We start from the raw sequence: 234,830 nt of genomic DNA, 5'->3' as shown, positions 1-234,830 counted from the left end.
GGTTGGCATTCATTGGTGTAGTCGCACTAGAGAGGCCTGAATAAGTGGAAAATGAACTACCGCCTAACCTTTCGGCTATGTCTGCACTTCGAGCTTGGGGTGTGATTCCCAGCTCATGTAGATATACTTGCACTAGGTCTTAATGAGCAGTGGTGAGCAACAACTCAGGCTAGCCACCCTGAGTACAACCCTGCTTGGAATTCATGGGTATGTACTCGGCAGAGCTACCCCATGCCGCTGCTCACCACTGCCTGTGCTACCACAGCTACGCTACTACTGTTAGCATGCTAGCTTGGTGACAGCTAGCATGAGTATGTCTATGGGAGCTGATAGTCTATATGTCTAGCTCCCAGTGTAGATGTGGCCTTAGAAGTGGTGCCCACAGCACAGGCATTTTGGCACAGCATTCTGTGAAAAGCTTGCTCTGCTGCTGCTAGTGCTACAGTTGTTCTTTTGATCAATAGAGAGGAAATCAGTCTCCCAAATAACTTGGGCCCAATCCTTCAGCCTTTATTCACATGGAGTAAAGGCTGCAAGATAGAACCTAAACAATCCATACTGGAAAAAATTACTAGAGTGTAAGAAAAGAAAATGCTTGATACTTATTTGGAGCATAGCATAGGACACACATTTTCAAGGCCACACTCTGGCTGGGCCTTTGTCACAGATCTGGTCAGAATCTCCCTGTCAGCAGCCCACCACTTTGCCGTGGGGGAATCCCAGCCTCTGGATACTCAGGTGTTTTAAGCCTCTGGATTCTGAACAGACCCAGGCACTGTCCTACGCTTGGGATTCCTAGCACACTGTTAGAGTGACGACTCTGTTTAGTACCCCCTCCTGACAGCTGCGATCACACAGTCTAGTTACCCAGCCCCTGCTACCAATGCTGATCCATCAAATTCCTCTGTAGCTTAAACACCCCCTCTTCCAAAATCCCATCAAAGGTGTCAGCCTTCTGGGTTATGGTTTAGTTCTCTCAGGGGGCATGTGGTATCTGTAGCATGTAACAGACAGACACTTTGCACAGAACCAAACACATTATTGCTCTTTACTTAATCACCCCAGAAATATACAGATTCATACAAAGAAAAACAAAAACAAACCCTGCACACATTTCCTCTCACCATATCTTGGGAGTCCTTTGGGATCTCTGTTCAGGTAGGTAGGAAAGGTTTTCCCCCCTGGTTCATCCAGCTCCTGCAGCAGCTTCTCTCATCTTAAGATAGTGAAAAATGGCAAGGGAAAGAGGAGAAGCGGTGGCCAGGACATCCCTCGGCCCACGCTGCTTCCCGCAGCCCCCATTGGCCTGGAGCGGCGAACCGTGGCCAGTGGAAGCCGCGATCGGCCGAACCTGCGGACACGGCAGGTAAACAAACTGTCCTGGCTGGCCAGATGCTTACCCTGGTGGGCTGTGTGCCAAAGGTTGCCGATCCCTGTCCCAGATATTTATCAGGTGACTTCATTGCTAGGCAAGCTCTCCCCTGATAAATTAGTTCTTCTGGTTGGGACCCAGTGTTTTGTCTACAGCAGTTTCAATGGTTGGGTACTTAAGTCAATGACCCTCTTCTGTTATTCTTTTGCCATTTGCTTTTGGAATTTTAATCCAACATAGAGGTAATAGGAAAACAAAGAAGGTAAAGAACCCCAAATCCAAAATAGAGTCTGCAGTCTGGTAAAGATATATAGAGAGAATTCATAATGTCACATATAATTCATAAATTGTACAGACAGTTTCCCTACATTGTTATAGGACCCTACACTGGAAAAGAATTACTGTACGGTAAGAAAATACTTGACATTTTTTTAGAACATTTACAAAGCAACATTCTGGCTGGGCCTTTTTGATGATTCTGTACCTGTACATCAGCTCCTAGCATTGACCTTATCAACAACAACCGCAACGACGTAAACCCAACCAACCAACCAACCTGTGCCCCTTATACTAAATGGGGGGATGAGAAAGTGAATTAAGAGACAGAGATAATAAGGGCAGCCAGAGACAGTAAGAGGAGAAAGGTGATTAGATTTAAACTGTCCCCTGCCCTTTATCATTTATAATTCTAAATTCCAAACTGTTCAATATTCCGGTTCTGGAACCCTCTTCCCATTTTCATATCATTCACAGAGTGTATTAGGCACTTCCCAGACATAGAAATAGACAATGTCCCTGTCCTACTGAGTTTACTATTTAAATTATTAAACATACTCAAATATGAATAAGCCAGAGCAGGAGGTGCATCAGTAGGCTATTGGTGAGTGAAGACATTAGTCAACTGTAGCAGAGGCATTTACCAGTACCCTGATAATACATACATGGTTATTGTTTATTGCTATAATACAAGTAGAACTCGGGGGTTCTCTTCCCACTTCTGCTATTGACTTTGTGCAAATAATATAACCATTCTGAATCTCAGTTTATCCCTCTATAATGCAATGCACATGATAATACCTCACAAGCTTGTTGTGAGGCTTAACATTTGCAAAGCAATTCAGTGCCTTCCATCGAGATTCTCATTAAGTGTAAAGTATCTCTAGGGAAAGGCAGCTGATAAAATAGATTCATATGTACCATAATGAATCCGCAGAGAGGCCGAGCTTAGTTTGGAGATGGATGTGGAAAGATTAAATTCAGTCACTGATGGCAACATCATTTGGCTCCTTCTGTAGGTGCACAAGGAAGAAGTGTTCCATTTCCTCTGCTTAAGGGGAATGGCAAACAGAAACCCATTATGGAGGGTCTCCCTGCCCCCTGTCCCTACTTCTCTGCAAGGGAGAGGGGATGGTATGAGCAGCTCAGGGAGTGGCAGGGATGTGGCCAACCAGGACAAGCGCAGCACAGATCCACTGCCCCCAAATACTGCACAGTGTGCACAGTGTGCAGTAGCAACTACTGTCTCCATGCTACAGCATCAGCCACAGCCCCCGTGGTGATGCTGTTTTCCCCACCCCGTCCTTGCACAGGACACACAGCACAGAGCCTCTTTACTCAGGAGAGTACTCATTTGGCCTGGAGCGCCAAGTAAAGGGAAGGAAGAAACATGACTTTTTTTTCCAGTAGTCTTATCGTGGTTTGAATATGACTCAACTCTGGAGAGTCCATAAGGATAATGTGAGTTGTGCTTTGTTAGCAGTTAGGTTAATGTGTAGAAATATAAGACTAGTGGCTTTATCTGTTTAATTGTTTGGTGCTGCCAAGAGCAACCATAAGCATAGTTCACTGGTGCATGAAGGGAGTAAAGAGTGACATTCACTACTCACTGTTACAATCCTCACATTTAAATACAAGGAGTTCAGCATCCTAGCTGGGGCAGTAAGCCAGTTTCATGGTTATCTGAGTGACTCAATGATAATTGTTCTCCATATTAGAGTTTAAAACCTCCCTTCACTGAAAGAAATAGAGAAGAAAGAGGTGGGTTAACACTGAAACTTAGCAGTCCATTTGTGTTTGTTAAATGTACCCCAGACTACGTTGGGCAGTGTCCTTTGCCTCCGTTTCTCACCTTGTGGTGTGAGAGTCTAAGGGCTTGTCTACATGGCACTTTACAGCGCTGCAACTTTCTCGCTCAGGGGTGTGAAAAAACACCCCCCAAGCGCTCCAAGTTTCAGCGCTGTCAAGTGCCAGTGTAGACAGTGCACCAGCACTGGAAGCTTGTGGCAGTGTTTTTTTTTTTTAGAGCCCTGGGAGAGCTCTCTCATAGTGTTGCACCGTGACCACATAGGCCATGTTAAAGCGCTGCCACGGTTTAACGTTGCCAGTGAAGACATGCCTTAACAAACAAATGTCCCTTTAACACACCACTCCCCTCTCCCTCCACTGCACCCTGCTCACGGCGGCTGTCCTTGCTCAGCGAAGACCCAGAGTTCGGATGTGCATTTCACGTGAGTTCACCTCCCACCTGGGGGAAGAAACTTCAAGCAATGCCTCAGCTCTGCTGCCAACATAACTGGCTCACACCTCTGAGTGACATATGTTGACTTAAGCTGCAGTGTAGCCATAGCCTTTGGTTGTTCATGTAAATATAGTCTAGTCCTGAAGCCTCCCCCGCAGGTCATCATTAGCCGTCAGGGGAGAGCTCATTCAGACCCTGTTTACATTTGCGATGCCCTCAGCTGAATTAGGGTAAATGATCTAGAGCTAAGATGTGGCCTTTTTTAGTGTTTTGCCAGACACACAAAAAAGGATAATTTGATATGCTTTTAAAATCTCCCCAGGTCCATTCTTGAGAATACAGTAGTTGAAACAGATTTGCAATAGTGTAATTGAGAGCTAATTTTGGCCCAGCATCTGCATCAAGGAGTGGAGATAACATCCTCTGTCACAAAGATTTGCTTGGGGAGCTCATGACAATTGCTAGGCTGCTGGTGTGCTGAGACCACAGCTTGTCATGCTGACCAATATTGTCTCTTGGTTTTCTATATTCCCCTGTCTGTCTGTCTCCATCTGTTGTCCCTTATGCTTAGGTTGTAAGCTCTTTGGGGCAGGGACTGTCTTTTTGTTGTGTTCGTACAGCACCTACCACAATGGGGTCCTGGCTCATGATTGGGGCTCTGAGGCTCTACAGTAATACATTTATTATTATTGGTGTTAAATTAGTGTTTAAACCCTGCTGTGTCTGGCATAGGCCATCAATCTTAAGTGTAAAATAAGGACAAGACAGTGAATAAGGGGAGTCAATGAACATGGAGGGGTTTCCCAAACTGCGTAAGGTCATACCAGTATCTGTTTTATCATCATTATCAAGCAGGGTCTTTGCCTATTCTCCCTGCCCCTTCCTCATGCACTTACTTAATGAGAGGACTATCCAGGGCACAGCTCCCATGCGTTGCACAGGACCTGGACCCAAGATCTGAGTAGCGCTAGAGCAGCGGGACGAAATGAGGCCTTAGATCCCTTTACTGCCCTGATTAGCCACATTGGGGCTAGTCACAATATAGCCCTTAGGTTATATGCTTTTGGGGCATGGGGATCCATCTGTATCTGTATTTTAAAGCACCATGCACATTTATGGTGCTACCTTCTTTGAGTCCTAAATCATGAAAAAGCAAAAAATATCTTTTTATAAATAAACCTGCTGTCAGCTTCTTTGCCCACCTCTCTCTTTCCTGGTCTAGAGAACAGCTCTGTTCAGACAGCTACTTGGCTTCACCCAAGGTCCTGCACTTTCATCCTCATCATCCTAATGAGGAGTTTTTACCATCTGGATCCCACTCCTACTGCAATCTCTGTAATGAGGACAAACACATGGGGACCTCACTCCCCAGCTCAGGGAGAGAATTTTATTTCATCAAATCACACCAAATTAAAGGGCTGGAGAGTGAGAGGTAACGAAGGTGGAAGGAAAGGATTAAATGTAGCCCTTGCGTGTGAGCATGTACCACTCCCTTTATTTTGGGCTCTTTTTTATCTGCATAAGTGTTAGTTGACAGCACATGGATCTGATGTGTGTCTAACCTAACTGCTTTCACTGGGAATTATCCACATTGTTCTATATTTTCATTCTGATTACTTGTTCTATTTTTTTTTGGCTATATTTTAGTCACAGCTGGTTGGGTGGTTTTTTTGTGGGTTTTTTTGGTGTTTGACTTCTTAACGTCAGAACGTGTTGGCAGAAGTGAAATTTTAAAAATACATATTCTAAATATGCTCCGTCCATTCTCTCCCTCAGGAATTTGATTGGCAGACATCAGAAGGTAAAAGCAGAACTTGTCAGTCATTCCTAAGTCCTTAATATGGAAATGGCCACCTACATTTTACAGCACAGTTTGTGCCATTATGTTGAAAGTGCCTGTGTATGCTGAAATACACCTGAAGGCCCATCCTCTTTTTGTTTTCTGATTTAGGCCATCTATTGAGAATGAACAGCGCAGTGTGTGTGCATGTACAGTTGTCTTCTGCACATGCCTCTCAGACATCTTTGTAAATTTACCTCCAGGAAAGAGGTAAATAAAGAGCAAACAGGAGTTCATAGACCTGGGTGCTGGTACCCATGTGCAGAGGAGGAGGCAGTTACTGGTGCCTGCTAAACACACCTTGCAGCTGATGGAAGTGGAAGGGTGTGTGTCTTTGGATATTAATAAGCAAATAGATATATTTCAAATATATCACCTTGGTTCCCTTTGGTTAAAAAGATTCGTGGGTATGCCAGATATTTAGATTGTTGTATAATCACATCTAAGAAGGGCCTTTACAGCTTTCCATTTTCAATCTATGCAGACAGCTTACTTAGAAAGCCAATATACTGGCACAGAGAAATGTGTCTGCTTCTGTCCATGCGGCTTAAGGCAAATGGAAGACCTATCCCCCACTACTTATTATATTGAAATTTGTATTGCCATTTGAGGTCAAAATGGCTTTCTGTGTTTTTGTCCCAGATGCCTTTGTCTATGACCTCTCAGAAAACAGACCGTTTGTTAGGAACTGACAATGTATCTGTGACCAGAATAGTTGCTCTATCTGCACTAAAATAAGGAAAGGGCAAGTAGCCTGGGGATCATATATGATTTAAAGGTGTATGTCCTTTGTAATCTTTCTTTATAAGTATTTTAACATTTTATAATTTTAGATGTACTTTTATTGTCATACTTTTTTTTTTTTGCACATTGGCCCACGGCTAAATTGCTATTAATAAACTTTCCTTTGCTTTGTGGGTCTCGTCTGTAATATGTTGCATCAACTCTGCCTAACCAAAATGGCAGCTGTTCCTGCCCAGACTCCTAGACAATTACAGGTTTTTTACACAGAACATGAAATCGTAATGACAGACACTGTAACAATGGCACCGATTCTGGGCTATGTTCTCATCTCTTTACAGTGCTCAAGCAATGTAGAAGGGCCAGAAAACAGCTGGATCTCATAATCCAGGAAGTCTCCAGTACAGAGGCATTCCTCGAGTGCCATAGGCCATTGTGACAGCGCTATGGTTGCTCTCCTTTTAGATCCAGCACAGAGATGGGAGGGGGATCTGTTAGGAGAAGGAGAGAATGTGACCATATCGCTCTGTGCTCTGGCAATTCTGGGCTGCCAAGCATTCCCTTTGGGACTGTGTAAGCTAGATGAGCTCCTTGTGCTGTTCTAGCTCCTACTGGGGCTGGTACTAGAGGCAGGGCCGGCTCTAGGCACCAACAAAACAAGCTGGTGCTTGGGGCAGCACATTTTTAGGGGCGGCATAGCCGGCGCCAGAATGCCGCCCCTAAAAATGTGCCCCGGCCACCCTAGCTCACCTCCGCTGCTGCTGCCAGGGCGGGCGAAACAGCTGATTCGCGCGCCGCTACTCGCCCTCCCTCCCAGGCTCTCAAACCTGGGAGGGAGGGGGAGATCCCGAGCGGCCATTTCGCGCGCCGCTGCTCCCCCTCCCTCCCAGGCTTGGGAGCCTGGGAGGGAGGGGGAGAAGCGGCGCCCGCGCCGCGGCCACTCAGAGTCTCTCCCTCCCTCCCAGGCTCTCAAACCTGGGAGGGAGGGGGAGATCCCGAGTGGCCGCGGGGCGCAAAACAGCTGTTTCGCGTGCCGCTGCTCCCCCTCCCTCCCAGACTTGAGAGCCTGGGAGGGAGGGGGAGAAGCGGCGCCTGCGCCGCGGCCACCCGGAGTCTCCCCCTCCCTCCCAGGCTCTCAAACCTGGGAGGGAGGGGGAGACTCCGAGTGGCCGCGGCGCGGGCGCCGCTTCTCCCCCTCCCTCCCTCCTAGGCTTGAGCCTGGGGGGAGGAGGCAGGGCTGGGGATTTGGGGAAGGGGCGGAGTTGAGGCGGGGCCGGGGTAATTAAAGAACGGGGGGTGGGGAGGCGGGCGTCCAAAATTGTTTTTGCTTTGGGTGGCAAAAATCCTAGAGCCGGCCCTGACTAGAGGCTCTCAGTAACCCATGAATCCAGGGGCATGCAAGGGTGACATAAAGCTACCTTCACCCTTTGCCTCACTACTCGGCCAGGCCTTCTGGGAGGCATAGCTAGCGCCTAGGTTTATGCAGAGGCATTTTGGTCAGGGTCAGGGCGCATGCACAGGCACTTTGTTCATCCTTTGGATGCTCTGGACATACACTGTACACTGTGGCCTACTGTGACACTGGCAGATCAGATGCCAGCTCATGCTGAAGCCCCAGGTGCATTCACTTGTCTGTGAGTATAGATGAAAGTAATTGTTAAATGTAGAAGAGGGTATTTGGTGTTTAAATGTCGTGAAAACTAGTGGGATGTTACATGCATTGCTTTTACAGATGCTCCCCGACTTATGCAAGCGTTCCATTCCGGAACACCTTGCGTAAGTCGAATTTTGCGTAAGTCAGGAACGTATCGCTGACAATTACGCGCAAAAAAAAAAAAAGCTTACGGAACGTACGGAACTTTTTCCGTAAGTGCGGATTTCCCTAGGTCGGCTTTGCGTAACCCAGGGAGCATCTGTACTTATCTGTATCCTGTAATAATGTAATTGCAAACATTTACATTGTAAATACCACAGCAGCAGTGTTCATCTCCTTACCACCAGTATGTCTCAACCCTGACATGGAGGGACCGCTAATAGTAGGAGGATTCAAGATTCCAAGGCAAGAAGGGACCATTGTGATCATCTAGTCGCACCTCTTGCATAACATAGAACTTCCCCAAAAAACAGGATAGTTAAGCCCAGACACTAAATCAGTCCCGGGTCTTTCCATTGAAGCTACCAGCTGTGGTGGTGTTTGTGGTCTGTCCCAAATGCCAGTTTGCTAAGGAATGGGCTGGTTTATAGTATACAAATAAAAAGAACACAACTAAATCCAGCTGCATTAACATTTGCTGGAAAAGGGAATATTTATTCCATTTGTTTTGCTTCCAGTATTTGAACAACAAATTGCCTGTTTCCCTGCACTTGGTGGAAAAATCATATCCAGTGAGGCTTAGATGCACGCCTTTTAATTCTGCAGAGAAGGCTATTTTTTTGGCTGTTACACTTGGTGTGTTTGGTGTTACTTATCAGAGAGAGCTGCCTCACACTTGAGCATCTTGGCTGTTTCCTGTAAAATGGCAAAACACATACATTAAAAAATAAATGAGGAGAGAGAAAAAGTGAAACTCACTTCAAGCATGTTTTCGGAGGAGATGATTTAGCTGCAGTCTGGAGGCAAATTCTTGGCCTTGGAATAAGACTCTAAAATCAACCACTCTGGGCTGTCACTAGGAAGCAGAGTGGACACACTGGTCCTTCTCATGGGTTTTAGGAGCCTATCTGCTGATTCTTTACTTGGAATATGACCCATGATGCTACTACTTTTATTTATTCGTTGTGCAGCGAAGATATAGCAGCTGAGGTAATCTTTTCCAATGATCAAACATGTCTTGTGGAAAGCCAATGCCAGATGGAAGGTTTGATATTTGTGTTCTGTGACAAAAGCCAACATGTTATAAGATGGACAATAAGAAGATGACAAATCACCCTGGCTCAAGAGGTGAATTGGTTAAAAAAAGTGTCAGCATCCTCCAGTTACATTCAGTTTGACAAAACCACAGTGTTCCTCATTCACCACACCCATCTTTCCAGGACCTTCCCTTATTTTTCAGACATGGGATGTCATGACATATGTTTTAAGAGCAAAGATTTAATTACCACAAGGAATGTAGCTCCCCAGCTCATGGGCCTTGCAAAACAGTTTCTCCTTCAAGGAGTAGGTCTGGTCCTCCTCTTCTTCCCCCAGTTTAAGTGCCAGTGATTTGTATGTCCTTTCAAACTCCAAATCTGTATCCCTGATACACTTCCTGGCCATACCTCATTAAATCCTTAAATTATGCACTGGGATCTGTTCTCTAGCTCCAGCACTTTCTAGTGAAAAGCTTTTCCTTGGCTGCCTTGCTTTGTCTCAGTTATTGTGCAGCCTGGATTGCGCCTTAAATCTTAAATCCAGTCTGAAGCCTCTGCCATCCAGGCAGCGAATAACTGCAGGGTCAACTGAACTCTCTCATAGCAGAGATCATGCTAGCCGTATTCTCTGACATTTCTTTAAGCAGTGGAAATACCTGCTCCTGTCTCATGCCTGGCCACATGGCTAAGATTCCATTCTTGGTGATGTGTTTCTGCTCGTCTTGGCTTTTTCAGTAGTTTTTGCATGGCCTGAGACCTCTGCCAATGTCTTGTTGTTAGCCTGGTAAGTTTAGATGCTGTTTGGTGTGCTGGAGAGGCTTTGGGGGCGAGGGGCATTACATTTTAAAAAATTATTTCCTCTCCAACACTGAGCAGGTGACGCCACAGTATGAGCGAGGCACCATGGTATCTGACAATTATTTTCCATCACCTGTAGCTATGTACCTCCTTGTGAAAAAGTGTTGTGCTATCACAATGGCAGCATACCATGGCGTGGTAACAATGGTATTTCAAGATGTTACTCCAAAGTGGCACCATGGTGGGAAGAAGCCAGTTTGGTTTTGAGCCTCATGCCATGGCCCCTTCAACTTCGTAGCTCAGTTCCTACCTCAGCCTATTGTGCTTAGGTGTTGCAGTTGATATGGCCTTCGATCAGAGGGCTTCAAATCGGTGGGGGGACTCATTCAGGCCCACGATACAGCCCCTTTACACTAATCTAGCAGCATGAAGGGGCTGCACCGCTGGCGTGGGGGAATCCTTAGCAGCTGTAGAATCAGCTCAACTGGCTCTATGCATTCCCCTTCTGGCCCATTGTAGGGGTGTATTGGGGGTGTGCCTGGGGAGAGCGGACCTTGGCGATCCCCAGCTGGGGTAATAGCCCTTTGAGGGGCATTACTAGCTAGCATTAATTAGAGCAGCCCTCAGTTAGAGTAGCCTATGGGCTGGTCTATTTTATGCGAGGCATTGAAGCAACTCCCAGCAACTGAGGGTGTGTGGGGAGTGCAGATGTGGCATACAGTCTCTTTTTCCTTCCTCTCCACCAAGTCGTGTGCTCAGATGGACTCAGGATTGGAGCCAGAGTGTTTAACATACTAAATAAGCTGCAGAAGCCACAGCACATTGGGGTGAGTTAAGGACATAATTTCCAGCCATAATTCTGAGTTTTCTAGCTTTTGTCAGCTTAAGCCAGATTCTTAGTTATTTTAATGCAATTGTTTTGTGTGTGAATAATATACTCTTTATGCCAAACCACAAGCCCTGGAACTAATATCTCATGAAAATGCTGAGAGCCCAAAGCTAATAGCTGTTATGCAGCAAATGGGGTGATGGCTAAAATGTTACAGACTGATGTTATTCCCACTGTGGAGGTAAAATAAAATGTGACCAGTGACTGGTGCTGGGTGCTATCGAAGGAATGTGATCAGTGATTGGGGAGGAAATACCATATAATTAGCTTAAAACAGACCATGTTATAGCCCATCATTCAAAAGTGTGTATAAAACGTGCCCCAAACCTTAGCTGGAGTACAGGGAATTGGGTTTCAGGGCATTTGGGGGGATTTCCATGTGCTTGTCCTTTTAAGGAGGAGTTAAAAAACTATTCATTTAAAATAACACTCCACCCACTGATGGGTTAATTCAGCTCATCCTCACACGTCACCATTGCTGCGGGCAATGATTCACTGGAGGGAGAACTCAGGATACCAAAAAGATGGATGGATCCTTTCGCCCAAGGTCAGTGGTTTTTGAGCAAGTCACGGAAGTGGTGAAGTCAGGCTCCCCAGCACAGTACAGCCCCTGCCAGCTGGACAAGCAGCAGCAGTGGTGTCAGCTCAGGGGCAGGTGCTTGTTTGCCTTCCCAGCCAGCAAAAGTTTGTGGAGATGGAAACAGCAACGAGTCATGAGAAGGGTAAGGGACTGAGGTGAAGAGAAGAAAAAACAGAAATTTAGTGTTTGTAAGTTTGTGTCACGTTCATTCCAGTCTCAGAAATCAAGCCATGGGATGTCAGTGCAGCCTGTGAGAGTGCCAAGATTTCTGACAGGAATTACTATTTTTTCTCAAGAGCACATAAGAAGATTCCCCACCTCCCACCCCCCCAAACATCTGATTTAGAAACCTCACATCGTGATGGGAAAACAAAGAGAAAGCAGCTCATAGGAAGGGGGATGCTTATTTAGAAATAAGAAATGAAGTGGGGCCTGTAGACAGTGATTGTGGGTCAACACTTTCCATAGAACTTTTTAGGGTGTACAAATGGTACAGGTAAAACAAGGGTTGAAACTGTTCACAGTAATGAATGCAATCCTTAACAGATTTGGGGCACTAGCTGTGTCTATGATTTATTGCCTACAAAAGAATCAGTGAGGAGAAAGGATACTCTCTAGAAACAAACTATTGATTATTTGCTTGTAACACAAAAGGGATTAGCTTCTGCAGAGCAGAAGAATTGATGTGTCATGCGCATTGTTTATTTTGCTCTAATCAGATTCACATCCCCTAACTCCCACTCCTGCAAGTTTATGCAGTTATTTGTGAATTTCAAGCACACCTTCCGAAAGAGGTGAAACATCTTTAACCTCAAGGAAAAGGCAGTGAAGGGAGAGTGTTTGGGACCACTGGGGATTCTATGGACTAAGGTGTCCTTTTGCAGTAATTGCACAGGAAATACCCAATGATAAGAACCAATTTCAAGAGGCTTAAGAGAAAAGAACCTTTCTGGGAACTGAAGTTTCAGCTTCTCAGTGCATTCTGGGGCATGGTCTTCCCAATTTGGGACTGTTCTAGATAATCTGCAAAAGAACATCATGACTGACAGTAGTATCTGATTATGTTAATCAGAAAATAGACTCTCTCTGTTTTGTCCTTGCTCCCTACACAGCCTTGAGACCATGGGGAAACCACACTGGCACAGCTGGATTCCAAATAACCTCATTTATTAACTATGTACAAATATGCAAGACCTAGCTACCTAAGTACACTGCTGCTCTGGCAGGGTTCTGATATCTTCTGTCACAGAAGACAGGGAGGCCCATTAGATAATCCCACACTATTAAAAGAGATATCACCCTATTCTACAACATTGATCCATATTCCATGGATTTGCCTGCATTTTTATATGCAAGTTGAAAAATAATTTTTTTTTAAACACACACAGCCACTTATATTTTCTAGACACTGAAGAAATTTGTAAACAAATGTCTTGGTCTGCTATTTTTCTAGCCACTTTGCTTTAAAAAAAAAAAAACCCCACACAGTATATGCAATAGTTGTGGCTTTTGAAATCAAACTGTCAAAGTCCTGAAGAACCAAATAAGGTGGGACGGAAGTAGAAAAAAGTTTGGAAGATCACAGTTTGAGGTCTGGATGGCTGTGAGTGCAGCATTCTGTGATAGTGCCCCTGCCCACGTAAGTACTTTGGAAGCTTGTACACTTGCCCAGGTGAAGTCTTTGAAGTCTCACTGCCAAGCCATGTCACTCAGAAGTGAATCTGTGTCTCTGCATCAGACCAGTCACCAGACAGAGTAAGTATTACTGTCCTGACCAGCCTTGTACAAAAGAGAAGCAAAATTAATAATTAATTCAATGATAGTTTTGTTGCCTAAATTAGAACTGAGTATGCACTTTAGAATTAGTCCCTTAATGTCTAATTCTTCCATTTATTTAAGGGTTTTCTTCAGAAAAATGAGTGCTTTCCCTGTAATACATTCAGAAGTCAGATTTCTGTGGGGAGTACTTGGTTCTGTGATTTCGGAAGATATTCTGCACCCAGCGATTTCTATGGACCCCACACATATTTATGGGCTTGCCATTGTGAAAACATTCTTCCGATATATACAAATAGCTCCTATTATGACAGAGTTATCAGTTGCACACATTGAGGATAAGAATCTCTTGAGTTTGGTCAGCTTCTTCCCAGTGAAGGATTATTATAATTTTCTGTTGATCTTATTACTCAGTAACTGCATATTGTAGGATCAAATAAACACATGTAATAGGTATCGTTCATTCTCAACCCAGATCACCTGGGTGATTTGATACATGTATTTTTCCAAGGCCATCATTTACAGTACTGTCATTTGCACGTGCATACTTATTTATTTTTAGTGAATTCAGTGGCTAGGAAGGGTATTAGGTTGACTGTTTGCTGGCTACATAAAGGATTTTAATCTTTGTGGTTATCAAACATGCCACTCATCCAGAAGGAGCCCCAAAATGCTTTGCAAACTTTAGATCAAATCCTGAGAGGAACTGAGATGCTGGGCATCTGCAACTCCCATTCCAGTAAGTATGCTCTGCAAGCCCTCATCCTCTCTCACGAATTGGCCCTTTATATTGTATTACCTCCATAACAACTACATCAAAGGAAGGTTAAGGTTGCAAAGTCAAGCAATCAAAAGTTAAGGCATTAATGGTCTTTGACACCTTAACTCAGCCCATTTGTGTGTACTCATTATGATTTTTTTTTTTAACTAACATGATCAGGTATTATTTCCCACCCACCAACCCATCCACAAATGACCCCTGCTTCATTCAGTGAATGAGTAGTTAGTTCTTCAATATTTCTTTTTAGTCTCCTCATTTAATGGGCAGGCCCAGGCAATATTTACTGCACACAATGCACAAAACCTGTACAGAATATTAATTTCCTCCTGGGTGTTTCTGTGGTGCTCCCACCATAATATCCAAGAGATTCCCAAATGTTCACAATACCCGTGCCATTAAGGGGTATTATTATCCCCTTTTGACAGATGGGTAACTGAAGCACTGCCGAAAGCTATGCTCTATGGCCAATTTAAGAACCGCCTGCAATGCAAAGAAAGATCAAAGCTCTGATACAAAGTCAAGGAAGGCCTCAAGAAATTCAGCATCCCACTGACAACTAGGAAAATCCTGCCCACAATCATTCAGTTTGGAGAAGCTGGATTAAGACTGGTGCAGTCACTGCAGGAAGCCATCAGAGAGCCCAGGCTGATGCCCAGAGATGAGCGAGGAAGCAGAATGTGCTCCAACCTCCAGCTGGCAAGTGGACCTGTAGCCACTGGGAAGGTTTGCCGCTCGCACATCAGGCTCTTTTCCCATACTGTGGCTAAGTACCAATGACGGACCGACTTTGTCGTGCCTTCTTTCATCGGTCAAGATGTTGGACGGCCATATAACTGAAGCAGAGAGAGACTAAGGCCAAACTTGTCAAAAATATCCACGAATTTTACTCCTGGGGGAATTCTGCACCAAAAAAAATTAAAAAACAGCCAGGAAATCCCAAATGCCCTTCTCTCCTCCTATCCACCCTGGCTCCTGCCCCCTCCCCTTCTGCTCTTTCCCACCTTATGGCTCCTGCAACTCCCCTCCTCCCCCCTCACACCCATCTCATTCACCACTCATCCTTTATATTCTTATCAATGGGCTTCCTCCTTCTCCACTCTGCCTGGGCACCTGTACAGCGAGACATTGGCCTTGGCTACACTTGCAGCTGTACAGTGCTGTGAGGTAAACCTGTCTTCGTACAGCTGAGTAGGGAAAAGCGCTGCAGTCTGTCCACACTGACAGCTGCCAGTGCAGTGATGTGGCCACACTTGCAACATTTGCAGCTGTGTTGGGAGTGGTGCATTATGGGCAGCTATCCCAGCATTCATGTGGCTGCAATGTGCTTTTCAAAACGGGGGCTTTTTGGAGCATGTCAGCTCTCTGTTTTGCAAGTTCCAAACTCCCAGCCCCCTGCTCATTCATTTACTCACTCAAAGCAAGCTGCAAACTGTTTGCTTTTCTCTGTGGTATGAGCTTTGAAACTGGCACTTCCGCATTCCTGCAGCCGGTCACAACAATGGAGAGGATTGGCCACTTGACAAGGTGATTAGTACAGCGCTGCAAGCGTTTACACTCACACCCGTGAGTCGTACCCACTCCGCTGCAGTGGTTATTCCTCTTGGAGATGTGGAGTACCTGCAGCTGTGTACCCAGGGAGATACAGCGCTGTAAGTGCCCTGCCAGTGTGGACGGGGAGTGAGTTACAGCGCTGGGGGAGGCTTTACAGTGCTGTAACTTGCAAGTGTAGCCAAGGCCATTGACAGCACAGGAGACACAGTCTTCCTGCTCTCGGTTCTTGTGCCTGGTGCCACAGCAGTCCCTGGCTGTCAAGAAGAGCAAGTTCAGGAAAGGTCCTGCTCAGCCGCAGGATGGAGATGCTCACTTGGCTCTGCAGGGATGGCACATGCTCAGTCTGCTCACATGCAGTAACTGTGAGAGGATGGTGAATGGTGCAGATGAAATCTTTGGAGAATTTAGGGACCAAATTCTAGCAAGTCTCTGCTGATTGTGTGAACTGAGATTTTTCAAAGGCTCCTAACTTGGCCAAATTTGGGCAGATGGTCACAGGATCAGAAGGCAGCACAAGCCTAATGCTAGAGTGAACTTTCATGACTTTGCTCCATAGCATTGAGGTGCTAGAGCTTCTGAATGAAATGGTTAGACAATTTTTTTTAAACATGGGCAAAATTATGTATTTTCCCCTAACCGCATTCTTGGAAACAACTGAACCATTTTAGTTTTACTTTAAACTAAAAAACTTTAAAAAAGGGCTGCTGGAGGCAAACACCAGGCATCGAAAACGGTTAAAGGTTGGCAAAATTGTAAGCATCTGAAAACAGTCTTATAACAGGAAATCTTGGGCAATCTTAATAATAGGTAGTGTTGCCAGTTCTTCCTATAACACTGGAATCAATCTTTTCTGCCACTGAAATGTAACCACCTCTGGCATGGAGCTGGCCTGTTGGTTTAATTACAAAAGCAATAGTACCAAAGCTTAGGGCAGGAAATGAAGCTGAATATTATATTTAGTATAAAGACCATGCACAGTTAGAGAAGCAGGATATGAAGTGAGCCTCTTCCCATCTTAGCATGACTAGGCAGTATTCCAACCTGGAGCATCCGGAGCACTAGATGGGGTAGGGGATTGGTTAACATATGTGGTAGTGCTCCGTGGCCACAACATGGTAGGACCTTTTGGTTGGGAGGAGTAACCCAGCCCTCAGGGTCTCTACTGCCAATGGTAGTAGGGCAAAGGGGAACACATTGCTCCTTTATGAAGCAAAAGTAAAGCGTGCTGGATCACCTAAGCCATTCAACCTGACACCAGCAAAATGATTTTTGGACAAGTGAGCCACAGTGGAATTGCTTGTGTCTTTGGGGCTTCCTTAACAAGTTTGCAATTCAAAGGACACAGGATAAGCTAGGAAAGAGCTAAATGCAGAATCCAATTAAATCTCTATCTACAGAAGCATCTGCATCATGGGAGCCTGGGAAATTTTATTGGGGCTTATGAGGCCACGGGCAGAAAACAATGTTGTGTCTATTCAAGGGAATAGATAAATATTGTTTAACATTTCCAAGAAGGTGAGTTCATAAATTAACATCCCTGATTGTCGACTAGCTTGTTCGTTAACTTAATATTCAGTAAAGGGAGCAATTACCATGGCAACATTCACATTTTATGACACATTGTGCTTCCTGACTGCATAATCTGCACAACACACACACATACGCTGAACTTTGGTATTTGTGATAAAATTAAAGAGAAAGTATAGCACATGATTGACACGTGTCTGCTTTTTTTTATTGCTCCTTTTTAAAAAATAAAAATGTCCTCCCCTCTATCCTTCTTCAAATTGTTTTCTCTCCATCCCACTGAAATGTTGAAAACAGCTCATGCCTCCCCCGGATCTTCAGATATATGTTCCTGACAGTAATCCTACGCTATGCAAATGTAAACTGCAAAGTGCAGGATTTTTTTTTTTTAATTAAGAACATCCAGTGGAGCCTAAATTGTGAGTAAAAGCGCTAAGGGGAATAAAAATAAAAAATCTTCCAGTGCCTGCATAATTATAGTTCTGTTGAACAAAGCCTTACATCTTTTTGTTTTGGAGTTAATCTTAAATCTCCAGACATACGTGCCAACCATATAGACTATATTTAGGAGGGACAGTCCTTATATTTTTAATTTTTCTGTCTTTCATTCTGAAAAAAAACTTTAAAGGTCCAATGTCTTTCAATGGAGTTAGTTGTTTATCCCTATTTTTCTCACGGATTGACCCTAATTATAGCTTTTAAATGTTTATATTCAGGATAGAGGGCATGATCAATTAACCTCCTTACACCAGATATCTTTGACCCTCACTCATTAAGGTAATGGGGGATAGACCCCCCTCCCACAAAAAACTCTTAGATCCTTCTGTTTTGCTGCAACTTCTTCCAGGATGAATGTTGAGCCTTTGACTACTTTTAAGCCTATGTAAAGAGTCCAATTTATATTTGCCCTGATGCTTCACAGAATTATAATTATGCAGGCACTGGAAGATTTTTATTTCCCTTAGCATTTTAAATAAATATATCCAATGGAGTCTAAATTGTGAGCATTATAACTCTGGATATTCTTGTTATCCATATAAATGGATAATTTTCTGAGTCTTACTAAGCTTCTCAAAGATCCTGTGGCAATGAGTTCCATCGATTAATAATGCAATGTATTAAAGTATTCCGTTTATCAGTTTTGAGTTTGCCATCTTTCAGTTTAGTGGAATCTCTCCTTGTTCTTGTATTATGAGAAAGGGTAAATAAAAGTTCCCTGACTATACTATTGATTATTTTGTCATGCCCCTCCTTATGTATCTCAGACTCATAGACTCATAGACTTTAAGGTCAGAAGGGACCATTATGATCATCTGGTCTGACCCCCTGCATGCTGCAGGCCACAAAACCATCCCCACCCTTTCCCTGACTCTGCTGATGAAGTCCCCAAATCCTGTGTCTTAGTGACTTAAATTGGCAGAGAACCCTCCTGCTAGAGATCCCTGCCCCATGCTGCGGAGGAAGGCGAAAAACCTCCAGGGCCTCAGCCAATCTACCCTGGAGGAAAATTCCTTCCCGACCCCAAACATGGCGATCAGCAAGACCCCGAGCATGTAGGCAAGAGTCTCCAGCCTAACCCTTGTTAACCATTATACTGTTTGCCTACCATTGCTTGGTATTCCTCAGCTAATATGTTTTACCATTAAACCATTCCCTCCATAAACTTGTCTAACTTAATCTTAAAACCAGACAGGTCCCTCGCCCCCACCGTTTCCCTCGGAAGGCCATTCCAATATTTCACCCCTCTGACGGTCAGAAACCTTAGTCTAATTTCAAGCCTAAACTTCCCCACGGCCAGTTTATATCCATTTGTTCTTGTGTCCACATTAGTACTAAGCTGGAATAATTCCTCTCCCTCCCATGTATTTATCCCTCTGATATATTTAAAGAGAGCAATCATATCCCCCCTCAACCTTCGTTTTGTCAGACTAAACAACCCAAGCTCCTCCAGTCTCCTTTCATACGACAGGTTTTCCATTCCTCTGATCATCCTAGTGGCCCTTCTCTGCACCCGTTCCAATTTAAGTTCATCTTTTTTAAACATGGGAGACCAGAACTGCACACAGTACTCCAAATGAGGTCTCACCAGTGCCTTATACAACGGAAGCAGCACCTCCTTATCCCTACTAGATATACCTCGCCTAATGCATCCCAAGACCGCATTGGCTTTTTTCACCGCCACGTCGCATTGTCGACTCAGTCATCCTACGGTCTACAAGAACCCCTAGGTCCTTCTCCTCTTCCGTTACTTCTAACCAATGCGTCCCCAGCTTGTAGCTAAAATTGTTGTTAGTCATCCCTAAATGCATCACCTTACACTTTTCACTATTAAATTTCATCCTATTTCTGATACTCCAATTCATAAGCTCATTCAAGTCTCCCTGCAGAATATCCCTATCCTCCTCCGAATTGGCAACGCCTCCCACCTTCGTATCATCCGCAAACTTTATCAGTCCACTCCTGCAATCTGTTCCGAGGTCAGTTATAAATAGATTAAATAAAATGGGTCCCAAACCCGAACCCTGAGGAACTCCACTGGTAACCTCCCTCCAACTTGACAGTTCACCCTTCAATACCACCCGCTGCATTCTCCCCATTAACCAATTCCTTATCCACCTCTGAATTTTCATATGGATCCCCATCTTTTCCAGTTTAACCAATAATTCCTCATGGGGTACAGTATCAAACGCCTTACTGAAATCCAGGTATATTAGGTCCACCGCATTTCCCTTATCTAATAAGTTCGTTACTTTCTCGAAGAAGGAGATCAGATTCGTTTGGCACGATCTGCCCTTCGTAAAAGGGCCTGTCTAAATTTAAATATAGTCTCAGCCTTTTCAGTCTCTTCCTATGAGAGTTTTTCCATGTCCATCACTCTCACCACCCATTTTTGAATCCCCTTTATTTCTGTTTTATCCTTTTTGATATAGGGTGAGCAGAATTGTGTACAGTACTCCCTGGGAGGGCCTATCCATTGATTTATTTACTAGCAAAATATTATCCTCCCTCCAGCATTCCTCATACAGATGAAAATTGACTGTTTATTCCTACTCTGATTTCTTTGTCTCTCACACTATGACTGCTTAGTTTCTTTAGAATCTCTTATGAGCAAGTTTGTCAAAAGCCTTTTGAAAGTCTAACTAAATTACATCAAGTGGTTTCTCTTTGTCCACTAATTTACCAAAACATGTAGAGAATCCTAACAGTTAGAAAAGGCATGAAGCTATACTGGTTAGACTGTAATCATATCATGATCTAACTATTTTATGAGTCTAGTTTTAAATTGTCACTTTTTTACCTGGTGAGCTGGTTGAAATGACTCACTGGTGTGCCATTTCCTGGATCACCCTAGCGCCCTTCTAAAATATAAGCACCACATTTGCTACTTTCCAGTCCTTTGGTACAGTAGTTGATATTAATGAGAAAATGCACATTTTGCTAGCAGTGGTGCCTAAGAATAAAGTGGCTACATTTTGTTTATATACCATCTGGGCCTGCTGAATTGTTGCTTTTTAATTTCTCAGTTTCTTCCACCATTTCTTCTTTTGGCCTCTTAATTTTTTTCTAGTGATAAAGGTGTACTACCAGAGTACTTCTAGGGTAGATATTTTCCCAACATCCTCTGTGGTGAAGATGTGCAAAGAAATTATTTAGCTTCTCAGCAGTAGCCTTACCTCTCTGGTAATCAGTAGACCTTCCATTCTTGCAGGCACCATCCTAGACTCAGACTTGAAGGTCAGAAGACACCATCATGATAATCTAGTCTGACCTTCTGCTCATTGCAGGCCACAGAACCTCAACCACCCTCTCCTCTAATAGACACCTAATCTCTTGCTGAGTCACTGAAGTCCTCAAATCTTGATTTTAAGGACTTCATTTAAAGAGAACCCCAAATTTACTCTTGTTTAAAACTACAGTAACCTGTGCTGCAGAGGAAGGCAAAAACCTGCTAGTGTCTCTGCCAATTTGACCCAGGGGGAAAATTCCTTCCCAGCCCAAAATATGGCCATCATTTAGTCTGAGCATGTGGGCAAAAGCCACCAACCAGACACCTGGGAAAAAAATTCTCTTTAGAAACTCAGCTTTCCCTATCTAGTGTCCCATCACCAGCCACTGGGACTATTTTTTGCCAGTAGTCACAGATTGCCTACATGGCATTGTAGGCAGTCTCATCATACCATCCCCTCCATAAACTTATCAAGCTCAGTCTTGAAGCCAGTTAAGTTTTTTGTTCCCAAGGGAAACCTTGGAAGCCTGTTCAAGAACCTCTCTCCTCTGATGGTTAGAAACCTTCATCTAATTTCAAGCCTAAACTTGTTAATGGCCAGTTCTTGTGTCCACATTGGCTCTTAACTTAAACTCCTCTCCCTCCCTGGTATTTAGCCCTGTGACACATTTATAGAAAGCAATCATATCTCCCCTCAGCCTTCTTTAGGTTAGCCTAAACTGACCAAGCTCTTTGAGTCTCCTCTTATAAGGTATGTTTTCTATTCCTCTGATCATTCTAGTAGTCCTTTTCTGCATCTTTCTTAAACATGGGAGACCAGAACTGTACACACTATTCCAGATGAAGTCTCACCCATGCCTTGTATAATGGTACAAACGCTTCCCTATCTCTACTGGAAAGGGAGCAGATGCTGCAAGCATCTGGGTACAGATCTGGTCCTTATGCTGCTCTGCTGGGTACTGCAATTATGCCAGCAAAGTGAATACTGGAGTGGCGTGAGAAAGTGTCCTACCATGGTGGAATAAATAAGGCAGCTCTCCCCAGAAACCTCCTGCAAAGGATTGCAGAGTAATTCCATGAACGTTTTCTAGAGCTCTCCATGGAGGATTCCCAGGCCATCCCTGTGCACATAAGCCTTTCCGGGAGCACCCTCGGTGTAGCTGGAGCAGCCACCAGACAGAAGCCACCCACTGCACCTCATTTTTTGTTCAGATTAAACAAAATATAAGAGCATGTAACCTCTACAGTTAGATTAGAAATGTGTACTCACCAGAGGTGCCTTCCCTGGCATTACACTCGACCACCATGCTGTCCTGCAACCGGCTGGGCTCTGGAGTTAAAAACAGCTCCTGGCTCTTCAGGAGAATGGATCCACTGCTCGCCTGTCTCCCATTCTCCTTCTCCTCTTCTTCATCCTGAATGTCCTCCTCATTGTTGCCCCTTACAATCTTTGCTTAGATGCAGGGCCGGCTCCAGGCACCAGGCACCCAAGCACATGCTTGGGGCGGCACCTGGCAAGGGGTGGCGGGGGGAGTGTGGCGCGGCATTCCGCGGGGGGGGGTGCTTTGGCAGGGGGGGCGGCACGGGCGCGGTGCTGGGGGGGGTTCCAGCAGCGCTCGGCGGGCGGGCGGCGCGGGGCTCGGCGCTGGGGGGGGGTTCCGGCGGCGCTCAGCAGGGGGGGCGGGCTCCGGTGGCGCGGCGCTCAGCGGGGGGGGGCAGCGCGGGGCACGGCGCTGGGGGGGGGGGTGTTCCGGCGGCGCTGGGGGGGGCGCGGCGCTCGGCGGGGGGGCGGCGCTGGGGGGGGCTCGGGGCTTTTTTTTTTGCTGCTTGGGGCAGCAAAAAAGTTAGAGCCGGCCCTGCTTAGATGTCTATTTTTTTTTCAGTGGGATCGGAGCTGTGCCTGCACAGACTCTTCTCCCCACAGACCAGTAAGATACACCACCTCCTGTGTACTCCAGGAGTGTGTTTGGGGTGTTGAGTTGCCATGATCAGTTGATCTGGCAAGCTCTCCACACTGATCAAACAGGAAATGGGAATTGAAAAGTTCCCAAGGCTTTAACAGAGTGTGTGTGTGTGGGGGGGGGGGGGGGGGGGAGGGGGGAGGTGCTGTTTCCTGTGCATCTGGTTGCTGTGCAACGGAGTTGAAAGTGATCTCCACAGCGGGCACACTGAAGCATTGAGAGACACCTCCTGAAGGCCAATTCAGTCAAGTTACATAACACTGCATCTACATTAGCTCTCTGTGAACCCATCAACACTGATGTAAGTGCTACACTTCTTGCGAAGGTAGAGTAATGAAGTTGGCATTACATGCAAGTTAGGTCAGCCGAAGGGACCTGTTAGTATAGACACATACATTATTAGGTCGAAGTAAGGCAGCTTCCATTAAACTAAGTTTGTAGCGTAGACCAGGCCACAGAGTCTAAACACTAAACACATTCTTATAAGTTCAACACCCATCCTGAATGATATTAACATACAGGTGAGCTGGTCTGGTTTCCAGCTATGAATTTGTCAGTGCTTGACTGACACCTACAGCCTTGGCAAGCACTGGCACCTGGTTTACCAGCATTAGTATTAATGGAATTCTCATTTTAGGAACAGGATGTAGACATGGAGCAAAAAATGCAATGGAGGTTCTTTTGGCAGTGGCTTCTCACTCTTACAAGGCACAACATGCTTTAGTAAGGAGACCCCCACCATGTCTGCATGCAGACTGCGTGGAGTGGAGACAGCTCACACAGATTTTCATAACTGAGCAATCTCCCCGTGCTGACTGGATGTTCTGGACCAGAACCACAAGCACTGAGTGGTGGGACTATATTGTAAGGCTGAACTGGGAGGACCAGCAGCCAGTGCTGGATTAATGTATAAGCTAACGAAACTACAGCTTGGGCCTTGCAATATGAAAGGCCTTTAAAAAAGAAAAAACTGACTCCATTTCAAGTTTTCTCAAAAAATCAGTTGATATATAAAGTAGATATGGGAAAAAGAAGATACTCTCTATACATTTTTCATTCAAATATGACAAAAATATACACATCTGGCTACACAAATACCCTTATCCTACACTAACCCTTCACTAATTGTTCATTATTGACAGGAGGGAGGCCAGGGCTGAAGAAAAAAAAAAAGATAATTGTACTTATAAAATTAGTATTTCTACAAGTAAGTGCTATCAGTCTCCTGAGGCAGTGTTTTGTTGGCCAGCTGCTACTGGTAATATTTTGAGCATGCCTTCATAACTTATTTAAATAAAATAATTTCACTGCTGATAAAAATCAGGAAAAATGTGAGGTCAGAGACAGCAGTGTTGTGAAGCAATCCTGCCAAGCTTACACTCGTATGTTAGTGTGTTCTTCCTTCTTTTGATCTATAGATACAATTGTGTATTTTAGTGAGCATGCCGCTTTCTGCTTCATGTGCTATCCATGCTTCACATGATTGAGTTTGCAGGTGATCGTCTTATGGACTTGGGTTGAGTGGATCTTTGAGGAGGATAAATTTGCATTGGCTTCCCTCCGTCAGTTTCAGGCACCTTCACAGTAAATATCAGAGTGCTGATGAAAGGATAAATAGAAGGTTTTGAGAGAAGTGAAGGAAGATATACCAGAATAATCTAAATATTCTGAGTACTTGGTGAGCAAGTTATTTCAAACTATGTGCATATATGATTTATAGGCTGTTAAAGCCTATAATATTCATTATATTTGCTTGAATATAGGCTAGTTTCTCACTCTCTCAATGCCTGAGTAGAGATTACCAGTCTCTTTTGCACATATAGCTTGTTGTCTCTGTGTGTCCGATGTGTTTACTCAAGATTAATTAGTGGTCCTGGGGGAGACAGAGGATAGAGAAGCGAATGCAAAGAGAGAGCTCTGCCTAGGAAAAAGACTGGGATTTTCTACTTGGCGGGTTTGGCGCCCGCAAGATAATATTTTATTATAGGTAGTATGCTATGTAAAATTTCTTATATAGCAGGGGTCGGCAACCTTTCAGAAGTGGTGTGCCGAGACTTCATTTATTCACTCTAATTTAAGATTTTGCGTGCCAGTCATACATTTTTAGAACGTCTCTTTCTATAAGTCTATAATATATAACTAAACTATTGTTGTATGTAAAGTAAATAAGGTTTTAAAAATGTTTAAGAAGCTTCATTTAAAATTAAATTAAAATGCAGAGTCCCCCGGCCAGGACCCGGGCAGTCTGAGTGCCACTGAAAATCAGCTTGCGTGCCGCTTTCAGCATGCGTGCCATAGGTTGCCTACCCCTGTTATATAGGCTTATAAATACCATATCATATGCATAATACATGGTATTTTTATAGTATGGCAAAAGAAAAAAGCCCAACAATTCATTGTTTTGTAGCGAAAATTAAATTGGAATAAACATTTGTAATTCGGGAAATACAAAGTTTATCCAGACTAACAAAATTAATCAAACATTTTTTCATATGAAAAGAATAATTTTCCTTATTCATGGTGTAAAAAAATTATATATCCTCTCTCGTTTTCCTGTGAGAACATAGACAAAATAGCATTAACTTTCACAGAAATATCCTGGTAAAACACCACAGGTTTTTGGTATATACAGCGGTTCTCAAACTGTGGGTTGGGACCCCAAAGTGGGTCGCGACCATGTTTTAAGGGTGTTGCCAGGGTTGTTAAACTTGCTGGGGCCCAGGACTGAAGCCAAAGTCCAAGCCCCACCACCCAAGGCTGAAGCCCTCCAGCTTCAGCACCTTCCAGGGCGGGGGGGCTCAGGCTTTGGTTCCTCTTCCTGGGGTCTTGTAGTAATTATTGTTGTCAGAAGGGGGTTGCAGTGCAATGAAGTTTGAGAAACCCTGGCATGTTATATATATTTGTTGTTGTATAGATATTATAAATCTCAGTATTTATAATTTAAAAGATCTCTAGGCTACACACCAGCTCTGCCCCAGACTTTGGGTAATACCACACACTGTACCTGGTCAAGGAAAAAGAAGAGCGGAACCATAAAAGGAATAATCATCTCTCTAGGCCCTTGATGGTGTATTCTTGGTGGTAGTGGGATACTTGCTAACTCTTCCATTTTGGATGTAAAACCTCTCAGTAGAGCAACTCATATCTCAATCCCAATTAGGTTAAGGGTCACAGCCGGTATCCCAACTGTCACTGAATGCCTGATAGAAGTCAGTCATGATGTTAGCAAGCAGGATCATATGCAAAAGATTCTAGTTAATCCTGTTCACAGCCTGAAGAGAGAAGAATTCTTTCTGCAAAATGTGTCAGAGGCAAGCATTAAACCTGAGTGTAACAAATACATTATGCCACTGCTGACAGGATGGGACAATTGGTGGAGGTACCAACAACGCATAACCATCAGAGAAGGAGCACTGTGGGAGATGTGTTAGGAACGATGGGCAACATTTGAGTTATAGCTCAGGTTAACTTTGCAGTGAAAACAAGCCCTCAGACGTATTGGTTCCTCACACAGCCATGCCAAATCTGAAGATTTTAAATGTCTTTATTCTTGACTTTTCGATTAGCTTCCTCTTTTTTCCCCCCTTTAAGTTTAGTGTCACTATACTAAATTTTGATACCTTTCCTTCCCCAAGGATGTTGAATTTAATTACACTGTGGTCACTGTTGCTTAATGACTCATCTATAATTACTTCTTGAACCAATTCCTGCATTTTACTTAATTTTAAGCTGAAAATAGTCTCCCCTGTTGTGTGCTCTAGAATGAGCTGTTCCAAGAAGCAATCATTCAATGTGTCAAGAAAAACCTTGCCCCGTTGTGACATTTGACCAGATAATATGCAGGTAGTTGAAGTCCTTCATTATTATAATTTTTTCCTGCCCCTTTGATCTCTCAGTATTGTGCACTTAATAACCTTTTCTTGATCTAGAGGCAGATATTACTGCTGTCCTATTAATCCAACTCTATAGAAAATTGTTTCCAGACAAATAATAGCAGAAAAGTTGTAAACACCTAACTCTCCTACTCGATTCAAATTGATTAGGTGTGAATTTAAAAGCCAAATTGGGACCATTGCTAAGTAAGGACTTTTTATTTTATTTTCACTTAATAAATAAACCAAGAAAATTAAATGTAGAAAGCTATTCAGGTAATGTTATGCACTAGAGTAAAAATACAAAAAGTCCAGAAATGCAGAAGGTAAATTTCCTTCAGCATCAACAACTCAGTCAAGTTGCACAGCCTGTTCAACATAGACTGTATAATAGTGTGTATGCAGGTAATCCTAAATGAGAGTGCTCAGATGCTACTGATAAAATCTGAAGTTTTTCAGCATCACATTTAACAAAAGAAATAGGAACAAAAAACCAACAACTGCATATTTGCAATATGGTAGAGTTAAAGATAAGGTAGGGAAACTTAATTTTTTTCCACTTCCTGACTCCTTTTCATTTTAACCATGTAGCTGTGCATCTTTAACATCTAGCTATATTTCTGCTTATGTCTCTATAAAAGGCCAGATTTGCATCAGTGTAAGAGAGAATCTGGTCCATTTCATATGTGTTTGTGTGTGTTTAACTTTTATATATAGTATATAGACACACATACAGTGGGTACTATTTATATATTAAAAGGTAAACAAATATTGTATCATGGTGCTGATTTTACCACAATATTCTCTATATGTAGAATATACACCACAGAGGTACAATATTTATGCAAAATCCCAGTAAATGTTTCCTTTTTAATACACATACTATCTATACAATTCTGAACTTGGAGACCGTGGCTAGCTACAATATGATTTATATAAAGAAGCTGCTCTTTCTTTTGCATGGTTTTATTTTATTTTAAGCTACAGCAGATGCATCATTTGATGGGCAAAGAAATGTGGCTTAGTTTCTTCATTGCTATAGTGGCATTTAGTGTGTTGAGGTTCAAAATGTAATCCTGACTTTACAGCTGTGGTCTGAAAGAAAAAAGGCACTTAAGGGACTAAGACTACAACTTACTTCTTTGGTGAAATTAAATCAATTGATTTCCATCTGTCACTTGAAAAAAAAAAAAACAGTTTATTGCAGTTAAAAATAGAATGGCTTCCTTTGGAGACTATTATATAAAATCTTTGCTGTTTACGGTCTGTATATTGTACTTCACTATTCTTATTAGTGTTACTAATAGTACAAATCAGGTCTATGTGAGCATAGCTGACTATGCTATTTTGACAAAAAGCTTGAAAAAGACATTGCATTTTACTACCTCCTATTATTATTAGCATTATAGAAAAGTTGGTGACTGAAGTTCTCATTTGGGCCATGATTATGGAAAACATCCCTCTTCTGGTCAGCACTTATGCATGTGGGCAAGCTCCATTGGAGGCAATGGGGCCCACGCCTAGTGCTTTCCTGAATCAAGGCCTTAGACAGGTAGACACTTGGGTAGTGTCTTCTAGTTCCATGGTTTTTATCCACCCACCAAAGTGATTGTTGCAACTACACCTCTACCTCGATATAATGCTGTCCTCGAGAGCCAAAAAAATCTTACCACGTTATAGGTGAAATCGCGTTATATTGAACTTGCTTTGATCCACCGGAGTGCGCAGTCCCACCGCCCCAGAGCACTGCTTTACTGTGTTATATCCGAATTTGTGTTATGTTAGGTTGCGTTATATCAAGGTAGCGGTGTATAGAGTTTTTAACTCAATTAAAAAAAGTAAATGTTATGTGCTGTGAGATTTGCACTAATTAAAGCTATGCACACACTCTACCTCTGTCATTATGTGTACGCATACATCTCATACTAGTGGCATACATTTTTACACATACACATATGTTGGGCCAGATTTACTGATACCTGCCAGTTATTTTGTCTCACTCCAGTGAGGCAAAGCATGTGTGAACCTAGCTTCAGTGGCTGGCTAAACTGCTTGGAGTCACTGGAGCTGCACAAAGCAGCTGGGGCAAGGCAGTGAATCTGGCCCATTATACACTATTATGTATAGATCTTTGACAGGATGCTTTCTTGAATTTACACTTGCACGTGTGCTGTAGCAGAGAGTACAGTAAAACACATTGTTTCACACGGTCTCACATTTCACAAACTGCATTTATAGCACAACATGTCAATGCACACATTATAGTTTGTGTATTTAACCCAAATGCTAGATTTCCCGCAATCACTGTAACTTGATGCCTTGCAACAGCTTCGCTGGGATATGTGAAGTTGAGAGAATCTTCAGGACGATTTGATGTCTCACATTCTATTCTGTGGAACCTCACAACACCAATTAACAGGATATGATAGCGACTGAAGGACACTAGAGTGTGCCTTTGAGCTCTCTCTCCATGCTGATCCATCTGGATATGAAACGAGTGGAGAAGAAGAGCTTGTCATCATAGTTTGGAAGACTCTCAGTGCAAATTCAAAAGAGAAAGCCAAGGGGAAAGCAGAGGCCTTATACGCCATTTTTCTGAACTGTCATTTAAGAGCCTGTGCCATCACTGGTCATCTCTCATGGCTTTGGCATGCATAGGCATCAGTGCCACTAGTGTTACTCATGTCCAGAACACAAGCCTCTTGCCAGCAAGCTGAACGTTGACATTACAAAGATCAAAAGGTCAAAAAATTTTCTTTTGGCCTGCAGCCAGTGCTAGGTCGTAAAGGAGGAGTGTAAGGGTGAGGGAAAAGATGCGACAAACTGGGATAAACATTTGACAATGTAACCCTCAAATGTGAGACAATGGGCGAGATGGAGAGACAGTAAAATGGGCTTCTATCTCCCAGAAGTTCACAGACTTAAGCTACTGAAGCTTCACATTTGGGTAGCAATTAGCTGACGTGTGGCAATCTCATAGTAATGTTTAAAGGACTATGAATACTTAAATATCTGCTTATAGTACATACTTCCAGCTGCACATAGAAATTAGGGATGAGATTTTTCAAAGCCAGCTAGAGGATTTAGTCACAGAACTCCCATTGAAAGTCGAGAGTTATGTGGCCCAAATCTATTAGTCAGCCTTGAAAATCTCAGTCTATTTCTCTAGTACACAAGAGAAAAAAACCCAAAAAACTATGTTAAAAGAACATTAAAGTTGAAAAGTCAATCACTTAAAATTTAGAAAAGGCCACAACATCTCCTCCCAGCTCCCAGTCTCCTTGACCAGTTAAGTCGCAGTCTCTCTGCCCAACTTCCAGTCCCAGTTTCCCTCCAATCCCACCAGCCTCCAGTTCAAGTCTTCCCACCACCCCCTGACTCCTTGTCCCAGTCTAATTCCCTTCCCCCAGTCCAGCTGTTATCCCCTCTGCATTCAATTAAGGTAGCTTCCTCCTCCATGCTGTCAAGGCACCAGTGAGGCCATGGAGAGTCAGGATCCTTGGACTCAGTTCTGGTGGCCAGATCCAGACCTGGAATGATCCGCACTGCCGCTTCCCCACACCCTCAACAGTGCCGGGCCAAGCCACTGGCCCAAACCCCCTGCCGGCCCCAGAGCTGCCCCTGGGGCATGGAAGGCCCAAGCTCAGGGCCACCAGATGGAGCGGAGCACTGACTGGCTTCAGCTAGAAAGAGAGGGGGCAGGGACTCGGGGCACAACAAGGGCAGGGCCTTGGCCTGGGTCAGTGGAGGCTTAGCCTGGCCTAGGATCACTCTCTGCCCGTGTCTACAAGAATTATGAATCCTATTTCTGAAGGGAAAAAAAATCTTATATGTAGTTGTACTCTACACCTGGGTACATAGGCAGCAAAGATTTTGAAACATAGGTCTTGTATTAAAGGCTGAAATTAAATCGCCCGCTATTTCTGTTCAAACCTTGCCAGACTACTATGCATTTTCCAAACCAATTGGAAAATATTACAATCTCCACTGCATGTATTTGCTACTGGCACAGAAATTTGAAAATGTTGGCCTAAATCCATATTTGACACGTAATTGGAGAGTGTACGGATTTCCAGAGGTACTGATGCTTACAGATCCAACAGCAGACAATACTAGTTGTGTGTACTCAGCGCCTTTGAAAGTAAGGTCACTTTGATTTAGGTGCCTAACTGTGCATTTAGATATCTATCTCTGTCAGCAACCATGATGGGGAAAGTCAGGCTTAGTGGCTGAAGCCATGGCAGTTGGCCCTAGTGGCTGGAGTCAGGTGTCAGAGCCAGAATCAGGAGTCCAGAGGTGGGCTGGAGTGAGAGCAAGGCTGGAGCAGGGCCAGGACCAGGGCTGGAGCAGGCTAAGGCTTGGGGAGGAGAGAGTTGCAAGCCCTAGAGTGACATTGAGCAAACTAAGCTGCTGGTCCTCCGGTGAGGTTTATATACCTGCCCTGAAAGTCACCAGACCAGTTCCTGGCTTGTGGATTGGATGAAAAGTGTTAGGAAATCTAAATGTAGGTGGTCACTACCAGCTCCCCTTATATTAGAATTTATTCTTAACACTAGTATGTAACATTGGCAAATGCAGTCATTAATGAGGGTTCCACAGCAAGGGACAAATTATCTAGGTCTTCAAACAACCCCCAACTTCATCAGACAAGAGCTCCTTGCAGACCAGATACACCATCTCAAAGTGGCACCAGGCTCTGCCAGAATAACACATGCAAAAACCTGCAGACATATCTCCACTGCTACAATGATCAACACCCCGGACAACACACCTTTCCAGATCTATGGGGCCTACACATGCCTATCACATGTGATATACCTCATCCAGTTCACCAAATGCCCCAATAGCAACTATGTGGGTGAAACCAGACAATCACTATGCTCTTCAATGAACTCACATAAAAAAATTATAAGACAAAAATGCCATGCCACCCATGGACGAACACTTTTCACAAAGTGATTACGCCATATCTGACCTCTCAGTTCTTGTCCTCAAAGGAAACTTGCACAACACCTTCAAAAGACATGCCTGACGCTTAAAGTCATAAACTTGCTAGACATTAAAAACATGGTCTTATAAAGACATTGGATTTATAGTTTATTAAAACAATACGTAACCTACTAACCTCCCTTTTTTGTCCTCTGACAGTAGAAGTGGTAAGGGCCCGTAACGGGGTCAGCACCTGCCTCTTGTGCATGCCCCTTTTTCTCTGGCCAATGGTGCCTGCAAACAGCCTTTTCACCCGGGGGAGGGAGGGGAACCACACACCTTTCATGGATGGCCCCCTTTCCTCTCGATTAGGTGTGAGCCTGCTTTTCTTTTTTGGTCTTACATCAGGGTGGTACCTGCCTCTCGCAAGCACCCCTGGCCACTGGTTCTCTCAGCTGGTCTTCAGCAGCTCAGCCCTCCAGCTGAGCTGCACACACTATCCCAGGATATACATTCCAGAGTCCTTATCACAGCCCTGGTATGGGGCCATAACTCTTAGGCATCTTCCCAGAGGCACAGCCTTCTTCAGACACCTAGCTGGGGCCCTTCTCGGTACCCTCAACTGGTGTCCTTTTCAGCAGTGTTCCCTGGGCTCAGTCTGCTACCAGTCCAGCAGGATCCATCTCAGTACTCTCATCTGGTTTGGCCAGGTTTTATGCTCAATGCCCTGGACTCAGCCTTCCCACACTGATGTTTCGATGGCTCTGCTGCTATTCTATCCAGCCAGCCAGGAAGCAGTTCTTTGGCACCCTTCCCTGGGCTCAGTTCTGTCTGGTGAGCTCTCTGCAGTAAGCTATCCACAGTCCTGGTGTTCATCTAACTAGCCAGGCACCCAGTCCTCCCTTGTCAAGCTCTACACAGCAACTAAAGGCTCTACTTTGCTCTGCTGCTTGCCTTTTATCTGGCCCTTCTGGCCCCTTATTGGTTGCTCCAGCAGCCTCTCTGATTGGCTGCTCTTCTGCAGCCACTCTAGGCTCCCTGGAGGACTTCTCACTGCTCTATTCTGGGACAGGGTGTTGCAGGGCCGCAAGGTCTTCAGTAGGGGGCCTCTGGACCTAGTCCACCCTGCACCAGCGCCACTTCACCTTGAATGGTCCCTTAGAATATGTGTTAACTTCTTCTAGTATATTCTAAACAATCTGTTCCACATTGTAGTTAGTTGCGACACTCTTGGGGCTTGTCTTCACGCACAGTACTACAGTGGATTTTTCACACCTGAATGATATAATTATAACAATATAGGTCTGTAATGTAGACCTGGCCTGAGTAAGCCCTGGTCTACACTACACAGTTAGGTCAACATAGGGCAGTTTATGTTGACCTAACTTTATCAGTGTACACACAATAGCTGACGTAAGTGTCCTAACTACACCAACATCATAACTCCACCTCCATGAGAGGCGTAGGGCTTATGCTGGTCTAGTTAGGAAGATGCAGTATCAGTGTAGACCAGTGGTTCCCAAACTTTAACAACCTGTGAACCCCTTTCACTAAAATGTCTAGTCTCACGAACCCCCTCCTAAAAATGAATATTTCCAGGGATTTTCTCCTTTACCTGAATATAAATTATAAAAAGAAGTGATCTTGGAAATATAAAATGTGTTTTTATGACATGCTTATTACACACTATTTATTATTAATTATTATTTATCATTACAGTATTTTTATTACATTATGAAAACGGCAACACTCTTCCAAGATCTCACTTTTGTAGCTTGTATCACTTTGAATAAGCCTGTTATAAGACAAGGCTCCTATGTTTCATCAAGGAGTATCAGATGTGAAACAGCATAAAGGTATTTAAGAAGCCAACTCAAAGAGTTCCTCCTACACAAGCATTCAGGTCTTGAGCAGTCCAGGAAAACAACGCACGTTACAACAAAGCTCAAACTAGTTCTTCATAATAATTTTAAAAACAATACTAGCTGCTTATTTATTTTAAAAACAGCAAAAAAAAAATCCACCTCCCTTTCCATTTCTTATAAGGAGTTTTGAAGTTTAAATTTCCTCAGTGTGATCGATATGCTTGCTTTGAGCTGCTTAGCTCTTGGAAGTCTAGAGGCTCCGGGCTGCTTGCCCCGTGCTGCCTGGAGTCCCTATGGGCAGCTCTGTCCGCCATTAGGGAATTTTTTCCCAAGAACCCCCTGTAACACTTCATGAACCCCCAGGGGTTCACAAACCCCAGTTTGGGAACCACTGGTGTAGACACTAAGTTACTTACATCGACAGTTGGCTGTCTTGTAAAGTTCATGGCTCCACTGGAGCCGTGAAATTGACAAAAAAGCCCAGCTCCCCAACCCGGCTGTTGCTGGGTCTCCGCTCCAAGTTGGGCTGCCACCCAGGCTCCTGGCTTGTGCTGCCACCCAGGCTCCCCACTTCCTGTTGAGAACCCTGCTGCCCCCTGGGGTCCTGGCTCCCTGCTCCCAGCAGGGAGCCCAGCTGAACTGAAGCTCCCAGCTTGGAGCCTGGCTGCCCCCTCCCCCCTGGGCACTCGGTTCCCTGCCAGCTGGCCAGACCTCAGGCACAGATCTCTCTGCCAGAGGCAAGAGGCCCTGTGTGGCTTCTTCCCTACTCCTGGCTGAGAGTGGGAAGGTGAGAAGCCTTGGAGGCAGCTGGGCTTTGCAGAGCTGAGAGCCCTGACTCTCAGCCCCTCACACTGCCTCTCTTCAGTCAGCGGAAGCGCCCCTGGTGAGGAAACACACCATTGACAGAAGGAGAGTACTATGGACATCAGCCACCACAGTAATTACTGTGGTGGCTATAAATTGACCTAACACAGGTCGATTTAAGATTATAGTGTAGATATGCCCTTAGTTTCCCAGACCTGAAGAAGAGTTCTGTGTAGCTTGAAAGCTTGTCTCTCTCACCAACAGAAGTTGGTCCAATAAAAGATATTACCTCACCTACCTTGTCTCTCTAAGATCCTGGGACCAACATGGCTAAAACAACACTGCAAATAGGTATGAGTAGGTCAAGTGTGTGGTGGAGATTTAACTCGAATTTTCCCTGTTTTTGAAATTTAAAGGAAACATTGTGAAAGTTTTAAGAATTAAAACTTTTCCTATGGCATTTTAATATTTAGTCCATCTGGAATGTCTAGCCAACTGTACTCCTAAACTGTATTTTAAATAGATCCTGCTTTTTTAAACAACCAACTACCACATCCCAAAATCTCTGTTTAACCCCTCCCCCCCCCCAAAAACCACAACTCCTGCAATGTTTCTTATCGTACTGTATGTATACCAATTTGTTGATAGTAAATCACACTGCAACTTGCATGTCATGTTCTGCGGTTAAATCCAGAATGGACACACTAACAAATTTTAGTTCCAGATTAGGACCACTGTCGAGCCAAATCAACCCCCTGACATTGTCCCTCTTATTAAATATATATTGAACATGTACAACACTTTACACCATCAGAGTGCTTTACAAACATTTACGTAAATACATTTTTGTATATTTAAAAAATTCAATATCATTATAAAGTGTGTGTGAGCTGGACATCAAAGTACTTGCATATTTGGAAGATTATTTTTTCTTAAGTATATTTTCCTGTTAAAAATAATTCTGTTCATTAATTTTAATCCCACACAGCTTTCCCCTGGCTGTAACATTTCCCTTTTAATTGCCTGGTAGTCAATTGGAATGCAAAAGAACATAGACCATGGCGAATACTTAGAAACTAAGGTCCCAATACACTTAAGTGCCTTCCTGAATGGGGGCCCGAATGCAATCTCTCTGGTACACTATGTACTGCCACTTATCTGTTAAGAGCCAGGGCTTGGCTACCCAGTTTCAGGACTTCAGCATATTATACGGCAGTCAATTTTGTATTAGAAATTGAGAGGAAAGAACTTAACGCAGAAATGCCATCATCTACAGGTGACATAACAAAAACTGGAAATAGATTATACAGTATATGCTGCATCTATCCATCTGGAATTCTGAGAAGCAGCATTCAGAAACAGAAAACTGGGCATATTTTGTTCTTTATTTATGTGCTTTTGTATTTAAGAAAAGTTCCATCATATGCACATAGATTCTAATTACAATTAGGGTTTGATTCAATTGATATAATTACTATTAACATTGCCTGCTTAAGGCAACTGTTATACACTGGTACATTAATATATCATAGTTCAATTAGATTATTTCTTCAGGTAAGCTTGTGTAGTGGTCTTTTAATAGATCTTTACAGTATACTCTGAAATATACAGGATTATTACATTTATCCATAGTCGGCCTATCTGCTTAACCTCTTTCTGAAAATGATACACAAATGGACCCATCATTTCTCTCACAATAAATGGAAATACATTTACATTGATGTATATAATAATGCATGTTGAGAACATTGTGGAGATAATTAATATACATATCCCCATGGATATGATATGTACGAATATTGGAAAGAGGAGTATCAACACATATTTAATGTTTTTAGCTAAAATCAATTCTCCTCTAAATAAAAGCATTGGGTACATGGTCCATATAAACTTTTTTCCAAGAGATTCCTTTCCCTGCCAGCATCTGTTCAAGCTGAAAAGTTTTCCATGGAGCAAAAAGCAAACTCTCCTTATTGCATTCAATGCTCAGTCCATTTTAGGCTTTTCTTTTCCTTCTTCTATACCTGAAACAATATGGAGAACACCTTTTAAAACACCTGAGTGAATAAAAACAGATTATTTATTTAGAAACCTAATACAGTAATCTTCTTCTTTGCTAGCAGCCTCTGTCATGTTACCTGACCTGCTGTGAAGGAAAAGAACATCTACACACCTGAAACCAGCAGTTGTCTGGTAACAACCTACCTAACCCTTTCCTTCCCTAGGACTCTTTTTAGAATCTTAATCTGAATTTATAGCATACTCTGCATCTGACTGCTTCAGGAGAATGAATATAATTGTCTCCTGGGGCTCCAATTGCTTACATACAAACAAAACAGAGCAGATTTTATTATGGCTACCATTAGCTGAAGCTAAGCAGCTGACATTTTTTTAAAGTACATTTTCAAAACTATTATTGCTAATTCCATTTAGGTTTCTTTTTCTTTCTTTCCATTGTCAGATTTAAAAAAAAAAATCATAAGTAGAAGTCATTTTTCCTGACAGCGCACAAAGAATCAATTACTGCTAATAGGGTTTTTTTTTCTCATTAATGTCCATTCCTTTTAGTAATCTAGGTAGCATGAGCACAGTACATATTCTCTTTAGAAGATTTGTCCTTGCTGCAGAACTGCTCTCTGTCGTCTGTGTTGAAAGGCGGCTGGGTTGGGCAACAGATTGTTCTCCTGGTGATGAAAAGTCAGCTCTTTCAGATGCTTGTTCCTGGGCAATTAATTTATTATTAGACTCTAGCAAAAGTGTTGTTCTTTTGTCCATTTTGTTTCTTCTGACTAAACCTCCCTGTCCAAAGTATCAAAGATAGTCTGAAAATGTTTCTTTTGGCGGTTTCCTGGACTGTTGCAAATCGCAGAAGAAAGATTTCTCAGGATTAAAGGGCGATGGAAAGTCATTTTGAAAGCAGCAAAAGGGAAATCCAACCATAGATGATATTACCTACTAATGGAATATGTGCACGGATGTTCATTCTTCCCATGGGCTGTTCTGAAAATGTACCTTTTAATACCCAGATAGGGAGTAGGAGGAAAGCATTTACAGAGGAGACTTTACTGAAAGAAGCCATAAGGAAACAAATGGCTCCAGACATTGCCAGCAGTCTGAATAAAATGGGCGTTGTATTTTTGGTTTGCCAGCAACCATGGGATAGCCATAGTCAAAGGTCTGAAAAACAAAACAAATGGGCTGGCTCCAAAAGAACACTATTGGCCTAAGAGTCTGCTCCAGAGCCAATCTCAGGTCCCTTGTGTCCTGTGCTGTGAGGAACTTACCCAGTGGTTTTAATTACAGCATTGCATTTGTCTTTTAAAAAGAGTCTCTTTCCTTTCTTCTGAGGTATTCTACTGCACATGGATCAATTAGTTTGGCAGGAATGCAGGTATCTTGAACCCAGAGAAGGCCTGTGGAAAGCGCAATTTTTTCCTTCCCTATCATGTTTGTGGTTTAGGTTGGAAAAACAAACTACAAAATCATTTAGTCAGTACTGGGGTTTTTTCTTAATGCACCTCCAGAGGAAAAGGATCACAGAAATAAATGAAACCTTCTCAAGTCAGATTGTTTTAATTTGAAGGCCCCTTTTAAAGATTTGGTTTCCAAATATTTTTTGCTTCAAATTTTACATATAATTATTATTTTACCGTTTTTATGGTTGTGGTGTTCCTAGCATACACTTTAGGTCTGATTTATATACCAAGCTTCAAACATGGCCACACAGCAGGTGACTCATGCCATTTGCTGGCTTCCAGGTTGCTGAACCAAAAGAATCTGGGTCAGTGTCTCCTAACCAACTGGGGGAAAATTGAAGCGTAGCTAAAGGCCTTGCTGAGCCTACTGAGACTATGGCAACATTAACCTCAATTCTCCTGGGATGAGGAACCAAAGGAGCTAAAGTTTTTATTATACATACTATGAGGGAGATTTTCCTTGAGCTACTTGTTTGTGGATTGAATAAGAACATGTGCTTCTTCATCATATTATTATTATGTTTTATATTATATGAAATATGTACACAGTGAAGCCTTCTTCTTTTGGATACTCTTTCTTTAAAGGACCTTTCCTGCATTATCAGAAGAAGAGGTAAGTGGTTTAAATAGACATTAACATGAAATTGAATTACAGGTTCAGGACCAGCCATGAATGCAGTGCCAAATGACCAGAGGTTCTACAGTTAAGAAAATAGGTGCCTGATGTCTGGAGTCTAATATTGAAAAGGGACAAATGAGGCAAACAGAAAAGCGGGTTTTGCACTTTGTTTCAGATTCTAATTAGAAGTTAAGGGTGACCTGGCCTCACCGACGTTAATGACAAAATGCACATTGACTTCAGTGAGGCAAGGATTTCACCCAATTTGGTGCTGTTCCAGCGGGATGATTAAGGCCATCTGGGTTATGTGAGAGGGCACATCCTCTCTCTGGTAGAGAGGAGCCTAAGGAGCTCTTCTGGGTTTAGCTAGCATGAACCAGGTGCACCTGTAGGGCTTGCTCTGCCTGAGGGAAGAAGCTTAAGGGAAAGCCTGCCACATGAAGGGGAGGTGTGAACACTACAGGGGCAGAGCAGTAACCAGGAACGTAGCTGCAGAGCTTGCTGCCCTTAAGACTGTATGAACCAGGTATGAAGTGGGGGTATCCCTAAAGGCGGGGCTGGAGGCAGGCCATAACACTATACCTGTAGATAAGCCAAACTCCAAAAGGGTGACCAAAAAGACTGCCTAAGAGACTGACCACACTTGTCTTTCTGCTTCCTTTTGGACTCTTGACTCCTTTGCTCAGGGAAATGAGAGGAAAAAATACCTTTTTTGTTTGGAGAATTCTTTGTGTGCCACAAACAGGGGAAGAACTCTATAAGTAGCTCAAATCATGATCTGCTGAGGACTTGGGGTGGTAATTTCATAGATATTCTCCTCCCCCCCCCAAACCATCAAATAGAACAGTTATATAAAGAATCCACTAAGTTTTGTGCCTCTCATTTTATATGCCTAGTTGCAAGTGATTGGTAATCTAAATAGGCTAGTGATGTTGATTCTGTAAAATTTTGCAGCATGGTTATCTGTTATCCCTGTTACTTGAGGACTATTGGATATGGGCATATTTAATTTCATAGGACAAACTGACTTATAAATAGATGAGTACCTTATGCTTGAAAATACCTTTAAAAACAATCTCTCTCTTCCTAACCTCAAGCATAACAATAAGATCATTTCCATGGAATGGCACTTTATTCTAGCTAGATTTTACTGGTTCCTCAGCTAATAAAACAGAGTGGGTTGTAAATCTTTCAGGTAATTGCCAACAGCTCTTAAATTAGTATTAGAAGTTATAAAAATGAATACATATTCATAGCTAATCATGTTACCTGGGAGACATTTCATTCATTTGACTTTTTTTAAGAGGAAGAAAGAAAAGTTACAATGAAATCTTGTCAGTTCCTCCATGTTTTAATCCTAAAACTTCCACTAACATCAGTGGAAACAGGATCAAGCCCCAAGAGAGGAATCCTATTGGTTAGTGCTCCTGAAAACAATACTTACATTTTTGTGTATCCCAAATGTAGTTATTCAGGACTTCTCCCAGCAAGTAGAAAATGTTAAGTACTAGGGTGACAGTTGTAAAGAAAATTATCTTGGCACCTGGGTTGATGTAATCCAGGAGAGGGTACACCCAGACCCCTGTTACTTGATGGATCCAGCACACCCTAAAATGGAATCAAAAGACCAGTGAATATATTGCTTATGTACTGGTTTTAAAGCAGCGCTGGCTACTGCGTATTGTTACTCTAATCCACTAATGAGTCAATTTTTCCAAAGAACTGCAAGGTGCAATTGAATGTTTATTCTTAGGATCACCTGAGATGATGCCTCTTGGAACAGGGGTGGCATGATGAAACTGAATACTTTTACAAGAATACTGTTACCCCTTTTGACCTGAGTGGTTAAACCCTGAAGACTGGTTATCAGGTTGTTTCTATTAGAAGGAGAAATTGAGGCTGGACATTTCTCTGATGCAATCCTCCTTATTTACAAAGAATGTAGAAAGTCCTGTTTCCCTGAACACAGGAGGCATAAACCAACAGGAGACAGTTTCTTTGATTTCAGTTCCAAGCCTTTGAGTCAGCACTTTATCTGAAAACTCTCTTTTAGTTCTTTTCCCCCCTTCCCCAAAGTCATGCTACTACAGCTTTTCTGGCTGTGTCTGGCTCCTTCTGTGTGTTTCTGCTGCTTCTCCTCTAAGTCAGAACCAGACACACACAGCTCCACCCATCGATGCTCCAGCCTCCACCATTTGCTAGATCAGTCCCCAGGGAAACCCCTCGAGTTACATGGTTCAGCTTCTAATTAAGCTGTGCCTGTGTTTTGGATGGAGGCTTCTATTGTTTCAGCTATCTGGCTCCATAAAGGAGCTTGACCCAAGAGACAGAGTATGTCAACCACAGCACAGTTTCCAAAGAACTCTGCATAAGTACCTGGCTTTTCCTCAGGGTATTACTGTGACAAATGTGAAGGTGCTTGGTGGTGAATGTTGAGCTGTAAAATATGGCTTGTTGTATTGTATTTCTAAGATAGCGGGCTGTAATGTCAGAAGGGAACAGACCGTTTTAGCATATTCCCCCACAGTCACAAGACAAGTGATTGCAAGTCATTAAGGGTGAATGGTCTAACTGCCAAAGAATGGAGCAGCCATCATGGGAGCATTCCTTAAGTGGCTGGGTGAGCTGGCTGACTGGTGGTGGGAGGGAAAACAATTGGAAGGAAAGAGAAGATGACACACTTAGACCCCTATAACAAAAGTTAGAGTGATATGGTAACTGGGGGCTCTGAGAAAAGGGAGCCTTCCTGAAAGGGGAGAGAACAAACTGGTGGTAGTGGGAGTCACACAGTGGAAAACAATTGGAGATTAGGCAGTATCCCAACAATCTTTTGGCTTCCTAAAAGAATGTACATTAGTTCTTTTCTGTTCCTGTAACTCAAGAGGGAAGCCCATCTAACTTCACTTCTAGGGAAGCATAAGTTTAGATGAGATTAAACATTCATGTAGGCTTGTCATGGGGCACCTGCCCTTTCTGGGGAGTTAGAGCCCACCCTGCATGTCACTGCCTTATGAAGGCCTCCTTGGGGGTAGCTGCCTGCCCCAGGTGGCTGATTAGTAAATAATAAAGGTTATCCAAACTCAGTTAGGGGGAGAAACTCCTGGGCAGAGAGGCCCTTGTACGAGTGCTGATCAGGGAGCCTAGAGGGTGAACTCTCCAGGAAACCCATCAAAATGGGGACCGTATAAGAGGTGCTCCTAGAGAGAGGATCCTCACAGACCCATGGCTATAATTGGCAGGCATCCAACAGAGGGTCTGATCTCAGCCAGGGGGTCTCCCAGATACTCTCTTGAAGCCCAGTCTGGCAAGGATCACCTGCTGTCCCTGGAGAAGAGTTGCAGAGGATGGATCTCCCCAGATTCTTCTCTGAAGTTAGGGATCCTTCTCCAGTAGGGGCAAGTTGCCTAACTTCAAGGGCAAAGACTGGAATGGAGAGAACCCCTGTAAAACAGCCTAGGTAGAGAAGACCACCAGACTCAGGTTGGGGACAGATGGACTAAGAATGACTGGGTTACCCAGCTGAGATGTGGCAGGTGAAAGTTTGTTTTTTGTCGGCTTTTCTGTCAATAAATGAGAACCTCCACAAGGAGGTGTTCTTTAGCATTGAACAGTCTGTCAGGACTTGTTGATATCCTGGGTAAGAGCTCACCCACAACACCATACCTGCCTGCAAGGGGGTGCCCTGGGTCAGCCTGGAATGATAGGGCTGTTTGTTGTGGAAACCTTTTCTCTATTGCTCTGTTCCACTTGTTAATAAACCTACTTGTTTTAGAAAAGCTTTTGGGCACTACATCTCTGGTCATGGGCTCCTGAGGGAAAGAGATGCCGGTGTCCTATTGGACCTGCATGGTAATAAGTGGTTGGCATAGGTGGGGTATTGTACCCAGATCCCAGTCTAAGGAGAACTGCAACATTCCACCCCAGACTAATAAGGGCATGAGGCTTAATCCCTGATAGGGTTCACTTAGACACCAGAAAGGGAATGGAGGTGCAATTAGCTTCTGCAACTCTGAAAATTACTATTGGTCACGTCCCTCAAATCTTCCTCTCTTGTTATGCATGCTCACAACTACAATGACGTGGTTGGTTCCCCATCTGCCTCTGGAGATTCAGGCAGCAGCAACCAAGAGTGCTCCATATCCCTTTCTTTCAGCTGCAGACCACACCACTCTCATCAATGTCTTTGTCACCTTGAGGAAGGATTATGGAAATGCCGTCTGGTGGCTTGGTAGAGTAGTGGTAGTGTTCTGACTGTGCATGGGAGGGCTCATAGGTTCAAGTTCTGGGAAATCTCTTGCAGAAATTGTGAAAACTCTCACCTTTAAATTCACTGGGTGAAATTCCATGGCCTTTATTATGCAGCTGGCCATACTAGATGATCACAATGGACCTCTCTGGCCTTAAAAAAAAAAAAAAAATCTGAGCTCCTTCCATCCCAAGTGCTCTCCCTTACCTTGGTCCTGTACATGGTTACCATATCCTCCTTCAGCTGCTTGTTACAGAAGCTTTATTATACAGTCAAATCCCAAATTACTAGAAACTTCATGTAGGAATTAAAATGTTGGCAGTAGGCTAATCTGTGAGATGACTGTGACTGGCTGCTGACCCAGCCCCCCACCCGCCTCTCTGAAAGAGTCCACGTATGAAAAAGTCCCTCCATACTTGTGGCTAGCTTGTATTCTACAGATCTTGTGAAAAAGTAAAAGTGCTAAAGACTGTAAATGACTACTAGGTCTTGGCTTGTCACATGGCTGTTGGGGGTAAAGGAAGGGGAATGGTATGTCCTCTCCCCTCTTGGCTGACTCAAAGCAGGGAAACCTCATGGGAATTACTGCTCAGTATTTTTTTTCACTTTTGTTTTGTGATCATTAGGTGGACTGTAAAACAAACCTTGAGGAAAAAGCCTTAAAAACCTATACTTGGAGCTTTATTTCCCTTCCTTGACTGGTGAAACTGCACACCAGTTTACAGCACCTCTATTGGAGGAATACTCAAAGGGGTCTTTGATCTACTGCTGTGCACCTGAATGATTGGTTCATTCTAGTAAATGTCACTTCCACTTGATTCATGAATTTATTTTGGACACCAAAAATATTGTCTAAACCCAACTGAGTCAGTAAAGAATTCTTGAATGTCATCTATGGCTTGTTGAATGCAGCATCCTGGCTTACATTTTATATGTTTTACTCTTTGCTGGCCAAAATGGTATACCCTTTAGTTATTTAACACACATCATGATTGACTGCAAGTTATGCTTCCAGTTTAGCTGTTATGGGCTAGATCCACAAAGGTATTTAATGACAGGTTTCAGAGTAGCAGCCGTGTTAGTCTGTATCTGCAAAAAGATTTGTTAACCTTAAATTTGTTAGTCTCTAAGGTGCCACAAGTACTCCTGTTCTTTTTAAAGGTATTTAAGGTGCTCACCATTTAGGTGCCACGGACGTTCTGAAAACCACCACTTAGCTACCATCTAATCTTGTAGAGGTCTAAATTTTCCCCAGTAGGTATACGCAAAGCTGCCTAAATCTTGATGCTGCCCCATGGCTAACAAATTGCTTGGAGCTCTGACTCACTCCTGAGCTCTGGCAGTCTTCTTTAATTAGGCACTCTCTTGCCTATCACACCTGTGGGGCTTGATCTCATTGGTGCGCTCACAGCATGCCTATGGGAATTCCCTTCTTAGATGCTTAGCTCTCCCCATGCTTTGTATGGGGAGCCTAACATAACTCAGGGCTGAGGATTCTACCAGGTGGCAGGGCGCCTAGCAGGTAGGTGTTGCAACACTCAGCATTGCAATGCCTAAGTCCTTTTCTGGATCCAGCTTTATGTGACTGTCCCTAGAGCAACATGACCAGGTCACTAACAGGAACTAATATGACAAGAACAAGGTAAAACAAGTGCTGCTTAAGAAACAAACTTCAAAAGCATACCTGACTAGCCATCCTGACCTCACTGAAAATCAACCACAGAACCCAGTTTACTATGCTGGAATTACTAACATTGTACTTCTTTCCACTGAGCAGTGACACAGCGAGTATTGCTGCATTGTCTATATTACAAATGTGAGTAGCAAAAGTAGGACTGCTACCATGGAAACATTACCTGATGTCCTTTGTTAGTTTGTATTCAAGTAGGAATGAACTCACTAACTCAACACTGCACAATAAAGGGCTGATCAACTGTGGGCATAAGTCTTCGATACAAGACCACTGATTATTAACTTTAATGAATGCCTTCAACACGGCAATTCTAGCAATCATTATTCTTGTTCAACCTCATTATTAGATAAGCACAGGGGAACATGCATTAAGACACACTTTGGATTGCAAAGCCACAGCCAATTTAAGACCCTACTATTGTACAGGTTAAAAAAGTTGCTAGTTGAGATATAACTATAGTGTGTGTGGTGGGGGGGATTAAACTAAAACTGGACCAGCTAACTTTGCAGAACACAAAGTCAATTTAGTTTTAAAATATATCCATCGGTGCCACTTTCATTAAATGGTTTATATTGATGTACGCAACGTTTACTATTTTTATTTGTAAAAGTCCAGAGGGTTAGAACCTGTACTCTCCCTCTGATTCTGTGACAGCACAGGTATCATTCCTACTACACAGCTTTCTTTTTTAAAAATGAATATTCCATAGGTCCCAAATAACATCCTGTCATTATTACTGAGTTCAGCTGGTTGAAAAGACATTTCTCAAGAAATTTCTTACAAAATATTTGTCATTACTTCAATGAAACATTTGAAATTTTTCAACCTGCTCAATAGCTGGTTTGAAAACAGGAAAAAAACTAGAAAATGTAGCTCTTTTTCAAATCAACGTTTTTGGAGGGGGAGCAGCTCTGTTCTGGGGTTCAAAAAATTGAAGTTTACCTTTTTTTAAAAACTGCTACTATTGCAGTTGATCCTTTAGCTCCTTCCTGCCAAAATACTGAGTCTTCCTCACTGCCATTCTTCTAGCATTTGCATTAAAAAACAAGCTTGCTTGAGGAAGTGGAAGATGCATTGGAAAACTCTACCTCTGTTACTTCTAGTTCTAACTGAGGTAAACCAACTAAGCCCAAGCATGTAGTGTGTGACATTCTGTACATATCGACCTGAAAAAAATTCTTGACATATTGAATGATCTGACCTTGGTGGTTTTACATGTTACCTAAAAAAGAGCTCAGTGTAACCAACAGAAGTTGGTCCAATAAAAGATATTTCCTCACCCCACCCCCCCTTGTTTCTCTAATATCCTGGGACTAACACAGCGACAACAACATTGCAGACTGTGGAATGTCTCCCAGAGGAGGTGAGGGAGTTGTATCAGCTGAGTCATTCGAAACTGGAATGAATGAATCACTCAATATTATAGTGTAGGGAACAACCCTGCACTTTCAGGGGCATGAACTCAATGACCCATAGTAGGTCTAGTCTATTTCCGAGTTCTGTGATGCAGGGTAAATAGACTGACAGCTGCTAGAGATTTTAGCCAGGAATGTATTTTTTTGCAAATTTGATCCATACTGATTTCTTCTTCCCTGTTAATTTTGGAAGAAAGTAGTGTGAACTTCAGTCTACATGGGATTCAAAAATAAAGGTAGGCTGTAATGAAGTATTAAATGGCCAGCTCACTGAAGATGGAGATCACTACTATGGGAGGTGTGAGAGGCATGAGAACATGTGGGATGCCTAGGATAAGTGAATGTAAATTTAATTTTTCTTTTGCACTATTTGTCTTGATTTATTATCACACTACCAAATGTCTAGGAACTTACTTTTTAAAAAAATGCATACAATCATCACACTATGTAAACTTCCCTTCCTCCCCTTATCAAATTAACAGACCTCCCAAAAGCCCGCTGTAAGAAAATCCACATTTTTCTAAACAAGTTTGATTGGACCTTCCCTGCCTGAATTGTTTTAGTAAGTAGTGGAAAAAATGAACCCAAGTTCAGCCCTGGCACAGATGGGGCAACTCCCACTGTAGTGAATATAGGATCAAGAATATTGATCAAGCGCTTTACTCCCAGATACCTACTCCAGCATGACTAAAGCGCAGTCACATCCTTGGGAGTGGCTCTTTGGCATCCAGTATATCTCAGCAGCAGAAGGAACACAAAGATCTTTTAACTATACCCCTTTGGCTTCATTTCTTCTATGGCCACATATGGCTCAGACAGTAGTTGCCATGAGACCATGATTGCTACAATGAGCAAAACAATATCTTGTGACTTTTATCTGCTGTGACAATCAAATACATAGACCCAGTGCCTGTGGGGTTTTGTTTGTTTGGTTTTGGGTAGTCGGGGCATGCTCAGAACAGTTTTCTAGCACTAATGAAAATAGTGTGGTCCCATTATCAATAAAGCAAACTGGCTTTTCACATTATACCAAGGCCTTGTTCCTGAAAGTCCATGTAAGGTGGGCAATGCTAGACTATTGTCCCCTGGTGCAAATCTGAGAGACTGCTATACAGGGCCATGAGAAAAGTTAATTAAAAGCTAAGACTTGTCCTTCCACAGAGAGAGTGTGACTCTCTGCAGTTTGTGTGCCTGCTCTAATCCTTTCATGAATGCAGGGTGAAAGAGAAAATAAAGGGGTGATGGGTTGGGGGTGAGAGAAATGGGCTTTAATGTAATCTCCTGCATACAACTTGGCTCTGCTCCTCTCTGTTGCTACTTTTTTTTAATACACTATAGAAGGAAAAAGCACTTCTTTCAGTTCCCTAGTACCTTTCCATAAATAAAAGACATATGACAAATAAAAACACCTGCTTCCCCTTACCCTAAAACCAGAAAATAACTAATCCCAAATAAAGTCAAACCTAAACACTATTCCTAATGTGCCCCTTTCTCCCCAAACAGCTGGCTCCAGCGATGATCATTGCAGTGTGTCCAGAAGGTCAAAAGATCTGGACAAGGTCAGACCCACGCAGAAAGTACATTTAAAACCTGAGGACAAACCACCCTGGCACCAGTTTCCACCACATCTGCCTCTCCTGATCTCAAATATGGCAGGATGGCACAGGGAGAGAGGCAGTCTCTCAAGCAGGCAGGCCATGAGCTTTATAAATCAAAAACAACCCCTTAAGTTCTAATAGGGAGTCCAACCAGGTCCTGGGGCAATGGTGGTGTGTGCTCCCAGCAAGATACACTGCTTAATGAGCAGGCTGTTGCATTCTGCTCTAGTTTTATTTTCCAGGTGCAGCCTCAGATAGAATGCAATAAGCTTGAGGTGACACAGGCATGGATCAGTAGTTGGATCCAAAAGCCCATCTCCAAATGAAATCAATACAACCTCTTGGCAAGACAGTTGAATAAAAGCATTCCTGGTTAGTGTTTGTATATGGTCACTTACTAGCAGGTGGGGAATCCAGCACTACCTCAAGTTGGTAAGTTCTCGTTACGAAACGTGGGCACACCCTTGCTTAAAGGGGCAAATACAATCCTTCTCATATTTTCTGGTTGCTCCTTCCAGCGTGAGCCTACCATCATCACTTCAGTTCTGTTTGGCTTGAACCCAACCATCCTTGATCTATATTCCAATCTAAGGTACACACTGGGTAGAACCTTCAATAGCACTGAACTGTCTGGGGAGATTCAGAGATCTAGAACTCTGACTGACACACGACAGACCATGCTGCCTCACTAATCCTCCCACTGACCTTTATAGGCCATGAACATTAGAGGAAACAAAATGCAATCCTGCAGAACCCTACATGCGTGTCCTTAGAGAGGAGAAGCAATTGCCCCAGCTCCCTTTTGGGAATTCTCAGCAAGGAAGAAATGGAGTTAGCTGAGAGCAGCCCTATCCACTCTTAGTACAGTCTGTAGGAAAATCAATACTGGAGTGGAGAGTATGCTTATAAAACTTACAGATGACCCCAAGCTGGGAGGGATGACAAGCACTTTGGAGGACAGGATTAGAATTCAAAATGACCTTGACAAAGGAGAGAATTTGGTCAGAAATCAACATGCCAAAAGTCAATAAAGACAAATGCAAAGTACTATACTTAGGAAGGAAAAAAAAATCAAATGCACAAGTACAAAAGGGGGAATAACTGGCAAGGCAGTAGTACTGCTGAAGAGGATGTGGGGATTATAGTAGATCACAAGAGGAATATGAGCCACCAACGTGACACAGTTTAAAAAAAAAAAAAAGGCTAATATGCTGGTATTTGTTAACAGGCGTGTCCTATGTAAGACATGGCAGCTACTTGTCCTGTTCTATTTGGCACTGGTGAGGTCTCAGCTGAAGTGCTATGTCCAGTTCTGGGCATCACACTTTAAGAAAGATGTAGACAAATTTGAGAGAGTGCAGATGAGAGCAACAAAATGATAAAAGATTTAGAAAACTTGATCTATGAGGAAAGGTTAAAAAAAAAAAACTGGGCACATTTAGTCTTGAGACAGGAAAACTGAAGTGAGATTTGATAACAGCCTTGAAATATGTTAATGGCTGCTATAAAGAGGGGAGTGGATCAATTGTTCTCCATGTCCACTAAAGGTAGGACAAGAAATAATCAGCTCAGTCTGCAACAAGGGAGATTGAGGTTGGATATCAGGAAATGTTTCTAACTATAAGGATAGTTAAGTACTGGAATAGGCTTCCAAGGGAGGTTGTAGAATCCCTATCTCAGGAGGTTTTAAAGAACATGTTAGACAAATGCTTTTCAGGGATTGTCTAGTTATACTTGGTCCTGCCTCAGGGCGGGAGACTGGACTAGATGCCCACTCAAGGTCCCTTCCAGTCCTACACAGCTATGAATCACAGCTAAACGATCAACAATGCTGAAGGGTATCAGAGGGGTAGCCGTGTTAGTCTGAATCTGTAAAAAGCAACAGAGGGTCCTGTGGCACCTTTAAGACTGACACAAGTATTGGGAGCATAAGCTTTCGTGGGTAAGAAGAAGTGAGGTTCTTACCCACAAAAGCTTATGCTCCCAATGCTGAAGGGAGCTCATTGGGAAAAAGGCAACAGTGTGGTATAATGGACAGGGCAAAAAACTGGAATGTAAGGAAACTGGGTTCAAGGAAGCTGTACCACTGCTTTGCTGCATGACCTTGGGCAAGTCACTTCCCTTCCTGTGCCTCAGTTTCCCTCAGCTGTAAAAATGGGAATTATGATACTGGTTTCTGTAAAGCATTTTAAGATCTATGAATGAAAAACACCATAGCAGGGCTCAGTATTATTATGATAGCACTGAAATATGTAGGCAGGAGTAACAAAGTGGATGGGTAGCAGTGTATATCTCTTAATGCAGAATCAGTTTCCCGTGTATTCCCTGTCCTGTTCATCTCCTTTTACCTTGTGCTTCTAGATGCAGGATGCAGATACCTGTGCTGGGCAGGAGCAAGCCCTATCCCGGGTTCTTAGTTGTTTTAAGAAATAATTGACCTAGTGCTTGGAATGAGAGGTGTATGCTGTGCAATAACAATTTCCATCGGAGTCTTTACAAGTATAACTGATATAGAGGATGTGACTGTGTAGAAGCTGCAAGGTACTGTATCACCTATCACCTTGAGTCAGTGTCAATTTATGTTTGCAACTCACTTGAGAAAAAAATAAACACATGTAAAACAATCTTTTCATACTGATTTAGTAACACTGCCTTAAAAAGCTCTTCAGACACTAGTTGAATTTATTTCCACTTACACAAGTGGACTGCTTCAACTTTTCCATTCCTGTGGAATAATTTTCCATGGGCCTCATTTCATGATTTTCACAGATTCATAGACTCGGAGACCCGAAGGGACCATTTTGGGAAAAAAGACAAGTTGCCGTACTAAATAAGCCCATTGATTTATTAAGTCTGGTATCCTGCTGTTGTGTATTGTTCAGAGGAAAGTGAAAAAATACCCACAACACACCTAGCTAGTTGTGCATTTTTGCATGCAGGTGAAAAAAAGAATCCTTCCTTTTCTCTAGAGCAATCAGTTTATGTCCTGATGCATGAAATTTTTTTTTATCTTTATCTTACCAAGCACAATTACAAATAATATTATCCTGATCCTTTTGAAATCCGGCCACAGAGTTTGACTCTGATCTCCTCGATTTTGGTTATTACATGCTCTGTGTGTGTGTGTGTGTGTGTGTTGTACCTATACCTGGGAATAATGTGCCCTTTTTCCTTGGCCCATATAAGATCAGGGAGCATTGAAGAGGTAGCACTCTTCAGACCCTATGTTGCTTTCTAACTAGTGGCCCCCTTTGGCTGGTGGAAAAGGTAGTATTCCTGAGTTCTGGAAAAAGCAACAGAGGGTCCTGTGGCACCTTTGAGACTAACAGAAGTATTGGGAGCATAAGCTTTCGTGGGTAAGAACCTCACTTCTTCAGATGCAAGAAGTGAGGTTCTTACCCACGAAAGCTTATGCTCCCAATACTTCTGTTAGTCTCAAAGGTGCCACAGGACCCTCTGTTGCTTTTTACAGATTCAGACTAACACGGCTACCCCTCTGATACTTGAGTTCTGGAAGGAGCTGTATCCCCAGTTCTCTTAGCCTATGGGAAGGCTGTTGTGATGTAAAGCCTCAGAGGAAGGGAGTAGGAGGAGAGGTAAATGGGATCATAAAGGGCCTTGAGGGGAGGGGAGGAGGAGAAGAGAGAGAGAGAGTGTGTGTGTGTGTGTGTGTGTGTGCACACGTATGGGAAGGGTGAGTAGGGGACAGACAGACTTTTTAACCAAACAAGGATCAGGGGGCTGGAGGGAGAGCCAGAATGACTAAATAATTGCAGGGTTTAAAAAAAAAAAAAAAAAGTCCAATGGGTAAAGTTGCTTTATCAGATAAATCAGATTTTTTTTAATTGGAAAACTCCCCAAAGACCAAATGGTTTAGTGTTGCTTATGCTTTCTTTACTTAGACATTTTCCCAAATATTTGCATTTGAAATAAATTACAGAATGTTTGGATTTCTGTAATTGAGTCTAACACAAGAATTAGTGAACTTAAAAAAAAAAAAGGAAAAAAAGCGTTATCTTTTCTGAAGGGGTTTAAAATGCTGTTGGAGGAAATCATTTGCCTATTCTCAATTTTTGTTTGATAGAACAAAAAACCCTAAGCAATAAAATCAGGGTCCAAGAAAAACATTTAGCTTGAAAAAAGGTTGAAAAATGTAGCTTTGGAAAGATCACTGCTTACATGGGATTGTTCAACAAATTCCTGTTGTGTGAGGTTTGGCATATACTTTCTAAAAATATCAGACTCTGGGGAAGCCAGACAAAGCCCAGGTCTTGGACCAAACGAGGCATGCAGCGTGAATCTGTTAGTGATTATATCCATAATGAAATATGTGCCCAAATTTAGCAGTACAAACCCCCAATACAATATGAAAAGACAGCATGTACAATCCTTACCATAATATATAGCCAACAGAGAAGGTGCATACTGCAGCCAGTCCACAGCTCCTGCTGGGAAACTGATGATGTGTTGTTCTCATCTCGATTAATATAAAGGGCAAAACTGTTGTATGCTAAGAAAAAAAACAAAACGCAACAGGAGAAAACCAGGTGATACAAATGATTCTCACTGCATTTCAACACTTGTTCTACAACAGGAAACTTAATAGCAAAGACTTCTCACAAGAAAAACAAAATTCAGAGGTAATCTCTTTATAGGCATGGAAAAAGACAAAACCATGAGCATATAAAGCCGATCAAATTTAAACCCTATTACTTAAATTGGCCTTTTTAATGCTTGAGCGCGGAGGGCAGTGTAGGAAAAAGTGAGCAGAACATACATTTTTGTTTTGTCTGAGGGTTGCAGTGTAGGGTCATTTTGTGATTAAGGGACAGGACCTGGAACCAGGGGAACTGGGTTGTACTCCCAGGTCTGCTCCACAATTGCTATATGATCTTTGCCACATCACTTAAGTCAGGGGCAGGAAAACTTTTTGACCTTAGGGCTGTATCGGGTTTCCAAAATTGTATGGAGGGCCAGTTAGCGGAGGCTGTACCTCCCCAAACAGCCAGGCATGGACTAGATGACCTCTTGAGGTCCCTTCCAACCCTGATATTCTATTATTCTATGCCCCCCCATCCAACCCCACCCTGCTTCTTGCCCCCTGACAGCCCCCCGAGACTCCTGCCCTATCTAACTCCCCTGTCTGCCCCCAGAACCCCTGCCTCTGACTGTCCCCTGCCACCCCATCCAATCCCTCCTCTCCTTCCTGACTGCCCCCTGGTGACTCCTGCCCCCATTCAACCCCCCTGTTCCCTGCCCTCTGACCCCTATTCACACCCCCGCCCCCTGACCACCACCCTGAACTCCCCTGCCCTCTATCCAACCCCCCCTGCTCCTTGCCCCCTTACCGCGCTGCCTGGAGCACTGGTGGCTGGCGGCACTACAGCCGTGCTGCCCAGAGCACCAGGACAGGCTGCCGTGCTACCTGGCTGGAGCCAGCCATGCCACCGCACAGCACACGCCCTGGCTCTGCAGCTGCACTGCCCCTGGAGCTCGCAGCCCCGCTGCCCAGAGCATTGCGCCATTGATATCCTCAGATAAAAGGCACCAAGGCTAGTGTTCTAACAATGCCTATATAGCACCTGTCCATGTTTAGAAGGGACAGTCTTTATTTTATCATTCCACCTTCTAGTTTTCCTGCACTGCACCTTCTAAAATGATCTCCTCATCCAATTAATATCAGCAGAGTGAAAAAGTGTCCTCCCCCTATCCCCAAGCTATACATAACTTGATGTATAGATTTAAAAATGTTAGCAGGTATGAAAATGTACAGAAATGAGGAGCAAATCCATCTCAAAATAAAGTTTTGGATTAAAACTTTCATTTTTGAACATACAGAAGTGACCCTGTTGGTGACTCCAGCAGCATACATGACATTGCAGACCTGCCATGGATCTGTACACCACTGAGTTGAAGGAGAGGGCTACATATAGGCATCAGGATTGCAGGAGCAGTCTAAATCGTAAACCAGTTTCCATCCTTTCTTAATACTGGCTCAGGAATAAGACAAGAATGTTGTTGCTTATGGCCAAGTTCTGCCAGCAGATGTGCATGTGCAGCCCTCATTTGTTGACCTCGGTGGAAGCTGCAGATTGAAGGCTGAATTTGGAATTTAATAATTTAATTTTGTGAACGCCTTAAAATGTTAACCAGTATTATGGTGGGAGGTACAGAGAAGCTAAAAATATCTTTGTGGGGATAACAGGCCTTAATGAGATAAAACAGAACAGCCTGTTGTAGACCTGCTCTTCTTTAACAACTGTAAAAATATATATATATATTTAGATGGTAAGGACTAAGACAGTGGAAATTTCTCTGGCTCACAGATGTAACATAATCTGGATTGGATAAGTGTTCTGATTTTCAATACGCTAGTAATTAATGACTGGCATTTAGAGAATGTCAGGTGGATAATATAGCAGTTAGGGGAGCTTTCAATTTCTTCATCTTTTAACAGCTTGTTCCGCCCCCATCCCTTTAAACAATATAAATCAGCACCAAGGGAATGCATGTATGTTTTCCATGTGGTCTAGTATAGTTGCACCCACTACTATCTTAAGGTCTATTAACTGTGCAAAACCTTCAGAGTGCACTGACAGGAGTTGGCAGCAAACCAACTCTGGAATGTTCACTTGGAGATTTGGGGTCTGTATGTGAAACCCTTTAGATGCAGTTCTGGTATCCAGCTTTATATGCCTGGGCTAATGTGGTGTAGCCGAAGCTGTGTAAACAACTCCAGCCCAGGCTCAATAATCTACGTAGGAACCAGGGGTCAGTAAATATGTTAGCTTCCAAAACCCCCTTGATTCTGTGCAGGTTATCAGTTCTTTCTGATCTGTTCACCAAGTCTTAATTATTCATCATAAACCTGATTTCAATGTATTATTGATGATTATTTGTATTATTGTAGCACTTAGGAGCCCCAGTCATGGACCATTGCGGTAGATGTTGTACAAATAATACAAAAAGACAGTCCCTGCCCCCAAAGAGCTTACAACCTAAGCCTAAGATGTGAGACAACAGGTGGATAGAGACAGATGGGAGAGACCAAGGAAGCAATGAGACAATATTTGTCAGCACACTAGGCTGTAGTGTCAGCACACCAGCAGCCTAATTGTTGTCAAGTTTTTTTGTGGACCTCACAGCAAAGTAAAGTTTTAAGGTGGGGTTTGAAGGTGGATCATGAGGAAGTTTTGTGGATGCTTATGGGAACATCTCCCAAGTGTGAGGGGCAGCATGGGAGAAAGCACTTGCCCCATTTTGCCAGAGATTAATGTTTCTTTTGACACCAGGTAATAACAGTATGACACACAGGAAAGTTGAACAAACTGATCTTTAGTTCTGGACCCTAGCTAAGAGACATGGGTTAGCATTACATCAGGTTAATAACTGTCACAGGGCAGATATCATTATCCCCCAATTCCAGTGGTTACTGCTCCAGGTCTCCAGGATGGTGCTTAATTTTGAGGTACACAAATAAAAAAGGTCAGGGGAACTTCATTATTTTTCCCCCTTGCACAGAGACATATGGCTCTGCAGCTCATCTGTGCCTTAGTCATCTCTCATTTTGACTCCATTCTTTGGGTCTGTCTACACAGCAAAGAAAAACCCATGGCTGACCCATGCCAGCCAACTCAGGCTCACAGGGTTTGGGCTACGGGGCTGTTTCATTACTCTATAAACTTCCGGGCTCAGGCTGTACCCTGGGTTCTAGGACCCTGTGCAGTGGGAGGGACCCAGAGATATGGCTCCAGCTCATGCCCAGAAGTTAACACAACAATGAAACAGCCCTGCAGCCCAAGCCCCGCAAGCCGTAGTTGGTAGGCATGGGCCAGCCCCAGGTGTTTTTTTTTGCTGTGTACACATACCCTTTGAATCAGTGCATTGACGCTCTCTCACTTTCTATATCAAGTTAAATCTTGTGGCCCTCAGCTTTCCACACTTGTCTGCACCTCTGTCCCCACTTCTTCCTATTCCCCCCTCATGCTCTGCCATTCCCTACCACCACATTGCTCCATTTTGTATGCTTCTCCCACTTCTGGACTTTCTGCCATGCTGCCCCTCTCAGCTGTGACTCACTATCACACCTTGTCAGACAGGCAATCATCCTGACCTTCATTCAAATCATTCTTTAAAACACACTTCAGCTGAGCCTACCACGTCAGCTAGAAATATTGTGGTTCACACCTTAAAAAAAGTGCTGTGCCAACTACTCTGGACATTAATGTATCATTTTGCACTTCTCTCTCTTTCACTCTAGTTTTAATCTAATGGGACCATGTCTATCACTGTGTTTTGTACAGCTCACAGCACTCTGTTGCCCTTTAAACAAATAATAAGTAGCTAAACAGTTTGTCAAACTTTAGAAGGAACGTCCAGCTTCTGGGCTGAGAACTTGTGTCTATCAGCTCTCGATCCAATGCGAATTAAAATGATCAGATAGATTGTAAACCTAAAAAAATAAAGAGTTTACCACAAAAATAATAGCATATCCTAAAGGGTGGTGTACCCTGAAAAATGGCTCTGTCAAAATTAATGGTACAATTTTACTCAACAGATCTATTCCTTTTGCATAATAATAATAAATAATAATAAATAAAAAGCTTTTTCTGCTTTTTTTTTTTTTAATCTCTGCTAACTCTGAAGAGCTGGTACCGCTCTCTGTGGGAGAGTGAACTACAAGTTTTATTCCATCTTGTGCATCAGAGTTCTCCCCTAAGGCCTGATCTACACTTAAAAGTGGATCGACCTAACTGTCACTCAGGGCTGTGAAAAATGTCTCACCCTTAGGGCTGTAGTTAGGTCAAACTAACTCCTGGTGGCTAGGTTGCTGGAAAAATTCTTCCGTTGACCTCACTACCGCATCTCAGAGAGATGGATTAATTACATCAATGGAAAAAACCCTTCCATCTGTGTAGGAAGTGTCTACACTATGGCCTACAGCATCACAGCTGCTTTGCCATAGTCTTGCCACTGTAGTGTAAAAATGCCCTAAGTTTCAATCAGTTACATCTGTGCAAACCTACTGAAGGCAAAGTGGTTGCACAGGTGTCACTGAGGGTATAATTCAAAGAGAGTGGGGTTGCACAGATGTAAATAAGGGCAACTTGGCCTGCAGAACCTTTACTACTGGAAACAATGGAGAGAAAGCAAAACCTCAACTGTCAGAGCCCAGTCTGAGTTTGCAGGTCATCTTACATACAGAAATCACTGATGGATATTAAACCTCCCAAACCTCCCAACCCCACTCTTTTTTAAAAGACTGACTTTTTAGCATTGCTATGTGAGCACATACTGCAGTAATTTTCCCTTACAGCTGCAAGATGGAGCAAGTCCCCGAACCACTGTACTCACTTCTGAGAGAGACTGAGCTATACTGAGACATATGCTCAAAATGCACATTTATTAATGCCTTTTTAAAGGATATTTTAAAAAATGTTCCCCATCTCCCTCATGGGGTTTGGAGTGTGTGTGTACATATGACCCTAGTGAAATTTTAGGCTGAAAAAATCGTATTACAAATAGGCACATCTGTACTGTCAGCCCAGCAAATTTAGACTTGATGTACTATAATTTCCATTTTTAGTTATATACTGCTACAGGTATTCAGAAGAAAAGGTTTTATGCAAATCATGTACATTAACAAGGAGTCTGTAATAGACTTTTTAAAAAAAATTAAATGCTCCAGTGTTGAAAGCCTGCTTACAGTCTGCCTTCCCACCACTAAGTACTGCTTTAACACTACAGGAACTCCTCACTTAAAGTCGTTCCGGTTAACGTTGTTTCGATGTTAAGTTGCTGATCAATTAGGGAACATGCTCATTTAAAGTTGTGAAATGCTCCCTTCTAACGTCGTTTGGCAGTTGTTTGTCCACTGCTTGCAGGAAGAGCAGCCCGTTGCAGCTAGCTGGTGGGTGGTTGGAACCAGGGTGGACCGGCAGCCCTCCTATAAGCTCCCCACTCCCCTAAGTTCCCTGTGCAGCAGCTGTCCCTCCCCCAGGGCCGGCTCTGGCTTTTTCGCTGCCCCAAGCAAAAAAAAAAAAAACCCAAAAAACACGGGGCGGCCAGAACGGCAAAGCGCGGGTGCAGGAGGACCGGCTAGCGGGGGAGAGGGGGAGGGAGCGGGCAGGAGAGAGAGAGAAGGGGTGCGGCCAGGGCTACAGCGGGGCGCTGCCACGTGGCCCCTCCCGCCGCACGCCGCCTGCTAGGAGGGCTCCGCTCCGCGGGGAGGGAAGGATGCGGGCTGCCCTGTCGGGCTTACTGCAGGGCGCTCCTGTCCTCCGCGCCGCTGCCCCATATAGGGTGGCCGGAGCGGAACAAAAAAAAAAGTGGCGGAAAGGATTGGGCGGAATGCCGCCTTGTTCAATCTGCCGCCCCAAGCACCAGCTTGCTCGGCTGGTGCCTGGAGCTAGCCCTGCCCTCCCCCCACTGCCATGTGCTGCTCCTGCCCTCTGCCTTGGAGCTGCTCCCAGAGACTCCTACTTGCTGTATGGGGGGAGGGGGGAGAAGTGGGCTAATGTCAGGGTGTCTCCCCCTCCCCCCTGCTCCTGCACCCCGCTTACCCCATCTTCCATAGAGCAGGAGCTTCTAATAGCTGCCGTCTCAGGTCTCAGCAAGCTGATTAACTAACAAGACAGTGTACTTAAGCCTGGGGTCAGCTACTTAAAGGGGAAATGCACATTTTTTCTCTCACACACAGGGTGTGTGTCTCTGTCTGCCCTCCCTCCTTTCCTGCTGCCTTGTAGAGTGTTGTGAGAGTTAAACCTTGAGGGCTCAGTCAATTGCTAGTTCATTTAGCAGTAAGGCATCAGCTGGGAAATATCCCACCCTCTGACTCCTCCACCTCAACCAAGCTTCACAATAATCATCACTGTGTACCAGTTATTAAATTGTTTGTTTAAAACTTATACCGTGTGTGTGTGTGTGTGTGTGTGTATATATATAGTCTTTTGTCTGGTGAAAAAATTCCCTGGAACCTAACCCCCTCATTTACATTAATTCTTATGGGGAAATTGGATTCGCTTAACATCGTTTTGCTTAAAGTCGCATTTTTCAGGAATATAACTACAACATTAAGTGAGGAATTTCTATATTTTCATTGGTACCTTGGTTAGCTTCCCACCCCCCACCCAAAATTGTGTTTTAAAATGAATTTTAGTTAGTTTAAAAAAGGTACTAGCTGAATTGTCAGACTTGTAAATTAACATCTTCTTTCCTCAGGGCAGGTAATGTAAAGTGGTAATGTAACCTTCCTCACCAATCTGACCCAATCCCAATCCTGACCTCAAATGATCACCTTGAGTCACTTTAGGAGTAAGAAGTTGGTTCAGTCCAACAGTCCATTTGTGCCTCTGAGATGCTCAGTAAGGGTGTGTAAGGGGTGACTGCCACCCGAGCACCCCCTCATGGCCAGAAGTCATTCCCCGGGCATCCTGCCTCACTTTCTCTCCTTGGACTCCTCAAAAACTCCAGATCACAATCCAGAGTTAGTTAAAACACTCCCCTTTCTTGGGTCCAATTTATTTAATCATCCTGTACAAACTGGTCCTTCAGGTCTCAACCCCAGTTCAGCATCTCTCTCTCTCTCTCCCTCCCCCCCTTGGTAAGGGGTTCCCAAATATCCTTCATAAAGAAGAATCTCAGTTCACCATCTCCCAGGCTTTACCTGGCTGGAGTTCAGCCTTCAGGCACTGACTTCCAAACTCCCCTGGTCACAGGGTCTCTCTCCTGCCTTTGCAGGCTACTCCCAATCCTCCTAGCTGAGGCAACTCCCCTTGTCTCAGGTCTTTCATGCAGAAGCTTTTCCTTATTCCCTGCAGTCTCTGACACAGCTTCTTGAGCCCCTTTACTTTGTGGGGGCTTTTACAGGAGAATCAGCTGTCTTCCATTAGGCCCCATCAAAGCAGTTAATGCAGCGCAGGTGGGCTTGAGATGTCCTTCAGTAAATCAGGGTTGGCTGGCCCCAGGCCTCCAGTCCTTTAGGGCAAGCCATCCTGTTACAACCCCCCTTAGAACCTTGCCTACCCCAGGAAAAGTTCTACCTTTGGGGATACTCTTCCCCTGTCCCCGCTCTCCAGGGGTGGCCAGATCCCATGCACCCTTACAAGGAACTTGAGCTACCTACGCTTCCTTTGTTTTTCCCAAGGCTCACTGTTTGGGTGCCCCACCTCCTTGCATGTGTTATCTGGGTTCTGACTTCATCCCCCTGGAACACAGTTTGGTTTCCCAGTGTCTCCTGATCCCACACTTGCTTCCCAAGATTCCTCCCAGAGCCTTGCCAATCCCAATGCAAGCTTTCTGCCATACCTCGCAAGGGATCTCACAAAACTGGATGACTGGGCAACAAAAGGGCAGATGAAATTCAATGTTGATAAATGCAAAGTAATGCACATTGGAAAACATAATCCCAGCTATACATATAAAATGATGGGGTCTAAATTAGCTGTTACCACTCAAGGAAGAGATCTTGGAGTCATTGTGGATAGTTCTCTGAAAACATCCACTCAATGTGCAGCAACAGTCACGAAAGCAAACAGAATGTTAGGAACCATTGGGAAAGGGATCAATAATAAGACAAACTACAATGCTACTATATAAATCCATGCTAAGCCCACAATTTGAATACTGTGTGCAGTTCTGGTTGTCCCATCTCAAAAAAGATCCATTAGAATTGGAAAAGGTACCGAGAAGGGCACCAAAAATTATTAAGAGTAGGAAACAGCTTCCACATGAGGAGAGATTAAAAGACTGGGACTTTTCAGATTGGAAAGGAGATGATTAAGGGGGGGCTATGATAGACGTCTATAAAATTATGAATGGTGTGGAGAAAGTGTGTAAGGAAGTGTTGTTTAGTCCTTCTCATAACACAAGAACCAGGGATCATCCAATGAAATTATTAGGCAGCAGGTTTAAAACAAACAAAAGGAAGCACTTCTTCACACAATGCACAGTCAACCTGTGGAATTAGATAAATTCATGGAGGATAGGTCCATCAATGGCTACTAGCCAAAATGGTCAGGAATGCAACCCCACGCTCTGGGTGTCCCTAAGCCTCTGACTGCCAGAATCTGGGAGTGGATGACAGGGGATAGATAACTTGTGTTATCTGTTCTGTTCTTTCCCTCTGAAGCACCTGGCATTGGCCAAAGTTGGAAGACAGGACACTGTGATAGATGGACCATTGATCTGATCCTGTATGGCTGTTCTTATGTTCTTCCTTCCTTTGCCAGTCTGCTTCTGAGACTGCAAGCTCTCCAGCTCTCCATCCAGTTTGCTCAACATAATGAGTGAGTTCTCTCCTACAGTTGCCTGATGCACCTTGTCTAACTTGTCCTGCTGCCTCAGAGCCTGCTGCTTGACCTCCTCCGTAGCAGCTAGCTCCCTCCAATATTTCTCCCCTAAAGAGATCAGGATTTCTATATTCCCTCTGCACATCTTGGCAGCCGTAAGAGCTGCTCTCATGACTGCAACATCCACTTTTGCTTTAGCCTCAGTGGTCTCCCAAACACTAATTCGACCGTGCCACTCTCTGGGCATCTCTATGCTTTGATCACATTTCCTCATGGCCATTTCTAGCTATCACTGTGGCTATCACTGCTCCACTTGTTTTTCAGGGCTGACACACTGCTGTGAACATACCACAGACTGTTTCCCCCTTTAGCTCTCTCTCTCTTTGACACTCTCTTGGTCTGTTGGGCTTTTCCCTTTCCTTCCACCCTATTATCCAAAGTACAAACTCTTTTAATGTGCCCCACCTCTCCATATCAAACACTTGGGCAGATGGGTCCCTGCCCTCTCATGCTTCTGTTTCTTTCTTATTCATCCCTCACTAAAGTACTCATACTGCTTCTTGGGGCACTCAAATCTTCTGTGCCCCAGTCTGCCACACTGGAAACACACAGAGATCACTCCTTTGCAGGTGGCAGTGGTCTTCCTGCCAGCACTGTTGGGTCCCAAAGCCCACTGTGTGACCCACTGCAATTTCTGTCGCTGCTTCTGCAGAACTGCCTGCATCCACTGCTGCTGTTCAGCCAAATAGCTTCTTCCATTTTGCTTTCTGCCACTGCACTGTCACCTTCCTTGGTGGTAGGTGCTCTTGTCAATTCTGCTGACTACACCCGTTGTAACAGGGTAACTGCCACCCATGCACTCCCTCGTGGCCTGGGCTTGCTCTGCTTCAGTTTCCCACCTCACAATCTGTAGTTAAAACATTCCCTTTCTAGAGTCCAATTTATTTAGTCTTCAGGCACACACTGGCCCTCTAGGCCACAATTCTGTCAGGGTTCTGAGGTGGGACTTAGGGATCGAGCAGCTTGAGGTCAGATTTCCAGGCTAAGATCAGTACCAGAGGTCAGAGTTGTGTCAAGGTTCTGGATCCAGAACAAGTGTCAGAATTCAAGTCAGAGCCCAAGTCAATGCTGGGAATTCAGGAGAGGAGGAACAGAGAAGCAGAGTCAGTTGTGGCAGCTCGCTAGGGATCTGCGTTGTTGCCTGGATGCTTCCTCGCATGCCCCAGGGGCTTATATGGGGTAAAAAGATCAATTAGGAGCCTCAAAAGCAGCTGCCAATTGGGTCTCTTGGGAAGGATTTCCCATATGTGTACCTCCACTGCAGTTTATGGATCACAGGAAGCAGCTAGGTTACAGCTGCCACCAAGTGGTAGTGTGGAGGTGTCCATTGCTTAGTTTCTCTGTCAACCCAGGTTTGAGTCCCTCTGATCTTTACAAAGTCTGGTTCAGAGTGTCTCTCTCTCCTCCTACTCACCACTTGGTAGGGAGTCCACAGCACTCCTTCCCAGAGCAGGATCTCAAATCACCGACTCACAGATGTTGCTTGGCTGGTGCTCAGCCTTCAGGCTCTGACTTCCAAACTCCCCTGGTGTCACGGTCTTCCTCCTGACCTAGAAGGTTACTCCCAGTCCTCTTATCCAATGCAACTCCCCTGGTCTCCAAGCCTTCCCTGCAGAAGGCTTTCCTCAGTCTCTGGCACAGCTTCCCCCTTCCCTTTATTGGGAGAATCAACTGTCCATCAAGGCTATTAACACAACACAGGTGGGCTGGAACAGTTCCTTCAGTACTCAGGGTTGGCTGACCCCAGGCCTCCAGCCCTTAATGGCAAACCACACTGTTACAGGGTGTCAGTTCTGATGGTGTTTCTTGTCATGTAGTCACCTGTTCACAAGAAAATGGCCTGAAACCAACATATTATTTCACATTAGTCACTAAAGAGCCATCGGAAGATGATAATTTTTATTACTGACTCAGGCTAGATTCAAAACTAAAGATCTAAAGGTGAAAGATTATTTTAGTTCAGTGGAAATCCCATGAGCCATCCTGTTTTGTTAGCAAAAGGGTTTAATTATGACACGTATATAGCAGAGTGTTAATAATTAGTACAAGTCAATAAAGTGATGAAAAAGGAAGTTTAATGGCTTTGATATCAGAAATAAATCTTTTGTCACAACAGACTGTGAGGGTCTGAAGTATTGGCTTCTCCACAGAATAATAAGCTTGAATGATTCTACAAAAATTAATGAGTAATTATGTTTCAGTCCTGTGATGACAGTATGTACGTATCCATGGATACTATATAAAACTATGAAGAGCTGCAGTGCTTCATTAGCAATAAGTGATGCAGCAGGCCGACAGAAGCGCAGGAAACAGAACGTTACGGAATATTGTGAGAGGCCAGTATTACATGCTGAGGCTCTAGTGCTGGTGTGGTAGCAGCCTGGCCTTGGCTTGCATTCCTGAGCCTCCAGTGCCCACCACACTAGGTCCCTCCTGAAACCTGACCCTCATCCTTCAGTTCCAGTTATCATATTACAGGCAGCATTTCTATATATGCAACAGACACTTTAATGCTTAATCAGAACACTTGCTTCTAAGGCATTTCATTTCTGAAAATGAGACTGTTATGCAAATATCAGGCTATAGCACATCTTCTAGACTTATCATCTTGTGCTGTGATTCCATCAGATCCCACAAGATAAGCAATACTGAGCCAGGGCAGGCCTTGAATGGGAGACCTCTAAGGGTATGTCTTCGCTGCAGCTGGGAGCGAGCCTCCCAGCCCTGGTAGACGGACTCACACTAGCGGGACTCAAGCTATGATGCTAAAAATAGCAATGTGGATGTTCCAAACCAGGATCTTAAGCCCAGCTGGGCTCGAGAGCTCAAACTCTAGCCTGATGTGGAACATCCACATTACTAGCGCAAGTGTGTTTACCCAGACTAGGAGACTCCCTGTCAGCTGCAGTGTAGCCATACCAGAGCTACACTGAGGTGCTGCAGAAAATGTTTATTGTGATTCAACTGCAAGCGCTCTTCCTTCTCAGCCAATACTGAATAATGATCCAGAAGGGTACTAGTAAGGGACATCAGAGGTGTCTTTTGAATAAGAAACAAAACTGAGATCCTGATCACTTAGGGTCATTGAAGATACAATCTCATGACACATTCTGTAAGGGCACGAGAACTCCTGGGGAGGGGTGAACTTCCCTTATAGGCATCCTATTGTCCATTAACAGTGTTTAATGCCTCCCTCTGAAGCATCTGGTACCGGTCAGAGACAGGATATTGGTGTGGGGAGAGGGGGCAATTCCTACGTTCCTAACCTCAGTGTCCTGACCAAATTCCAATAATATTCTGCTTTTCTAAATTCCTCTCAGCCATTTCAATCAGATATCGTATTATCCTTCACTCTCAGTTCTAAATTCCCATGTAGTTGTGTGCTGTTAAACAGCTGCTGCATTTCAGAGTGGGTGAAGCAATCCATGTCCCTCCCTTCCCTACTTCCCACGGGTATGTAAAACATTGTGAGATTAAAGGTGTTGTAGAAATGAAAAATATTATTAGCAAAATAACCTACATACTTTCCACTAAATTTAAAATCTCTGCCAATGTGCTCACCTTAGCAACGGATAATGGCATATCTAAAAATTGCCACAATAGCAGGCAGCCACACTTGTAGCATAATAGCCCTCCTGTACTAATAACGCCATCTCTGTGTTCCGTTCTTGGGGTAAAATGGAGAACTAGATAGCTATCTTATAAAACAAGGGGCAGGATTATTAAACTTTTGACAGCTGAAACAGTTGACCAGGGAATATTTATGTGTCATTTGAAGGATGGCACCTTCCACCAAGGCAGCATAATCCACACAGAGAACAGCAGGATATCAGAACTGGGCGTATAATAAATTGGAATCCTTGAGTGAGTCTGAAACCTTCCGAGACTGAGATCACTGGCAGCACTTTCCCTTTTACAAATGAGAAATTATTAGTATTAGCTGAGACATACTGATGCACAGGATGCACTCCAAGGCAGCCACAGACAGCTCATTAATTATTATTGTACGGTTTAAGAGAGGAAGTATTATGTGATCTAAACAAAGACCCATACTATACAATGCCACAAGAGCCAGAGAAAACAATTTTCAATCAATATGAGAGTGTAATGCTCTTTGGGAAAAAAAAATTAACACTCTTGCATGTAAACCCCTCTCTCTCTTCCTCTTTTGTGTGGCTATATATACAGGATACTGTACATCTGAATTAACTGGAATTGTACAGTAGGCCTCTCCATCCCTACCCATCGTTGACGGCCTCATCCTTCTTATTTCTGATATACATAGTACATACCGTACATTAAAATAGCAATAATGGTCCGTTCTCACTATATTCCTGGGTGGAATAGTGGGAGTTATTCACTGCTGTATCTGAACACTTCAAAAATATTAATAAACTTATCCTCAAAATATTGCTATAAGGAATGGAAAGGAAGTATTATTGTTCCCATTTTGCAGAAGAGGAACTGAGTCAGAGAGAGATTAAATGACTTGCCCAAAGTCACTCAGAAAATCTGGGGCAGAGCTGAGAACAGACCTCAAGCCTGAGTTCTAGTCCATTGCCTTACCCACAAGACCATTCTCTCTCATACAGAGGGGAGACAGGGTAATACAAAGTTAGCTAAAATCGTTTCCAGACACTAATGTTTGTAGCTTTGGGACATTCTGGAATTCTGCATCTCTCAGTTCCTTTGATCTACCTTCTGTCCTTGATCCTCCTCCATCAGTTTTCCCAGGCTGCTCTGATTACCTCCCTCAGAGCCATTCCACTCCCATCTTTCAGCTCCTGCTGCTTCAAGCTGCTCTCTTTCAGCTCCTGTTCTGTCAAGCCAAGTTACTCCTTCTCTGCTCTTCCCCCTCCATTAGCTGATGATGCATTGTCTCTGTTTCTCTGTATCTTCCACTTATCACAGCTCCCCTCTTTACATAATTTAGTATCTCCTCCAGGTAGACATAGTACTCTATAATTGGACCACATGAAAATCTTTGTCACTAGCGCTTGGAACAAGGTGGAATGCAAGACTGGGTAGCAAAATTAGCAATTTTTATTTTACACCCCCAAACAAAACAAAACCCCACAACTGTGTCACCAGTTGAAACTGCAGTGCTAAATAATATAGTGATACAACAGTAATATGTCTATCCCCATTACCCTTTGTGTGATACAGGAAATAGTAAACCAAGCAAATAATTTACTCTACTTATTTCTCCAACAACAGATCCTACTCCTTTCTTTCCTGAGACCATAAAGTACCCCAGAATTTAACTTTTCCACTCCAGGTCAAAACACTAGCAGGAAAAAACAAACAAACCACTAGCAGAGTTTCTGAACTTTGGCGAATGCCACTTGTTAATAAGTGCCATAATTATTATTTAATGAGTGTTATAATTCATGAACCTCTTGTCCAACTGATCTCAAATTTAGTAGAAATTTTATTTCATCCACAAACCTAATCTTCCAGTTTTGAAGCTGATATTCCTCTGTGAATTTCTGAGGGAGGGGAGCAAGTTGGATTTATAATATAAACTCAGTACAACCTTCACTATGGAGCAGCCAGAGCCTGTCCACTATAACACCACACACAAATACTGGAACTACTGCAAACAGCTGCCAAATTTTTTTAAAGACCATCCAGAGAAATATTTCCTTGATTCTTCCAATTGCCCACAAAATCACAGTCCCAGTGCATATATACCAAATTATGTACACAGTACCATAAAGGTTTTATTGGCATGACTGTTGGATGGTCACTTTATGCACAAATGAGTGCCAATAGAATCTTTATACACCGCACCATCAAATTTTAATAGGCCCCATTTCACAAAAATAAACCTTGTAGGTATATTTTAGAGATTATTTTAGAAAATGTTACTGATATGAAAAATAGTATTCCTTTCCCTGAAAAGCCAGGCTCTCTGAGTATCATGAGTCCAATTGCACAGGTTTCTGATAGAGAGAAATATTACAATCAATACCTTTTATAAACCACTTACAATGACCTAAAATAGCTTATTTATACATGCAATGTATCGTTTTAAAGACCTTGCAATCTACCAGGGCTAGAAGAAAGCTTTAGAAATTTGGGGAAGGATAGTCCTGGCTTAACAAAGATGTAAAGCTCCTGTTTCTAGCTTGGAGATACTGGACTTTGAAACTGTGACTAGTCCAGGGCTGACAATGGCTTGTCCTGGGCCTCAAGCCAGTGTAATTTTGGGGCAGAAATTCCACATTTGGAAAAAGCAAGAAACATTTCTTTGGCAGTTTCATTTTTAAGTGGTGGCTAGGGTTTCCAGCCCTCCAGGATTGCCCTGGAGTCTCAAGGAATAAAAAAATAATCTTTAATTAAAGATTATGTCATGTGATGAGATCTCCAGGAATACACCAAAATTGACAAGTAGTGGCTGTTAGATGCTGCTCAGAAATCTGAACACTTGAAAGTGGATAGTGAGGAGGGGGATTGTTCAGGTGAGGTAGCCAAAGATGCATAAATGTAATCTATCACACGGCTCTGCAATTTATCACATAGTTCAACAATTTATCTCAAGGCTATTGCCACTACATATATAATGTGTTTATACATTACACACTATAATAGACAATTTTACATAAACCTGTAAGCCCTTTCCCTCTGAAATTACAAAGAGAAACAGGCAAATATGAATCCAGTACCATCAATGCACACAGCAACTCAATTTGTAATTTGTTTTGCATGATGTGTATGGCACTATACATTTTAAACAGCAAGTATTCCATTGTGAGAGAGATACAGCAATGTGCTTTGTCATAAAATATGTTATACATTTCCAACACATTCTGCCCATTGTATTTCAAGCTTCTTCACTCCACAGATCCACTAGCTTGTGTTCTAAGTGCAGTTATTGTAGATTATTTTAATTTGGCATTATGTTAAAAGAAATGTTATTTTGATTGATCAGCAAAAGTCTACAAGCTGCAGTAAAGGCAATTATGTCTGACATAGGGACATTATAGAAATCTATAACCTGAACCTTTAAAGCCTGACTTGAACCATCAAATTTGACTTATGAGACCAGTTACAACACTGCTTCATGCAAAAAGCATTAGGTTAATGCTGGATCAAGCAGTTTTGCCAAACATGCACTGGCATAATTAATCAAGAATATTTCAGAAACGGATTGCCTGCAAGAGGTTATTGATTTCCTGTCACGACATGTTTTCTTATGAGGTGCTATGATGCTATGTATCTGAGATGTTTTGGCATGTATTTTTCAGTGACTAAGCCTTGATCTCTCTTCCTGGATTTCTGCCATTGGTGCATTGACATCTGAAACTACTCATGTTTGACAGCCTCATGCCTGAGCTATGTGGCTTCCAAGTTGGATGGGATTAGTATAGGAGACTTTCTGAATATTTCAAGTTTAATTGAAAGTAGATAAATACAAGGGTCTCAAGAGGGTGTCATACTTCTTACAAATGGCATCACATTAAATCATACACACACACTTAGAATGAGAAAAATGTCAGTGTTAAGCAGTGTAATAGGCTCAAGAAATCAGTTGCCCTTGTTTTAATATAGATAAATAATTATGATAATGACACATATTCCTAAACTATGAATTTGCTGCATGATTGTAAGTGGGCATATGCCAAGTATACATTGGTACACACATTTTCTGGGGAACAGCATTTTTTTATTGTGACTGGAAGGTGTTTTGCCTTTCATCCAAACTTTTATTAAGGCATTATTTGATTTCTTTTGTTAACCATTCTGGCTGATGATACCTAACACAAACTACTCATGAATGCAACTTTAAGGTTGTACAGTTACAATTAAAAATGTCAGAAAATATGAAAGATAAGGTTTCCATAACAGAATAGATTCAGACACATTATGTATATATATATATATAGAGAGAGAGAGTAAGGAGAATTTTATTTTCCTGTTTTTCCTTGTTAAATGTGCAATTTAATATATTTTTGAGCATATTTATGTACTAGTAACTGAAAGCCTGTGTCACACAGGTGTAATTAGTAAATTCACGTGTGTAAAAGAGCTCAAAATTGTGGAGAATATAAAAATTGGATGCTAACAGACCACAGATCCAGTGATGACTGTACCTTGGTGATATTCTGAACAAAAAGAGCTCTCAATCATTCTCGTAGCTCTTTCCAGCACTTCACACTGACTCAACAGGCATAGTAGGCTGCAGAAGGATGTTTGGGGTTATTTTATGTGCTGCACTGAGGGACTATGTGTATTTGGGGTTATTGTGTATGCTTGTTGTGGTGTTGTGTGGGTGGCTGTGTTGATTTGTGTCTAGAGGAATTGTGCTGGGAGAATTGGTGTTGATCTGTGCAGATAGCAGTTGGATACATGGGTATGGCCACTGGACCAAGTATTCCACCATCAGGGCAGTGTCCGTTATACGAACAATGAAATTGTTGCTTCCAAATTAGTTGCAGAGTAAGGATAATGATTGGTTGAGTTACTTCTGATATCACAATGGTCTAGAACTTTTGCCATGGCATAGATTCATGCCTTACTGTATCTGTACACTGCTCAAGTGTAATTCATAAAGTCAAAATTAATGAGAGTTTAAAAACTGGATGGTAACAGATAGCAAATTCCAGTAATCAGTGAACCTGGTAATAGTCTGAACAAAAAGACCTCTTAACCATGCTAGTAACTGCTTCCATCGCTTCACACTGACTCAACAGATGTTTTAGGCTTCAGAGTGACACACAGAGTGACATTAGTGGAATCTTATTATCCAGATTTACTATATACTAGATAGGAAACATGCCTGCATGTTTGCTGTATGAAGCTTATCTTTTGCATTTCCTTTCTTTTTTTAGCTTTTAACTGTGCAAACATAATGTTGATTTAATGTAGATTATGAGCTTGACACATTCTCTTGATGGAAAATGGACTGTTGGTCTCTGAAGTCAGAAAGCCCACCTAGCAGGATGGGTGCAATATGGGACAACCCCTGCAATACAGTCCAAAAAGCTGTGCAAAGAGGCCGGTTGTGGATGAAACCATTTTGCCATGTTACCTATAGCATTCACCATACTTTGCACTTCTATCATCCCTTCACCTCAGAATCTTGAAGCATTTCATAAACAATTTTCATAACAGCTTTGTGAAGTAGATAGGGAAACTGAAGAACAGGGAGGTCACATAAAGGCCATAGTTAGGTGTGCTAATCACTAGCTTATCTTTCCTTCCTATTAGTGATTATGTTGTGTATAAATGCATGTCTGCCTATGGAGATTATGGAAATACTGTGAGTTTGGGTGGCAACAGATTGTCCAATGTCTAGATAAATTTCAAATTGCTAGCTTACACCCCTGTGTTGTTGCTATTAAAACAATCATAGTAATTACAATGTACACCCATGCCTTGTTTGATAAGTCTCATCCTTCTGTATCAGCTCTTCTGCCTCGTGTACAGTACTTTTTATTTGGTTACTAACCTTCATATTAACTAGTCCGCAAACAATGTATACCATATTATGAGACAAGTTGGTTAGCTACCATTCCACTAACTTTTCAGATACTTAGTCCACTGAACAAACCAATGACCTACCTGAGTGTAGTTTTCTTCTCGGGTCTTTTTCAGCCCAAAGGAAACCTTTTAGCTCTGTACCCACACATGAAATAAAGGTGGCAATTTTTTCCTCTCACTATTATGAGAGGTTCAACAGCAGAACTGCTATACAAACATTTTCAGCTGTATGCCAATCCTTAAATAATTTCTTCATTTATGGAAAGGTGACTCCTCTACTTCCCATATTGAGTGTCTCTAGTGTCTCATTACAGGCACAGAGGCACAGCTGGAGCCACTTACCACAAAACCAAACCAAACCAGTATCCCAGACAGATTGGATCATCAGTGATAACCTCCTAATAATTTCTAATGGTGGCTGTATGTTTTTATTAATACTTAAAAGGCTCTATATGAACTTTTCATTTTTATTGTGCTTTATGGAAATATTAATTAATCCTTTCATCGCCCCTGTGAAATAGGAAAATATTAACAATTCCATTTCACCAATGAGGAAACACACAGAGAGAGGCACACGCAACCTGCCTAAAATCACAGAGGAAATCAATGTCTGAGCCAGGATTGGAATGCAGAAGTTCTTAGTGCCTAGTGATTCCTCAGCCCACCAGACCACATCTTTCTGCCTAATTTGATGAGGCTGAATTCCAAAGTCTCTGTGTGAGGTCAGCAACTAAGTAGGGGCTCAGAGCACTGACCTTATCTAACCATGGGAAAAGGAGGAGACAATTACATGTATAACATTCAGTAGTAGGTCCCAAATCAAAACAGATTATCTGAAATGTTTTAATTAAATGTGTGTGCATCTACCTGTGTAAATGTCAGCATAGTCATGCAAGAGGAAATACAAGAAGGCCAGAGGAATACTTTGGCCATTCCCTGAGAAATATATCCTTGCCCTGACTCCTTTGCTGATGAAAACCATCAAAGAGCAACTAAGACTTCAACTAATGGAATCCTCAGCGGCGGATGTAGACAGGGTCTATGGATTTGGTCCAGGAGCTAGCAGAATGCCCAGTGACCCACAAGGTTTGGATTCAAGGCTCCATGAGGCTTCTTTTGCCAGAGAATGCTATGGTCCACCTTGGGAAATAGCAGAAGGTGAGCATTGGCAGGGTAGGGAGCCAGGATTGTCACAAGCAGTTCTGGGAGAGAGCTATTGTACTGTCTCTAAACACCCCTTCCTAGGCAAAGTCATCGGACAGGTTGGTAACAAGCACACATCAACAAAAGCTAGCAACTGCTGGAACTACAGACTTCCCTTAATCAGCCTTCAAGCTAGGTCATGGCATGGAGATGGGCCTAGCAGCACTATTGTATGATCTTATTATGGGTATGGATAGAATACAAACTTCAGTGCTTATACTACTCATTCTTTTTCTACCTCGGTACTTATATTGCTCCATCACCATAACATCTCAGCATCTCACAAACATTAATGAAGTTACACTCATAACACCCCTGCTAGGTAGGGTAGTAGTATCCCCATTTTACAGATGAGGAACTCAGGTACAGAGAGATTAAGTTGTTGTGAAGGCCAAGACTATAACAGGGTTAAAAAAAGAACTAGATAAGTTCATGGAGGATAGGTCCATCAATGGCTATTAGCCAGGACAGGCAGGGATGGTGTCCCTAGTCTCTGTTTGCCAGAAGCTAGGATTGGGCGACAGGGGATGGATCACTTGATGATTACCTGTTCTGTTCATTCCCTCTGGGGCACCTGGCATTGGGCACTGTCGGAAGACAGGATACTGGACTAGATGGACCTTTAATCTGACCCAGTATGGCCGTTCTTATGTTCTTAAGTAATGCACACACAGTAAATATGTGGCAGAGCTTAGAACTGAATCCAGATCACCCAAGTCCCAGTCCAGAGCCTTCACTACTAATCATCCTTCTTGTCTCCTGATGCTCAGCCCAGTGCTCCTTCCCATAGGCCACAGATTACTTTAGTAACATCTCTCCTACTCTCAACACTGTTGAGCACAAGGTGCTTCTCACCTAATTACTACAATGGTTTCCATCATTTCGCTCATGCATGAGCCAGAGAGTGGAGGTGGTTGGCTGTTCTTATGCCCAAAGAGCAAAAGAACCAGTGGAGTCCAGTAGGCATCTATCTCACCTCCTCTGCAATTTCTATGAAACCACTTAGAGACTGTGTTGCTCAAAATTTATTAGTTGTCTTTCATGGAAAATTTTAACCACCTCCCCACCCCTGCAAAAACTCCACACGAAAATATTTGGTTGAAATACTGAAACTGAAAAGAATTTTTTTTCCAGTTCTTTGAAAGCCAGGGATTTTTCCAGTAAAATTTTTCATTCAGTTCTTGAAAACTGAATCTTTTTCTTTCAAACAAACAAACAAAAAAAATTCAGTTTCAAAACCCTGAAAATGTTTTGGTTTTTGATTTTTAATTTTCCCCTGGGGAAAAAAAAAAAGGAAAAGAGTGAAGGAAACAACAAGTTTTAAAAAAAAGTTTGTTTCTTATGAAAAGTCATATTTCTTTAAAAAAAAAGGTTTTGATGAAAAAAATTGAGAAACTTTTGAAAGTTGGAAGGAAGGAAGGAAGAGAAAGAAAGAAGCCCCCAAAAATTCTTAGACATTGTTCATTCTGTTGCATTCAGTGACAAAAGGGGATGGGACGGGGGTTGGAATGGAAGGGAAGAGAGGAGAAAAACAGCAGGGGAAAAAAAAAGAAAAATGTGAAATTCCAAAATCTTGAAATTGCCAGAGAAAATAAATTAAAAATCCCATCCCCCCACACTTTTAAAGAAAGTTTTCAGTTTTTTTAAAAAGCTATTTTTCATTGGAATATAGATTTAAATGAAAAATGTTGACTAGCTATATTTGTACCTTTCCAGTGCTGACAACTTTACAGACCATCAGTAAAAAAGTTAAAACTAATTTCATGATGCATTTTTCTTATAATGTCCACATCAAGATATATTAAAGATATAGGACACTTCAAATTTCAAAACTGTTGTCATCTTAATCCTAAACTCAGAGGAGTCATAAATGTGCAAAATATCTTTAATATGACTTGGCAATGGTATTAAGAAAAAATGCCGTATGCAACTGACACTTTTTATTTTAACTCTCTTATTGATTATTTTATCTGCAATATAACATTGTCTTTTTCACTAAAAATACCTACAAAATATATAGACTTACTTTCTTGTTTAAGTATTTTTTGTTTTATTTTAGATGCATATTGACTCAACCTCATACTTTATATATTTTGTGCTTGAAACCTTATGCTCTATATTATTATTCAGACCCTTATGCAGCCACACAGAAAATATCTGTTATTCCCAGGTTTCTTTCATGCAAAAACTAGGCTCTCTAAGGGCTGGTCTACACTACCGCTTAAGTCAATGTAACTTATGTTGCTCAGAGGTGTGAAAACGATGCCTCCCCCCCCCCGAGCAACCTAGGTTAGATTGACCTAAGCGCTGTCCACTCTGGTGCTATGCTGGCGGGAGATGCTCTCTCCTACCTACCTAGCTTCTGCCTCTCGTGGAGGTGGAGTAATTATGCCGACAGGAGAGCACAAAAGGAACAAAGATTCCATATGCTTAGAGCAACAGATGGACCTCCTCCTTCCTTAGCCTGGTGCTGCTGCAGCCCTAGGTTCATTGGTCTTGGTAACTGCAACTTCCATGGAGACAGTGCCAAGGACACCACAGCATCCAAACACTTCTCTTGTGTAGGTTTCGCACAAAGATCCCACGCACTCAGCTGGGCACATGTTGGCCTAGGGGTAGATGCTCAGGATGTAACAAATGTTCTGCTCTGTCTGAGTACTCATATGGCTCTCTTCACCATAGTATCTGACTATCATCCTGGTCTGATCTGCACCTCATCCAGGGAAAGATTATTTCATTCCTTTCATCCCGCCAGGGGACTGAAGCAATAAAGCAGGTTCGCGTGCCAACACTTTTGAATTTTTAGTTTTCAGCATACCCTGAAGCTACAAACTGCCTGGCTGCAAGGCCAAAGTGCTGATGAGCTGGTTGTGGCAGGGCGCTGCTAGGAAAGCCCTTAATCAGCTCCTGCCACCCCAGCCCCAATCAGGGGGAATGGATTGGGACTCAGTAAATAGTCAGTGCTTGACTGGGAACTGCCCGCATCTGCCAGCCTCATTAGCAGAAGCTAAAAGACTGGGAGGAAGTGGAAGAAGGGGGGTGGAGACCAGGAGGGGAAGATCAGGCTTAGAGGGAGGAAGGAGCCTACTAGTCTTTTGCTGGCCAGGCCAGTGTGAGGCCAAGCTGTGTAAATAGCCTGTAAATAACGAGAAACTGGTGGTAGGAAACGGACATAAAATAAAGAGCACAGGTGTTGCACCAGCTTGGAGCATCCCTGAGTCTTTAAGGAGCGGGGCCAAGGGGCCGAATCCTATGGGGTGTGGTGTGCACCCAGTTACACGGGTATTATGATCATCTGACCCCCAATTCATCTTTCCACTCCTCAGACACAAGCTGTGCCTCCCACTCATCAGTGAGGAAGCTCAGTATGAAAGCTCACTTTCAGGGGTGAAAGTAATATTAAACACTTACCGGTACGGGGGCCCGGCTCCGGTCCCCTAGAAGGGGTGGGGCCTCAGGCGGAAGGGGAAGGGCTGGGGGTCAGGCTCCCCCAGCCAGCCCATCCATGCTGCCTGGCTCGTGCCACCCAGGGCTCCGGCGGCGATTTAAAAGGGCCCGGGGCTCCGGCCACTGCTGCAGTAGTGGCAGCCGGGATCCCCAGGCCCTTTTAAATTGCCGGCCCTGGGGCAGCTGCCCCTTTTGCCCCACCCCTGTCACTCCCCCTGTGAGCTAGGTTCTATTCAGTGTCTCCTGGGAGACTCAGCACAGAAGAGGCAGCCCAGGAGGAGAGGGGCAAAGACAGTTTTATGCAGCCTTTATGCTGCCCAGTTGGCCCTCAAGCTCCCTGTCTGTCCCATTTTTATATTAAAAAGAATCATTGCTGTTCCGTTCTGAGCAGGTAGCAGAAGCTGCTGCACAGAACAGGAATCATTTACAAAAAAAACCGCACACACACAAGAAACCACCAGATCTCATCTCACTATCTAACTTTAAAACTTTGCTGAAGTCTGTATAATTAATTTAAACAGATGAGAGCTTTTTTTTTTTTAAAATGCTGGTTACTCCGACAGACTGTGCAATGGAGCTGCAACAATTTCAAAGGCTTCCGCTCCCTGCACAGAACCGAGCAGCTGCAGAACAGTTCTTTGAAGAGGAAATGGCACCCAATGGGACAGGCAGACAGCTCAGGGCTGAGCTCAAACAGCCCCAGAAGTCCTAGGGAGCGTCTGAGGACATCAAAAGAGGGAAGATCCAGGCTTAGAGAAATCTGAAGAATTAATTTGAAAGATTTTGCACTTTCCTGGAGCTTTCTTCAGTGCAAGCAGCAGTGATTGGGGGAAGGAGCCTTTCATAGATCACATGACATTTGACTGAGGCAGTCCTAACTATTGGGGCCTGGGAATTAAGGGTCCAACTTGAGTTGTGGCTGGCTTCCCGGTTTGTGTATTAAAAATATAGATCTACATTTAAACAATAAGAGTACGTTGTTAAAAAAGGACTCCTGTATTTAAACATGCATCTTAGGGCTTGTCCTCACTGAGGAGGGGGAGGGTTTAAACCTGAGTGATTTGACACACATTATTTAACTCGCAGTATGTACAGCACAGTATTAGCATGTACAAGGGATGCTGTGCCTTCTTTCAATTCACATCACTCTGTACACATGGCAGTGGCTTGCCGCATACTAGGTGTGCGGCATTCTCAGAAGGTATCCTATTGGTCCTTTGCATCACTGCTCAGCAGCATGCGTTCTGGGATTTTTCTTGCTCTGCCCAGCAGAAGCCAGCTGGGTTCAAAGTTTTTAAAAATCCCATGTTTCCACTCTGTTGACCCCATGATTCCTTTCCAGGCAGATTTTTCAAATTGTTGAGTCAGCATAGACTCAAGAATACTCTGCGCTATTCTGCTGGCAACCAGAAGTACACAGAGGCTGCTTGGGTGTATTTCAGCTTTTAAAGCCAGATTAATTCGGCATTGAACTTCACCAGCTGCACCACCGAGTGGAAGATGTGGTGGCAGCAGCAGATTCAGTGGCGTCAGAGGAAGTGGGACAAGAATGAAAAAGAGCAACTGATACCAGAGGAGCAATTCCTGGAACAGCTTCACACTGGACAGCACCGCTTTGGGCTTGTGAAACCGATGTGGATTGGTGGGAAAGAAATGGTCTGCTGACCTGGGATGGCCAGCAATAGAGAGAGAATTTCAGGACGGTGACGGCAACCTTTTCTGAGCTATATGCTGAGCTAGCCTTGGATCTGCAGCGGTAGGGTATCAGCATGCAGTGCCCCATATCCATGGAGAAGCGGGTCGCCATTGCCTTCTGGAAGCTGACGACACCCAAATACCAGTTGCTAGCCACACCATTGGGGAGGTCAACCACTGGGGCAACTGTTTTGCAGGTGTGTGATGCCAAGAAAAAGGTACTGTTGTACTGGATTGTAAAGCTTGAAATGCTCAGGAGATTGCTGATGGCTTTTGCACACACGGCATTCCCAAACCATATTAGAGCAATAAGGACCCATGTGCCTATTATTTGCCTCCTCTTCCCTAGGGCACAGAATTTATACACTGAAAGGGGTATTTCTCCATGGTGCTCCAATATCATGGCAAGTTTACATACTTAAATGCACGGTGGTCTGGAAAGGTCCATGCTGCTAAGCGCTTTGAGAACTCAGCTCTATCGATCTTAATGGAGAAAGGACTGCTTGCCTCCAGGATCACTATGGACATTAATGGTGTGGAGATTGCTCTGGGTATCCAGGGAAACCTGACTAATCCTTTGGCTTTGCTGGTTAATGAAGCCATTCAAAGATTGCTTGGAGAGGAGGGAACAGTTTAACTATCACCTCAGGAGTTGCAGAATGGTAGTGGAGTGTGCATCTGGCCGTCTGAAAGGAAGGTGGTGCTGTTTGTGGAATAGGTTGGAAGCAGCAGGAAAAAATGTGCCAAAGATTTAGCAGCATCTTTAGCACAATATTTATGAGACTAAGGGAGAAAGCCTTAACAATGGGTGGGAGGCGGAGGTGCAGAGACTTGCTCAGTGGTTTGAGCAGCCAGCAAGGCATCCAATAGAAAATGGAAACAGTTGGGCAACATTATTATGGAATGCCTATTCATCTTACTTTGAGTCTCAGGCCTGAAACTGTGAAAATGAACATCCAGCTACTAAGCCATCAGGTGAACTAGTGGTGGAATGGATTGTGAGCAGTTCAGTGTTGTTTCTGGGTGGTGGAAGTGCAGCGTTGTGGGAATCCTTATTTTACCTCGTGTCTGTGCTTAGAATGCACTGATGACTCCTCATAAATTAATTTTTAACAGTTTTTTTATTAAATACTGTATTAAATTAGAGCAGTAGTGAAACAAAAATTCATAGTGGTACAGTACAGTACAGTGGAGGGCAGAACACAACCAGGGGAGGGGGATTAAAATCACAGATATATGCCTTCCCTCTGCCACTTTTTGTTCGTGGGTCTTCTGTCATTGAGCGGTGAGGCTTGAAGTTACCAGGGTTGTTAGATGGCTCAAAAGAGCTAGGCTCCCAGGTACAGCTGTTCTCAGTGCCCTGGGTCAATGAAGGGAATGGCCTCTAGGAGCATCGCTCCAGGGATACAGAGGGTAGGAGTTGCAGGTATTCCTAGAACCCTGTATTGTCCAGGGTTTTCGGGGCTCAGGGCTTCAGCCCCGCGAGAGGCGCCGAGGCTAGGAGCTTCAGGCCTGTGGGAGATGCCAGGGTTCAGGGTTTGAAAATATTTACCTGAACTCCACTCCCGCCAGCTCCAGCTGAATTTAAGCTCTGGTCCAGGGGCTACAGAACATGTGCTGCAGCAGAGCATTCTGGCTCCGTATTGCCTCTCTAGGGGTTGCCTTTGCAGCTCCCTGTCTTTTCCAATACTGTACTGTCTTTTGCCATGGCCACACTGTCCCTGGCCACTGCAACACAGACTTTGGCCAGTCCAAAGATCTCTCTGGAGCTCCATTTCTTTTTCCATCTGTGTCCTCAAGTGCTGCCTCCACCTTTCTGCTATTTTCATTTTTCCTAGGGACTCTGCAGTGATGTCTGCAAACACTTCATCCTGAGTTTTCTGTTTTCCATCCCTCAGGTTAGCCAGCCACTGAGCTGTTGATAATGGCCTTTCCCTTTAGGGTCTGGCCACTGCAGGTGCTTTGGGGTTAGGAGTAGGAAAATCCCACAAGTGGTTATTATTCGTATTCCAAAGAGGCCATGATAGCATTTTTTTATATGCATTTCTGACTTTCCCTCTCTGAGATCCTTTCCAGTCTTGAGGGAACCTTAGAGATGTTAAGTGGCGTATGCACAAGGAGGGTTGTACTGGGATTTTTGCAGGGGTGAAAGTAAAGCGGTACTGGCCAGTACGGCATACCAGTAAAAAGTGGCTGCCAGTATCAGCCCGTACCCAGCTGACTTTAAAGTGCTGTTGCAGTAGTGCTTTAACATTGCTGCCCCTTTTGTGCCCCCCATCGGCGGCCCTGCCGGGTCTCTACCTGCAGAGCCGCTGATGGCAGGGCGCAAAAGGGCCAGTGACGCCAGAGCCACGGGCCCTTTAAATCGCTGCTGGAGCCTCGGGTGGTGCGGGCCAGGCAGCGCAGATGGGCCGGCTGGGGGACACTGACTCCACCAGCCCCGCCCCTTCCGCCTGAGGCCCCACCCCTTCTGGGGGCCAGAGCCAGCCCCCGTATGGGTAAGTCTTCGGCTTTACTTTCACCCCTGGATTTTTGTCAGTGTGGTATATGCTGTTTGGTTTGCTGTTGTGCCTTAAAAGCAAGGTGGAGGGGACATGTTGGGAATTATGTTTCCAGTTTGGGTTTTTGCTTATATGGTGTCGGAGGGATTAATGTGGGGCATCTGGGGGTAAGCTGGATAGTAATTCCCTCTACATCCCCTTTAGGCTGTCCTGACTCTTGATGACATTACACTGAGGTGGGTGACTTGGAGGCAGAGAATGGCCATATTCAAAAAGCCAAAGGGCAGACCAGAAAGACAGAGAGATGCTGTGAAGTTATTCATTAGGATGCAGGAGTGGAAAGGAGATGCGAGCTATACCAGGGGCGAATGGCTGAGCAGCTACCCCCATAATATCCAGACCAAAATTGAGTTAGCTTCTCCTTGATCTCCCTTGCAGACATGGAGAAAGAATAGAGAAAAACAGACAGGGTTCTGCAATGACTGTCTGATGCATTCACTGTAAGAATGCAGATTACATGGGGTTGCAAACGGCCGATAGTCAGGGCTTTAGAATGAAACAGCGGCCGACTGCCCACCTGAAGCAGCCGTCATTTGAAAATGTGTATATGGGAGCCAAATGGACAGTGTGGGCCGAGTGAAGACGAGAGGGAGGTGGGAGCTGGAGACTCAGAAAGATTTCTAACTCGCGTTTGCCTAAAATGGCTGCGGCCATGGGGCACCTGGAACAGAAGCTAGCATGCCCATATAGCACAATAATAAAGACAGGTTCTTACATGCCGAAGTTTCCTTGAGAGGATCCCCCTGGCCCCGGATCTCTGCTTTTGAACCAGTGACCCTCACTCCCGTTCTTGTTTTTTCATTTGTTGTTCCCCCCCAATCTTTTGATGCCTGCTCCAGTGGCTCCTCCCCTTAATGTCTGGGTGGGAGGGGCGGGGGGGGGTGGAGGCTTTAGATGTGGATGGGCCTGTGCCCGCCCATCCCCAGAGCCTCAATGGGTGCAACACTCCCATGCCTCCCAGCCTGGATTTCTGTCTGGGAATTGGACTCGGCAGCTGCACAGCAGGAATTGGGCTTGCCATCTACCTGGCTGGCTTCAAGATCCTCAGGCCTGAAGAGATCCTGGCCTTCCAGAGATAGCTCTTCACTGGCCTCCCCCTGCTCATCCTCCAGTGAGTCTTGCTGGTTGTCCTTGCAGAGGGCAGAGGGCAGAGGGGGTGGAAAAAGAGACGGCAGCAGGGTCCATGACCTTCCTGGGTTGGGAAGTTGTGTAATTGTGCAAAATCCTTTTCAGCTCCTCAAAAAATGCACAGGTCACAATTCCACTACTTGACTCTTTCCCTGGTTTGAATATAAGTCATCCTGAGCTGTTTGCTCTTTATACTGCACTGGTCAGTGTCCCGGTTGTGCCCCCTCACAGTCATCTGCTTAGCGATGCCCATAAAAAGATCTTTATTCCAGTGGCTGGCCACAAGATCTTCCTGCACAGTCACTTCTCCCAGGATGGCAGTAAATTCCAGGGTCTCAGCACGGCTCCAAGTGACTGCCCCAGGCCCATTGAAAGGCTTCTGAAGTACTACTGCACAATGCTGATACACTTAAATCCAAGAGCAAGTGGGCACATTTTGGCCCCATGTCAATTTTTAAAATGGGGAGTGGGGCATCCAGTCAATTTGACACTAGAGCAGTGCACATAGTAAACAGACAGGTCACTAATGGCTGCCTGCAAAACAGTGTAAGATAGTTGTTGCAGGACTGCCAAAGTAGTACACAGCAGCATTACTTGCACATAAACAATGGACTGAACAAACTCAATTCACAGCAAATTTAGTTCACTTGGAAAGAGGACTCTGGAGTTCCCAATAAATACAGCATTAGTGTGCTATACTGAATTACGTTATGTGTATGCAAGCACTTTCAAACTGCTTTAATTGGACTTAATCTGGTTTAACCCTGCACTCCCCCATATAGACAAGCTCTTAGTGAGAGATTATTTTCTAAAAATCATTAAACATAATCTGAGGCTTCAGTTCAGGATTTAGCCTGAATAGGGGCATTCACCATGAGAATTCCAATATCTCAAGTACAGTAGTTTCCTTACCCCACAGGTGAACGTGGTCCCAGGGATGCTCTGGGAGACCTAGAACTTCAGGGCACAATACCTTCCCAAACAACCCAAAATGCAAAGGGAGTGCCCACATTGCAACATCCCTGGGGCTGGAGCAGCCTTCTCCCCCCAGCATGACCAGGCAGCTTTGTGGGCTAGTGCAAAGACAAGAGGGTCCATGGTCCCATCTTCTCCCCCACACACTGTGGGATAATTTGAATCAGAAGGGGAGCAGTCCTTGTGCTCTCCTAGTATCAGCAGGTGTGATTGCCCTCGCCTTTGTGTGATGTGTGCAAGGAGGTGGGGAGGTTTCTTTCACCCTTCCTCCCCCTATACTCTTGGAGGACTTCTGCGCCACTGCGCATGCAAAATTTGTGCAGAAATTAATGGGTTTTGCGCAGAATTTCCTTTTCCTCCACAGAAATGGGCTGTAGAGTTGCTGGCCGCCACTAGGGGCCGCTGGACCCAGCAGAGCACAGCTTGCAAGTAGATGACAGCTTACTGGGGCAGCGGGGGGGAAGGGAGCTGGAGGGTTCCCGACAGCTGCAGTTCTCAACATGCCCTGAAGGAAGGAGGTGTAGGAAACTCCATACAAGCCCAGGACCCAACATCAGGGTGTTTCTTCCTCTGGCGCTCTGGGGGAAGAAGGGGTACGAGTATCTGGGCAGGGGGACCCACAGCTGAAGTCGGGGGGGGGTAAGGAGGTGCGTGTGAGTGTCTGGACTGGGGGGAGGTGCAGCAGGGTTCTGGTGCGGAGGGGGTGTGGGCACCCCTGCTTGGCTGTCGGGGGAGGGGGCAGAGAAACAGGAACTGGGTTGTCGTAGTGGCTTCCTTAACTCTCTACTCCTGGAGGAATTTTTGTGTCTTTGTATTATTACAGACATACCTGCTGACAGGTATTTTGAAATAAATTACCAAAATAATAAAAACAGGTGTAATTACATAATGTTATTTTGACCAAAAAAATGCATATTTTTGCAATATTGTGCACGGAATTTTTAATTTTTTGGCACAGAATTCCCCCAGGAATATCACTAACACATCCATACTGCCCTTTTGAATACAGGGACAACCTGTCCCTTTATAAACACTCCATTCTACATGGAGGTCTGCATCCATTACTCACACTACTGTATGTATGCTTCAGCTATACAGAAGTATTTAACTACATCACTTGCCTCAGTTCACTGAAGGGGTTTGTATGTTGATTGACAAATACTCATCCTGAAATTTGAACCCACTTTGCTCTCATCTACGGTCCCCATAACACACTCATAACTATCTTTTCTATTTAAGAGATTGCTAGCAAAATCAATAAATAAAAATCAACAAATCTTGTCGTCGCTCCATGTACACACATACAAACTTGCAGAGCATAATACTGGTGACCTTCCGCCTAGTTTTGTAACCCACAAAACTATCCGGCTCAACCTTTATTAAATAAACCCAAACTGTTCCTTTAATTTAAAAATATAATTTTCAGTTGATTCAGTTTTTTTGTAGATGAAATTTATTCCAACATTTAACACCCCCCCACTCAGACCCAAAACATATATGGAATATTGGCTTAAGTGCACTGATCTATCCTAATTAGAGTACCAAATACCACCAAAGCCACAATACAAACAGCAGTTAATTTAGTGCAAGGCTCACAGAACAAAGATATTAAACTGAATGCATATTCTTTGGAAGCTGTGTGCTCCCTTTATTACTAATGTATAAATAGATACCATTTTAGTACACTCTGCTACAGCACGTAATCAAAATGTTGTCTAGAAAAAGAACTGACACAACGCATCCTGCAATTGCCTCTGCTTTGTTGGATTGTGCTAATTATACACCCATCACATCAAACCACTCCATCTTTGTCCTGTAACCAGCATTCTCTCTCCCCTTGTCAATTTCATGCTACTCTTCTCTCCATAGTTATTAACTTTATTCTCTGTGTGTGTGTGCGTGCGTGTGGGAGAGAGAAAGAGTGTGCAAGAGAGAGAGTGTGTGCTAATACCAATGACGTGAGCCAAACTGAACACAGATAGATACTATATACATTTTCACAAACAGCTTTACCTTTGCAATTCCGAGATGTATGGGGACCCAATTTTTTTCTGGGATCATTCTGACTTTGACAGGACAATACTTTTTCTTGCAAAGAACTATCCCAGCATAATTTTGCATTATAAATAGTTTTGCTTGGCAACTAACTTTAGGTCACAATGTTGCGATGTCAGTCTCAGACGTGAGTTGTGGCATAGCATCATCGTATTATGACAAATTGCATTACGACAAATAATTTGGCTGAAGATCTTAATTTTAAACACTTTTACTATATTATTGACTTTTACTATTCCAGTTCTTGGCCTCACCTGAGCACAGAGTGCTTTATTGTGCTGTCGTATGCTGTGGAAAAATAGAACAAAGATGAGACCACTGGACTAATTTACACTTAAACTTTCTTCCCTGGGAGTGAAAACTGTACTGATCTCCTGTGCCATCTCACTTCTTTTAATCATATTTTAAAAGGATGATGAGACCAAATGCTGTAGAATGAAAACTCAGTGGGCAGTTGTTTATAGTTACAATGACAAGATAAAAATGCAAACCAGAAAATAAATTCAAATGGTCTCAAACTTTTGAATGGAATGTACAAATTTTGTTTAATGAGGTCACTAAGCATATATTAAAGTACTTGGGGATGTTTTGCCTTTGGCAGTTCACCTGTGGCAGCTACCCCATTTGCGATACTGGAGTTCTCATTGTGAATAACATAAAGTTAATCATTTCTGGGCTAGAAAAATCGAAGTATTAAAACACTCATCAAAAATTTGTCTTTGCTACTTGAAAGAGAGCACAATGTCGTGGCTTATTGATTCTGGGTCAGATTTTCTGCTGTACCAACTTTCTGCTCTGCACAACAGAGAGGCAGTGCCATCAGGGAGCCAGTTACAGCTATATTGCTCTGCCCAGCTAAGGCAGAGGTTAGAGCAGTCCATCCCTAACATATCATGATGTGAGCTAGGAGGTTGACACCCAGTGGGACCTCCCCCATGCTGGGAGACAGTGTGGGGCAGGGTCTCTAACCCTCAATCATTATAATGTTTTGAAAATCCTGTGCTGTGTTTGGACCAACACATTAAGAGTCTAACGGTGAATTAGAAAAGTAACTACAGCTTTTATTAAGAACTCAGTACAACTGAGCTTAACAGAAACTGCCTACGCAGGTTTGAAAACCACTTCTAATTCAGACCAATCCTCTATCCAAAGCTGCCCAGAAGCAAATCAAGTTACAAATCTTGTATCATTCAAACAACTCCCTGAGGGCATGACAGCTACCTAGCAGCTTTTCAGTGCTGCTTAATCCTTTGTGGTGTCACATACATTGCCCAGGAATTCTGGAACTTCCTGGTTAAACAGAGTATTATGAATTTTCAAGGATAGATTTGTTATGCTTATATATTTTACTACCTTGATTGCATTTCTCATTAATAGACAACAAGAAGGTTTCTTAGGGCATGGCTACACTTGCAGATGTAGAGCGCTGTGAGTTAAACCCGCCTTCGGAGAGCGCAGTAGGGAAAGCGCTGCAGTTTGTCCACACTGACAGCTGCAAGTGCACTGGCGTGGCCACATTTGTGGCATTTGTGCCTCTCCCTCACTCACTCAAAGCAAACAGTAAATGTTTGCTTTTTCTTGGAGCTGATAAGCAGCCAGCTTCTCCGAAACGGAGCTTTGAAAGGGCATTTCTGCATTCCTGCAGCCGATTTCACAACAATGACAAGAGTGGCCATTTGACTTAAGGGGATTATGGGACGTTTCTGGAGGCTAATCACAGCGCAGTAATGCAACACCTCGTTCACACTGGCACCACGGTGCTCCAGCAGGGGCGCAGCAAACATTATTCTTCTTGCTGAGGTGGAGTACCAGCAGCGCTGTAGTTGCGGAGTCAGAGCGCTCTATGTGCCTTGCCAGTGTGGAAGGGGAGTGAGCTAGGGCGCCCGCGGCTGCTTTGTTGTGCTGTAACTCGCAAGGGTAGCCAAGGTCTTAGTGAGAAGCAGTAGGTTAAAAAGTAGAAACAGTTCTGTTTCTGGGTTACAGTATAGGAATGAACATAAAAAGGGAGGTTAAGGAAAAGTTTCTGGTTGGAGAATCCACCCAACAAATAACATTCTTTACAATTTTATGCAATTTACAAAAGAGGAATAGTTGGTTACTTTGCTTGTGGAACTAGTAGAGCAGCACGTGGTTTTTAATGACAGACATCCCTACAACTCCACTCTTGTCAGGCCATTGTTACTCTTCTCGGGGGAAAAGGGAACATGATGTCAAGCTGTTCAAGGCTGAAACAGAGGCCCGTGTAATTGCCAATGATACTCATGAAAATTATACTTATATACAGACTTTCCTTCTTGAATAGGTGCTAATAACAATAGTTGAGGGAGGAACACTGTTATATATATAAGGTCTGTTCTACACTATAGACCTATATCAGTATAACAATATCGCTCAGGAGTGTGAAAAATCCACACCCCTGATCGACGTAGTTGTACTGACCTAAGCCCCCATGTAGACAGTACTATGTTGGCGGGAGAGCTTCTCCCACTGACATAGCTACTGCCTCTCGGGGAGGTGAGTTACCTACATCGATGGAGAGCTCTTCATTAAAGCACTACAGTGGTGCAGTTGTGCTGATCCAGCATTTTAAGTGTAGACCTGCCCTAATTTTAAAAAAAGCTACTGTAAAAGAACATCAAGATTGCAGAGCCAAGCACTCAAAAGTTACGAATTGCCACCTTAATTATATCACCTTGTGCTCATACAAGTTTCTTAAACTTAGAAATTCCACCATGTGGAACCATTTTGATCCCCACATAGGTCATCTGCTGGGTTGGGATCTTTAAATTTATAGCACTGTCCTCTGTCACTTGACCTAATGGAGTAACTGGTAGTAGTTGAAGGCTGTTACCTTCTATGTGGACCTGCCACTATAGGTGGATGGAGAAACACACATTATCAGTGGGTTTCACTGCTATTTGCTGACAGCACAGGAATACTGAGACTCAGGAATAATGGTTTTCACTCCGCGTTCTACAGGGAAGTGTTCTTGAGGGGGCACAGACCCTTCACCCAGTCCACCTCATGCAAGCCTGCCCCCTTCCGTCCATGGCCCCTCCAGCCTGTCCTCATCCTTGTTCCAGTCTCCCACTGAGCTCCTCGTCCCAGTGATCATTCCTCCCGACCCTCTTGACTCCTCATTCCATTTGCAGTCTTCCTGCGCTGCTCCCCTTCAGCTTCTTGTCTCATTTCCAGCTCTGCTCTCTCACCCTGGGGTGAACATCCCTGTCCTTCACCCTTGCCCCCTCATCTCCTCTAGCCCCTTGTCCCAGTCCCCTCCCTTGTCTTCCCTTGTCCAGCCCAGCTCCTCATCCTTCCAGTGTGGCTGTCTCTTCTTTCTGCTCCAGGCTGCCTGGGCACCTGAAAGCACTGGAGAGCCAGTCTTCCTGCTCTCAGTACCTGCACCTGGCACCATAATTACCTCCATCATCCAGGAGGAGCACTTTCGGGGAAAGTCCTGGTCATCTTTTCCAGCCCCAGGCCATAGCATGCTCAGATGCTCTGTGGAGTTGGCACACGCCCAATCTAGTCATAATATAGGAACTGTAAGGGGATGGAGTATGCCCAGTAAAAACATAATCTTTGGAGAATTTAGCTGCCAGACTCTAAGGGCTTGTCTACACTACCCGCATGATCAACGGGCAGTGATCGATCCAGCGGAGGTTGAGTCTAGATGCAATAAATCGACCACCAAGTGCTCTCCCATCAACTCCGGTACTCCACCAGTGCAAGAGGCGCAGGCAGAGTCGACGGGGGAGCGTCAGCTGTCGACTCACCTCAGTGAAGACACCGTGGTGAGCAGATCTAAGTACATCAACTTCAGCTACGTTATTCACGTAGCTGAAATTGCGTAACTTAGATTGATTTCTCCCTCCCCCCCCACCCCACCCAGTGTAGATCAGGCCTAAGTCTCTACTGTGTGAACTGAAATTTTTTAAAGGCTCATTACTTGGTCAATGTTGGACAGATTTTCACCGGCGCAGCAAAAGGCACACCTCTGACATAGGGTATGTTTACACTGTAATAAGAAAACCCGTGGCACTGAGTCTCAGAGCCTGTGTCAATTGACTCAGGTTCATGGGACTTGGGCAGAGGGGTTGGCACCTGAGTTTTGAAACCGCGCTAGGGGAGTTGCGTCTCAAACTTCACTGCTACAATTCAATTTTTAGCCCCACAGCCCAAGCTCAAGTCATCTGAACTGGACTGGCCATAGTATAGACGTGCTCCAACTAATGATGGTGCTAGAGCTTCTCAATGAAACACCTGTACCATTTTTTTTTAAAGGAGGCTAACCTAGTTCTGAGAAATGGCTGATTTCTTTTTGCTGAAGTTTTTCCACAGAATTCAACCTGAGACAGATACCTGACATGGAAAAATTCAGCCCAAACTGTAAAAGTTTGGCATAGTTATAAGCAACTGAAAACAGGATCTTATAATGCAAAGTGTCAGGCAACCTTAACTACAGGTGTCACTACCTGTGCCACCTATAATATATATCAAATTTTATTTCTCACTTTGATTTATTTTGCAACTCATTCCCCTCCTGCTGCTGTGTACTAGGTTTTTATTGTTTTTTGGAGGGTGCGGTGTTTAAAATGGTAAGCTTTTCATAGCCGGGATCTTGTCTTTAAAGTTCCTGCCACACTTTTGGTGCTGTAGAAATAGATAAATAATTGACTCCTCCACCAGCACTACAGGGTTCAGGCCAAAAATAGGTACTGGAGATAGATATAGTTGTTTCACAGTTATACTACAAAAGAGGAGCAGCCCAATGCAAGCCAAAGTTAGGAGAGCAGATTCCCAATGGCATGGCAGGCCTCACCTTTCACTGCACTGTGTTGAAAGTTGGACAAGCTAGTCCAAAGAGTGGGACCACCAACCCTGTCAATGTGGTTGCAGCTATGAAGCAATACAAAAAGGGAATGGGAAGAGACAATGTGTGGGTTTTTTCTCCCCCACACAGAGCTTATATTTTCTGGATGGAATGCCTCAGCTGTTCCTCTTCTGTGAGCCTCATCTGACCTCCTGGGACGTGTTTGTCTGATTTCTCAATAAAGATTATTTGCACCTGGATAGGGATGATTAGGGGTTGGCGGAGATACTAAACTGACAACAGGAGCTGGGAGAATCCTTGCCAGCCTTTATGTGTGCAACTGCTGAGTCAGTTCAACAGGCTCACATATCCCCAACCCTGCCCCCACGTACACAAGCAAATAACCATCAAAAAGGGACTCTTAATTTGGCTACATCCCAAATTTCACATTCCCCGTGGCTGAGCTAGACCAGTTTTCCCATATGGCCTCATCTTCCATGCCCTCATGGTGGACTGACAGTCAGGCAAAACAGTTGCTTCTCTAAACATCCTGGAGTTGTTGTGGGAGTGGATGAGAGTCAGATACAAGCCAGAGGAACAGCAAACAGGCGTGCCCGGGTCTGGACCTTTGACCTTCAGATTTCCCTTGCACCCATTAGAGACTGGGAGCCAGATCCTCAGCACTACTAAGCTCCTTTTGTGCCATTCCCCTAAACATTAAGTGGGCAGCTGAGGATACCACCAGCATGAGGAAATCCACAGCTGGCATAAAGCCTGCTCTATACCAGCCCCTCCCACCCTGCTTCACGGGGCATGTGATAGACAGTCAGGGTGTAATCTGACCATCCTCGCTGGCAAACACTACCCTTTCATGGGACATCCATGTCAGCACAAATTAGCATAAGCTGTACCAGGGACTGGTTGGGCCCTCACTTAGCTTTGCCTCTCCCCTCCCCTCAGCTCGGTGTAGCGGATGATTGAGCCACGGGAGAAGGAGAGTGGAAAGAGTGAGCAATTACAATGCTGTTATGCGGTCTGGCGATACTGGCCAGGACAAGTCCCTCCATTCTGTCAAGCAAAGGGACTACAGCTCTGTCTGGCTCTTGTGCAAATGGTAAGGGGAGTTTGCAGATTCTCCCAAGCATAACTATTCAAGGCCTATGATAGTTGTTCTAAATCGTGCAAGCCTAGCTTCTGCCCTGGCCACCTTCCAGAACATTCTTGGTGTAGTTAAATTAGCCACTCAGACAAACACAGTGAATCCTTCCTGAATTAAGCTTAGCAAAAAAGAAAGAAAAACAATTCTGCACTCACTCAGTATTTACAAAGGCTAATAATTTAAGTCAAATCAAAACCAATTTCCTCAAGAACAATGACAGGCACTGCTTCTCAAAGAAGGTTATTTTCATGCCATATTTCACTTTTCAAACCCCAGACATTTTGACTGTACAGCTGATCAAACAAAGTTGCAGGATTTTTTTTTATTTTGGGAAACATCTATTTCTGCCTCCCACCTAATGCTCTAAAAACAGTGAAAACATTATGATTTAATTTTTTAAAAAAATAATACCTTTAGGCAAAAATCAACCCTGAAATATTTCAAGCCCAAATGGTGGAAGTTTAACGACAATTATGAGCAACTGAAAACAGATTAGAATAGAAACTATTATGCAACCTCAGCTGTAGTAGTCGCTGCTTCAGCTGCTAATTAGCCAAAAGACATATCACAATTTGTGATACTTAATCCATTTCATATTTCATTTGGCTTGTTTAAGAACCAACCACTCATCTAAATTTTAGTATCTTGTGAGTTAGGGCAAAAAAATAAAAACTGGAGCAGATGGCTTGAGAATGACAAAATAAATGAGAGCCTACTGCTGTTAGAGGCTACATAGATGGAAAATTATGACTGCCAGGTTGGCTGAGCTTCAAACTTATCCTACAAACAGTGCAACTGGCTCAGGAAGGACTGGACAAGAAAGGAGAGTGGGTGTAAGTCACTGAAGAGCTACTAACTTACATCAATAGCTGGCTGACTCTGTGTTGGACTCTCACACAGGCTATGTAACAAGGACAACACAAACATCAAAGTTATGACCAGATAATCTCTCTGTAAAGCAAAGTTAAGTACACAAGAGGGAACAATAATAAATATCAACAAATATGCTGTGCAGCACATGCAAAGCTAACATAAGGCTGCATATGCAGAGGGGGTGCTGTTGCGTTCAGGAACAGGACAAGAGTACAAAGTAGCATGAAGGTGTTTTGTGCTGGCAAAGTGGAGGGTGCTCTACAATAGATAGCTCTTGATAGGGAAGACAAAAAACGATTAGCTGCAAAATGAATTCTGTTCTTAACATGTTGGTAACAGGCCCAGACTTAGAATATATGGAGATATACCCATCTCATAGAACTGGAAGGGACCTTGAAAGGTCATTGAGTCCAGCCCCCTGCCTTCACTAGCAGGACCAAGTACTGATTTTTTCCCCAGATCCCTAAGTGGCCCCCTCAAGGATTGAACTCACAAACTTGGGTTTAAGCAGGCCAATGCTCAAACCACTGAGCTCTCCCTCCCCCACACATAGACTTTGTGTCTATTTAAATGTAAAAAATCATGGAAGCAGTGTGGATAAAGAGGGAAGAGTGGGGAAGGTTAGAACATGCCCATTAAATCTCCTGCATTGGTTAGGAGATTCCCCTCCATGGCTTCTGAGTGGCTACTTCATCCTACCCCTTGGGAGTGGTGCAGAGCTGTGGGGGAAGAACTCTAGGATGTGTCTCTAATCTCCTTCAGGTCTCTAACCACAGCGACCCCACCTAGAACATAGAACCTAATTCACGATAACCATGGAAATATGGCTAGAGTGATGTGGAACAGTGTGAGCACATTGGCACTACATTCCAGGTAAGGGTGGAGGGAGAAGCCTGAGGGGGAAGGAGAACCCAATGGGTAGGAGTAAACTTGAGGGGGGAATAGAGGAGCCCCAGGAGAGGGGAAAATGGCAGAAATCCAAATGGGGGCACAATGTGGGGAGCCAGAGAGAGTGGGGAAACATGGGGTTGAGAAACCTGACCAGGGAGAAATTAGAAGAACCAGAGCAGAAGATTTTTTAGTATGCCATGGTATATGAAGCAGCACTATGCAGAGTACTATCTATCACAGTTATGGCAATTTCCTGCCATATCCTTCAGAGACCTTATTGAATTGTTTTAGTAGCTTGCATGTCCATTGTATTAAACGAATGGTTTACGTATTGTTGTGGCAGGGATTGTATGTCACCTCTCAGGGGGGGTAAATGTGACAGTTGTGAGATCTGGGGGTTCAAAGGACTGTATTGAACAATGTGCCAGACAAGAACGGACTTTTAGAACAAAAAGCATGAAGTGGATTTCTTTGGGAATCTCTAGGGGGAGATGAATGCAAATTCCCCATCTCTAGTTATGCAAAAACCCAGCCTTTTGAATCTACATTCTGAAGACTGGGCCATTGTGGGCTGATCACTTGTTACATGAGGCCAAGATCAGAGGCCCATGCCAGAGTGTCGGAGCGGGGCAGAGCTGCATGGTGCTGTCCCCGACCCAGTGCCCCGGCTGAAGCGCCAGAACAGGACCAAGCCACGTGGTGCGGCTTGCGGGCCAGCTTAAAACGGCCCATGGGCCGTACTTTACTCACCCCTGCTCGTATCCCATGACTGCTTACTTTGCTTAAGAGCCTTTGGTGAGGGATCTTGTCAAAGGCTTTCTGAAAATCTAAATACACTATATCCACTGGATCCCTCTTGTCCATATGCTTGTTGACCCCCTCAGAGAATTCTAGTAGATTGGTGAGGCATGATTTCCCTTTACAAAAAACAGGTTGACTATTCCCCAACAAATTATGTTCATTTATGTATCTGACAATTTTGTTCGTTACTATAGTTTCAATCAGTTTGCCTGGTACTGAAGTCAGGCTTACCAACCTGTAATTGCAGGGGTCACCTCTGGTGCTCTTTTTAAAAATTGGTGTCACATTAGCTATCCTCCAGTCATTTGGTACAGAAGCTGATTTAAATGATAGGTTACAGATGACAGTTAGTAGTCCCGCAATTTCACATTTGAGTTCCTTCAGAACTCTTGGGTGAATACCATCTGGTCCTGGTGACTTATTACTGTTTAATTGATCGATTTGTTCCAAAACCTCCTTTAATGACACCTCAATCTGGGACAGTTCTTCAGATTTGTCACCTAAAAAGAATGGCTCAGGTTTGGGAATCTCCCTCACATCCTCATCCGTGAAGACAGATGAAAAGAATTCATTTAGTTTCTCCGCAATGGCCTTATTGTCCTTGAGTGCTCCTTTAGCATCTTGATTGTCCAGTGGCCCCGCTGGTTGTTTAGCAGGCTTCCTGCTTCTGATGTACTTAAATTTTTTTTTGCTATTACTTTTTGAGTCTTTGGCTAGCTGTTTTTCAGATTCTTTTTTGGCCTTCCTAATTATATTTTTACACTTCATTTGTCATTAATGTGCATTCTTATAAAGAGCTGTGTGGTAACATGTAACTGGGGACCATTACACTGTTCGTAGGCTTTGAAGAGAATGCAAAGTGCAGATGCTGGCCTGTTTCGGCAGTCTGGCTTACCGGGGCTATCACACGGTAGGCAGGGAACTGTGCAACCTAGAAAAACCTTGATCATGAGGAAGAGGCACAGGACTCTGTCCAGGAGAGGTGACGGCTGAGGAGTCAGTAGCCTAGAGTGGGTGCCCTTGGTGGATCATGAAGGGAGGAAATACAGGTGCAATTACTCTGTACTGTGACAATATCACCAAGACTGTCTTGGGAATCCAGTGTGATCCATTTAGCAACTAGAGATGGGTTAAACAAGAAATATCCCAAACCTGAACCATTATCCATCCCTCAAATAGAAACACAATCATTTTTTTTTTTTTTTAAGGTTTGGAAAACTTCAGTAGTCTTTAGTGCATGTTTCGCTGTAATTAAAAAATAAATAAGGAGCAAACTAGCTTACACCTGACAGTGAGCCAGGTGATGATTTGTGTTGATTTGTTTTTCTTAGAATTTTTTTTAGAAAGGGCATTTATAAAATTCCAAATATAGATTTGCTGCTCTGCATGTACAGTAAGTGGAACATTTGGTTGCACTGTGGTCATCTCAGTGCTATTAACCTGCAGTCTCATGATTCACTATTTATAACAGCACTCACTCGGTGAGGTATCAGATCACAGTCCTCATGAAAAGCAAAAGTTTGAAGTTATGAAAGTTTTGATCATTTTGTGGGAGGGGCTGGAGAAGGGGGAGAAGGGAGGGGAACTACATCATCCTAATGGGTAGGGTGATCAGATTTTCTGGACATCAGTCTAGGGCAAGCAGCCCAGGAGGTTGCCAACTCTACCAGGTCTAGAGATGACTAAAAGCTCTTGTGGAGGGATGCAGGTTTGTCAAATGACAATGCTGAGCCCTGGGATATATTAAATAGGGTGACCAGGTGCCCAGCGCTAAGGTAGGCTGCCTGCCTGTCATGGCAGTGGCACTGCGTTGCGCGCGTCTTGGAAGCAGCCAGCAGGTCTGGGTCCTAGGCGGGGGAGAGGGGGACAGGAAGCTCCATGCGCCACTCCCACCCACATGCATTGCCCCCTCCCCCACCTAGCTCCCATTGGCCAAGCAGGCAGTGCTCAGGGTAGGGCAGTGCGCAGAGCCCCATGGGTACCCCTCCGCCTAGGAGCTGGACCTGCTGGATGCTTCCAGGGCACAGTACAGTGCCCCAGGACAGGTAGGGACTAGCCTGCTTTAGGGCCGCAGCACCGCCGACTGGACTTTTAACAGCCCGGTCAGTGGTGCTGACCGGAGCCGCCAGGGTCCCTTTTCTACCAGGTGTTCTGGTAAAAAACTGGACACCTGGTCACCCTATTTAATATATCCCAGGGCTCAGCATTGTCGTTTGACAAACTTGCATCCCTCCACAAGAGCTTTTAGTCATCTCTAGACCTGGTAGAGTTGGCAACCTCCTGGGCTGCTTGCCCTAGACTGATGTCCAGAAAACCTGATCACCCTACTTGTTAGGATGACGTAGTTCCCCTTCCTGGTTCCACTCCCTTCTCCCCCTTCCCCAATCCCTCCCACAAAATGATCAAAACTTTCATAACTTCAAACTTTTGCTTTTCATGAGGACTGTGATCTGATACCTCACAGAGTGAGTGCTGTTATAAATAGTGCCTCCTCAGTGGAGGAATATGACTTGGAACACAGCCTCTCCTGCTGATGTCGGTGGATGCAATTTGCCACACAATGTGCTTGAGGGGAGGGAGACAGATGTGAATGAAAGTTTGTTATCTACAGCTAGCAGTAGACTGTTGTGTTTTGGGGAGCTGGTGATTCAAAACAGTGCTGCTCCCACTTACCCATGCAAATATATTATAAAGTGTGAGCCAAATATTACTGCTGTTCACCTTCATAAAAGAAAAACGCAGCTAGAGAGACCTGGTATGGCAACTGGCATTGGAGCTGTGCACTCAAGCTCTACTCACTCTGTGGGTTGATCCACTTAAGTCACCACAGCAAACTGTCTTTAGTACGCTAATAGGCAGCATGTGTTTTGTTGGAAGACAACAGCTGGCTGAGGTACGACATGGTACCGTACATTGTGGACAATAACTTCATGTGATAAGATATTCTCCATGTCCTCACTCATCCCCACAAATTGTTGCCTTGGCCAATACATGTATAGAGTGGTTGCATGAGAGCAGGTGTTTGTTAATTTGAATGAAGGCAAGTCTCTATGCATTCCCCTATCCATGCTCTCATCAAGACCTAGTCTCCCTCTACATGGCTGTCTGAGACATCTAAAAAACCCTGCATCTCCAGCCACACTTATTTTGTGACACCAATAGCACCAGCAGGACACTTGGGTTGTTTCTTTATAACCACCTACTCTATATCACAGGCTAACCTACAAACCATTTGTCACGGTTACAAGGCTAGCTACCTTTCTGATTTCTCTGCACATAGCCCTTCAGGTCTTAGGTCTCATGGCTTCACCTGTTCCAGGATGGAATTCCACAATTCTCCTAGTCTCAGACCAATCCCTGGGCTACCGTATCCTGAGTATCCACCTTGCTTGCCCAGAAGGTCTGGCTATGTTTGAGTACCTGCAGTTCTTCCCTTCAGGTGACTGACCAGTGGCATAGAGGGATCAGATCTTCAAACAAAGTATTGTTTATTTTAATAGTAGGAACAAAGCATTTGCGGGGGGGAGGAGGGGAGGATTTTAAAATAAACAGCCTGCACATGTCTGATGATAACCTAGGCAGGCCTAACCATTTTAGACATCCCATTGGATGCCTATGTTAGTCTGGTTCCTCTGAATAAATCCTCCCTCTGGTGAGAGAGCCTTCCTTTTTAAACTTGCACAGTTCTGTGTGGGTCTTTTCCTATCCTGGCATTTTCTCTTAACAGGCCTCGAGTGTTTGTGGTGAAGTGTCTTATCTTGGGACTTTCTTTTCCCCTCCTGCTTGTTTTTCCCTTACAGCCCCCTATCAGACTCAACCAATATAGTCATACAGTAAACAGCCCAATAGTCAGGTCAACACACCATAGTAATAAATTACTACAGAGCAGCTCCAGATCTGCCACACCATCATTCTCTCATCTCCAAAAGTCTTCATTCTACTGCCTCCTGCTGACTTTGCTGCCTATTGAATTTAACCCCATCAACTGATTGACATGTTGCTCATTTGATTTTTTTACTGACTCTCTAAGCCTTCTTTTGTCCTCCTTAGTCTTGCCACCAGCCTTTTCCTCTATCACCTATCTTCCCCATTACCCAGTCTCACCTTTCGTTTTAACCACCATCAACTCCACCCCTGGCCAACCTATTCTAGTCTCATGGCAAATCATCCACCGATATCATTTAAAAAAAGTTCTCAAACATTAAAATGGAGAAATAACAAAAGATAGAGTTAGATGCATTAATTTCTAAAAAACAAAGCTCAAAACCTAGAGTCCCCTCCAAGAGCCTGCACCCCGCACTCCTTTCTGCACCCCAACCCTGTTCCCCAGCCCTGAGCCCCCCACACACAAACACCTTCCCAGAGCCCACACCCCACACCCCTTCTGCACCCCAAGCCCCGGCCTGAGCCCCCTCCCACACCCCAGCCCCCTGCCCCAGCCCTGAGCCCCCCCACCCAAACACCCTCCCCGAGCCCGCACCCCCTCCTGCGCCCCAACCCCAGCTCCAGTCCTGAGCCCCCTCCTGTACCCCAATCCCCTCCCTGAGCCTGCACCCTGCACCCCTTCTTGCACCCCAACCTCCGTCACAGTCCCCTCCCAGAGCCTGCACCCCAACCTGCTGCCTGAGCCCTAAGCCCCCTCCCAGAGCCATCACCCCACACCCCCTCCCTACCCCAAAACTCTCCCCCAGCCCTAAGCCCCCTCCTGCACCCAAACTCCCTCCCAGAGTCCACACCCTGAACCCCCTCCTGCACCCCAACCTCCTGCCCCAGTCTCAGTCCGGAGCCTCTCCCACACTCCGAACCCCTCAGCCCCAGCCCAGAGCCCACACCCCCTCCCATACCCCAACCTCCTGTCCCAGCCTGCTGAAAGTGAGTGAGGATGGAGGAGAGTGAGCGATGGAGGGAGGGGGAGTGGAGTGAGCGGGGTAGGTGTGTGGCCTCAGGGAAGGGGAGGGGCAAGGGTGTTTGGGTTTGTGATTACTGTTATTTCTACATTTTCTTTTAATTAGATCCTGGGTTGCACTTAAATTCAAAAAGTGATCTTGTGCTTAAAAAGGTTGGAGACGACTGAGCTAGAGCCCCTTGGAACAGGATTGGTGGCTCTTAGTGTCTTGTTCTATAATCTCTTCAAAGACTATAGTTCTAAGTCACTTTCCAAAAATGCCTATGTGAGACAGGAGCCTAAATACTATTTTCAAAGTGATTTAGGCATAGGAGCCTAAGTCTCACTGATTTCACCTTAGGTCTGTACTTTATCCCAAACTCTGTTTCCTGTCATCTCACAGAAACTCATTGTGACACTATGCCCCATATTGTTCATAGAGATATTGCATCTGAAGAAGTGAGGTTCTTACCCACGAAAGCTTATGCTCCCAATACTTCTGTTAGTCTCAAAGGTGCCACAGGACCCTCTGTTGCTTTTTACAGATTCAGACTAACACGGCTACCCCTCTGATACATAGAGATATTGTTATAATATGAATATGGAATAACAGACATTTTATGCAAGATGGGTCATTTGAGATATCACTGGAAAGGTTATGATTTACTGAATGTGATTATCCTATGTGTATGCATGTATCATTTCTGTATCTGAAGTTAGGAATATTAACTATGTATCAATTACGAAAGTGTTTGCAGCTGAGGAACGCCCACCAGACAAATGCAATCAGTCTGGCTGTTTAGTCAATGAACCACTAGGGAGAACAATAGGACTTTGAAAATGCTAATCTCCCACCTTCCTGGGATGCTGCTTTGACATGACAGGGTCATGTGATCATGTCACCTGGTACTGGACCCTATCTTGTACTGCTAGTATTTTTCCACTAGAAGGGTAGGGATCAAACTGGGAAAAAAAGATTCCCACCATATGTAAATCCTGAGTGAGTTAATAAGGGTGGGTTCTTCACTGAATCCCCACCCAAGATGACTGCTGAAAGCACCTAAGACTGATCTGGGAAAGAAAGAACTGGACCCAGGCTGGAAAAGGTGTCCGGTCTGTGAAAGGAATATCTGGAGTTCTAAGCTGCAACCAAGAGCAGTTTGTCTTCCAGAAACTCTACAACCTGCTTAAAACAACATTTAGGGTGAGAAATTACTACTGGTAGCTAGTTTCTTTAGTGTCTAAAACTTAGTTTGCGTGTTTTATGTGCTCAGTAATCCGCTTTGATCTGTTATCTATCCCTTAAAATCACTTAAAATCTATCCTTTGTAGTTAATAAACTTGTTTTGTTTTCTCTAAACCAGTTTGTGCAATTCATAATTGGAGGGCAAAAAGCTGTGCATATCTTCCATCACACTGAGGGAGGGGGCGATTTTCATGAGCTTACACTGTACAGTTCTCTGTGCGGCACAAGACAATACAATTTTGGGTTTGCACCCCAGAGGTGTGGGTGCACTTGAGACCTGGGCAATCCCCTAGCTTAGGGGTTCTCAACCTTTTTTTTTCTGAGCTCCCCCCTCCCACAACATGCAATACAAACTCCACGGCCCACCTGTGCCACAACAACTGTTTTTCTGCATATAAAAGCTGGGGCCGGCATTAAGGGGTAGCAAGCAGGGCTGTTGCTCGGGCCCCCACATCACAGGAGGCACCGCAAAGCTAAGTTGCTCAGGCTTCAGCTTCAGCCTTGGGTGGTGGGGTTCAGGATCCTGGGCTGGGGTCCCTTGCAGCAGGGCTTTGGCTTTCTGCCCTGGGCCCTAGAGAGACTAATGCCTGCCATGGTTGGCGGCCCCCCTGAAACCTGCCCGTGGGGCCCTGGACCCCTGGTTGAGAACCACTGTCCTAGCTGATTCTTCCCATGTAGAGCTGATTTCAGTGTCTGTGTCTTTCTGCAGCCAGGCGTGTCCCTTCTTATGTGTTTGTTAGAGAGGCTTGAGGGCCTGGCACAGAAGGACAGGGTGAGGGTGCCCAACCTAGTGTAACAGGTGGGCTCAGTGAGACTCCAGTACATCAGGTGGCACCCTGGAGTAGGGGGAAACCTGTCACACTGATATACACTTGTTTTGTTCCTATAATTCCTATTCATCTTCTGAGAACCACTGGCACTTGCTCTGACAAATAGAACTTGGAAAAATATTATTATTTATTTGGAAGATGTGGGTTTCCTTCTACCCATACATAATTCTGGGGTCTAAACGCCCCCATTTTTTCAACTTGTGCTCCTTATATTGAAAAGGGATGCTTATTATTAAGTGATTGTTGTAGCTTGTCTCTCTCACCAACAGAAGTTGGTGCAGTAAAAGATATTATCTCACCCAACTTGTCTCTCTATTATTAAGTGGAACAATTGAACAGAGAGCTATTTGCATTACTACTCTAGATAACATCCTGCAAACACATGATACATTGAGTCTTCATTTAAGAAACACAACCCATGGTGGTGCTTTTCTTAATCTCTGCCAATTCATTGAGGGTGCTGATGAAGCTGAGAGGAGGGATTTCGCTGCGCTCCATCCCTAGGTTTGCCACTTCTGCGGTACAAAAACCAGGACATCCGGAATAAGTGTGAGCCCATAAAACTGGACAGCTGCCAGCTGAGCACCCCTACAGATTTCCTAGGACAGCCACCTCAAAAAAGGGACTATCCTCAGAAAATCTGAACAGGTGGCAGCCCTCTCCACACCCTCCTTTCTCTCCCACTGACAGCATAAACATGGGGCAGGGATGATGCCAATTCCTATGGGCAGCATGAGCAGGACCAGTGTTTGAATCTCCACCATCACCTTACTATTCCCGCTGGCATCAGTCCCACCATTTCATACTACATCTATATTTTGTGTGTTTGTAACAGAAAATAGGACTTTTAAACGGGAGCTTTTAATGTAAGATTTCCTTGGGGCAAAGGGTCAGTCCACTATTCCTCCTCCTCACCAACCGCAAAATATTTTGGTGTCCATCAGTCTGCAATACCTACTTCTTCATCATCCTCACTCAAAATCACTGTTTCAATGTTAAGGAATCCATCTTTTTATAATCATCATCACCAACAGCAACAGCATTCTCTTTGGGGACTTGTACCTTGACCCTGTAGTACCCAATCAGTGCCCAGCTCCAATTAGGTTTGATATATTAAAGGTAAGTGTGGGAAGAAATCCCTGAAGTTTGCAGGTAGAGCTGCCAGGTATGGAGATGACCAGTGCTGGCACACAGATATGGTACCTTAATAACAGCACATTTTGTTAAAAGCTGCATCTCCTATTCCGCAGATGCTCATCATCCTCTTGTGAATGTCTGATAATGAAACAAGCATAGATATATGATACAACACATTATGAGGCTGGCTGGATAATAAATAATAAATCAGTTCACTGGCAATAACTGAAGTATTTCCAGAAGATAGTAATACCAGGATGTGGGGAATGGATTGTAGGTTTGCTTCCATTAAAACTAAGAGGTACTTATTTCAGGACAACTAAGTTTCCAAACTAGTTATGAAATGTAATAAACATACTATTTAGTGCCAAAGTCAGAGCTACAGAGGCAAGGATGACGAGAAAATGGTTCTTTTACCTGAATTTTTCTAGATGGGTGAAATAATTCAGCTGAAATGTAGCCTCTCTGGCCTTACCTACACTTGTAAGTTAGAGTGTTAAAACATGGTAAGTAACACAGGTAAAGCAATATAAGCTGAAATGCTTGGTACAGACAATGACTGTTGTGCTCCAAACACCAAGGGGCTAATCACAACCAGATAACTACATGATAGTCCTTGTCACATTTAACATGTAAACTACTATATTTGTTAACACATGCTCTAATATGGTATAATTTTCCAGTTTAGACAGACCCCTCCCCACCCCCTGCTGAGCAGGGCTGACCTTGATAGTAGAAAAGATTCACAGAGTTTGGAACAAAGGAAAAGTACTATGTGGTTTCCTGAATATTGTCTATCCCAACAAACAGCACTCAAGCTTTACATTCCACCTGGACAGGCTTGGGGATACGCAGCTGGAGCAAAAGAAAATGTAAAAAAGTTTTTTTCCCCCACCATCTCTGGAAGTTCAGATAAAAATCCTGGTGATATGCAAGTATCAGAGGGGTAGCCGTGTTAGTCTGAATCTGTAAAAAGCAACAGAGGGTCCTGTGGCACCTTTGAGACTAACAGAAGTACTGGGAGCATAAGCTTTCGTGGGTAAGAACCTCACTTCTTCAGATGGTGATATGCAGACACAGTTGGACAAAGGCTAATTTTGAGCAGTCTTCAGTTTAAACATCACCAGTTACCGACAATCTTGCCTGATTCGAACACCTCCTTTTGTTTCTTGGACTACCATTGTTTCTTTTGTCAAATTAAGTGAAGTCCTGTACACTTTTTAAATGGTTCCGGGTTGAGTTAATATCCTCATCAAATATTTGGCTTCTGACAGAAATCTGTACTGGGCAGGCCTCATTTAAGACTAATGTTAGCCTATCATTGGCATTCTCCTCTAGACAAAGTGGCAGAGCTACCACTTTTGGATTTCTCATTTAAGAACTCATTTCAAAATGCAGAGCACAGAGGTAGTGGACTTTCAAAAACCTCCATCATGCTATGCCCAGTTAATTTAAGCTAAAATCATACATTGTAGCAGGGTTCTGGATGTTCCTTCCCCTTAGGAAGACTCATAGCTTGATTGTCAGAGGTGCAAGCACCCACAGCTCACACTGACTTTAATGAGATTTGAGGAAGGACTGAAAACCAGGCCAAACTGCGTAGTCTTTCAGTGATGTGTCGAGCCTTCACTGGCCAAGGGTATGGCAGCCCTTATGATCAGATTCTATTCTTGAGTCTCTATCATCTTGTTACAAGAGGCTGTGTGCCAAACAACTGTCAAAAATACCCAGTGGGGCCACACAAACACACTTCTTCATGTTGAGATTACAATTTTAGAAGCTGTAAGTGAATATTTATAGTAGGTCTTGGCAAAACTGAAAGGCCATATATGAAAGGAATTCAGAATAAAACATAAAAGTCTATGGCACTGATTTGTCTAAAAGAGAAATTTGCAAAAAGTCTCATCATTTCACAATAAATAAGGGGCCCTGAGGTCTAGGCAAAAACTTTTGAATTAAAGCAGAATACTTAATGTCTAAAATATTCAGCTTTTCAGATCTGACAGCTCGTATTTACCTTTGAGTCTCTAACTGGAATTCATCAGATGGCCTCAGCAATTACCATACAGTAATACAATAGTCAAATATTTTATTCATTAAAATAAGGATTTCAAGAAGTTGTCTCAGACTTATGTGACAGACCCAGACCAGTGGGGTACAGGAGTCTGGTAGAGGGCAAATACACTGGTCACTGGATGAGTAGTTTTCTGTTCCCTGAGTGACCAGAGAAGGGGCTGCACTAGAGTAATCAGGAACCTGCTAGAACCAGTTAAGGCAGGCAGGCTAATTAGAACACCTGCAGCAAATTAAGAAGAAGCTGCTAGAATCAATTAAGGCAGCTAATCAGGGCACCTGGGTTTTAAAAGGAGCTCACTTCAGTTTGTGGTGTGAGTGGGAGGACCTGGGAACAAGAGGTGCAAGAAGCTGAGGGGGTGTGCTGCTGGAGGACTGAGGAGCATAAGTGTTATCAGACACCAGGAGGAAGGTCCTGTGGTGAGAATAAGGAAGGTGTTTGGAGGAGGCCATGGGGAAGTAGCCCAGGAAGTTGTAGCTGTCATGTAGCTGTTACAGGAGGCACTATAGACAGCTGCAGTCCACAGGGCCCTGGGCTGGAACCCGGAGTAGAGGGCAGGCCCGACTTCCCCCCAAACCTCCCAATTGACGTAGACTGTGGGTTCTTCCAGAGGGGAAGGTCTCTGGGCTGTTCCCCAACCCACATGGTGAATCTCTGAGGCAAGAAAATCTGCCAATAAGTGCAGGACCCACCAAGATAGAGGAGGAACTTTGTCACACTTACAATACAGGGAAGTGGGATTAATGCATCATACACTGTATTTGCAGCACAAATTGACCTTCAAATGCCTGCAAATAACTAGTGGATATTTCCCCATCTGCACACAAGCTTTCTGCTGTCTTCTATACCAGTTCCTCTCACCACGCTCAATGTAAAGGGAAGGAGGGGACAGGTCAAGGAAGTTCCACGGGCAGGACCTGAGTGGGATGAGGGTGTGGTGGAGAGAAGCTCCACTATAACTGATTCTCCACTGATATAAAACCCAGTGGCTTATGTTGGGGCTGTCATAACTTGCACCAAATCCATGAAGCTCTGAATCAGGAAACCACAACCATCTGCTGCCACCCTCCATTACTTCTGTGCTGGATCAGGGTCATTGTGTTAAACTTAAAGGAGACATTAGAGGCTCAATTCTCCACTGCATCTAAGTGCTATTCTGAAGCAGTGGAGAGAGGGGGCTGCTGGGAACCAGTTGCAGATCCCTGATCCCGTGCTGCCTGGCCCCACCATAAATTAAGAGCTGCTGATGTCACTGATGCAAGATTCCTAAACCATAATCTACATGAGAAAAGACCTGCTAGTAGAGCAAAGTCAGTAGAGCTATACTGGCCAATCCTCCTAGTGTAGCTGCACTTTATACTAATTCCCTGGGCTAAATAAGCTATTCCAGCAAAAACACTTTTATGCCAATAAAACTGCATCTACATGAGGGCTTCTACTGAAGTGTGGTAAAAAATGCCACCCCTAACCAACGTTGCTATGCCAGCAAAAGTTTCTAAGGTCACTTGTCCTACCTGAGCCTGCACAAGTAGAAGATCAGCACAGCAGAGCTGCTCTTTGCCATATCCACTCCAAACCCATCCAGATACAAGCCCTACACCAGAGTTTGGAGACCAACTGCTGTAGGAGGCGGTTAGGCCGCCATCTGCTTTTCAGCACCAGAGACTTCCTCTGCAAAAGGAGAATTCTCTGCTGTCCTTTGCCATCTAGTTTTTGCCCACTTTGCACCATTTGAACAGCAGAAGCTGGAGAGTCCAGCTCTAATTCTCTTCCTTTCTTCATGATGTCTCCTCAGAGATGACAGAAGAACTCGGAAGACAAAGGAACTGTAAATATGTGGTAGCCACACTTTCTGAGAATACTGCAGGGGAAGAGGCAGGAGGAGAAGTTCTTGTTTTAGCCTCTCCTTCACATTCTCCTTTGCATCAAATGTAACAGAGGCTCTCCAAGCTGCTGCTTGGATGCCATCATGTTTCTTCAAAAACGTTCCCATAAGTTACAGTGGGTTCTGTCTGTTTTGATTTGATTGAATCTAAGTCTGAGTCCCTTAATTTAAAATTACTGATTTTGATAAAGATTTAGAAGACCAGACCCTGGCCCCCACTGCTGCTATTCTGCACTGGTCTGTCCGTGTAAAGCGACTGCAAAACTGGCTTAGCTGGTACCGGGGAATCCTTCAGTGGCATATGGGAGGTTTAGCTGGTTTTACACCATACCGTCCTGCCTCCTACCCAAAGTAGAGAAAATGTTGGGCGTGTGCAGTAGCCAAGTGAGGATGAGACATGGCTGGGGAGCTGAGGTGACCCCCAGCTGCCGTACAGCTCTGCTTCACTTTTGTCCAGGAGATATTTTAAAGACCGTAACTATATTACAGTATATCGTAAAGTTGAATTATTGGAAAACAATGCCAGACATGTAAAATTCATGTTTTGGACCTGAAGATATGGAATTAGAATATTTTGATCAATTGATTACTTTTCAATATTATATACTGAATGTATTCATCTTCTCCAAATTTTAAAATAATTTTACTATCTTGTTAAAGAATAAGCCACCTATTGCCATGTCTAACTTTATTTTAAGCAGACCTTCAATTGACCTTTTTGATTACTACTGATAGAGAAAGAAAGAAAGTTTGGCAATTAAAAAAATATATATATAAGGGAGAGGAAATCATATATGTCCGTACCTGGCCAGGGCTGCTCAATCGTATGAGAAGTTTTTTTTCAATCTCTGGTTAATCTCTTTCAATCAAAGCTTTAGTACTTTTTCTGGCAAAATTCCAAAGTGGTGTTGGAGATATATATATTTGTTGAGCTTTTTAAAGTAGTGTAGGAGATCTAGCCCCAAGTCTTTCATTATATTAGGAGAATGTGTGGCTAAATCCTCCTGCGCTGGTCTGAAAATTTTTTAAGCATGATGATACTGAGACTTTTTTAAGGAATGCCAAAACAAAAGTAATAATGATGTGGCTGATGTTAATTTGAACGGCTGATGACGATGCTTTATCTGATTCCACATTTCCTCAATACGAAAAGTTTGGTTTCTGGAAGAACAGTAGCTTGGCTATTTACTTCATTATTTCATCCTGGATCGTGGGTTTTAACAGCAGATATATACACTGGCAATGTATAAGTTTCAAAAGGAAATGTTCATTGATTTGTGGCAATGTTGCTCTTATTTAGAAATGAAACATTAGCTACAAAACAGTATAGACTTTTTTCCTATTTGTCATTTATATATAAAATCAGCAATCTTCACACAAAATATTTAGAGGGTTTCCATTTGACAAAATTACATTAAGTATATTGTGATCTTATTTTTCTTTTATACATGCTTCCAATTTGTCAATGATTTAATAAATAATTAACCACTGATGTCTAAAATATAAATTAAGCGCTTCAAATACTAAGTTATACCACTGAAAGCCACCTCCTCCTCCTGAGGTTACATAAATATCTCAAGAATATAGCAGTGAAAACATCGCCTGAAAAAAGATGGCCAATTGATTTTAATGTTTATAAAATCGAAACAGGTTCAAGGGAACAGCATTCACAGGACTTTCATGTCACTTCTTCAGAGACTTAGGAGGGAAGTGAGATGACCAATCTTCATATGTTTCCTAAACAAATTCAAACAGGTGCTCTTTGCTTTTCCACTTGGAGTGTGTGATATTTTGTGCCTGCCCTTATGAACACTTTGATCTGGATCAGTTAGGAAGAATCAAAGAATTTGCTTCCTTTGGGGTTCTGGACAGATGACAGCAGCACAATCTGCCTTGCTTTGTAGGGCGCACTCATCCACAACTCAGATTCACATCACTGTGATTAAGAAAGACATTTCAATCTGTTAATATTTTTTTTAAAAAACCTCAACCCCCAAATCTCTGCAGTCACCTCAGCTGTGTCATTCTGCTTCTTAGAGAGATGGAAAATGATATTGCTTATTATTTTAACTAGCAGGGGGAAAATAGTGACATGACATCAATGGATATAAACGCAGTGGTAACTGTGACAAAATTTTGTCAAAACAGTTACCTTAAAAATAATTTGGCTCTGAAACACAAGAGCTGGATAACTGCTTGTTATTTTTGGAATTTTATAGCAAGGAAAAAATACTGAAATCTACATGTAGCAAACAAAAAACAAAGAATCTATGTGCCAGAAATACTGACGGCAGTACACTGCATTTCTTAAGTATGTAATGAGGTGTGATCTTATTTCTGGAGATATGCTATGCTATTTGATCTAACAATGACAATATACTATTGTTTAAAAGACAATGGAAGATAGTTACTTAGGAGTCGCTTGTGCAAAGAATCACATCGAGACAGCATATATACAGAAGAAAACCTATTATTTGGTATACTTTTTTGTCCACACAAGATTTTCTTTTTTATTATCTGGGGACAATTTAGTAGGGTCAGAATTATTTCCCTTCCATATATTTTTCAAAATAAGCAAGAAATAATATTAAAAAACAGCTTTTACTGATTGATACATTAACAGTACTCTGGGATGTTCCACTTTAAGGTCTACACAGTGGTTTTAACGGATTAAGAACTGTTCCTCCACTCAAAAACTGACCCAAAGACAACAATGTCAGAAGCAGTATTCTATCCCTCTGAGATTAGACACTCAGGCATTTACTTTGAAAAGATGAGATCAGCTTAATGAAAACAAATGTTTTGTTATGCAGTGCAGGTTTTATTCAAACAGCAATGAACTCACCCCATGTTAAATGCATCTACAAATACATGCATAGTTGACATTAGTCAGACCTAGATACCTCCTGTTTACGTTATTCAGGACCTGGCTACCTACTCATCTCTCCTATATTTCAAGAAGTGCAGCACAAGGAGTTGATGAAGCTCAGTTCTCATGGCACTCTGGAAAATGATTCAACTAAATGGTTTGGTGGATAGATCCAATTTTTTGCCTCATTGTCTGTGTTCAGACTCCAACCTTGTATAATATTTTGGAAAAAATTATCCTTTTCTGTACTGAGCAGAGTAAATATTTTGTCAGTTGTTAAGGATGAGCTAGAGAGTAAGACCCAACGATGTATCCAAATCCAGCAACAAGACTTGGAACTGCTTAAGAACTTTTTCCAGATTGTGACTTGTAATATATTTCAGAAGCCAGCAGAAATACCAACCACTTGAACTATTAAAGAAAGGCTGAATGAACCCTTTGAAGAGCAGTGAAAATATATTTTCCACCCAGCTTTTAAAAAATTAATTAAATTAGCAAAGAAAGGGTGGGTGACAAATAGAAAACATTTCCTTCCTTAAAGTGCTGTTTTTATGGTATCTTCTCAAGTATAGAACAATTTCACCACACTTAAATCTCATCAGAAAGAAGAACCTTACTGAATTAAGCAAAAATTAAAAGGTTACTTATGTAAGGTTCAAAACCCAAACTATATACATAACAGATACAGGCATACAAGTAAAATCTCCATCTCGTAAGGAAAGAGCAAGTTTTGTTAGGTATTTGAGTATCATAGCTGGTCAGTCAGGCTGTAATTGGCTGTAACTGGCAGCCCTACACGACAAAATATGCTTTTCCTACAGCAAAGGGGCACTTAAACATTTTTTCCTATCTTTGGAAATATCAAAGAAAATCAAAGAAATTCCTTCCTATCTGATCCTTGGTGCCAAAAGCCCCACTAATAATTATAAGCTAAGGCCAAAGACATTACTGGAAGCTATATTGTGCCTGGCTATTCTACTGGAGTGCAAAGAAGTGAGGGGGAGGGGGTAAGAATCACACTCCTACACAGTAGAACTAGTCATGAATTTTCAGATGAATCTTCTTTTTTTGAAGGAAAATATCAGTTAGTTGAGACCAAAATTGTTCACAGGAATGCACCAGTTTCAACAAAACTTTCACTGGGAAAGGTTTCTTGAGTCAAGGATGGAATTTCTGTTCAAAACTAAAGAAAGAGAGACATTCCCCAAAATAGCTAATAGCTCTAATTTAGACCAGGGACTTGAACCTCAGTCTCCCATGTAAGTGCCCTAGCCACCAGACTACAGCCTATTCTAGGATGGGTATTTCTCAGTCTCTCCTGTTGAAGCTGTTCTATGTATAAACAACTAAATACTCATTAAACCAGAGAGAGTAAGAGAGACTGACTCTATAGCCCAATATTTAGGGCACTCCCCTGGTCTGTAGAAGGGACTTGAGGCTGAGTCTCCCACATCCAAAGAGAGTACCTTAGCCACTGACTTATTGGGTATTCTATGTGTGCGGAGGTCACCCTCTCTCCTGTGAAAACTTAAGTCTCAGGTTCATCCCAATGCGGAGCAGGAACATTTTTTTATCTGTTCAAGAGTTTCATGTGACAGGAAAACCATTTCCCACCCAGCACTACTATCGGGGCCGGATTAACCTTTTGCGGGCCCAGCGCCAAACATATTTATTGTCCCCATGGAGGCAATGGCTCATGGGTTTACAATAGTGTCAGTAGAGGCACGGGGAGGTCAGTCCCCAGAGCGAGAGGCCAGCCAAGTGTAATGGGGCATGGCATGGCAGGGGTGGCCCCGCTCCACCAAGCCCAGTGAGCCCACTATTTACAGTCAGTTGTCAGATGCACAGTGGCCTGCCCAGCCCTTTGCTGCCAGCATGCCCCTTCCCCTTGGTTGGGCCCATGCCAAGCCACACAGCTCCTCCATCCAACAGTCCCCTGACTCCATATGGCCTGAGGCCCCCCCCACCCCCCGGACCCACTATGCCCATCACCCCCTTCAAACCCTCCCCACAAATGCCCTGCACAACACCACCCGTGCCCAATGCCCCCCTACCCACAGCCCCACCACAACTGTCCAGCACCCCACACAGAACCCTCACTCCCTAGTAGGGTGATCAGGGGTCCAATTTTCAACCGGAACACCCGGTCGAAAAGGGATCCTGGCAGCTCTGGTCAGCATTGCTGGACCGGGCCGTTGACTGTCCAGTTGGTGGCGCCGCACAGCGGGGCTGGCAGGCTCCCTGGGAAGCAGCAGCATGTCCCCCCCTGGCTCCTACATGTAGGGGCAGCCAGGGGGCTCTGCATGTTGCCCCCACCCCAAGCCCTGCCCCCGCAGCTCCCATTGGTCACGATTCCTGGCCAATGGGAGCTGCGGGGGCAGCCCCTGCAGATGGGACAGTGCGCAGAGCCACCAGGCCGCGCCACCGCGTAGAAGCCAGAGGGGGGACATGCCGCTGCTTCTGGGAGCTGCTTGAGGTAAGTGCGCCGGGAGCCTGCACCCCTGAGCTCCTCAACTCCCTGCCCCAGCCCAGAACCTACTCCCAAACCCTTCAATCCCAGCCCGGAGCACCCTCCTACACCCCAAACTCCTCATTCCCAGCTCCATCCCAGAGCCTGCACCCCCAGTCAGAGCCCTCACACACACACCCTGCACCCCAAGCCCCTACCCCAGCCCAGAGCCCCCTCCTGCACCCTGAATCCCTCATTTCTGGCCCCACCCCAGAGCCTGCACCCCCAGCAGGAGCTCACATCCTACCGCACCCCAACCCCTGAGCCAGCCCGGTGAAAATGAGTGAGTGAGTGAGGGTGGGGAGAGCAAGCGATAGAGGGAGGGGGGATGGAGTGAGGGTGAGGGGTGGGGGGCATCGGAGAAGGGGTGGGACATGGGCGGGGCATCTGAGGAGGGACAGGGCGGGGGGGAACAAGGGTGTTCAGTTTTGTGCAAGTAGAAAGTTGGCAAGCCTACTCCCTAGTGCCCCAACACACATAGATCTTCCTTGCTTCCTCACAACCCAGCACCCCTCCTCCCCCAGAGACCCACGCCCTGCCTCCCGACCACACTCACCGGCCCTGCTGGGAGGTGACTGTGTCAGCCGGACTGAGCCGGCAGTGCAGCCAGGGTTGGTCCCGGGGCGGGGAATCGCTCCATCCCTTGGGAGTGGCGCGATCAGCCTGTCCTGGGCGGGCCCCCTCAGCGATCCAGCCATGCACCCCAAGACTGCCATCCCTCCCCCACAGCTGAGACTGGCCAGGCTTCTGCACCAGTCCCAAGCGGCTCAGCTCCAGGGAGACAGGTGTGACCCCACAGGTAGTGGGAAGTAGAGACTGCCTGGAGCCTGAGGTGCACTGGGGTCCGGCCAGGGGGCAGAGAGGAGCCGGCAGGCGTGACCAGGGGGCAGAGAGGAGCTCTCGGCCAGTCGGGGGCAGGCCAAGAGGAGCAAGTGGTGGTAATGGGGAGCCTCAGTGGACACTGCTAGTGGAGCACAGTGCACAGTGCTAGTGGAGCAGGCCAGGGCCCCTTCTGGGCATGGACCCGGCTCCATGGAGCCACTGACACTATTCAGAGGGGTAGCCATGTTAGTCTGAATCTGTAAAAAGCAACAGAGGGTCCTGTGGCACCTTTAAGACTAACAGAAGTATTGGGAGCATAAGCTTTCGTGGGTAAGAACCTCACTTCTTCAGATGCAAGTTTACTTGTGAGGTTCTTACCCACGAAAGCTTATGCTCCCAATACTTCTGTTAGTCTTAAAGGTGCCACAGGACCCTCTGTTGCTTTTTACTGACACTATTGTAAACCCAGCAGTGACTACTACACAGAAACAGGGCACAAGCACAGTCCTTGTGCTCTGGGAAGCTCATGGATTTCTCCCTCTGTGGGGCAAGTCATTCTTTGCCATGCTCCCTTGCCCATGCAGGGTGCACAGTGGGGAGTTTGCTGCAGTCCCTAAGAACAATGTAGCAGCAAGTACATGCCTTCTGTGCACTGGCATGCTGTTAGAGGTATTCTACCTTGCTGAGTCATAGCTCACATGGAATAAAATAAGACTTGACACCCTCAAGGTGGGGCTGTGCCATAAAAGGCCACCAGGAAGGAAAGAGGTTTCAGGAATATAAGATCTCAGTTGTGTTGCAGCCAAACAATCATTACAAGTGGTGATCAGTACAACTGAATTCCACTTAAGACAGGTTGATCTGAAAATACCTAAGCAGAGAAGGAAATGAAAACTGAGTATCTAAATATAAGGAGATAATTGTGGAGCTCACCACATAATTATGAAAATATCTTTGTGTTCATTTAAAAGATATCTGTATTATGAGAGTTGTCCCAGTGGGGCTGGTCCTTTAAGGGGGGTTGGACCCAACCTTACCTGTGACAGGTCAGCAACTTCTCAGCTGTGACTGATCAGTGAGGGATCAGGTGATTACACAAGCTCAGCTGGGAATAGAGCTGCAGGGAGCAGGAAGGTTCCTGTAGGTGATCCAGGGGGTGGAAGGGAAAAAGCACTCCAGGAAAGTGTTGGTTCGTGTACCTATTGTGTAAGTAGCTGCTGAGGATGTGAAAGATGAAAAGGGTGAGGAAAATGACAGGGAGAGAATGATGCCTCAATGGTAGCCATGTCAGAGGAAATTCCCCCCTCCACACCTTCCCTCGGCAGCTGCACAAAGTCTGAGAAGTGAATACTTGACAGGTAGTTACATTTAACAATTGATTCTGAAGCCTGAATTTTGCCGTGCAGCCTCAAAATGGAAGACATTGGTGAGCTCTCCATTCCCCTTTGCCAGGGGGCAGACACATACAGATCATAACCTCTTTAGGGCAGGGACTATGTTTTTGTTCTGTTTGTTGAATGCCTAGCACAATAGGATTCTGGTCCATGACTGGGGCTTCTATGCACTACAGTAATGCAAATAACAGAAAGGGTTTTAGAGCCAGGTTTTAGAACCCTGTTATAGTCTTGCTGTCACTGTTAAGTGTTGCACATATAATAGTGGAATTTTATGTTTGTATTTTATATAATTTAAAAATAAAAAATAAATGTATTGGTGTATGATTTGATCATATCCTGCCAGCCCCCCTTTTTGAATAGCAGAAAGGAATGGCCTAATGGGTCGTTGGTAGAGATACATCAGCCAGAATCTGCGTCTGGACTGATTTCAAGGCAGTAATAGATCCTTTGATGGTCACCAGTTTGTTGTAGGTTTAGCATTTTAAAATAAGTAAAAGAATGCCATGATTGTTTTCTTTTGCATTGCAATTTGATGTTCCTGTTCAAAATGTTCTGTGTAAATTAATTCTGTTTTGTGTGTGAATGAGGAATGTGTGGGTTAAAAAATAAGTGTGAAGGCCATTGCTGAACCAGATGGTCTAGGGAGAAACCGGAGACAGACGCAAGGGCGCCAGGAAGCTGCAACATGCCCCTATTGAAATGTCAGAGGAGGGCAGATTGACGACTCTAAAAATGAGACAGGCACCTATAAATGGGGACAAAATAGCGGTAATCAAAACCAGCATGGAATAACTCCCTAAAAAAATGAATAAAAAAACAAAATAAAAAATAAGAACAATTTAAAAAAACAAGCACTCGTCAAACAACAATTGATTATAGCATGACGGTGCAAAACTCATTGGTCCCAATGAAGGAAAAATCACTATATAAACAAGGTGACTTGCCATGAAACTTTGGGTTTGTCCTGCCAAGACTTCCCCGGAGCATCATGTCGCGACCGACGCAACCCGGCTCCTGCCTACTCGTGATCAAGCTAGCTGGCCACTAGATTGATCTGGACTGGTAACTATAATATCAACTTGTGTGTGTGTGGTGTGACTGAATGCATATGCTAATTTTTGTATCTTCAATAAACACGGAGTATTGCCTTTTCCCCTGAAAAAGATCCTGTGTGCTTCTTATAAGCATAACACACCTACCTCAGAAGTTGTCACTACACAAATAATAAACGGTAGAATATTTTTTCCAACTACATTTTAAATTTTAATTTTTCCTTCATCCTGTAAAACAGAAGCATTAGCTCACAATGTATCAGCACAAAGGAATTTGAATTACCATGGTCAGGAGGCATGCAGTATGTTCAATTTCTCTTTTAATTTTGTCAAAAACGTGAAGGAATTTCTCTTGCTCCTTCCCTGCCTACCACAAGCACTTACAACATGATCACAGGTGTAAACCTTAACATCTTCAACAGGCCCAAATCCTCTTTTTGTGTGGAATTTGTCTTTTCAAACAAAAATATCATTGAGCTCACGTGCCAATTTAGGCATGTGCTTCCAATTATTTTCTTCCAGTTTCTTTTCTAAAAGTAAAAGTTTTATTAGTGTATGAACAAAAATGTTCTCTCTCATGGTTTATCTTCTCTTCTTGCTGGATCAAACAAAGTCATAAGGATATATTTATATATTTAAAAATTAGCCTCCCATTTATATTTATTTTCTGATATAGCTGATTAAGGCTCAATCTTTAAAAAATGAGCAAAGCTCAAGTAAAATGCTTTGTTTAGAACCAAGATATGCTAAAAGCCAGTGGATCTGGAGGAAAATTTCTGTGCCAAAATGAGCTCCATGAGTGTCAGCTGCATAACTGAGCTGTGAGCATGGGGATGAAGGGAGATTGATTTCCACTGGGTAAAGAGATAGCAGATGTGACCTTGTGACCCCTTCTTACCCAGGGTCTGGCCCAAACTAATCTGAAGTGTGCACAAACCTATTAACCATATCTCCATTGGTAGGCAACATGCCCACTCTTTACTCCCAACATTTTCCTGAAGACCTGCCTTGGACATCACTTCCACAGCGTGCACATGTTCTCATAATTTTCTCAGCAGAAATGCATCATTTCTGGGCATTTGACAATTAAGGATTTGGTCAAGTATGTTTAAAGTGCACAAACAAATGTTTACATGCTCGCAATTTTTGGGATTATTTTGCTATGGACATAGATAAATTCTACATTGTGCCTTACGTAGCATGAAAGCCAACAAAGTGGGTGGCAAATAAGATGGAAAAGAAATAGCCTGCCTTATAGACTCATAGAAATGTAGGGCTGGAATGGACCTTGAGAGGTCATCAAGTCCAGCCCCCTGTGCTCAGACAAGACCCAGTAAACCTAAACCATTCGTGACAGGTGTTTGTCCAACCTGTTCTTAAAAACCTCCAAATGATGGGGATCCCCCAACCTCCCTTGGAAGCCTATTCCAGTGCTTTGCTACACTTATAGTTCGAAAGTTTTTCCTAATATCCAACCTAAATCTCTCTTGCTGCAGATTAAGCCCATTGCTTCTTGTCCTACCTTCAGTGCATACAGAGAACAATTGATCACAGTCCTCTTTATAATAGCCCTTAACATACACCTCTATCTTGATATAACCCTGTCCTCGGGAGCCAAAAAATCTTACCGTTATAGGTGAAACTGCGTTATATCGAACTTGCTTTGATCCGCTGGAGTGCGCAGCCCCCCCCCCCCCGAGCACTGCTTTACCGCGTTATATCAGAATTTGTGTTATATCGGGTTGCGTTACATCGGGGTAGAGGTGTATTTGAAGAGTATTATTAGGTCCCTGCTCAGTTTTATTTTCTCAAAACTAAACATGCCCAGTTTTTTTAACCGTTCCTCAGAAGTCAGGTTTTCTAAACCTTTTATCATTTTTATTGCTCTCCTCTGGACTCTCTCCAATTCATCCACATCTTTCCTAAAGCACAATGCCCAGCACTGGACACAGTACACCAGCTGAAGACTCACCAGTGCCCATTAGAGTAGGACAATTACCTCCCATGTCTTACATAAAATACTCCTGTTAATACACCCTAGAATGACAGCAACCTTGTTTACGACTTCATCACACAGTTGGCTCATAATTAATTTATGATCCTCTATAAAGCCCAGATCCTTTTTAGCAGTACTACCACCTAGCCAGTTATTCCCCATTTTGTAGTGCATTTGATTTTTCCTTCCTAACTGCAAAGAAGTACGCTTATCTTTATTGAATTTCATCTTGTTGAATTCATACCAATTCTCCAATTTGTCAAGGTCATTTGGAATTCTAATTCCGTCCTCCAAAGTGCTTGCAACCCTCCCATGTTGGTTTCATCTGCAAATTTTATCTTTATAGGTACTGAAGTTAAGCTGACTGATCTATAGTACCGAGGGTCCTCTTTGTTCCCCCTTTTAAAGATAGGTACTATGTTTGTCCGTCTCCAGTTCTGTGGGACCTCACCCATCCCTCCATGAGTTCTCAAAGATTGCTTCAGCTAGTTCTTTAAGTACCCTAGGATGAATTTCATCAGACCCTGCTAACTTGAATATATGCAACTTATCTAAATGTTCTTTAACCTATTCTTTCTCTATTTTGGCTTGCATTTCTTTCCTCTTGTCAATATTAATTGTGTTGAGTATCTGGTCACATTTTAGTGAAGACTGAAGTGAACTATGCATTAAACAACTCAGCCTTCTTGATGTCATCAGTTATTAGCTCTTCTTCCCCACTAAATAGAGAACCTACACTTTCCTTCATCTTTCTCTTGCTTCTAATGTATTTAAAGAACCTCTTCTTATTGTTTTTCTTGTCCCTTGCTAGCTATATCTCATTTTGTGCCTTAGCCTTTCTGATTTGGTCCCTAAATGGTTGAGCTATTCTTTAATACTCCTCCTTAGCAATTCGTCTATGTTTCCACCTTTTGTAAGAGTCCTTTTTTATTGTCAAGTCATTAAAGAGCTCTTGTTGGTGCCATATTGTCATTGTATTATTCTTCCTAGCTCTCCCTCATGTCGGGATAGTTTGCAGTTGTGCCTTTTATATTGTCTCCTTCAGGAACTGCTAGGTCTCCTGAACTCCTTTTTCCCATAGATTTTCTTCCCATGGGACCTTACTTACCAGTTCTCTGAATTTGTTAGAGTCTACTTTTTTGAAGTCCATTGTCCTTATTCTGATGCTCTCGCTCCTTTCTTTCCTTAGAATCACGAAATCTATAATTTCATGATCAGTTTCTCATAAATTGCCTTCTAGCTTCAGATTCACTACCAATTCCTCCTTGCTGGTCAGAATCAAGCCTAAAACAGGTGTCCCCAATGCATTCCAAGAACTTACTGGAAATTTTGTGTTTTGCCATATTACCTTTTCCACAGATCTCAGTGTAATTAAAGACCCCCCCATTACTACCAGGTCTTTTGTTGCCTATGTGCTACTATTTCCAGTTCTTCCTGTTTATTCCCCATACTCCTTGCCGTATTAAACTATCACTAATTCAAAACAACCTTCGAAGATACTTTAAAACTCTGGTAATTTTTAATGGTATTTTTAAATTATTTTTTCAATAAATAGATGAACATGCTGCTCAAAATAAGTAAGCCACCAGTGAAATCCTGGCATCATTAAAGTCCATGGCTAAACTCCCATAGTCTTCAATGGGGGCAGAATTTCACCGTATATATCAAATGAGAAACTATATCAAGAGAAAACTAAATTGTAATACATGTTCCTTGTTTGAGAAGATATGTTCTCAGCACGAAAGAGATAAATATAGTCATTAATTATTTTTCAGAGGCAGGAATCCATATTCATATATGTTTTATAAGTTTCACCTAGTACTCCATACCATCCAGTGGAAACTATCACAATCCAGACAGACACACATTTATCCTGAGAAAAATATTTTTAAAATTAGACCTATTTCACCAAGAACCATCTAAGAAGTAAACTCTGAAAGGGAAGATCTTGCTTAACTTCATCACAATGAATTGGAAGAAAATAGAGAATGAGATCTTCACCTGCACTCCAGCCTTTTCAAGCTGACTAAAAAAGGCAGAGTGGCCCTACAAGCTCTGTAAACGGCCAGAGAAGGATTCCCCCAGCACAGACACCGGGGGAACAGCTATCAAGCTACTCTTCCATAGACCTCCTCACAAGTCCTAATGTACGGGGCATTCTAGGGCTGGAATGGCATCATGTAACACTCCTGGAATTTTGGACAGAGTTGCAACCCATAGGGCAGCCTGGAGAGGCTGCCATAAACTTATGCGGGGCCCTGGCCCTGGCTCTGTTCACCTCGGGGACCCCTTGGGTCTCTGGAGCAGCCCAGGATTGAGGGCATAAAGGTGGCTTAGAGACACCTTTGTCTCTCTCCCTGGGCTGCAAGTTGTGTGCTGTCTCTCTTAGGCTCTGTCTATGCAGCAGCTGGGAAGGTCTTTCCCAGCATGAGTAGACAGATGTGTGCTTGAGCTTGCATGCTAAAAATAGCAGTGGGGTCAACGTGGCATTGAGGGTGTCATCAGCTAACTACCTGGGCACTGTCCCACCCGAACCCCATGCTATGTACTCAGGCGGCTAGCCAGGGCCGGTGCAAGGAAGTTTCGCACCCTAGGCGAAACTTTCCCCTAACGCCCCCTTCCCCCCGCAGCCCTGCGGCAGCTCCCCTCCCTGCCCCCCCACCCTGAGGCCCCCCCCCCCCATGGCAGCTCCCCCCCCCGCCCTGAAGTGTCCCCCTGCGGCAGCTCCCCTCCCTGGGGAGCCGTGCGGCAGCTCCTCACCCCAGCTCACCTCTGCTCTGCCTCCTCCCCGAGCACGCCGCCCCCGCTCTAATTCTCCTCCCCTCCCAGGCTTGCAGCGCCAAACAGCTGATTGGCGCCGCAAGCCTGGGAGGCGGGAGAAGTGGAGCGGCGACCGCGCGCTCGGGGAGGGGGCATAGGAACGCTGTAAAAAAAAATTGGGGGCACCACTTTTTGGTGCCCCCAAATCTTGGTGCCCTAGGCAACCGCCTAGTTTACCTAAATGGTAGCACCAGCCCTGCGGCTAGCCCAAGACAATTCCTGTGTCACTGCAGCCTCACTGCTATTTTTAACATGCTGGCTGCCACAGAGCTAGCACAAGTCTGTCTGTGTAGACATAGCCTTGAGGCATAGTTCCTACAACTCGTGGTTTAAATCAGTGGCTCTCAACCTTTTTCACACTATTTTTCACCCCAGGACCCACTTTCAGATTTAGTGAAGAATCCCCTTCACCCCCCTTAACAATATGGGAAGGGCAGGGTAGTTGTGACCCCCTGATACCTGTGCATGACCCTCAGGTCAAGAACCCACATCGTTTTTATCTATACGGTTAGATGAAACTTGATATAAGCTATTTCATTGGGGAAGGGATAAAACTGAACAATAAAATAATAGTGGGTTTTTTGGGGGTTTTTTTACTTTGCATCTGTGGCTTTTCTTTATCGTTATCTTCAGAACTTCTTACTTGAACAAAAACTCCAAGGAGACAAACATGACAAACTCAATTAATTCAATTTCCCCTTTCAGAAGTATAACTTACGGTTGTTTCCAAAGTTATCTTGCACAGACTACTGCAGCAACAAACATAAGACCCTGCTGATAATAAGATCCTCCCATTGGCTCATCTAATCTCATCTAGAGTATGGAAGGTTAATAAAAAACATCTAAAGACTAAACACTAAAACTAGTGCCAAAATTAGTTTGACTCAGTCATTCTTTCTAGAAGCTGATGCCTAGCTCGCCAGTGGTCCTCTGAGATTCTTGCTCCTGACTTCAAACTGATTTTATATTTGCCACTCATAATTCCAGTGGTCACTAAATTCCAGTAAAGATTTAAAACTCCTTAAGACACAATATACCACACTTCATTTTCTCTTCAAAATATGTAAGTGCAATTTTTTAATATAAAAACTTTATTAACGGAACATAAATCAGCAGAGTGAAATGTGTGTGTGACTGAATGAAAGACAGACAGACAGATATTCTACTTCTGATTCAGCTTGTACTGAAAGTTTCTGGGTAGCTAAGAACTTACAAACCCAAACTAGGGCCTTTAAAAAAAAAAAGCTAAAACACAAATGTCCAAAGTAACCAGAAGAAAAACTTCTGTTTAACTGGAGTTAAGATTGTAATTCCATATCAGTAACTTAAGGGAAACATGTAAAAGAACATTGAAATTGGGGGGCATTTAGAAAGCCATACAATTTTTGCTTAAGGTCAAACTAAAAAAATTGGAATGTATGAAAATGCAGAGTTCTGTATTCCCTGCCTCTATGTTCATTCTAAACAGACTAGTAAGGAGTGGTCTGTTGGCTGGCCACAAGATCTCTGCCTGCTCTGACCCAGTGATCCAAACCTTTTCTTAGGGGCAGGGCCGGCTCCAGGGTTTTGGCCGCCCCAAGCAGCCAAAACAAAACAAAACAAAAAAAGCCGCGATCGCAATCTGCGGCGGCAATTCGGCGGGAGGTCCTTCGCTCCCAGGCGGAGTGAAGGACCGTCCGCCAAATTGCCGCCGAATACCTGGATGTGCTGCCCCTCTCCGGAGCGGCCGCCCCAAGCACCTGCTTGAGAAGCTGGTGCCTGGAGCCGGCCCTGCTTAGGGGAAATAGAGAGGCAATTGTCTTTATTCCTGTCAGCAGAGTGTGTAACAGGGTATACTGGCCCTTTAAAACTGAGCTGGGAAGTCTCTGGGGCAATATTACTCTTTTCTAGGTATAGTGTCTTAAAAAAAGACAGAACTGTGGGACAAAGGAACTGATTACCCTGAAAGAGGAAGTGGTCTCAGAGTAGCAGTTTGGGGTTTGGGAAAGTATCCAGGCCGCTGACTCTGTGTAAGGCTTGGGACCAGGGATTTGAGCGTGGGCAGGGCAAGACTCCCCTACAACATAACCAGAACAAATCCTGGAAAACGAAATCCCAGGGTCTGCTGTAGACCTCTACAGAAAGGCATACTTGGAGAGGCTGCAAGATAGCAGCCTCTCCTTCCTAGTAACTTAGGCGAGTGTGGAGGGAACTGGAACTGCTGCTAGATCCTGAAACAGGGAGAATGCTGCTTAATTTGACTTTAACTGCCAAACCTCTGGGGAGAGCCCCGTAACCCACCAGGAACACTTGGCAGGAAGAAGCCCTGTGGGCAAGCCATTCTCTAACGATATTACAAAAATTTTCAGTTTGTTTGTTTAGACTTTACCGCAAGAGCTCTGGGGAGAGAAATCCCTCCAGTTAGAGGCTGTACTGCTTGTTTTTAAAATAGATTAATAAGCAAGACCTCCAGGGAACACTTGTCTGTTACAGGCTGGAATAGCACACACAGCGGAATGGATACCAAGGTTAATGAAGAATCAATGCCCCCAAATATCCAACCCCTCATCCCAATATAAAAGAACTCTGTACTCCTGCACAGGGTACATCTTCAAACTGAGACAATGTGAATCATATCCCCACACCACTGTACCATACCAGACATAGAATCATAGGACTGGAAGGGACTTTGAGAGGTCATCTAGTCCAGTCCCCTGCACTCAAGGCAGGACTGAGTATTATTTAGGCCATCCCTGACAGGGGTTTGTCTAACCTGCTCTTAAAAATCTCCAATGATGGAAATTCCACAACCTCCTTGTGTAATTTATTCCAGTGCTTAACTACCCTGACAGGAAGTTTTTCCTAATGTCCAACCTAAACTGCCCTTGGGGCAATTTAAGCCCATTGCTTCTTATCCTATCTTCAGAGGTAAAGGAGAACAATTTTTCTCCCTCCTCCTTGTAACAACCTTTTATGTATTTGAAAACTGTTATGTCCCCTCTGTCTTCTCTTCTCCAGACTAAACAAATTTCCCTTTCCAATATACCCTCATAGGTCATGTTTTCTAGACCTTTAATCATTTTTGTTGCAGTCCTCTGGACTTTCTCTAATTTGTCCATGTTTCCTGAAAAGTGGCACCCAGAACTGGACACAATACTCCAGTTGAGGCCTAATCAGGGCAGAGTAGAGTGGAAGAATTACTTCTCGTGTCTTACTTACAACATGCCGGCTAATACAGCCCAGAATGATGTTTGCTATTTTTTTTTTGCAACAGTGTTACACTGTTGACTCATATTTCACTTGTGATCCAGTATGACCCCAAGATCCCTTTCTGCAGTACTCCTTCCTAGGCAGTCATTTCCCATATGGAATACCCAACCGCTACTTATGTGCCACCTACACAATCAAACTATCCACCAATGCATCCTCCACTGCAAGACTGCAATACCAACATTTCACAGATTTAAGGCCAGAGGGGACTTTTATGATCATCTAGTCTAACCTTCTACAAAACACAGGCCATAGAATTTCACCCAGTGATTCCTGTAGTTGCTGGAATTATTCTTCCTTACTACATATGTGAACACTATGGAGCACCATACCATGTGATTTTAACTGAAGACCACCCTCTACACTCCCATGTACACACACAAGACTTATCCTTTCTCCTTCTCACCTTTCCAGCAGAGTTCCCTCACACCAGCCATTGGAAATTTTACAAAGGGCTATAAGAATCTGCCAATGTTTTACACCTACCCAAGTTTTCAAACTTCCTCCTCTCAGAAATGGTTATTTTCTGATGTGGGGCGTCAACTAACTTCCTCCAAAATTTAAATCCAAATCTGTTAACTTACTCTGACTGGCTTATTCAGCATCATCCTCTCCATTTTCCACTTTTCTTGCGTGAGGAACTAACTGGAAGCTGTGGTGTGTATTAAAAAGTGTATGCGTTCATGTAAATGAAAAGGGGGGTGACAAAGGCTCCCAGGAAACTCAGTAACATACCAGCTGAACCCAGAAACCATTAGGAAAATCAAACCCAAAATATTTGGTTTTGAATCAGTTCAATGTTACACTGCATTTCCCTATTATGGTACATTGCTTTGTGGGATTTGCAGTGTGGGGTGCCTGATGCCCCTCATTCTCTCCTACAGGCTGAGCTCGCTGAATGGACTACAGTTTCCCCGATGCAGCGCAGTGTCCCCCCAAACTAAGTGGTGTGATGCATAATGGGAGCCAGTCCACAGCAGAGAATGGGAACATCAGATCAGAACTATAACTCCCATAAGGCAAAAAGAATGAGGAGTACTTGTGGCACCTTAGAGACTAACAAATTTATTTGGGCATAAGCTTTCGTGGGCTAAAACCCACTTCATCAGATGCATGGAGTGGAAAATACAGTAGGAAGATATATATTACAGTACATGAAAAGATGGGACCCCCCACTTGCCTTACCAAGTGGGGGGTCAGTTCTAACGACACAATTCAATTAAAGGGGCTATTATCAACAGGGCAAAAAAATCACTTTTGTAGTGGTAATCAGGGTGGCTCATTTCAAACAGTTGACAAGAAGGTGTGAGTAACAGTAGGAAGAAATTAGCATGGGGAAATTAGTGACCCATCCACTCCCAGTCTTTATTCAGGCCTAATTTGATGGTGTCCAGTTTGCAAATTAATTCCAGTTCTGCAGTTTCTCATTGGAGTTTGTTTTTGAAGTTTTGTTGTTGAAGAATTGCCACTTTTAAGTCTGTTGTTGAGTGTCCAGGGAGGTTGAAGTGTTTTCTGACTAGTTTTTGAATGTTATAATTCTTGACATCTGATTTGTGTCCATTTATTCTTTTGTGTAGAGACTGTCCAGTTTGGCCAATGTACATGGCAGAGGGGCATTGCTGGCTAATTTTCCCATGCTAATTTCTTCCTACTGTTACTCACACCTTCTTGTCAACTGTTTGAAATGAGCCACTGATTACCACTACAAAAGTGATTTTTTGTCCTGTTGATAATAGCCCCTTTAATTGAATTGTCTCGTTAGAACTGACCCCCCCCCCACCTTGGTAAGGCGACTCCCATTTTTTCATGTACTGTAATATATATCTTCCTACTATATTTTCCACTCCATGCATTTGATGAAGTGGGTTTTAGCCCATGAAAGCTTATGCCCAAATAAATTTGTTAGTCTCTGAGGTGCCACAAATACTCCTCGTTGTTTTTGCTGATACAGACTAACATGGCTACCACTCTGAAACCTGTTCCCATAAGGCAAACGATCACAACAGGGAAATGCAGTTTAATGTTAAACTGACTCAAAACAAAACATTTAGCTGTTTCCAAACTGAAATTTTTTAGATTTTTGTTTCTCAGACCAAAGTCAGTGACAATGCATCAGACATGGCAAGAAAGGGCAAGCGAGAGGCACTGATGCTATTACTTCTTTAACCTTCTAATCTGCCTTATCTAGTATATAGACCTGAGTAAATTCATCTTAAAACAACTCGAAGTTGCTCAGCATGCCCAGAACAGCACAATGCAAGTAACTTGAGCAAAAAGGCAGATCCCCCTCCCTAGGGAAGTATGCTTTCCAAGCACAACTCATGTCATAGGACTGAGTTCACAATATGTGAAAGTACTTGAGCAAAACTACAAAAAGCATAACTCACATATTCACTTCACTTGGGACAATTAATCCATAGAATCAGTGCGCTGAAGAAATTAAACTAGGAGGAAGGACTAAAGAAACAAAATAGATACAGCTTGGCTAAGCAGTTTTTAAATTTTTTTTGGAAGGGTGTCAAAAGCAGGAACATAGAGAAATTTAGGACCATAGATGAGTACAGATAAGGAAAACTGGCTGAAATTAGTAAATGATAAATTTAAGCTAAGTGCCAGGAAAAAAATTCCTGTCAGGGAGTTCTATTAGGACTAGACTACAAGGAACAATCCCATCCTTGGCAGGAAAGGGACTAAATAAGCAGTAAGTCTATTCCATCTCTAGTATCTCTAGTTCTACAGTAGCACATAAAACTGTGATGTCAGCCCCCATCTGCCACTTGCTGAATTTTCAAACACCTCTGTGCTTTTTCCCAGGCTGCAGCACATGCTTGGAGGAACTCGCTGTAAACACCACTGAACTCTTTCATTATTTACCTTCAAACTCCCCTTCTCCACGAGACCTACAGAAAACTTGACAATGGCAAGGCTGCTTGTGTGCCAAGACCACTGTCTGTCATGCTGACCAAGGGTGTCTCATAGTTTTCTTGTATTCCCCCATCTATCTGTATCCGTCTGTTGTCTCTTGTCTTAGGCTTAGGCTGGGTCTACACTACCCGCCTGAATCGGTGGGTAGAAATCGACCTCTCGGGGATCGATTTATCGCGTCCGGTCGGGACATGACAATCGATTCCCGAATCGATGCTCTTACTCCACCAGCGGAGGTGGGAGTAAGCGCCGTTGACGGGAAGCCGCAGAGGTCGATTTTGCCGCCGTCCTCACAGCGGGGTAAGTCGGCTGCGATACGTCGAATTCAGCTATGCTATTCACGTAGCTGAATTTGCGTATCTTAAATCGACTCCCCCCTGTAGTGTAGATGTTGCCATAGACTGTAAGCTCTCTGGAGCAGGGACTGTCTTTCTGCTCTGTGTTTCTACTGCACCTAGCACAACAGGGTTCTGGTTCCACAACTACAGTAGCACAAACAATAAATCATACATAATAATGTACTGAATGCAAAAGACTGGAAAAAAAGTACTCTGTTCACTGGTACTTATTCCAGTATAGGACACTGACATTTACAGGTCTGGTTAAGCTCTCAGTATAATAATGAACAAAAAACACAATAAATTTCTAGCCCTAATGGTTGTGGAGAATAGCTTGAAAAAAATGAACCCAATAGACTATGACACTAAGAGGCAAATAAAAAGAATCTCTACAAATTATTATTTTTAACTGTGTCATGATGTTTGGGACCAAACTCATTTTTTTAAATGCTTGGGGCTGGTGATGGTAATAAGAATAATGGAGAACAGGACCAGGGTCTAAAAGAAAGATACCTAGCATGTACTAATACCTGCATTATATACCCTGGGTTTATCTAGGCTTTCCACCAGGTGTGGGAGCCTAGGTACAGGAATACTCTACTAATACATGTGGCAGATGAGATAAATGCTTATGGTCAATCTTATAACATACCTCACATGGCTTTTTACCTTACTATAGCAAAGTATGAAAATGAAAACGGTCATAACATTTTGCCTTTTGTCTTTAAATAGAAAATACATATGTGCCTATTTGGCTTTGATCACACTGGCTTTTTTGTTTTAAAATGCTTCTGCTCAATGCATTGACAAAGTTCAGTCATTGGAAGATGGATGTGATGGAATGATGAATAAGCTGTACCCTGGTGCCCTTGGACATACAATAGAGAAAGGATTCCTGGTGGCACTGTACTCAGTGTAACTGGCTTTGGGGAGGAAAATTCCTTGAAAGCAGCACAACATTCAGCAAAAGTAACAGAAAGAGAATACGTAGGAGGGGAACAAATCAGTTAACAAATCTTTATTTCAGATACTGTAGCTAAATATAGCTAGCTAACTAGACTAATACTATTAAAATGGCAAACCGATTGCCAAATTCAAATGTTCAGGTTGAAGATATTCCTCTTAATTTTGAGCTTTACCATCATCTTGAACCTTCTGGAGTTTAAAAAAGTTCCCTTGTGTTTTCAGCATGCATTGATGATACTCAGAAAAGCAGACTACTCTCATTGCTGTTTTATGGGCAGTATCACATCTAAAGAAACAGCATAGGCATTGCCCAATGGAGACTTTCCAATAATCTTTATTCACAGGGGTTTATCATGGGTCATGAAAAAGGTGGCAGGACTTTCCTTGAGGAACACAAGGATGCTTGAGGAGCACATTGGAACGTGTCAAGAATACCCCCGCAAGCACTTCAATGAAAAATATCTTTCAAGTGTAATTTTCTGTGGGTTTGCTGTTTCTTAGGAAGGTTAGGCTGTTTGACTATGTCAGTTCCATATTCATTTGCTTTGAACTTGTAGCTGGACTGGTAACAGTACTCCAACGTGGCTTCTAGACCAGGAGGCTAAGTTTAGCTAGCCAGGCACCCAGATAAGTCAATGGATTTAAGGAATATGAAGTGGATCCTGTATATCACCACCCAATTCACCTCTCAACATGTCTGAAAAAGAAAAAGGTAGAAGGGATGTATATAAAAGTTAATCATTGAGTGCTTTGCTTGTAGCAAGATTCCAGCTGTAGCCCAAACAGCTAGTCTCTCTTACGGAGCCCGTAGGTTCCCAAAACTTAATAAAGAAGGAAGCAGCTGGATCAGCATTCAAAATGCCTTCCAAGACTTTATTGTGGACCAACACAAAATGAAGCTCCTGCTTCTTTCAAGCCCAGCACAGACCCACAGTAAATGAGGGTTTTTGAGTCTGGAGGGTTAAGGTGGGCTTTCTTCATGTGCTAACAACAGTTAATACAGTCCCTGACTCAGATCTAACCGGGTCATCCCAGCTCTCCCTGGGTAACCAGGAGATAAGCTCACCAATTCCCTCCCGGCACTTCTTGTCAGCGAGGTTCAGACATTCATAAATAATGTCAGAAGGGACCACTGTGATCATCTAGTCTGACCTCCTCTATAACACAGGCCATAAGACTTCCCTGGTTTAATTCCTGTCTGGACTAGAGCATAGCTTTTAGAAAAACCTCCCATCTTGATTTAAACTTTTCCAGAGATGGCGACTCTATCACAACCCTTAGTTAGTTGTTCCAAGCAGGTTCAGCATTTGCCCCTGCTATGATAATAGCAGGAAGGAGAGGGATTTTATTGCACTCAGGCTCCCAACCCAGGGGCCTTCTCTTTGCATCTTTCTCTTATGTGACTCCCAGCAGGAATCTCTCTCTCCAGTCATCATATCTGATAATTTATCTGGGTTGGTCCTTACCCTTTTCCCATCTGTCGCTGCTAACCCTTTCCCACATATTCTGAGTGTGCAGTAGGTATGCCCTATCAGACTCATGTAAAATTAGAGTTACCAAAAGGAACTGGCCATTTGTTACTAAAAATGATAGTGTATGAGTCTATTCTTCCTCCCCCCTCATGTTGATATTTCACCTTGGACCTGTCCTATGAAATAAATAATAGTGCCACCTCATTACGTTTTAATGTGTTGTAGTTCATATCTGAGAAGGTCAAAAACTAAAAATAATCTAACTAGGCCATCTATTCTACAACTGTTCTATTTAAAAGTGGTTGAGTATGTGTACATGCACGTGAGCTGGTAACAGTGGGAGCCCAAACTCAAACTCAAACTTGACTCTGTATGGCTGCAACTTCACTTGGATACTGACAGTTTACAACACTCTCTGTTTTTGCAAAGTCATAATTTGCTGCCATGGAAAGAATTCCATTAGCAGAAAATAAATGTGTTGCCTCAAATCTTCAGGGAAAGAGATATTCCAGGAGGAGGAGAATTATTTTTTTTTCTTGCAACTTTAAGAAAGAAGCAGCCAGAAAAACAGAGAGGGGGAGGAGGGAATGGAGGTTGGGTACATGTTTTTGAGATGCTGACGTGGAAGATAAATAACCAAGGCTTGGGTAATAAAACTAAAACACTAATAGTGTTCCTTCCAGCGCAAGGCCCAAATCTAGGTTCATCTCAGGGCAAATCTGATACAAAAACTCTTCGTAGAACTATCTTTTGATGAATATTCAAGTTGTTCTTAGAAGAATACAGGAAGGGAAAGGTTTGTAATCTGAAAAAGGAAACAGGAAGAAAATGAAATGAAATAACCGAGACAGTTTTAAAATGGTAAATATTTCCCTTTTGAAAGTCATATTAGGACTGGTGAAAAGTGCCCGATTAATAGCCCAGGGGAGTGAAGCATCCACAGAATAATAACAATGTGAGCAGTGCTAGTATACAATCTGTCTCAACCATACACTGGAGGGATCACCTCTAGGCCTCAGGTGGTGTAAACTGTCATAGCTCCACTGCAGTCAACGGAGCTCTGACAATTTACAGCAACTGAAGATCTACCAGTCAGTTTTTCCAACAATTTAATTCTTGGCCTCTCTGCTGAGACTGCCAACAGAGTTCCCAGTTAGTTTCCCTATGTCCTGCCCTTCTCCTTTTTAGGCCCAATTCTGTGAAGTGCTTTTCAACATGAATTGAGGATGCTCAGTACCACCCAGAGTTGGGACCATAGTTTTATTGATTAGACTAAAATACTATAGCCAGTTCAAAGCCTGCCCAAACCAGGCCTGAGATTTGATAAGCAGGATTCACTGCCAAGTGTCAACCGTCAGCTCAGTAGAAAGAGTCAACAAATATGTTCTGCTTTGTTCCTTAATATCGTCCATGCCAATGTAAGTTAGGAAGAGACACCTCATTATAAGGAAAAATCCACTCCAGACATTTACCTGGTGTTCTCCCACTACTATTATTAAAATTATTGTCATCAGTAGTGTGAAAGTATGAAATTAAGGTTAGAGAAAATGTTATTTATGCTCAGGAATCTGATCCCACATCTCAAAATTATTTTTCTTGCTGTCCTCATATTTTGTCTTTGGCCTACTGTACATCATATCCTGTATTTGGGTCCAGGAAGGATGAAGGTGATTAAAAGACCTTTTTATTGCTAGTATAAACCCACGCAGACACACACAAACACACACACACAGCCCCAATCAAAACTTTCTTTTACAACCAGAGGGAAACCTTCTGTGATTCCTCAGAAAATATGTTTAATTTTTTATTGAGAAAAGCTGTAGTACTGTTTTGGAGAGAATGCAAATGGAAAATTATTAGACAGATTTGCATGTCAGTCTTTTTTTTTTTTTTTTTTTTTTTAAAGCATAATTCAGAAGATGCCAGGGGGAATTCTGAGGTGTAGGGAACCATCTTCATATTTTTTTGGACTGTCACAAGCGGACAGTCCAAATTCTAGTCCACTGTAATAAAACCAAAGCAAGAGTTCTTCCAGTGACACATACCCTTCTCCCTGTCCAAATTACTACTATATTGGTAGTAAGGATATTTCCTATTTTACAGAAATTGAGAAATCATGTTTAGAATCAAACAGTCCCAGTCTTGCAAGTTGATCCACATTCCCTCTGAATGCAATGCATCTGGGTATCTCACTAAAGTCACTGTACCGTGAATTAGGCTGCAGGATCAGGCCTTTGTAACTACACTAATAGGCTCTTTAATTACTACTTTTTTTAAATTAAAGGTAAATAGATTTGTACACAATACAAATATCTTGAACAAGGGAGGGTTTCAGATATACATAAGGGAACACTGTTGAACTTAGACAATACTACTTACAGTATTCAGTAAAAATCCATACTCTTGTATAAGGTATATCAATGCTTTGTTTTCAATCACTTCAGCCCCCTTGGTCCATTTTTCCAATCACTAGTTTACCTGTTAACATATGTGTTAAGTCTTTCAATTTTTCTTATTCTTGTTAAGCATATTTCTATAGTGAGTTTTAATTTCTGCAACTACAGAAATCAGGTACAGCTACTATGCTCTTATTTTCCTCTTTAGTCTATTTCATTCTGTTAATTTTTAATGCCAAAGTTAATTGATCAGTAAAAACCACAGCAGCTACGTGTGAAAGGAAATGAGGGGTGTTTATAGTTGTGAGAAGTCAGAAAATGGGGGGAAGGGGAGAGGGAAATACCCTCATCACTTATAATTGGATATAGTTGATTAAAAATGACTGTCTCATTCATACCCACAAATGAAACAACTCGAGCTTCCCTGAGGTTCTAAATTTAACAGAAATTGAAAAAACTCCTGCAATTTTTATCTCAAGTTAAATGAAAAATCGAGGTGCTGACATGATACATTTTAGAACAGACCTATTATTCCGAATGAGAAATTAGTTAACAGATTATACAAAACTCTGTAGCTTCTCCATTCCTCCCCAAACCATAGCCCTCCAGCAGGAGTACTACCAATAAATTCCCTCAGAGGCATGGGTTACAAACAACACTCTTGTCCATTGTGAAGAGTGAAATCTGTAACTGGTATTTTAGTTGGGAAATCATCGGCTATTGTCTCAATTCTGCTGGCACAGCAGGTGAAAAATCAGGAGCAGCTGTGCTTCTGGGTCCGAATACTCCCCCAGTAGGACAGTGTGTGCACTACCAGTAACTGCAGGGAGGGCAGGTTTAAATTCTGACTAATGTTCCATGGGAGCCTCCTGGCCAGAGACTCACTGGGAGATTTGATAAATCAATGCATCCTTTGGGTCTCCTGGCCATGCCTCTTCCCTAGTCAGAGGCTATGCGGCTGGCTCCTCGGAGAAGTGGGGTTTGCAGGCTCTTGGCACCACCCCTCCCGATCATCTCCTCCCACCAGATTTTCTGCTGAAAGCAGCCCTAAACTCAAACTGGTTGAAGCCAGCATATCCCAGGGCTAAATTAAGCTCGATGTCTTGCATATGGAGAGTACACAAACAGAAATTAAGGAGTTCATTTTACATAAACAATAGAAAAATACAAAGCAAGAGAATGTACAGGGTGTAGATTTTTGATGTGTCAAGCTTCACCCCCTTCGCATGGTACAGAACAAACTACCCTGTGAAGGACCGGAAAATAAAACAGACGTCACTTCTTTAGAAACACAACTTCTGAGAGAGTAGTATGTCTGTGCACATGGAGAGATATGGGCTAATGTCTATAAATAGTTCCAACGTGGCAGCACTGGAGCAGCAACAGAAGCCAGACTGTGGCAACAGCCGGCTTTGCTATGGAACTTTTAATCTTAATGTCATCTTACTTCTTGTTCTCGGAGATGCACTGAAAATGGGTCTGGCTCATCAAAGCTTTATCATTCTTTTCAACATGGTTTTATCGGGCAATACTAGTAATTTTTCAATGTCATATTTAAATATTGCAATATTTGGTCTTTATTTCAAGCCAATGCAGCAACCTATCAATACCCTGATTTCATTGTAAACACACAAATGTCAAGTAACAGTATTTTAAAATGCAGTTTATATACACATTCAATTAAATGCTGTTAGACATGCAAAGTGTGCTATGTCATGCTATGAAACAGTGTAGAAACAGTATAAAGAAACCTTGTATTGAAAGAAGTCAGATCAAACAATCCCATAGAAACAAAACACTCATCCACGCTCTTTGTGTTCTATTTCTTTGTTATTTTAAATTGATTTACAGTGGTTATGCGTTCAGGATGAATTTCACTCCATCCCACTAAAACAAACAAACCTAAATCCTGAGTATATGGACTTCAGCGTTCTTGTAAAGTTGAATGCATTAATATTTGCAAAACACTGAGATATTCTGAAGTGGAAATATTATTTATTATTCTCTATTAGCTAAACTAGTGTGGAGTTGGAAAATCTGGTGCAGTGAATTATTTGCTTTCCATTAATCTGGAAAAAAATCGGGTGCACCTCACCTATGCTCAGCATACTGGGGTGGGGCGGAGGGTGAGAGGCCAAGGAGCAGAGGGCTTATGTAACTTTATACCACCTTTCCATCCCTCTGGGTGGGGGCAGATGGGCGAGAGTTTGTCCCCTAGCACAAATTAGAGTAACTCTAAGGATGTTGGCAGTAACTGCTCCATAGATTCCAATCTGTTGGCCCAGGACTGCATTCCAGTCACATACCCCAAACCCCAGCGGACCCCTGTGTTGGGCTGAGGTGGGGCAGGAACTGGTGATCCTATCCTGGGATTTCCCAAATCAGCAGAGTCCCCAGCTATCTATTTAAGTCAGTTCTCCCTCCAGTTTGTGCCACCAGACTGGCAGTAAAAGGACTGAGCAGGGAGCTAGATCTGGCTAATTATTTTCATTGAGATTCACCAGTAGTGCAATTTTCAGAGCACTACCTGGATGCAGGAAGCAGAGAGAAAGGGCATTCTGACCACAAGATCAGCTACACCCACCAGCGTAAATCAGAGACTTTTTTTTTTTTAATGTCAAAAGATATTAAGTAGTCTCTTCTTTATTGTGAAACGTTCTAGAGTAATGTAACTTGAAACTTGTAGGATTCTCTTTTCCCTCTGTTATGATACAGCGTTTATGGGATCTATAATATATAGGTGGTATGTTCTGTATATAATCCAGTTTGATATAAACAGCTTTCAGGTTTACTGAGAGATGCTCTTCTTTTCACAGTAATACCCGCTAAGAGGCTGTATTGTATTAGGTTACATGGTAATGGTATTTCCAGAAAAAAATGAATTACACATTAATAAAGCAATGAAAGTATGCAGGTAACCATGGCTACTGTTGTGGACTGAATAACATCTCTTATACAGCTGTTAACATTTGTATTATTGCCAATTAAGCTGCAGAGATCAGATTTGAAAAAGAGCTAGCAAACAGTAATTTCTCATCTGAAGGAAGTAAATGCAGGTGTCTGTATCAGATTGCATTATTTTTTGTCTTCTAAACAGGCACATCCTTCTTTCAACGTTCAAATTAATACTGAGAAGTAATGAAAATATAACCCCTCCATGGCCATCAATTACATAACTTGTGTGTGAGTAACATGTTTCACCCAAGCTACCTCTTTTAAGTTATTTAAATTATATTTCCTTTTCTGATGTCCCACACAAACTAAAGTATCTGTAACTGGACTTCCACAAAGCCTCTTAAAGAGTCTCTTGAATACATGAAAGAGGCTTCTCAGTCCCTTTAAAAATGTGCAACCAAAATGCTAGTGTTTCTGTAACTGATCAGAATATCTGCCCCTTCTACTTGGTGCCCCAACTAAGAGTCCTGGTCACCAAAAGTATTACTTCAAAGGAAGTCTGAAGGCAGCTGGGAAGAAGCAGCAGCAGCACTTTCCCCTTTGACACTGTTTGCATTTCCAAACTGTTTCTTCTTACATCACCTTTCTGGTTTTGAGTCAGATTTTCTCCTCCCATAGCCCAAATAGAGGAGGGAGCATCCCTGCGGAATTTACCCTGGGTAAAAAAAATGTACAAAATTGTGCATTTGGGATATTTTGGAAGTAGCTGCTAAACAAGTTGAAAGAGCATCTAGAGGGTTATGTTAGGAACCCGAGAACAGCTTGCAAGGTGGGCCAGTGCACCTTGAACCAGATTCCAGTAACCACTAAAACAAAGATAATGAAAAATGCCAACTGTAAGCAGGATGAGGAAGAATCTGGAGCAACTGCCCCCACATCTCCCTCCACAAGATTGCATCTCTCCCCCCCCCCCCCGAGACTGTCTCTTTGTCCTCCCAACAGAATTGCCAAAATCTCTCCAAGTTTGAGTCACATATGAATCTCTATCCTATATGAGTTTGTGTTCCATGCCTGCTTTGGAGAGGAAGAAATATCCAGCTCTGCCAGAAACTCCCTGTGCCACCTTATGCAAGTCAATCTCTGTGCCTCAGTTCCCCATCTGTAAAACAGGGATAATAATGCTTCCTTTCTCCCACCCTTAATCTGGTCTGTCCATTTAGATTGTAAGGTCTGTGAAGCAGAGTGTATCAGAGTGTTCGTACAGTGCCCAGCACAATTGGGCTCTGATTTAAGCTGGAGCTTCTGGCTGCTACTCTAATATAAATTAATCAATAGTAATAATAATACTGTTTTAAAACGTGATGCATGACCTTAGAAAGTTTTGGGTGCTTATGACATTCTGGAATGCAATCCAGACCTGTGAGGGGCTGTGTCACCACTTGCCCTGCAACTTGGGGTGCCTCACAATGCTTTGCTGCTGTAGCTCCCAACATGGGCTCCTCACAAATAGCCAAGCAGCATGCAGGTCACACCCTGAGTGTCTGGGTATAGCTACAGCCCTGGTCCAGCAGCTCTGACCCCAGCAGCCTGTTAGCAAACCCAGCCACACACTGGCTTCCAGCAGTCTTGGTCAGTACTTGCAAGCTGACCTCAAAACACCCCCCATCCTGGATTCACCCTCCCCCCCAAATGTATGTTTTGCACTGTCCAGCCCTCTCCTGGATAGTCCAGATATATTAGGTCCATCTCTAAGGAGATCAATATACAACTGTCGGCTACCTTAAATAGTGTTACCCAAACAATTCACAACACTGGATTAATTTTGATTAAAGAATAAAACGCATTTATTTACTCAAAAAGAGAGATTTTAAGTCAGTACCAGTAATGAGGCATTAAAGTCAGAAATGGTTACAAGAAAAATAAAGATCAAATTCTTTCTAAACTTAACAAGCTGGACCTGGTTCAAGCTGAAGTTCCTTACCACACGTTCCCAGTACCACTGCTGACCAAACTCTCAGGCCAGGATCTACTCCCAAAGTCCAATGGCTGTTTCTCTTTGTTTTCTTAGATGAAAAAGAGAGATGGCTAGGAAGAGAACTTGAGGTGTTTTTGCCCCCTCACTCTCATAATCCAGTCCCCCTTTGAGATGCATTTTCTTCTAGGTTACCCCTCAAAGCCAAGTTTATTCAAACAGTAAAGGAGGCAACATGGTGTCTAGTAGCGAAAGCGGTTCCATGCTGTTTCTTCTCACGTCTGTTTGCAAAAATACAGATTTTTCTGGTCTCCTGTCTTCCCTCCCTCGCTGTCTGAGGACCCTGTTTACAACTTATATGTAAACTGAGGTAAACCCACATTCCTTTAAGACCTGCTTGACCAGTTCTGCCTAAGTGGGGCTATGTGGGTTTGAACATGTGCCACCAACATCATTCAGGGGCAATTTATAACTTTACATATATTGCTAAATACATTTCACCATGATATTATTGACCAGAAAGTTATTAGTTTTCAAATGATACCTCACAAGGTATATTTGGTATGAAAATTATTACAATCGTATGTAGGGTGTGAATACAGGGGTGCATTCCATCACAGTGCTGCTACCATGTGCTTTCTGAGGCACACTAGAGGCAGACAGAGAGCAGAGACCAAATAAAAAGACTCAAGAGCTCTGAGGAAATTAGTGATTGTGAATTCAGGGAGGCAGGTAACACAAAATGAAGACTGCTAGACCATAGGGAAAACATAGTTATGCTTCTTTAAGCTTTGCATAGGTAGGGAGAGTCGGAAGAAAAAAACAAACCTCTCTGCAAAGGATGACCCTGCATGATACACTTCACAGGAAATCAAATAAAACCAAAATTATACATGATGGCCTGGAATAAAGTAGAGGGCAAAATTTCAATATACACTGTACTTTAAACATTTCTCACTTCCCTTTTGAGCTTTCTCCTCAGCAATGTACAGGACATATGATTATCAGTTCCATGTTCTGTGGCTCTTCCCAGCTGACTTACCATCATTACTTCTTTATTTCAATGTCTGGTTTCCTCCTCATTGATTCCTTTCGGTCTTGTACTGTAAGCAACTTGCACCTTTATCACCTTTTCTCTTAACTTCTGACACACCCATTTCTTCCTCCATCCCTTTCTCCTCTTCTGCTTCACCTGCAGCTCCTCTGCCTTACATCTACCGAAATGTTTTCAACCTTATTTTCTGATTAAAGAATAGACACATAAATACGCATTTGTACAAATATGTTTTTAAAAAGATTTTCAGCCAACATGAATTATCCATGTTTGCTAATGGAAATCTCAATAAATCTTTGTATTAAAGAAAATTCTCAGTATTACGTTTAAATACAAGAAAATGGCTTACAGAAAATTATGTCATTTTCCAGTTCTTAATTTTATAAAGTGGCTTAAAAATATCTGTTTCTTGTCTAACTAGTTTTATGGAGATACATATTTCACCCTTCCTATAAAATAGTTCATAAAACTTTTCTACACTGCATACTGTATTTGCAGAAGAAGCCACAAAAACATGTTTGGCTGTGACTCAGCAGACTGGAACTCTGCATACAAGGTTTATGAAAAACTGGTAAAGTTCAAGATAACAAGATAAAACTCAAAGTCCTACTAAACAAATTAAATATTTTCGTAGGAAGGGAAGTTAAGGATGTAATTTGCATTTTAGTCCTCCTCAGATAAGGGAGAAAAAATGGTTACTCATCTTCTCGTAACGGTTGTTCTTCCGGGTGCACAGTCATCTGAAAGTTTTTCCCCTAGCAGCACCCATTGGGTCAGGTGTGGAGCCCCCTGACGCCTTCATTGTGTTCAATATATGACCCAGCCGACCCGGCACCACCTCAGTTCCTTCTTGCCGGTTACTCTGACAGAGGTGAAGGTGAGTGGGTTTGCAATGGACATGAGCAACACATGTCTAAGAACAACAGTTACAAGAAGATGAGTAACTGTTTTTTCTTCTTTGAGTGATTGTTCATATAGATTGCAATTAGGTGACTCCCAAGCCTTACCTAGATGGTGGAGTCGGAGTTACGGACTCTCTGATTGGAGCACCGCTCTGCCGGAAGCTGAATCATCTCTGGCATGCCTGATGATGGCGTAATGAGAGGTGAATGTATGTACCAAGGACCAAGTTGCTGCCCTACAGATTTCTTGTATTGAGACCTGGGCCAGGATCACTGCTGATGAGGCCTGGGCCCTTGTGGAGTGTGCTGGTATTTTGGCCAGCTCGTAGCACGTGTGGAAGCATGACGTGATCCAGGAGGCTATTCTTTGAGATGAGACCAGAAGTCCTTTTATCTGGTCTACCACCGCTATGAACAACTGGTTCAACTTCCTGAATGGCTTGGTGTGCTCGATGTAGAAGGCTAGTGCTCGCCGAACATCCAAAGTGCAGCCTCTGCTCACGGCTACTGGCATGGGGCTTACAATAAAAAACAGGCAGGAAAATGTCCTGAGTAGTGTGGAAGTGTGATACAACCTTAAGAAGAAAGGCCAGGTGAGGTCTGAGTTGCACCTTATCCCTGTGGGAAACCGTATAAGGTGCGTCTGAGGTAAGGGCCTTTAACTCAGACACCCTCCTTGCGGATGTAATGGCAACCAGAAAGGCTACCTTCCACGACAGATAGAGAAGGGAGCAAGTTACAAGCAGTTCAAATGGGGCCTCCATTAACCTGGAGAGGACCAGGTTAAGGTCCACACAGGAACAGGCTGTCTGATCTGGGGATATAGCTGTTCCAGACCCTTGAGGAACCGACCAACCATAGGGTTGGCGAAGACGGAGCGTCCAGATGCTCCTGGGTGGAAAGCCAAGATAGCAGTGAGATGTACCTTTATGGAGGACGCTGCCAGGCCTTGCTGTTTCAGGTGCAGAAGGTACTCTAAGATGAGAGATACAGGTGACTGAACAGGGGGTTTACAACGCTGGTCACACCAACAAGTAAATCTTTTCCACTTTGCCAGATATGTGGCTCTAGTGGAAGGCTTCCTGCTGCCGAGAAGGACCTCCGTTACCTGTTCTGAGCACAGAAGCTCCATGAGGTTCAGCCATGAAGCTACCATGCTGTGAGGTGGAGGGACTGCAGGTCGGGGTGATGAAGGCAACCGTGGTCCTGAGTGATCAGGTCGGGGAGAGGAGGCAAAGTGATCAGGGCAACCGCTGACAGCTCCAGGAGTGTGGTGTATCAATGTTGTTGAGGCCACGCTGGTGCCACCAGAATTATCTCTGCCCTGTCCCTGCAGACCTTGAGCAGGACCTTGTGCACAAGAGGTAATGGGGATGGCGTAGAGCAGGCGGCTTCCCTGGGGTAGCAAGAATGCATCTGTGTTTGAGCTTGCGCTGTGTCTCTGGAAGGAGCAGAACATTGGGCACTTTCTGTTGCTCTGGGTGGCAAACAGATCGACTTGGGGAAACACCCACCTCTGGAAGATGGAGTGTATGACATCCAGCCAGATGGACCATTCATGACTGCGGAAGGACCTGCTGAGGTGGTTCGCCAGTGCATTCTGAACTCCTAGTAGATAGGACACTTCCAGGTGAATGGAGTGGGCTATGCAGAACTCCCACAGCCGGAGGGTTTCCCGACATAGGGGAGAGGACCGGGCTCCACCCTGCTTGTTGATGTAAAACATGGCCATGGTGTTGTCCATCAGAACTGCTATGCACTAACCTTGTAGTCAGGCCTGAAAGGTCTGGCATGCTAATTGCACTGCCCTCAGCAACTTGATATTGATATGGAGGGCAAGTTAATCCTGCAACCAAGGGCCGTGCATTTGGAGGTCTCCCAAATGTGCTCCCTATCCCATAGCTGACACATCCGTTACCATGGACAAGGAGGGCTGAGGACTGTTGAAGGGGACTCCTTCACACACTGACTGAGGGTTGAGCCACCACTGAAAGGACTCAAGCACCTGCCCTGACACTGTGACCACTGAATTCAGGCTGTTGCATCCCAGGCGATAGGCCGAAGCAAGCCATGCCTGTAGAGGCCTGAGCCTCAGTCTGGCATGCCGAGTTATGTAAGTGCAGGCTGCCATATGACCGAGGAGACTCAGGCATCCCCTTGCAGTGGTGGTCGGGTATTGCCTGAGGCCCTGAATGATGTCCATCATGGCCTGGAATCGGGACCCTGGGAAAAACGCTCTTGCCTGAACCGAGTTCAACACCACCCCGATGAACTCTATTCTTTGGATCGGTAACAAGGTTGACTTGTTCCAGTTGAGGAGGAGACCCAGTCTCCCGAATGTGGATCTGACCAATTGGACTTGAGACTCCACCTGCCCCGGTGCAGCCCCTGAGCAGCCAGTCGTCGAGGTTGGGGTATACCTGCACCTGCCTTCAGAGGAGAAAAGCGGCTACGACCAACATGCACTTGGTGAACACTCGGTGGGCTGTTGAGAGGCCAAATGGAAGGACTGTAATTTCTAATGTTTGTGGTCGACCACAAACCGTAGGAATCATCTGTGTGCAGGCCAAATAGCTATGTGAAAGTACACGTCTTTCATGTCGAGGGCGGCATACCAGTCTCCCGGATCCAGAGGAGGGATACCATACGGAACTTCAACTTTACCCTGAACTTGTTGAGTTCTTGCAGGTCTAGAATGGGTCTGAGACCCCCTTTAGCTTTGGGGATTAGGAAATAGCAGGAATAGAATCCCTTGCCCCTGAGGTACCTCCTCCACCGCTCCCATTGCGAGGAGCGCCCACACCTCCTGGATAAGGAGTTGCTTGTGAGAAGGGTCCCTGAAGAGGAACGGGGAAGGGGGGTGAGAGGGAGGGAAAGAGCAGAATTGGAGAGAATATCCTACTTCTACCATATGGAGAACCCAGTGGTCTGAAGTTATTTGGGACCAAGCACGGTAGAAGTGGGACAGATGATTCAAGAATCTGGAATTGTGGCTGGTTCGCCATCCTCGGGCGAACCTTCAAAAGGCCTGCTTTGAACCTGACGATGGTTTAATAGGGCCCTGGCCCTGCCGGGTTCGGGGGGGTGGGAAGACTTGCATCTGCCATTCCTGCCCATTCTCCTATAAAAGTCCTGCCTTGGCCAAGAAGAATAGGAACACTGCTGCTGAGGCTTGACATGTTTACGTTGGGTTGCCGGGGTGTGCATACCCAAGGATTTCACGGTAACCCTTGAGTCTTTTAGCCTATGCAGCCGAGAGTCAGTCTGCTCCATCAAAAGGCAGGTCCTGCATGGTCTGTTGAACCTTGGCGATCACGGCGATACCGAAGGACAAGGTGCGCGACGCTGAGTCCACAGCACCCAGTGAGGCCTGTAAAGAGGTCCGTGCCACCATCTTGCCCTCCTCCACTATTGCTCCAAACTCCTCGCTGGACTCAGTTGGCACCATCTCCTTAAACTTGATCATCGAGTTCCAGAAGTTGAAGCTGTATCTACTCAGAATTGCCTGCTGGTTGGCGATCCTGAGTTGTAACCCCCCCGTGGAATACACTTTGTGCCCAAATAAATCTAGGCGCTTGGCGTCCTTGGACTTAGGCACTGGGGCTTGTTATCCCTGCCTCTCCTTTTCATTCACTGCAGCCACCACCAATGAGCAAGGCTGTGGGTGTGTGAAGAGGTATTCGTACCCCTTAGATGGTACGAAATACTTCCTTTCCACACCCTTCGCGATGGGAGGGATGGAGGCCGCGGTCTGCCAAATGGTCTTAGCATTGACATGTATAGCCTTGATGAGGGATAGAGCCACCCATGATGGGCCTTCCGGGGCCAGGATGTCGACCATCGGGTCCTCTGATTCTATCACCTCCTCGGCCTGCATTTCACGCCACCCTGTGAAGGAGGTCCTGGTGGGCACGGCTGTCTATGGGGGGTGGTCCAGAGACGGAGGTGCCTGCAACCGCCTCATCCAGGGAGGAGGATTATGAGGCTAATGGGGGAATAGAGTCCTCCTGACACTCTTGGTCTCCAGGGGCCTCCTGTCCCGCCTCTTTGTCGGGGCCATCCACACCTGGATCAGGCTCAGGAGCTGGGGTTGGTTCCAGGGGAGGTAGTGTGACCGGTACCTCCTCGGCACCCCTAGGGGTGGGGCAACTAGCTGATGCCTCTGGTACCTGTGGTTCAGATGCTGCCAAACGGGAACCTTTGGATTGGGTGCCCTGGACCTGGTGGTACACCCACAGGGTCCAAAATGGGCACTGCGCTGGTCTCTGCCATTGCGCAGGCCATGGTCCTTCCCCCACCTTAGGCCTTCCACAGCCTGACTGGTGCCAGCCCTGCTCTGAGTATCTAGACTCCGTCTCGGAGTCCGAAGACAGGGAGTAGGACCGCGAAGGCCAGGGCAGTGCCGAGCAGAGCTGGACTGGGGAGCTGTGCTGAGATCGGGGCCTGTGCGGGGACGCTGACCGGTGCCGGGATAATCAGTGCTGGGAACGGGACCTGCTACACGATGGGATCGCTGTGATGATTGGCATCGTGACCTGAAGCGGTGTCGCGAGTCTAACTGGTGCCGCAAGTGTGACCAGTGCTGCGGGTGTGAGTGGTGCCAGGACTCCACCGGCAGTGCTGAGGGATGAAGCATTGCTGGTTTGTCTCAAGACATTGCCACACGTTGTGGTACCGGAGGCTTGGCTCGAAGGACCGGGGACTGCGGTGCCCTCATGGCAATGAGGTTCCTCGTGGTCTCAAAGGTGTTCAGGGTGGATGGCAATTCCACCTCCTCAATGACCTGGTTTGGGAAGTCCAACAGCACTGGACTCGATGGTCCCCCTTGCAGGGCCAAAGTTGACATTGCCGGCTCCAAAGTCTTTGGCCCTGGGTGCTCCTCTCTGGGATGCACCCCATCGGCCGGCTCCAAAGGGGTGGGTCTCGGAGTCGGAGATCCACTCCTTCTCTGCTTCCGCCACTTCTGCGTTGGGGAATGGGACTGGTGCCAGGTCGATCCTGCCGGTTTCGATGTCACCGCAGGTCTCTCCCTGAGTCCTTCTGCGGTGCCACTTCTACCACTGCCGCTGGGGTGCTGCGCACCGATGAGCTTGATGCCGGGTCTTGCTGTGCTGATGTAGGTTGCGGTCTAAGTGCTGCCTCCATAAGGAACTGCTTGAAGTGAAAGTCTCACTCCTTTTTTGTTCTGGGGAAAAACCCTTTACAAATGCTCCACTTGTCCGCTTGGTGTGCTTCCCCCAGACACTTTAAGCAAGCGTCATGGAGGTCGCCCATTGGCATGGGCTTGCTGCAGGACGTGCAGGGTTCGAATCCTTCGGACTTTGGCATACCCCGAGTCTCAACAAGGAACGCAGTCGGGGTGAAGGGGAAGACACCCCCCCCCACTCCCAACAGCTATCTGCTATAACAACCGAAAACACTAAAACTAAACTTAACGAGGCTAGGAATAACTGTAAACAAAACTAAACTGAAAACTAGGGAAAACAAGGAGAACTTGCAAAGCAAGTCACCGTGGTTCCAACAACCATCACTGGTGGTAAGAAGGAACTGAGGCGCCGCCGGGTTGGCAGGGTCATATATTGAGCGCCATGAAGGTGTCACTCCAGGGGGCTCCACAGTCGATCTCACGGGTGCTGCTAGGGGAAAAACTTTCCGATGATAGTGCACACAGCGCGCGCACACCTAATTGGAATCGAAATGAGCAATCACCCAAAGAAGAACTCCCCTTCTGCACTCAGTCTAGCTTGGTGCCATAGTGCCCATGGACCAGGTCAATCTGAAGCATTTAATAAGATACTGGCAATGCTAAGCTTAATATAAAATCCATGGATAATTTTATCATTTTAAACATAGGTCATGTATACCCTTCAGGAGACTGGATCACACCATTAGTTCATCAGTTCTGATATCCTGCCACAATCAGTGACCAATATTTGACACACATTACAAAAATAGCAATATTTTTGACTTTTATCTTAGGTTTCATCGGAGGGTGTTACAGACATTAATTAAGACTCACAGCACCCGTTATGTAGGTCTGACAGTATTATTATCTCCATTTCACAGGCAGGCAAGTTAAGGCAAAAAATGTTTAACGGTTTGATCCTGCAAAATGCTGAGCATTCTCAATTCCCACTGACTTCAATGGGAGTTCAGGGCGCTCAGCACCTAGCAGGTTCCAGCCCAATAAGACTTTTCCAAGTTCACCCTGTAATTCAGTGGCAGAGTCAAGAATAGATCCCAGGCCTCCTGGAGCTCAGTCCTGTCCTTTAATAGCTACATCATGCTTTTTCAGACTTGGGAGCAGAGTGAAAATAAAAGAACACAATAATGCTCTCAGACAGTTGTGCTATGCTGTACGTGGGTATGGGCATTTGCTTCCTTCCCTGCAGAAAGGAGTCTTGCAGGGAGCCTTTGTGCTGTTGGAGGGGATGGATTTGAAAGAGATTTTGCACCACCACCATTCAATTCTTCTCCCTTCTCTAGTCAGGCTGTATCATTGCTCCCTCACACTAGCTGGGCTGCTAGCTCTGTGGATTTAAAAAATATTAATTAAACTCATTGCATCATTTGTTCTGAACAAAAATATCTTATACAAGTGATATAATAAGTAGAGGTTGTAACAAGAATAGGATAAGGTATCAGCTTCTGGTCTGCCTTTTGCCATTTTTCTTATTTCCTCACTCATTTCATTGCATCAGGGGGCTAAGATGGTCATTCTAAAAGACAGGCACACAGCGTCTGCCAAAGCCATTTCTAATACCACTTTTTGAACTGTCCAGAAGGTGGTGTTGGCACCTTCCTCTCCCTCGTGCCTATCCCTCCCACTATAAGACATTAGAAATGCAAATGGAAGTTATTACTTATATTTTACAGGGTGGGATTGGGTTATGGGGGGCAAATGGAGCCCCTGGACCAAAGACAGGTCACAGCTGATGCTCACAGTCACCGTAGGCAAGACTAAGTCTCAAGGTCACTCCCAAATCCTTGATTTCTGCAGATCAGCAGGTATGCAGCATTACTGCTGTGGCACTAATTCCATGTATTAATCATTTGGCTAGAGAGTTTTTCTGCAGAAATGCTGCCTGTTTTCAAGTACATGAAAAGAGAGTAATTAGAAAACTAAAAAGGCAAAAAAGGGAACTTTTAAAAAGTGATTATTTATTACAAGACAACGGCAGAAAATGTTTTCTGATATTGCTTCCGTGTGAAATAATGGCTATTCCAGCAATGATAAATAGGTAAAAGTCTGGTCACTGACTTGGTGCATATGTCTTCAATTGAAGGAAATACTGTCTGCCAAACTTAAACCAAGTAGATCATAGGTCTGTGGGAAAAAAAAAAAAAACACAACACACCACCACAACCCTAACGGGGTGGAATCTAGTTGCTATAGCAGCAAATTAAACAAATAAATGAGATACCATGGAATGCTGAAAAATATTTGTGGGCTGATTTTGTCATATTTGCCACATGTGTGAATACTAGCAGTCAGGTTTTAGCTTACTAAGCAGGGTTCAATACAGTGAGTACAATATAGCACAACTATACTTTTATAGCATGTATACATTTATTCTTACCTAATGACATGCTAATGGGTGTCAGCTGATGAGCTCTAGCATACACAACACTGCATTTTGCTAAGAGTGCAAAAAAGTTACTATAAAAGCATTTTGTCCTCTAGCTATACAAAAGTATACCTGAAATACTATTAACTGAATGTATACAACATGCACTACTTTTCTATAAGGATATTTCTACCTTTCCCTGTTCTTGTATGAACTGGTAAAAATATAAGCTTTTTTGTAATGATTACATCCAAAGTGATTTGTTTCTGGGGTGTTTTTAGACTATTTTCTCTATCGGCTGTTAAACTCTCAAATAATCACGTCTCCAATTATTTTACAAACTCATTAAAACAGGCTGTTGTACATTACACACAGTACATGCCATTTCCTCTCCAACCCAAGAAAAACTACATTTAAATTTTCCATTGCAATATACTGTATTGTTCCTCTTGTGGATGAAAGGCACTATCTGAATATAAGCTATTATTAATCATAATAATGTATCATTTTCAATTTTGATCCTATTGTCTGCTTATGTTCTCTGGAAAAAGAGGAATACTTGAAATATGAATATAAAAGGGTCCTAGAAATTTCTGATGTCAGGGGACACAGAGAATAAGTTTGTTATTTTAGCCGAGCAGGGAGAACAGATCCTTATCCATATGTACATACAGAATGGTATAATCATTTTACCTTTATATAGTATTTTATATTTATTTCCTGAGAATCACAACAAGATAAAATGTGAACTAGCATCACAAAAATGCACCTGTTACAGACTGCTATAGAGTTTAATCATTACAAAAGAATTGCACATGGTCACAAAAGAGCATGTAGTCAGCTATGTAAATTGTGTTTTAAATAAACATTAAAAAAATTAAAATAAACATTCCCAAGCCTTCTGCATTTGACCATGTATTATCAGAATTATGGAAGTGCACTATTAGCTTGTAAACGAGTTTCTATCCTGTCCTGTGTTAGTACTGGTTTTAAAAATTGCAACCAAATTTTAGGGCCAAATCCCTGGTTCCAGACAAGCTGTGCTCAGCATATAACACAAAGAGGGAGAGAGTTTCTAAACAATCTTTCTGCTTGCCCAATCCTGTGGCTTTTCACTGGTCACTTGTGTGTACGATCATGCTTGTGAAAATGTCGGCATGTGCAATTTTCTGAAAACATGGCTTTCAACGTTTTAAAAAACGGCAAACTCAACAACATACATCTGAACGCTAAACCAATATTAAAGCAGGAAGGTTACAAATTCTGGAGCTAGACTTCCTTATCTCTGGTGTCACAAAGTGAGTCACTTTCCATCATAATAGTGACCTCTAGCAAGCAGCTTATTTGATAATTTTAATATGCAGCACAAACCATGTGTTGCAGCCAATATGCACAAATAGGTCTTACTCTAAACTGGCTTCTTTTAAGAAGATGACATGATATTCTGAGGGTTATCCAGGGAGCTGAGATAATGTATCACACTGATAGTTAAAGATACAAACAAAAAGAAACGGATACACAGAGATACTGACACCAGTCTACCGATACCACACAGAAATGGTTTATGCAGACCCAGATCTTGTATTAACATGAAGATAAATGTTACCAGGACTTGAGATTCAGGGGAAAAAACTGTCTTGTCACCATGCAAATATTAAATACACCTGCCCTGTTAATATATTTACATGTCCAACAGTAACAGCAGCAAGTTGGCTCAAGTCTCACTAGCAGCATCATTACACCATCAACTTCCTCCCCCATCCCTGTAATTAACAGAACTGTGGGATGTTTCCCAGAGGGCATGCAATGCAAAGACAGACATATGAATGAAACATTTTCCTTTTCCTCTTCTTTCCTTTTTTCTTTTATAATTCTCTTCCCCCCTCTCAGTTCCTCTTTCACCATTTTTTGTCTCTCTCTCTTCCTGTTGTCTACACGGTTTTCGGCTCCCATTTTCATTCCCTCTCCTCACCTTTCATTTATTTATTTTTTGTCACAAGCTGCAGCAACATCTGCTTTTTGTTTTGTGATCTGTCCCTGTTCCCCTGATCAGATGCACCTCCCCTGCCTGTCTTTCCATCATAGTCAGCCGTCCCTCCCTGACATCTCTCTCATTCTATCCTCTTTGCTTCTCCCTTCCTTTCTTTCCCTTGGTGTTCACATTTCTTGCCTTCATTCCTATTTCCTGCCAGAATGAGTTACGTTCCCGTGCGGGTAGTGATAGGTGGCTTGCACAAAAATGATCTGACATGGGGAGTTTAACTTAATACAAACTTTTAACTTGTAATAATACTTCTTTTCAGTGGGGATCAGATCTAGGAACATTCAACTGACATTAAGTAATCAAGTGCATTTTATGAGAGATTATGACATTCCAGGGTGCAAGCCAGACCAGTGAGGCAGTGTGTCACCCTTGCCCTGCAACCTGGGTTGCCTCACAATGCTTTGCTGCTGTAGCTTCCAACCTGGGCTTCTCACAAACAGCATGCAGGTCAGACCTTGAGTGTCTGTGTATAGCTGTGGTCTGCCAGCATACTCCAGTCATACTTTGGCTTTCACCAGCCTTGGTTATCACTTGCAAGGTGACCCAAGTCCCAATCCCAAATTTTCCCAAAATGTGTGTTCTGCAGTGTCCTGGACAGTTCAGAGATTTTAGGTCCATTGTCCCTGTAAGGGGATCAATATTCAACAGTCTGCTACTTTAAATGAAGTTACCCCACATCCCAGTTGCACCAAAACACTGGATTAGTTTTGATTAAAGAATAAAACTAGTTTATTTAACTACAAGGAGATAGGTGCTAAGTGAGTACTAGTATAAGGCATTAAAGTCAGAAATGGTTACAAGAGAAATAAAGATAAAACACTTCCTAGTACTAAAACATAACTAACTAGACTTGGTTCAAAGTGAAGTCCCTTACCACATGTTCTCAGTAACATTGCTGACCAAATTCCCAGGTCAGGATCTGCTTTCAAAATCCAACTGGTGTTTCTTTTGTCTCCTTAGGTGAAAGAGAGAGAGATGGATAGGGAGAGAGAACTTGGTGTGTTCTTGCCCCTCGCTTTTATAATTCAGTCACCCTGTGAAATGCATTTTCCTGAGGGTTACCCCTAGATAAAGTTCATTCCCACTGTAAGGATGGAGACAAGGGGGTTGTTAGCGAAAGAGGTTCCATGCTGCTGTTTTGCTAAGCTGCAGATCTGTTTGTTCCTGCCCCCTTCCTTGCCAAAGGATGGCCACTTGATAGGTGATTGGCCATCAGCTTTGGTGACACCTGGCTAGAGGCATCAGCTTGTCTATTGTTTAAACGGTTAACCAATTAAAGGGAGAGGGGCTGAGGTTGCTTTTGGGGCCAGTTGGCCGGCCGTTGGGCTGGGTTCGGCCGGCTGGCCGGCCGGTTGGCCAGCCAGCACGGCTGGAGTCTGGTGTGGCACAGCTGAGGTCCGGGGTACAGCCAGTGTGGCTGAGATCCGGTGTGTCACAGCCGGGGTCTGTCCAGCAGGGCCGGGGTCCAGCCAGCTCAGCAGGGGGTTAATGGTTAATGTCGGTTAACTAGTAAGCCTAATGCTTACCGATTAACTGGTTAACATTTTACATTCCTAGGAGGGAGTGAATACAGGGGTGCATTCTATCACAGAGACCTGTCATCGTTATACTGTAGTTTCGTTTGTAAGTCTTGGAGGAGGCTGTGTGTGTTTCCTATAGACCACAAATGCACCAACTGGAAATGACTGATAATCAGGAGCACCCAACACATATGTCCGGCAAGGAGCACTATCTCAGACCTACACTACAATGAGTAATCTCACTTGGCAGGTGCATAGCATTGTTAAGGCACAGATCCTACTTTACAGAAAATGGCTTGTGCTTTCTTTGTATTAGGTAAAGGGTCTTTTTTCAGAATGTCAGGGGATGTCACTCTCATAATCCAGCATTTTTTATCTAGGTGCCTCTCAGTTTCTGAATGCTATGCTGACACAAGTTCTGACATACATCCAGTTTCCAAGCACTCCACGTAAGTAACAGAAAACCAAGATAAGTTTTTATGTTATTGCTGTTTTTCTTCCCAGTGTGTGGGGATAATTGATACCACTGTATTCATGTTCCAGTTGTGGGACTGGCAGATAATGAAGAGAGATATCAGAAGATGTAGCATAACCACAGCATAAACATGCAAGAAGTGTTCAAAGCCAGGAAAGGTATTTTCAGTGTTCTAGTTAAATGTCCTGGGCCCACAAGTGATGTCCACTTATTTGGTATTCCATCATTTAGACAGCTGTTCAAGTAACGGATATTTATTCTACATGAAACAGGGTTCATTAGTCAATTGTATACTTTCTGTGCTTTCTATCAGTAAACCTTTCAATTAATGTCATAGGCAAGTGTCTACACTCTGAAACATTAATTAAAGATCCCATTTCTGAATCTTTATAATCAGCCTCTGATGGTTTTTATAGCTATATATAAAAAGAGAGCTCAATTAAACTGAAGGATCCTTGAGATGCTTACCATGGATTTAGATATCAATCGAGCAGAGAGACTACATTACAATTCACTTCCAGCAAGCTTGTCAGATGTTAGCAGCTATGGGGGTATTGAATTAAATGGCCCATAAATGGGGTGTCTTTGTACAAGAAGCAGTATGAATTGTTAAATGTACTTTAGTCCACAGTCTTCTACTAGAGCCTGTCTGCAAAGGGACTGGGTGCAGCATGCTAGTTAGAGACAATATGGATGAAACAAAAAAACATGGGTCATCTCCTTAGTTGTTCCTCAGAGAGGCTCATTGAGCAACTGGCTTGATTCTGAGCTCCGATGGAATGAATAAGGAACTGTAGGTTTGTAAATAACTTTTACCTGATCTATATAGGCCAGGTCACTATGAGCTTTGATCCAAAGCATCTTTCATGTGGCTTCCCTATTTCTGCATTGGCCTGAATCATTCTTGAATCAAAAAGAAAACTGAGTATCAGTGCTTTCTTCTGGCATTAGTCCTCTGCTTCTCCAGATTCACTAGATCTGTAAGATGTGTTTGTTACAAAAAGTAATAACAGGATACATCACAGCACTGGATCCATCCCCTCTTCAATTGTATGAATCTTTAATTTGAGCTGACAATAATGAAGAGGAGAGAGAATCTGTGAGAGAGGCTGGAAATGTATCATTTGGACGTGCTCCGCTCCATAATTCATTTCCATGTCTCCTACATGTCCGTTTTTGGCATGTATGCTTTCACGTAAACCAAAGGGAGCTAAGAGGTCTTTCTAGTAATCCTTTTGTTTTCAGTAAACATCATCAAAGAATAAGCAGCATAAAAAGGGAAAATATCACTTTAAAAACTACACTGGCACATGCTCCATACAATAATCAACTTTCCAGCACCGTAAAGGCAGCCCATATTTCCCACAAGATTCTCTCCTCTGTATTTTCATATTGAGATAGCTCATCATTTCTGCTCTTTGAACCCATTAAACACTTCAGTAATAAATTTTATTACTCTGTGTTATCTTCCTTGCCACAAATTATATACACACGCACACACACGTAACTGAAAACATCCCAGATTCCTAGAAAATATTTGTGTGTGTGTGTGTGTGTGTGTGTGTGTTTATATATATTATATATACATAAAAAAACATTACTTTAAGAATCTGGATGTTCTCAGTTAGAAATAAACAAGGATTCTTGTTCAAACCCTGTGATAACTTGGATAAATTCTATATGCAGGCCTGCTCACATGTTACTGTGTAAGCGTAAAATACTGCATTATTATAATTAGAGCGTGTGTTGTACATGTGGTAGGTGCAAACTGCAAGGCACTGAGTGTCGTCAGCTCTAAATGAAGCCAATGAGAGTTGAGGACATTTTACACCTCCTTAGAACCTGTCAGAATGAGACTCAACGTTTAAGGGATGTCTACGCTACAGCAGCATAGCTGGTAGTGGTACTGTTATAGTGCCACAGTGTAGAAGCTTCTTACAGCAATGAAAGTGGTATTTCCGTCAATGTAGTTAATACAACCCTCCAAGAGGCAGTAGTAAGAATTCTTCCATCGACATAGTTGCATTTATACTGGGAGTTAGGTTGACCTAACTACATCATACAGGGCATGACATTTTTCACAGTCCAGTTGCATTACTAGGTTGGTCTGATTTGAAAGTGTAGATTAGACCTAAGTTTGTTTTTACTACAATAGTGAGCTTGAGTTAGAACACTCGAATTACTTCACCTGAAGTAGCTCAAGTGAGAGCAGAAGGAGAGTAAGGACACTGCAGAACAACAGTGGAGCGACATGGCATAATTGGATTAGCGGAGTGATTGGATTAGCATTTGATGACTTGTTGTAACTTGAACTGCTGCATCCTCACTGCATTACTAGCTCAAGCTACAGCAGCATTCAAGCTTTGCCCCTCCCATCCCAGCCAGCTCTAGTTTAAAGGACCTAGCTAGATATTAACTTGAGCTAGATGTTTGTGTGTGTGGATGGGAGTTAGGGACAAACCTAGAGTTAAAACTCAAGCTAAGAATGTATGCCATGAAGACAAGTCCTAGAAATATACAATATATATGTGTCGCTTCATCCACCGCTGACACGTAGCCACAATATGACACAAATTTTATCCAGCACCAATGACACAATATAACAGTTTAAAATAACTAAAGCTTATTTTTTAATTAACAATACTTAAGATTACTGGAGATCAAGTCTGAAAGCGAGTTATTACAAAGTGGGCTCACAGAACTGAGCAATGACATAGCGAGAGTCATGAGGTTGAAGCACTTTTAAAACAATATGCATCTTTGGTGATGTAAGAGAAAAAATAGAAAGTATATCCAGAGTGAAGAACCCTACAGCAAAGACTTGAATAACAACTTGTCTGATGAAGGGATTCAGTTTTAGAACTAATTTAAACAAACTAGCAAGGCTGTGTTCATTCGTGCAGTCTGCTAAAATTACAAAACATTTGATAAATAGAGGAAATAAGCCCACTTGGTTAGCGATTTATAAACAGGTATTACTTGATGTAATCACATTGTTCTCAGATAATCTGCTCAGTATAAAATGAAAATGTAGCCTGTGGTTTACACAACTATATACTCAACCTGAGTTATTTAGGGGTGGCATTCACTTCACTAAATGAAACAGGTCAAATCCTGGCCTGCTAAAGTCAATGGTATTGACTTCAGTGAGATCACTATTTCATGTTAGTTCTTTGTTTTGTCTTACACAAATTTCTGTATATAACAAAAATCATACATACTGTATTCAATCTAGGTACTCTGTCCTCTTTACCGTAGTATGTGATGTAAGCATCAATATAATGATTATTACTGTTTAGACATGAGCAAATCAAATACTGTACTAAATATGTCAACTAGCATGGATAACAGAGATATTTAATATAATATATGGAGATATACCTATCTCATAGAACTGGAAGGGACCCTGAAAGGTCATCGAGTCCAGCCCCCTGCCTTCAATAGCAGGACCAAGTACTGATTTTTGCCCCAGATCCCTAAGTGGCCCCCTCAAGGATTGAACTCACAAATGTGGGTTTAGCAGGCCAATGTGCAAATCACTGAGCTATCCCTCCCCCAGGCAACCAAATATGGTCCAGTTACTATTTCTTCCTGTTTTAATTCACAGTGCCAGTTTAGTACAGCTTTAAAAATTAATTAAAGAAACATTATATTGCCATTGTTTTCAATTGTTCTTAAAATTTATTTGTCCACTCCTCCAACAGAAATTGGTCCAATAAAAGATATCTCACTTACCTTGTCTTCTCTTAAAAATATAGTTATTTTGAATAATATTTAAGTGTAAAGTGTCCTGAAATACCATATTTTATTAAAAAATAAATTGTTAAAAACAGGTTAATGTTAAGTGTGTTTCAGTGGAGTCTAGCTAATATCTAACAATAGTTGATTACACTTCCCTTTAAAAAATTCTTCATCTTTCAAAACCCAAACATTTGGACACAATGAATAGGGTCTCCATGTAAATCCTTCATCATTCACTATCACTGCACTTCACTTCTGCCTACCCAGACTTAATTTTGTTCCCTTGCTCTGTTCTGCAATGGAAATATGCTGCTGGATATATATGATTTTATATATTGCTTATTAGATGTTTGTATTTTTTTTTAAAGAAATACAGTCCCAAGTTACATTAAATTATGTCTGAATTCTATATGAGTTCTAATAATGTGATGTGTTGGTGGAATAGAAGAATATTTGTTATGAGTGAACTAGCTGCTGTTAATCAGCGTATGACGTTGTGGACTTATATAAGCATAGAGTACATAGCCTTGCAAGTTTATATGTATTAATTATATTCTGTACCATATAACACATCTAGATTTTCTTTGCAGAGAGTAAAGGTGTTATATATGTTAAGTGTTAAAGTAAAAGAAATTTAAATCCCTTGACAGAATAGGCAATATTATAATCTAGTAATTTGTTACTTTGATTACAGCAAATTTCAGGGACAACAATGAGGTTGGGTGGGTGACTGATGATTATTTAACAGTGGGATATTTATTGAGTGTTTCTCGTAAACATTCATTTCTAGACAGTCTAACATATGTTTTCTTTAAAGGGTGAAGAATTGTCGTTCAGAAACAGTGTTAGCTTGACTGCATTGTGTACACATGAAAATCACTCTGTATGGCTGAGACACGTTGTGGCTGCAGATAACAGGAAAATGGGGAGGGGGGGGTAAGGAGGAGAGAAACAAAATATTGTACCTAACACTTTGAAGCCCACACAGATCTACACAGAACATTTCTTCCTGACCCAATGCAGAGAGTCAGGACTCAGGCTCTCTTCAGATTGGTTCCAAAAATTAAAAAAAAAAAGAGCAAAACAAATGATAGTGAAAGAGCAAACTCTCTCTCACTTACGAAGTCTCTTTAAGCAGTATAGCAATACCATCGGTGCTGGAACTTGGGGTGCTGGGAGTGCTACTGCACCCCCAGCTTGAAGTGGTAATAACCCAAATACATGGTTTCCATCTTCAGCACCCCCACTATAAAATTGTTCCAGCACCACTGAGCAATACCATCAGTTTCCAGTTCCTCTGGCCTGGGCTTGGATAGAGAAAACACTCCTCCTTCCTCTCAAGGCCTTCCCCAAGGTTTCAACTTCTATCCCTGCTTTAATAGGCTCTTTCTTAACCCTTTTTCTGTCTATCCTGCTGTGCTGTTTATTTTATTATGAAGCTATTTGTTAATATTTTTGTAATTCTTCCCCATTGGGCCTGTCACCTCTCACCCTCACTCATCCCTTAACCCTCCCCCCACCCCCCAAAGCCTTAACAGTGTCAGCAAGACAAAGGGAAACAAAACAAATGGAGAGTCTGTAGGCCAAGCCAGTCAGGAAAATGTTTACAATTTGAAAGACGGGTACATCTGCAAAATACTATTCCTATTCTGATACTTGGTAATATTCCTGGGGGGGGGGGTTGAACTAACTCTACTCTGGAATGAGAGGCTGCCCAAAAAATGTCAGGGGGATCAGTTTATTTTTGGGGAAGATACAAAGAGAATGAAAAATTAGGCTTATAAGAAGATGAAAGCTCCAACCTTATCTTAGGCTCTGCTACCACCGCTCCATAATAAATTATAGATGCATTTTATTGTTGTCAGAAGGCATCAACAGTCCCTCCTTCAGCTGCTCTACATGCAGTTATTTCTGTCTGGCTAAAAACCCCAGGTAGGACTAGCATAAGAAGGAGCAGTGATCAATTCCTGTTCCCTCTATAGGGCTGCACCAAGGAAGAACCCCCAGCTTCCTCTAATTAGGATCTAAAATAAGAATATCCTCAAATATTTGGCTATATGCCCATACTACTACTGATCATAATTAATCAGGGTTGATTCCCTATGTGATTACCAAGGTAACCATAGATTTCATGATTGCTCCTGTTTAAAAAAAAAACCCCAAACATATCCATAACTTTTCCCACTAAGGAATTTTTGCAAGTTGAAGGGTGGGTTGATAGGCTGTTAACTGGGAGTTAAGTAGAGTTGTCAGAATATTGTCCAAACAACAACAAAAATGGCTTTTCAACCAAAACAATTTTTCGTGTATGTGGAAAATTTTAATTTTGATTGAAACTCTCTCATTTTAAGACAAACCCCACCCCCAAACTGCAAACGGTTTAGTTTCATAGCATTTCCCAACCAGCTGTAGTTGTTAACACTTGAGGCAGCTGTTGAGCATTGAGTGCTGTGCCACTGGGCTGAATGGGAGGCCAATAGAGAGCAGGAACTCATCAACTGCTCTCTATTGGACTTTCACTGACAGATTTAATTCCTTTGGGGGTTGTAAGTCTTCTCTACGGGCTTTGGTTTATAAAGCGTGGCTCCAATAAAGCAACTCTTGTCTTCAAAAGTTATCAAAATGTACTAAAAATTGGGAGAATAAACTTAATTTGGGTACAAAATAATGCCTCTAACTTTTGACTTTTCTAAACTATATTGCCATGACTTCTGCCCTTTTCACCAAAAACACCTCCATGACACTTCCTAAAACCTCCCATGTCAAAACAATAGGCCTGCTCATAAATAAAGTGCTAATACACTGAGGGTACTTTAAGAGCAGAAGATATTTCTCTCCAGAGGAAAATCCCCCAAACCTCATATTCTGATAGGCAACTCATCAGAATGAATTAGAATGAAAGCTGGTGACGATAATATGATGGGTAAAACATCAGATAAAATTAGATTAAAAGATGGTGAAAAGCCCAACAGCAAGAAGCCTCCTTTGTGACCCAGCCAAAGTGACACTTGGATAAATAAAGACTGACAAGGCAAACAATTCCTTCACAAAAGACGTTCAAAAGTGCCTTCTACAATACTTAAAGTTGAAAATAAAAAATGTCCCAGACATTTGCATGCAGTTCATTTCAGCAAATGCTACAACGTGCAAAGATTTTAAACAAAACCTCTTTTAAAATGTTTCAGCAAATCTACATTTCTTCAGAACAACATGGGCTTGAACTGCCCTTTAGGTTTGTGGTCTGGATGATGAGACTTCCTGAATAAAACAGGGCCATATATTATCATCTGCTTTACAATGCAGGTCCATGAAAAAATGTCGCAAGTGAGGCATTTTCAGTATGCAGAATATCACCTTGGAGGAATGTCCTCAGAGTTGGCATGATGCTGTGTGGAAAATATGAATGTATGTACAGCTTGCAGCCTTTGTGAGTGCTTAATGAATGATTTCAGAACTGACAGGGGGAGGTCTGAACAGACACGGGAAGATCCACCAACAAGAGAGCATGTTACATCGTATCATTCCCTCTAAAACCAGCATATAACATGGCAAAGTAGTTGGCAGAAGTTACAGCTCTGTTTAGCAGTAGTGATTCCCAGGCTGCTCCCTATACACAGGGAAACAATAAATAACTACAGCCAGTTTGCGTACACCACTAGAACGTGAAACAATTAATCAAGATCGACATTTGTGAGCAGTTCTGATTTGATCTGGCCATGTGGTGCATACTCCTTGAAGGATGGCCTCTGCTGTAGCTACAGATTAACAGTGCCAAATGGTTTGCCATGCTCTGATGCCAACAGAAAGGTATCATAAAATATCTCTCACAGGCCCAGTCAGACAAGGTGTGTGAAACAAACATGAAATCTGTGAGTTCAGTATTGCATGTACTGCAGTAAGCGCCTGGTAACAAAGTGGGCTCTTAATCAAATGCTTTACCTCATCCACAAAATGCCACATTAGTTGAAGGCTAGCAAGAATATCCTACTGTTTCAGAGGCATATCACTGCCTCTTGCAAAGGGGGTGGGACAAAGATATGCCCCTTGTACTGTGGCAGATACACCATTTTTTCTCCAATAGCATTCTTTAAAAAAACCACACACACATCCACATTTTCAAAAGGATAATCTAACGTAGGTTCTGCTACACAGTTTTGGCATACTTAGGCAGCTAGCACTTTTGTTTATTTTTTAACCATACACAAGGGTACGGTATGGCCCATGGAAATTAATTTAATTTCTTGAACATGCTTTTCTCATTTTCCAGCATTTTGTTAAAACAGGTTTCATCACAAATTACAATGATATAATCATACTGATTCCTTCAATAGGCCTAATAATCATACACTTTGACCAGTAAGGGCAATATTCTCAGCTAGTATAAATCTGCTTAGTGCCATAAACTATGCTGACTTATACCAGTTCTGGCCTCCAGGTTCACTGACTTCTGTGTGGAGGTTCCAGGCAGATGCAGGAGTCCATTCTGAGTGTAGAATAAGGACTAAAGTATGTACAGATTTTATAGTTGCTCAACTTTCTTCCTTATCACGTGCTCTTTCATCAGAATTTTACAGACATTAGTACAAGACATGCACGAACCATTACATGGTGGAACCAGTCTCTTAACAGCTTTGGTTACACAAGAAAGTGCATGCGTTCCTATACTCACCATTCCATGATTCAGCCAAGATGGTATAAAATTATCAAGAAGCTTTGGGTAAACCACTTCTCTGTCATAAATATAGAGGCTCCAAAACATTGTCACAACAAACTGAGGAGAGAAGAAAATACAATTTAAAAAATGCTTATGATCAATTATCTGATTTCATTGCCCTTTTTCATTTTAGTTATTCATATCTCTACAAGTTAGAAGCTAAAGATCGACAGACAGACAGACAGACATTATTGCTCATAAACCCAGTCTTCCTTTTTATCAGTGTGGTCTAGAGTATTCTTTACATTCTCAAAAGTTATGATTTTTCTTTTCTGTTTTTGACATTTTGACTGGAAAAATAACTTTTAGTTACATATTTGGGGCCAAGTTACAATTGAGTACTATATTTTAGTAGTAGATGTGGTATATTAATAATGTTTTACCACTAACAGCACAGAAAACAATGTGAAATCTCACAATATACAGCATATATCAACATAAAGAGTATTAAGGCTCTGTTCATATGGGGTGAAATTCACCCTTGAATAGAAGGCCACCACTTCTTATGTCCCATTTCGGCAACCAAATACATTAACCAAAAAATAAATCTAACTCTTGAAGCATTATTCACAGAATTTATGCACAGAGGTCCAAAAGAAAAAAAAAAGGTTTCCAACATCCTACTCACTTGTCCAAATGAAACTCATTTTGGCTCTTGTTAAAGAGACAACTTACTAGACGCCAAAGAGTGAGCATTCATTCTCCCCTCTCTCTCTCTCTCTCTCTCTCTCTAACCTGAGGATGGAAGAACGAGTTTGAATAAAATAAAAACTAGCGTAAACCTTTAGCTAAAGCTTGCATAAAACCTTTTAACTTCTTTTGAAGTTCAAAAAAGCTGAGAACTTCTTTCCATAACATTTTTTATTTTGACCCACCTCTGCATTTTTTCTTTCTGTCCAAGACTATGGAAGTAGAAATACTGAAAGGCTTTTCTCATAATATTTTTATCCTAACTGAAAGCAATAAGTATTAGAAGTCTGGAACTGCTTAATTTTTTGAGGTTTGCTCACCATTAATTTAGCTCCATTTTCTTTTTCTACTATTTAACAGTGCTGCCCCGGATTCAGACTGTTCTGAACATGCCATTGTCAGCCATGGAGATTTCACTGTTAGCTCACACCACAAAAGTAGGTTATGCTTCCATCGAAGCTTTGTCTATATTATGAACCTCTTAAGGTCTCCTTGCTTTTAAAATTTGTATTTTCCCTTCCTGAAAATGCAGTATATCTACAATAAAGTAAAAACAATATAGAAATATCAGTGTTAGATTAACTTAATAAAACCCTGAATGTTGGAAAGAAAACATAGGACTAAATTCTTTGTACATACACTATTTTCTTTTTAATTTGAGTTCAGTTCAAACTATGTTCACAGTCCTGTAGGGATAAAAGGGCTATCACTTGCTACAGAAAAAAACTGACAACAGGTCCAGGAATCTTTCACTGGTAAGTTTCAGGAGAGATTAGAGGATCTCTGTGCAGAAGAGATTAGACCAAATTTAGCCCTATAGCAAGCAGGTGCAGCTCTCACTGAATTCAATGGGAATGTATCCAATTGTGCTGGGTGAGGAATGGTTTTTGGGGAATAAGGAGTGGGAACAAGGAATGTGGGATTTATGGGGGCAAGGGTGTTTCAAGGTCAGCAAATTATTGGTGGATGTGGATGGGATGAACACAATTCACTTCATATACTTCTAGCTTTCGGATGTTAAAATTTAGGTTACAGATTACCAGTGGCACCTCGTGCTAACCACAGATATGTACGCTTAAGGAAGACAGACATTTGGATGATCTAGACTGGTAAATTGTTCCTTCAGTGCACATACAATACATAGTTCCTTAGTTTCCAACACACTTTCCCATCTGTTATGATGGCTTTCGGTGCTCAAAATAAGTTTGGACCCTTCAACTTGTGCGTAGGCGCCAGGAAAAAAAATAAGTTATGATGGACAGCCTGCATAATATTGAAAGTGTAAAGTGCTCTTCAAGAAGTCTCTCCTCTGTGCCAGTATTGGTATTGGCATCACAGAGCTTTTTACACACCTATTGACACTTAACTGCCAAAATATGAACAGCTAACAACAGGGAAATAAGGCAAAGTTTCCCAATTTTTTTGACTTCCTTGAAGTCATGTTGTATTGCAGTGGGTCACTGAGAATAACAGATACTAGGTTTGCGCCACAGCAATTGGGATATCAAAACATATGTAGCATGAAAACCAGGCTCAAAAGCACTCTGTATAAAGAAAATCCGACATCAAGCAGTGGCACCAAGGGTAAAGCTGAAACATATTAGAATGAATCCAGCTAAACTGGCAAACACTTGGGTCTGGGATTTTTCAATGGGGCAAAGTAAAATGATAGGAAAATGAGGTAAAGGTAAGAAGAGAGAGGAGGAACCATCTGTCTCTTAACCAAAGTCAGCCAATGGATAGAATTAGATCAACATAGCTGGTTGCAACCATCTGGAGCTACAGACGGTAAATGCTGCTTAGCAAAGCACCACCACAGGCAGACATAAGGAAAGACACAAAAAATAAAACATTACAGTTCTAACGTAAACCAACAAAGAGAGACATTCAGACTCAGGGCTGTCACACTGACCTAAGTCTCTTTAATTGGAGGAATACTTCTCACATTGGTTGGTCAATGTCTCTAAGTGGTTGACCCCAACTTTTTTTTTATGAATTAATATGGACAACAGAAAAATCTCATTTCTAGGACATTTTACGTAGCTTCCTAGCCACCCTTGTGTCTTGCTTTGATTAATAAGCAATTGTTTGATAGTTCTAAATAGGTTTAAAATTCTCTTCAATATCAGAATGTTTATATTGGTATTAGTGCAATTTAATTTGGGCTACACTCAGATAGGTTTCATGTGGCTGTTCAGTGAGGGGGAAGGGGAAAATGAGCTCCCCATTTACATGTATTGCAACCCCTGCCCAACTGGGGCAGCACAGGTAGTGATACTGAGTCGCTTCTCCCCTCTCTCCCCCTAAGGAACAATTCACTGGAATGGGGGAGGGAGAGACAGGGAGCAGGTGGAGCCATGGCTCGCCCCTGCTTATATACTGGCCAGCACCGTGGGCTGGCCACGCATGGGGGGCGGGAGAGTTTGAGGCATAGCAGTTTGTATGCTCCCTTGTATAGCTGAGGCAGAATGGCACAAACCTCAGAAACCTCCTTCACTTTCCCTGCTGGGGATACCCCTGGCATGGGACCCCAGTAGGCAGAGACATTGGAACTTGCTTCTACACCTCCCTCCTTGCAGCCCCTTGCACAGGGAGTATCTCAGGAGCCAGAAGGGGCACGATGGGAGTGGGAAGAAGCAGTGCCTAGAGCACCATGCACTTCAGCAATCCCCAGCTTCCATGTTATTCCTAGGATATCAACGCCAACTGGTGCAAATCAAAGCTGCTCCCAAGTTTCTCTGCCTCAAGGTTGTAGCAAAGAGCCAGGCAGCTATAATCAGCTCCCTGGGATGCTCTCTCCCTTTCCCCAACTCCGCTGCACAAAGCAGATGCTAACGCTGAAGAGAATCTGCTTCTATGAGGGTGTCACTGTCACAGTTCAGAGCAATTGCACCTGTATTCCCTCTCTGTGGGCCAGCAAGGGCACTCATATTCTAGGCTTCCGGTTCCTCTGCCACCACCTCTCTTGGACAGAGACTCTCTCCCCCCTGACCATTTTTTTTTTCCTCTTTCTTCAGACTGCACAGTTTCCTACCTACACTGTGAGTTCCCCAGCGATGCAGACTGCCTAAGCAGGCCTACTTTGCTTTCTCCTCAGAGGTTATAAATAGTATAATTCCCTGAAGCTGTAAGTAATCACACAGTCCTTTCTAAACAAATACATTTATTCTTAAAGTAAAAGCATTACAGAGAAAACATATATTTAAAACAATAAGAGAACCTAAACACATGCTAATGAGCTTACCAGATCACCCCCAACTCCAACAAGGGCTCTGGCAGGTGATCAGCCCTTTAAACCCCACCAAGGGGTTTTCCTGTGGTTACAAGTTCATAACAGCTGTTAGCTCTGACACCCCCATGAATCTTAGAGTCCCTCCTTTATGCAACTCAGGGCTCTGATCTTCAGATTCTGGTAACAGGTAATCAGCAGACAATGGGTTTCCCCATAGGTAGGGTGACCAGATGTCCCATGTTTAAAGGGACAGTCCCATTTTTGGGGACTTTTTCTTATATAGGCGCCTATTACCCCCCACCCCCTGTCCCGTTTTTTCACAGTTGCTATCTGGTAACCCTACCCTACCCCTTCAAATGATTGGGTCTGGAGGTGGGATTTTACTTCCTTCCAAGTATTTCCTAGGAAATCCAGTCAGCTTTGTTTGTCGTAAAGGTTCCTTCTTGTCTGACACATTGTTTAAAATGGGCCTTTGAAGCTCAACACATTGGTCACCCCCCACCCCAGTGAAGTTACATATAACCCCACAATGATACATAAATTTTGCATTTTTAATACAATGGACTGCAAAGCTACTTAAACTTAATTCAGTAAGACTTCTCAGGGATATTGCAGGAAATTGCCATATTTGTCATAGTCACATGGCTGCATTTTAGCCTGTGCCCCTTAAGCTTCCTGCCAATTTGAGTCTGCCAACTTTAGTTTTGTGCAACAGTAAGAGATTACTTGTGGAGAAAGGAGCTGCATCACATGAGTAAGAATGGCAAAATCATTGCCTATGTTAATGCCTTCTCTCCCCTTCTGCAGACAATACCACTCGGATAGTCAGTAGAAAGTTAAATAGCACATAAAATTCACAAGAAGGACCCTTCTTTGCTACTCATTGTATTCTACGTACACTCTAGACAAGTGGGCACTTCAGTTTTTCAAGTGGGCCTTGGGTTCTCTTTAAGAAGGAGTAACTGATTTGTAATATGCAACTCAGTATCACTAAACAATACACAGTAGCAGCAAAAGTGTTACTAAGGCCCAAGAAACAATTTCCTTCTTCCACTTCAGAAAAAAACCATCAAACAATTTCCCCCTCAGCTTTAAAGCTTCAGAAAGTAACACAGAAAGAACACAAGATACTACTGAGGGGGAAATTTTAAAGCATGAATCAGAAAACTGTTTGTTATTTCTCCTTTTGAGTCACCAAGGGCATTAGTAAAACAAAAGAAATTGAAACAAAGACAAACTGACAGAGGGAGGCCAAAACTGTGTAATTTGCTGTGCACATAACCGGAAAAACTACCATATAAATGAATAATGAACACAATATAATTTTTTTTACTGTGTATTTTTGATTCTGAATAACCTGTACAAGCAAGTTTCACTCATTTCCTGGGTGATTTCTAGGGAAAACTGGATGCTTTATTTGTTCCGCATGGACAAAAAGACCCTCTGGTGCTTTTTGCAAGACTAAAGATTTTCTCCTGTAACCTTGGGCAAAATTTCTTCTCCACACATTGTTGTGTAGTTTGATGTAAGCTTTCTGGCTACCTCTCCAAGGTGGCTGTAGTAAATTGGTGCTATATGTGTATGGTTTGTGAGGATGTTTGGGATCCTTCAGGACAAAAGGCACTATATAAATGTGAAATTCCATTATGGCAATCCCCAGCTGATGTAAACTAGTATAGCATTGACTTCCATGGAGCTACACCTATTTACACCAGTTGACACTCAACCCAAATGCATTTGACAAAGGCCTATCAAGAAAGTCATGAAGGGCAGGAACTGAGGAATTGGGAAGTCAGTGGGTCAGCCACCTCCTGTTCGCCCCCTCACGGCCCAGGGTCACGCTACAGGCAGCCTACCTCAGTTTTTCCTCTTGGACAGTTCAAATAAAACTTCACTTCAGGCATTTTCTTGGTCCTAAATACACGTCCTTGGAGTTTGGGTTTATAAATTGCAATAAAACACAAAATCACAAATAAAGTCCATTCATAAGTCCACATAACACAAGGTTTCTCTTACTCCTCTTAGGCCTTCCTGCCTAAGGCCTTTGCAGTCTCTCCCCTGCTGGGACTGGATCTTTGCCAGATGTCCTTGCCTGGGGCAAATCCCCTTGTGTCAGGGTTTTCCCTGTAGGAGACTTTCCTCATTCTCTGCAAACTCTGTCGTAGCTTTTTGAGCTTTCCCCCTTCACTACAGCCACCCACTGCTTTTTACAGGGAACTTCCTGATCCAACCCAGGTGTGTCTCTTTAGTAATCTGGGTTAGCTAGCCCCAGTCCCTCCAGCCAATAAGGGGCAAGCCATCCTGTTACAGGAAGGAATTTCCTACACAGGATAGAACTGCACAATTAGAGTTTTAAGTTTACCTCTGGAGCATTTGGCATTGGCCACTCCTGATGGCAAAATATCAGTCTAGGACATTGGTTTGTTCCAGTGTGGCAATTCCTGTAATTTATAGGCTAGTGGTGGGGAAGGGGTTACATGGGGACATCTGGCAAATATCTGCAGTAATTTTCTTAGACTTAGAAGACAGGGGAAGAGGATTTAAAATGTCCAGAAGACCTACAGATCTCTTCCATGCATGGCTTCTAAGACAGAATGACTACTAGTTAGGTTTGTGCAGGAGTGATCTTTTCAGTGTTCCTCCAGCAAATTCTCAATAGGTCAGTTGTGTGTATGGCTAAAATAATTTTTTTTTTAAAGCCAACTATAGCATACCCAAAGATAAATGATAAACCTTCGAAAGTTTGTTTACAAATGGGAAGGAATAGGGAAAAGGGTATTTTTATATACACAGGAAGAGGCTGATCTCTTGAAAATACAAAAGCACAATTTTGATCATCTAGAAATGCCTATTCACCTTCTTCTACTACAGGAATGACAAGAAACACAATGATATTGCCATATACAGTTTACATAAAACACTGAATTAGTCAGAAAAACTTGGCAGACTTTGTGATCTGTGACAAACAAACAGAAAACAAGAGGGATAAACTAAAAACATTGGTACAGATTCTGCCACACTTATTCCCTTATTCGCTTTGAGATGCATTCATAGTCTCACTATGCTAAGGCTACTTCATACTGCTCTAGCAGTGTAATTTACTGCCACTTTAAGGCCACTTTATACTGCTAGGTTGGTGAAAAATGAATTTAGCAAAAATAGGAATGAAGTCTTTTGAGAAATACTTTAGTATGCAAACAGTACCATTAATTTAATGGATCAGGTTCCTATACTCTGATTCACACTGAATAGTACCATAAGGTACTACTTAACTGGAGTAAAGGTATCAGAATGTTGTCCAATGGGACTATTCATGGAATAAACTGCTACTCACCATGAGTAAGAACGGCAAAATTGGGCCATTATTTTCTGGTTTCATTAAATAAAAACAGAAAATCCATCACTAAAAGTCCTATTAAAAAGGACAACAAGGTAGTCAGTGGTGGTTATTGGTTCCATCTAACAAGCTCGTGTGTATTTTTTTTTTGATGCTCCTAAAACAGCTCATGTTTCATTTGAGCAGCTGGAGAAATAAAGAACATAACACAAAAGAGGCAAGGTTTTGCATATTTTCTGGCCATTGTTTCCATTGCTGTTGTTTCTGTGTTTTACTTGGGGGTGGTGGTGGTTGGTTTTGTGTTTTGTAGGGAGGAAGGAGGATGCTGACCAGGCTTCCCAGATGGCTTAACTGTGATACTTATTTATGAGGAGGCACTATAAATAAAAAGCTGTGGTTTTTTAGGGTTTTTTCCCCCCTACACACATCATTGTTTGACCTGGGAGTGGAAAGCTGCTTTCTCGTCTATTTTTCAGAACAATCCATCTTGAAGACTTTAGAAAGCTGGAAACTGAGAGCCAATTATTTAGAATAATTCTCAGAACTGCAGTTATTGCACTTAAAAACTTTCCAATTCTACCTTGAATAATTTTACTCCAATATATGAATTATTCATATATAAAGAGCACAGAATAATGCAAAATATTTATGTAACATTAATTTAGATGTGTAAGGCAACTGACAAGTTTTTAAGCATGACCACTCTGGTTTCAATCAGAAACCTAATTAGCATTTTATTCACATCTGTTTAATTTTCTATTTTGAGATTTCTACATGCCTCTAATGTAAACCACTGAGAAGCCCTGGAGAGAATTGTTTGGGCGCTTGTCAAGGAAACCTGCTTTCCAAAAGGAGGAAGCTGTTGAGAGAATAGGGGAAGTTAGGGAATTTTAATTTTTCTCTGCAGACACTCTGCTGTATAATAATTTCTCTACAGCCTCTGACATATAAAGACCTCACTGCATATTTTCTTATATATATATTGGCAGAACAATAGTGGCATTAGACCTACGCTACTTGTGGGCACACCCGTAATCACACTGCATAGTATCTTATTCTACAAGTAGCCCCACTCAAGACAATGTGCCAGATTCTGCCTCCCTATATTTTGCCATCCCTCTCCCTCCTGGTTAACACCACAGGGAGTGGTAACTGATGAACAGGAGAAAGAGTCGGGTTTTAGGAGGGACCCTGGATTGGTGAGGGACCAGACATTCAGAAAAGTAAAGTCTGAGTCTGGCGGCTGAGGCCAGTGTTACATTCGGAGGCTCTGCTGTTTGTCTCCCAGCAGCCAGGAGAGAGAGGAACAACAAAATCCTTTTAGGTTTTCTTTGTGCAAAATTAAGAGCAAAAAATGCAGCAAAGACATTTTGTTCCCTATCTGGAGGTCACCTTTAGGGGAGGGGGAAAAAAAAGAGAGACAGACTATTTTTACAATATACTTAGCTAGTTATTTTCTTGTTTTCCTTTGACAATACACAAAATGTTTGTGTGTTTTAACCCTAGCTAGTTCCCATGTGTAATGTGTATCCCCTAGGAACTGGTTAATTTAGAAAATGCTCATTTGTACATCTCATTTAGAGAGTGCTTACAATACTTGGTAGCTCCTCTTTCACAGATGGCAAAACAAGTAACTCCTGAAAGAAAAAATAGATATAACTCAGAATGCTTAGAAACTGATGCTATTGCCAACAGAAGTTGTAGCTAATGTCTTCACAGGAGGCCTCAAATGGTCTTAAAAAGTTTCAGGGCTGGGAAGATGAGAGGAGGTACAGAAGTAGTACACAAAAGCCAGCAGAGTTTTAAAACAGAGGAGAGAGAAACATAGTATCATAAGCTTTGTGGATATTGAATAGCTGGCGAGAGAGCCAGAAAAAAAAGCAGGAGAATGTGTCTCTTGATGTGTGTAAAAGCTTATATTGTAGGGTTTTTTCCCAAAAAGAATCACTTAAAAACTTAAAAATAATGTTGTGCTCTTCTTAGGGGGCTCTTTTCTAGTAATAACAGTAGGGAAAGCATCTGTTATCAGTCACAACGACTACATAACTCCCAATCTTCCTCAACATATAATTGTGAAAAATGATATTTTGCAAGCCTGTTTATTTCCAGATATATTTTTAAATACATTAATTATTATTCTGTGTTTCTTATGTGATAGAAGAAAAATTGCAGCTAGTTAACCCAGTATAAATAGCAGCAGTTACCCTTAGCAGTGGCTAGTAAGTAAAGTAATTTAAGGCTATCAACTGGGTGTTTGGGGAAGGGAACACCTGTACAATGCTGTACATGTGTTTTATATTTTATAACCTTGCACAAGCATTGTGTATTTCATCATGGACTGGACTCTAAAATATCACACCAAGGATTTTAACAAAGCCTGCCAAAGTATATAAAATTTGATATTTTAAATTAGTGCGTTAACTGTAAAGTTACAATAGATGCCTAGTTGTTATACACAGTGTCAACAATGAGACCTCATACAGTTAGCTAGAAGATCCATCAATACAAGTAGAACAGTGGTTCACAAGGTTGCAATTAGAACTGGCAAACTTTCATAATGAAACAAAAAATGAGGCATGGTTTCCAGTTTCATTACAGCCTGTGTTTATTATAAAGGTACACAAACCTTTTGCTAACCTGATCCAAGTTTTGGACAAACCTGGGCCAAATTGTAGTTTTGGGTGGAAAGCACTGGCAATCTGAGTTTTGTCATGCTTAAAGTGCCCAGTCCTGCTCCACTCTAGTCAATGGCAAAAGCCCCATTGATTTCAGTGCAGAAGAAGAGCAGTTTTACTCTGAAAAGTACTCATAAATGCCTTCTTACTCTGCTCCCTCTTAGGAACCTGTGCACCTTAATGACAAAAACATGTTTTTACTCCTCTTAGCTCTGAAGAGCCAACAGGGCTAACAGGGAGAGCGCTAGATTCTATTATCTTTTGCATCATCAACAGAATTGTTTAGCAAACTCCAGTCAGTTACTCTTGTGCAAACCCATGGAGGGTAGAACTTCTATCACTGATGATGATGTGTGATATAGAAAGAATCCAGCTCGACTCCCAAACAGTCTACATGCCAACCCACCTCATACTTGCAAAGACTTACAGGATCAAGACCCTAATGCAGGGGGTGGGCAAACTTTTTAGCCTGAGGGCCGCATTGGGGAATAGAAATTGTATGGCGGGCCATGAATGCTCACAAAATTGGGGTTGTGGTATGGGAGGGGGTGCTGGCTCTGGGGTGGGGCTGGGGATGAGGAGTTTAAGGTGTAGGAGGGTGCTCTGGGCTGGGACCAAGGGGTTTGGAGGGCTGGAGGGGGATCAGGGCTGGAGCAGGGGTGCGGGAAGGGATGCAGGTTCCAGCTGGGGGTGCGGGATCTGGGGTGAGGCTGTGGCTGAGAGGTTTGGGGCACAGGAGGGTGCTCCATGCTGGGATAGAGGGGTTTGGAGAGTGGGAGGGGGATCGGGGCTGGGGCAGGGGGTCGGGGCTCAGGGGTGCAGGCTCCGAGTGGCACTTACCTCAAGCAGCTCCCGGAAGCAACGGCATGTCCCTTCTCCGGCTCCTATGCGCGGAGCGGCCCCTGACCCTCGGAGCATGGCCATGCAGCTGCTTCCGGGAGCCGTGTGGTATGGCCCCCGACCCTGCACCCCGGAGCAGGGCCATGCCATGCCCTCTGGGAGCTGCGCCCCAGAGTGGGGCCATGCTGTGGCTTCCAGGAGCTGCGTGATGCTCCCCCCAGACCCTGCTCCCCAGCAGAAGCTGGCAAGCCGGCTTAAAACGGCTCGCAGGCCGTAGTTTGCCCACACCTGTCCTAATGTATTAGTACATTTTATTTATATCATTAATCCAGATGCCTCAACAGTGGATTATTTTTTTAAAATGAAATGAAAAAGTAACTGAAAGTTATCTTCAGGATAACTAAATTGTGACAAAAGTGTGCTCCCATTTCCCCCTTTTTTCATAGTCATTTATCCTTTTTGCTAAGAATGTCAATTTTTACAGTCAGGAAACAATGAACAAGTTAAATGATGCACCTGTGTGGAAGTGAAATTAACTGCTTAGCACCATACTTACAACTCCAACAGGAAAGGCTAAAACAGCCATCATCCAGTCACGGAGGGATATGAGCTTTTTTAACTGTCTTTCTTGTTCTTGGCTGTCACTTCCTTTGGTGAGAAGACTGGAGAGATCGGTCAATACGCAGATCCCAAAAAAGACAGCCTGGATAACCTGCATGGAAATAAAATCCAATCTTGAAGACTATAGATACACAAATCATCAGATGCAATAGAGATACAGATAAAGACTCTGATTCAGCCAAGCACTTAAGTGCGTTCTTAAAGTTAAGTACGTGTTTTTAAGTGTTTCACTGAATCAGGACCCTAGAGATGGAGCATAGTGCTGGACACTCAGCAAGGAAGTCCTCAAATCAAATCTCAGCTCCGATAGTGACTCATGTAACTTTGGGAAAGTCACTTAACCTCTCAATGTTACCCCAGTCCATAAAATGTGGATAATAATATTTACTCAACAGGAGATTCCAATATGAGGATTATTAGTTCATGTTTATACAGTGTTATGTAAGAGCTAAGCATTATTATATTCAATGGGAAAAAATTACTTAGGCCCGGATCCTGCAAAGTATAATTAAATATGTGCACAAGTCTTGGCAGAATAGAGACCTTAGAAAACCCTATAAGGATGATACTGAATATGAACTTGTAATATGGAAGAACAAAAACAAAAAAACAAGCGAGACAACAATATATTTCTGGACTCTAAGATACCAGACAGAGGGAATTCAGAAAAATACAACATAAATGATTAAATGGTTGGAGGTACTGATTTACAAGTAAGGGGTCTGTTAGGATTCAACAAGAAAAAATGATTTCTACCCCAAGAATCCTTCCCTCCATTTTTTCTCCACCTGGCTCTCTTACCTGAGCTGTTTGGAGATGATGTTGCAGAAGGCCAGAAGCTCAATTTTTTCACTACTGGCTGTAAATTAGCAAACAGGCCTTCAAATGCCCACTGAGCATCCTGTGTCATCACCACACTAAAGGAACAGCTTGTGTTCCTGCTGCTGCCACAGCTCCCTCTCCACATACTGTAGATGCACACATTTTCCTTAAAAACTAGTGTAGAACATAGATCAAGCAACATTCCAAAACATGCACTGATGATGCCAGCCATGATACATGACAAGTTGTTACATTTAGAAATTTTTTTAAAAGTTCTTTGGGGAAACTCTCCACTTCTATTTAAAACTCAAAAAACCTAAACATTTTGATTCTAAAAATAAGATTTTGGGTCCCCAAAACCCCATGATGCAAATGCATTTTTCCTCTTTGCTTCTTTTAAACCAGCATTTAATCAAAAATAATCCCCCCACCAATCAGATAGCCTACTTATACAGAAAGATTATAAGAGCTAAAAGTGTTTTACCTTGGCCAAATGATGACCAAAGAGATAGGCTAACCATCTACAATTTACTCAAGGGTATAAGTATGAAGGAAGGAAAAGGTCCCGTTAAGGGAGGTCTAGAGAAGTATAACTACAAATAACTAGATGAATCTGAGCATAAGAAAATTTAGGCCAAGTGACGGGAAATATTTCCTAACAGTGAAATCTATTAGACCATGGAATAGTCTCCCAGAGGAAGTGGTGGAAGCCTTATTGCTTGAGTCATTCAAAGTTAGATTGGACAAAACATTCAAGAATATACTGTAGGGACCAATATTGCACTGGCAGAGTTTGGATGAGTGACCTAATAGGTTGTTTGCAAATCTAATATGACTTCCTGAAATGAGATTTATCTAAAGTAACATAGCCTGAAACACCCACACTTCCAAAGGGAACTGAAATTGTACGTTTCCTAATCAATCATAAACTGAGCTGCTTCTTTAAGTTATTCTGCTATGAGGACAAAGTTACATGGGGGAAATGTAATGCTATTATAGTGTATAGTGATGAATTTGTGAAAATACTGAAGGGAAGGAAGCTATCCATAGGTTGTAAAGTTGTGGTATGAGGGATAATATATAACAATAAATTTAAGAACTAACAATGAAAACTACAGAAAAACATAAGGCGGGAGGGAAAAATACATTTCCTGACAGAGAGCTACTGAACAGAGCCAGGAATAAATACTTCAGAGTTTAGGGAGGAAACTTCCCTAGCTCCCCCATATAAATAACACACATAGATACAGCTACTCACTTTCTTCCCTACATACAATGAATAAGAAGTGCTATACTGACAACTGCCCTCTTGTCCAACATTGGGGATTGAACTGGGGACCTCCAGAGCTGAAAACATGAGTCTCTACAGTATGAATTAGCATGTCAATCTCTGTAGGTGGGGAACATAACCAATTAATATCCTCTGGGATCAGGCACAGGAGATGCATGGCACACACGGACCAGTGGGTTACGCTATGAAACGAGTTTTAAGGGCCTATGCTCCCTTCAGTGTAAATTCTCTATAGTAGTTTAGAAGTTACAAATACATAACAAAGGAGGACATGATATTTCTTCCTAAACAATGTCCACTGAAAAACCTTGATGTTATCACAGATTAAAGAAGACATTTTCAGAACAGAAGCCAGCTTTCAAAAACCTGGCCATAATGCTAAGTGGAGCAGCCACAAAACAGTAAAGGAAGCATATGTTTTATTTTTCTGGAGATCAAGCAATAAATTGTGAGAATCCACCAAAAACATCCTTCTTAATCTAAATATTGCTGTGACGCATGGCCAGAAAGGGTTAAACAACATGCAAAATAAATAACCCTTAAAAGACATGTGGGGAGATAATGTTTGTGTTTTTGTGTATTTACATATGTAAGAGTAGGGTCGACAATGTAATCAGCAGTCCCTGTCTATGTTGTATTCTGATAATTCAGAGGTCAAAAGAACATCCTATCATTTAAATGGATTGTAAACACGGGATCTCTCTGTATTCATCTCTCTTTGAAATGTATAGCAAATAATCTGTGAATGGTGGAGGAACAAGCAAATTGCCCTATGTTAATTTGTGTAACTAATTACTGGTGATGTTTAGAAAGCAAAAGGCTACATCAAAAGTCTATTGTTTAACCAGGACTGTGTCGTCAAGTGGATGCTAGAACACTGTATAAAAAGACCCTTGGATCCTGATCCTGTTCATCTCAGATCTGCTTAGGATTCATCAGTGGAAGTTTGAATCGCAAGACTGAGGTCCCAGTTCTGCTGATACGCCCGGAATATGATATTTGGACATTGGACTATAACCTATGAACTATATCTGAAAGAACTCTTTGCAACTACAAAGCTCACCATCTATGCTATGAATCTGAATGCTGACTGAACTCATGTCTGTATGTATATTGATCTTTTAACCATATTCTCGCTCTCTCTTTTTTTTTTAAAATAAATTTTAGTTTAATTAATAAGAACAGGCTGTAGCATGTATTTGGGTAAGATCTGAAACATTCATTAATCTGGGAGGTATTGTGTCCGATCCTTTGGCATTGGTAGAACCTTTTCTTTTATATGATGAAATAAGATTTTCAGAAATCATCATATTTGATTTAGGTACCTGGATGGAGGCCTGAGGCTGGATCACTTTAAGGGAACTGTGATGTTTGGACTTCTGAGTAACCTGTGAGGTAATAAAGATGCTGTTTTATGCCATCTTGATAAATCTTATTGGAATATTCACCAGCTTTATGTGGATTCTCTGCCCCATTCTTTGCAGTTCACTCTAACTGAGTGAGCACAGCAGGCTCCCCACTAGGATCCCGGTCACAACTGCAAAATGCAGGCAAACTTTTTTTTTTTTTTTAATTTGCAAGTCTGGGTCTCATCCATGTAGAAAGAGATACTGGTAGCCTATGATCAAAGTTTGAAGAGAGCACAGATTTACAAAAAGAAATAAATACTGGTCCATTATGTAGAACAATCATGCAGTAGTAATCAAGAAACAAAAACAAGAATTGACAGAATGAATGAAATTGCCTTTATACATTCCAGAAATGGCCCTGGTTGTGCACAAAATTAATACACCTTTTCATGTAATACTACCTCCCAGTTTACTTACAGATAAGTCTCCAGTGCAAAAGAAGGGGAATGTATTCATGAGGGATTCATAATTATGTGGCTATAGTTCACTGTTTTGAGAATATAATTCATATCTCCAAACTTTTAGGCATTCCATCAGTAATTCCCAGATATTGTCAGTATCTGAACAAGTTGTCCCTTGAAGGCAGCCTTATATAAATTTGTAATTACTCTCTCTTCTGAGACAACAAGCAGCCTGAAACAATAACACCAAATTTTAGCTCTACCAGCATGCAAAAACAAAAATTGCTGGTATCTGTCAGTCCACATAAATTACACTTTTATAGTTTCCAAATCCATGGTCTGATTTTTCTTTGGGAAAAGAAAAACAGAATATGATTTATTACTTCAGATTATCTGTTACACTCCTTGTCACCTCCTAGCACTGTTGTATTCTTCCAGGCTTTTGACATGATGGATCAGTAAAATAATCTGGTGTTGTGAACATATATTATGCTTGAGCAGTTAGCATGGTAGTGTGATTAAGACACATTGAAGTAATTTAGGCCAGACGATTTGTCTGTTTGGCTACTGTAAGTGTGATTGATTGGAATCAGTGTATTGGGACCATGCTTGTTTTAGCATCTATATATACACGGGAATGTGAACTATAACAGCAAAACCCTCCAAAGTTCAAAAATCCTGAGCACGTTCAAGTAAGTCGTGGGTAATGAAGTGGTTTTGACATCGGGCTGCTCTGCGTTTACAGAAGGCAGCCTAGGGTGGCAATGGTTTGCTAGGGCTGTTACCACTCTTGGCTAACTCAAGCTATTGATCCTTCTTCTCCACAGCTATTGACTCCTCCACTGTTTCCCATGTCCACATGATTGTTGCATTCTTCTCAGCTCATTTTCCATCTCTGTCCCTTTGATAACTTGGGGAGCAAACAAACGGGGGAATGCATGCTTGAGTGCTATATTGTAGGATGGTACTGAGACTACTAGACAAATAGTACAGCACAGACAAATACATGGTGTTCCTGGACAATAAATATATGAAATTAAATAAAACTTAAAAAGAAAGAAAAATGATGATGAAAATGTAAGCATGAACTCACAAAATTTTATTTAAATATATGTCAAACAACAGTTCAATAGTGCTAAATTTTTCAGGAGAAAGGCCTTCTTGAACTGCCATACATGTAGGTATGAGCCTATGTTTCCTCTTTCAGTGTTTGCCCTAAAAGGGCCATATTGCTTGAGTTGCCTTTTCCACGAGGCCATTGGTCGGTGTTCGGTCACCATGTTGATGGCATTGGTAATGCCAAAGCCCTTAACAGGGAGGACGGCATGAAGGTTGCCATTTTCCTCCCATTTGCCATCATCTTGGATGACAAACTTGGGCATTGACCTTTGATGTGTTTTTTTCAATTTTCAAACAAAAGAAGAATACCACTCAACATATAATTAAATAAACTTATAGGGATTCAAAAACTTACAAAAAATATTGGAAATTACTTAGAGTCACCTTCTTCTAACATGCAAGGAATGGGGAAGAAGCCTTGTTAATTAAGAGCCAGAGATGAAAGAGCAGCAGCATTCTAGTTAATCTGCCGAGTAGTTAATGTTGCTATGTTAAAGCAGAGCCCATTTGGGGATGGGGCCAATGCTCCTCCACGCAGGCTGGAGGTCCCAAGAGGTGTTTTGGATTATTTATTATTTTTTATTTGTTTTCAGTAGGTCCCACAATGTGGCAGGTGCTTTTACAACACAAAACAGTCTGATGTCTCGGGTCTCGAAGCCAGGCCTGGCAGGAGGGGGGAGCTGTCCCCCACACAGCTACCGCATCTTGTCCTCCACCCAATGCCTACTGAAACCCAGTGGGCTGAGAAGCTACTAGGACTATATCCCCAGCCAAGGCACCACCGACAGGAGCTCTGATTGGAGGATCACCTGGCTCCACTGATAGGTCCAACTACGTATTTATGCCAGGAGGTGACACAGGAGGTGGATTAGCCCTAACTACTAGGATAAAAGCTCTGAGGGAAGTCCTTCTCCTCCTCCCCGCTCCCTCAACTGTTGTGTGTGAACTCACCCGAGGGGCCCAATCTGGTAAATGGCTTCCGAGCACGCCTATTGGATCAGGCCCTGCATGCGCCTTAGGCGGCCAAATGCCTGTTTTCCTCAGGTTGTGAATTGCTCTGTGGCTTAGGCAGGAGATAGGCGTCCAGACACTTAAAATGAGGCAGCAACGCACATGTCCAGGGCAGAAACACAGGCGCTAAGGAAACTTTTACTGCAAAAACGTAGGTGCCAAGTGAGTTTCGGTGCCTACAGGATTTGGTGGGGGAAGTCGGGGTTGTGCATTGCAGTGATGCTGAAACCAGATCCAAATGCCTAAAATAAGGAGTTAGGTGCCTACTTTTGTGCATTCAGGCCTTAGTCGGAAACACTATTCTGCCTTACCAGTGTTCACTACCTCTCAAGAACCATGTTAGATAGGTTATGACACACTTACTAGAGAGGCTGTGTGGTTGTACTCATGTAGTTTTAAAAGCAGTTTCCATAACATTGTTAATATTTTTTTCAAAACCATATAAAGTTCTTTGATGCTATAGATAGGACTTGAGTTAGGTAAACTGTCAAAAATCCTTAGAAATCCAGTATTTTTGTGGGATGAGGTGGGGTGGGGTTTAATAATGCATATAATATACTCATTCTCATCTGTAAATAAAACTCAAGAAAAAAATTAATGGCCAAAAATTAATGGTAACTGATAAAAACTAATAGCTATGTAACTATTGAAAACCTGATGTCAAAGTGTTATGTCTCAGCTGTTTTACATAGATGGCATTTCCAACATGATCTCAACATGACAGAAGTATATGCCATCTGGTTCAGAAGTGCTAACAGCCTGGAATCTTCTACTATGCAGCACATGAAGAGATGGAATGGACAAAATACAGTATATCACAGCAATATAAATAAGAATTTGACCAGATGCTGAGAATGAAGAGTACTACATATTCTGAAATCATTGCAATTATTTTTACTTGCATCACTCCCCCCAGACACACACATTCCAACCTCTCACCTTCAGAAAAATAGTTTTCTTGGGTGGGTTTTGTTTTTTTCGAGTTTAGATTTGTCTCCTTCTATTTTTCCCCATCTAATATATCTGAGGAAACATGAATTTCACTTGTAGAAGCATTTAAGAAACTACAATTCAATTTTCATCTTTATCTTTTTGATTTTAAGTAGCTTTGACTACATTTATTTTGTAATAATCCCCATTCCTCCCCTTGCTTTCTTGCACTATACGTACAAAAGCTGCCATTACTACCTACCATATCCTGTTTATAAGACAGTATAATTTAATTAAACTTATATCATCCAGTCAGCAAACATGCGTAATATAGTTTATTCAGAATGTATTTTGATATTATTAGATTACACCTTTTGTGTTTTTCTTTGCTAAAACTTAATCTTATTAGTATTATACTCTGCACAGAAAGTTATGCCATTATTTTGGCTTAAATGCTAATTTTACACATTTCAGGAGGACTGGTAGTGTCTCCTCAGCAGTGCTCAGCAATCAGCAGGAAAGGCAGCACTCTAGGCAGTATTTGGAATAGATAGTTAAGTAGGCTAAAAAGTCTTGCATTGCAGCTGTCTGTACTAAACCGAGCTTCAGTATAAGGTTTCTGACGGCTGGAAAGTCCCTAAAACTTGACAAGTAAACTATTTATTCCCCAAAATAAATAAATTTGATTAAAGAGTAATCTTCCCAAACTGACTGGTAGGACCCCCTCCCCCACAGACACACACAAAGTTCAATTTAAGTGTCCTAATGTTTTGGAAATTTTTGCAACTGATCTGCTTTTTGACTATTTAAAAAAACCTGGCTGAAAGCCACCAGGTGTAGATCATTTTGGTAGAGCAGACTTGAAAATAATTTTTTTTTTTAAAGTGAGAATGATTAAATGTTTTTTTTTAATTAATAAGGAAACAGCTACTTTTTAACTGGTGACTCATCAATCCTGGATGCATCATTCATGTTGCATTCACAAATGACCAAGATTGATGAATCTCAGTAGTGTTGTGACAGTCCTGGAAATAGGAAAAGAAACACTGTCTTCTGAAAACCATGGTCCCCAAACTGGAAAAAAATCAACGAAATATTTTCATCTGTCTCTTCAAAGCACTGTAAAAACATGAATGAATCCTCACAACCATCCAGCCAAGTATGCAAGTATTACTTTCCCCACCATGCAGTGCTCCGCGCATCTGAAGCAGCAGAGGGGGCACATCAGTAACTTTATTCCCCCTTTCTTTCTACCCACAAAAGATGCTAGGGCCAGTTAAATCAGCCCTCAGGGTTGCTCTGGTTTGCACCTGTAAATAATGACTCAAATCTACCATAAGAGCAGTTGCTTCCCAAAGACAACATTAAGTCCCTTGTGCAAAGGGGCAGAAAAGCCCAAAGGAAATGTATGAAGGATCTTTGCAGCATGTTAAAAAAAAAATTCTACATTTACTAACAGTAAAGGATCTTGGTAATTAGACTTCAGTAGAGGACTCTGCTATTAAAACTTTCTTGAAAACAAAGGAGAAGAGACTAACAATTTTTGGTATTAATTATAAAAGGCATGCAGGTTAGCAAAAGGCAGTTTAGCAATTTTCTGCTGTATTCAAATATTCTACTACTCTTAACTAAACACTTAAGCAAAGTACTGGGCACAATACAGCTCTGTGATTGGAGAATATTTATGGATCTCCTTGAGTTTAACAGTGGGTTCTCTAAAAGAGGTAGTGATGCCATTTTGTAATGTACTGAGTTACAACCTTAATTATTGGGTCATGACCATGATTCCATAATGCCAATGTTCATTTTCACAGTTAGTAAATAAATAAAATGTTTGACAATCTAATTGCCTTCAATTTCCTTTCATTTAACTTATAAAGTTAACACTGGTGTTAACTTGTTTATTCTCCTAAAACTCAAACACACACATGGGAAATCAAAACTGAAATAAGGAAACTTAATCAGCCTTGCTAAATGTGACTATTTAAATGGCTAACCCTTTTCTAACATGTCTGATTCCAATACCTTTTGATATGACAGAATTGTTCTTTTCCTAACCTGTCTTTTTGCTTAATGTTGTCAAAATTATTGGATCTGATATTATTTCTGCTTTAGAAAAGTGATAGGAATCCTGAAAATATTGAGTACAAAATCCGATTAAGATTGCATTTTTATAAAAAAAAATTTTGTCGAGGTGTCAAATAGAACACAATTCTTAAACTCAATTATTTTTATCATTCATAAATATTCTGATTCCAAAGACAATGAAATAATGGCATTGCATTGTAATCCAAACCTTTTAACTCTTCATCTAGGCTAGAAAACTGGAGAAATACTTCAGTCTTAATTCCCCAGCTATGGATCTCAAATGCTTTATAAAGGAATGTAGGTATCTTTATCGTCATTTTACAGTGATGAAGCTAAGGCACAAAGAGATGAAGTGACTTTCTCGAGGTCACACAGCAAATCAGTGGCAGACCCAGGTCTCCCAGTTCCCAGACAGTGCCCTATCCCTGGACCATGCTGTCTCCTACACATACATTCTCTTATTTTATGCCTGATACATGTGGGAAGACATATCTTAGCCACACTGGGAAGCAATCCCAAATTTTGATTGGTGGTGGAAATAGCACAGGACTCTTCTACCCCTCCATATGCAACCTTGCTAGAAAATCCTTCTCCTCTGCAGCTCTTGCTGTCTGGAATAGTCTTCCTGTATCTTCCAACATTATTTAATGTACTGACACTTTGCTCTTGGCAGCTATCTGACCCCTCTGTTCCAAGCGTGACAACAAACTAAAATTAACAAGGTCTGAAATGTGGCAGCTTCAGACAGCATGCTAATTATACACTGCCCTTACCTTCTGTGCTCTTCCACCCTATTGCTCTGCTCTGATTCATAATAGCAAACATTTGGATTTCCAGCAGTGCTAACACTGCAGAGATCTTGTTAATTTTACTTCACTTGATCTGCCACTACTTTTATTTTCCAGTCAGTCCATAAAGCACTTTGCAGTAGAGTGTATGAAAGATGCTACACAAAATTAAGTTATTTTGAATAAATTGGTATGTCCAAATTCATCCTGGATTTATGCTGGTGAGAACTTTGGAGGACAGGCCAGAGATGGAAAATCTGCTCAGGTGAGGAGAGGTTACAGCATAAACTCCCTTGTAGCAGGATTACTATAGGGAGTCAGTGTATCCCAGGAAGTAAGCAAGCAAAGACAAATGGGAAAAAGCATGTGTAAGGTACCTGAGAGATATGTTGGTACTATGTACCAATCACCTAGGGTGACCAGATGTCCCAATTTTATAGGGACAGTCCTGATATTTGGGTTTTTTTTTGTTTTTTTTTTTTTAAATATGGGCTCCTATCATCCCCCATCCCCACCCCAATTTTTCACACTTGCTATCTGTTCACCCTACAATCACCTCTCCACTCTTTGCCACTGACTCAATTCTCAGTTCCTCCCTTCCTGCTTTTGGGCCAGGAACAGAGACATAGGGGAAGGGGGCACAAATGGCTTTAAGCCACCTTTGCAATTGCCATATTCTGGGGCAGCAGCCAACCTGCTCAGTCCATGGTGTAAGTTTGAGCAGAGTTTGTTTTGCTTCCCCGAGCCCCAATGAGAAGAGCGGTCATGCATTAGGCTCTGGACAAAGGCCACCACTTCACTCCCCACCCCTGATGCCTGTTATGTTGGAGGTATGGGAGGACTAGGAGCAGGGGTGGCACAGAATTCTTTATGCAGGCCATAAGCGACCTCAGGGAAGCTCACTATTCTGGTAGCATAAAAGAACCTTTGTGTACCTTGGGAATTGGGCTCACTGCCTGTACTCCCTTGGAGTTAATCCATTTTCTTCACTAGGGGCTTCAGTGGTATAGCAAGCAGGGTTGCCAACTTCCTAATGGCACAAAACCGAAAACCCCTTCCCCAAGGCCCTGCCCCACCCCTTCTCCAAGGACCCGCCCCCACTCGCTCCAGCCACGCCCCCGTCGCTTGCTCTCCTCCACACTCACTCACTCTCACCTGGCTGGGGCAGGGGATTGGAGTGCGGGAGGGAGTGAGGACTCTGGTTGGGGGTGTGGGCTCTGGGTGGGGCTGGGGATAAGGGTTTTGGGGTGTGGGAGATGGCTCCGGGCTGAGGCAGGGGATTGGGGTGTGGGAGGGCGTGTGGGCTCTGGGCTGGGGGTGCGGTCTCTGGGGTGGGGCCAGAAATGAGGGGTTCAGGGTGCGGGAGAGGGCTCCGGGCTGGGGCAGGGTGTTGGGGGGGTGCAGCTCTGGGAGGGACTCCGGGCTGGGGCAGGGGGTGTGGAAGGGGTCCCGGCGGTGCTTACCACGGCTCCCAGGTGGCATCTGCCAGGTTCCTGCAGCCCCTAGGAGCATGGGAGGCCAGGGAGGCACCGCACGCTGCCTTTGCGCCTGCAGGCGCTGCCCCCACAGCTCCCATTGGTCATGGTTTCTGGCCAATGGGAGCTGTGGAGTTGGCACTGGGGGGCGGGGGCAGCATGCAGAACCTCCCTGGCCACCCATGCACTTAGGGGTTGCAGGGACCTGGCGGCCACTTCCGGGAACCACGCAGAGCTAGGCAGGCAGGGAGCTGGCCTTAGCCTCAGGCCCCCACTGTATTGCTGACCGGACTTTTAACGGCCACCAACCAGAGCTACCAGGGTCCCTTTTCGACCGGGCAGTCCGGTCAAAAACCGGACGCCTGGCAACCCTAATAGCGAGAGGCAATTTACATCTCACTATGCCAAATTCCATGTATCTGGCCTATAGTTTAGATCTTATGTGGCCTAGGAATTCATGTTTATAAGACTCCTTCGAGGCTAACCTAGATCTGTTTCTAAGGGGTTGAAGTTAACAAGATTCTTATCTTTTTCATGGGTTAATAAGCCAATAACTCAGAGTAAATCTAATATGGGCAGAACAACATCTTTCTATAAGAACAGAACGCTAAAATAAAACTACAGTCCAGAAAAGCCACACGCACTTCAAGTTAAAAGATCATAGCTTTCAATTTTATAGCCTTTTCTTTGAAATCATATTAGCTAACCAGTCTGAGGAAAATAGGAAATAAAGATTGCTTTGATCTATAAAATGCCTGACATTCAATCATAAACTTCCCCAAGTGCACAGAAATAATGTGATGTCTGCTTCTGTAGCCGTAGGTAGGGATTTCTTGTTGCTGAGAATAGCAGCTTTTATCCTACTACATATGTTGTAATAGTCCTCATAAAAACAACACACACTTCATTTAAAGGATAATAGTACAGTGGAACACTTAACAGCAGAATAAATTAAAAACCTACAGAACGTTTTTATGTTTAGAATACACATAGTTGCAACATTTTTATTCTTAATGTATAGGTGACAAGAAACTTTTCTGGTAATTATTTAAAAAAAAAAAAGTGCCACAACCATATGGCCAAAATGAGTGATGTGTATTTTAATCTTAACTTTACTAATCTTGCTAAAAGCTAATCCATCATGCCACTTATTTCCACACTGTAGATTCAATTAATTGGATAATTAAATGATCCATGGAAACCCCCAGAACAACAATACTACTACTGTAGCATACATTTCAATCTCTTCATTTTTTTTTTCCTTACAGTGTAGGTTACCTTCTCCCAGTTTCCTAGGATAAGAATGTACAGTGTGCAAGGGGCACTCTCATCTCCCTGAAACAGTGATTCAGGGCATCAGAAAAGTCTAAGTGGACTTCTGAAAGGATTTCCCACACATCATTCTCGGTTCCTCTCCCTTTAAAGCACTTGTACGTTTAGCACGTTCTCTGGCGCTAGTGTTGCTCTAAGGTAACACCAACCCTCTCCTCCTCCTCTCTCACAGAACCTGCCATTCAAGAATAAAAAATACTCGTCACCAGTAGAAGGATAGAATAGGTGACCTCATACTCTTCATCCATCTCTAATTTATAGGACTCTAAGGGTATGTCTACACTACGGGATTAATCCGAAATTATATAATTCGAATTTTGGAAACAGATTGTATAAAGTCGAATGTATGCGGCCACACTAAGTACATTAATTCGGCAGTCTGCGTCCATGTACCAGGGCTAGCGTCGATTTCCGGAGCGTTGCACTGTGGGTAGTTATCCCATAGCTATCCCATAGTTCCCACAGTCTCCCGCGCCCATTGGAATTCTGGGTTGAGATCCCAGTGCCTGATGGGGCAAAAAACATTGTCGGAGGTGGTTCTGGGTACAGCCTCACCCCTCCCTCCATGAAAGCAACGGCAGACAACCATTCCGCGCCTTTTTTCCTGGGTGAACACTGCAGACTCCATACCACGGCAAGCATGGAGCCCACTCAGCTCAAGACAGCAGTCATGAACATTGTAAACACCTCACGCGTTCTCGTGCAGTTTATGCTGAGCCAGGACCAGAAAAACGAGGAAGGAGGCGGCGGCGACGGCAGCGCAGCGACAAGAGTGATGAGGACATGGACATAGACATGGACACAGAATTCTCTCAAACCACGGGCCCCGGTGCTTTGGAGATCATGTTGTTAATGGGGCAGGTTCTATCCGTGGAACACCGATTCTGGGCCCGGGAAACAAGCACAGACTGGTGGGACTGCATAGTGTTGCGGGTGTGGGACGATTCTCAGTGGCTGCGAAACTTTCGCATGCGTAAGGGCACTTTCATGGAACTTTGTGACTTGCTTTCCCCTGCCCTGAAGTGCCAGAATACCAAGATGAGAGCAGCCCTCACAGTTGAAAAGCGAGTGGTGATAGCCCTGTGGAAACTTGCAACGCCAGACAACTACCGGTCAGTCGGGAATCAACTTGGAGTGGGCAAATCTATTGTGGGGGCTGCTGTGATGCAAGTAGCCAAAGCAATCACTGAGCTGCTGCTACGAAAGGTAGTGACTCTTGGAAATGTGCAGGTCACAGTGGATGGCTTTGCTGCAATGGGATTTCCTAACAGTGGTGGGGCAGTAGATGGAACCCATATCCCTATCTTGGCACCGGAGCACCAGGGTACCCAGTACATAAACTGCAAGGGGTACTTTTCAGTGGTGCTGCAAGCACTTGTGGATCACAAGGGACGTTTCACCAACATCAACGTGGGCTGGCCGGGAAGGGTTCATGACGCTAGCGTCTTCAGGAACACTAATCTGTTTAAATGGCTGCAGCAAGGGACTTACTTCCCGGACCAGAAAATAACCGTTGGGGATGTTGAAATGCCAATAGTTATTCTTGGGGACCCAGCCTACCCCTTAAAGCCATGGCGTATGACGCCATACACAGGCAGCCTGGACAGGAGTCAGGAGCTGTTCAACTACAGGCTGAGCAAGTGCAGAATGGTGGTAGAATGTGCATTTGGCCGTTTAAAAGGTTGCTGGCGATCGTTACTGACTTGCTCAGACCTCAGCCAAACCAATATCCCCATTGTTATTTCTGCTTGCTGTGTGCTCCACAATCTCTGTGAAAGTAAGGGGGAGACCTTTATGGCAGGGTGGGAGGCTGAGGCAAATCGCCTGGCTGCTGATTACGCACAGCCAGACACCAAGGCGATTAGAAGAGCACACCAGGCAGCGCTGCGCATCAGAGAAGCTTTGAAAACCAGTTTCATGACTGGCCAGGCTACAGTGTGAAAGTTCTGTTTGTTTCTCCTTCATGAAAACCCGCCCCCTTTATTGACTCATTCTCTGTAAGGAACCCACCCCTCCCCCTTCCCCCAGCTTGCTTTCAAAGGAAAGCAAGTCACTATCGTTGAAAAATCATTTATTCCTTATTAATTGATTATAAAAACAGGGAGAGAACCCGGGTGGGGTTTGGGAGGAGGATCGGCGGGAAGGAAAAGGCTACTAAAAAAAGGTTAAAAAAATGACAGCCTTTTGCTTGGGCTGTCCACTGGGGTGGAATGGGAGGGTGCACGGAGCCGCGTTCTTACATGTCTGGGTGAGGAGACTATGGAACATGGTGAAGGGGGTTATATAGGGGCTGTAGCGGCACTCTGTTATCCTGCTGCCATTCCTAAAGCTCCACCAGACGCCAGAGCACGTCTGTTTGCTCACGCAGCAGCCCCAGTGTTGCATCCTGCCTCCTCTGATCTTCCTGCCTCCACCTCTCATCTCGAGCGTCTCTCCTCTCCTCACGTTGGTCCCTCCTGTCCTCATGTTAGTCCCTCCTGTCCTCACGTTCACTGGCTTCTTTCCTATACTTTGAAACCGTGTCCTTCCACTCATTCAGATGAGCTCTTTCACTGCGGGTGGATTCCATGATTTCCGCGAACATCTCGTCTCGCGTCTTCTTTTTCCGACGCCTTATCTGAGATAGCCTTCGGGACGGAGGAAGGAGGCTTGAAAAATTTGCAGCTGCTGGAGGGAGGGAAAAAAGGAGAGAATTTTTTAAATTTTTTAAATAATGCTTATACTCTTTCATGGTGACCAACACTATTCACATTACATAGCACATGTGATTTCTGTGCAAGGTCGCATTTTGCCTCTTAATATTGAGTGCCTGTGGCTTTGCTGCTAGAGATCACAGACGCAGGTCCGGGCAACAGAATTCGGCTTGCATGCGGCCATGGTAAGCCATTGTCTTTCGGCTTCTGCGCCCTCCTTTCCCACATACCAAGCAAAGCCCGTTGAGTGCTGCGGTTTTCCTGTTAACCTTCAGCAGCAGAAAACAAACTAACCCCCCCCCCCATCCAATTCTCTGGATGATCGCTTTATCCCTCCCCCCACCGCGTGGCTGGTATCAGGGAAGATCCCTGCTAGCCAAATGCGAAAACCTCAGAGCCAACCCCCCCCTCTCCCTGCGCTTGGCTAACTGCGGGGAAGGATTTCTTTTCAGCCACAGGCAAACAGCCCAGTAGGAACGGTCACCTCTGTCCCCTTAATTAAATTCCCGTATTTCAACCAGGTTACCATGAGTGATATCACTCTCCTGAGGATTACACAGCGAGATAAAGAACGGATGTTGCTTGAATGCCAGCAAACACCGGGACCATACGCTGCCAGGCTTTGTCATGCAATGATACCAGATTACTTGCTGCAAGCATGGCGTGGGTCAAGTGTCCTACCATGGAGGACGGAATAAGGCTGCACTGCCCAGAAACCTTGTGGCAAGGCTTTTGGAGTACCTCCAGGAGAGCTTCATGGAGATGTCCCTGGAGGATTTCCGCTCCATCCCCAGACACGTTAACAGACTTTTCCAGTAGCTGTACTGGCTGCGAATGCATCCCAAGTCATCAGGGCAAAGTAATCATTAAACGCTTGCTTTTAAAACAAGTTTTATATTTTAAAAGGTAAACTCACCTGAGGTCCCTTCCATGGGGTCATGGTCTTGGATACTGGCTTAGGAGGGTTGGGAGGGTACTGCAGTCAGGCTGAGAAAAAGATCCTGGCTGTTGGGGAGAACGGAGTGCTGTGTGCTCTCCGCAAGCTCGTCCTCCTCCTCCTCCTCTTCCCGTCTGCAGAATCCTCAGGTGTGGCTAATGAGATTACCCCCGCCTCGGAATCCACGGTCAGAGGTGGGGTAGTGGTGGCGGCCCCCCCTAGAACTGCATGCATCTCAGCGTAGAAGCGGCATGTCCACGGCTCTGACCCGGAGCGACCATTTGACTCCTTTGTTTTTTGATAGGCTTGTCTGAGCTCCTTGACTTTCACGCGGCACTGATCTGAGTCCCTATTGTGGCCTCTCTCCATCATGCCCTTGGAGATTTTTTCAAAAGTTTTGGCATTTCGTCTTTTCGAACGAAGTTCTGCTAGCACTGAATCTTCTCCCCATATAGCGATCAGATCCAGTACCTCCCGTACGGTCCATGCTGGTGCTCTTTTTCAATTATCGGCCTGCATGGTTACCTGTGCTGATGAGCTCTCTGTGGTCACCTGTGCTCTCCACGCTGGGCAAACAGGAAATAAAATTCAAATGTTCGCGGGGCTTTACCTGTCTACCTGGCCAGTGCATCCGAGTTCAGATTGCTGTCCAGAGCGGTCACAATGGTGCACTGTGGGATAGCTCCCGGAGGCCAATACCATCGAATTGCAGCCACACTAACCATAATTGAAATGACAATATTGATTTTGGCGCTACTCTGCTCGTCAGGGTGGAGTACAGAAATCGATTTTAAGAGCCCTTTATTTCGAAATAAATGGCTTCGTTGTGTAGACGAGTGCAGGATTAATTCGATTTAACGCTGCTAAATCTGAATTAAAGTCATAGTGTAGACCAGGCCTAAATGTTACACATGCAGTGGGTTGATTTCACACTGCATTGTCATATACTGATCTAACTTATGGGCTTCATTGCAGATGGTTAAACAATTACTATGGACAGATTACATATTGTTAAATACCAAAAATAAAGTATCTAAAACCACACTGACATGCACAGATATTTGATTTTCACAGCTTCCTCATTGCTCAGATCAGTAAAATATGTTGCTGGAAAACAATGCACAGAAGGAAAGAAATAAAAATAAACTTTTCAGTTTGAAATAATGCACTTGAGGTGAGAAGCTATGAAAGGAAAAGGCTGTGAAGCAAGTTAGTTACAATTGCAGATAACTGTATGCATTTATTTATATATACACGATTGAGTGAACAAAGAAGGCATTGATCTTAAACTCTAGATCCCTTTAACAATTATTTAAAAACATAACCATAAAGTCAGAGGCCAGTAACATTGTGCCGACCATATACAATAATTGCAGGCTCAACCTTACAACAAGAAATCAATACACCACCCCCTCAAAATTTCATCTTATATAATATTCCTCTCCCTAAAGGTCCCCATAAAAAAGATGCCCCAGAGGACAACAAATTCAAGCTATTTCAGACAAACAAGGAGAGCAGTTTTCAAAGCTGCAGCAATATGGCACGGAAACAGTGTCTGTCTCTCAAGTAGGTAGGTCCAAGATCATTTAAAACTTTATAAACCAAAACCTAACACCTTAATTTCAAACAGGAAACCCAGAAGCGGCCATTGTAGGTCATGAAACACTAGTGTAATGTCTTCATGGCAAGACACACTTAACGAGCAGGCTGCTGCATTCTGCACTGGGTTCAGCTTCTAAATTGATTTAAGATAGAACCCAAGTAGAGAACATTGCATTAATCTATTCTTAAGGTGAAAAGGTGTAAATTACCGTAGCAAGGTCTGCATCACAAAGAGGTCACAGGCAATCTTCTCAATAAACACAGATGGAAAAAAACCATCTGAACTACTGCATTAGTTTTATCATCTAGTAACTGGAAATCTAACCAGACTTGCAATGTCCAAAGACAAGTAACAAATGGCAGTCACCCTCAAACAGGGGAGCAGACATTTTGCCATATCATCTCATTGTTTTTTAACCTACCATCATCACTTCTTGAGTCCTCAACCTGTTCACAATCATTCATGCCCCAATCTCAAGCAGACACTATGAACGACACTCAACTGCACCATCCGAGTTAGTGATGGAAACATAAAGATCAGTGCCATCATACTACTGAAGACAACCCATGCTTCCCCCATACCCTTCTTAAATAGCATCACATATATGTTGGACAAGATGGGATCCCAAAGAACCTCACATGAAAGAGCCCTTGAGGAACCAGAGCTATTGCCCAGCAGCAAACTCTAGGATTGCTCTGAGAGAAAGGCAGAGCTAACAATATCAGCATGGATATTTGATCTCCATCTATCAAAAGGACATCTCCATCCAAGAGAAATAATATATACTGTATTGTACCCAGCTCCATACCCAGACTGGCAACAGTACTGAGATATCAATACGTAATTAGCAAGCAGGAGAATAGTCATCTGAAGAAGGCATATGGATTTGCTTCAGAAATTAATAGATACAATCATCTACATTCAATCATCTGGATTGATAGGGTACAGTTTGCTCTATGGAGTGACTCCACACTAGTGAGATTACATACCAACCTGCAGCTAATGCTAGTACATCACAGAATTTACCAGGAATGGTGTACAACTGCAAATCACACTAAGGCACAGATGCCACATTTGCAAGAGTGGCCTTTAACTTCGTGTGTCTTCAACCTTTGCGTGATGAACTTGAGATACCTTGGGCCCAGTTTTCAAAAATGCTGACCACCTCTGAAAAATCTGGCCTTAAATCCTAGTCTCAAATTGGGCACCCATAATTAATGGACATGTTTGAAAATTTTTGGCCAGAATTACTTATGCTTTTATTATGAGGAGGAAGTGGAGTACTATATTGTGGATAATCTGAGAAGGAACATGGTTCACAGATTTGCAGACTGTAGGCACATTTGTATTAGCGTGCCTACTACATAGGAACAAAACAAGAATAATGAATCTATTGCATTTGTATGTACAGTTACATATATTTCTGTAATTCATCCAGTGGTAACCTCATGAATTTTTTACCTGGTCTGCAATAAGTAAACCAAAATAGCATGGCCTGTGACTTCTAAATAATTTCATGGGATCTTGGTTTACATTTGCAAATATATTTATTAAACTCTTCGACTGTAAAATAAAACCCAGTTGATTAAGAAAGGGTCATGTGAAAAGCCGCATCACTGAAAAGCCATTTTTCATTAAAAAAATTTTCCAACCAGCTCTACGTGCCAGCTACTGATAGAGACAAGGCTACAATTGTTATTTGTATTATTTTCATTGCAGTAGTGCCTAAAGACTCCAATAAGCCTCACCATGGCAGGCACTGTATACACACATAATGAAAAAGATGTTTCCTGTTTCAAAGAGGAATCATAAGGAATCTAAGGAATCATATTTTGAGATCTAAAATAAAGCAGTCTCAAGAAGTCTTTAAATCTAAAACAGTTTTAGGAAAAAGACATTGTAGCTGAGACATTTAAACTTTAAATTTACTTTCAATGCAGATTTTGGAACACATTACCACCAGACTCTTCCACTTCATTTTTAAAATTTAAAAATCAAGCATTTGAAGTGAATGCCCAGGAAAGAAATCTGCAAAGATTGTAACCAGTGGGAAAAAAAGCTTTTCCTCATAACTAGATACCTGGGGTGGAGTGGAAGACTTTTGCAAAAGTACTTAAAAAATTAAGAATAAGAAATAACTAACAATCCTGAATCCAAACAAGGGATGGATGAAGGCTGCACACAATGCTACGTTATATTAGCAATTCTCTGGTGGTACAATCAGCTTCTGCAAAATTTCATTTTTTAAAACAAAATTTCACTTCTAGTCTATTTAGCTGCAAAGAAACCTTCTGAATGTGAACCATTGCAGTTTTGTCTTAGTAAGTTTGCAGACAAAGAGAAGAAACAATGTCACACATTCTCAGCAGCAGCAGAGCTTCAACTAGTGCAGCTCAGGATACAGGAAGGCAAATGTGGATTTAAGCCACTTTGCATTCCCGCAATCCATGGTGTAACTAGAGCAGTCTTTAGGTTGCACTAAATTACATCGAGCTCCAACAACTCTCAAGGGGCCAGAAATCACTGGCATAAATCAGAGCTGCAGACGCATCCTTTTCCTTGGCCATACCCCTTATGCCAGAGCTGAAAGGAGGGATGGTAGAGAGCTAGCTACATCATCTCTCTATCACCAGAGGTTTTCACTACAACATGGGAATCCTCATGTAGTCAGTTAAGCCACATTTAAGACAGAGGTATAGAGCAGGAGTGGTGGGAAGCAGCCTTATTTGGGGCAGGATTTGACACAACTCAGATGTGCAACATTCCCAATTTGTACCAATAGCTTCATAACTTCGACATCTATTAATGAAAAAATAAATGTTAACAGAGGCAACTGTTTCAATGCTCTTCTGTTTAGTAGAAATGACCAGCTGTTTGGAGATGGGGAATGAGCCCCGGCAATGCAGATAAAGCCTTGAATAAAATCTCCCTAATCTAATTCATAAATGAAGGGACATAAGAAAATATAGGTGGTAAACTGAGCATGAATCATCAGTTAGAATCAGATAGGAAGATCTGAGAACTTACAAAATCCACTCCTTTATATTCTCAGGAAATTGAAAATGCAGGATAAACCTGTTTCTATCTTTCTATTTTGTGGTTTATGAATAACTACGATGGAAGTTGATGTTTAATATTGTATTACATATTTGCCCACAAGAACATAATATATTCTTTTAGAACTAGTCCCAACTAGATATGGATTGATATAACACCAAGAAGGAATACTGAAAAAACGATGTGTGTTTTATGTGCAGATAAGAGATGATAAAATCCAAGGACATACTGTACCCAAATCCTTGAGAGGTTATGATAAGAGTATCATGTGAAGTACATATCCAGAAAACAAGATGATCAACTATGAGATTACTAACAGACAACATGTTGGGGCAGTTCTAATAGGCAATAACAGAAAGAAAAGGAGTTAGTGTGCTTGTATTAAAGAGTAAAATTGTGTCTTGGTTTTCATATAGGAGAAATATTCTGTTCTTGCCAAACAAGCAGGGACTATGTTATCCCTTCTTAGCTATCAAGAACTGTAACATAAGTACGGCTAGAAGGATTTGGGGTGATTTCCATTGAACAACTAGATCTTAACTACACGAGGATATTCTCATAGCTCATGTGTAGACTTTGGCTTTAGTAGAGGACGTCATAAGTTTAAATTCCAGAAGAGGACTTGGGTGCATACGTGGTACCACCTCTGCAGTATTAACAGGTGTAAGCAATTCCTGCTCAGTATGGCACTCTGTCCCCCTCTACTGGTGGCTAGCCAACTAGAGGTTGATGAGCCTGCTACAGCGCTAGTTATAAGAGCTGGCTCTTTCAGTTCAGGCAGTAGAGGGTCATGCATTAAGTGCTAGAGGTCCCAGGTTTGATTCTGACTGATGATGACCCACTCAGAGATGTTGCTGTTACTGGCTGCCGCCCTGGTCATGTACGAACCTTCTGCTTAAACTATTTATTCAATATCTGGCAAATTAAGTCAATAGATTTACACCAGCTGAGGACCTGGCCCTAAGTCACTATTTTGGTTCATTACTCCGTTAATACCTTTGAAAATACCTTCAGTAGGAAAAACACTATAAAAACAAAATATTTTTCTAGACATCTCTCCTTTCCTATAACTGGAGATCACAGCAACAGAAGACTAGCTAAGCTCAACTCTTCCATAAGTATCAGTACAAGTGATCTTTGTACATTTGGACTTGTATCCATTACCAGATGCTCAGGAGGAGTGAAGTCAAGTGGTTACTTGATTATCATCCAGTTGTCTGATTAATAGGTCAGTGTGTTCTCAGAAGGTCCCTGCATTTTTTAAAAGTTATGTATCAGTACTGCTTTGCAAATCTGATTATTTTGTTTGTTCAAACACAGCCAAAAAGTTGACCTTCCAAGGGTTCTGATGTGCTTGGTGTTGGCCAAAATCTGATTCTACCTGAGTGAGGCCAAGAGCGAAGTTTACAGAAATATATTATATGTGTATTTTTAAAATGTAATTTGTTTTACAGTCCTGCTGTTTACCTGAAAAATAAAAGTATCGCCTTCATTCAAGTATTCATTCTCTCATTGTTCACATTCAGGTTGTACTAAGAGTTATTCAGTGATATCTCTTTGAGGATATTTGATTCTGTATTTTTTGAAGCCTTGGTGCCAGAATCTGGCTAATTTTGATTCAGCCATCTCCATGATACTCTTTTACATCACACATTTATTCAAGTTTGTAACCATAAGACTACTTCCAAGGGCAAATATAAAGTCAATGGCTTGTCTTAAGAAGCTCTGTTAGTTTTTCAAGTGGTTAATGGTATAAGGGACTTAGATACACAAAGCAGGGACATATTACAGGACTTACACACAGACAAAGAACGAATTATTTTCTAAAGTGGTATTGAAGATGTTAGAGCAACTCAAACTCATTCTACTTTGGCACATTATTTCTGAATCAGCAGTTTTGTGTCTGTGTCCCTAAAAGAACACTTCAATATACATCCTTTGAAAATCTAGACCAAAGAGCTTTTAAGTAAATGACAATTCTGAAACAGCTGCATTGTGGCTTGAAGTCACAACTCATGGTAAGGGAGGCATGGAGTCATCCCACCGCATTGTGCTAAGGACATGCACACTGCCTCCATAAGCACCATGGTTTCTAGAGCATTGTTTGAGAGAGTGCAATGAGTACTTCCCCACCATTCCTGTGTAGAACTAGCTCTGCTGACCAATATGGAGAGGGAAAACCCAACACCCTCTTAGGGGAGACTAGTGCTTTTGGTGGCACTAGACTTGTGCAGCCCTTGTCTTCAGGGAACGGCAAGAACAGTCACTGTTTTCTATCCCAGCACAAGGACACCAAGGGATGGTAGATGGCGGAAGAGAAGAAGGTGGCTCCTTGCAGTCTCTTTCCTCTTCCTGTTACTAATGCACTTAGGTAGGAACAGGCACAACCCCGCCCTCAACATGCACCTCTGTTAAATGTGTTCAAGAACAGAATACACACCCAGTGTTGAAAACCAACTTGCACACTTACACAGCTGTAATCTCGGATCCACACAGTTATTTTTGCTTTCATTTGGGAATGTAACATGATCTGGCAGGGATTTTCAAAAATACTCAGAGTAGGTTTAACTCTGTTCCCACTGAAGTCTGACTTCAATGGGAGCAAAATTAGGACAACTCTGAATGCTTTTGAAAATCCCACCTTCTGTAGTCAGACCTGATACCAAATTAACACACAAGTCCCATGTTAAGGGTTTACAGGTGCACAGGGCCCATGACTGGATCTTCTGTACAGGAATGTATGTTTTTAACTCAGTCCAGGGGTGAAAGTAACTCCAGACACTTACCGGTACGGGGCTGGGGCCAGCTTCGGCCCCTGGAAGGAGCGGGGCTGGAGGGGGTGGGGGGTCAGCATCCCCCAGCCAGCCCTTCCAGACGGCCTGGCCTGTGCCGCCTGGGGCTCCAGTGGCGATTTAAAGGGCCCAGGGCTCCGGACGCTGCTGCTGCGGTGGTGGCAGCGGCATCTGGAGTCCCGGACCTTTTTAAATCACCGGCCCCAGGGCAGCTTCTCCCTCCCCGCTGCCCCACCCCCCGCCCGTCAGCAGCTGAGGAGGGACAAAAGGGGCAGGGATGTTAAAGAGCTGCAGGGTCCTTTGCCGTGGCCGCGCTTTAACGTCCCTGCCCCTTTTGCCTCCCCTGTTAGGGGCCCTGCCAGTATGGACCCTACCAGCAGGGCCGCCAATAGGGGAGGCAAAAGGGGCAGGAACATTAAAGCGCTGCTGCGCTTTAATGTGGGCTGCATACGGGCTGGTGCAGATTCTTACTGGTACGCCGTACCGGCCCGTACCGGCTCACTTTCACCCCGACTCAGTCTTTGATGTCCAGTTATTGTATAGCTGGTAAAATATGTGGACACTAATGCCATATTGAACACCCCAAGATATAATTTCTACAAAACATTGCTATCTCTTGATATATGTTATAGCAATATTTACATAACCTTTTAATTACTAAGATTTTCACTACAGATGGAATTTTCAAAGGAGTCTAAGGGAGCTAGGCACCCAAATCCCATTGAATTTCATGACAATACAAGGTACACAGCAGTGGAGAATCCAATATTAATTACTCCTGTCAAGGCTGCTTCCCCACTTTGAACTTTAGGGTACAAATGTGGGGGCATTGATGCATGAAGACTTCTAAGCTTAACTACCAGCTTAGATTTGGTCTGCTGCCACCATTCCCAAATGGATTCCCTTCCCTGGGAAGCCTTGAGAAACTCTTCACCAATTCCCTGGTGAATACAGATCCAACCCCCTTGGATCTAAAAACAAGGAGAAATTAATCAGGTTCTTAAAAAGAAGGCTTTTAATTAAAGAAAAAGGTAAAAATCATCTCTGTAAAATCAGTATGGAAAATAACTTTACAGGGTAATTAAACTTAAAGAGCTTAGAGGACCTCCCTCTAGCCTCAGGTTCAAAGTATAGCAAGCAAAGATAAACATTCTAGTAAAAGGTACATTTACAAGTTGAGAAAACAAAGGAAAACTAACACGCCTTGTCTGGCTATTTACTTACAAGTTTGAAATAGGAGAGACTTGTTTAGAAAGATGTGGAGAACCTGGATTGATGTCTGGTCCCTCTCAGTTCCAAGAGCCAACGACTCCCAAACAAAGAGCACAAACAACAGCCTTCCCCCTGGCCCAAGATTTGAAAGTATCTTGTCCCCTTATTGGTCCTTTGGGTCAGATGCCAGCCAGGTTACCTGAGCTTCTTAACCCTTTACAGGGAAAAGGATTTTGGAGTCTCTGGCCAGGAGGGATTTTATAGTACTGTACACAGGACAGCTGTTACCCTTCCCTTTATAGTTATGACAACTCCTTATTACATCACCCCATGAAGTAATAATAGTTACCATTATCCCAATTTCATAGATGCCCAAGCTGAGGCACAGAGGTTAACTGTTTTTTTCTGGAGTGACATATCAAGGGACAGAATCTGGAACAGATAACAGTATTTCTGATTTTGCACTCCGACCACTGAACTATGCTTCCTTGAAGTCAAAAGAAATTCAAAAGGTTCTGGGCCCTAGCTCCCTTACACGTCTTTGAAAAATGTATAAACATATTTTTAAATCACAACCGCTTGCTTTTCCTCTCAGCTTTAAAATAATAAATAGATGATAAAATATTTTAACTGCCTATCATGGTGGAGGAAACATTGTCCAGTAATAATAATATAAAATATAATATAAGGAGCTAACCCATCTCATAGAACTGGAAGGGACCCCAAAAGGTCATCAAGTCCAGCCCCCCTGCCTTCACTAGCAGGACCAAGTACTGATTTTTTGCCCCAGATCCCTAAATAGCCCCCGTAAGGATTGAACTCACAACCCTGGGTTTAGCAGGCCAATGCTCAAACCACTGAGCTATCCCTCCCCACTCCCCAGTAGGTAGAGTGAAGAGTCAGGAATACTAGTATCTATTACAGACTCTAACCTTATTGTGGAAAATCAGGTATCCTCCTCTCTGTGTCTCAGCTGTCCATTGTAAAATGGTGATATACTAACACTACTAACTGGTACTTAACTCATGGGGTTGTATTATAAGGCTAAATCAATCACGTGTCTGAATTTCCATTGCCTTGTACCTTGTGTTGTCATTTATAACTGTGCACAATGAGGGCAAGATACCTGTAAATCAGAGTGGTACTGCAGTTTTTGCGCTCACTTTGAAGAGATGTAAATGGCAACACCAGGTATGAGCCAGAGGCCCTAAAACTTGAGGAAAGGTGCTACAGAAGTTGAAACATTAATAAAGCTAAATTCTCCAATAATTCTGAAGAAGCTAGGAGAACAATAAAACAATCACCGATCTCCAAGTGACATTCTCAAAAGCAAATCTGGAGTATTATTAAATCAAACAGTATAAACACCTAAAATTCTTTAGCTGCCATGATTGTTTACCACTAATTAAGCCGATAATTTTTTCACACTCCATTTGCAGCAACATCTTCTGTTTGAAGTATTTTAAAGATGTTGTGTTTGTCCAATACAGAAACAAACACTTGTTAATTTTCCTTTTTTGATGGTTCTAACACTTTGATCAATTCAATTCTTTTTAAAGCTCCAGGAAAATTAGCCTTGAGATATTTATTTCATATCCCAGTGTTGAAAATAGTGAGAACTGGAGATATTAAATGTTTGGTGACAGCTAACTGTGACTCTTTACAGAGCCAGTGTTAGATTCGCTGGGGCCCAGGGCAGAAAGCCGAAGCCGCACCACATGGGGCTGAAGTCCAGGGCCCTGAGCCCCGCCACCCAAGGCTGAAGCCGAACTTAGCTTCACAGGGGCTCCTGTAACATGGGGCCCCAGTCAACTGCCCTGCCTGCTACCACCTAACGCTGACTCTGGCTTTTATATGCAGAAAACCAGCTGTTGTGGCACAGGCGGGTCATGGAGTTTTTATAGCACGTTGGGGGGGGGTCTCAGAAAGAAAAAGGTTGAGAGCCCCTGCTATAAACCAGTATTAAAAAATAAAATAAAATAAATAAATCAGATTACATATAAATACCAACACCGTTCGTTTTTAAAAGAATGATACCAGTAAATACAAGCATGGAGAGCACTTTAAACAACTCATAAGAAAAAATGATCTGTAGAATTTTGCTGTACGAAGATTGCTTCTACCTGCATTTTTCATGTCCGTTTACATCCCACTGTTAATAATAGAATGTTTTAGGTGTACTTAGTACTTTGGAAACAGATAAGAAGCATGATTCGACCAAAGTCCTAGCAACCTACAAGGTACTCAGTAAAGGGAGTGTTTAGATTAACGTTAATTCAGGCCCAAATCAGAGAAAAGACTTAGATTCAAGGTTCAGCTGTGCCAAAGTCTTGCAAACTCTTCTCATGAGATTACAGATTAAAATAACAGCAATTTCTCAAGATCAGATGAGTATGGAAGATTTCTGAAATCCTATGAAAGTAGATATATAACTTTATCTGAACCCAAACTGTAAAACACATCTTCCAGTTTGGGATCCAACCCATCACTGTACAGGGGCTCATTCAGATCTGGAGAATGGACTCCAAGCCCCATACTAAAGTTTTAAGAGCTTCTGTTTCAAGGTTTCAATTCTGTCCCTTGTCTTGTAAGAACATACTTTTATTATCAAATGTATTCACTTCTATGCAAATTTATAATATTCTAATTCCTGAAGATGTAGACATAAAACTTGGCATAAATTAATTTACAACATATGCCTTTTCTTCTAATTTTCTTTTCAGACCAATTTTCTTTAATAGAATCAAAGTCCTTTTTAGGCTGCATAACTGAGAGGGGAAGCAAAATTATTCAGAAAATATTAATTTCATGCTCTGGTATGGGAATGTGAAAGGTTGTATTAATTAAAAAAATACCCTTGGAAAACATTCTTGAAAGGAAAAAATAAAACTATAAACCCTTGTACTTCACACAGAAAAGAGTTAATTAACAAGATGATTGAAAATCATAAACACAAGACATAAATTAAAAACAATCAATCAAAAAAAATCCGTAAGAGGCTCTGAATTAACATAATGCTTTTTCCACTTCACCATTCCATCACATTACTTTTGTTGCGCCCTATATCCTCCTACCCTGATAGATATGCTGTCTTTTTAGAACTTTGGGGCTGGGAACTTGTAATCATCTCTCTCTGGAAAGTTCCTTGCATACTGTTGGCAGTATACAAATAATAACTGTAGTAAACTAGGGCCTCTAGCATGCAAACACTTATGCATACACTTCAGTATTTGCAGGATTGGAGCCTAAAAAAGTTGACAAAATGTTAGTATGCATGAAATTCATAATCAGAAGAAACTACCATAGCAATATATTCATCCCTACAGAATTCACATGCACACGCAACCCAGTTTTCAACAGGGAAACTTTATAAGATAAATATGAAATTATACATAAAAAGGAAAGGTGGGATCCTATAAGATTAGAAAGGCGGGGGGGTGAAGACAGAAGATTTTTTTTTATAATGGGGACATCCATAAAACTACAGTGAATCCTTGCTAAACTGAATGTACACCAAGATGGACAGTTTGCCCAAAATGATGATGTAGTACCAGGCAACTGCCTGTAATTAATTTCTCTTTAATTAATTCACTAACCTTTTACAAAAAAATTTTTTATAAGGAAAGGGATAATGTTTTTCTAGAATAGTCAATTGCCTGGCGTAGTGAGGCAGTAATGCATGGACATGAAATGTGTTCCTCATTTGCCTCTCCACTCAACTTTGTAGCTACATGAAGACTAACACAGTAAACAAGCCTCCTACTCAACACACACCAAGTCATTCTTCCCACACACAGCTGCCACTATCATGCATATTTCAAAGATTCCATCTGGGCATGACAACTGTACCTTACTTCCCTGCAGCCAAAAGAAATACACATCCTACTCAAACATGCCTGGACAATACCACTCTATACACTTTCAAAAGAAACCTCCACTGACATTCTACAAGCCAGGTCCTGGGGGTGGAAGCCTTCCACGGCTGCTTTGTACATTTCTCAGATAAAGGATCTCTCTCTTAAAATACACATAGCATGACAGAAATGACTATATGAAAAGGTATTATTCATCACATCTCTAGCCCAACACATTTCAATAGCTTTCCCACTGGGTCTGTGATTGCTTTAAATTATATCTTTCTGCAGAGGGATGTTGTGAGGCTTAATTAGCTAATGTTTTCAAAGTGCTTTGAGATCTTAGGATGAAAGGCACAATAGAATTGCCAGGCAGTCTTGTTCTTTAGTAATATGCTTTTATTGTTATAGTAATAGGATTTATTAATCTAATTTCAAAGACAAAACTCTCCACCTATGTTTACAGATAGATATATTCATCCACTTCTTGGACTATTTGGTACTAATTAGATGACATTAAGATAAGCATTTACAAGGTAAAGGTTAAAGGCTGTAGCTCACCAGTCAGTCAGCTCTCCTTAATGCCCACTAGTACTTCTCTTTTTGGAAACGTGGAATAGGGAGAAACTGCAGGAGCATTGCTCCAGTCCATCACAGCCTTTATAAATTCTAGAGGGAAGCCTGGATCCCAGAATGAAATCTTTTGCCATCTGATGTTGTTGCTGCTTCTCTCATTTCATCAATATTTCCAGCAAACTGAGATGTGGCCTCCATTTCTATAATCTGAGCATGCAGGCACTAAGATTTTTTTCTCTGGAATTTGTCATAGTAATTTGGAGGTCATCCTGGCATTTTATGTAGTGTGTTGGTACTCTGCTTAGTCATTTCAGTAATTTCCTGCAGTAAATCAGGAGAGGTTATATCAATAAAAGATGGAGCTGTTCTAAGACTGAGCCTCGCTTACTAGGCTTGAAGAAGTCTTTTGCAAAGGTCACTTTACCCTGGGGTTTTCTGCAAAACCAAGGCTGCAGAGTTTGCAACCACAACATCCATAAAGCGTTCAATCCAAAACCAGCATACAAAAGCCATCTAGAAGTTGCAAACAAAAAAGGACAGAATGGAGGTTGGCTAACCAGTGTTTACAATGCTGCTTTACCCACAAGACCTCTTTGGAGTATTTGCCACGGAGACAGAGGAAGATCCTCCCAATGCAAATAGGTTTCTCCTAAGGCTGCTCTACATACAGACGCACATCAGCCGAGCCTCTTCTCTGGCACAGTACCTGGAACTCTAATAAATCATACTCATTGGGTTCAAGACCCAAAACAGTCAAAATATCATATCTTAAGCGGAAAGAAGCTGGCCACAAATGGCCAATCTGTTAGGAAATTAAATATTTCCAAGGACTTCACTTTCTCATCTACCTTGTATCATACACACGCTCTGCATCTAGGACCTACCTAGTAATACAAAGGCTTTTGTATGCTTTTTTTGGGGGGGGAGTGGATAGTCATCTTGTTGTCTCTCTCCCTCATTTTGCTTTCATTATAAGATTCAATGTGTATAGTATTTACTTTACTATAGTTTGAATGATAGTGCAGACAGACTTCCCTTGACGATAATGGATATTATGGATGATTAGCACCTTGCAAGATCAGGATGTTTCTCTGAAAACGGCAGTATGCTTAGGGATAATAAGGCAAGGATGGTAAGGATTTAAAATATTTATTAATAGCTAGAGCAGGTCAAAATATTTCCAATAGAACGGTTTTCTATCTACACATTTTGTGGGAACATACTGATTCAATGAAATTTTCAAGTGGAAATTAACAAAACATTTTGTTTCAATAAAGTCAAAACATTTTGTTTTGATTTTATCATTTCAACATTTATGTAGCACAAAGGCTGGAAGATATGCTTTAGTCAGACACAAGTTTTTTTAGCTCCATTCAGTAGTAACTGGGTGAAATTTAATGGCTTGCAATATACAGGAGGCCATATCAGATGACTGAATGGTTCCTTCTGTCTTTAAACTCTATGAATCAAAGCAAAATATTTTGATAATGTCAACATTATTTTGGAATATTTTGTTTTTTGAAAAATTCTGAGATTTCAACATTTTCTTCCAATTTGAGGGTTGATGGGTGTGGCTGGGAATGAGTGGTTCAGGGTGTGGGAGGGGGCTCAGGGCTGGGGCAGGAGTGCAGGAGAGGGTCAGGGCTCTGGGCTGGAGGTGCAAGCTCTGGGGTGGGGCCGGGGATGAGGGGTTTGGGTTGCAAGAAGGGGCTCCGGGTTTGGGTGGGTTCAGGGCTGGGGCAGGGGATTGGGGCATGGGGTTACCTCGGGTGGCTCCTGGTCAATGGCGCAGCGGGGGTGCTAAGGCAGGCTTCCTGCCTGTCCTGGCACCGTGGACTGCGCTGCGCCCCGGAAGCAGCCAGCAGCAGGTCCGGCTCCTAGGCAGAGGCATGCAAGCGCTCCGTGTGGCTCTCACCTGCAGGCTTGCCTGCAGCCCCCCCCCCCCAGCTCCCATTGGCTGGGAACCAGCTAATGGGAGCATGGAGCTGGTGCTCAGGGCGGGGGCGGAGCTTTGTGGGCCCCCCCCACCTAGGAGCCGGACTTGCTGCTGGCCACTTCCGGGGTGCAGCACGGTGTCAGAACAGGTAGGAACTAGCCTGCCTTAGCCAGGCAGCACCACTGACGGGACTTTTAATGGCCCGGTCGGCGGTGCTGACCACAGCCACCGCAACCCAGTGCCTTACATTCCGCGACCCAGTACTAGGTTGTGACCCGCAGTTTGCAAACCACTTTGCTGAACCATTACTATGTTGTCTCTGCAAAGACACCCATCCATACACACACATAGAGTGCTTAAATCTGTGTATCTATTAAAAAAAAAGAGGAGAAGTCCCTTCAATTAATAATAATAATAAATAAACCAGGTTATGCTGTAAATTTTAAAACATCGTTGTTCCCTCAATGAATGCTGTTGATGTCAACCTTCAAGATAGCAAGTATACAAGTAAAAGGAAACTCATTTTCCTTTTGAATTCAATTCCAACTTCTAAACAGATTATTTTATTCCAGACAGAATTCTGTGAGCAACTGATCTTGGAACATTTTAATTATCCTTAACATTTGGCATAGTTTTGAACCCAATTGCTATTACATAAAAACATAAAATATCACTAAAATCATTTGTCAGCATTTACTTGTATTTTCACTTCAAATAGACAAATGTGAGAAATCACAAACAACTGAAAATTTTTGAATAGTGATTGCTGATTGCCTTGTATTAGATGTTACTAAGGTTCTCCAACTGTAACATTAATTATGTTCAGGGGCTGTCTTCAGTACTCACAACCCCACATGTTTTTAAAAACACGTTATATCCAAATTCGTGTTATATTGGGTCGCATTATATCAGGGTAGAGGTGTAGTAATAATAATAAAACACAAGGCAGGCCACACAAAAATCACATGATATTTAAATAAAAAATGTAAAATTTATTATTTTTTTGCCTTCTGGTTCTCAGGCTTGTATGGTTCACATTTTTAAAGCTTTTCTCTGCTACAATGAGGACTAAACCTTAAAAAAAGAAAAGCTGAGATTCTCAGGTAACCAAATAAATACAGGAGCTGGGGCATTAAGGAAAACATCACAGATTTCAACATTCACAATAAAATTGGAATTGTTGGCAACATTCACTGATTTCTTTCTTGTAACTAGGTAAGTGTGATTGCTTAAAAACAGATTTTGGTTCCGATTTTTTTTTTTAACTGGTATAGCAAAGTATTTGTAATCCTGGCAAGCAATGTGATATAGGAACTTAAAATCATTTCATTCTAATTACCATTTCCATTGTAGCATTTGAATTTTAAGATGATTCACAGGGTTACTAACTCATAATTTTATCCTAAGTCTCATAATTCATTTATATGCATGTCTGTGTATATATACAGACAGACACACACACACACACTTTCTTGTAACATGATTCCAGCTTTAATCGTACAAATTTTCCCTTATGCAAAGTGGCATCACCAGCCATTACTCTCAGTGGAAGTTAAGCCAGTCGGCCCTCAGACAAGATAGCCAAAGTTCCCCTGCAGTCTCTATGAGGAAATGAGGCTACTCCTAAGTAAGACTACTCCCAGCTCCCTTTGTTTACAACAAGACAGAAGCCAGGCTGTCCTCAGGGAAGATGGCTGTTGCTCAGTAGTTAGGGGGATAGATAGCATGCTGTGAACAGATGGGGAATTGGGGGAAGAGGCAGACTGAAGAGGTCAAGTGAAGGTGGAGACCAAGGGGTATATCAGGGGACAGGGGAAAAGACTGAGGGATTGCAGGGAATATGGAGGTTAGGAGAAAAGACTGATGGGAGCAGAGGCATGTGGGGTGGAGAGCAGAGATTGGGGACAAGAATATAGGGTGCAGAAAGGAGACTGGGAGGTGTAAATAAAGTTGTGGTCCAGGAGTTGGGACTTCAGAAGAATGTGCGTGGCAGAAGGAGACTAAACAGAATGGGAGAATTTAAGGACCAGGAGGGAAATCTGAAGAGTAGGTAGTTCCTGTGAAAATATGGGGTGAATATAGGGGCAGATGTGAGAGAGGAGATTGGAAAGAGGAGAGAGGGATTGGCTGAGGTACGCATCAGGGCTGGCCTTATCATGAGGCAAACTGAGGCGGCCGCCTCAGGTGCCAGACTGTGAGGGCGCACCACTAGGACCCAGAGTGTAGAAAATTGTGTCTGCTGCTGGTGCATATGTTTTCTCTCTGCTCCAGATGCACAGAGATGGTGGAGTGCTGTGCTGGAGGAAGGAGGGCACAAGAGACATAACAGGCAGGAGAAAAGGTGAGAGGGAATAACAGAAAGCAGTAGGAGCTGCAGGGACAGAGAGGAGGAGCCGCCTCTTATGTACCTCTCTAGCACCCCCAGGAGCCTGGACTGATTAACACCAGCTTCTCAGGGAGCTTCCCATTTCCTGCTGCTTCCCTGAACTCACTTGAGGAGAATAGGCAGTCAACTGAAGTAGTAGGAGCTAGTTAGGTCCTTAAGACACTGATATCTTCCCTCACTCAGGCCCTGCTACCAGCCTGCTTATTTGTCCCCTTCAATTGAGTGTTGAGAGCCACTATAGCTGGCACAGAACAGCAGTCATGAGTGAAAGAAGAAAACGCCCCTCTGGAGCAGCATTCAGAAAAAGCAAGCAAGCAAAGGAAGCTTTTCTATCTAAGCAGGAAGGAGCTCTCCTGGGATACACAGACAAATGTTCACGGTGAGCCTTCCAGCCCCAGTGAGGATGAGAGTGGTGAGGAGATGCCTGATCTTCCAGTTAGAGTGCAAGTGACCTGGCAGCTACTGCAGCATCCATATCTCCATCTCAAATGGATGTAACTATGCACATTCCTGAAGAAAAGTGTAGATCAGAGAAGAGTGTGGTGGAGCACAAGAAACAGTTGCTGCTGAGTTTAGTTCCTTAAGTCTAGATGATACAGGACTGTGGACCCACTTGAGCAGTAGCCTGAGGGACTTCCTTGTACTGCATGGGCCACAGCAAGTGAAAAACTTCATGTTCCCCAAAGACAATGAAAATAGAAGTTTCCATCCAACACATTACTGGCATGAAATTCCCAATGGTGACAAAGTGGAGAGGCCATGGCTTATGTATTCAAAAATCCAGAATGCTTCATACTGTTTTTGTTGCACACTCTTCCAGTCTAATGTTCCAGCCACATAGGGTTCTACAGGAACAAAGGACTGGAAAAATCTGACTAGAAATCTGGCATGCCATGAGAAGGCAGCAAATCACCAAAGAGCATTCCATTGGTGGAAAGAGCTTGAGATGAGACTAAGGTTGAAGGCCACCATAGATGATCAGCATCAAGAGAAGATTGCATCAGAGTCTCTTTACTGGCAAAATGTTCTGAAAAGGCTCATTGCCATTGTGAGAATGCTTGCGACCCAAAACCTAGCACTGCGTGGCACTTCAGATGAGCTCTATGTGCCAAACAATGGAAACTTCCTTAAAATTGTGGAGCTAATGGCTGAGTTTGATGCTGTACTCCAGGAGCACCTAGAAAGAGTCACCACCCAAGAAATGTACATACACCACTACCTTAGAAAAACAATTCAAAAGGAGATCATATAGTTACTGGCAACAAAAGTCAAACAGAAGATTGTGGCAGATCTGAAGTCAGCAAGATATTGCTCTGTTATTCTGGACTGCACACCTGACATCAGCCATCTGGAACAAATTACTTTAAAGGTGCATTTTGTAACAACAACAGAACCTAGTGAAAATGTCCCTGCAATGGTTACTGTCAGAGAGCATTTTCTAGAATTTATTGACATTGATGATACTAGACGAGCAGGTATGACAAATGTGCTTCTTAAAAAGCTGGAAGATACAGGAATTGCGATAGCTGACATGAAAGGTCAGGGCTACGATAATGGTGCCAACATGAGTGGAAAGAACAGAGGAGTGCAGACATGGATCTGAGAGTTAAACCCTCGAGCTTTTTTTGTCCCATGCAGTTCTCATTCATTGAACTTTGCAGTCAGTGATGCAGCATCAGCTTCTAGTGAGGCTGCTGAATTTTTTAATGTAATTCAAAGCATCTATGTATTTTTCTCTGCATCAACTCATCGATGGCAAATTTTGAAGCAACATCTGGGAACATCCTCTCTGACACTGAAACCACTGAGTGCCACACGATGGGAAAGTCGAGTGGAGGTGATAAAGCCTATCAAACACCAAACTGGGAAGACAGATGATGCCATAGTTGCCATTACGGAGGATAATGCTATGACAGGAACTGTTCATGGGAGAACAGTGGCAGAGGGAAATAGAATCACCAGAAACATACATAACTTCAAATTTCTGTGTGGCTTAGTGTTGTGGCATGACATACTGTTTGAAATAAATGTTGTAAGCAAGAGTCTCAAAGGTGTTGACCTTGATATATCTGGAGCAATGGAACAACTGGACAAAGCAAAGTCCTACCAACAGTCTTACTGGTCAGATGAGGGATTTCAAAACATTCTGAAGAGTGCACAGAAGTTGGCAGAGGAACTTCACACTGAAGCTATTTTCCCACCCATTCAAGAATAAAAGAGTCACCGAAGAAGATGACATTTTGATTACGAGGCACGGGATAATCCCATAAGACACTCCAAACAACAATTCAAAATTGAATTCTGGTGCTAGATTGTGCAATACAGTCAATTGAAGAATGTTTCGTGCAGCTCAAGGAACACAGCAGTATATTTGGGATGTTGTAGGATATTCCAAAACTCCCCACTATACCTGAAGAAGACCTATACCAGCAATGTAGGGCACTAGAGACAGCGTTGACACATGATGACATGTGCAATATTGATGTGAGTGATTTAGGTGAACTGAAAGCCCTTTCAAGATACATTTCAGCAGGATCAACTCCAAAGGCTGTTCTGGAATATATGTGCACAAATAAGATGATCACCCTCTTTCCAAATGCTTTTGTTGCTCTGCGCATACTTCTAACACTTCCTGTAACAGTTGCTAGTGGAGAATGCAGCTTCTCCAAGCTGAAGTTAATAAAAACACATCTACGCTCCACAATGACACAGGAGAGGCTGGTTGGCCTTGCAACCATCTCAACAGAGCATGAACTGGCCCAGACTATGGACCTTCAGGAAGCAGTTCAAATCTCTGCAACCAAGAACGTATGGAAAGCACCACTTTGATTATTCAAACAGATAAAACCAGTGTTTACTATGCAGACAAGAAAAGTTAACTTTCAAATGCCTGAACAGCAAATATAAGTATTACTTAAAATCTTCGAACAAGGCATTTTAAGTTGTTAGTTTTCCTTTATTGGGGTGAGTAGCAGAGCAGCACCATGAGAGGAGTAGAACAGGAAGAAGGCAGAATAGAGACCTTTCAAAGTTTTGGCCCAAGCGAGAGAGCATGGAGGCATCATTTGAGCTCCCCGCCTCAGGTGCCAAAATGTTGTGGGCCGGCCCTGGTAGGGATGGAGATGGGGAAGGGACAGAGACAGGATAGTGATAAGGAATGGGAATGGACAGGGATAAAATGGCAGTTTCTCCACCACAAAGGTAAAGAGAGGGTAAGTGGAACCCTCTTCCAGCCAGCTGGATGCCCACGTTTTGCATGTGCATTTCAAGTCGAATTTTGAACCCAAGATGCTCAGATACATGTTGGTGCTGTCTGGAGTGGCTCACAACTGTGAGTGCCTACCTCACGGCAGACTGTCAGAAAACATGGCAGACACCCCAAACTGGTGGTATGTTCTATAATTAGATTTCGCCAAGACAGTGACAAATGTGAACTTCTGGATCACTATGCCAGTCTTATCATGGAGTCACAGGCAGTCCACTTAGGCTCTCCAGTCTATCTTGCCACCCAGGCCAGCTGGACATTGTGATAAAAGGTCACTAATACCAAAAATCATATTACATTTAGGTTGCTCCTCAGTCCCAAGAGACCAGTCACTTACCCCAGATCAGCTGGTACTCTGGATCTCACTCCAAAGACAATGCTGGTAGCCAATTCAACAGTAAACCAACAAAAGCTTTATTAGCTAAGAAAAGGAAGTGAGAGTTATTGAGGGGTTAAAGCAGGTAAAATATATGTGCAGGTGAGTCACAGTTTGTAATTCCAAATTGTGGCAGTGATGTAATAAACTGCCAGTTTCCCAAAAGCCTTTTCAGGGTACTCAGATTGTCTCTGGGGATCTGCACTTTGCATCTGGTACACTTCCCTATAAGAACCCAAATAGTCCAGAGATGCAGGATCTTTCCTTGAATCCACCCTTCTAGCTTCTTCTTGCAGAAAACAAGCTGACAGGGTCACTACCCATGTGGGCTTTCCATTTGATGACGGAGAATGAGGAATGCATTTAGAGTCTTTGACCTCCGATCATCACACACCTTGACCACCTGCATTGAAATTAGCACTTTTCCATTAAAATTTTTCATTTGCATTCCACAAGGCTTCTTTCTCGTTTAATGGGTTATTTAGTTATGGGGCCATACACAATGTAAATGTTCATTACTACATTATAAATAAGGCTGTGAGTCCATCACGGAGGTCACAGACTTCGTGACTTTCTGGGACCTCCGTAACTTCTGCAACAGCTGGTACGGCCGCTGCTGGGGCAGGCCCCCGGGCCAACCACAGCAGCAGCAGTAGTCCCTGGAGCCACCCCCAAGGCCGTCGGAGCAGCAGTCCCCAGGGCCTTGGTGTCAGCCCCTGCCGCCAGAGCAGGGGCCAGCTGTCAGCTGCTGGGGTCCCCCAGAGCAGCGGCACCCCGAGGCCTCCCCCAGAGCAGCAGTGCCCTTTAGTCAGGGGTCTTTATAGTAAAAGTCATGGACAGGTCATGGGCCGTGAATTTTTGTTTACTGCCTGTGACCTGTCCATGACTTTTACTAAAAATACCCATGACTAAATCTTAGCCTTAATTATAACGGGATACAGATAACTGAAAACAACACAAGTAACATACCACTAGTTTTCATGAAGTTTAAACACCAAATACACTCTTATACATTTAACAGTCAATTTGATCACTTTGATACACAAGTGAATTGGCCTGGGGCTCTGGCATGAACTGATACCTACTCTGCCAGCATCCACCCCTCTTCCATTTATTTTTTAAAATCTCATTATTTTTAATCCACCCATGATTTGGGGGGCTCTAATTCAAGATTTCTGAATGAGGACAGCAATACCATTTCAGTGGCCTCTGTCTCAAATCATTAGAGTTACAAACTATAGCACACCCTACCAGAAAGCCTGAAATGCCATATTACCAACAGAGTACAACATTATTTCTTGAGAGAAGCCTCTGAAATCATGCTGGCATTTAAGCATGTGCATGTAGGGGGATTTTATTGTTCAATATCTTGTAGTCATATGATAGCTGGCATTTGTTTCTTCTCCTTTCTACTCAGATAGGAACATTCTTTTCTAGCTGTGATAGGTCTTGAGCTAGCTGACCTTACGGGTGTCTCTAGTCACTCAGTCAAGGCGTGCTTTTTGACACTCATTCAAGACTTAAAGGAAGACTTGGACCTCAGACCAGTGTAATTTTCTATCCTTGGTTCACTCAGTCAACTTTTATCAACCAAATATATGCCTACTGTATTGATATCAAGTAGTAATAGTTTAATTTATTATGAAAGGTACTTGGATGCCACGGTGGTGTGCACAGGATAAAAACCTATATCGAATAGAACAATTTTTTAAAAATAACTCTTTTCCTGTTATGTGCAGCATGCCTAAGTAACAATCTGTCAAACAGTTATTACAAGATGCATATATTGTATGCCGCACCACCAAAAATTCCAGTTCTCTTTCAAACTCTTGAATGCCAAGTTTAAAAGTATATTGCTATGTGATAGTTCCACAAGGTAAAGGTTTCCTTTGTGATTCATGCATTCCTAGGGTTCATTTCCTGAAATATATATTTATATATATATATTTATATATACACACACACACACACACACACACACACACGAATGCAACTAGTTGTGTCTACTGTGCATGCAAATTTTCAGTACTTGGAAGACACTTATAACAAGAAAATTAAGGTTAAGCACATTTTCACAGCATGGAATTTTAATTTGTTTGTAAACTTAAATAAACAGCAAATGGGGACCTTTACATCTGCCAGTGCTTAAGGTTTCTAACTAAGGGCAAAATTCTGCAGGCACCCTCCACTGTGTAGAAGGGTGCTAAGCAGCTCAAGTCACGTGAAGGGAAGGGTAGTGTGCGATGGGTAAGTGGAGGGGAGCCCCCAGAGCCAGTGCTAGGCATAAGCAGACTAAGGCTATGGCTACACTACACAGCTTTTAGCGACATGGCTGTGCCGCTACAGCGGTGCTGCTAAAAGGCACGGCAGCGGATTTGTCGGCAGGAGAGCGCTCCTGCTGACAAAGCGTCGTTCACACCAGTGCTTTTCGTGGGTAAAACTTTTGTTGTTTGGGGGGGGTGTTTTTTTAACCCTCTGAACGACAAAAGTTTTGCCGACGAAGTGCCAGCGTAGACATGCCCCAAGCAGTTGCTTAGGGCCCTGAGCAGCACAAGGGGGCCCTGTATTCACTTCTGATGATAAGAATTTACCTGTTTTAGTATTGGAGAGGGGGAAAATTCCTACTTAGGGCCCACAATGAGCTAGCACCAGCACTGGGAGCCACAGCTGGCTAATAGGCTGCTTCTGCTTAGCAACATACTGGCCACTCCACATCTCCACTCTTTGTTTCTCCACACACGCCCTATACAGTCAATCAGCATCAGTACTGGATCTAAACAGCAGCCTATTACAGCCTCTGACTGACCCTCATCCCAAAGTGATAATCTTTCTCCTCCCTTCACACTGATACCCTGTAGCGCTCCTCTATCAATGCCCAATTAGGCAATAAACCTAACCCCCATTCCTTCCTTTTTCAATGAGTCTCCTCCAATTCAGCATTTCCCACTTTCTCTCCTTTTTCCTGCTTACTCTACAGAACCAGGCCCTTTTATGGCGGGACTCTCATATTCCATTTACGTTTGCATGAGTTGGGGAATTAAAAGCCACATTTTCGCTACAGGGTAGGGTTCTATTCCTCTGTCCCAGGTCTTCACACAGAGCAAAATGCTCCTCTCTGGTCCAGCCCAGAATCTCTGTGTTGTCTGCAACACTTTCATTCAGCCATCAAGTTATTAAGTATTTGCATTCATCCACCCAACAAAAAAGTACAACAGTATCAGAAAGTAGAGAATCCCTGTTTTAAACTTACGGTATATACTCGTTCATTAGCTCGTTCATTTATAAGCCGACCCCCCCAAGATGGTTAGGTAAAAATAGCGAAAACTGTATGACCCTTTCATTAGCCGACCCTTATTTCAGGGGTTGGCAAACTTGGGCTCCTGGCCTGTTAGGGTAAGCTGCTAGCGGGCCTGGACGTTTTGTTTACCTGGAGCATTCACAGGCACGGAGCCCCTCAGCTCCCAGTGTCCGTGGTTTACTGTTCCCAGCCAAGGGGAGCTGAGGGAAGGGCCTGCAGACACTCCAAGTAAACAAAATGTCCGGACCCACCAGCGGCTTACCCTAATGGACCATGAGCCAAAGTTTGCCAACCCCTGCTATATTTTAAAAGCTGGCATCACAAGAAACACTCAAAAGTTTTGCTAGAATTATTTTAATGTAATCTAACAAAAAACCTGTTGTTATAACTGAACAAATATGTATTCATCTTCAAAATTACAGTCAATATTTAAAATCAGTAAATGGATATTTAAAACAAGTAACTTAGAACAATATGAGACTTTAGAAAGTCTTAAAACCCTTCAAAGTCTGAATCAGTCTCTGATTCACCAAACAGTTCATTAAACTCGGCTTCAGTCACAGCTGCACCTGCATTGTCATCGTAGATGTCGGCAGTGTCGTCTTCAGACTCAGATTCCTTCTCATCATCGGCCTCTGTTGTGTCATCATCAAATATGGCATCTTCTGACCCATCGAGTGCATTGCTGATGCAGCATTTCCTAAATGATTTTTCTATCATTTCCGAGGCAATGGACACCCACGCGTCCTTGATCCACTGGGCGACCAGATTGATTTCGGGCTTCATAAGATTCCCGCCTTTTGTCAACTTCGCCATGCCTGAGCACATCCATTCAGACCACATTGTGCATAACCTGTCTTTAAAGGGTTTGTTCAGGCAGACATCAAGCGGTTGTAGAACTGAAGTTAAGCCTCCAGGTATTACAGCCAAAGTAGTTTTCATATTTTTGGCCACATTTTTCACCTCATCCATCTTGTGTGCCCTGAACATGTCCCAAACGAGCACAGCAGGTTTCTTGAAAAGTGCTCCTGGTCTCTTATTCCACACTTTTTCCAGCCATTTAATAGTCCCACTTTCATCCATCCATCCATCCCTTTTCGTGTGCACGTACGATGACATGAGCAGGAAATTTCATGTTTTTAGGCCTGGTTTTTCTTTTAAAAAGAACAACAGGAGGGAGCTTTGATCCATTTGTCAAACACAATAAAACCACCGTAAAATGGATCTTTTCATGGCCAGCGGTTTTAATTAAAACTGTTTTTTCACCAACACCAATTACTGTTCTGTTGCTCGGGAGATCAAATGTCATTGGTGTTTCATCCATATTTCCTATTTGTGACAGTTCAAATGCATATTCCTTTTGATATTTTATAATAAACCTTTGGAAAGATTCGATTTTTTCTTCCAGATCTCTTGGCAGCTTTTGCACTATCTTTGTTTGCTGATGAAGACAGAGACCATGACTGTTCATGAAACAAGTACACCAACCCGCTGATGTGACAAACACTGACGGCTTTACTGACTTGTATTTGTCGTCTTTCAACATTTGCAGAGTACGCAGACGAATTCCAGTTCTAGTGACAATGTACCCATTTTGTCGACATTTAACAACCCAATTACTGAGATCTTTCAGGAAACGAAGCGCACCTCATTGGACATTTTTTCTTGCTTCTTGGCATATCTTTTAGTGTTGTTTTATTTTTTCGCCATTCTCTTACTTGCTTCTCATTGATACAGAATTCACGAGCAGCGGTGCAATTATTGTTTGCTTCTGCATATTCAACAACTTTAAGTTTGAACGCTGTGTGATAAGCCGACGTTTTTCTTTTCACCGTTCATTTTAAATACTAGTATGAAAATAGATTATTATTATTATTATTATTGTAGTTATAGATTTTATAGGACTTTATATAGGAATGTCACCTGCTTTATCACTGTCAAATTATTATTGTTCTTTGTTTATTTCAAAGCAGCCCTGTAGATTGGCATGTCTGTGGGAATAACAGGCTATTTCAATTTTATTAGAGATTCCACCGATTCTGCACATTATATTTTCATATTGGCTCGAGACTTATGAGGTCCATTGGTAGAAATGCATGATCAAATTACACAGTAGCAGACTGACACCAGTGCTATAGTACTATCATTCATTGTATTTTTCTAATTGGCTTGTAAGGCATAGCATTTTGTGAAATGCATGGGTCAAATGTCATGCAGATCTGCAGCACTGCTCTTTTAGTATTCCTTTCAAGCTAATCTAGTCCACTAAACAAAGCCTTTGCAACTTTAAAAGGCTGCAGTATTGACATCAATAAAGGGGTTGGCAAACTTTGGCTCCCGGCCTGTCAGGGTAAGCCGCTGGCGGGACGTTTTGTTTCCTTGGAGCGTCTGCAGGCATGGAGCCCTTCAGCTCCCTGTGGCCGCGGTTTGCCGTTCCCAGCCAATGGGAGCCACTTCCCGCAGCTCCCATTGGCTGGGAACGGCAAACCGCGGCCACAGGGAGCCGAGGAGCTCCATGCCTGCAGACGCTCCAAGTAAACAATGTATTAGATATTCAATTCAATGATTCCATAGAGTTTAAAATCATCAAATTTTGGTGTAGATCCATTTATAAGCCGACCCCTGCTCTTTGATGCATCACTTTTTTACCAAAAATATTCGGTTTATGAATGAGTATAAACAGTATATCTGATCAAGAACATTTTAGGGACACATGCCACCTCAGCTCTGCATGTGGAACTCCCACTAATACCCGTATGGACTCAGTTAAGAAGAGCAATAATAATAAATAACAATTTGTTATTTATATGGTGCCAATGCCAAAAGGCTTCTAGGTCCCTAATTATAAACATGTAAAGACACAATTACAAAAGAAAACAAAATTCACCAGCTAGCATATAAACAGCCAGATTAGAAAAAGAAAAATTTTAGCCATACAAAGATATAAGTGGAGATTTTCAAAGCCATCTAAGACATCCAGACACCAAAATCCCATTATAATTCAAATTAGGCTTCCTCCTAGGCTACCATGTAACCAGATCAAATGATCTAAAAGGCATTAGCCAGGTGTTAAGGGTCATTTTCAATTGACTTAATCTAACTCACCTGAGCTAACTCATTTGGGAAAACATGCCTTTTTTGCCTATGCAGACGGAGTCTAAGCGTGCCTTGTTTTGTATGGTGATTTAGAGCACAATCCTGAATTCCTGAGGAAAACTCCTATGCCTTGTCTTCACTAGGACACTTCAGACCTCTACCCACCAAAAGACGAAGTTCCACTTGTGCTACTACCATTTTTAAACTATACTGTAGTCAAGCTGAAGGCATTGTAAGGTCTGTGACAACTAACCCTGTTAGATAATTTGATGGTAAAAACGCCTATAACTTGTCTGCATTATAGATTCCACTAGTGATAGCACTGATGGAGCTACACCCTTTGTGAATTATGGGTTTGGAAATTTATTGTGTACACAAGTCATCAGTGAGGTGAGTCAATGGCAAGTTTGGGTGTGCAGGGACTGTAGGCCCTGGAAGTCTCATCTTAAATACTACAAGGTAAAATTGTATGGGCCTGTTTACAAAGCCAGAGTGGCATCAAGTGGCCTTCTTGTAAATGAGAATCAGGCTGTGTGTGTTTTCAAGCATTTCAGATGAGCCTAACTTGTTTCCTGCCAATAAATCCTCTAAATGCTGCAGGCATCCTCCATGATGCAGAAGAGTACCATGCAATGCAAACTATGTGGAAGGGAGAGTACCATATGGCTCCCCAAACTGGCGGGCAAACTACTACTGGAGATCACCTATATACTTAATCTAATGAATAGGGGCGGGAAGAAATTACCACATTTACAATTTGATGTTAAATCATTTAGAAGCATGCTTGGAAATTTTACCGTGATTCAATTTCTTCCTATCCAAAATGCGAGATATTTTGTTAATAGTTCTCAAAATGATCAGTTTCCATCTGAATTTTTATGGAGACACAAGGAAGCAAATCCACCCACTGAAGTTAGTTATGCTTTACACAGGTGTGGTGAATTTCACCATTTTGAGTTGAAAAACCTTTGTTTATCTGACAATAGGAAAAAAAAGAGCACAAAGCGAAGTCCCTTTGCAACGCTTTAAAGAGTAAAGATGACTCTGAACTTACTGAACTTCTTAAGAACTAGCTAAAAAAGATATATCCATTAAAATAAAAGCAGCTGAGTGGGGCATGATCTGGGGAAGCATTCACTAGGCATGAAATTCACCCCGGGCAGAAACCCAAACAAAAGCTTACGCTCCACTTAATTACTCAAAACAGGTCAACATGTTCAAGTCAGCTTTCCTTTCTTATAAGCCACAGATATATTTGGACTCAGAGGCGCTGGCTTCTCTGTTCAGGGGGTGGAGGGGAAGATACTCAACCCCTGCTCCACCACAGGCCCCGCCCCCACTCAACCCCTTCCCCCAACCTTCCACCCTACCTCTTCCCGCCTCTGCTCTGCCCTGCCTCTTCCTGTCTCCAACCCTGTCCCCCCCACATGCCTCCAGAATGCTGCTGAACAGCTGATCATAGGCAGGCGGGAGGTGCTGGGGGGAGGAGAAGGCGCTTATTGGTGGGGACCCCCAGTGGACGGGAGGGTTGGGGTGGACGGGGAGGAGTTGATCCGTGGGACTGCCTGTGAGTGCTGAGCATCCACTATTTTTTTTTCTGTGGGTGCTCCAGCCCCGGAGTGCCCACAGAGCTGGCGCCTATGTTGAACTATAGTTAAAATGAGAAGAGCAGTCCCCAGACTCAGGTTTATTAGAGAAGTAATTCAGATAAAGGGATCTTATTGTATGCACAGCTCAGTAATTAAAGCATTCTAGTTTCAGGTACAAAAATTCATCCAATATCATGTGAATTTACCTACGATTCTATACATCTCACACTTTAGAATTCTGCTAAAAGATATAAAGCTACCAATGATGCTGGTTTAGGTAGCATTTAATGGTTGGAGTTGTATTGGATTACAACTCCAATCCTACCAGGAACTCCAAGAGGGTGAACACCTGCACCACCTGTGCAGAACCCTTTGTAAGATCAGGACCTAAATTAATGCAGCTGAATTGAAAACATATCCAAAAGTCAATGTCTATATGTTGGAATAGAATATCTGTGGTGATTAAATATGAAAAGTTGTAGCACAAAAAGAACGAAGACTTTGTGCAATGGAAGGAATTTGGGATATTTTATTAAATCTATCTCATTCAGACAAATACTTGGCATAATAGTATCTTGTGGATTTAAAACAGTTTCTCTGCATGTACAGTACACAGTATTTAAACTGTTGCAATATGGTTTATTTTTACTGAACTGTTACTTTATTTTACTGTACTTTTCCTTCCTTTCTCCCTCCCTCCCAAACAAAAAACAAACAAAACAAAACCCTACCTATGTATATTTTGGTGGGATTTCAATGTTTTGTTATTCTGGTTTCCTAAAGTTTTTTCTTTAATGATTTATATCATTTTGATATCATTTCATTGTTTTTTTCAGTATATTTGTGTCTTTTTGTATATCCATTATACATACAATAATAAGTTAGTGAAGGTTTAACCTACCTCTTATTTTTTATCTGTCTCTTACTTTTCATATCTTGACTGGATTTGTATGTTTGGTGTCTAATGATCAAGTTGCATTTCCTTTTTCAAGTTAAGAAATAAAATAAGTGATTGCATGTATTTAGTCTCCGATCCTGCAATTCTTTGCATGCATACAAACCACTCCATGGACAGACAGCCACAATGAAGTCAATGGCTTAGAGCCTTGTTTAATTTTTAATGAAAATAAATTCCAGCAACTTTCTTTATCAGCTATCTTATTGAACAAGCTTTTTTTAACAGAGTTAAACCAAGTCCACTGTCATAAAATTTGTCACTGGATTATACTTATGTAGCCTCATGAATATACAAGAAATATATTTAAAATGGCAAATATATATTATATAAACATTTTATGTTGGGGGTAAGTTCCAAAAAGGACAACCTAATGATACATAGATGCATCCAAAATTCCTTGATTCAGACCAGGCATATTTTATATAGTGTGAAACAAAATTAATTTTTCACATGCACATATGGGTAGTAATAATTTAGCTACCTATATCACTAAAAAAAACATTTAAAAAATCCAGAGAGGACTGGAAATTTCTCAAGACACCATGGATGGCGTTTCTATTGCTTGACACTGTTCTGGCAACATTCCAGATTTCTCACCAAATTTAATAATGTAGCACTATTATATAATCACACCTATACCTTATGTAAGGTAAATTAGTGAAAGAATTCTAGTGCTACTAATTAAAGCCACTACCATGCCTATAAATAATATAGAAAACCTCAAATCCCACCCCTGCAAAGAAAGAAAATACTATACATTAGAAATTTCAAAATGGATATAATTTGTGAATTATTATGAAAATGACATGTTTATATATTAACATCTAGTTGTAAAATAAAGCCATATTAATATAAAAATATATAATGTAGCCCTGAAATAGTATTCAGTTTACAATAGCTTTACAAAAAGTAACAGGGAATCATGACACAGAATAAGAAAAACAAGAGTGATATTATTATATTTTTATTACAGTGTCTAGGGTGCTATTCAGAACTGTTTCTCTGACATGTTTACAACCTGAGAGGATGAAAGAAAGCTGTAAAACATACAGTTATTAAAAGGCTCCCATATATATGTATTTCTCTGTCTCTCAAATGCATTAAACACCATTAAGAAATCTCACTTCGTTATCCCGTAAAGAGCAATTCTGTAGTTTCCTGCTCTGTGAACTGACAAATAAATAATTGCTCCTGATTGTATTCTCAACAGCTACAGTAAGAACAGAATGATTGTGAAGGACTGCATTACCCCTTTATGGAAAAGGCTGGAGGCTACAGCTGGAGGAGCCTGGGTGCAATCAAAGTGGCCCTGCCATACCCTAGAGCTGGGTTATATGAAAGAGAAAGCTAAGCAAGGGTGGGGGGAAGGTAAGCTATTGTAGGTGGGGATTTTGTCAGGCTGCAGGAGACCAGCCTAATCAGACTCAGAGACTTAGGGTATGTCTACACTAGCCCCCAGATCGGCGGGCAGCGATCGATCAAGCGGGGATCAATGTATCGCGTCTAATCTCCTGTACTCCAGCGCCGTGAGAGGCGCAGGTAGAGTCAACGGGGGAGCAGCAACAGTTGACTCACTGCGATGAAGACACCACGGTAAGTCAATCTAAGTACGTCAACTTCAGCTACGTTATTCACATAGCTGAAGTTGCATAACTTAGATCGATCCCTCCCCCTAGTGTAGACCAGGGCTTGGTGTTAGAGATGTTAAGCTTAGGAGTTTTCAACCAGATCCCTGAGGTAAGGACCTTATTATCTGTTTGTTATAACTGCTCATTTCTTGAAGCCTTATTAAAAGGGGACATGCTATTTTGTTACTGTATGTTGGCTTTTCTTGCCCAGGCTCTTCAAGTGAGTATTGCTGGGGCTCAACTGCAGCATTACATTGGGCTTGCAAGAGGGTGTGCAGGGACCTTTACAATGCTGTGTAAACATGCTGGTTCAAACTCATCCTTAGGAAGAGCAAATAATAGTTCACACTTTTATGTAATGCCTTTCATCTCAAACTGCCCTGTCTCTCCCAACAAGTCACTTGACAAAGGTGGGTAAATATCAGTATGCCAATTTTATAGATTATAGAACCAGAAGAAACCCCTGTGATAATCTGATAGTCTGATGACCTGTATAAAGCAGGCTATAGAACGTCCCTGAATTAATTTCTGTTGGAATTATATATATTATATATCTTTTTAAAACACAACCAATCTTGATTTGAAAATTAACAATAATGGAGACTCCACCACAATCCTTGGTAAACTGTTCCAAGGATAAATTACTTTCACCATTAAAAATGGGTTTCAGAGTAGCAGCCGTGTTAGTCTGTATGTGCAAAAAGAACAGGAGTACTTGTGGCACCTTAGAGACTAACAAATTTATTTGAGCATAAGCTTTCGTGGGCTACAGCCCACTTCTTCGGATGCATAGAATGGAACATATAGTAAGGAGATATATATACACATATACAGAACACGAAAAGGTGGAAGTAGCCATATTAACTCTAAGAGGCTAATTAATGAAGATGAGCTATTATCAGTAGGAGGAAAAAAAAACTTTTGTAGTGATAATCAAGATGGCCCATTTCAGACAGTTGACAAGAGGTGTGAGGATACTTAACATGGGGAAATAGATTCAATCTGTGTAATGATTCAGCCATTCCCAGTCTCTATTCAAGCCCTATCACTCAGTAACAGACTTAAAGGTGGCAATTTTGCAATAGAAAAGCTTCAAAAACAGACTCCAAGGAGAAACTGCTGAGCTTGAATTAATATGCAAACTAGATACCATTAACTTCGGCACTTTTTCTCTTTAAGAAAGGCATTCACTCTCCGCCCCTGATTCTTCAGAGCTCAGACTGCAGCAGCTCCAAATCCTGAGCCAGGCTGTCCTCTCTCCCTCTCCCCTGCTCTGTGGAGATGGGGTAAAAGGGCAGGGGAAGGGGAACACCTTGACATCAGCCCCCCTCTCCCCTCCCTGCACAGCCAGCAGGAGGGTCCCTGGAGCAGCTGCAGGAGCAACATGGCTGCAAAGCAGTGGGGGGAGGGCACCTGAACACACGCTGCCGGATGACTACACGCGCTCTGCTAATCAACTTCACAGCACTTAAATCTCTCCTGGGTGGCCACCCAGCCGTGCAGCTTACAGGGAACACAGCTGTGGACACAAGAACTGGATACAGTATTCCAGTGGCAGTCGCACCAGTGCCAAATACAGATAATATAACCTCCCTATTCAAAAATCCTGTTTACACATTTAAGGGTCAACTTTAGCGTTTTATGGCCACAACTTTGTGCTGGGAGCTCATATTCAACTGATTATCTACCAGAACCCCCAAGTTTTTCAGATACTGCTTGTTAGGATAGAGGCCCCGTCCTGTAAGTGTGGCTCCCATTCTTATTCCTAGATGGCTAGCTTTACATTTGGCAGTATTAAAGTGCATATTTTTTGCTTCTGCCCATCTTATCAAGCAATCCAGATCACACAAATCAGTGATCTGTCATTTTCATTATTTATGATTCCCCAATCTTTGTGTCATCTGCAAACTTCATCAGTGATGATTTTTTTCCTTCTTCAAGGTCACTGATAAAAAATGTTGAATACCACCTGGCCAAGAACCAATCCCTCCCCACGCAGAAACACACTTGCTCAGTGCTTCCCCATTTACAATTACATTTTGAGACCTGTCAGCCAGTCTGAATCCACTCAATGTGTGCCATGTTTTTTATATTGTTCTAATCCGGGGTTCTCAAACTTCATTGCACCGCGGCCCCCTTCTGACAACAAAAATTACTACATGACACCAGGAGGGGGGGCCAAGCCTGACCCACCCGAGCCCCATCCCCAGGTGGGGGGGGCAAAGTCAAACCCAAGGGCTTCAGTCCTAGGTAGGGTACCTGTAAGCTGAGCCCCAATGCCCAGGGCTGAAGCCCTTGGCCTTCAGCTTCAGCCCCAGGTGGTGGGGCTCGGGCTTTGGCCTCAGGCCCCAGCAAGTCTAAGCAAGCCATGGCGACCCTATTAAAGTTTGGGAACCACTGTTGTCTATTTTAATCAAAATATCATGTGGTGCCAAGTTAAATGCCATGCAGAAGTCAATGGTAAAAATGATTGATGTAATATACTTAATCAACCAAACTTTAAACTCATCAAGTTTGTTTGACAAGATTTGTTTTCCAAAAACCCACGTTGATTCATATTAATTATATTACCCTCTAATTCTTTATTAATCAAGTACCATATTAGCCATTCCATTATTTTGGCCATGATTAAAGTCAGGCTGACAGGCCTAAAATTACCCAGGTCATCCCATGTATCCTTTTTATATATTGGTACATTAGTTTTCTTCCAGTCTTCTGGAACTTCCCCAGTGTTCAAAGAGTTATTAAAAACATTAATGGTCCAGCTAGATCCTCAGCTAGTTCTTTTAAAACTCATGGGTGCAAGTTATCCAGATGTGCTGATTTTAAAATGTTTAACTTTAGTAGCTGCTGTTTAACATCCCCCTGAATTACTATTGGAATGAAAAGTATTTCATCATCTGATACGACTACATCATCTGTTTTTTCCCCAAATGCAGAACAGAAATATTTTTGAACATTTCTGCCTTTTCTGCCCTATTAAGGACAGTTCTAGCATTCCCATTAGTAATGGATTGCTAGGATTATTTTTGTTCCTAATATTCTTAAAAAAACAACAACAAGCAAATCCAAAACACCTCCTCCTTAACAACATAAGAATGGCCATACTAGGTCAGACCAATGGTCCATCTAGTCCAGTATCCTGTCTTCTGACAGTGGACAGTGCCAGATTCTTCAGGGGAATGAAAAGAATAGGGCAATTTCAAGTGATCTACCCCGTTGTTCACCCCCAGCTTCTGGCAGTTGGAGGTTTAGGGACACCCACATCATGAAGTTGTATCCCTGACCATTTTGGCTAATAGCCATTGATGGACCTATCTTCCATGAACTTAGCTAATTCTTTTTTGAACCCAGTTATACTTTTGGCCTTCACAATTTACCCTGGCAATGAGTTCCACAGGTTGATTGTGCATTGTGTGAAGAAGCACATCCTTTTGTTTGTTTTAAACCGGTTGCCTATTAATTTCACTGGGCAAACCCTGGTTCTTGTGTTATGTGAAGGGGTAAATAACATTTCCCTATTCACTTGCTCAATACCATTCATGATTTTACAGAACTCTGTGATATCCATGATTACTCCAAGATCCGTCTTGATTGGTTAAAAACCACATGGTCACTTCCCCAGCATACTGTGTTAATCTATCTATGTGTCTGATAATTTTGTTCTTCACTATTGTTTCAATCAATCTATCTAACACTGAAGTTAGGCTTACCTGTCTGTGACTGCCAACATTACCTCTGGAGCCTTTTTTAAAAACTTGTGCTACAGCAGCTACTCTCCAGTCATCTGGTACAGAGGCTGATTTAAGTGTTAGGCTACGTACCATATGTTCCTCATTTCTGTGTAGTTCCCCTTTTTAAGTTAAATTCTACTGTAATGGGTTTCTTTGGTATTTTCCCCTCTACTAGGAAGTTACATTTAATTACATTATGGTTGCTATTACCAAGTGGTTCAATAATATTCACCTCTTGGACCAGATCCTGTACTCCACATAAGAAGAAATCAAGAACTGCCTCTCCCCTTGTGGGTTCCAGGATAAGATACTCCAAGAAGCAGTCATTTAAGGTGTCCCTGCATCCCTCTTGAGGTGACACATACCTATCAATATAAGAGTAGCTGAAATCTCCCCATTATTATTGCATTTTCTGCGTTTGCAGCCCCTCTAATCTCTCTGGATATTTCACAATCACTGTCACCATCCTGACTGCTATACTCTTATTATTCAAGCATGGACTTTCTATCCATAGAGATTCTATTGCACAGTTTGGTGCATTTAAGATTTTTATCGTATTTGACATACTGCACCCCCAACAACACGATCTATGCTGTCATTTCCATATATTTTGTACCCTGATACTAGTGTCCCATGGATTTATCTTCGTTCCACCAAGTTTTTGCAATGCCTATTATATCAATGCCATTTAATGCCAGGAACTCTAGTTCACCCATCTTAGTATTTAGATTTCTAGCATTTATAGCTAAGCACTTGTACGTTTCATCAATATTCAGTTTCTGGCCTTGATGAGTTGTATTTAAATGGGACTTTTATGTTTGACTCTTCCTCACAAGCTCCTACCTGTACTTTACCAACTTCTTTCCTATCTTCTTTACTGGGATATAGAGCTCCTCCTTTAATAAATTCATAGATTCATAGATTCATAGATTCTAGGACTGGAAGGGACCTCGAGAGGTCATCGAGTCCAGTCCCCTGCCCGCATGGCAGGAATTCATCCCTAAGGGATGCCTCAGCCTGAACTGTGGGCTCCTCCACACCCGTTGTCTTTCCCCCACCCATTAGTGTAAAAAATCCTTTTTAATTGTACATGCCAGCAGGCTGGTTCCATTTTGGTTTAGGTGGAGCCCATCCTTCCTGTACAGGCTCCTTAGGGTGACCAGACAGCAAGTGTGAAAAATCGGGACGGGGGTGGGGGGATAATAGGAGCCTATATAAGAAAAAGCCCCAAATATCAGGACTGTCCCTATAAAATCGGGACATCTGGTCACCCTAAGGCTCCTCCTCTTCCAAAAGGTTCCCCAGTTATTGATAAACCTAAAATCCACCTCATGCATGCATTGCAACCCTGCAATTCTACCAGTCTTCCTGGCCCTGTGCATGGAACTGGAAGCATTTCAGAGAATGCCACTAGTGTTCAAGGATACCATGACATCATCTGGAAGGAGCATCCCAACTATGGGATTTGTTTCCCTCTGTTCCTGCATGATGTTCTCCTTCCCTGAGACTTTCATCCTCCTCAGCAGCAGAGAGGCTCTGTCGGGTCCCTGAAAGTCTCCTCTATGTACCTCTACATCTCCCTTAGCTCCTCCAGTTCAGCCACTCTGGCCTCAAGAGCCCATACTGTGTCTCTGAGGCCAAGAGCGTCTTGCACTGCATGCATACATACATATACCAACTGTCCACGAGGCAGGTAAACATATGCACTGCATTCAGTCGCTATTCAATTGGATAGTCCCTCCTCCCCCCGCTACTGGACTTCTTGTCCTCAACTCTGCTGGCCACAGATTTCTCCCTATGCCCCTTTGTACAATTCCTTGCTTCCCATATATATATATATTCATTATTATCAACTTCCCCTTTCTTTCATTTTTATATTGTTGGTTGTTTTTTTTTAAATAGCTGCCTTCTCTTTCCCAGCTGGTTTGGCTCCTAATTATTTTCAGCTTTGTGAAATTGGCCCTTTTAAATGTTTGGGTATTAGTAGTTTGGACTTTATTCTCTTTGCACATTACAAATGTGATCAAGTCATGATTACTTATGCCTAAGCTATCATTATGTTATAGTTCTGGGATCAATTCCTCTTCAACTGCCCAGAGAAATCCCTCATGCTGGATGCAACACTTTTTTGAGTTAGGAAACTTTCATCCACAATATTTAGAAATTCCAAGGATGTTTTAGTACTGGTGTAATGAGATCTCCAGCATATTTCACTCAGATTTAAGTCCCCTATGATCATGCAAGTTTTTCCCCTACATATTATAGATAGGTAATTAAGGAGCCAGTCATTCTGTTCACTAATGTGATTTGGTGGTCTTGTTTGTTACATAGGCTGCTAGCATTGGTGTATAGGCAATTAAAGAAAGGGAAAAAGAAGCACAAAGATTAAATTCACTGCAGAGAAGAGGAGCTAAGCAAGGCGCTACACATTTAAGCCCCATTTAAATGATGAATAGTGGTTTGCCTGGGTCCGCCACATTGTAGTGGAGTTCACCCATCGAGTGAGTTCTGAAACTTGTTCAAATTCAGATATCAAGTCAATGGTAGTTAAGAACAAACTAGAAGACACGTACAGTTCCAGTCCTGCGCTCTAAACCATAACACCCCCTCTAAAAAAATAATTTAAATCTTTTTAATTCTATTCTGGTGACTTATTTAAATTAGACCAAGTGAAATTCAAAAACATTCTCTGAAAGCAAATAAACGTGTTTATTGCTTCTGGCAAGGATGTGCGTGAGAATACAGATCCAAATCATGCCAGCAACGGGGAAGAACAAAACTCCTTTAGGATAGTTTCAAATCACTTCAACAGCACCATTGTTTCAACAGAAATCTAGATTGTCCCTTACGTTTGATGAAGCAGACAATGGTAAAAGTGCCAGATGCAGGGTTTGGTAAGGTCACAGGAACATTACATTTGCCACCGCCACGCAGGATCAGACACCTGGTCTGCCTAATTAGTCCAACAGGAGCTAATACAACAGGGATCGGCAACCTTTGGCATGCAGCCCGCCAGGGTAAGCACCCTGGCGGGCTGGGCCGGTTTGTTTACCTGCCGCGTTCGCAGGTTCGGCCGATCGTGGCTCCCACTGGCCGCAGTTCACCACTCCAGGCCAATGGGGGTGGCAGGAAGCAGCGCGGGCCGAGAGATGTGCTGGCCGCCCTTCCCACAGCCCCCATTTGGCCTGGAACAGCAAACGGCGGCCAGTGGGAGCCGCGATCGGCCGAACCTGCAGACGCGGCAGGTAAACAAACTGGCGCGGCCAGCTAGGGTGCTTTCCCTGGCGGGCTGCATGCCAGAGGTTGCCGATCCCTGTAATACAACATGATGCTTTACTATATAGATCATTGTCGTTGTTTCTTGTAGTGCCCGCAGTGTTTTAAGTGTTTTGCAGGTAAAAGAAGGTACAGATATGACACTGAAAATCTTACACTTGAATGGAACAACAAAACAAAGAAAAACTATAGAACCAACGTGTGCAATGTTACACGTTGGGATGGGCGTGGGGGAGAGAATCAGTTCTTTCCTAACTCCAGCTACCCTCAATCATGGGTTATGAATATACTCGTTAGCACATTCAACATTACTCAAGACCATGTTGTTAATGAATTATAGTTATCTTTCTAGACTTTTGAAAATCTAGTCCCACTTTTGGTCTCAATTACCATGACCAATGTTAGACTTTCTTTACCATCAGATATGTGCACTATCCTCAATGTATAAATTTGTGGCAATACTGTATCCTGTTTAATTCTAACTGTGGTCTACAGCTCAAGGGGTGAAGATTTGATATGCAGTTGCATGATGAAAATTAGAACTAATTTAGACCAGGACACATTTTACTAACTTAAATTTAACTGTAAGATAATTTTCTCATAACTTTCACACAAACCCAAATCCTCTTCCTTCTGTGCACACTCTCCCTTCATCCCAGTACCCAGAATCTACATACTTTTGCCTCATCTCCCCCACAGTTGTAGAGTGCCCTTTGTCCATAATGGGTAGCCAAAAGAAATTAAGAAATCTTACCTCTGCAATAACGAAAAATCTGTTTTAAAAGAATTGGGAGAAGGGATCCTTCAAACGTACATAAAATGAATCTGTGATTCTGCAGCATGGTTTTCAATGATTCATACTATGAACAAACCATATCGCAAAATTTTCAGGCACTTATTAAGATAGAAGTATCAAAATGACAACTATTCATAACAAATGGCCAATCTCCACTTCCTACTGTGCATTCAAACACTATTTCCAATTTAACAGAGCTTTTCCAATTATATTTAACTCTGAAAGTCTAAACTGGGTGGAGGAGGGCAGATACCAAGTCAAGAAATTTTACACATCCTATTATATTTGCTCTTAAAGGTGTCCCACCTGAACCATCTTCTTCACCATTTCACTGCAGGTAACTTAGTGAGGCCTAATTAAGTTTGTGGGGTTGAAAAGGAGGGAAAATGTTGTTGTAGCTATAAAGAAGTTTTCACGAGGAATAAGAAGGCATATTTACTTTGAACGGCATCTACCTTTACATGCCAAGAAGAGAAATTAAAGCGGAGATGGTTATTCGCAGCAGCAGTGGTAAGCATAACTGGTATATTGTCAAAATGCACCTTCAATATTGCTCCATGAAATAGGTAAACCTTCCATTGCCACAAGTTAAAAATTCAAGGACAGGAAAGACTAAGAATTCACATCTAAGGAAATATTTGGGACTGGACATCCAAATTCTACCACTATACTTGTTGGTAGGCAAAACAGAAAAATACAGATTATATAAATGGATATATTATGGTAACTGGCTGAAAGATCATGCAGTAGATATCCATCCTCTAACCAAATGACACAAAACGAATAAACATTAATTTTGATGGCAACTGACCACTACTCTGGGGCTTCATAGTCCACGAATTTCCCCAAAAGCACAGCTTTTTATAAGCAGGGAAAAAGCTGGAAATCTACTGCAAGGATAGAGTACAAATGTATAAACAGAAAGTAGGAATGTTTTGGCTATTTAGTTTTTGCTTCAAATTCCTTTTAGCTATCGAATAGTATCATTTGATGCAAAACCATATTAAGTGCAGATACTAATAACTGGGTTAGAGGAAGCATTATGGCCAGCTATAGTCAGTTGCTAATTTCTCCAGGTTGCTGACTGATGCTGAGACTCTTGTGCCGATTGAGAAGGAATGCCTCATGACAGTCTGGGCATGCAAAAAATGTCCAAATTTCTTGTTCAGATTAGATTCCTAACCTCACTTCTGACTGACTACAAACCTCTCATACCCCCTCATAAACAGCAAGTGCTTGCACTGCGAGCCAGTGAGATGTCAAAGACTCATTCTATCCTCGTTGAGGTACAATCTGCAGTGAGAACACATGCTTGCCAAGATTCTGTTGCCGATATTTTGTCTAGACATTTTCTGAATGTGACTGATGTGGGGACGTTGCAAATAGTTGAGGAAATTGAAACTTACAAAAGAGCTCTGCAAGCCTTAAAGCCATCATACAATATAGTGCAAGCGTGCCTGAAAACATCCAAACTTTCCTCCTGGAGAAGAGTAGCCCCACTGGCTCTGATGGCACCTTATTTCCTGAAGTCAGGGCAGTTAACCCAGCAGAAATGAAGAAATGTATCCTTATACGAGACACCATTAGGCCCCTTGGACATTACTAAACGTCATCAACAAGTAAAGATCTGTCTGGTGGCTAGGAATTGGGAGACAAATCCAAGAGATTCAATTTCTTGACCAAACCAACAGCAGGGACACATACCCTATTTAAGAAACCATTAATATTTCTCTGCTGTCAGACTTGGAAAGTGGGCCTTAGAGGGTGATCCTTATGAGCTAAGGCACAGAAGTACATGGCGGCAGTTGACTACTTTACTAGATATTTAAAAACCACACATTTACTTGATGCTCTTTGATCATGTCATGTATAGATGAAAGAATGTGTCTGCATGGTGGGAAAGTCCACTTGTTACAGTGGGCCATAATTTGTTGGGGAATAATTGTTATTTACTGACAAGTAATACTTTTGCTACATAAAAATAGCCTTCACCCACCTAAGGATGGTGCTGTGGTTAGGGCACTAGCTTAAGACTTGGAAGACGTGGGTTTAATTCCTTATTCTGCCATAGATTTCCTGTGTGACCTTAGGTAAGGCACTTAGCCTCTCTATGCCTCTATTTCCCATCTGTAAAATGGGGATAATAATACTCTACCTCTCAGAGGTGTTGTGAGGATGAATACATTAAATACTATGAAGTGCTTTGATATTCGCTGATGAAAAGCTGTAAGAGGTAGGTATTATTTGTTGTTGTTGTTTTTATTAGGCCAAGGATTAGATAATAATGGTAAGGCCAAGAGAGCCAGGAAAAGGGTGAAGCAAACCCAAAAACAAGACTGTCAGTTTTTAGCTTTAGTCAGCTACGGTCTGATCCAACTGCTATTAATGTAAATGGGAAAGACTCCTGTTTGACTTCAGTGGGCGTTGGATTAGGCCCTTATTAATCCATGTCACTGAGTGTAGCCCAGCATCCCAAAGGGAAAAATCTAAAACAAGTCAAATAGGATAACAGAAGAGCAAAATATGCATATAAATTGCATTTTGACAAAAGGAATGCCGTTAAGACATTTCCTGACTTATATCCTGGTGTCTTGAGAGCAAACTCGGATAGTGATATAGGTTAGATAACATACATGCCAAACTTCTAGGCTTTACACAGCTACGACCAAGGTAAGTAAATTCTGGAAGAACAGAACATGTTTGCAGCTCATCCTAGATCCAAGAAATGGCTTTTTACAACTTATCACTCTAGAATCAGTGTTACCCAGAGACTTAGATCGTAAGCTCTTTAGAGAGGATCCTTCTGTGTTTGTACTCACCCTAGCACAATAGGGTCCGGTCCATGATTAGACCTTCTCGACACTACAGTAATACAACTAAATAATAATAAATAAAGACAATTCTGCTTCTGCTCTAGAAGAATTATAGACAGAACCAGCAATGCAGCCAGACTTGCCACATTGAGATCATTAGATAGCATCATCAATAACTGATTCCTTTTTAAACACTGTGATCAAAACTTACAGAGAATACCTGAATATTGGAGAAACTTTTATATCAATGCCAGATGGGGCAAAATAATATCCACCGTACTTCTCACTTTGTTTAATACTGTATGAAGTTAATTGCAAATGATTTAAGAAATAGCATTGCCAACATCTCAAAGTTTAAAAGAAGTGTGTGTGGGAGACATATAATTCAAATATCCTGGTTTAAATTCTATTGAGAATTCCTGATCTTATAAGTGTAAACTATTATTTCAACAATACCATACTACAACAGCTTGAAAGTTCAGAGAGTGGGAAAGAATAAAATTTAAAATTAAAATTTTAAACAATAGAAGCTTGCTAACTCTTCAATAGGAAAAGCCCAAAACAAAAACAGGTCTGCATTTGTAAAGTACAATGAAAAATTAACATATGTAAAAATAGATCTTATTAGATATCGACAATTGTTTGGGCCGAGCCCACACCTGCCTAATGTCAAAACTAAGAATAAGTTTAGCCACTTCATGCACTGCAAACACCTGTAACTAGCACTTGGCCTTAAACACAAAAAATCTCTTCTTTAAATAGAAAAATGGAATAATTGCTCCTACTCGACCAGAAAAATCTAGTTTAATTCAGATTAATCTTAGTGTAACAGTGTCACAAAATCTTGCATCTGGCACCTGGACCCCAGCAAATCACATAGGTGTTAGGGTCTAAACCAAAAAATTCTACCCTCTAAAAGACAGCACGCGTTATCAGCAGCTAGTGCAGTAGAAGTAGTTACGCTTGTGCTCTATTTAGCTGGGAGAATTTGAGTTTGAGCCCAAAAATTAATGGCATTGTGCTGGTACAGGTTTCTGCTGTGCTCTTGCATCAGGGTCTAGACTTTTATGGTAGCCTGGTAATGGTATAGTGTCTTGTCTAATTCTATCATTTAATGTGTGGATTCAGCAGGGTAATTACGGGTCCAGGTGCTGCATATGAGGTTTGCCATTGTATTGCACCTGGCTACATCAGGATCTGTTTTTTCTTCCTGCTGGACTAGGTGCATCAACATCTGTCTGTTTAGATAATATGATTATGGAGTTCAGGGATACAATTTTTGGAGTCAACATGGTTGAAGTGCTGGATATGGGTTTTCCCAGTGGTCTTATGGCATGATAGTAAGATCTGGATCTTTGCGCTGAACTGCAAGGAGAAACAGTTCTTGTCTAATCCGACAGGTGCACTGGTGGGTTTGGAGGCAAAAACTAGCTGAATCTGGTTGCCAAATGTGTGATTTGTGGCACTTTTACCTCACCTGTGTTAGGCTCAAGATTATTCTGGTAGGCCAGGCGTGGCAAGCCATGTTCCTATTTTGATAGTATGTTTTGTGGTTTTGGGGCCAGCATTATATTCTCCTCTATTTTGCTTTAGGAAAAGTATGTTTAACATTTCTGTTGACACAAACATGGCTGCTGTGGCCCGTTTCAATAAAAACAATAAACAGGCCACAGGAGTTTGTTTGTTTTTTAAAAATCCATCCAGTATTGCTGCTGCTTTATTGCTTGACTAGCTCTTTTCAGTGTTACCCATTTAATGAGTCACAAAAGGACAAGTTCTTTTTTTCCCACCCACAAGGTCGCCTAATTATGATGCTCTCATGGGGAAGTGGGACTAGGGAGACCCATACACAAGGGCGCTGAAACGCCTGTGCTAGAACATTACAGCCTGGCCAGTGACTCTCCTGCCAGAGCTCCCGGAGGCACATTCACGCCACTTACCAAGTGCACACACAGGAGGGAGCAGCTTAGCCTGGGACGCACCCGCAGGCTGGGGGGCGAAGGTGAGGGCAACTTACCAGGTCTATGAATGTCAGAAATTTCCAGCTCCCTCCATAGGTCTGATGCGCTGGCATGTCAATGGCGTTGTAAGCGCACAGGATGGAGAAGTAGGAGAGGAGGATGGCGACTCTCAGCACCTGGCAGGGCACGAGCGCCATGTCGCCACTTTGCAAGCGGGGCCTGCAAACTGCAAGACAGCGGGGGCGCGCTTCCCGCGCGGGGCTGGCGCGGTAGCGCGCGGCGTTCTACCCGGGGAGGAAGCGCGAGCGCGCGCGCGGGTGTCCCCTTGTTCTGTACGCGGGGGACGCGCCCGGCCCCGGGGAGAGCGGGCTCAGCCGGAGCTCGTCAGGCAACAGGGTGCTTCCTGGAGCAAAGGTGGGCGGGGAGAGGAGGAGATGTTGGAGGAGGGGTTACCATGGCAATCTACTAAACCTGCCTTGAGCTGCTGCTGCTGCTTCAGCGGAGAGACCCCTGGAGCAGGTGACCCCTTCGCCTCTGGGGCTGTGTGAGTGTGGCTTGTTGTATGTTCTTCTTGCCAGCGCTGCAAAAAGCGACCTGAAGAAATAAACATGGGCAGGGTCGTTGTCCTCTAAAGCCTTGCATTTCTACCCACGCTGCCACTGCACTTACGTGACCCCGGCTGACTACAGAGTCTGAGCGCCTGTTCACAAACGCTGGCGTACACCCATGCATACACCTGAGTACAGGCTTACATGAAATAGAGAAACTATGCTAGCATGTATGCACATATCTTCACACTCGTGCATGCACAAGCTTGTGTGTACATACACACACACACACACGTGCACACATGCTCAAAGATACACAAGTGAACAAATGAATACACATTTTGATATGACAAGTATGCTCACACACAGCTTGCTCTCACATCCACACATAAAGAAGAGTGGATGAGTGTTTGTGAATATGAGATGATGTACCCCTGTGTCCACGTAAAATAAATAATCATATTTTTAAATGCATGGTTGCATGCACTGCTTTTGGTTTTACGGAATGGTGATTATGAACCTCTTAGAAACGTAGATTTATTTTTCTTGTCTACAGATAAAATTTTAAAATATTAACTCATAATAAAATGGTGTTTTGCATATCTGCTTTTAGGACAACTGTAGTTCCATGCAGGCAATATTGCCTGAATGTTTTAAAGATTGCTTAGTTTGTTTTAGTCTAGGAGATTAGAGCACAATAGATGTATATATGTGATTCAATGGTGTAAAGAACCAATTACACCAGTTTTGTTTTTAAACTTAAGTCATTGTTTTATTAAATATTTGGATCTCCTTCAGCGAGAAGAATATAAATTGCATACATTCCCAGTTTGCCTTCCAGTAAGTGCTGTGGGATATCAGTTGCATCAGACTGTGGGCAGCAGATATTTTTTTAAGAGGTCAGATGACTAAGTTTTAGCCAACCAAATATGGGGTCAATTTATGAAAAGACAACATAGGCATTTCCTGTGGTCCATTTAAAACAGGTGTCCACTCCAAATAGTCTGTGAGTCACAGGGTACTTCTGTAGTGGGGGGCTTGAGGGAAAGGAGGTAAATAATATTTTGTTCATAGTCCTGTTGCAGAGAATTGGAGTTGAACAGATGGACAAAAGATTAAACCTGCTAAAAATATAAGTGTGCTCTAAGTGCCTGATTGTGCCACTGAAGTCAATACTCTTCAGCTATCCTTCGATGCAAGGATGATGTCTGCCAAGGGGGTTCATTGGTGGGTTTTTAAGTGGCAGAGGAGCCCAATTCGTGCTCTGCAGATTATCCCACAGAAGTGAGAGGTGTAATCTTGGAGGAGACATAGTTGTTGGCTGGACTGTTGTGCCCTTTCTCTCCTCCTTTGTTGTTTCTCTGTCTCATGAGCACGTCTGTTCTCCTCAAAGTGAGCTGTGGCTTGGTGTATGGTGTGGCGCCACTGTGTTCTGTTCCACGCCGAGTCCTCCCAGTTTGTTGGGTTGATGCCTCCCTTTTTAAGGTGTACTTTCCGTATGTCTTTGAAGCACTTAATACTAGCTTTACCATTGACTTCAATGATTGCAGGATCAAGCCCTAAATATCCCTTATGTAAATGTAATGCAGCATTGTATAACAGTCCCACACTTGTACTATGTAGTAAGTAAGCTGTAGCTTTTAGGACCATTGCTGTATAGCAAGTAATCCTCTTTTTTTTTTTTTTTTTTTTTTTTTTTTAAAGAGACCTCCAGATCCTAAATGTTTACTACCAGTAAGTAGACTTTTCACCTACGCTTCTATAAACCAAATTCTTGAAGGAAAGAAGTGCTAAAAGCGTGCTCGCTATAAGCTCCTCAGAGCAGGGGTTCTGTCTCCATCTGTGTATTTTATTGCACCAAGCATTGTATCTGTACTTTAAAAAAATAATTAATAGTATTTTTATTATATATGATAATAATGAGATCTAAACAAAATGGCCTTATATGGATTGATTTATTTTAACACTGTCACAGGGTAAGCTAGACTTTTAAGGGGTTTGAGACCCAGCTCTGACCTGTGCCTTGGTTTCCCCTTCCCCACTCACATGCTTTGAGAAGGGTCAGGTTACTGCAGGCTAACAAGGAGGCTGCTATAAAAGAGGCATCTTTCCCTCTCTACAGGAAAGACTAGGGTTGAGACAGTATCTGGGCTATGCTGGTCCAGAGAGGAGGTCTGGAATGACCTGGGAAAGAGATGGATGTTCAGGAGGAAAAGGCCTGTCAAGAGGCAGGACATAAAAAGACCCTGGGATAGGAGAATTAAGAGAATGACAATGCCTGCGGTAATAATGTGAGTTGAAGGTCTAGTATTGGTAACAGTCTTTGCTTAGGGACCACAGGAATTTCTGGAGAGGGTAGGAGAAAACCCCTTTCAACTCTTGTGTCAGCAATGGGGAGTCCAGTCCAGGGCAGACCCTAACTAAGAAAGGACTAGAGGCTGAGCTGAAGGTGGGCAGGCAGGGGTGGACAAAAAAGAGACTACTGAGGCTGGGGGATGGCTGAAGAGGTTTTAGTATTTGGACTTCTCCCTCACCCTGAATGGGCAGGCCTCTAAATGAATTTGAGTGAAAGAGTAAATATCAAATGAGTCTGCCAGCCCAGGAGGACTATTATTGAGGGAGGAAAACAGGCAGCAGCTGTGTCTGGGCAGGGTGAGATAAACTACTACTACTACTACAGACACCACATGTACAGACCTCCCTTTACAATCAATACTTGAACAAACAATAAGGACTTAGTGCTCTTTCCAGTTATACTAGTGGAAGGAAGCAGAGAATTGGTGTAGGGTTGGACATGGGTGGCCAACCTGAGTCTGAGAAGGAGCCAGAATTTACCAATGTACATTGCCAAAGAGCCACAGTAATACGTCAGCAGCCCCACATCAGCTCTGCCCCCGCCCACACTCTCAGCACCTCCTGCTCACCAGCAGCCCCTCCCCCTCCCTTCACCTCCAGATCAGCTGTTTCATGGTGTGGAGAGGGAGGAGCGAGGGCATAACAGGCTCAAGGGAGGGAGCGGGAAGGGCCTGTGGCAGAGCCAGGGGTTAAGCAGTGAGCACCCCCCGGCACATTGGAAAGTTGGTGCCTGTAGCTCCAGCCCCAGAGTCGGTGCCTATACAATGAGCCGCATATTAACTTCTGAAGAGCGGCATGTGGGTCTGGAGCCACAGGTTGGCCACCCCTGGGTTAGGAGAAGCAATAGCTCTGTGACATGCTCCCTGCCCTTACAACAATCAGCGGAGGCTTCTTCATCATGCATCCTTGGTATTTGAGCTTTGCAGTGTGGGAAGGGATCGTCGGGGACCTGCCACTCTCTGTGACATGCTCTGTGGGGTCCTGGTAGATATTCTAGAGAATTAATGCAGCTTCAAGATCTCTGCCTGTACACTCCTTGAGAAGGGAGTTTGGCTCAGGTATGGACAGGGAAACCAATAGAAGCATGGCTTCAGCAAGTGCCATGCTGCACTGGAAGTACAATAGAGGGGATTGATTTCATGCACAGAGGTCCTGGGATAGCAAGATTTACATACAGATTCTTGAGCTGTACAGGGTTTAGATCTCCTATCCCCTGCTTTCTTCATCGGCCCTCAAGCCCCTCCCCAATTAGCATGCAGCAAAACCTTTGAGAGTCTGACTTCCAAGTGTTTTCTATGGACTTTTCTCTTTTCAATCCAATAAAGATGAGTATTTTACTGGTTTCCCCTTTATCTTGCTGTATACCTGTAACTTACCAATGGTTAAAACACCTAAAATGTAAGTACCTTCTAACCAATGTGAAATTCATGAAAAGATACATATATACATGTAAAGTGTGATACATGGGGCTGGCCCTAGAATTTTGAGGGCCTGGTATATAATGTATTGTGCAGGGTCTCAACTGGATTCCCATGATTCACATACAGTGGCTCATCTGTAGGTGGGAGAATTTGGCAGTTTGTTGGGTCATGTTTGTCATTCAGGGGATAGGGAAGGGATTTAGAAACTGGGGGAGGAGAGTCAGAAGGGTTGCTATTTCTGGCATGGGAGGAGGTTGATAGGTTCCATCTATTAGAAGAGTTGTCAAAAAGCTTGTCAACAACAGTAGGGAATGGTTGAGTGGGCCACTGATTATATGATATCCTGGATGATGCTAGGAAGGGGTGCTGCTACAGTGGGTCCTCCATGTTAAACGTGCAAGGCCCTCTGAGGCGGCGCACACAGCAATAATAATGTAAGCATGCAGTTTTACTATTTTGACAGTATCAAATGTAACTTCTTAGTCTCCCTGTTTTAATCTGTCTTTAGATGGCTTTAACAGAAGCACATTCTTGGTGGTGATTTTCTTTATAGGAGCATCCAGTGAATTTCTGGGCAATATTAGGAGTGGTGAAGGTAAAATACCCTCTTAAGTAGAATTTGGTGGTAGATGGTATTTGCATGCTGACTTGAGATTTGGGCAAGGGAGTTCCTTTTCTTTCTTTCTTTCTCTCTTTTTTTTAAAATTGTATTAGGGAACGGTGAGTCTAAATGGAAATGTATTATCTACAGGGTACTCTGCTACAAACAGTTGGCCTCCCTCAGTGGGTAGTACACAAACTGTTTGAATTCATAGGAAATTTATCAGAATTGTCTCATCACAATGTGTTCATGCTGATGCTCCTGATGATATTGCCATTTCTAGTGCCTGAGGCTGAGTGCATGTAATCTGCCAAAGCAAACTCTCTTGGAAAATGGCATACACTACACTTCAGTTCGACATGAGTGGAGGTGGGGAAAGGAGGATTTTCTTACAATGGACACAAAAAGGTGGTTGTTGGCCATATTAAAAGTGAAAAAGGCACTCAGAAAAAGCCTGCTTGTACCTGCTATAGTGAAGACAATTTTTAAAACTATTACATGTCAAATATACTTTATCTAATGACAAAATCCTGCTGTCTTTACTTGAGTAAGGGTAATGGGACTTTTTGCCTGATTAAAAAGTGCAGGATTTGTCCCAATGTCATCAGCAAAGCTGCTCACCTCATTCACCTAAATGAAACTTGACTTCAAAGTCTACTGTAATTGGGACCATTTAGATGCTAATATTAAGCATTAGATTGAATATAAAGAAGTTATCTTTCTCTTTACTTTTCTTAAAAGAAAACAAGAAAATGCACCCTGTAACGCTGTAAATGATTGCCCAAAGTGGGCGGCGGGGAGAGGGAGAAGGATGGCTATGCTGCTGCTATATGAAAGTTTAGTGTGTTTAATTTTTCTCTTCAGTATCTAAACACTTGGTTCACGTGATGCTGTTTACATATGCAATGACTGAGCATGTTACTGGTAATGTAATTAATGGATTTAAGACTGTCACTATCTGTCCCAAGAGCACAGATGTCAATCAAATATATTTTGCATTGGTACTGCACAATATAAATACACAGTAGCAATGGAGAAGGGATTAGAGGCAGAGACAACTCCTGTACTATTCAAAGAAAAGCCAAAATGGAAAAATATACAATAACAACATTTCCAGCGCTCAGGTTTCTGGTTAAGTTGGTTACATTTTCAAAATGTCTTTAAAAAAAAAAAGGCAACTGAAAACTAATAGCAGATTGCTGCTCACCCTCTGCCAGCTCCTGCTCTCTCAATAAGAGTGGCTGCCAAGCCACATCTCTTGCTTGTACCACCTGCCAGATAAAGGCAGCAGCAACAAGGGTCACTCCATCATCAGCTGGAAGCTGTTCTGTCTGCCTAGGTTTGTATATAGTGCTCATGACCGTGCATCTGTTACTCAACTCGCTGCTACTGTTGTGGCTGTTGCTTATATCCCTTTCCTCCCTAACTGGTCCTGCTGTCTGATGTTTTTCTGTGCCAAGGCTCCCTGTCAATACTCTTTTGACACTGTGCCATGTGAGGAGATGGTTCTATAGGCTATTTGTCCCTGTTACTGATGCTTCTCACTTCCTCTGATGCAGTATCTGGCCACACTTTGATCCATGTTCTGGGGGGCTAAAACATGTAAGAGCAAGAGACCTTTATGTTCCTTGAGTACCTCCCTTCTACTGCTTTCTACTGTTTCCTTCTTGCTGCTGCCTATACTGAATGATTAAGTCACTAGCTTCTTGACTCACTTATACTCTACCCGCCTAACACTCTCATTCCTATACACACAAAGCCAGTCTACATAAGGGAGATGGGTGAGCACTTTGGTGTGAATATGCTCCTTTACTTGCCTGCCATCTATCTATAGTCACACAACTGAAAGCATCTCCTGAAACACTCTTGCAAACAAAAGCCATTCACACCATGTTCACAGAAAAGTGAAAAAGGAAACACATTCACTCAGTGGTTTGAGTATTGGCCTGCTTAAACCCAGGGTTGTGAGTTCAATCCTTGAAGGGGCCATTTAGGGATGTGGGACAAAAATCTGTCTGGGGATTGGGCCTACTTTGAGCAGGGGTTGGACTAGATGACCTCCTGAGGTCCCTTCCAGCCCTGATATTCTATGATTGAATTTTTTAATTGCAAGTTGGATTTAGCAAATATGTTTGTGAATAACTTTCTCCACTATTTGCTCAACTCTCTATATGCATGTGGTCTGATGATCAATTAATTGAACCTGATAGCAGTCCTGGAGTGGAACACTCTGTTCTTTCTCCTCGTCACGTAGCCTGCTAGGAATGACATGTGATTGTTAAGAATTTGTAAGTATGGTGGTGAATGGTATACCTGGAGACGAGAAGCAAGGGAAAGTCAGAAGACTATGTCTAGGCTGATCTTCAGGTGAAAGCCAGCTAAGCTAAAATT

General features: G+C 42.9%; 1 protein-coding gene and 1 long non-coding RNA gene across 15 annotated transcripts; one reads left to right on the top strand and one right to left on the bottom strand.

Moving 5' to 3' along the window:
• Positions 1–35,748: 35,748 nt before the first annotated feature.
• Positions 35,749–228,078, bottom strand: AIG1 (androgen induced 1). Of its 14 annotated transcripts, XR_010600111.1 has the most exons (7): positions 227,571–228,078; positions 204,327–204,410; positions 166,948–167,103; positions 155,573–155,674; positions 51,823–51,938; positions 39,921–40,084; positions 35,749–36,405 (listed from the first exon to the last, which is right to left on the bottom strand). XR_010600111.1 is itself a non-coding variant. In XM_065590306.1 (6 exons), the coding sequence occupies exons 1-6, from the start codon at positions 227,709–227,711 to the stop codon at positions 36,368–36,370; spliced, it is 717 nt and encodes a 238-aa protein (XP_065446378.1). In that variant the 5' UTR covers positions 227,712–227,938; the 3' UTR covers positions 35,749–36,367. The 14 variants fall into 14 exon arrangements, 7 of the variants coding, with proteins under 7 accessions (XP_065446378.1, XP_065446379.1, XP_065446385.1 ...); XM_065590306.1 differs by lacking the exon at positions 204,327–204,410 and having other exon boundaries at positions 227,571–227,938; XM_065590307.1 differs by lacking the exon at positions 227,571–228,078.
• LOC122173504 (uncharacterized) lies at positions 144,587–160,780 on the top strand. The gene is made up of 3 exons (XR_006173972.2): positions 144,587–147,136; positions 156,668–156,744; positions 159,325–160,780. It is a non-coding gene; the product is annotated as an uncharacterized LOC122173504 (long non-coding RNA).
• Positions 228,079–234,830: the final 6,752 nt, after the last annotated feature.

Source organism: Chrysemys picta, chromosome 3 (assembly GCF_011386835.1).
Source record: "Chrysemys picta bellii isolate R12L10 chromosome 3, ASM1138683v2, whole genome shotgun sequence".
Taxonomy (NCBI): domain Eukaryota; kingdom Metazoa; phylum Chordata; order Testudines; family Emydidae; genus Chrysemys; species Chrysemys picta.
Note: the sequence above shows the minus strand (reverse complement) of the source record. Positions and strands in the feature narration are given on the sequence as shown.

Coding starts and splice junctions, on each gene's coding strand:
- AIG1 (XM_065590306.1), bottom strand. CDS start 227,711: ATGGCGCTCGTGCCCTGCCAGGTGCTGAGAGTCGCCATCCTCCTCTCC. Junction 167,104..227,570: donor TTCTGACATTCATAGACCTG/GTAAGTTGCCCT, acceptor ATTTCCATGCAG/GTTATCCAGGCTGTCTTTTT. Junction 36,406..39,920: donor CATTTGGGATACACAAAAAT/GTAAGTATTGTT, acceptor ATATTGTTTCAG/GTATAGAAGAAGGAAAAGAA.